This window comes from Carassius carassius, chromosome 13 (genome assembly GCF_963082965.1).
Source record: "Carassius carassius chromosome 13, fCarCar2.1, whole genome shotgun sequence".
NCBI lineage: Eukaryota > Metazoa > Chordata > Actinopteri > Cypriniformes > Cyprinidae > Carassius > Carassius carassius.
Genome location: NC_081767.1, coordinates 22,518,756 through 22,746,711, shown reverse-complemented (window position 1 = coordinate 22,746,711; position 227,956 = coordinate 22,518,756). Strand labels below are relative to the sequence as shown.

Here is a 227,956-nt window from a genome sequence, read left to right as displayed (position 1 = left end):
AACAATATTCCACTAGAGGGAGATGCTGAGATGCCACCAACATTATGGCGGCGCAGACAGTGGTCCCATTTTGTCTCAAAGGTATGATGCTTATACAATACTTTAGGAACATGCTACTAAAATATGATAAAATTATTACTTGTAGGCTTGTTTATTCTGTGAGATAAGTGCCTGTAGCTCTTTATACATCCCCTATTCTGTCAGTACAGTGCTTAGATTATTTTTTTTTAAAGTAATGTGATGTGCAGTTCTGCAAAAATGTTTGTGCTTGATTTCTAGAATGCATAACTCAGTATCTGAAGCCACAGAGGGTTCAGTTCATGAGCTTGGTGCATCTCAGCCAGTGGTTTTGGTACAGAGTTTTGGTATGTCAGCCTCTTATATTTATTTCCAAATAAATAATAAATATTTTATATTTATTTCAGCATCATATACAGTGGGTACGGAAAGTATTCAGACCCAAATTTTTCACTCTGTTATATTGCAGCCATTTGCTAAAATCATTTAAGTTCTTTTTTCCCCCTCAATGTACACACAGCACCCCATATTGACAGAAAAACACAGAATTGTTGACATTTTTGCAGATTTATTAAAAAATAAACTGAAACTGAAATATCACATGGTCCCAGGTATTCAGACCCTTTGCTGTGACACACAAATATTTAACTCCGGTGCTGTCCATTTCTTCTGATCATCCTTGAGATGGTTCTACACCTTCATTTGAGTCCAGCTGTGTTTGATTATACTGATTGGACTTGATTAGGAAAGCCACACACCTGTCTATATAAGACCTTACAGCTCACAGTGTATGTCAGAGCAGTATCATGAGGTCAAAGGAACTGCCTGAAGAGTTCAGAGACAGAATTGTGGCAAGGCACAGGTCTGGCCAAGGTTACAAAAAATGTTCTGCTGCACTTAGGTGCATAATCCTTAAATGGAAGACATTTGGGACAACCAGAACATTTCCTAGAGCTGGCTGTCTGGCCAAAATGAGCTAACACCTGAAGGAATTTCTGATGAGACCAAGATAGAATTAAGGGCAAAAAGTTCTAAGCGGTATGTGTGGAGAAAACCAGGCACTGCTCATCACCTGTCCAATACAGTCCCAACAGTGAAGCATGGTGGTGGCAGCATCATACTGTGGGGTTGTTTTTCAGCTGCAGGGACAGGACGACTGGTTGCAATTGAGGGAAAGCTGAATGCGGCAAAGTACAGGGATATCTTGGACGAAAACCTTCTCCAGAGTGCTCAGGACCTCCAGGCTGGCCCGAAGGTTCACTTTCCAACAAGACAGTGGGTCTCATTCATGAAACATTCATAAATATATGAGTAAATATGTGAGTGATTTGCGCGTAAAGAGACAAAAACTTCTCTTTATTCACAAATACTTCGTAAACGTCAGATTTGAGAGTGAAGTGTGTGTGTGTTAATGAATTGCAATAAGTCGTAAATGGGAAGCGCGTGCACGTTCATTCTCAATTACCATAAATCCAGCCCATTAAGTCTGACTGACAACTATATATGGACATCATATTATGACACCAAACGAAGGATACATACAGTCGGCATCTATTCATAGTTGGGGGCATGGTGAGGGCGCAGTAGGCGTGGGGGAAAACACAGCAAACATCTTGTATCATCAGCTCCTCGGTTCTCGAATCGGATGCGTCTGACAGAAACGGTTCTTGACTAGTGAACGAGTCAATGTTTTGCTTATTATCTGGCTCGGCTCGGTGTTAATCTTCAGTTCTCTCTTCACAGCAGTTCAGTCAGTGTACTGTTTGAGTACATTAATTACTCCGGGATATTGGTTTGTTTGAACCCCGAGGGAGTGTCAGCCACATTAAAAAAGTTAACAGTTTAAGTCATTTGTGGATTAATGCGTATTAGAGATGCGAACCGTTTAAAACTATTCAGTTCGATTTGGTGAACTGGTTCAAGAAGATCCGGTTACATCGAATGATTCGTTCGCGAACTGGAAATGACAAACTGCTTTGTTTTGAACTCTCACACAACAGACACGGAAGAGAAGACAATAATGAATAAAGTCATAGTTTTTTCTATTTTTGGACCAAAATGTATTTTCGATGCTTCAAAAAATTCTAACTGACCCTCTGATGTCACATGGACTACTTTGATGATGTTTTTCTTACCTTTCTGGACATGGACAGTAGACCGTTCACACAGCTTCAATGGAGGGACTGAGAGCTCTCGGACTAAATCTAAAATATCTTAAACTGTGTTCCGAAGATAAACGGAGGTCTCACTGGTTTGGAACGACAAGAGGATGAGTTAATTACATAATTTTGATTATTGGGTGAACAAACCCTTTAAACCCAATTGAGCATCTCTGGAGAGACCTGAAAATTGCTGTCCACCAATGTTTACCATCCAACCTGACAGAACTGGAGAGGATCTGCAAGGAGAAATGGCAGAGGATCCCCAAATCCAGGTGTGAAAAACTTGTTGCATCTTTCCCAAAAAGACTCGTGGCTGTATTCGATCAAAAGGGTACTTCTACTACTGAGCAAAGGGTCTGAATACTTGGGACCATGTGATATTTCAGTTTTTCTTTTTTAATAAATGTGCGAAAATGTCAACAATTCTGTGTTTTTCTGTCAATACGGGGTGCTGTGTGTACATTGAGGAAAAAAAATAACTTAAATGATTTTAGCATATGGCTGCAATATAACAAAGAGTGAAAATTTTAAGGGGGTCTGAATACTCCCTGTACCCACTGTATGTGTGTGTGTATATATAATCTTATTTGTGTTAATACATTTCTTTATATATTATTTAATAACACAAAGATGGCAAACCAAACACTAATACATTCTGAAATTCATGTCCATGTTGTTTTTGTTATTTGAGTTAATACTATATATATATATATATATATATACATTTAAATGTATTCAATTTAATTATATTGAACGCATATAGGCTATAATAAATCTCTATATATATATATATATATATATATATATATATATACAATTTTACAATCCATCTTTACCATAAGTCCGTAATTCTAGTGTGTGTGTACATATATGTTAGAAGTACGGATGTTTAATAAAATAAAACATTCAATACAATTGTACTGTGACACAAACATGAGAATTTCATGAATTTCCAAATGTTGTCGTATTCGATTGGTCACCCTTTTGCTTTGAACACAGCAGCACTCAAGCAGCGCGAGCTCCACAGGTTTATGCAAGACCTGCATGATTTCTCCAGCATGATTTGAGATGATCCAAAGAGCATCATTTGTCTGTACAAAGAGTTCACATGATCGATGTCATAAATTCATTTGATCAGTGCCCTAGAGAACTCTTCTTCTGCTGTCATTCATAATGCTGTATTATTTGGTGCTTATCTTTCTCCACACAGTGTGCAGAGATGTGCTGATGATATGTGCATGTCTCATGCTCAGCAGAGCATCAGAGCAAGGTTCTGCTTGCACAGTCAGCATTTGTATTGTTTGATTTTGAAACGTTATTTATCATTGAAAGGCTGCATGCTTTCCCTGTGTAATGTGGAAGAGAAAACACTGAAAAGGCCAAAATATTGTTGTTTGTAGTTTTGCCAAAAATAGTTTTATAAAATTCAGACCAATAATAATATTTTAAACAGGTTGCTGAGCCATAAAACTGAAAGCCTTGCAAAACAGACATGCGAGTACAACTGAAATGAAGTTGCTAGCCTGTTGTTACGAGCTGTCGTTGTTGAACAGCAGATGGCACTATACTGATTTACTCTGTTCTGTGCACTTTTTTTCTTCTTTGACAGGTGATGTCTCAATGGAGAGCTCATGTGTTCCTCAGCAAGCAGCCAGTGAAGGTGTGAAACGCTATAAAATTCAGTCCTGCATCAGAGCACATAGATCTCACATCAGGGCCAGAGCAATCTTTTTAAATGGGGTGATATACTTTTAGAAATGTTTATGTTTATTGGCCCACCATGTGAGAGGAAAACAGGTGGTTATCAAAGACCAGTGCTTTAATATGGCACACATACACAAACATACACACACTTATCAAATGGTTCCTACATTGATCTTATACTTTGTAATATATATATATATTAGTGGTGGGCATAGATACATTTTTTTATCTAGATTAATCTCACTGTGATCTTGAAATGAATCTAGATTAAAATGGCTCATTCGAATTCTGCCGAAGGCATTCAGAATATGTGTGTTACCCAAATAAAATTGACAAACAGTAAGTCTTTGAGAAGGGGTTTGCACAAAGTGCTTGAAAAAGCTGTAAACTAATTCCACATTGCACAGGGTGCAAACAACCTTACGTCTGTTTCACACATAATCCGTCTGCAGTGCGTATGCATTGAATAATTTTTTACGCACCCATGTTAACAGATTCCAGTTGCATTCCAGGAGCATTGCGTCTGCACCAGTGCAGCGATCGTTTACGTACCGAGTAGCGAACTGCAAACGCGTTAAGGTTGTACCAGTGGGCCCTGTTTGAAATTGTTTAATTTGTATGTTCGTTTATTTTTATTTATTTGTGCTATTTACACAGTTTTTTTCAAGTTTGTATGTGTCAAGGTACAGAAACCAAATAATTATATGTAAAATAGCACTGGATAGTCTTCAATGTAAAAATGAAATATACAATCAAACCTACATTTATTAAGTCACCTTCAACATTTCTCACATTATTACAGTTTTGCTATATATATCAAAAATTATATCTGGTGTCTGAATAATTTTTGGTTTGACTGTTAAAACTACAAAGTAATTCAGTCAAGAGCAGTGAGTGATTTTCATTTTCATTTTCTTGGATTAACATTACAGCAGCCAGTAGCTAAATTAGGCGCGGTCACTTTAAGAGACGATGAACGCATCCCATTTTTTTCCTCAACTGTTTACTTTCATATAAGAAATAACTGACAGTTTTTTCGAGCATAGTTTCCAAGGAGGATATTTTGACATATTTTGTATGTTTTTGTCGGCACGAGCAAAAATAAGCAAATTCGATGTTCAAGTGTTTTGGGACACCTTTCTCTGCGTGAGCCCTAAACAGTGCCGGTGTGGTGAGAAATCCAGTCCCCCCGCGAAATCGAGTCCGCTTAGGACCAAGGCGGTAGCTGTTTTAAATGCCTGATCAAAAGTTGTTATCGCAATAACTTGTTGTATGGCTAATCTAAGCTGCGGTAGCTTGTTGTTTCAAGCTAAAATAATTTAGTAAAAGCAACATACAGAATGTAATCGATCAAAATGTTTTTTAAATGTCATAAAACTAGCAACATCTCATAAATAATGCATTGTAATTAGTTTTAATATTCGGTTACTAGAACGCCTCAGCACAGCTTTTGAATATATTTTCCAGTTCTAAAATAATAATAATAATAATTCAGTTGTGATGACTAAAACACGTTTAGCCCACAAATTCAAAAGATTGTGGGATAGTAGAAAGATAATTATTAATAAAACGAACCTACGTACAATATATATATATATATATATATATATATATATATATATATATATACACACACACACACACACACTTTGATTTTTATTTATTTTGACTTACTACCTAATTCATGTAATTTTTTTTACATTATTTTCAATATTGTAATAAGTACTTATGTTGTTATATATGGTTTTGCTTACAAGCAGTTCATGTATTGCAATTGCTGATTGTATATTATTTAAGAAACTATTGTTTTCAAAGAAAATCATACAGCAATTATCACACTACATAAAATCATTATGATGACAGAAATTACAATTGTAATTGACTTTAACTCATATAATACAGTACATAAAATAGTACAACAGTTACTTGTACTATTACAAATCAATAATAGTAAGTGAATAATGGCTGTTTGTGCACTGAAAGTAACTAAAAATACAGCTAGTTTATAATTGTTAATTATGACTTGCAATTATAATATAATTCTACACATTTTTTTTTTACATATAAATGTTCAAGCAATATGCACACTATCAATGTAAGACATTTATACATTTTTCAAAATGCATAACATTTTCAAAGAATCTTTACAGAAAGACATACTGTTGTGTCTATATGGTCAAAAACACCCTCACTGTTTTAATAGTTGGTGCTAAATGCATTAGTCGCCATACAGACTGCAAGCAAGCCAAAGGCAACGGTGGTTAATAAAGAAAAATCTGTAAGATGTCGATACTGGAGTAAAAAAACCTTTGGAGAAACCAGACTAACCAAAAACACTGGGGACCAGTTCTCCTCTGTATATTCAGTCTGAACATTTGGTACAATATCATTGGTAGTTAACAGTGTTACTGCATTGATTCAGCTGTAAGGTTAGAGGTTAATTGTGCCATGTACAGGCAGCAACATTGTTTTTTCTCTGTGGCCCAGGTGAGGCATGCAGTGGCAGTGAAGAGTGCTAAGGTGCAGTCATCCATTCATAAATTCTTGCTTTTTTGCTGAAACTGGAAACAGTTCATCCTATGTGAAGTCCATTGTGGAAGATTGGGGAATCATCAGTCTCAACGTAACTCGAGAGCGTCTCGGGACAGAGCTTCTGTGGTAAAGAAAAATATAAAAATGTTTAGAAACTGTAATATAATAACATTTTTTTCCTCTCTGCCTTTGTAATATACAGTATGCTGGAAGACTTTCTTGACATCATACAGAACGGAATACAACAGAAGCAGGAAACATCAAAAATCACTGTTAACCGTAGAGCATCGGTTTACAATTCTTGCAAAAATCAAGTTATGATTTATGTGTATGTTGTTATAAAAACAATCAAACAGACGTAAATTTAATCTGTTAAACTATATATATATATATATATATATATATAATCTATCCTATTTTCTATTAAACAAAAAACTGCTGCAATGAAAATCTCCTTTGATTCATTGTGCCTTAATTTACTATTAATTTCATTCATAATTATTCACTTACTGAACGCTATTATAAAAGTATATGTTTTTGTTTATGTTAAATAAAAGATAAACATGAGAAAAGAGTCGTCTCTTCACTTAAAAAAATGTATAAATGTCTTACATTGATAGTGTGCATATTGCTTGAACATTTATATGTAAAAAAAAAAACAACAACAGTAATTCATTATATTATAATTGCAAGTTATAATTATATAGCAATTATTGCTATCTATATAAACTATCTAGTTGTATTTTTAGTTACTTTCAGTGCACAAACAACCATTATTCACTTACTATACTTAATTGTATAAATATAATAGGCATACTGACATACTTCATGTAAAATTAATATAACATTCGTTTTACATAAAATAATAATATATCTGTATATAATACAACAATAACACGGTTCTGCACAAGCAATTGCGATATTATATCATTTAGATTAACAATATAAATTTACACACACACACACACACACACACACACACACACACACACACACATCGAGTAGCTGTATGCTATGCTGATACACGAGTAACAAAAAAAAAAACGAGAAATGTTTGATTTCACAACCTATAGCGCGTCGGCTATATACTAGCCTATGAAACATGTAATTTAAAGTACATAAATTGTCATTATAGCAAAGTTCAAACGACTTCAATAAAAACGCGATTTGGCAGGAATTGTAATCAGGCGCTAAAAAATAATACCCAATACATGTTCGTTGAGCCAATGAGATCACTCGGGGTCCTAAGCGGACTCGATTTCTCGGGCGGACCAGAGAATGTTTCTCATGACAACGGCCCGTCCAACCATATACATGTCTTTGTGTCCAACAGGCAATACAGGCGGTTGCCTGGGCCTCTATCTGACTTGAGGGCTCCGTGAATGGAGTCACAAATTTTAAATTGTTTTAATTTTACAACTGTCCACGAATAGTTTGATTGGACATTTGTCAATTAAAGCGCTTTAGTAATGCACAGACCCCATTAAACACGATACAATTCACAATGACGGTGAGCAAAATACAAAACATATTTTATTAAAAGAATATTTCTGAATAATTCATACATGACAAATAGCTGAAAACGACAATAATAATAATAATAAACTGTCTAAATAAAAGCGGAAAAAAGATTAGAAACATTCACAGCAGCACCACACTCTATTTAGCATAACACCTCCCACAATAGGCTATTGGGTGAACTAGAATGTCATAACGTATTCCTAGTACAGATTCCACATATTCCACTTAGCCACATATCTCTGTAAATTCCTTTCGATATATACTCGAGAAAGTGTCTTAAATAAGTCTAAAGTTATACAACGTCATAAGTCTGGTTGCTATTTTTGATCGACGTAGGCCTATTTCTAATTTATGCAATGCACATTGATGCTATTTTAATTTGAAATTAAATGGCATCCAAACGATATCTTTCCGGAGCCAAAAAAAGAAAGAAGAGAAAAGCAGATGGAGGAAAGCAGGCTCAAAGTAAACGTATGTTTCGCTAAACATAATGCATTATTTATTAGTGTAGTATTAATACTTGATTTAATAAGTGTGATGATGCCCATGATCACAGACATACTTGTGTGATATGTGAGAGAAAATTAGGCCACATTCAGCATGTTTCATTAAATAATCAATTAATTATCCATCCCACTAATTCATGCTAAAAAAAGGCCTCCTCCTCTTTCCAAATTTAAATCTGACTAAATATTTTTACACATGTATTACATGTTGAGTTTGTTACAGGTAATAAAAATGTATACATTTAAATATTGAAATTTTATTTTATGTGATCTCTTCTCACTGTTTTTACGCAGTGGGTTCAATTTTTTTTTTATCTCGCCTAGGGCCCCACAACCCTTCGGGCCGGCACTGGCCCTAAACACCAGAACACCTCGAGTACTGAATTGGGATCTTTCATATCTTTTTATTTGTTCAAACTGTGATTTGTTTTTGTTCGTTCAGGTGCAGGAGGGACTTCGAGGAGAACTTCACAGAAGTTTACAGATTACAGTGATCCGAAAAAGCATTTGGGCAGTCAAGTCACACTTAATGTCTAGATGTCATTGCATTTGATACAAAATAGTTAAGGATGGCATCAATATTGCCATTTAATTTGAGCCGGATTCAGACCCTGAGAATATTGAACAAGAACCTTTGCATGCATTGATATTGCAAGACCTATTTTTTTGTGGCTAAATCACGTTTTAGATACTATGTCAACAACCGCTTAAAAATAACTGCATTTACTATGTACAGATAAGTAAATATGTATTATGTTTATTGTTCTTTAATTCTAACATTCTAACATGAATTGCAGTGAAACTGTTATACAGTTGAATTTATTTATACCATAGTCCAGTGTTTCCCACGGACTTGCACTCTTATTTGTGGAGGCATATATATGAAAAGTCATTCTCTGCCAGCAGGAGGCGCTCTTGGAGTGGTAGAGATCGAGGTTTCCCCTGTAACAGCTGTACACAAAGCAGTGCTTTATCAGACATTACATGCAAGTTGAAATGAAAATGACATTCAATTTTCTGAAGACAGTCAGTTTCCTTCAGAAATACAGTGTTATAAAAACAGCCGCACTCAATGTATGGTTGATTCGATAATTGGAGATACATTTGGCATTTCATAAAGTTAAGAGAAAAAAATTGTTCAGTAACAGAAAATCTTTCCAGTATTTTACTGAAAACACATTCAATTTGAATAATCCAGTGCTTACCAAACACAAGTTACTTCTTTTTTTTTTTTTACTCTTAATGAAAAAAAAGATGTCTTTATGGTATCGTGGTAATGTTTGTCAACTCTGTTACGGACAAATTAGGCAATGTGTAGAAATAACAATAAATCATAAAAGGAAAGATCCTTCTTGTATCACAGTCCATACATTCCAACATTTGGAACTGAGATAATATTTCTACCTATGTCTACCTATGCCTATGTAAATTAGTAAATTGACAGTAAATTCTGTTACCCTATTGTCAGCATTGTTATTCTACCTTGGTAACAGAGTTTGATGGTAACAGAATTGACAATTTTATTTTATTTTTGCCAAAAACTCCACTTGCTAGCGTAAACGCTAAGAGCACGTGGCAAAAATGAAATCATGATTAAAATACCTATAAATAACCCAGTTTGTGATCAGTAATATATTTATGGACACACATTTTTATAAGACAAAAGTTATTTTTAAACAATTTAGTGTTGTAGAATTAAGTAAATGAGTATTTAGGGCTTATACAAATAAAATGAATGATGTATTAAAAAAAGAAAAATACAATAAAATATTTTGATTACACAATGATACTGTTACGGAATACCACAGGAGGCTGAGGATAACAGAAAGATAGTTTATTCAGGCACAAGCAGAGGAGCGGGTAGTGCTGGGTAAAGTGATGTGGAGACTGGCTGTGATGAATGGATCCGTAGTAGAGGGGTAGAGACGTCAAAGGAGGGAAGTGTACCACACACACACACGCACGGAGATGGCTGGGAACTTCTGGAGATCGCTGGAGAGAGGTAAATAGAGATAGAGTTAGTGCTTAGAGTTAGCATAAAGGTAAGACCTTGTGAACGAGACCGGACGCTGATTGAGTGTGTGTGTGTGGTATTTGTAGTGCAGAGGTGATTGGATGATGATGAGGGTCAGGTGGAAGTGCTCAGTACTCAGGTGAGGGCGTGCGTCGTGATTGAATGGAGGTGGAACCTGGCATGTCTGTAACAGTACCCCCCTCCCCACAGCCTGCTCCTGAGGGCCGAGGACCCAGACGATGTGGTGGACGTCCTCTTCCTCTGGGAGCTGGCCTGTTAGGATGACTGGAGTGGAAGGTGTTTAGTAAGTTCGGATCCAGGATGTCGTTGCGTGGGACCCATGAACATTCCTCTGGACCATATCCTTCCCAGTCCACTAGGTATTTAAGTTGTACACCACGCCGCCGGGAGTCCAGGATGTCTCTTACTTCATAGGCAGCACCGTCTTCAAGGAGGAGTGGAGGGGGGGCTTCGGCTTCGCCAGGTGGAGGGAGAAACAGAGGGATGGTGAGGCTTAAGGAGAGACACAAGGAAAGTGGGGTGAATCCGGTACTCAGGTGGTAATTGGAGTTTGTAAGTGACCGGATTGATCTGCTCAAGGATGGTGAATGGGCCAATGAATCTGGGACTTAGCTTAGGGTGGACAGCCAGACCTTCTGACCAGGTTGGTATGCCGGGGCCTCGGATCGACGAAGGTCGGCTGTCATCCTGCGCCTGCATAGGGCCTGCTGGAGTTGGTGGTGGGCCGCATCCCATACCCTCTCGCTCTCCCGGAACCAGTAGTCGATGGCGGGTACATCCGAGGGTTCTCCTGACCAGGGGAAGAGTGGAGGTTGGTAGCCAAGCACGCACTGGAATGGAGTGAGTCTGGTGGTAGGTTGTTGCAGGGAGTTCTGTGCGTACTCGGCCCACCCTAGGAACTGGTTCCAGGAGTTCTGGTGGCCGTGACAGAAAGTACGGAGGAATCGTCCAATCTCCTGAACCTTCCTATCCGTCTGCCCGTTAGATTGTGGATGGTATCTGGAGGACAGATTGATGGCCACACCTAGGAGCAAATGGAATGCTTTCCATACCCGGGAGATGAACTGAGGACCTCTGTCTAAGACGATGTCTTCTGGGATGCCGAAGTACCTGAAGACATGGTTAAATAGTATCTCGGCCGTTTCCATGGACGTGGGCAGACCTTTCAGGGGGAGAAGACCACAAGACTTAGAAAATCTGTCCACTATGACAAGAATGCAGGTATTATTATCAGAAGGAGGAAGATCAGTAATAAAATCCACCCCTAGGTGTGACCACGGGCGATTAGGGACGGGCAGAGGATGGAGCTTGCCTGATGGTAGATGGCGAGGGCTTTTAGAGATGGCGCAGTCTGTACATCAGTTCACGTACCTTCTGACGTCAGAGGCCATGTTGGGCCACCAGAAGCATTCCCTTAGCAACGAGAGGGTTTCATTGACCCCCGGGTGACCAGTGCCGAGAGATGTGTGAGCGGAGTGGATGAGTGGAGTGCGCCGTGTCCTGGGGATGTACTGGTGTCCAGGTGGGCAACCCAGCAGGGTGTTGGTAGCAGGATCAGATGGAGGAAGGGTTTCGGCAGACCAGGTAATGGGGCTGATGATGACTTTTTCTGGGAGTATGGTTTCTGGTTCCTCTAGGTTTTCTTTGGGGGCGTGACACCGGGACAGGGCGTCAGTCTTCACGTTCTTAGCCCCTGGGCAATACGAGATGGTAAAGTGGAAACGGGTGAAGAATAGCGCCCAGCGGGCCTGTCTAGGATTAAACCTCTTGGCGACCCGAAAATACTCAAGGTTCTTGTGGTCAGTGAGAACCAGAAAGGGGTGTTTGGCTCCCTCCAGCCAATGTCTCCATTCTTCCAGGGCCAACTTGATGGCCAACAGCTCACGGTTGCCGATGTCATAATTTACCTCCGCCGGGTTGAGCTTCCGGGAGAAGAAGGCACATAGGTGGAGGCGACTGGGATTACCCTGCTGCTGAGTTAAGACCCCTCCCACTCCGATAGTAGAGGCGTCGACTTCAACGACGAAGGGTCGGTTGGGGTCAGGATGGACCAGGAGTGGAGCGGTCGTAAATGCCTTCTTGAGGGAGTTGAAGGCCTCCGTGGCGGCTGGAGTCCAAGAGAGTGATTTTGGTTTATTTCGGAGGAGACTAGTGAGAGGGCTGGTGATGGTACTGTAGTTTTGGATCAAACGTCTGTAGAAATTGGCAAAGCCAAAGAATCGTTGGAGTTCTTTGATGGTGGTAGGAATGGGCCAATTCCTTACAGCATTTACCTTCCCCTCGTCCATCCGGATGCCACTGCTGTTGATGTTGTAACCAAGGAACTGCACTGAGGGCTGATGGAAGGAGCATTTCTCGGCCTTGAGGTAGAGCTGAAAGGCCCTCAGGCATTGCAGGACCTCCGCAACGTGGCGACGATGTTCCGCTGGGCTCTGGGAGTAAATGAGGATATCATCAATGTAGACGAGGACAAACTTATGGGGGAACTCCCGGAGCACCTCATGGATAAAGTCCTGGAAGACGGAGGGGATGTTAACAAGTCCATTCGCCATCACACAGTACTCATAGTGGCCAGTAGGGGTGATGAAGGCAGTTTTCCACTCGTCCCCCTCTTGTATCCGGATGAGGTTGTAGGCGCTGTGGAGGTCCAACTTTGTGAAGACAATGGCACCACGGAGATGTTCCATGGCAGCTGGGATGAGGGGAAGTGGATATCGGAACTTGACAGTAATGTTGTTAAGAGCCCGATAATCGATACAGGGTCGTAAGCCTCTATCCTTCTTTTTGACGAAGAAGAAACTCGAAGCAGCAGGGGAGGTAGATGGACGAATGTAACCCTGGGCCAGTGCCTCCTTGATGTACTCCTCCATGGCCTTCTCCAGCGGAATGGAAAGGGGGTAGATCCTTCCTTTAGGCACTGGTTCACCCGGAAGCAGATCGATGGCACAGTCCCACGGCCGGTGTGGAGGCAGCTTGGAAGCCCGTTTGGGGCAGAATACGTCACTGAAGGATGCGTAGCATGTCGGGATGGAGATGGATTGGTTTTCCACCGGGCTCTCAATTGAGGTAGTACAAACTGCAAGAGGTGCAGGGGTAGGTTTGGCTGGAACAGGACAACCAGTGATACAGCCCTGGAAACAGGAGTTGCCCCACTTCAGGACTTCGCCTGTCTTCCACGAGATGACAGGGCTATGCTGCTCCAACCATGGGCGCCCTAGAATGAAGTCAGCGGTGGATTCCTCATGTTATATGCTATCTCCCAGTCCAGCAGCACGAGACTGAGTCCAGCTGCTCTGCTCGTGCACATCCCATCATCGTTTCTCTTTTAGCAGTTCAGTCAGTGTACTGTTAGGACTAACTGAATAACTCAGGATATTGGTTTATTTCACGTCACAGGGAATGTAAGGCACGTTTATGAACCAAATAAATAAATTAATTTGTGGATTAGTGCATACTTTAGACGCGAACCGTTTCAAACTATTCAGTTTGATTTGGTGAACTGGTTTGACCGGTTCACTAAGAAGATCCGGTTAAATAGAAAGATTTGTTCGAGATCCGGACTTCGCTTGACAAGACAAAACCAATAAAACCCATTACAAACGAGGCATTTGTTGCATCCACTGGGGACATAATTACTGGTTATAGTGACTTATACTGTCTTTTTAGGCGTTGCGTTGCGAAACACGCAGCGACTCCATGACATGGCAGCGATGGCAACAGTAAGAAGAAAAGTTACACCTTCTTTCTTTGCATGAACATTTGGGCAGCATTATGCAAATCTTCCTACATAGTGACGTAGATGTGTTGGGGCATGTTAGAACGAGCCATTTTGGGGGTGTGGGGTGTGGTTGACTCTTAACTTTGATAAAGAATATCTCTTTGGGTTTGAGACTTTAGTCTTTGCAACTTTACAGATCTTCTTTATGCACCAACAGCTTGTAACACTCAAAACAGAAATAAATAATCGAAATTGCATCATATGACCCTTTTAACATACTATAATTTGGGACACTAATTCTATTTTCGAATACTATTTAAGATGTATAGTATGCGAATTGATTAATAATAAAATCCAATGTACATTAGAACACGCTGAGATTATGGAGTATTTAAAAATGTAATCAAGGCTGTCAGATCGATTAATCGCATCCAAAATAAAAGTTTGTGTTTACATAATATATGTGTGTGTACTATATATATATATATATATATATATACACACACACACACACACACACACACACACACACACACACACACACACACATATATTTAAAAAATATATACCCTAAATTAAATACTTAACAATATAGCCCTAAATGAAATACTTGAAAGTCAAAGAAATGTTGCATGATCATATAACACTTGTTTTTATACTAACAATATTCCGAAATCATAATGTTAAACTTGACATTCAGAATAACAGGTATATGTTAAATGCTTCTATCATTCCTTTAAAATAAGAAAATTGCCATTGAACCAAAAAACAAAACAAGTAACCTTGAACAGTGAAACGACTGTATGTTACGAAAATATGCAGCTGATAAATCAAGCAGTAGTTTAGAAGCAGGAGGGTCAATAGGTCACGTCAACTATTAACTCAAAGTACTGTGGGGGGAATATTTCTTAGCAGAGCTCCGTTAAAAATTTATATGTGCTCTGAGTGATGTTTGTATCATGTTTCAGCTCCAAAAACATGCCCATGACTACTGCTAGGTGTGATTTCATGACTGAGGGTTAAAAAAAAAAGTTGAAAATGACATGTACTCCCTTTAAAGTTGATTGTCTTTCTTGATTAGTGAAAGAAGGGCTATTAACTCTTAACGGAATGTATTTCTGTGTCATGATATGCAGTTAGATATTGAAAGTGTATGACTCAATGCTAGTTCCTGTGAAAAAAAAATCACTTGTTCCTAACTCAACTTCCGTGTTTGAGTTTCAGTGAATGACCCAGCCTCCCAGCCCCCCACCTTCCCTTCTGTGTTAACCTCTGAGTCACTATATTTCCAGTGTTATTTGTTACATTTGCATGTCAGAGTATGTGTGCTGTCCAGAGCTGTCCTGTCTCTCACTGCAGGTGGAGAGCTCCTTCAGTTATCTAGAGTCATCTTGAGATCTATGCCATCACTATCGACAGTATTGAGCAAGTAAGAGATCTACTACTACAACATGCCATACTGATGAAAGATTGTAATGCACATTTAAAGTTGCTTGTTAATATACACTGTAACATTCTGTTTTGTTTTATAAGTTGCTGTTGATAAAAACATCTCTTGAATGAATACATTTAAATGTGACTATAATAAAAATGGGGAGCAGCTGTGATAGAAATATACCAGTATACTTTAAGTAAGTCTCTTATGCTCACCATGGCTGTATTAAGTTGATTAAAAATACAGTAAAAACAATAATATTGTGAAATAGTGTTGCAATTTAAAACAACTGTATTCTATTTTAATAATATTTTATATTAAATATATAATTGTGCTGCTTAAATTTTAATTATTCTTTGATTAATATAAATTTAAAGACAGTATTTATTTGAAGGTTAATCTTTTGCAACAGTGTAAAAGTCTTTTACGCTCACTTTTTGCTGAATAAAAATCTTACTGACCCCAAACCTTTTCAACAGTAGGGTAATACTGTTAAATATAGAGTTTCTCTGTAATTTATGAGATAATAGTTTTTACCTATATTTGTAAAAGTATAATACATTTACATGTTACATGCAAATACTGTAATATATAGATCTCTACATTTAACCTATTGACATTTTAGGTATTATTTTTAGTTTCCTTTTCTGTTTTAAAATATTTATAGTGTAAAATGACCACATAGTTAGAATGCAGGGAAGTTGAGGTCATTTTTCAACCCTATTTTTTTTTTTAGATGTTTAAAGCATGTGATGTTTTATCTGCTTTAAATGTCAAACTGTCTCAGAAGAACCAGCCAGTTAGTTAGTTAGCTAGTCTTTTATGGACAATTACAATCACTCATCATCCATGGCTCTTTGTTTATGTCTGTGCGTGAGGTGGTTATTGAGACAGACAGGCAGATCTACTCTCTTAGCCTGATGTCAGTGCGAGATCTGGAAGCTGTAGTCACCCATGTCACCGCCTCTCTCAAGAAGATCTTCCCTGATTCATCACCAGGGTGAGTGATCTGTTAATCATCACATCTAACCTCATGCATTACTTCAAATGCTATTCGTTCATCTGTTTATTCATTAGATTTCCATTTCAGTGCTAGAGTGCTTTTAAGTAAAAACTATTGTCGTATCCAGTTGCACACTGTGGTTTAAAATGCAGTGACCAAATAATTAGGTATAGTTAGGATAGCAAAACAAATAGGTTTATAAAAAAATTGTTATTGACATCAAAGCCAGTGTGTCTATTCCAACTCTACGGTACTTTGACATGAATGGAAACATGGGCAGGTGTAATGACCTTATCCAAAGGGTTAGTTCACACAGAAATGAAAAAAGCATCCTAGGTGTATGTAACTTTCTTCTTTCAGACGAATCCAATTGGAGTTATATTAAAACTTTTTCCTTTCAATGGTGTAAGCAGGTGTTGGTTGCCAGAAGTCCAAAAGACATGAAATAAATGCGTGCATCCATAATAAAAAAAAGTCCCTCAGATGGCTCTGGGGTGAATAAAGGCCGCCTGTAGTATTGTTAAAGGTTATCTATATTTCTAAAAAATACAAAATATGTATTCTGTATGTGTGTGTGTGTGTTTATATATACAGGTGCTTCTCAATAAATAAGTCATGGAAATGTTAATTTATTTCATTAATTCAACCCAAATTGTGAAACTCGTGTATCGAATAATTTCAATGCACACAGACTGAAGTAGTTGGACTCTTTTGTTCTTGTGATGATTTTTACTCACATTTAACAAAAATTCACTATCTCAACAAATAAGAATACTTCATAAGACCAATAAAATATTTGTGAATTGTTGGCTTTCTGGAAAGCATGTTCATTTACTGTACATGTACTCAATACTTGGTAGGGGCTCCTTTCTGTTTTAATTACTGCCTCAATTCAGCGTGGCATGGATGTGATCAGTTTGTGGCACTGCTGAGGTGGTATGGAAGCCCAGGTTTCTTTTACAGTGGCCTTCAGCTCATCTGCATTTTTTGGTCTCTTGTTTCTCATTTTCCTCTTGACAATAGCCCATAGATTCTTTATGGGGTTCAGGTCTGGTGAGTTTGCTGGCCAGTCAAGCACACCAACACCATGGTCATTTAACTAACTTTTGGTGCTTTTGTAAGTGTGGGCAGGTGCCAAATCCTGTTGGAAAATGAAATCAGCATCTTCAAAAAGCTGGTCAGCAGAAGGAAGCATGAAGTGCTTCAAAATGTCTTGGTAAACGGGTGCAGTGTCTTTGGTTTTCAAAAAACACAATGGAGCTTGCATCCCAGATCATCACACACTGTGGAAACTTAACACTGTACTTCAAGCAACTTGAGCTATGAGCTTCTCCACCCTTCCTCCAGACTCTAGGACCTTGGTTTCCAAATGAAATACAAAACTTGCTCTCATCTGAAAAGAGGACATTGGACCACTGGGCAACAGTCCAGTTCTTCTTCTCCTTAGCCCAGGTAAAACTCCTCTGACACTGTTTGTGGTTCAACAAATTCCTTGACACGTCTGTGTGTGGTGGCTCTTGATGCCTTGACCCCAGCCTCAGTCCATTCCTTGTGAAGTTCACTCAAATTCCTGAATCGATTTTGCTTAACAATCCTCATAAGGCTGTGGTTCTCTCGGTTGGTTGTGCATCTTTTTCTTCCACACTTTTTCCTTCCACTCAACTTTCTGTTAACATGCTTGGATACAGCACTCTGTGAACAGCCAGCTTCATTGGCAATGAATGTTAGTGGCTCCTTGTGAAGGGTGTCAATGATTGTCTTCTGGACAACTGTCAGATCAGCAGTCTTCCCCATGATTGTGTAGTCTAGTGAACCAAACTGAGAGACCATTTTGAAGGCTCAGGAAACCTTTGCAGGTGTTTTGAGTTGATTAGCCGATTGGCATGTCACCATCTTCTAATTTGTTGTGATAGTGAATTGGTGGATTATTGTTAAATGTGAGCCAAAATCATCACAATTAAAAGAACCAAAGACTTAAACTACTTCAGTCTGTGTGAAATTAATTAATTTAATACAATTTTTGAGTCGAATTACTGAAATAAATGAACTTTTCCACGACATTATAATTTATTGAGATACACCTGTGTAACATAATTCACTCTGTTGATCCAACCAGTGATGTTGCTGTTCAGAAAGTGTTTAATGTTAGTTTAGTTTTGAGTTTTTTTTGTTGTTACCATTGTGGTAAATGGGGGAGCATTTGGGTTGTAAGTAGCTGTCATACAAACATAAAAATGTTCCAAGATCATTTGATTGTGAAACGTAGAAATGGTGACCATATAGTCAATAGAAATCATGTGCTTGTCCTCAAGCTTATTCATTTTATTTATTCTCATAAGAACTAATAGCCAACATAACACTTGCTTACATGCAAAGAAAATTATGTAACACTTTAAATTAAGTAAAAGTGTTCTCTTAACTGGCATCAGCACATATACAGCTTATCAAGAACAACATCACTTTAGTGAAATGTAACCATAGCCTCACCACAAGGTCTACACTTCAGCATAATGTTAACCTCAAAAATCAACATAACATAAACTCTTTCAAATGTCAAATATAACTGAACAGCAAACTTTAATAGATATTTTCCTTTACTAAAAAACACATTATACAGCACTTTATTTCAACATTTACTCTCCTGATCTATCCCTATGCAAAGCATGCTGGGAACTAGAAATCCCCTGCCCAGTTTCAGTCATTGTAACATCATTGGTTTAAGTTAACTTAACAGTTTACAAATGTAATTTCATTTAACGTAATAAAATTGAGTGCAAATTACAACTGGGTAAAAACTAAATGTAATGATATAAACCTTCATATTCATCCGGAAGAAGGAGGCGGGAACCGGCGGACAATCAACAACATTTTAATAAAACAAAATAAACACAAAACCGCGCACCAGCCCCTCACGGACGACTGGTGCGCTCAAATAAAAACCAAAACACAACTAAAATCCCAGGCCTGGTCCTCTCTCGTCCTTCACTGTCGTCGCTCCAGTTTTATATCCTTCCATCTCCTCCATGGGCCTCGAGACCGGTGGGTCGAACAGGTGTAGTTCATCTCCAATCACTCCACCGGCCTCGCTCCCATGTCCCTCGGCCCCGCCCCACTCGTCACACTAAAGATTTGTGTTGTGTTAGCTTCTTTTGTTCAAGTAAACTGGGCAAACTACTAAAATAATGTTTTTGAGTGAAGCTAGAAATAATTTTTGTTTTATTCAGCTGTATTTACTCAGTGCAACTTATAACATCCATGAAAGATATAACACCTATTTTTATTTTTAGATTCTGTATTTCTATTTAAATTTCGGACATATTTCTAATAAAGGTATGGTAACGTTTGGCGGGCAAAAAAAATAAAAATTTTCCGTAGTGTAGAGATGTATGATAGCTTTCTGATGGTCAGCACGGTAAATTTGCATAGCCAACATAAATATGAGTAAAATCAGTGTGGGTACTTCTTTGGCCTTACACAAAACTCCCAATTGCATGGATTTCTATTGAAAGGACTGGATTTGCCCCCAAAATTTCATAGAGCAATAATAAATGTGATGACACCTAAATGTAAACATATACATATAAACAAAGTGCATCTGAGTTAATTTTTTCAACTCATTCTAACAATAAATTAAATATGACCCATTCTACATTAAATATGGATTCATATACACATTGTGCTGACCATAATGTTGGCCCATTTTATGTACTTAGTGTCTTGTGTAAAATCTGGTTCCTGAAGCAATACCACGTAAAAACCACTGCTTTCATAAATCATTAGAAAAGTGAATGATCTTAGTTTCACTTTTCCTTATTTTTCCTTCCTCATGAATTAAACCTAAATAAGGCCTTGACTGATTTGACTCACTTCTTCTCGAAAACCTTAACAGATTTATCTGCCCACAAATGGAACAAACATGACCTTTAGTACACATTATCTAATGCCATCAAGTAACATGATCATTGCGTATATAGCAAGTTTTTTACCACTGACTGGAAAACTAAAGAAATAATTTGTGTTGGCTGGTGTGTTTTCTCTGATCCTACACTTCCTTTATCCCCCTCCATCTCTTTTTTCCTTTCAGGAAGTTGCTGAAGAAAGTTCCCCCTGACCTCCAAGAGCGGCTTTTCAGTCTTGCCTCCAGAGTTGAAGAACATGTGAATGGAGCAGTTGGACCATGTGGTCAGATGATATTCACCATCAGTCTGTGTGATCAGCTGTATAGAACAGTCACATCTACATGTTTATTTAGATATCTAAATACTTTCATTTGATTTCTGCATTCTCTTTTGTCCTCTACAGGAGGCTTTTCGGACACTTATGGAGCTTTATGTGACTTCAATGAGTTCCCGTGCTGTATGGAAGTTCAGTGGGTGTGTGGCAATCAATACGAATAAGAATCAAATTTTCAAAGGTTATGCAATGATGCTTTTAAGAACTGTTGCCCCTGTGGTTTCTAGGACGTCGATAATATTTACCATGCTCAGAACTGTCGGGTTTTCAACCTCGTTGACTTCAGTCATTTAGACAGCAGGTAGATACAATAACTTATACTTTATATTCTTACTCTAAATAAGAAATGTATTTATAATATATTTTTACAATATATACCATATACAAATGCATTTAATTTTAATATATATAAAACTTTAATAAACTGCCATTCAAAAGTGTGGGGTCTGTAAGATTTTTGAAAAAAAAAGCCTTTATTCTCATCAAAGCTGCATTTTAAATTAAAAATACAATAAAAACAAGAAATTTTAGTTTTAATAAACTGTTTTATAATTGAATACATAATAAATAAATAAATAAATATATATATATATATATATATATATATATATATATACTGTATATATATATATATAAATAAATATATATATATATACATATATTATTATTATTATTATTTTTTTTTCTTCTTTTGAACATTTCTTATTATCAATGTTGGAAACAGCTGTGCTGTTTGTGGAAACCGTGATATTTAATTGTTTGAATAGAAATCAATTTGAATAGAAAGTTATTTTTGTAACGATGTAAAAGCCTTTACTGTCACTTTTAATCAATTTAATGCATCCTTGCTGAATAAAAGTAATAATTTATTTAAAAAATCTTACTGACCTCAAATTTTTTATATATAAATCAATGTCATTGTTAATATATATTTTTGATGTTGTGATATTTCTTAATAATCTGTTGAAAATGTTAACAGAGACTTGGCTTTAGCAGTGGGTGCTCTGTCCTTTAACCAATGGTTCACCAAGATATGCAGCAAGGACTTCAAACTGGTATGAATGGATACTTCTGGGCCAAATAATCATGAATACTGATAAAGAAAGCTAGAAACTTTCATGTTTGGTCATGTTTAGACTTGACTTATCCACTCATGTCAGACCCCCGTTTCCTCTCGCTCCTGGTTGTGGAAAGGTCAGATATAGGCCACTTGCCAAATAAAAAAAATTGTTGTTCTGACTGAGAGGCATCACAACACCATGACGAGACATGCTCAAGGGCAAATTTGATCTCAGTGTGATACAGAATACTAATTTAAAATGGAGAGAAATAGAAGATTGAAGGATGAAGAGAAAAAAGATTTGTAGCTGAAGCTGCTCTCTTGAAGCAACCAAACAAGTCTCTTTTTATTTAAATTTCAGTACTTTGTGGCTGCGTAGCACATAACATTTTTTATCATAGTGCATCATACTCAATTCATGTCAATCTTAGTGTGTTGTCCATCTGCTCTCTGTTCTCAGACCCCTGATGTTCAGGAGCAGGTCCTCTATATGATCGCCCGGTCCTGTGCTCTGGAGGAGGTCAGTCTGGAGGCCAGTGGACTCAAAATGTGAGTTTCATCAAGCTTGTTAAAGCACATTTACCCAGTGTCTTTGAAGCCAGTAAATGATTGTTGAATCCACGATGCAGGGATTTTGCTGTCAAGATGGCCAGTACTTTTCGGGACAGTTCTGCTTCTGCTGTCCATATCATCAACCTGTCTGTCAATGCCATTGAAGATAAAGGTACTGATGCAGATATTCTCTCTGATCTGAGATCAGGTCTCTGTCTGTTCAGATTTCTCCTGAGTATACGTGCTGATGTTATGTCATCTCTGTTCCCTTGCACTTAGGTGTGATTGCTCTTAGTCAGAGTTTAGGCAAATTGGCACGTGGTCTCAGTCAGCTGTATCTCTCCAAGGTCTCCATGTCCCCTAAAGGTGCTGCGTTGATCTCTTACTTGCTTTTATACATTTCAAGATGCTATTTCCTGCCTACAAAAGTAATTTGATACACTTTCTCAAGACAGTAGCTTTGTTTGCCATGCTGTTGCCTTCTTCAACCTCGTTTTCTCTCTTCCTTTTGCACTAGGCCTGGGCTGTCTGGTTAAAGCTCTTCATCAAAGTACATCTCTCTGCAACACTCTTACCCACCTAGACCTGAGCGGAAACATCAACTGCCTCGCGACAGAAGAGGCTCTGGTGAGTTTGACAGAGCTGGGGGGATGGAAGGCCCTTAGTTCAGATTTGTACTTGTATTTTTACACAATAATAACTATTTATATTATACATTTTTAATATTATAGATTCACTACCATTCAAAATGTTCTACATTTTTGTAAATAAGTCTTTTAATGCTCACCAAGGCTGCGTTTATATGATTAAAAAAATACTATTGTGACCGTTTACAGCTGTTTTAATATATTTCATATTACTGGTAATAAGCTGAATTTTCAGCAGCTATTACTTTAGAAATCATTCTAATATGCTGATTTGATGCATTTCTGAAAACAGTTGTGCTGCTTGATATTTTTGTGGATACTGTGCTACATTTCCGTTTCAGGGTTTTTTAATAAATAGAAATACAAAAAGAACAGCATTTACCTGAAATAGATTTGTTTTACTGTCACTTTTGATCAATTGAATACATGATTATTAAATAAAATTATTAAATGTAAATATATATATATGTTTGCTGGAAAACTGAAAAACAATAATGGTTTCAGCTGAATCCTGTCGATCTTGTCAATTGGCACAAAACTTCCTTGACACTTGCTCACAGACTTATTGTTGATCATTGTATGGGTGTGTTTTATATTGCTATGGCTTTGAAATACCATGCTTGTCTGTCTCTTTTTAGAGTCTCTTTAAGTTCCTATCTGCTCCAAATGCAGTATCACACCTGGACCTCAGTTACACAGACTGCCCTCTAGACACTGTGAGTCACATCAGTTATATATATCTTCTTTGATTCTTATTTTGTAATGTAAAAGGGATTAGGGAGTCAAATGGAAGTTAAATGCTGACATATAATATTCATCCAATATCAAATCTGGTTGAGTAGTTTACAACTCAACCAGATTAGTGCTAGATTTTTTTCTTCTTCAGTAATTCCTCTAAAATAATCTTGAGTTTTTTCTTTTTCTGTTTCTCTCTAGCTGTTTGTGTCTCTGTCGGTGGGCTGCTGCACTACTCTGATGTACCTCAACCTCTCCAGGAACACTTTTTCTCATAGGTGAGCCATCAAAAATGACATTATGATTTATATGCGTCTCTACACAGGCAGCATGTACATACTGATCAGTGTGGCTGTACTAGGAAAGTACGAGAGGTCACGCGCAGTGTGAGGGATTTCTTCAGCAAGAGCACTGTGTTAAAATACGTGGGATTGTCTGGAACTAAACTACCTCCAGAAGCTCTCAGGTATGGGGTTTGTGCCAATATTAAAGGAAATGTATGTGTAACAAGCTTCAGTACATCTCCTGTTATAGGCAATTTGCATCTGTTTGATTATGGCCTATATATTTGTGACGAGTTTTGTATATCGTTCCAAAATCTGGGCTCAGTAAGATTTTTTTTTTTTACATGTTGAAAACAATATTGTAAAATAGTATATTTTAAGCAGTCTTCAGTGTCACATGATCAGAAATCATGCTCAAAAAAACCTTTATTATTATTATCAATGTTGAAATCAGTTGTGCTGCTTAATATTTTTGAGGAAAAAAATCATTATTTATTTGCTTTTTTAAATAGAAAGTTCAAAATAACAGCATCTTTTGATGGTATATGTTTTTCTTTTATCATTATTAATGTCCAGTATGAATGTTGTTTAGATTGTTACTACAGGGCTTGGCCACCAACACTCATCTATCTGAGCTAGAGCTTGACATCAGCTGCTGTGAGGTACAGAAACACACACATATACACATCAAAGTATTATACAGATCTCTTCTTAAAACTGTGTGTGTGATTTTGTGGTATGTGTAGCTGAGGTCGACTGGAGCTCAGGTGATTCAGGAACACATTTTTGAGGCCAAGGCCATCTGCAGTCTGGACCTGTCTGACAACGGTGCAGTCTCTTATTTATTTTCTCATTCATGCAGTTGGCACTTTATTAACCTCCCTTTATACCTCCCTCTTTTTTATGCCAGATTTATTATATTGCTCTCACTGGCATTAGTCAGGTTATAAATCATATCTGACTGATACGTGGAGAGATGGAGGCATAAATTAATCTAACCCGCTGTCTGTGTGCAAGTTTTCTTGTTGCTTAGAAAACCTCTTTTCATAAAATAAGTAAGAGGCCAAAAGGGTTGTTGTTTACATCTGTAGAAATGACCTGATGATATTTACCACATTTTTAGCATAGACTGTGGATTTAAAAAGTGGTAGAGCATAGCCTTAGCAGCGCAAGATTGTGGGTTTGATTCCCAGGGAACACATGTTAGGTTAAAAAATGTTAGCCTGAGTGCACTGTATGATGCTTCGGATAAAAGCATCTGCTAAATGCATACATTTAATTAAATTAAATTTAAAACCTGGTAAACTGTTTTAATAACATATTCTAGTAACATGGCATTATGTGATTAAGTGATAAACAATAAAAGCATAAAATCAGAATAAAAGCAGACAATTGAATCAGAGTTTTGTCCACAGACAGTTATCATTTGGTTTCTATTTTTGTGTTGCTGGGTAGCCCCGCCCACTGTGAAATCTCATTGGTCCAAAATCCCACTCTTCCTACCAGTGCATTAAATATCGGATACTTACTATTGAATATGTTTTTCTTTTCCCCCTGACAATTTTTAACTGTTCAAATATAACGTTTTTTTAATGATGAATTCATGTAAATATGTTTAACAAATCTCTGCTTTTTTTCAAACTGGGACACAAGTGAAATTCGTTCTCTGTGGCTATCAACAGCATGCCACAGATGCTGATGGCAAAGTTTATCTTGTGTTTAACTTGGAATCTTACTTAGTTGTTAAACTAGATATCTGATTAATAAAACATTAAATCATTTAAGTTTTCAAGTTAGAAGCAGTGTTTGTGAAAATGTTGAACCCTGGGAGAAAATGGAATCAGGCCATGCTATTTTTATAACCCAGGAGGAGACAAAGCAAATATAGGCATTGTTGTAGCTACTACATGACGAGGAAAGGCTCAACACATCAGTCAGAATAGCACATGACCCACTGAACTCAAACTCATACCGCTGCAGGGCGATCACACCTGTCTGAACACATATACAAACATTGAGTCAGAGTGAAATAAAGAAGAGAAATATCTGAATTATAGAAGGTGAAAACATACATGATTGGACAGGTTCAATATCCCCAAACTCATCTGGCACCTGATTTATGGATCATTCAACTGATTTATGGATCTTTTTATGGAGCAGTATGAATGAAACGATTGTAATTCCTGCAAGATATCACTGAAATAACTGTGAATTAAGTGGCACGTTTTTCAAAATGCCATGTTAAAAGAAGTAAAACTATTGAAAGCATGTCTTGGTACCATTCTGCTGCGCTGTCTCTACGGCAAGCCGTTTTTAATACTTCATCCTTAAAACTTACAAGTATCTATTTTCATGCTACACGTTTTTACTTTTTAGCTACTATTCCATTAGATACTAGTTCTTATTCTTTAGGTACTAGCACATTTTTAAAAGTTCTAGTACTTATTCATTAGATACTAGTAAGTATTTAATAGACACTAGTACTTATTTATTAGTATTAACTTATTTATTAGATACTAGTATTTATTTATTTATTAGATGCATATACTTATTTATTCTATACTAGTACTGTGTAAACACTTTGCATGTTTAAGTTTTCTTAACAATTATCACTAAGGTCTGAGTTTGGCTTACTCAGATGTCCTAAAAGGAATAAATAAAGACACAAGAAGTGATAGGGCCAAAATGAGCTTGCTTTGTCTCTCTTGACATGTAAAAACACCATGTTTAATATGGCATGTAGAAAGAGGATGTGTGTTTTATTTGGTGGCTATGTGTGATGGAAGTTGTACGGCACGCTTCCTGTGAAATTAAAATATTACAATTAGTCATTTGTGTTTCCTTTCTGACAGGTTTTGAAAGCAATATGGTTACTTTAATTCTCTCCATTGGTCGGAGTCACTCTATTCGGCACCTTTCAATTGGACGCAATTTTGCCATGAAGTCTAAGTAAGTGCCATGAAGTATTTTAACGATCTAAACGCAAAGTGTAAAGCGCATGGCGCAGGTGCACTCAGGGCGTGTCCAAATCCACTTTTGCTATTTTAACGACGGAAAACCAGTTGGCACGCCCGGGTGCATGGTCTAAACGGCTTGTCCCTATTCTCTTAATGAGTAATGTGTGTTTTTTGGGCGTAATGTGCAATAAACCAATCAGAGTCTCATCTTTCATTCCCTTTAAGAGCCAGTTGCACACGTGCCATGACAGATTTGCTATTTACACGGCGGAATTTGGCATATTTCTGATACATGCGATAACTATCCATTATGACATGTAGGCATTTATATATTTAATTAGCCTACAAAAAAATTATTATGCATTGCAATCCTTTAATTTTTATTATTTGAAAATGTGAACGGCGCCGGACTGAAACTAGCAAACACACTTGCGCTGCGCCTTGAGTCGCATTGCGCCGGGTGTATGATAGGGCCCTAGGTGTGAATTACTCATATTTTTTAAAATGATATGCATGCTTTTTTGTGATGTACTGTAGATGTTTGAGTGTTCAGGAAACCTGTATTTTGAGGCAATGAAATTACACATTTCCTTTTAAACGTTTTTGATGCATCTTTCAGTCTATCCAGTCTGTCATCTCTCTCCATAGCATAGCTACCGTTTTCCCCCATTTCCTTTCATGCATATGATGCATATTTTAAATGCCGCCTTTTTCTCTCAGAGCACTTACAGATGTGTTACACCGCCTTGTACAGCTAATTCAAGAGGAGGAGTGTGTAAGTACATCATTTTTAATAATCAGAAAAAACTACACACATACACACACACTTCTCATTATTCTATTAGAATGATATGAGAAATGATGTGAATTAGGATCACTTCCCCTATCCACCATGAATACAAAAACACCAGAACATCCACCTACGGACCACAGCTCTCATATAACATTGAGAGTGGGAAGAGCTGCTGTCTTTGGCTCAGTTAACAGTGAAGATTTGTATTTATGCTTCTGTGTCTGTTTGTGTCTGTAATACTAGAACCAATAAAGAGAGAAGGTCCACAGAGACACCCCCCTCTCCAATTCCTCCAGCATGCCTTGAGTTTTAATTACCCAGAATCCCTCTCTATCAAGGCCTACCCGGGCTCAGTAATTACACAAGCAGCTCTAACTCAAATATAGGACTCATTAAAACAGACTCTCAACTTTATGTAACTTTATCCACATTAATATGAGCATTCATGATCTCTGAAGGATCAGAGCTGGCCTTTCACGATCCAACCTGCTCAGTAGATACTGCTTCTAAAGTTAATGAGACTCAAACCTTAATAGAAATCTTAATGAAACTTGTAGCCAAAGGTTAATGTCTCCATGAAAATGACTCTAAATCTAAGATCAATTTAATTTGTTGAAACAAATGTCTCATATGTGCATTTGGCATGGAAAGTGACCTCCTTGACATCTGTACTCTTTTTTTTTTTTTTACACTTTTTAGCCCCTGGAGTCTCTTTCTGTATGTGACTCAAAGTTGAAAACTGGTACCACCATACTTATCAACAGCCTGGGCAGCAATGCCAGCCTGTCCAAGATTGATATCAGTGGAAACTCTATAGGTGACACAGGAGCAAAGATGCTAGCAAAGGCCCTCGTGATCAACACCAAGCTAAAGTAATTTTCCTCACGTGGTGAATCATAGCATTTTTGTCAAGTTAAACATGTTCCTTGATCATTGTTCACGTAAATCAGTCAGAATGTATAGATAGGTTAAGGTTAATGATGGGGTTAAAATTATGTTTTACGGGAATCTTTTTCCAGGATCAACAAAACACGTCCTATTTTTGGCAAAAATTGCAGTCGTCATCCTTACTTAAGAAGGTTGTGCTTTGTTTCCTGACAGAACACTAGTTTGGGACAGAAACAATGTGACTGCTGGAGGATTTATGGATGTGGCCAATGCCATGGAGAAGTGAGAGTACCCACAGACAAACAGACATTTTTCAATGACTTATATTTGTTAAAACATTATGTATTTTCTGTATGTGTGCTTTAATACAGAAACTTGACACTACAGAACATGTCCATTCCAATGAGTGATGTTCTTCAAGCCTACCGAAACACCCCAGAGAAGATGGAGGAGGCTTTACAGAAAGTTAGTTCTTATTTCCAGAACTGTAGAAAGCCATGAGAACAGACGATGATATATATATATATATATATATATATATATATATATATATATATATATTGATATTTAACTGATTATTTTTATGTGTGTATATGCAGATCCAAATTTTTTTACACAGGAACAATCAGAGACATTGTGAAACAGGTGAGAATGTGTGTCATCTGCAGCATGGACTGAAGACCACTCGCTTTGAACAGGTTTGTGTGGATGTATATATATATATATATATATATATATAGAATTATTACTGTCTAGTGCCTATGATATAGTAGAATGTTATACTATATACTAAGGGTTCAGATCATTATAAGAAAGTGTTTCTATCTTTTTTTTCTCAGTTAGTTCAGGATCTCTGTAAGAAACTACAGGAAAGTGTGCATCCTTTAACCTGCTACAATATACAAGAGGTGCAGTCGGACATCTTGCTTGCAGAGGAAGCACTTCAACATGCAAAGACGGCCACAAGTGTATGAGATTACACATCTACATGGTTTGCAGTATTACAGATTTAAAACTAGATTTTTTTCACACTAAGATTTTCGCATGTTTTTGAAAGTCTCTTATGCTCACCAAAGCTGCATTTATTTGATCAGAAAAATAAAATAGCTATATTAGTGAATATTAGTTACATTTAAAATAATAGTTTCAATTTTAATATATTTTAAAGTGTGCTTTATTCCTCAGATTGCAAAGCTGAATTTTCAGCAGCCATTACTCCAGTCTTAAGTGTCACACGTTCCTTCAGAAATAATTTTAATAGGCTGATTTTGCCCCCTCCTTGAACTGCCACCTTAACGTGGTGGAGGGGTTTGAGTACCCGAATGACCCTAGGAGCTATGTTGTCCGGGGCTATATGCCCCTGGTAGGGTCTCCCAAGGCAAACAGGTCCTAGGCGACGGGTCAGACTAAGAGCGGTTCAAAACCCCTTATGAGAAGGAACAATCAAAGAACCGTGACGTCGCCCGGTATGGCGCAGCCGGGGCCCCACCCTGGAGCCAGGCCCGGGGTTGGGGCTCGTATGCGAGCGCCTGGTGGCCGGGCCTCCCCCCACGGGGTCCGGCCGGGCTCAGCCCGAAGGAGCGACGTGGGGCCGCCTTCCCGTGGGCTCACCACCTACAGGAGGGACCGTAAGGGGCCGGTGCTTAGACAATCGGGTGGCAGTCGAAGGCGGGGGCCTCGACAGCCCGATCCCTGGACACGGAAACTAGCTCTAGGGACGTGGAACGTCACCTCACTGGCGGGGAAGGAGCCCGAGATTGTGCGTGAGGTAGAGAGGTTCCGACTAGCGATAGTCGGACTCACCTCTACGCACAGCTTGGGCTCTGGTACCACACTCCTCGAGAGAGGATGGACTCTTCACCACTCTGGAGTTGCCCAAGGTGAGAGGCGGCGGGCTGGTGTGGGTTTGCTTATAGCCCCCCAGCTCAGCTGCCATGTGTTGGAGTTTACCCCGGTGAACGAGAGGGTCGCTTCCCTGCGCCTTCGGGTCGGGGATAGGTCTCTCACTGTCGTTTGTGCCTACGGGCCGAACGGCAATGCAGAGTACCCAGCCTTCTTGGAGTCTCTGGGAGGGGTGCTGGAAAGTGCTTCGACTGGGGACTCCGTCGTTTTACTGGGGGACTTCAACGCCCACGTGGGCAACGACAGTGACACCTGGAGGGGCGTGATTGGGAGGAACGGCCCCCCTGATCTGAACCCGAGCGGTGTTCAGTTATTGGACTTCTGTGCTAGATACAGCTTGTCCATAACGAACACCATGTTCAAGCATAAGGGTGTCCATCAGTACACGTGGCACCAGGACACCCTAGGCCGTAGGTCGATGATTGACTTTGTGGTCGTTTCATCCGACCTCCGGCCGTATGTCTTGGACACTCGGGTGAAGAGAGGGGCGGAGCTGTCAACCGATCACCACCTGGTGGTGAGTTGGATCCGATGGCGAGGGAGGAAGCTGGACAGACTCGGCAGACCCAAACGTACTGTGAGGGTCTGCTGGGAACGTTTGGCCGAGTCTCCTGTCAGAGAGATCTTCAACTCCCACCTCCGGCAGAGCTTCGACCGGATCCCGAGGGAGGCTGGAGATATTGAGTCCGAGTGGACCATGTTCTCCACCTCCATTGTCGAAGCGGCCGCTCGGAGCTGTGGCCGTAAGGTTTCCGGTGCCTGTCGAGGCGGCAATCCCCGAACCCGGTGGTGGACACCGGAAGTAAGGGATGCCGTCAAGCTGAAGAAGGAGTCCTATCGGGCCTGGTTGGCTTGTGGGACTCCTGAGGCAGCTGACAGGTACCGGCAGGCCAAGCGGACTACAGCCCGGGTGGTTGTGGAGGCAAAAACTCGGGCCTGGGAGGAGTTCGGTGAGGCCATGGAGAAGGACTATCGGTCAGCCTCGAAGAGATTCTGGCAAACCGTCCGGCGCCTCAGGAGAGGGAAGCAGTGCCCTACCAACGCTGTTTACAGTAGAGGTGGGGAGCTGTTGACCTCAACTGGGGATGTCGTTGGACGGTGGAAGGAATACTTCGAGGATCTCCTCAATCCCGCTGTCACGTCTTCCATTGAGGAAGCAGAGGCTGAGGGCTCAGATGTGGACTCGTCCATAACCCAAGCTGAAGTCACCGAGGTAGTCAAGAAACTCCTCGGTGGCAAGGCACCGGGGGTGGATGAGATCCGCCCTGAGTACCTCAAGTCTCTGGATGTTGTGGGGCTGTCTTGGCTGACACGCCTCTGCAGCATCGCGTGGCAGTCGGGGACGGTGCCTCTGGGATGGCAGACCGGGGTGGTGGTCCCTCTTTTTAAGAAGGGGGACCGGAGGGTGTGTTCCAACTACAGGGGGATCACACTTCTCAGCCTCCCTGGGAAAGTCTATGCCAGGGTACTGGAGAGGAGAATCCGGCCGATAGTAGAACCTCGGATTCAGGAGGAACAGTGTGGTTTTCGTCCAGGCCGTGGAACACTGGACCAGCTCTATACCCTCTACAGGGTGCTGGAGGGTTCATGGGAGTATGCCCAACCAGTCCACATGTGCTTTGTGGATTTGGAGAAGGCATTCGACTGTGTCCCTCGCGGCGGCCTGTGGAGGGTTCTCCGGGAGTATGGGGTCCGGGGCCCTTTGATAAGGGCTATCCGGTCCCTGTACGAACGGAGCAGGAGCTTGGTTCGTATTGCCAGCTGTAAGTCAGACTTGTTCCCGGTGCGTGTTGGACTCCGGCAGGGCTGCCCTTTGTCGCCGGTTCTGTTCATGATTTTTATGGACAGAATTTCTAGGCGCAGCCAGGGGCCGGAGGGGGTCAGGTTTGGTGACAACACGATTTCGTCTCTGCTCTTTGCGGATGATGTTGTCGTGTTGGCCTCATCAGGCCAGGACCTTCAGCATGCACTGGGACGGTTTGCAGCCGAGTGTGAAGCGGCTGGGATGAGAATCAGCACCTCCAAATCCGAGGCCATGGTCCTCAGTCGGAAAAGGGTGGCTTGCCCACTTCAGGTTGGTGGAGAGTTCCTGCCTCAAGTGGAGGAGTTTAAGTATCTTGGGGTCTTGTTCACGAGTGAGGGAAGGATGGAACGGGAGATTGACAGACGGATCGGTGCAGCTTCTGCAGTAATGCGGTCGATGTACCGGTCTGTCGTGGTGAAGAAAGAGCTGAGCCGCAAGGCGAAGCTCTCGATTTACCGGTCAATCTACGTTCCTACTCTCACCTATGGTCATGAGCTTTGGGTCATGACCGAAAGGACAAGATCCCGGATACAGGCGGCCGAAATGTGCTTTCTCCGCAGGGTGGCTGGGCGATCCCTTAGAGATAGGGTGAGAAGCTCAGTCACCCGGGAGGAGCTCAGAGTAGAGCCGCTGCTCCTCCACATCGAGAGGGGTCAGCTGAGGTGGCTCGGGCATCTGTTCCGGATGCCTCCTGGACGCCTTCCCGGGAAGGTGTTCCGGGCACATCCCACTGGGAGGAGACCCCGGGGGAGACCTAGGACACGCTGGAGAGACTATGTCTCCCGGCTGGCCTGGGAACGCCTCGGTGTCCCCCCAGAAGAGCTGGAGGAAGTGTCTAGGGAGAGGGAAGTCTGGGGTTCTCTGCTTAGACTGCTGCCCCCGCGACCCGGCCCCGGATAAGCGGTAGAAGATGGATGGATGGATGGATGATTTGGTGCTCAAGAAACATTTCTTATCACCAATGATGAAAACATTAAAAAAAATTTTGATGAACAAACAGTTAAAAAGACTTTCAAAATATTTTCAGTTTTTATTAATTTAATTTGTTCTCAGTAAACAAATGTATTAACCTTTATAAATGAATGTTTTGATACTTGACATTTGGCCTTTCCCCACAGTCTTTTGCAGGTCTTTATGAATTGGGCAGAGCGCCCTCTAGTGGTCACTTGCTGAAATGCATTCTCAATGACTCTGCTACAGCCCTGAGTAGTGAGATTACTGAGGAAATCCAGGTACACTTTAGTCATGTTTTTTGTGTGTTTCTGTAGTGTCTGTTATGTAGTATGTAGTATCGAGAGTTGAGTATGTTTTTTTGCTTTAGTGGAGGTTTCTGTAACTCGATGGCAATACAAATCAGATTGTTTCTTGTGTTGTGCAGGAGCTGGCAATGGCAATGCTGCAGTCTGCCCTGCTGACCTGCCCCAGAGTCGCCCAGAGGTCCAGTGTCAGCGAGCGTCTGGCAGATTGTGTGGCCAAGAAAACACGTCAGGCTGCGCACTTCATTCAAAACACAATACAAGAGACAGAAATCAGCATCATAAACAAGCTCAAGTTGGGCTCACATGCAAATCACTATAAACAATATTAAACTCTTGAAACCTCAAAAGATTATTATTAATTTTTTTTGACTTTGTGCTCCCCTCTCTCACTTTTTCTCAGTGAACTCAAACTGTCCGTCAGTGTCTCTCTGGTGGGAACTATAGTTGAAGAAGTTCTTCAGGATTTGTCAGTGGCTCAGGAAAAGCTGGTAAGTGTTTGCATTTATGAATCTGTATATTGAGCATGTGAGAATTGTGTATGCGTGTGTATGACATGCAGGATATCCCTCTCTTGCTTTCAGGACAAGCACATGAGGGAGTTTTCCCAGTCCACCAATATCAAGGCCAATGTTCCTCAGCTCAGAGTGATGGAGCATGAATTCCCTACAGATGATGTGAGGACAGGGCATGTCTGCTCGATTTTAGCATTCCGATCCACAACTTACTCAGGACTTTTGCTTTGTTTTTATTTTGCAAGGGGTCTCATTTAGACCCCTCTATTACATATGTGCATTCAGAAAATATCAATTATGGCTTCAACACAGCTTGTTAATTTTTTTACAGAATGTGTTGTTTTATAATCAAATTTTGATTATAAATTGAAATTATTTCAGTAACCCAAAGGGTGAGTTTGATTGCAGTGATTTGTATGCATTTAAGTTTGATTTTCTCTCTGCATGTCCACAGTATGTCCCTGTCATCTGGAGGAACAGCTTCCACTCCCGTAGCATCCGTCCCGCCCCTTCCATCAAAAGTAAGCCGGCAAATGCTTCTTGCTCAAGACTCACCCTTTGCCATTTGTCTTTTGCACTCCTAAATCACGTGATTTGGTTGTTAAGTGATGACGTAAGAAGCGCTGTTTACGGGTCCAAGCCTCAACTCGCTTCACTTGAGAATACGACCTCAGCAGCCGTTTATGAGCACTGTTTATTCATACTAATAATTTAAGCTAAACGCTTTCAAACTTACAATATACACTACAGTCTCTGTGCTCACAGCGTCCCAAACACAAATAATGTTTATATAATTTTTTTATATTTATATTTTCATTGTCTGGCTATCTGGGACTTCGGTATGGAGTTAAATGTTACGATTATAACTTTTTCGCTAGTATTCTATCACATTGTGAGTTTATATTAGCACCTTTTGTTGTTTTCTCGTGGTAACTGATAGAGCGTTTGGACACGGAAGCGTGTTGGATATAGCCTATACTGGTGACATCATAGCTGTGCATTACTTGACAGATGATTGTAGCAAACCCTAGCACTCACAGCACAGCTGTTGAGGTCAAAGGTCATGTTCAGGTCTGCTAAATTATACAGTCATCAAATATATCTGAACAGGACTTGTCATTGCGCTTATCTAAAAAAAACTCTATATAGTTAAACAGACCTCATTCAACCACATCCTTTACAATAAATAGCATGTGCAAACTCTATTTAATGGCAGCCCATTGTGTATTTAACTTGTGCAAATTTGTGCATGTGATGCACTATGTACTGTAGTAGTACTATAGTGCAGGTGACATCAAAAGCGTGCTTTGTTGTTTGAAGTTCTGTCTGTGAGAGCGGGATGCCCCTCTCATGGGATTTCCCCTCCCTGTCTTCTATCTGTGAGTCTGAGACAGTGGGGGGTTTGATTTTGGAAGGTCCCACCCTGACTCTACTAATATAATCAGCTGTGTAACACTGCTGGCAGCCGCTAACTGGAGCATAGCCCTGTTATTCTCACACCACTGAGCCCCTCAGACAAGGGAGGGGGCCACCTGCTTACAACCATGACAAAACCCCTCCCCTGGTTCGCCACCCTCCTCTTCCTCTGCTCTTTTGTGTATACCTGTCCTGTTATCTCTGCTGTCATCTTTTCTTTCTTATTGTTTCAGTCATATTTCACCCCAAAATAAATCGGATGAAGAAATTTGAAATAATTTGCTTAAAGAAAATGAAGCCTGTTATGCAGACTAATTTTGTATTGTGAGATAACTATAATGCAAAACAAGGATGCAATTAAAAATAAAAAGGTTCTGATCAGCCCAAACTATTTTCAATATCAATATATATATACATATATATATATATATATATATATATATACATACATATATATATATATATATAGTAATAATAGTAATAAGTAATTAGTAATAATTTAAATGTATTGGAAAATGTATATATATATATAAATGTTTAACAAAATGTTGTTGTAATACAGTGAAAATATTAGAGTAATGATAATAACCACTGAGAACTAATTAATGTGATGTGATGGAGGGATGTGCTTCACTGTCATTAAAATAATGTCACTGTACAAAAATCGTAACTTTTTTCAATTAGTCTTGATTTCCCATATCTAAAATATAATTATAAAGAAATAATACTTTATTTTAATTGATTTTGGGGTAAAACATGACATGATATTCTGGACGTGTTTTTGTGAGAATCCCTGGCAGCCTACATCAATCATGTGGACATCCCAAACCTTCCGTGATGTACAGCTTTATCTTCCTCTTTCCCTTTTCCTGCCTTTCATCCCCCCTCTTGTATCCTCTGCTGCATATGTGCAAATTCGTCACTCCCTCCTTCTTTCTCTCGATCTATCTCGATCTATTTCCTCCTCTCTATGTAGACACACACATCATACAGGCCTCAGTATCTCCCCTCCCTCACTATCTCCCTCTGTTGTCCCTGATTTCCTTCCTCCCTCTCTCTCTCTGCAGGCTTGTTAGATGTGGAAGGGGAACAACAGGCGCGTGCGGCCACACATCCCCAGCAGGAGGTAGAGGAGAGAGGAGGGGGAGGGCCTCAGGTCTCCAGGGTAGGAACGGAGGAGAGGAGGCGGGCCCTGCCGTTGTCATTGGCGACTGGGCTGTCATTCAGCCAGCTGAAGCCAGGAAGCCCCTCCTACTCGGGGAGAGAGGCGGATGCTGCTGCCGCTCCCGCTGCTGCTGCTGCTGCCGCTCTTAGAAACAGAGAGCCCCGGCACTCGGAGCCTGCACCTCCTCAGCCCCCTATGGACCTGCCCATCGAAGGCCACACACTGAGGCACTACACCCGCTCCAGGCCCAGACCCAACCGCCGGAACAGGCAGCCTCCCAGCAAGCCGCAGGTAAGACAGCAGCACTGCCGCCCAGAAGGTCGGGAACTGAGAAGAAAGGAGCAGGGCAAGGGTTTCGAGAGGCTGAGATGGGGACACTGGTGGTGGAGAGAGAGGGGGAGGGATGCTGCTTTCTGACGGCACTGCTCAGGTTGGTTCATCTGCAGCAACCCAGGCTCCTCCAGGCTCTCTCTCCCACATCTCCTCCTCACCATCTTCTCCTTTTTTCCTTTCTTTCTCTTGTAATATGTGGCGAGAGAGACTCTCAGAGAGAGGGTGCCACTGTGGTGGGTTGAGATTTTTTTGGGTGTGTATCCTCCACTGCCATTTTCAGGCACCTTGTGTGTTTGCTCGTCGTGTTTGTGAGGCTCAGCTGGGTGCTGTGTGTATGCCGTCAGAAAGGGACACTTATGGATGGTTGTGCTTGGTGTGACTGCTGTAGCATCTCAATTATTAATGTTCCCAGATCAAGGAGGGTCTCTTTTCGTCCCCTCTCTTCTGTCACCAGGAATGGAGGATTCCTCTATTCGTGGCATTCCCAGGGTGTCTGATCGAAATCTGTTTATTCGCCCCTCCGTGTGGTTGCACAGATTGCTTGGGCGAAACTGATTGTGTGTGTAAATGAGATGTAATCTTTATGGTTGGCGCGTGACAGTCGTATTTCTCCTGCCGATGCTGCGACGACCGTGTGTGGTTGCACTGGCACACTGCGATTCTGTGTAGTCGAGTCTAATGTGAGATATTATATCCTCACTGCAGTGTGTCTTCATTACGTGAGTGTGAGATGGAGTGAAAAGAATGGCAGAGGATGTGTTTTTTCTCTTATTGGTGTGTATCTGTAACACTTGTGCATCCTGTGAATGGTCATTTGGTAAATTGTTGCCATAGTGATGGGCTTTATTGTGTTCTCAATTGTAGCTGCTCGCACACACATGCCTTTACACTACTGTGTGTCTAATGTGCTCTGATGGCATGTTTATTGATGCTTCCATTGGGAGCTGTGATGTCTGTCTTTGATGCTCTGTGTGATAAGGGTGCTGTTGTGCCCTCACATTGAGATTGTGGCAATTCTGTATGGTTGTCAAGTATTATATAATCACAGGTGTGTTGAAAACTACCGTCAAGTCATTCAAACATTAAAAATGTTTTTGTTGGCCACAGAACTTTGGGCATTTAATCTCTATTTGCCATTTACTGAATTTTTATTATTATTTTTTGTTAAACGGTACTGTGATGGTACCATGTTACAATGATGGTATCAGATTGTTTACCACAGAATACCATGTTGCTGTTATTGTTTTTGGGTATGTATCATGATATATACACCACCAAAAGTGTGGGGTGTGTATACGCTTTTTGGTAACACATTAGATTGGGGAACACGTATTCACTATTAGTTAGTTGCTTGTTAGAATTCTTATTACTAGCAAGTTGGCTGTTTATTAGTACTTATAAAGAACATATTAAGGTGTTGCGAACACACTCACAACAGACCCGGAAGAGAAGACAATGATGAATAAAGTCATAATTTTTGTTATTTTTGGACCAAAATGTATTTTCGATGCTTCAAAAAATTCTAACTGACCCTCTGATGTCACATGGACTACATTGAAGATGTTTTTCTTACCTTCTGGACATGGACAGTATACTGTACACACATTTTCAAGGGAGGGACAGAAAGCTCTCGGACTAAATCTAAAATATCTTAAACTGTGTTCTGAAGATAAACAGAGGTCTCACTGGTTTGGAACGACATGAGGGTGAGTCATTAATGACATAATTTTAATATTTGGGTGAAATAACCCTTTAACTCTACCCTATACCTAAACATAACTACTACAACAACTACCTTACTTACTTGCAATGTGCAGTAATTAGGAGTTTATTGAGGGAACATTCTTAGTTAATAATGAATATGTGTTCCCTGACCTAAAGTGTTACTGATTATGTTTTTTGTTTTTTTGTTTAAAAAGATAAGCATTTATTTGATCAAAAATACAGCAAAAATTGCAATATTATGAAATATCATTTCAATTCTAAATAAATGTTTTCTATTTTCATATGTTTTAAGATGTAATTTATTCCTGTTATGGCAAAGCAAAATTTTGTGCAGCCATTACTCCAGTCTTCAGTGCCAACATGATCCTTCCGAAATAATATGCTGATTTGGTGCTCAAAATAAAAATGCTCTATTATAAGCAATGTTGATAACAGTAGTGCAACTAAATGTTTTTTTTTTTTGTGGAAACCGTGGTACATTTCTTTCAGGATTCTGTGATGAAAAGAAAAGCATTTATTTAAAATATAAGTCTTTTAAAACATTATAAATGTCTTCACTGTCAGTTTTGATCAATTTAAAGCATCTTTGCTAAATAAAATATTAATAATAAATGGACTGACTGCAAACTTAGTTTAGTAGTGTGTTAGTGTCATGGTATTTCCACAGTACTTTTTTTGTAAGGAGTAATACCATGTGTGATACCATATTCTTTTAGCATGTTACTCATCAGTATGCCAAAAATACCATCATAGTGGTGTATTATGATATCATGTATGATTACTATATTAATTTACCATGGTACTTTGAAGCATGCCAGATAATACATAGTAATGCTTTCACAGAGGGGCCACAAAAACCATGACAATGCCATAGTATTGTGAAACTGTGTACTTATGGTTACCACTTTTATCACTCCTACTAGTGCCCCATGTCAAAAAATACCTTAGTAATGTCCGCATAAATAATGGGAATACCATGGTACTGTACTGTGATATGATGTATGATCACTATATTTATAATGGTACTTCAAACTCAAAGTCTGTCTAACAATACCATAATATAGTTGTGTTCACAAATAACATGATAAAACTATAGTACTATGATGCCATGTACATATGATTACAGCCTGTATTTACCATAGTATCCCAAAGCATGTCAAAACATACCATGGTATTACTGTTACAGTACTGTCCACAAAATGCATGTTAATACCTTGGTTCTTTGATACCATGTGCATATGATATGATTATCACCCTTATTTATCATACAGTATCATAGTATACGGTAGTGTCCACAAAAACCATGGTGATACCATATTACTTTGATACCATGTGCATATGATTGCCATCTTTATTTACTATAGTATCCCAAGTTATGTCAAAACAAAGATGTCATTACCATCATAACGGTGTCCATATACTGTAAGTAATGTTCATGTGCAGTGAAATGAGGCCAAAGTGTGTCAAGGAATACATTACATTACATTGAGTCATTTAGCAGACGCTTTTATCCAAAGCGACTTACAAATGAGGACAATGGAAGCAGTAATAATACCATAGTAATCATGTTGTACTAACCATGGTAGTTTCCGCAAAAATCATGGTTTTATCATAGAACTTGCTGTGTAAAAATGTTGTGTCTGCTTGCATTGGCTTTTAGGGTTGTTATTATGTGTGGTGGGTAAATTACAGGATGATCTATATTGTGTAGCATTCACACTATACTGTTTTATGATGTTATCGTCCATGTATGAGACCTGTAGCTGTTTCTGTGTTGTCATGGCGACTGGTGTGCGTGAGTGTAATGCTGGATGTTGTCATTTCTGCCTGTTGGTGAGTACCAGTCAATATGGACAGTTACACACAGTCACCCTCACACACAGATACAATCTAATGTGTAACCATTGTTTCCAGTGTATATGTGTGTGATAGACTGTATGATTGTGAGCGGACTTTTGTGATTATACCTATGTTAATGTTTAGTTGTGTACTGGTGTTATCCTCGTTAACAGTGTATAAAGTATTTGTGTGTGTGAAGTCATTGTGCAGGCAGCTTTTTTCAGAACAGACACTCTCTGGAGAGTTTGGCGCCAGTGTTATCGCAGACATGAGCACGGAGAGATGAAAACACCCCTGTCATTTCCTCTGATCACCTGAATGAATATTTGTGTTATATGCTTATTTTAGTCAGTGTGATCTGTTGGCAAGGGTGTGTGTCCATATTGTGGGACGGTCATACTCCTTGGCTAATGAAAATCCAATGACAGGTGGTGCCTCAGGAAGAAGCTCGGGTGACTGGAGAAGAGATGAGCCTCTGATGGTCCAGTATGTGTGTGTGTGTGTGCTTTTTTCCTGTATGTCCACACAGAGCTGTCAGCAATGTTGGACAGCCAGGTCCTGATGAAGGGTGCCTATATGGTGAAGCCTACTCATTGGTCTCAAAGAAAGATGGCCCATCCATAAAAATTGTGTTTGGGGCTCTGTGATGTCCCTGTATCCCTGTTAAAATTCTCTCTGCTGCTACATTTTATTAATTGCTGCATAAGCATTTCTTTTATTACCTTTCCTCTACACAATATCACACACACATACTCACACAGAGCTTTATTACAGAAGGATGCTCCCCACATCCAGTCTAGAATGACCAGTGAATGCCACAATTTGACGTCCTGAATAGCTCTGTAATTAATCAAGCTACACTAGAATTTTATGCAGGTGTTTGAAGGAAACTCCATGACATTTTACACAAATGCAGTACACCTTTTAGTGTCCTTTTGTTTTGTGATAAATTATCTTAAAAAAAGTAATCTACAATGAAAAGTAGCTTGTTTAAAAAACATCATCAAATGTCTGTATCATTCTATTATGTATATATATAAAATTTTATTTATATATAATTTTTTGTTTCAACCTGTCTTTACCCCATCTGCATGGTAATACTGTCATGGAGGGAACACAAACTATTAAATTAACGATTTAATTTACAACCATAATAATTTTGTGATAATTTCATAATGTCTGTCACCATCATGGACTTTTAGTTTGTTTTCTTCCCTCATGTTCCCCTGACCTAGGCCCCGTCCACACGGAGAAGTGTTTAGCTGTATATGCATAAAATTTGTATCATTCAGGCATTTGCGTCCACACGGATCGCTACGTCACGTAACAGCAACAAAAACATGAACAAACACTGAACGATTGTCTTTTTATTAACTAACATTAACACAGATTAATAAATGTATTGTTCCATGTTCATTTGTATACCATGCGCATGGTTTATGCGCATAGTCCAAGTTTTCTTCTCTGTTTTAAGTGTATCTCTGAGGCAGAATTACAGCACCACATACTGGTCTGGCATGTATACTACATTGTTTTGTGTCAGTTTTGTGGTTTTGTGTGGACGAAGCCCTAGTTTTCCCTCATGTGTTGATTAGTTCATTCTGTTCACCTGTGTTCTGTTAATCTAGTCATTAGTCCCTTATTTGAGTTAGTTCAGTGCTTGAAGTGGACAGGTACGCAGTCTTCAATATTTTAGTCTTTAGCATACCAGCACTTTTTCATGCATACCAGCACTTCTGACATGTTGCCAGTGTTCTGTCGATTTGTCCTACCCTGTTAGATTTTCCTACCTCACTCTAAAACAGTGGGTAGTACAATTCCACAACAAATGTGCTACTGTATAGTTATGGTTTATTAACGTCTACACCTACCACAACCCTAAAGCTACCCTTACAGTTATGAAAATACAGTAATTATGTTTTATATTCGTGGTTGTAGCTAGAAGAGATAGCAGTGTTGGGCAATCTACTTGGAAAACATAGTGAGCTAAGCTAACAGTTACTCTTCATTAAATGAATCTTTACTATTACAGCCCTAGGAAATGTAGCACGCTAAGCTACAGCAACATGGCAAAAGTAGTTTACTACATCTAAGCTATTTTTATTTATTTCATTTTTATATTGAACCAACATCATTCCAAGTCAATCCTCTCTCAGTGATGAATAATACTGTCAGTCGAGCAGACAGACAGGCGTAATAGTTCAGTTTAGAAGTTTATTCAACAACTGTTCCAAACCAGTTTGGCAACAATATCAGTATCATGTACAGGGCCGGATTTACCTCATATTGTAACATAGGCAAAATAATTTTTTGCTGTCAGTCAGAAACCTCCTATTGGTTGTTGGTATTGTGGCTTTATTGTATACATATACATTTATGTAAATGTATGTTTTATGTGCCTCTAGAAGCTTGTGTTCTGCAAGTGAACAATGCTTTATTGTTCATGCCAAAGAGGCACAAAATCTTATATATAAATGAGCTCCAGGGGTGAATAAAGGCCCTGGAGCAAATCGTGTGTTTTTTAAAGATAAATATCCAGATTTCAAATGTAATAAAAACATTTTTGCTCACTTCTGCTGACTGTGGGGAACCGGAAGAAGTGCAGGCGGATGTCGAGTTTGTCAGCGCTGCGTGGTTAGTGATGAGCCCGGAAAGAGAACAAAACAAAACGCTGGTCACAAATTATAAGCACAAACCGAGGATTGGTAAAGAAAAACGTTGGAGGATTTCGAAATAAGCCAAGAGGAGACTGGTTTTCCTTTGCTAAAGTAAGGAAACTTTGTTTCCTTTGCTCCTACATTTGCCAGAGGCATGCGAGTGATGCTGTAACAATAAAAACTTAATAATCATCGGTAAGAAGGAGGCGGGAACCGACGGACAATCAAATAAGACTTTAATCAAAATAAACACAAAACAGCGCAGCAGCCCCTCACGGATGACTGCCGCGCACAAACAAAATCAAAACACAAAATAAATCCCAGGCCTGGTCCTCTCTTGTCCTTCACTGTCGTCGCTCCTATTTTATATCCTTCCAATCTTCTCCGTGGGACTCGAGACCGGTGAGTGTCGCAGGTGTCGCTGATTTCCAATCACTCCACCGGCCTCGCTCCGTTCCCACGGCTCTCGGCCCCGCCCTACTCATCACAGACGCATACATTTTCATCTTCTGCCTGCACATCTTCCGCATCCCACAGTCAACAGATGTTGGAAAAAAGTGTTCATTACATTTTAAATCTGGATATTTATCTTACAAAAACGCATGGATTCACTACAGGGGGACTTTATTCACCACCCAGAGCCGTGTGAGGGATGTTTTATTACAGATGCACACACTTTATTTCACATCTTCTGTACAGTTGACAACAAACACTCGCTTACCCCATTGAAAGGCTTGGAAGAGCAAGGACAATATTTAATATAACTCAGATTAGATTATTCTGAAAGAAGAAAGTCACATAAACCTAGGATGCTTCGAGGGTGGGTAGAAAATGGACGAATTTTCAATCTCAGGTGAACTAACCCTTTAAACTTGTATAATTTTCAAAATTTATACAAATATTTCTTTTGACTGCATTCATCACACTTGACCATTCAGCCCTGTTATATAATGTAAAATAGAGGAAAACAGCCTTTAATTAATTAAAACAGAGTTTATCAGTAACTAAAAACCAATATTTGGTCACAAACTAATTAGACTCTTATAAGTAACAGCTTCATTGAGTCTGAATTTGCAACCCTATTTCTCATTTTGTGTCCTTGTGTAATGTATTCATTTTATTTTCATGTTTATTTTAATGTTCAAAATTACAAAACCGCATAGTTCAACCTGACACCTTTAGACAGGCCTGCTCCAGCTCACATAATAATGCTATTCTCAGTTCCCAGAGCTTATTAGAGAGGTTAAGATCACTGCATTCATTCCCTCTCTCTGTATCTATCATTCTTCCCACTGAAAAAATCTGATACTGTGTACACAAAGTAATGAATGTGAGTCGGACTGATCTTTGATCCGTGTGTCAGTTTCCTACTGATACACTAATCCTGGAACCACTTCTTTATACCCAAACTTTTCATTTTTACAAGAGCAGACCAGCTTAACCTGTCAGGTATTAACATTATCTGGTTTCATGTAGGAATCAGTTTTTTATTTTCAAATGATGGTTAGTGGAATAAATTACATACTGATTTATATGTAGCCAAACTGCATATTTATGGAATAAATTGATGAAATAATTAATTCTTGGCTTTATGTGGAAAAATATGAACCCTAGGCATCTTATTTTGGTATTAACAAACCCAGCAGGCCATGTGAACCACACAAAAGCATTGTTTTCTTTTATTGATATATAATTAAACATGAGCTGTACAGTTGCACTGTTCATGCAGTGAGTTTTGTTGGAGAATATGATTGTGTTATTAAGATGCATGGGAAACACCTCTCCCTGTGCCGCCTCACACAACGTGGCGCCTGCTCTCCTCCTCTTTTTGAAGATGGAGTGATGAGTGCTTTGCCTTCTCATTGGCCGAGAGGTGCTAAATGATTTATAATCCATTTCTCATGTGGTGTGCGGTGCCTCATTTGCATATGGTTGCCATAGCTCTGCAGTGGTCTCTCTCTCTCTCTCCTTCTCGCTCTCTCCATATTTCTTTCTTTCTCATTCTGCAGTAGCCCAAACTGCCCAAAGGCCTCGCAGTCTGTGCAGCAGCAGGAAACAGGCAAAACACACAGACTGGGCACCCTGTGCTTTTGTGTGTGTATAGTGTTTGTAAGCTCCTGATCTGGCACAATTGTCAAGTCAACATAGAATCAACATTGACCCAATCTGCTTTCTTAAAGCACATCGTTGTGTTAATGGTTGGTCATATTTATTTTATTCTATTTATTTATTTTATTTTATTATTACATATTTATTCTATTTATTACTTATTTTTTCACGCTGTTGCGAGTTCATATCTCACAATATGTTTATATCTTGCAAATCTGCAAGAAATATCTGAATTGTAAGATAAAAAGACGTTACAGATTGTTACATTTTTCCCCATAAAATTGCTGCGCCTCTGAAACAACATTACTTTTCAGTTTTGCCCCCGTTTGAGAACCACTGTTCATTGCTTAAGTCCTAAAGTCCTTTCTATGTTTTCTGTCCAACCATTAATTATATTCTTATATATTATATTATAATATTATTATTTATATATATATTATATATTTAATGCTATATATTCCTACATGTGCTATAGGAAATATAATATATAATACATGAATTATACAGCTCACATAAGGACTTTAATAATGACTTTTTTTAACCCCTTTCCCTTTTCACACTTGAAATGAATCCTGCTCCAGACTCTGTTCTGATATTTAGATTAAGATCTATTAATCCTAATACAAATCTGTATTTCTGAAGCCTTTGTGGAAATGATCAGCAGCGTGATTTCAGCGTACAGGTAACATATTGTTAGAGTAAAAGATGAATGATTGCCATCACGAAAATCATTTTGCTCATTTATCACAATCACAGCGTGGTGTAATGTCATTAAAACTCAGAGTTTAAGAACAATCAGGAATGGCGTATACAACCTCCATATCTGTGGCTATTGTGTTATGACTGTGGCTACATGACAGATACACCAGTCACCACTGATGAGCACTCATCCTCTCATTTAAGTGCTCATGCGTGCGTGTGTGTGTGCATGTGTGTGATGAGGCTGTATCTAATTATATTAGGTGGTGGGGGGGAACAGACAGAGAGACTGAGGCAGGGTTTGGCTCTCTCTTGGGACATTTAGGCAGATCTGCTTGAAGACAAATTCATTGCAGACAGAACAACTTACATAGTGCTGTGTTTAATGTGAGAAAATGTAAAACAGCAGACAAAAACACTAGTGCATAAGCTCAGGAATGCCTAGCTTATAAACACAATAGTGTTAACTTTTCTACGCAACATTTCTATCAACCTTAACTCTAAATCAAACCCTAAAATGAAAGGGCACTGATTGGTCGCAGAGCCAGAGTTTTGACTATTGCTATAAAGTCTGGTCCATTCTGCAGTTTATTCAGTCTAAAGAACTTTTCACATCAACACTAATGTTCCGAACAGGGGCTGAATGAAAATACAGATTCACTAGTTTTAAACAACATCAAATGCAACTTTTGATACTTGAATCTTTAAACTTTGATAAATCAAGTATTTCATTTTTCCTCAGAAGTATTCCTAACATTAACACTGTAAAGTGTTGACAGAATTTAGTTTCTCTGCGAACTGACAAGGCACCCTATATTCTGTGTACCCCATACTGCTGGAAATTGGCTAGCTCTCAGACAGTCTGGTTGAAGCTTGTTATTTTCACTAGAACTTACAAGTTTTGTGTGCAATGTGCAGTGCCATCGGAGGTTGAGTTTAAGGTTACTGATCAAGGGACATATGTTGTGTGAATTATGTTAATATTTTCATTCCATTGTGCGATGATACAGTTTCTTCTGTTCAGATGAAACACTTAGTAGATTTTAATTGTGTTACACAATTGTAAACACAATTGTTAATTGTGTTTAATTGTATGTGTGCAGGAGCAGGCAGCTGAGAGCGAGAATGAGGCCAATGAGAACATGGGGAGGGTTGATGAAGGTGTAGAAGAGTTCTTCACCAAAAAAATCATCCCTGATGACCCCCTGTGAGTACACAACATTTACAGACACACTCAAGTATGCAGATCAATGTTAATGAAAAGATATTTAACTGGAATTAATCACAGCATTAGATTAAATCATGATCTCTAACAAAGAAATATCCTTACCGATTGTCAAAAGACATTTCCCATCATACCTCTCCTCTCCTCGTGTTCAGAAAGCACCAGAGGGAGGAGCCCCTCATTAAAGCACAACCTGCAGAGCCCACGTGTGTCACAACTGCCCCCCCTACCACCTCCACTACAACCCCCATCCCCACCACAGCCCCCTCCAAAAACATTAAGAAGAAGTTTGGTGACTTTTTCGCCTTTAAGAAAGTCCGAGCATGTCGAGGGGCTAAGGGCGACGGCGTGCCTGAGGGCAAGGCCAAAAAGACTTCAATAGCAGATCTCATCCGACCACTCCGGGAGGCAGCACGTGCAGAGAAAGAACGAGAAAAGGAAAGGGAAAGAGAAAAGGAGAGGGAACGGGAGAAGGAGAAAGAAAAGGAGAGAGACAAAGAAAAACTGGATGAGGAAAACATAGTAAAGGCAGCCACAACCACGGCCACCACCACTATCCTCACCATCACAGATTCAACAACAGCTGCACCAGTTATTGAGGACAAAATGTCACCAAGAGCTCCTTCACCTGCCCCCACACCTGTACTGACCCCACCTGCATCCACTCCCACTCCTCCTGCCTCCTCCCCAAACAAAACCGAAGAGGTCCCAGTACTGTCCCCTGCTGCACCTCCCATTCCAACTAAAACCCCCAGCCCAGTCCCAGTTGTGTCACCCTCAGAGCGGGAGAAGAACCGTACCCTGGAGAAGAGCCGCACACCAGATGGAGAGCGGAGGCCCAAACCCATCCGTCGCTCTCTCAGAGATGGCAAATCGCAGTCACTCATCCTGCTCTCAGACGTCTTGCCAGAGCAGGATGGCACAGCCACGCAAGCTAATGTAAGTGAACAGTAATTTAGATTGGGTTAAACTATATGTTGAATGAAGATTATATTTAGTGATAGACTGATATATATTGGTTAGCCCAGTTAATCTGACAATATTTGGTTATTTATAGATTATATGGTTGGTTGATTGGCTGATTAACAGAAATCCAAAATCTGTCAACAGTATTGTCAGTGCATAATGCAAATTTTCTGTTTTCTGATATTTTTTAAGTGCATTTTGAGTAAATTTTTAAAAAAGGCTTCATTTAAGCCCTTCCAAGTACCACACTATCAGTGGTGCCCGCCCCTTCAATTGCAAACAGTAAAGTGCCCATTCAGTCATATTGAGGTGCCCCTCTGATCCGAATGCGATTTAAACCTAGTAAAATGGATATAAATGATAAAAAAACTAAAACCCAATCTTTAAAACAAAATTAATATACTTTTATAGATAGTAGATCTGGTATATCTGAAGTATTATATCTATATCAAGAGTATTTTCCTTACCCCATTCATTTTTTTTTCAGTTTTAAATCTCATTAAATAAATCTCATTCACTTTTGTTAAATTTATGCTTAAAAAACTATTTGCCAATGAGGTAAGATGGTATAATGATACTGTATCATGGTAGTGATTGTTTACCATGTTCATGTACGCACAAAGAAAACCATCGTCGGACAGTGTTGCATGTACAAAACTACATGGTACTTTTTTGTTGCTGTGACAGCATGTGTTGAGTCACTTTATGTGAAATCTGCATTTCCTTTGTCACATTTTCTTGTTTTCAGAGCAGTTTGTGACATAATTGACCAACAGTGTTGTTACACTATATATGAACATGAATCAGTATCAGCACATCTAAAAGATCATATAAACATGATGCTGAAATTTTACCTTTTGCAGCATCTGTTATTGCATAATATGATTTCTGTCAGCTAATGCTGAAAACAGTGAGTCAGTATTAAATAGTTTGGTCGCTGTTGATCGCTGATCCAAAATCCCTCTAGATGAGAGGGTGCCATCAGTTTTAGAGGTTCCTATTGACTATTTAATGTACGGCTGAATTCACTTCCTAAAAAATGCTCTGAAAGCTCCAAGAATAAATATTGATAGAAATGTTGTTTGTGCTGTTTGTACAAAACTATTCTAAGAGGTAATTTTTCGGGTCATTGTCTAGAAACATGCCTCGGAGAGCTCGTCCAGCTTTGAACAGCGTCTCCATGTCATGCTTCACCGCATGGGAGTTACCAAAACATCTCCTACTGACACCAAACAGAGCCAGGTAAGTGTGAGTATTTCATGCTTCCAGTTTTCTTTCTGGGATGTTCGATATTTGTGTTTGACATGTTTTTTAGAAGTGTGAAAAACATGCACCCTTTTGAACCAAATTAATTGAACAACTCTGCTTTCTGAAGACATAATAATTTGCTGTTATCAGAAATACCTCATATCTGGCAAAAATACCTTTCCCCAGTAATATTCGCTTATTCTGCTAATATCACAGTATCAAAATCAATGCTTATTCTTTACATGAAATTAAGAGTTTGGGTCAGTTAGAGATTAGTTCACTAGGCATCTTATTTAAACCAGTGTTATCATCTTACAGAGCAAGGATGAGGAGCTGAGGAAAGCCAACTCTGAGGGTAAGATGAATTTATCAGCTACAGTATGTAGAGCTCCATGCTGGTATGTGAGAATCTGCGGCATTGTTAGTGCTGTGTTAGCACAGCTCAGCATGTATTTTGTGTGTAGCCTTTTTTGCCACTGTCTCTATTATTTAGTACACTTTGCTTGCTTTTTAGGGGCAATACTTGACAAACCTGAGCCACCACCCACATTTATGAAACCCCGCACAATGTCCACCTCATCAGGTAAGAGAGGAATCACCCAGTTTCAGTCATTTTCATCATAGCAAGGCTAAGTTGTGCAAAGTTGTGATGAAATGAATGTAGTAACAGATCTTTTCTTCTGTGATGTACTTTGAAAAATAAAAATGCAGGGTGTGGTTCTATCCATCAGTTGTCAGTTGTAACAAAAGAAATCTAGCATACATCACCAGAGAGAAGATCTCAAAGATTGACTTGTGACATTTTGATTAAGAATTATAAGGTCAAATACGGAAACATATCAATGGATGAATTGTTAACAATAAGACAACATGCATTTAGAAAATACTTTAAACCTTTTGTTTTTCTCCAGACAACAGGCGACCAACTCGAGTGACCCAGAGTGTTATGGACTTCCACCGTACAGAAAGGCCATTAATTCCAGAGCGTCCTATAGGCCCATTGCCCCCTAAGCCGGCCATGAAGCCCATTCTACTTCCCGGTAGTGAGGCAGCACAGACGGCCAAACCCAGTCCCAAGCTCCCCAGCCCATCTCAGGATGGTCAGGCAGAGGTATCCGAGACCATCTCTCTCTCACAGCCTCAGGAGAAAGAGCTTCCAACCCCATCTCCCCGCAAAGAGACGCCCCCAGCCCCCTCACCACGGAGGAATCTCAGAACGGATATCAAAGAGCGTTCGGAGAGAGCACAATCCGTCACTGAAGGTTTGCCTCCCTGTCAGTCTAGTGGGGATGGTGGGGCATTTGCAACAGTGATAGACTACAACAGTGTAGTCTTTTTTTCAAAATGAATGACTCCTATGAGCCGGTTGTTTTAAAGACAAATCTAAGAAGATTAGTTACCGTTCTGATTTTTTGAACATCCCTTTAACTGATTGACAGCCTATCTATTTTCTCTTCTCTTTCTTATGTTGCACTTTGTTTCATGCATGCACTCACGCCCGGCTTCTATGATATCCATCACTGTCTAAACAAATTTCTAATACGAAAGTAGGGCCACATAATGACTCAACTAGTGTCTGTTTACATTTAACACCTCCCTCGATGGCTGATCTCGAAGCTCTCAGAGTCTTGGCCGAGCACAATTCAGTTAGCCCTGTCTCATTAGTCATGTAATTCAATGCTTGTGAGGCCGATGCAGCAAATGGGCCCTGATGAAAATGCATTCATTCTTTGAGTGTTGGTCCAAAATACTCTTTGTAGCTCCAAATGTTATCTTAGCGCAATAACCACATAACTGAGAATATGAATATTGTGATAATGCGATAAGCTGAACATCCCCTGGTGGTATCAAGTGTTGTGAATGTGTCAGCATTTTCTGTGAGCAGTCTGTCATTTTAATTCAAGTTCCACCCTACATCCATACATCCCGATACAGATCTTTTTCTCATTTGTGAATCTGTTATGAACAACCTTGCGATGTTCATAGCTGTGGTTCAGCAGTTGCACACACACACATAAAGGGTCACAGGTTTGAATCCTGACTGTAATGATTCCTGATTTTCCCCATTCCTACTGTCTGGTCTCCCTGTCCTATATAATAAAAGGCATAAAACAGCCTCAAAGACCTTGTGCTGAATTGTGTTCATGTCTTTTATAAGAATGGACACAGTCTGACCATATTTCCTCTCATAGAGACCCTCCCTATCCCACGACCCCGCATGAAGCCCTCTCCCCAGCGGCGTGCTGTGTCTGTCCACGAGGACTCTCTCCTCCAACACGCTGCCATGCTTGACCCTGAGGGTGAGCCTCTGATGTCTCATACCTGTCACTCACAATATGTCAGTTGCATTCACAATCACGTGTTTCTAAACAGCGCTCTGAATAATCCTATTCATGTTAAATGAGAGCGATGTTTTGAAGAACAACTGCTGTTGTTATTGCTGGTCAGGTATTAATAGGAGGCTGGACATTCTCATACTAGTGAGAATTTTACTGGACAGAATGTGTCATACAACTTTTTGAAGTCAACTAGCACACAGTCATGGCCAAAGGTTTTGGCAGTGACATAAATTTTGTTTTGCGAAGTTTGCTGCTTCAGTATTTGTAGATTATTTTTCCATGTTTCTATGGTATACTGAAAAACATTAAGCATATTATAAGTTTTAAAGGCTTTTATTGGCAAAAATATATAATGAGTCAATGTTTACAGTGTTGACCCTTGTTCTTCATAACCTCTGCAGTTCACTCTGGCCTGCTGTATATTAGCTTATGGGCCAAATCCTGACTGATGGCCATCCATTCTTGCATTATTTGTTCTCAGAGTTGATTATTATTAGTGGGCTTCTGCTTGTCCTCTCACCTTTTGAGGACTGACCACAGGTTCTCTATGGGATTGAGATCTGGGTAGTTGCCTGGCCACGGTCTTCGAGCCACTTCTTTATCACTCTTTGTGACATGGTGGTCCATCATGCTGGAAAATTGCCGGATCATCACCTAATTGCTCATGGATGGTTGGAAGAAGTCACCCTTTCGGGACGTCTCGATACCATTCTTTATTCATTGCAGTGTTTTTGGGCAGAATTATGAGAGAGCCCACTCTCTTGGTTGAAAAGCAACCCCACACATGGATGCTCTCAGGATGCTTCACTGTTGGCACGTCAAAGGACTCATGGTAGCGTTCACCTTTTCTTCTCCGAACAATCGTTTTTACCAGATGTCCAAAACAGAGAAAATAACTTTGCACCAGTCTTCTGCTGTCCAATCCTTGTACTTCCTGCAGAATTTCAGTCTGTCCTTGATGATTTTCTTAGAGAGAAGTGGCTTATTTGCTGCATTTTTTGACACCAGGCTGTTGTCCAAAAGTCTTGGCCTCACTGTGTGTGCAGATGTGCTCACATCAACGTGCTGCCATTCCTGAGCAAGCTCTGCACAGCTGGAAACATGATTCTGTAGCTGACCCCTCAGGAGGAGACGGTCCTGGCGCTTGCAGGACTGAAGACTTCTTCACTGCAGTCGAACCTCTCTTCTTGAAGTTCTTGATGACCTGGTAAATGGTTCTTTCAGGTGCAATATTCTTTGTAGGAATTTCCTTGCTTGTGAGGCTGTGTTTTATCAGTCTGCTCTTACAATCTAATTAGTAAGAGAGTGATTTTCCCTGACTAGTACTTATTCACACTTTCATATGTGCTGCTGATATGATTAGTCAATGTTAGCTGGTCATTTTGTGTCAGGATCAAAAAACTGTAAAAATTGTTTATTGTTAAAAGTTATTTTATTGGCCAATTAAGCTTTTAGCAGTTATTTAAAATGCATCTGATAACGCTACACAAAAATCTAGAAAACAATGTGAATGAACACCACAACAGCCTAAGAAGCAAACTTTGCAAAAAAAACAAAATGTATGTCACTGCCAAAACTTTTGGCCATGAATGTACTATACACAGTCAAAAAGTTTCAAAAAGTCATCAAGGCTGCCTTTATTTGATAAAAAAAAATACAGTAAAATTGTGACATATTATTACAATTTAATAATGTTTTGTAATTTAACATGGTTTTAAAATGTAATTTATTCCTGTGATGGCAAAGCTGAATTTTCAACAGTCATTACTCCAGTCTTCAATGTCACATGATCTTTCAGAAATCATTTTGATATGCTGATTTGGCACTCAAGAAATATTTATTATTATTATCAATGTTTAAACAGCTTATTTTTTTGTGTGTGTGCACACTGTGATCAGTGTTGGGTTACTCTCAGAAAGTAAATGATTACAAGCTACTAATTACATCTACAACAGTGTAATTAGATTACTGTCCTAATTACTTGCATTACTTAAAAAAATCTCTCTGACTCCAGACTTTTGAACGGAAGTGTAAATGAATTCAAGGCTAAAAGACAGACTAAAAGACTCAAATGATGATTTCATAGGGTGTTTAAAAAACCAAATGTAACATAAAACATACAAATCTACTGTATGTCACTTTTCAATGATGGCAGTTGTTATTATGTCCCTCTTAGAGCTAAAGGCTGCGCTGCCAAGACGGCAGAGGTCACCGGGGCAGAAGAGAGTGAACCTGGGGGAACTGACGCCCTGCTCAGAGGATTTACCAGAGGGTGAGGAAGGTGAGTGGAGGAAGAGATCAACTCTACTCCATCACCACCAGAAGAAACCTAAGATGTATATAGATGCATTTAAAGGGATAGTTCATTTTCAAATTAAATTTTGGTATGTTTTAGCTTACCTCAAGGACATCCAAGATGTAGGTTTCTCTGTTTCCTCAGTATTTCCCATTTTGATATTTTTAGGTCCAACCGTTCTTGTCAGTGACTCACATAATGGAGGTCTATGGTCACCACCTCAAAGAGCATGCAAAGAGGAGTCCAAATTAAACAATTCCCCATCGTAAGTACACATTGATGACCTAAGACACGAAACGAGCGGATTGTGTAAGAAAACGAACAGTATTTATATCGGTTTTACCTCTTGTACACAACCACGTCCAACTGATCTGAGTTCGCGAGTGCTTCCCGATGTGACGTGCGCGCGCGCTCTGGCTTTAGTCTGCGCAAGCGCGGAAAGCGCCGGAAGCGATCTCTCGCGCGTGTACATCACTCATTGTTTACACTTACTGCCTATGATTTACACAGATTTCGGAAGTATTACCTTTCACTGTGAAGATCTAAACATATTTAGACGTACAGGAAATTGCAATGGAAGACGAAAGAGATTTTAATATATCCATAGACAACGTTGAATTCTTTTCACAACCATATTTATTTGAAACAGAATACACAGACCAAGTACTCAGGAGCGATCCGCTGCAGCAGCACGTCTTCAAGCCTCAGAGACAGAGATCTCTTCAAAATTGGTGGTGTTTTAGTAGCAAGTGTTGTGAGATGCCAACAGAAGTAGAGAGCATATGTTGTCACGAATGGAACAACTACAAGATGACGAGAGGACATTGACAGTATCACATCACACGCCTGCCTGACTGAAGATCCTGATTTTTCTCCGCTGTTGAGACGCAGCGTTTTGCACGTTGTGTTTAGTTTGCCACGTATAAACTGGAGGCGACGTCCAATGCCAGAGGGACCCAATGGCACGCTGTCAATAGAGTGAGTAATGTGTTGTATTTTTATTATAAACGCAACGATTATAGGGTGCATTATAAACATTAATCTATTACAATTACTGCTTTATATTTCAGACAGTGCAGATTGAAAGCGTAGCGTGTGGTAAACAATGAGTGATGTGCATGCGCGAGACATCACATCCGGGGCTTTCCGCGCTTGCGCAGACTAAGCCAGAGCGCGCACGCGCGTCACATCGGGAAGCACTCGCGAACTCAGATCAGTTGGATGTGGTTGTGTACAAAAGGAAAAATAATATATAAATATTGTTAGTTTTCTTACACAAACCGCTCGTTTCTTGTATTAGGTCATCAATGTGTACTTATGATGGGGAATTGTTTAATTTTGACTCCTCTTTGCATGCTCTTTGAGGTGGTGACCATAGACATCCATTATGTGAGTCACAGACAAGAACGGTTGGACCTAAAAATATCAAAATGGGAAATACTGAGGAAACAAAGAAACCTACATCTTGGATGTCCTTGAGGTAAGCTAAAACATATCAAAATTTAATTTGAAAGTGAACTATCCCTTTAAACATATACCTAAATAGTAACTTTCTATACAATTTTAATATGATTATATAGTGTGCATGAGATATTTGTGTACTAAACTCATTTTTGCAGTAGTTCAATTAGATATCATGCTTACGTGTCCATCATGTGCATTCACAGGGAAAGCTGGGGAGAAGGAGAACGGCACTGGACAGGTCGATGAGACGGACAGCACAACAGTCACAGTCAGCCAATCAGAGCAGAGCCCACCCGGGCTCGGCGAGCAAGTGACCAACCAGGAGAGGGGGGAGACAGTTTCAGAGGAGCACACAACGCAGGGAGAAACATCAGACCAAAGAACTGAATCCCCCTCATCTGAGGCACACATGGACTGACCTTGCACAAATCTATTTTCTATCATGTGTACCTTTGCCTTGCACGCCGGATTATGTACAAAAGAATGAATTATGAACAAATGCGTTTAAAAAAAAAAAAAGAAGAAGAGTAAATGAATACCTATAATTGTTAACAATGATTAAAAAGTGAATTCTGTTGTGTCATTATGAGTCCTTGCTTTTTTATGGATGTGAACATGCTTGTCTCTTTCCTTTCTCAAAAACATGGTTTCCTCCTGGCTCAATTTAGAAGAAGTTTGGTAATAAAATGCTTAGTAGTGATTTGGTTAAACTTAAATGGATAGTTCACCCAAATGTTGCGTGCTACACTTGTGTGTTTCTCTCTTCTGTTGAACGGAACATATTTTTAAAAGTGTTGGTAAAACAAAACGACAGCTGACGGTAACCGCTGACTTTGATAGTATTTCTTTTTCCATACTTTGAATGGCAATGGTTACCGTCAACTGTTTGAAGACCAACAATATTAAAAAGAAGAAGAAGAGATTCATACAGGTTTGAAACAACCTGAGGGTCAGTAAATAAAGACAGAATTTTCTTTTTTTCCCCATGTTTGTGAACTATCCATTTAAAGCTACTGTATGTAGTTTTGTGAATTTTGGGACTTTGAAACTCCGTATAACCTTATTATTGACTTGAAGTGCTTTAATTACATACTCATGGAACAGACGTTTGGGGGGACCTTAAGAAAGAAACAGAAGCCTTTCACCTTATTAGAAGTCCGCGAACCATCAGTATGATTTTGACAATGATATTTCAAGGTTAAAAGCTTACATATAGTTTCTATAAATACAAAAATGTAAAAAAAAAAAAAAGTTAATCTTTCTGCAGTCACTCAGAAGCACCTCTGTCTATATGAACTGTTATGTTTGGCTCCCTGCATATGTTTGTGGTGCACTTTTCTTATTTAAAACCTGTATTACATAATATACTACAAGTATATTTAAGATTTAGTTTTATGAAAGAGCTTTAAGCCTGATGTTGCAAAGTGGCTAAAACTTTGAAAGGGACTTAAGAGTTATGAAGTCATTTTTGAGATTACAAATGACACTCACATTTTGGTTGTCCTTTCGGTTCATACATGACATACACCAGCCAAATGCTTCCCCCCGCTCCCTTATATTTACGGTAATTATGCAAACTAATAACACTAAAATCAGTGTATTCAAACCTGTTATGGTAATGAACAGTTCTCCTATATTCAAAAATACTGTTCTACACTTCTTATAATCTTGTTTTATTCCAGTTTAACCAGGCCACTGATAGCAGAAAAGTTTACATGATTTGAGTCATCATTCCACGTGTTTCTACAGCTTGTTACTCCCTCCAGTGCAAAGCAAGTGGCTGTTGTGTAGATCTGGCTGGTCAATGTTAATGGAACACAGGAGAGCCATCTGTGACCATGGAAGTGCTGGAGAACACAGGAGCTGCCCTAAACCACAGATGAGAGTGGGTTGAGCAAACCACCCTCCATTTGGAATACAACCAAATTGTTTTTACTACTCTTTAAGCGGTTATTTTCATATCTGAGGCACACATTTATCTTCCTGGGCAACACATTACACCCCAAACCACAGGACAGCAAATCACAATAGCAAAACAAGGTAGTGTTATTATAATCTAAACCATTTTATTTCATTAAACTACTAGCAATTGGCACTTATTTTACGATAAGAAAATTAAACTTTCCCAGAAAAAAACAACAACAACAACAACTGAAAATAACACATTCTAAAGAGTAAATCCATTTCTCGAAAAGACCATACAATCAAAGACAAAAAAACAAACAAAGAGCAGTCACTCCACAATGAATGGTTGGACTTTAGAAAAATAAATCCATTTGTGCAATTGAGAGACCATAGGCTCAGAGGAATAAAGCATAGCTTTCAGTGTGTCCCATTAATATTAGCGCTCCAGTCGGAAATAATGAGTCTGATTTACATTAACTCACACCACAAGAGATTTGAATTAAACTTCCTGAGGGCTTGCAATATGGGAGAACACAAGTCTGCAAATGCTTATACTGAAGAAATGTGAAACTAATATTTGAGAAATAAGTTTGGTTTAGATAATTCCTCAGATAAATCTAAAAACTCTGCTACTGTGTGTTACGATCATATTCATATCGGTTTCAGAATTACACCTCTTGCTTATAATGTAGTTGCTGTAGAAGATAAGGAGAACATCTACATGTGTGAGTACACACGTTTTATAGCATCTTATTTTATATACTTCTGTACATAAACTTGGGTTTCAGATTATAATTTTGTACATTCTATAGTAACTGTTTTATCTTTCCACTAAAAATAACAGTGTCTGCGACGTATAACGAATGAAGAATAGTGTTATAATTTCTTTGGTGAAGGTTTAAACGATGGATTCAGCTGAAATCTGTTTTACATTCACATGTTAGGCATAAGAGGTGAGGCTGCCACATACAGAATATTATGGGCAAATAAGTCTCAAAGCTCACTGTATCACTCTAATATATACAGAAATAACAATGTGAAGGCCAAATCCAGGAGCCCACTTGAAAAACTAACTCTTAATGACTTTAAATGTAAAAACGGGTCACAAATATGTAATTTAACCAACCAAAGCCACTTAACTCCAGCAGGAAATCTTATGCTGTGAAACGATTACAATGTCAAAGTCCACACACAAGCGTATTTAACTCTAATCTCATCAAATATGCCCACAATCAGAGGCAAAATACACATAAAACATTGTGAAGCAGAGAAACAAATTTAGATTTCTAGCCTTTGGCCTAATGGATTCATATAATCAGTGCAAAGTGAATGCAAATTGTTCCTCTGAAGCATAAATGGGCTTTTGTATGTACATCAAATGAGTCTTTGCCTCATCCAAAAACTTTATAAAAAGACAGAATTAGTGTTAAGAAAGGAAAATGAAAAGAAACTAACAACAAAATATCAATTATAATGATTAATTAAAAAAATACATATGTGCAAGATGACTCCACCTGTAATACAAGGCTAGTTCTGCTTTAAAGGTAGCTTGTAATTTTCATTTCCACATGAAAAGTCCCATGTTACTCGAAGAACTAATCAGAAACCCGTGTGGGAAAAATACCAATGTTCTGTATCAAAGGAAACAAGTTGTTGGGACTGCTTGGGAAGTAAGGCCTCTATGTTTTGCATATGACGCCCAGATGACTCAACTGCTTCCTCTCCTTGTGTTGGCAGCCTGGTGTGCTAATGTCTCAGTGCTACAGGGTAGCCAGCACTCTGAAGAAGGAAATGATAAAAACACACAAAGACTGTCCCACTCCAAACACCAAGGCCTCCAAGGAGTACATGCTCTTCCCAGCCGCCTTATAAACTCCTGCTATGGCTGCACCTGTAATACATTTGTATAAGAAGTATAATATTTAGTGAATATTTAATCATTATATGTCCCAATAAAAGATTAAATACATTTAGTATGTCTAGATCATGGGTGTCCAATCCTGGTCCTGGAGGGCAAACCTCAACATATCTACGTGGAAGATTGTAGTAATCTGAATACCTTGAGAATGGGGAAGTCGTGGCCTAGTGGTTAGAGAGTTTGACACCTAACCCTAGGGTTGTGTGTTCGAGTCTCAGGCCAGCAATACCACGACTTAGGTGCCCTTGAACAAGGCACCGAAACCCCAACTGCTCCCTGGGTGCTGCAGCATAAATGGCTGCCCACTGTTCTGTGTGTGTGTTCAAGGTTTGTGCGTGTTCACTGCTGTGTGTGTGTGCACTTTGGACGGGTTAAATGCAGAGCATGAATTCTGAGTATGGGTCACCATACTTGGCTGTATGTAACGTCACTTATAACTTTGGTTCAGGTGGGTTTAATTGGGCTCGGAGCTAAACTCTGCCGGACAGTGGCCCTTCAAGAGCTGGACTGGACACCCCTGGTCTAGAAGCGTATCTTATTCATTATAACTAGATCTAGAAACTAGAACCAGAAAAAAAAGAAAAGCTACATACTAGTGAGAACCCCTCCAAACAGCGGGCCGATGATGCCCATGAGCAGGATGCCGACTGGGAAAAATCGTGCCATCTTATGTCTGCGGAGGGTTGCCAGAGCCAAGAGGGCAGCAGGCAGGTGGAACACCAACGAGGAGACAACGGCCCACAGAAACACCCCATACCACATCTCTGCCAAAGCAAGACATCACATTTAAAGCCTGAAGATCAGCCAACAGTCTTATCAACCCTTCCCATGATGTCAACATCTCCCACGTAACCTTATGACTGGCACTGTGGAAATTAAAGACTGTTTGTTAGTGGTGAAGCATCATCAGTTATTGTACAAGCCTGTAATATTAAATTAACTACTTAACTTCATATTTCCATCACACAACTTGAAGAAGACAGATTGACAGACAGGTAGAGAGATGGATGAAGTAATGGGTAGACAGGTAGACTCAGGTGGTTAAACAGACAATACATAGAAGGATTGATTTATAAATAGAGGGAGAGAGACAAGACAGATGGATGGAGAAGACAGAACGACAGGCCAATAGATAGACAATATCTGTCGCTCTGTCTGTCTTAGAACAACGGACAGATACATAGATATCCACCTGTAGTAATATCTGTCATTCTGTCTGTCTGTTTATCTATCTGTAGAAATACCTGTCTTCTGTCTTACTTACGGTCTGTCTGTCTATTCTTACAGACAGATAGAACTACTGGTATGAAGATAAAAACAGACAGACATTTATAACTGTGATCGCCTTCTCTGAGTTAACTTACACCATAAATTTAGCAAACACATTAGCCGGTCAAGCTAACACATTAGCATTAGTTGCTAACCCATTATCAGTCTGAAAACTTGACACCTTTTTCATTGCAATGCAAACCATAAAACACAATAATAATGTCTGATAGTAGTAGAAACATAATCCGATCGGAATGATGTGTGATGTCTGCTACAGTTAAACACTCACCGGAGAAATCGCACAGAGACGTGTCGTTCCTCCCGCAGTTGGTGACATTTTTCCTCGGCACCAAATTCAAACTTAGGATCTGTTTCACGAATCCTACTTTATATTCCTCCTGCATTTCTCTTAAGATCAACGCTGCGATCATGCGTGAGGAAAGTGTCAAATCTGAATAACAGCATTAGAAAAGGGATGTGGGGTTGAGCTGAGCGTTTGTTTTTAGCACAGATGCTAATCCATCTGCATGAACGTCTATTTGAACTGCGGAAACGCGATGAGTTCTCGGATTTACTTTCATTACACTGAAAGCACGGTCAACCTAAGAGTGTTCTACAATACCGTTCAAAACAGAGAAAAATATAGTTTTAACGACCACAACTTTGTCGGGTTTGAGATAATCTTGCTGTCACCTGCGATTTGCTTCAGGCTTATGGGCGGGGCCTGTACGGTTTGTAGAGTCTGGCCCTTCTTGGTATCCGTAAAAACAGATTCGCATGTCATATGGATAGAATGTGAAAGTTTAAACTGAAATGAATAAATTGAAAATAAGTTGTTGTTTTAATGATTTTATTTGATTTTATTTACATCTTATTTTGTGGTCTGTCCATAATCTATATAATTATCCCGTCCATTATAGTTTTTTTTTTGCATAAGGTTGGTACGTGAAAAAGATAATTGAATTAGCTTTAATAATAACCAGGTTTATATATATATATATATATGTATATGTATATATATATGTATATATACAGTACAGGCCAAAAGTTTGGACACACCTTCTCATTTAAAGAGTTTTCTTTATTTTCATGACTATGAAAATTGTAGATTCACACTGAAGGCATCAAGGGCTATTTGACCAAGAAGGAGAGTGATGGGGTGCTGCGCCAGATGACCTGGCTTCCACAGTCACCGGACCTGAACCCAATTGAGATGGTTTAGGGGTGAGCTGGACCGCAGACAGAAGGCAAACGGGCCAACAAGTGCTAAGCATCTCTCTGGGAACTCCTTCAAGACTGTTGGAAGACCATTTCAGGTGACTACCTCTTGAAGCTCATCAAGAGAATGCCAAGAGTGTGCAAAGCAGTAATCAAAGCAAAAGGTGGCTACTTTGAAGAACCCAGAATATGACATATTTTTTTGACACAGTTTTTTCACACTTTTTTGTTATGTATATAATTCCATATATAATTACAAATGTGTTAATTCATAGTTTTGATGCCTTCAGTGTGAATCTACAATTTTCATAGTTATGAAAATAAAAAAAACCTCTTTGAATGAGAAGGTGTGTCCAAACTTTTGGTCTGTACCGTGTATATATATATTGCTGATATTGTTTTTAATAAATATTTAAGAATTATTTTCTATCATTGTATTTAGCACAAATTTGGTAAGTTAAAATTTAAATATTATACAAACAAATAAAATAGTAGAGCCAGGAAGGCAGAATATAATCCATTCTTGACCGTATTTCAGTGGTCGAATTGTAAAAATATTTCAGGGGGGATGGTCAGTTTTTTCTTCATTTTTATTTTGGGGTCCTATATCTAATTTTACATAATGATTTCAATATTTGTTCCAAAAAGGTTTTTATTTAATGAAAAACTAGCCTTATTAAATGAACTGCTATTTATAAGATTTTTTTCCTCCTGGTGCCTGAAATTGAAAAAATGTTGGGCTTGTAGTGCTGGCACCTTGTCTGGTTTAGGAATGTCATGGATAAATAATGATTACAATAAATCTTCCAGGAGGTGGCAGCAAGTCCATGTTTTAATAAATGATTTGTTGAATCATTCAAACCAAACGATTGGTTCAAAACGGCTAATTTAATTAGCAACGAACCATCTGAATGGACTGTTGAATCCCTTGCTCACTCGATTCGTTTAAAATCTGATTCATTTAAAGGGTACATAACATGCACAGTTTTACCTAATCTCATGTTAATCTTGAGTACCTATAGAGTAGTACTGCATCCTTCATATACCCAAAAAGTCTTTAGTTTTATCATATTTATAAAATAAAAATACACCTCTCCGATTCTTTCCAGAAAAAGCCGAGCTGGAGGCGTGCCGTGAGCGGAGCTATAATACTGATGTTTTGTGTTGTTTCCATTAACATATATACACTTATGTGCTGATTTCCAACAAAATACAGAAATCTGATGCAATTGTACTACATAAATGGGGTCTTTTATCACAGGGACGGCTCCATGTTTTAATAGCAACGATGTGCAAATCCAGCTTCGACTTGGGCCTTGTTTATAAAACATTCGTCACTCAAATGACCAGAACACACAAAGGCACTTGATACACTCCGTTGCTGCCCCGGAAAAACTGCATCACTGTTCATGTAACGAATGGTTCTTGGGGAAGCTGAATACGGTAAACTTTCCCTCACATCCAAAAACGCACTTATTTGGAGGCATTCTCAAACAAATCCTATGCAGCGCTGCCGACGATTTTAAAACGTGTTGATGTGCGCGGTCTCGCTCCCCTTTGGTCAATGTGTGTGCGCGGGCTTGCTTTTCCGGGAGAAATGCTCATATAAGGACTTTCGTTCTCGTCTATGTCATTAGATCCACGATCAAAAAACCCAGCCGAAACTTGTACCGACCCAGTAGTAAGATTTTCGGCACAGAAATTCTCAGTCATTCTTTTAAATTATTTTTTTTAAACTTTAGCCATTTTTAGCTAAAGTTACACGAAACACCATTGTACCCCCCCTTTAAATAAACGTATATGTATAATAGAACATTTGAGCTCGCGCATAAATATTAGAAGATATTTAGAAAAGTAAATTGCTTGTGCAAGGAATATAAAAACGTAAAAACTCATACATGGGTATTTCTTTCTTTCATTGCTTGAATTACTTGAACTACCACTGGCTCTGCACCCATTTACCTAAATTTGTTACTTCAGACTTATGTGTCCTCTTTATTTGACCCTCTAACTTTAACACTCACTATTCTAATTCTATTCTTTAAAAAAAATCTTTTTGTATTCTATTTTCTTTTCATTTGCATTATGCAATTGTGTGTGTGTGTGTGTGTGTGTGTGTGTGTATATATATATATATATATATGTGTGTGTGTGTGTAAAGACCTCAAACACTAGCTCTATTCTTTTTTTATTCTATCTGTTTTCTTTTTATTTATTCTATTATTTAAAAGCCCATGCTATGTACTGTATTTTGTATTTTATTGCTGTAATTAATTTATAGCATTAAGAAAACCCGTTGAATTCAGAATTTTTGTTATTATAACCTAAAGATGCTATTTGAAAGTTTGAAACAGAAAATAGTGGTTTTCACCTTGCCACATTTTTACTCAAATGAATCAAAATGGAGATATGGCGTTTTGGAACCAAACTATTCTGTAATTTTTTATTATTATTATTATTATTATTTTTTAGCTCAAAGTTGGTACACTCTTGCTGAAAAGAAACGACAGTTCTGAATGGATGTATTTAGATGAAGCTTTTATAGATCAGATGTTGCTAGCAAGCTAACATGCTTGGAAGTGCTTCTAGCTAGCTGGTTAGCTGCATCTTTTCATCCTTTGGGTTCATGTAGTTGTTATCGGAGTCCTTTTCTGATTAAGCAGCTAATACAGCGCATCACACGGAGAAATAAAGATGAATTATTCGGATTACGATTCGGATGGTTATTCTTCAAATGAAGATGAAGACTACGTCCCTTCTGGTAAGAGATTTTAGCACGAAGTTTAGCATGATTGTGTATGAGCAACAGCCGTTGTAGCTACTGTAAGCGAAATCGTACGTTAAGTTACTTGTGCTCTGTATATGCCCAGTTTTGGCATTATATATATATATATATATATATATATATATATATATATATATATATATATATATATATATATATATATATGATATTCGAATACAAAAAGTATCATAGCTATATTATCCCAGTATTTTCGACAATGAATATATGGTATTTACTATTTGAATATAAAAGGTGTTTTATACGATCAGATCCAAGCAATAATTAATATGTTAACTTCTGTGAAATAGGTTTATTTGGCTCTGAGAGTGATGGCGATTATTTAATCAATTACTGATATAATTCACCAAGAGCCCTGCTGGTCTTTTTTGGTCCTGTATGTCTTGCACATGAACACCATATCTTTCATGGTCTTTAACTTAGACAATAAATTGATTTACATCATGAACTATATTAGGGCTCTTTAGTGGGTGGAACTGGTACAGAGAGGAAGAATTGTAGGACTAGAAGAGAGGACATTCAGCCATTAACCAATCACTTTTCATAACTAAAATATGAGATTCTCATTAGTAGAGGACTTAAGGTCAAAGAATTAGAAAACCTGCCACTACACATTTTACCGCTTCTAAGAATTTTAAAATGTATAGTTTACTTTTAAGTTATTGGAAGTATCAACAGGCAAGTTTAGTAGTATTTAGAGTTTCTTCTCTTCAGCCAACAGTGATTCAGCGACTCGTAGAGAACATTAGGCACAAATGCATCATAATTTGGTTTGTCCATTGCGGTGTTCATTTTGACTTAATGTCATATATTTCATCCATTCACATTAGTTTCATTTTTTCTTGAATTTATCAGATGATAACCTGAGCGAGGACGACATGAATGAATGTGTAAAGGAGGATGCACTGGAAGGGGAGGATCACAACGCACAGCAGTCCGAGCAAGTAAAGAAGATGAAGAAATCTAAAGCAAACATCCCCATGAGGTATCATACTACATTTGAAACCAATGTAAAATTGATTGTAAGGGGAAATGTTTCTCACTTTCTCCATATTTAAAAAGGAAAAGGAAAAAAGGAGGACTCAAACTAGAAGAAAATGATCAAGGTGGTTTAGCAGACCAACAGAAAGGTGAAGATAAGCCAGAAGAGGATAATTTCAGTCACATGCAGTCACAAGAGGACATTGAAGAGAAACATAAGAAGAAAGCAGATGATCTTTGGGCTAGTTTTTTGAGTGATGTTGGCCCTCAACCAAAAGCAGCACCTCCAAGTGTGGACTCCCAGCAGGTAACCATCAACTCAAGAAAATGAAGTAAGAAAATTTATGGTTTTCAATTTTCATGTACTCCCATTCATTTTCTGTGTTGGCTCCATTTGGGCTGATGTGAAACATTTTGGGGTGGCTTTGTGTTTTTGGTTCAGTGTCTTGGTAGTCATGATACTACAGTCAGAAGGGCAAGGCATTACATAATTTAAATTCATAAAATGAAATGTCATTTCAATTTTATGTGTTCTGTGCTTGTGTTTTATTTAAATCTCTTAGACTAATGTTTATGTTTTTGTTTGTATCTCTTATAGTTCACATCTACGACTGGTACAGATAAGACCAGTAAACCCTCGACAGCATCTCCGCAGCAGGAGGACAAACCAAAAGAATCCTCCAAAATCACAATTACCAAGGTGTTTGATTTTGCAGGAGAAGAGGTTCGGTAAGTGGAACGGTCTTGTGAAACTGTATTACTTTCATATGGCCACCAGATGGCAGCACGTGTTCATTAGAGTGAGAGCTGAACATCTAAACAATGCATCAGAAAAACGGTAGTTTGTTCAAATAGGAAGTTTATTAAATAAGTACATGTTATTAATGAAGTAAAAAAAACATTAAGAAATATTTGGGCCATTTCAGTGAAGGCTGTCATTTTAATAATTTAATTATGACGCTGTATTCCCATCTTAGATTGTATAGCGTATTATTGCTGCTTTTCAATAATTCATTCCAATTCATACTCCAAACATATTTGGAGACTTTTGATTCTTACAATTTAACTGCATAAATGACAAAAAAAATGTATCTAGTGCCATCTGCAAATAAATGAAGCCAGTTGTAGGTTCACTAATATTGTATTGTATTGTATATGAAAATCTGGAATACTGAGAAAATCTGGAAAAAAATCTAAATACTGAGAAAATCACCTTTGAAGTTGTCCATATGAATTCTTAGCAATGTATATTACTAATCAAATATTAAGTCTTGATATAGTTACGGTAGGAAATTTACAAAATATCTTCATGGAACATGATCTTTACTTAATATCCTAATGATTTTTGGAATTAAAGAAAAATCTATAATTCTGACCCATACAAAGTTTTTTTTTTGGCTATTGCTAAAAATATACTCCAGCAACTTAAGACTGATTTTGTGTTCCAGGGTCACATATATACTCTCTCTCTCTCTTTTTCTATATTTTTCTCTCTCTCTCTTTATATATATACCAGTTTTGTTTTTGAAGAATTTAAAATGCATAGTGAGTATTTTGAGCATTATATCTTATGCTGTGGTCCGCAGGGTCACCAAAGAGGTGGACGCAGACTCACGAGAGGCCAAGAGTTTTCTGAAGAAGGAGGATAAAGTCCTAAAGGAGAAAGAAGAGTCCTCTGTGCCACAGCCATCCGTATCGCTCTCCTCTGGTTTCAGGTACCACCCCGGTGCATCCCTTTAGTCCTGCGTTTGTTGTTCTGATCCTTCTCAGTATATGCAAAATTACAGTTTACAACCATTGTGTCAGTTAATTAATGAAACAAAGTGGTTTTTAATGGTTGTGTTTTGTGTTTCACTGACGCAGAAGTGAATAACTCATTAGCGCCTAGACCATAATTAATTCTTTGTTATTGATGTTGTTATATTACAGTAATTAGATGTGATCTCCTTCAGTGTGGTTGGAGCTGGTAAATGGATGGAGACGTCTGTGTGTGTTTGCCGTGCATGGCTAGAGGGAATGTCAGACGTGTCATTGATCTCTGACAGCTATGATTGCGAGTCTTTGATCCTCTGTAATTCCATATCTGCCTGTAGGGGAAAGCAGCGATGAAACACAAATATGTTTGAGCCGCAGTGTGCACAGATGTGTGCATACAGGTTGCATTTCCTCTAAAGTTCTACTAAACCAGTCAGAAATGGCCACTGTAGTCCAGACCACTTCACCACTCCTCACATAGGGTTATTTTGGACAGACACTCTCGTCTGTCCTCTGAGACTGTGAATGTTTGCTGAACAGGAAGTCATATTTTTCCTTGCACAGGATATAGAGTATGGGGCGTTGGCTTGCGGAGCAGGAAAGCAGCTTGAACCCCACCTCTCTCATCCCTTTATCATCCGAATAACTATCACTTAATGTCCACGCTAAAAATACTCAATATTCACTCGGCCTCTGCTAAACTGTCCGTGTCTGTTTTTGATTCTATGGCTTATAAGTGCTTGCATATCATTGATCAGTCAGTGTGACTTTAAATCAGGCCTCTTCAAATTCCAATGGCTGTTTAGCTCCAACACAGCAGGGTTTCCGCTTAAACTAGGCACTGCAGGAGCCTAAACACAAAGGGTACCTTTCTCCAGTATTCACTCGCTTCTCCTTCTCTTCCTTTAAGCCTGTTTTGTGTGATTTGAGGTTAGAGGGCTTGAGTCAGCACTGTGGTGCTCTTTCTCACATACAGGCACAGTGGCTCTCTGTTTCTTTACTTAACAGTGTCATACTACGCCTCAATGCAGAACTGTTGATGATGGTAATACATACGCTTCTTCCTTCTTCTGCATTTAGTTTCCTGCCCTTTCCTTACGCACAGATCTTACTTTTTTAGCTTTGGTTGGCATAATTAAAAATGAAAGAAAGTGACATTGACGTGACGTGCAGCCAAGTATGATGTACCAAACTTGGAATTTGTGCTCTGCATTTAACCCATCCAAGAGCACACACACAGCAGTGAGTAGTGAACAAACACACACCCGGAGCAGTGGAAAAAAGGGTTACCTTCATTATGTAAAATGGTAACCCTTTACAGTAAAGATTAACATTTAAAGTATTAGTTATCACAAAGCACAAAGCATTTATTATTCTAGGTTAAAATTACTTGAAAGAAAATTTTATTTTGGAAAAATAACATTCTATTTCAATAATTGCTGACATCAAGTCATTTACGCACGATGTTGGTTTGGACAATCAAGACTTGCACACAAATTTTGACTATCAGTAGAAAATTCCCCAAAGTGTAATACTTCTACTCCTGTGAGAAACTGTTTTATTCTGTTAAATACTTTTGAAAAGTTAAACATCTTATTTGGTTTTAATTTTGAATAACTAAACCTGGATCTCGCCATGAACATAGCCATAGAAGCTGACATGGCATTCAAAAATGAAAGAAAAAAATATTCTAGGTTACCTTTAATTTCTATGCTTTGTTTATAAACATGATAAATATTATACATTTTACATATTGTTAAGAGATAAAAATATATTATTATACACCACCATTCTAAATCCAAAACAAAAACGATCAAATGTGAAAGGAGAGACTTTTACATTTAGTGTTACAACTTCCTGAAAAAATCCTGAAAAAAAATATGTCACATTAAAACAAAAATATTAGGCAGCACATCTGTGTTCAACATTGATAATAATAAGAAATGTTTCTTGAGCATAGAATAATTTGTAAAACACCATGTGACACTGAAGACTGGAGTAATGGGTGCTGAAAATTCAGCTTTGCATTCACAGGAATAAATTACATTTAGATGTAGTAGAATAGAAAACAGTTATTTAACATTGTAACAGTATTTTATTCTTTTGATCAAATAAATGCAGCCTTGGTGAGACTTCTTTAAAAAACATTTAAAAAATCGTAACCAGCTTCAAACGTTTGAACAATAGCATGTGTAGATCTAATATCTAGATATATCTAATATCTACGGTAGTGTGTATAGTTAATGTGCTAATTACTGTCGATTAATTGATTACTATTGTAAAGTGTTTCCAAAAAAAAAACTAGAACTAACTGAAACTGACAACTATTTTGATTATCAGTTAATGTTGATTAACCGATTAGATTGATTCTTGTTTGATCAATCGGATAAAAATGCCAAATTTAACGCTCAGTATTTTATTAAAAACTTTTTTATATACGATGGGCTTCATTGATAAAACATTAAAGAACAAATTTTAGTGTGAATCGTTTGTAGAGCCATTCTTGCGTAAATTGAAATTTGATGGAATTAGAACAAATCGTTCTGTTTTTTTTTCGTGAATAAACCCAGTGGTTGCCAAAAAAATATGAAAATGTTATAAGAACGCAGAGCCAGTGATTTTGTCAGCAATTCACATTATTGAAATGATGCTAAACAGATCTTCAGTCTTTTTCTCCCTCCACACACACTGACTCACCTCATCCCTCCATCTGTTGATTCTTCCCAGCAGCCCACTGGTGTGTGAACAGGGATCAAAATGAACTCTCACCAAGTGCCAAAATGCAAGTAAAAATTGGATTTGGCTAGTAAATGGAATGCATTTCATTACCAGTTGGCTAGTAACTTTATTAGGAACTGCAACATTGCTAGGTTTAATTGAACTGTAAAATGTTAGTCTAACCTGTTTTGCTTAGTGAAATATGTACTGTTATAGTTTATTTAGGAGACCTAGACTTTTTTGTTTTATTGTAATGACAGTAAATGGCAAAAAATATTGAGTAGATTTTCATGGTTGGTAAGAAATATTCAAGACCACCTGTGCATTTTCTTTGGCAGGTGAAGTGGCAAAAGTGGGCAGTGTGTAAGTTTGGATGAACGTGTGAATATTAACCTTTAGGGCATGCCAGATATGGACACCACAAACTGATTTAACCTCACTGCTAGTGGTCCAAGTGTGGAGTAGCGTTGTGTAATTCTGTGTTGTCTAAGTGCTATCGATCACAGAACCAGCCTGATTTACTGATGCTTGTTCTGAGCTCCAGTGATTGCTTGATTGATTGTCTAGTGTCTCTGTGGTCTTATCACAGAACTTGACTGATGCTCCATGTGAGCGTCCAAAAGCACACAAACAAATCTGTACTTTAAGGACAATGGATGCTTCATCAAAGCTTACGTATTCACTAGGGCTGCTCTCGACTAAAGATTTTTATGGTTGACTAGTAGTTGTTCATTTTAAGCATTAGTCGACTAATCACACGTTTATTTTTTATATTTATGTATTTATTTTTTATTTTTGCTAATGAGCCTTTAATTGCCTACATTGCCGAATAAACGCTCAAAAGCACACATGAAGCTTGCCACAGCACACTGGCAGTAGTAGTGATGATGTATGTGTCAGGAAAAAACAGTAAGATTAAGATGCATTAAGTGTTTTCGGCTTAAGAGATGAATTCAGAGACACTGACTCATCATCTCCACATTGGATGCATCTGAATGCTAATTTCGTATGGATTAGATTCCTGTTTTTTTTCTTTATTTTACAAAAGTGCAATGTTTTGTTGTTATAGTGAGTGCACATAAATAAATGTAGAGGGTTTACAGATTCGAAAAATGTATTACTCTTATCTGTATGACAAAAATTACGGAGTATTTTAAGAGCAAGTGACAGATACTTGAACAGCGCACATTTTCTAGGTTGACATTAGATTGAGCGGCCATGTAAAGTTGCTACTACTTATATATTTCAGATGATAAGCAATATTTGAGGTAGATAAATTATAGGCGAGTGTTTGGATGTAATGTTACAGTATTACCACAAAATCCAGCCATAAACGATTTGTCTTGTCAAGGAATGCATAACCTCACCACTTCCTGTAGAATCTTTTTTTTTTTTTTTGTAACTAACAAAATTTGGGTCGACCAAGCCTCTTCTCGTTGACTAAAGGTTAATCGACTATTTGGGGTCAGCCCTAGTATTTACATACCTTTATAAGTCTGGAATTAAACAACGCCATGCTAGTTTCTTCTGGCCAGAGGAGAACTGGCCCCCAAACTGAGCTTGGTTTCTCCCAAGGTTTTTTCTCCATTTCTGTCACTGATGGAGTTTTGGTTCTTTGCCACTGTCACCTTTGGCTTGCTTAGTTTGGGACGGTTGACTTTTTGCACAGACACCATTGAAAGAGAACTGAACTGGATGATGACATCACTGACACATCTTCTTGCATCACTGACAAACTATGTCCCTGTTTGACTCTGTAAAACTGCTTTGACACAAGCAGTATTGTATAAAGCACTACACAAATAAAGGTGATAAGTGCACGCACTCACAGGAAGTTCTCAAAGAGTTGCAGAGAACTCTGCCCTCTGTCTTCCTGTTTCTGTTCCACTTGGCTTCCCGTCAGCTTGCTGTATGTGAATGAGTAACACAACATAAAGAGGTTCTGGGAAACCTTTGTGTACGTCCACTTAAACTAATGATTTCCACATGCGCCAGTCACAGCTCTGGTTTTCTAATTATAGAGCCTCATCTCTAGGACCCTAAAAACGGTCTTGCTCTCCATTTATTACAGGACAGTCACAAACCTTGTACTTCGTCGGGACAAGCCATGTGTAGTTCAACAGTTTTGGTCATATGTATGTGTATATAGATATATATATATATATATATTTAAGGTTGACACAAACAAAGAAAGAAACATTGTTGTTTAAGAAGTAATATTAGTAGTTGTGTGTTGTGGTTTGGTTAGTCCTTTCTAGTTCTCAATTTTCTCACGCTCAGGGCAATATTCTAAGTATTAGTGAATAATTTCTTCCATGCTGATGAGTAAAACTAAGCTGTTCTGCAGTAGTCCATACAGCAGGGACTTTAAGCAATGTTATCCCTGCCATCATAAAGTCAATACGTCATGTGTTCTTGGGCTGTGTTTAGAAACAGCCTTTCTCAAAGGCACAATAGTCATGACTGATGCTGTCTTTATGGGGCTTGAATCAAGAACCAGTTCCATTTTAGAACTGGTTCCAAGTTTTCATGAATCGTAAATTCAATAAGACATGCATTTCAATTTCACATATCGATTCATGTGTGTGCATTTTAATGCGATTTTTATACCATTCAAGTACTAGAAGATGCTAAAGACAAATATATATTTTCTGCCTTTTTATTTTCGAAAGAATCATATTTGGGGGTCCTATGCATCAAATAGTTTGAAAACCCTGCTTTAACCAACTGAGCTAATGATTCTCTCAGTGTGGAGTTCAAACTAACAATCTTTCTGTTACCAGCTCAGATTATTAACCACTTTAACAAACCATTTATAATGAGGTAAAAGTGAGCAGAGGGAAGCTTGTTCTGGGTCTAAATGGGGAAGGCTTCAGGATTTCATTAGCAGACCTGAAATGACCTGTTACCTGTCTCCTCACAGCTGGATGCCTTGTCCTCACACTTTAATGAATGCATGTTAACTGAAGTGAAGGTTCGATATCACGCCCCCTAACCACTGGACACATCAGAGTGCCGCTGCTTTGTGTTCCGTCTCCCAGCTAATGCTTCTGGCAAAACCAGGCCACTCTTCACTCCCCTGGCATCTAAAAATGTGCCGTGGCCCAAAAGAGATCAGGCCACACAGTTTCTTGTATGTCAGTGTGTGTGCTCCTGCCAAAACAGATACAGATCCCCCAAGTGGCTCCCTGTTCAACAACAGATCACAGAAAGGCATCGTCTCAGGAGGTGGTAAATATGTGGCAACAAACTGCGGTTGCATCTGACAGTACTGTATCGACACAGAGATTCAGGTGATGTATATTTAATATATCTTTTTAATATTTGCTGCAACACTCCTAAAAATTGTTCTTTATTGGCATCTATGCTTACACGAAGAACCTTTAAAATGGTTCTTCTGTGAAACTGCTGTGAAAACCCCCTTGTGGAAACTTTTTTATTAGTGAAGGGTTTCAACGGTTGTGATGACCTACAATCAAGCTTCAGCTCTGAATGTAGAATCGCACATGAAATATTAAGTGTGCTTACTTCAATATCCAAAGTAGCGCTTAATATTTCTTGGAGGAATTCACCACAGACACTTTGAAAATATCAAATCAGCTCTTGCCGTTTAGACACTTTGCCACCTTCCAGTTTCTCTGCGGTTCCTGACAGCTCCATCAGCCTCTATTCAGCCTGTCAATGAGACACAACTAGACTACTTCAGTCCTCGTCAGGCCTCATCTTCAAACACCAGGGTTTGAGACGGCTCCTGCTTGTGCCAGGAAGTGTATTTCCATACTCACTGAAGTGCAGCTGTGGAACTTCAATAGTCTAAACGTTGAGGGGGAAAGTTGGTTGATGCTTTCCACTGCAAAATTGTGGGAACAGATGGGGAGCGTCAGTTTGGGGTCCACTCAAGACCCCTTCCACATTTTACTGCCCCTGCCGGTTTCCCTTGAAGCACAAAACCCTTTCAGGAAGGAAATTAGCTTTGTTTGACACAAAATGGCTGGAAGTGATTATAGTAACTCGCTCTTATCAGTTCTGCAGATATAATGAGACCGTAATTAGCTAAGGAAAGCTTTATGGATTTGTGCAACTACCAATCTGGACTTTTCATAAAAGTATGGTAATATGTGAGTGGAATGAGGATCGAAGCAGTACAGTACGTGAGTGAGAAAAGAAATGCAGAGCAAGGAGCAGGCATTGGCTCTGAAGATGGGAAATGTACTGACACCTTGGAACTGGGACACTTGTAATGTGAACAAAGTGTGACAGCCTTGTGTTCACGGGGCAGAAACAGACAAATGACAGCTACACGCACATACAGCACTCTCAATGCTGATTTAATAAGAAATTATTGGTGTTTTCAGTAGATTTACTGTTGCTCACAGATTGCTCACAGCCTATTAACGGACAAATTATAAGTTATGCAATAGATTTTAAACTTTATTTGTTGATGTGAAAACATACGTGTATTAGAATGATTGGGAAAGATCACGTTACATTTAAACAGCCTTCTGTCTGTACTGCCTTCATTCACATGCTTGTTTTCATCACTTTTGCTTTCATTCTCTGCACTGACTCCTTAGATAAACTGAACATCCAATAGGAGCTCTCATTCTCGCCGACAGCCTCGACGTCACCAATGCCAATTCAACAAGTTGATTCGGGCAAACTGCCAAAGATGTGAGCCCTCCGGGTGGAACACACCAAAAGAACTAGCGCAACCGTCACTCGCGGCCGGCCCAATGATGGCAAATGGCCGATGGTTTTTTTTTGCATTATACACATACTGTTTTTAAACAAATACACACCTCAACTGTAATTGTATTATGTGGATTGTGGGTAATATTGGGACCATTGCTCACAGCAGGAGGATTAAATTCTTGACAGTAATTGTCTTGAAATGTATAGTTAAATGTGGCGAATTTGTTACAACTGGTGCTCTGATGTAGTACCAGCTGTGCTTAATGGAATTAGAGAGACAACTTCTCTGAGACTGTTTTAGCTTTCTGTTAGCAGTTCTGGCAACCCTGACCCTGTAACCCTGTCTCAAAATTCAACATTGATGTACTGCCACTGGGAATATTAAAGCTAAAATGATTATGAAACAAATCGTGATAACATTACTAGTCAGCCTCACTAACTGGCTTGGTACACCAGACAATTGGTCGGCTTGGTCTTAATGATTAGCATGTTCCATGACAGCACCATCTGGCTGCAAAAGCGATTAAAAATGAAAGTGTATTGTTACAGAATAATGCTATAAAAATAATGCAAATACACTGATGTTCTAATGTCCGGGGTCAGTAAGACTTTTTTATACTTTAATTCAGCAAGGACATAATAATTGAATCAAAAGTAACAGTGAAGACATTTATAATTTTACAAAAGATTTATTATTTTTAAAATAATCAGGAAAAAAATTTACACAAAAATGTTAAGCAGCACAACCATTTTAAAAATTCTTCAGCACCAAATCAGCATTTTTGATTGTTTTCTAAAGGATCATGTGATACTGAAGACAGGAATACATTTTTTAAAAATATGTAAAAATAGAAAAAAATATATTTTAATTTGTAGTGATCCTTCTCATTTTTTTTTTACTGTATTTTGATCAAATAAATGTAGCTTGGTTAACTAAGGGACTTAAAAAAAAACTGTCACTCATGAGCAAAGATGGCTGATTTCAGATCATGTAATTCTGGGAATCCTTGCACCAGTTATCACTGATGAATGGGAATTTTAACACATCTCCAGGTATTTTAGACATTTTTGTTCCTTGTGGAAGTTTTTGTCAGTAACTGTCAGTTTTTGTCTGTAATCTAACTATACATATTATACTATAAATAGTTGACTATACATATGTATAACCTAAGACAGACTATACAAGTACTTATAATAACTGTACATGATATTGGGCAAAAGAGGTATTTAAGGTTAAGAAGCAAGTAGTGCAATATGATTTGGAGTAAACGTTATATCTTATTAAGTCCTTGTAACATGGAGTGTTTATAAGAAAGTGTCTGGTGCATATAGAGAGAAAGGAGTGTGTTTCTACAGGTGGTTTGTCCAGCCCACTCACCTGTGCCTTCTTGGAGAGTGATGTAGTGTTGGTGGTCCAGGTGAGGTCTTCTGTTACGTGCACCTCCAGGAATTTAATGTTGCTGACTCTCTCCACAGTCGAGCTGTCGATGGTCAGTGAGGGGTGGTTAGCAGAGTTTCTCCTGAAGTGCATCACAACCTCCTTTGCCTTACTCACATTGAGGGACAGGTTGTTTTTGCACCACACCATTCAACCAGTTGTGCCACTTCCTTTCTGTAGGGTGTTTCATCATTGTTGCTGATGAGACCTACCACAGTTGTGTCATCAGCAAATTTGATGATGTGGTTGGAGCTAAACTTGGCAGTGCAGTCGTGGGTCAGCAACGTGAAGAGCAGCGGGCTGAGCACACAGCCCTGTGGGGCACCTGTGCTCAGTCTGGTAGTGGTGGAGGTGCTGTGGCCTGCACAGACTGACAGGTCTTCTGGTTAGAATGTCCAGGATCCAATTACAGAGGGAGGTATTTATTAACTTCTTTAATCTGTTGAAATATGCACACATCGTATTGCGTGTGAATGCTGTGTGATTTGATGTGTATTGTGTAACCCAGCTGTCTCTCTTTCTGGCTGTTCTTCCAGCTTCTGTCTGTCAGACAGAATGTGGCTCAATTATGCTGCGATGGGGTCCTATGGAGAATGTGTGAGCTGGGTTTATAGCTGTGGTTCCCAGGCCCACGCCTGTACATTCTCGTGCTAGTCTGCAACTAGGCCAGTGTCAGCGCTTCAGGTGGCAAAAGATTTATTAGATCAATCCGAGCAAGCTACTGAGATAATGGAGTGAAGCATTCTGGATTAGTTGGCGTCCGTCTCCCATGATGCCTTGTTGTGCCTTCTCTTATGATGTCACAAAGGCTGTAATTACTCAGAGAGGAGATGGAAAGACTTGTCAACCAACTGCGGGTCGATGCAGAGTTTATGAGCCGCTCTGTGAACTTGCGATGACATAAACCGATATAATGAGGTGGGGAAATCTACTTCCTGTCTTGAAAGGAGTCAGAATAGGATGTTCCAGGCTTTTCCTCCCCCTACACAGAGTCCTGGGACACGTTGACTCTGTTTGTGCTTTTAAACAAGACTTCAGTCATGGGAGAATTCTGACTGCAAATAAACAACTGAATTCACAGACTGCACTATGGGTGATGAGGCAGGATACAGTCACCTTGGCTATGCCTTTAGCATTCTGCTCCAGACTTGTGTACTGTGGTCTGGCTCCCAGCCCAATGTTCCCTGCTCACATCGACACTGCCGCATAGCACACAGGATTAACTATCAGTTGAGCCCTGATTGTATATTGATTCCCTGTCAGGATGGGTTTAAGCAGTGTTCCTTTTAGGGGTGGGTGATATGACCAAAATCTTATATCACGATATTAATAATTTTATTTCACGATAAAGATATATATCACACTATACTTGTTTTTTGCTTTAAATAAGGTTTTTATGATGTCAGCATTTTTAATACCATAGAATTTCATAATTCTAGTCACCAGTGTCAATATCACAAAAAACAAATACTAGCCTAAATTAAAAAAAAAAAAAATCTCAAGTTCACTGCAGACAAGTAAACAGTCAGTGATTAAATAAGAATAAGAAACTAAATACAAGCAATAGGACATAAAAACAACAGTAGACCAAGTATATGCTACATACATTGTATAAAGTTATCATATGTATAAAACCCCTGCATATTCTTCACTGTGAAAATTATATATATATTTCCTATTGATTAAAGTTACAAAAGTGATTTAGTCAAGAGTAGTGCGAGATTTTCTCTCTTTTGTTGTTTGATTAACATGAATGACAGAGAGCAGGAATATTAGAATGCTATCACTTTAAGAGCTACCCAGATCCAGTATACTGTTGCACGTGTTCTCTTTCGCTGCTAATTGCGTTTCAACGGCTTAAAATCACTTGTTTTTAAACCGCAATGCTTAAAAACGCATGCAAACAATACTTTTTCATGACTGCGTAGCACAGCAACGTCATGTGAATGTGTAACCATGATAGATATGATATGCTGCATTCACACCATGTCGTAATTACTGTAATTTTGAAATGACAACACGTGACATTCTACTTGGAGCTGTTCACACCCTTGGACTCAAAACTATTGCACTATCAATTCCTAAACATAGTGTCTGATAAATATGAGGTGGCCAAGTGGTAACTAATATTAACTAGTAGGACTTATTTTAAAGTGTCACCATGATTTTCAGGTTTTTGACCCAATTGTCTCTTCACACTTGAAGTAGAAATATTAGCTAATCAGAAGAAACAGAACATTTGATCTATAATATTTAGATACATGTAACATAATTTTTTACCAATGAGATTCCATTGTGCACAGGGCTGCTGCTTTGAGACAGTTTTGAAAGAGTTATTCTTCATATGAAAATCTTTGTGGTCGTTTTCCATGTGACTTTAATAAGGTTTCAGTCGTGCAGCAGTCAGGTGAGCTTTCCTCATATGAAATGTGTTTGTGGATGCAGCTGTAATGGAGGGAATATAATTATAGTATTGATTAGACCATTATTGATTTTTACTTTTTGCTGCCTTTTTTGCATATCAACAATATTTTTGTCTGTGTTGTTTGGCCAGACTGTTACTATCAAGGGAACAGCACTGCAATAAAACAGCTGGCACAAAGATGTATGTAATCATGGGCTTCATTATTTGACGTTTCGGTTTGCTGGAGTGCATGAATATATATGTGCAGTTCTAAGTCGTCCATATAACAATCCAATATTAAATATATATATATATATATATATATATATTCACACACATACACACACACACACATATATATATATATATATATTATTTATATATATATATATATATATATATATATATATATATATATATATATATATATTTATATATATATATATTTATATATATATATATATATATATATATATATATATATATATAAAATTGGAAAAATAGAACAGAATATAATAAACAAGTACAGAGCCAATGAAGTGCAGTTAGCATCTAACGAAGTGCAAATAGCTATAGTGTATAGTAAGTGTAACTAAATATATATGTGTGTATATACATTTATAGTATATTACAATTTTTACTTACTTATGGATGAATATGACCAGATATTTTAAGGCAATAGTCAAAGAATGTGGAAAATATTATTAATAAACAGAGTAGTTTACCTTCAGTGTCTTCTCTTACCTTCAGTAGTGTACCTTCAGATGTTAAAACATTCTTCGTTTCCATTTTGCATTTTTCACCATCCTGCTTTCTTCCTTGAATAATGTTGACAGTTCTTGCACAGATGGCAGATGCATTTTGTCAGACCTTTAGACATTAGTCATGTTTGACTGTTTGTGGGTCGCCTCATTCCTCTGTGCACGTGCACACTGTGTGTTGAACACACAAGTCCTGCTAAATCGATTCGATTACAGTGAGGAAACTGTGACTTGCAGTTCATTAAGAAACTAATGAAATCTTTTTACCCTGCAGTGAAGTAATACAAGTTCATAGCATTCATTTTAATTGAGCTAGAAGCAAGACTGAGACAGAGCGTTAACAGATTTATATAAAAAAGATTAAATGATGTGATGCAGTTTTGTTCTCTTTGTTCTCTCTTAAACCGATATCGCAATACCTTCCTACCCAAATCGTTTTGTTTATTTAGATTTTATATTCATTTCATATTCTGAAATCAATTGTACCATCTTCCACGTACACACAATTTTCCTTCTCGTTCCTCATGGCAGACTTTGTCCTATGACTCGCCTGAGCGTGAAACCATGTGTCCTTGGACACCCCAGCACCTCCTAATGCACCCCAAGGTCCTATTGCCTCCCCCCATTCCCCCTGCAGACCCCCAGCCCACTCACTCCCCCTGGCACTCACATGCAAGAGGGAGGGCCGCTGGTCTGGACTCTTCAGCTCTTTCATTCCACAGATCGTTTAACATTTCATTACTGCAGCCAAGCGCAACCTGTCAAGATGACTTTAGTAATGTTCAAAACACATCTTTGTTTCTGGCTACATGTTGCGAGAAACATGTTATCGTCAGCATCGGATTGCCTCTCCTTCCACTTTGGATCATCATTTAATTTTTTTATAAATAATTCAAATCATAATACTTTTGTAATAAGAAATAAGAAATATAGTTTGAATGACAGAAATGATGTGAGAAGTGAAAAAAAAAATAATAGTAATGGTAATTATAGTAATCATATTTATACTGTAGGTGGTGTAATGATTTTTATACTGTACAAACTGTATTTTCTGTCGCCTAAACCTACCACTCAGAGAAAATTTTCTGCATTTTTACAATCTCAAAAAAATAATTCTGTATGATTTATAAGCTTCTGAACCCAGTTTAGGTCCTCATGGTGACACAAGTCCCCATGAGTTGGTGTGTATTCAGGTTTAAGTCCCACCAGGGTAGAAAAACATGTATATCTACACACACACACTTGCATTTGTGGTTTACGGCAAATCCTCATAGGCGTAATGGTTTTTATACTGTACAAACTGTATTTTCTATCCTCATAAACCATGTTTATGTTGTAGTACCCATGTCATTATACACACTGGTGTCCTCATAAACCATTTATACCAGCACACACACACACACACACACACACACACACACACACACACACACACACACACACACACACACACACACACACACACACACACACACACACTTATTTTATGTGCATGTTTTTAGCCCCTCTCAGTTTAGAACAGCATTCGAAATTCCTGATCCAAAATATGTTTTATGATCTTCTTTCCTCTAGTGTGAAGAGGCCAGCAGGCATGGGGAGCATCCTGAATCGCATTGGAGCCAAAAAGCAGAAGATGAGCACTTTGGAGAAGTCCAAGATGGACTGGAATGCCTTTAAAACAGAAGAGGGCATTACAGATGAGCTGGCAATCCATAATCGAGGCAAAGAAGGGTATGTTTAAGCATTATTAATGACCCAGACAAACACATCACACTCGCTTCTGAGATTTTCATCATAGCTGAATAAATATCATTACGTGTCGTAAGTGCTTAAAGTCACAGTGTGCTGGTGTACTGTATTTCAGTGCAATTTTTATAATACATTACAATTCATTAATTATGCACTGAAGTTAACTGGACAGTAAAATGAATGTATTTGGGTTAAAAACCATATGCCGCGCATGCATTTGAATAACATTCTGACCTTCGCAGTTGCTCTTAGCACTAGGGATGAGCATTTCTAGATATTTTGTAGTGCGTACAAAAAGTTAGTTGATTCTGTTCTGGCTAAATTATGAGTCATTCCTTACTGTTTCTCTGTCGAAAGATCTGTGCTGTTTTTTGTTGGATTTTCTGCATAAGTACATGTGTAGGAGAGATGTGGGTGTTAAATATGTGGCCTCACAATGCAGGTGACTGCTCGCCTCACTTCTGATTGGTTGATTGGGGATGAACTACATGAAAAAATATACAATAGAATTTAAATGAGTCCACTTGTGAAAGTTTTTAATTCACTTTTTTAATGTAAAACTTTTTTATTATGTCATAGCAATAGGTGAAAAGTTGAATAGAAAAGAATAGAATAGACAAAAACTTTTTTTATTGACTCAGTATTTTGTCACATCATATTAATTCATTTTAGTCAGTTCATATTAAATTTGTATCTTTTTTATTATAATTTTTTTTTTAGTTGATTCATTTGGGTGAGCTAATAAACCCACCAGTAAAGTGTTTCCGGTTTACTGGTGTACATTTAGTGTTCATTCACCGACATTATTGATTCTGATTAAGTTATTGAAACAGCTTTGTTTTAATTTTTTTATATTTTAGATTTTTCTTGAATTATTGTAAGTGCACTGCTAACTTCTTGCTGTATATTTCTTTTTGTATGTTTGTTTTAATTAAAATGATTTAATTTTCGTCATGATGCACACTCTCTGTGTCATCTTCACAATTGTTAATGAAATAAAAAATTTTTTAGATTAACTTTGCCCTTAAGATCGTTTTCAGTAAATCAGCAGAATGAATGGAGTGGGAGCTAAGCCAATAGCACTTCATTTAAACCTGCTTATCTTGGCCTTGATGGCTACCTTGAGGAGAAAGAGGTGAAGAATAAGACTCAAAAGCTGATGATGTAAAGCTGTACCAAAAAAGCTTATGTTAACCAGGGTCACAAGGTTAACGTAATGTTTGCAGGAAGTGAATGAAATATTGCAGTATTGACTTCTCGCTTTTATTAGAGAAGTTTCATCAAGGTTCTCCTTTGAGCTGGAATTGAAACAGGGTGTAGCTTAGTGGGATTTAAAACCGGAGAAATATTATGAAGTAAACTGTTTAATAGGTATTTTATGATTCTGCACTATTTCCTGGTCACTAATCAAATAGATACATTTGTGACAATCATATGACACTTTGTATAGAAAGTCAGAAGTTTACTCTTTGAATCATCTCAACATCATGTTTTACACAAATCTGTGGAGTTCATGCAGCTCAAGATCTGCTGCCATTAATGCAAAAGGATGACGAGCCACACACTACCACATTTTGAAATTCATGTAAACTTTTCAGTTCAACATTTGCAATGGATAAAGCTATCTTTTAAATGAGAAAAATACAAATTAGAAGCTTTGTCACAAGTGGACTCTTTTGAACGCCTTTTAGTATATTTTTGGCTGATTCCTAATTGACCAATCAGAAGTGTGCAGGACATTCCTGCTCACATCTCTTCTATACGAGAAAATATGCAACACATGAACGGGCCTCCATTTCATTCCATCAAAGTAATAAATAAAAGATGCAAGAGTAAAGTCATATTATAAATGCAGGATTAGAAATGCTGTTCTTTCCCTCCTTTCCCTAATAAATGGGGATGGGGATTCTGAAAGAGGTTTTCATTTGAGTAATATCTGATCCAAGAGATATACCCCTTTATCGATTCCATCATCATACCTCATTCATCTCAAATGTATAATTAATACCTAAAAGTCAACAGTGAAAAGGTTTATGCCTGCTGTAATGGAGACTAAGTACATATAGAGATGCTAGAGAGTGAACCATACACTGTACAGATGGTTTCTTTACATAGCAAGCTAGTTTTTGCTTGTCCCCATCGTTTCTACCACAAACCTAAATTCATGGTCTTTTCTGGCAAATTACAACATTAAGATACAAATGATTATGTTTAAGGGATTCAGAACCGACTGTAGTTTCTAGTAATCTACAGATCAGTTTAAAGACTTCAAAAGGCTCTGAAATTAAACAAGGCCATAATTGAGATCAACACACACAATGTCTGTCTTTCCACTCCATGATCATGATTAGATTTCATTCATGGTGAGTATAGGAGGAAGTGAAATCTTTAGGCGGAACATTTGTTGGGTTTGTTTTGGGAGCTGAGTAATTGTGAGGTCTCTTGGGTTTCGTGCCACAGCAATATATATTTAGCAATATATTATATAATATATGTATAATCAATATATTATTCAATGTATTCAAATATATAATATATTAGAAAATAAAAAGGGAAAATAATATATTACAATATATTACAATATATTTTAAGAAATATATTGGTAAATATATTTTCCTTTCATAACGGTCATGTTGTTCAAACCTTATTGATAGACTTCTTATTTATTATTTTATTTTATTATTATTATTAGTATTATTTTTTTTTTTAATATCTTTTAGTTTTTTTCTCCATTTATACAATGATAGTCACCTGATGGGACCCTACTGACTTTTATTATATGGACAAAAACAGAAAACTAAAAAAACGAAGAATGCCAGACAGGTTTGCAATAAGTGATTAAATGATGACAGAATTGACATTTTTGGGTAAGCTTTCCATTTAAATCTCACTGCACCCTAAGCACTGATGCTGTGGCTTTCCTAAAAGGGCCTGATGCTCCTCATTTTTAATATATGGATGAAAAGAACTGTGTTGGTTCTCTATCAGACAGTTGTAGGGAGTGGAACTGTTACTAAATTAAAAACCTGGCCTGGGGGTTTAAAAAAAAACAGCAAAAATGATGGTCTGCCACTGATTCCATATTTCTGTTCCTCTGAGAGGGATGTGGTTTAAGAGGAGGATCGCTGAAGGGTGTGGAGGACGCACAGACCAGAGAAAAGCATAGTGCACAGGCCACTAGGCAAAACTGTATGCCCACAGGACTGTAAAGGCTGTTTTCAGTGTGAGACTGATGGTTGAAGGTCTTATAATATTTTAGGAAAATGTAGGATGACAAATACACCCAGATCTGTCAGAGCTAACGCAGCTGGTAAACCCTGGGCCTCAAATCTCTGGAGGCAAAGGGTTGGTTGGGAATCAGAGCTTCCAGAGAATCAAGGGATTGAGACACAGGTTAGAGTGACCCTTTGATGGGATGTAGGGGGAACAGAGCAGACCTCTGACAGATTGTGCTCTTCAAACACTGCAGGCAGGAAGCACAATGTTTGATTCAACATTACTCAAAAGTATCTAGTTAAATTGGTAAACAAAACATTTAAATAGCTTTTAAATGGTTCATATCATGAAAAATAAGCTGTTCCTTAATTTAAAAGTAATTTAGTGCAGTATTGAATTATTAAAACATTTCATTAAAAATGGGGCAGCACCCAACAGCAAACCTTTAGCCCATGTGTAAGTGCAGCAAATTGTAGTGCAATTGTAATGGTCAGATATGAGGGGAAAATGGTCACAAACTAATTTATGACTGTTATGATGCAAAAAATAGGGGATATCGAAAAAGAAAATATGTAGAGAGGGGTCTTTAATCCATCGGTTGTTTTTCTCTGCTTTAAGATTTCAGCATTGCACTCATTATGTTCTTTCACAACTTGATGAAGAAGCATCACCTTCAACTCAACCTTGCCAAGACAGTACTGCTTGGGGTTCCAGCAAACCCTTCGTTTCATCACAATTTCACTATCCAGTTAGGCACATCAACCATAACTCCTTCAAAAATAGCCAGAAACCTTGGAGTTATGGTTGATGATCAGCTGACTTTCTCAGACCACACTGCTAAAACTGTCCGATCCTGCAGATTTACTTTATTCAACATCAATAAGATCAGACCCTTTCTTTTGGAAAATGCTGCACAACTCCTTGTTCAAGCTCTTGTTCTGTCCAGGCTGGACTATTGCAATGCTTTCTTGGCAGGTCTTCCAGCCAGTTCTATCAAACCTTTACAATTAATTCAGAACGCGGCAGCCAGATTAATTTTTAATGAGCCAAAAAGAATACACGTCACACCTCTGTTTATCCATTTGCACTGGCTACCAATAGCTGCTCGTATAAAATTCAAGGCATTGATGTTTGCCTACAAAACCACCACTGGCTCTAGCCTGGTAATACCAAACTCTGCTGCTTCGCTTTGCTACGTAGACAGAATCTGGAAGGGAATAATTGACAAGCATTTACTTTCTTGTGGGAGGGGGGGTGCTTGTCTGAAATTTAAAATCATTGGTTACCCGTAAGCCAATTAGATAACATTTGGTTATGATGTGTGTTATGTGCCAGCTCAGCTGCCTCGAACTTCCGAAAACAAAACCATCGAGCGAGTTTCGCTGCCTCTTTAACCTGATCCTCCGTGAGAGCAACCAAGGGGGACAATTATTTCCTTGCTGGACTTTTCCCTTGCCAGTTTCTTCTCTGACGATCGGTAACAGTTGATAAATTAAACTTTTCCCAAAACCGGTCGGGAGTAGGGCCACAACTTCACCTCCATTCAAAATGTGAAACAAACACTCTTCTTGTTCGGACTTCAGTTGGCAAATGCCAGGAATATTCTTCACAACAGAGCGAATAGCATCCCGTGTCTGCATGTCCGCTGTCGTTTTCGATTTCCCTAACCTAAACTACAATCTTAAATTCGGTGCTTAGCACGGCTCTCAGCCCACCCTCTGTTCGTTGATTGGCCGGCTGTTTTGGAGTCGGTGGGAAACTGGGAGATGGTTTGCTATCTCAGACTGAGTACAGAAGCATGAAGTCTGATATAGGCAGGCTACACTGGCTCTGCACTCCTTTACCTAAAATAATTACTTCAGACTTATGTGCCCGCTAGAAGCTTGCGTTCTGCAAGTGAACGTTGCTTGATGGTGCCATCCCAAAGAAGCACAGTTACTTTTACGGACTTTTAAATACAATAAAAATTGATAAAAGCGTCTGCTAAATCACTAAATGACAATATGTGGTGGCAGATGAATGAACTGTAAAGCTACAGTGTTTGGATTTATTCAAACTTTACTAAAAGCGAAATAAAAATAAATTACAGCTGAATAGAAATATCTAAATAAAACTAATAAGTGACAAAGGGTAAAAATTTAATAAAAAAAAATAAATAATAAAACATGCATGGAATCATCCACAACAAGAGCAATTAAAATTCTATAATTTCATGCCAACTGTAAAATAAAACCATGATATGACCCATTTAAACTTAGATTGTTGCTTAAGCCAGATTGTGTTTGTGAGTATGTGGGTATTTGTGTGATTTTTCACAGAGATCCCATTAGGACTTCAAACAAGACACAGGCAGTCAGTTTTTGCTCTCTGTTTTCTTTTCATCATTGGCAGGGGCGTGATGTGACATCTAATAAAATGTTCGGTCTCTGCTTTGTAGCCTCACATGACTGCGTAGCAGCTGCTTCCAGGGTTTTCCTAGTGTGCACAGTACTCTTCATTTAGACCACACATAAAGCTTTGTGAAGGAGATGCCCTACACATTGCATTTTATGCAATATAAATATTTAACCTGTGTGAGTTTCTTTCCTCTGTGAAACTCAAGAGAATAGTGACTTTCAATAGGTTTGGAGCGACATGAGGGCGAGTAAATGTTTCAAAACCTGAACTGAGCATGTCAAAATGTGGAATTCTGTGGTCCTTCACAAATATGAACCACTTGTGACCGGTAATAGCATTGGGAAACCAGCATGCCTAAAAAAAGAAACAAATGTGTGTTTGAAATCACTTTACCACCTAAGTGCTGACATTTACCAACACCCCACTGTCCCAACCCCACTTCATTCCAGGACACAATGGGAAACAGCAACAAAAGCACTGAAAGAATGCTTTAGAAAAGCATCACTGGAGATGCAGTGTATAACGGTTGCAAAAAGATGAATTTCAGTGTATGTAGTCATTGAACTCACACAGACACAAGGAACAGAGAAAGACCCAGACCCAGTTTTTTGTGTCACTATCATTCTTGCCAAGGGCTTGTTTACAAGTGCTTTATTTCATCCACCATTATCTCAGTGTCCTCTCTTGTCTCTGCTCTCTGTGTCTGTAGGTACGTGGAGCGAACGAACTTCCTAGAGCGGGTGGACCAGCGGCAGTTTGAGTTGGAGAAGAGTGTGCGTCTGAGCAACATGAAACGGTGACAAGAGGAGAGAGCAGACATATTCACTGATCAAAACACAGACTGTCCCATATTCACACACACCCTGCATACACTCTCTGTTTTCCTTGTCACATAGATCCCTGACCTGTAGCTCCCCAAAACAAAAACTGGACTGCCTTCACAATCTAATGTACAGCTGCCATATTGTCTTTTCCTTCCTCCGCTCTTACTTTGTCCAATATTGCATGTCCACTTTTATCAGGGCTTTTTTAACATGAAAGAGGAACAGCTCAAGATGTTTTTCTTCTCTAGGATTTCTTCTTGCACAGGCTTGAATCCTTCCCCTTTTCAAAACTATAATAATCTGTGAGATTGTTTTCGGACAATGAAAGTTATGTAGTTGCAGACTTTATCATCTTGAAAAAATGTGAGTGCTGCTTGACTGTATAAAAGGTGTTTTGAATGGTTTTTTTAGTGCATTGCTAAGCTGTTGAGGGGGCGTTATGTGTGATCGCTCAACCCCAAAAGTGCATGCCATAATCTTTATGATATTTTCATCTCTGTGTTATTATTATTTTTTTTTTCATTCGTTGTCTATTAGATTTTTCACTCATTTCAGCATCCTCTAGCTAAAATGGTAAGCCATATAGCATAGAAAAGTAATAGCACACTTCTCTTGCACGATTTGAGGCTATACCACAAATGGGACAAGTTAAATTGATGCATCACTCTTTTTTGTTTGAAAGAAATTAATACTTTTATTCAGCAAGGATGCATTAAATTAATCAAAAGCTGCATTAAAAACATATATAATCTGACAAAAGATTTTTTTTTGTATCTCTTTATTCATCAATGTATGGAAAAAATTCAGCTTTACCATCACAGGAATAAATTACATTAGAATAGAAAATGGTTATTTCAAATAATTTTGTGTGCATTTTTTAATCAAATATATGCAACCTTGGTAAGCATAAAAGACTTCTTTGACAACAAATAACACAAAATTGAATCGACAACAAACTTCTGAAAGATAGTGTAAATTATGAGCAATATCAGTAGTGCCATTAATGATGTCAAGCGTTATTATAATGGCTGTGTAAATCTATAATGTATATTTCAGACTAAATTGCAGTACTGTTTGTTTCTGATGTGTCAATTCTTAATTTGTTATTTTTCCTGATAAACCATGCTGGGGCTTTTGATAGCATGGGCGGTAACTTGTTCATCCTTTTACTTGAAGATAATGGTCTTGTTTACATAATTCAATCTTCCCTCTCCCTGTGCGTAGGCCTGTGTGGGCACAACATTTGTTTACTGCCATTTCCTGCTGCTTGACTTCCATTTAGAAGGATGTTCGGCATGCTCCACGCATCTCTCCAGATTTCTGTAATGGCTGACCCTCACAGCAGTCCACTGCCTCACTGCTGCATTGCTTATTTCCCAAATGGAGATGAGTAGCTGTTCTCTGCTCTGATTTTGTCCTGTGCAAACATCAGACTCTGCAGGTGGGAATTTGAATGATGCTGGCATAATTCCCTCACTTAATCAATGTTCTCGAAGCTAAGCACTGTGGGCTTTTTGTGTTTCACACCAATAAACTGGTACATTCTAAGCCGAAATAAATAAATGTGCCTGCATGAGCATACAGAAACAATCATATCACAGAGTGCGTCATTTGCAGATACTCCATGCATAGCTGTACTCTTAAAGAAACAGTTCACCCCAAATGAAAATTGTCATTATTAACTCCTGTCTTTACAAACTTGTTTAACTTTGTCTTCTTTGAAACCAAAAGGGTACATTTTTAAGTACATTGTTGCCACTCTTTTCAGTATAATGAATGAAGATGTGAGCTGCAGAATTTCCAAAATGACAAAACGGCAACATAAGTTTAGTATAAAAAATACTTCATGAGAGTATTCAGATTCATGAGTGAGCTCTTTTCAGTCAGATCTATTCAATTTATATTTTGACTGTTAAACATTTACATTTATAATGCTATACTTTGCTTTCTTACATTGGCATTAAATTCCATAAAACTATTTGTTGCTATATATATATATTATATGTTTTGTAATATAATGGAAAATTGACTTCATTCTCTATTTTAACCAATGTAATAAATGCCACCAACATTTTTGAGTGAAGTGATCCTTTAAACATGCACGTAATGCATTTCACCCTTTCCATGTGAAGGTATAGTGGGAGGATAGTGAGGTAGCCACATTTTTATTCATGTCCTCCCCCGTCCACTCAAAGTCGATGGTAAGTGTGGGGTATTCAGGAGTGGAGAGGAGCCTGTCGCCCTCATCTTTATTCAAATGCACCTGTCCTCTCCTGATTTTACTTTCTCTCTTGGGTTTGAACACTGCTGTTAGCTCCTAAATAATGCCTTCATCCCTTTCCTTCTGTCACTTTTTCAATTTTTTTAGCGCTTTCATCTTGCATTACACTTAGATGTGTTGATGACGCGAGTCTGATTTTCCCTTTGCAATTGTCTCTGCCATTATCATTAACTTTGACTTCCACTTCACAAGACTTTTTTTTCCTTTCCTGCCATTCTATACTTGCATTTCCTCTCTCTATTTCCTTCTTACTTCATAAGATATCTTACTTCACATCTTGGGTACATTTCTTGAGTGATTCCACAGTAGTAACAAACTGTTGGTTATTAATATTAATTAGAATGCGTTATGTACAGTATAGAGTCAGATAAGCAGGCCAAAATGGATCTGATCCAGTGCATCCACAGATCCAACACTGTGATGTAGACCCTTAGCAGTTTCCTATATTAAAAGACCTCTATGGGGCAACAGGGTCTTAGGCGTCTACTCGGAATCCCTGTAGCGTATATATATATATATATATAACGCAAACTTCACCTCCAGGCATGTGTATCTGTCTGTCACCAAGTGCATGACTTCAAACAGGGGCAGAAACCTTAAAAATAGACGGCGCTGTTGAGAGCACAATTATAAACAATCACTGTGATGAGAACCTAAAATAACAGCTGACTAAAATGTTCCAAATGCCTCTTACCTCCAGGTCGTCAGAGTTAAGAGGAGCTTTAAAGGACTCCTGGCTATTTACTACTCCCTATGTGTGAGCTACAATAAAATGATTTACTTCTACATTTTCAGTGCATTGCCTTTTGAACTTTATGGTATGCTTTTAAGGTTAGTATGTGCTGCACTTTTTATGGTACACTTGCTGGAGTGATTTTGCTGAAAAATTAGTCAACTCTTGCTGAATGGAATTAGAAATGGGTAAAATGTGTAAAAAAAGAGCTGAGACTACTACTGTATTTGAAAACAAGATTAAATTACCTAAAATATTTAATTGACAAACAAGAGGTGTCAGATGTACAGTAACTTGATGAATGAGGGGTGTTCCAAATCTGTTTTGCCCACACAGATTCCATACGGGCCGGCTCAGTGGCTAATATCCAATTGCAGACCACAAGAGAGAGGTTTATTTTCCCCATCTTTGCAGTAAATTCAACATGGACTTCTTTGGCTGCCCACCAAAAAGATTTCCTTCTGAAGGTCTTCTTTCCTGTATCTAAGCCCTTTCAACATTAGCCAATGTTGGCAGATGAAGGGAGGGAGTGCCAAGACACCAATTTAACAGACATTTGAAGATAAGAAGAGGACCTTTGACTTCTTTCACGCAGCTGCCCTGTGTAATTAAAAGCCATTGACAGTGCTCATGGCATAGCTGTCAGTGAGAGCATTGGGAATGATACTGCTTGTAAACTAATTGTCCTCCACAACACATATTTCTATCTGCTGTCTGACAAATAACACACAGTTTTTTCCTTAAAGTGAAAATTAAATTGAAACCTTTTTTAAAGACGTGCTTAATCTTTGTTAGTAACCCCCAGCCCCAGAATATCGTTCAGGATCAGCTAATTTAAAGGGCCAAACATTTTGTTGGTATCATCATCTTTTGGCAAATCTGTGTTATTAATGTTTTTTTCTTTCAGAGTCAAATGCTAGAATGTTTGCAGCCAGTTTCATCATGTTAATGGGTAACTGCTACATTTAATGCTAAATATATACTATATATTTTTGTTGTCAAGGAGATTGTGTTCCTGCAGATATGGTAGTTTCTAAACTATGCCTCAGGATGCCATAAATCGGTAATAAAGTTTAAAAGAGGATTACACATAATTAGTTATTTTTAAACCAAACAGGGGTGTCAAACTCAATTTATGGAGGGCCGGAGCCCTGCAGAGTTTAGATTCAAATTAAACACACCTTATCCAACTAATCAAGTCCTTCAGGCTTATTTGAAAACTACATGGTATGTGTGTTGGAACTAAAGGGCTTGGGCCCTCCAGGAATTGAGTTTGGCACCCCTTGTCTATATCATCCATTGTTATGTACAATGAAATTATAGTTTGGTATAGTTCCTTTTTGTGTTAAAGTTTTACTCATTGAATTGAGATCCATCAAGATGTTATTTGATTGGTCTCAAAGGAGCATCTTAAGCAGTTTGTTAAATGTGTCTTTTACTTTTAACATAATTGAAAACTGGATATGCAGCCACAACACCTTTTTGGGTGAAAAAGTGTTCGGTGAATGTAATAGCCTAGTGTATTTTAAAGCAATGAATAATAGTGTAAAGCTTCATTCACACAGTCAGTGACTTGACAATGTGGCCTTAACTTATTTATTTTCATTAAGAGCTGGTGACTTCCACAACATGAATGACTGTTGTTGACTATATGTGGGCATGTCCAGTGAACTCGAAAAAGCTGAGAAAAACTTTATGCAAATATGGAGCGACTTAGAGACAGTACAGCCCATGTAAACCTGTCAGCTACTGTGTTGAAGAAGGATGACATGTTGTGTTAAGATGTAATGACATATCAACAAATCACAGGTTTTATTGTTGCTGACGTTGTGAATGGGGCTTTCAGAACCTTTCTGACATTTTCCATTTGATACAAAGTTACCACATTTTTTATTATAGCAACAATAAAGGTCTCTTCACAGTGACAATAGTTTGAGTGACAAAAACATCATTCAGTATAGACAAATTTCAATCCACACAAGTTTGCATCTAAATTCTACAACATTTCTAAATTCAGAACATAATTGGTCATAAGTGTGGGTGTCTATTATTGTTGCACCTACAGTGGTTTATCCTTACTGTTCCTCTCCTACATCTAGCCTATTTTAAACTTTAAAACAAGGACACAGGACTGTGTTGGCGCTTTGTACAAACTCTTTAGTGCAAAATAAATAAAAAATTCAAGGCACATACTGAATATGAAATTTACATCATGCGCACTGTAGCCTACTAGTTTGGGTTTGAGCGTGAACAGATTTTTGTCTAACTGGACGTATGCTCACAGATATTATTTTCCCAGTGAGAGGGGAAAATAAAACAGTATAAAGAACATTTAACAGCACAGTAGCTCGAGACTAGCATCAACGCATCGAATGTAAACACCGTTAACAGCGTATAATATAAACCATGCCGTGTTTATCCACACCGAGGTAACAGGAGAGTATCCCTTTAAACAGGACTTGACGATTCCATCAGAGAGAGAGAGAGAGAGAGAGAGAGAGAGACCAGCGTTCTGGTTCGCTGTGCTGTGAAGTGTCAGTGTACGCCACCGCAGTACAGACATACAGAAGCCAGGTCATTCCTTACTTTATACGGCGGAATAAGAGAAGCGTTTTAATTCAAACATAGCCATATTAATAGTAGCCCAACAGCAGCTCTCTGCCTCTGGAGAGAGAGGAGAAGTGAAACTGCGCAGCGCTGCCCGTGCGAGGTGGAGCGAGACACATCTAAAACATTCACATCAAACTTATCACCCCATCGAGACCCGGATTGCACCCTTACTACATACAACATGGAATAGAAGGTCTCTGAGAGAAGCCTAACAACACAAATTGATGTTTTCTGCTGAAAACCCGTTGGAGGGGAAGAAACTGGTCCATTAAAATCAGCATCAGTTTTGTAGTGGATTGAAAGAAGGCGCTCAAGATGTCTGTACCGGTAGGTTCTTCAATTTAACCTTTGAAATGATTCATCGCGACGTGGAAAAGTTACGGAACGGCTTGATAGTAACCTGCATGCTTTGTGCCGGACGCCCAGATGTTGGTTTGAAAGAATAGGCTGTTTGCTATCGCTGTGGTGATGCACACTGTGGTCATTTAGTATAAAGCGGCTGTTCAGGACTGTAGTGGAACTGTTATTTTTGTAGTTCCCTCAAGTCAATGCATTTTTTCTACCGATACAGCGTTTTTGGGCATCTTGGCGTGTTCCAAGGATGCCCGAAATGGTGCGCGTGCCAAAAATGCCCAAAAATGCGTTTTCTCTATATGCAGCTCATGAGGTTTTGACACACAACCTCGGAATCCATGAGCTGAAATATAGAAAATAGGCGCACAAATAGGATGGAGAATTTCTTCAAGAAATATTTCACGTTTCTGTTGGCTTCAGGTATTTTGATTTGTTGGAGGAAAACAACAACAAGATTTATTACATTGTCAATACTAATAATAATAGAAAATAAAAATAAAAATGTTTTTTTTTATTATTAGTTTTTTTTTATTTATTGGGTGTTACATTGCATTATGATTAACCCTTTTATGAAGAACCTTATGACCTTATAGAGCAGAAGGCCCTTGAAAGTAATTTCCGTTTGCAGCATTTCAAAACTATCAATACCAATGGATTTTTTTCATTGGATGGTCAAACCGGGACAGTTTCTGTCACAAATTCAGAATTATTTGTTACTTGTGTTAACATGATACTGTAATCAAGACTTGATAAATATTACTAATACTGTGCATTTTCACAAGTAAACATGGTTGACCCTGAGGCAAAATCTGTTCTTGTACCATGGACCTGGTTCCAAAAAAGTCCCAGCTCAAGAGCTCTCCATCGAGTCCCAACCTGTAAGACCTGTGTTCTGCCTCCCTACTGCTTTTGGCATCTCATTTCATCATACTGCAACACGATTTAATGTTTGCACTCGCTGACTGAAGTTAAGTAGAAGTCAGTGGATTGCTAATACAGGGCTGTGGAGGATGCGCAGTTCTGCAAAACGTCATTGTGGATCCCTGTGGGAGGAATGGAGTTAATTTGCATGTCTTGGGAGCTTGGCACCTATATATTTTCCCACTGCTGATTTTAGGAGAACTGGCATCTTGATGATGTTACGAATAAATAATAAAATCACTTCTGCTCTTTGCATTCAAGTAAGAAAATGGCCTCGGAAGGCCACCAGTGGTCTGTGCATTGTTCAGTTTAACTCTATAAGAAAATGCTCAGTGCCAGTGACAAAGAATGGTGTATGTTTTGAGTACCGATGTCCCATGCCAGAAGCCAGATTGCTGTTTTTGCCCGGTGTGAACGAGCATGATCGCAGCAGCTGTTCTACCACAATGACGAGAGTATGGTTTGCTTGTCTTGTGCCTCGTTTTCCACACAACCAGTGAGATTCATTTACCTTAGACCAACAGATGTCACCAAAAAGTGAAAAATCAACAAGTGTAATGGCTAATGCATTTTAATGTAGTGTTTGCATCAGTAGGAAAGCTGCAGGAGTGTAAGGATTGCAACCCACATTGGTTTATTCATTGGTTTTAATCCAAACTTCCTCATTTGTTTTTAATTCGATTCTTCTTTTGATTCAGATCAGTTTGGGCATATTTCAGTTAACAGGATGCATTTTGCTTGCACAGAAAATTAATTTCATATAGGAATCTCCTAACTTGGTATATTACGAAAATCTTAACATTTGCTCCAACTATGCAGTTCATTTGATATTTAACAAATATAATAATCTCAAAAAAACAATATGTGGATAGTTTGAGTATTTGTTGTATAAAACATTTATTATAACATTATGCAAAATTAATAAAAATAATACATTTTGGCTCAAACCTCAGTTATAAAAAAAAATTGATTGTTTGCTTGCTATATTCTTATCACAGAAATTTGGACTTTAAACACAGGTAAAATATTACTTGATTTTTTTTCTACCCATATTGTTTATGCTATCATATTTTCAGTCAGAAAGTGAAATTAACCCAATCAGTGTAGAAACAATGCCATTTTAGTATTATTTATATACAAGTACTACTGTAATTTTTATTAATATTTTGAATTAACTTTTACTTTTTTTTATTTTTTAAGTTTTAGTCATTTTGTATGTCATTGCATATTTGTTTTATATTTCTATATAGCTTTATTTTTATTCGAGTGTAAGGTTTAGTAATGTTAGTATTGAATTATAATATATTTTGTTAAATGTAAAAGTTTGAGTTCAGTTTTGTTTTCTAATATTTAGATTTTATTTTACTTTATTTCAGCTTTATTTCATAGATTCAGTTTTAGATTTGGTTAACAATATGAAGACACTACCCCACTGACGCTTTACCAACATGTGTCCAGACTTGCATATCTCCATTCACTTTCATTTGAATTCTGCAAGCATGTATGAATGCATACATACTTCCTGTAATACATAAATACATAAATTCATAAGTTTGAGTTCTACACATGCTCTCCTTCATACATATTGACTTATTCCCCCCCACCGTCCCTCTGAGTTTTACCACGAGAGGTTAAATGCGATGCCAACAGGGAACGAGCTTGCTAGATCACTGTCACATGCCTGGCATTTGGTGCTTGTCATAGATGATACTCCACATACATATTAATAATGTTGGCTTAGGTGAGCTGTCCCATTTCAATCACCCAATAAAGACCTTTTGCTATTTGTATGCGTTGCCCTGGCAACTACAGGCCACCAGCCTTCCACATAGGAGTTTCGTTGGCAGCGTAACTCTTAGTAAACAGTGTATAATGCTAAACATAACATGTATGAACAAGCACAACTCCAAAGACGAATTGTGACATGGATTTGAAAATACTTCTATGATTTCCTCTCTGAAATCATACTATTCAGTGTCTCATCCCATAGACATTCTTTCCTTTATGCAGTCACACATCAGTGGTCCCTGCTTTGCCACTCCCGGCAGGCATCTTTATCCATTTTTAGTGATTAAGGATGGCCATTTTTTGCTCAAATACATACACTATTACACTGGATGCATCTTAATCCAGAGAACAGCTGGCACACTCATTAGTTTATTTCTTGTCAGCTCAAAAGAAAAATAGGAATGCTAGAAGCAGCTGCAGGTGAACATATGATGAATATGAATGTAAATATTAAAGTTTATGTCACCTCAGGAGTCTTTTGACAAACAGCTATTCATATTCATCTGATTTTAATATCATTCACATTAGTATGCAGTGTTGTGTTATCTTATAGGCTGCGTGTGTGTTTAGCAGGATGTTTTCTGTAGTTGTATGTAAAGCATGAAAATTGAATTACCTTGGACTGCGCTCACATTCTTCATCTATCTATCTATCTATCTATCTGTCTGTCTGTCTGTCTGTCTGTCTGTCTGTCTGTCTGTCTGTCTGTGTCTGTCTGTCTGTCTGTCTGTCTGTGTCTGTCTGTCTTTCTATAATTTTGTTCTATTGTTTGTTCTATCATTCTGTCTTTCTATCATCCTGTTGTTTTGTCATACTATTATTCTTTGTTGTTCTCTTTCTGTTCTAGCTACTGTATCTATCATTCTGTAGTTTTTTTTCTGTTTTTTTCATGCAAGCATGTGCCTCTTTTTCTGCTTTTCTGTCATTCTTGCTTATTGTATCATTCATTTGTTGTTTGTTCTATTTATCTGACATTGTTGTATCATTCTATCTATTAATCTGTAATTTTCTCTCCTTCAAGGCTATAGACCTTCAAACTTCAATACTTTGTCAAGCCAGTATTGGTTTACATTTACTTTGCTAATTAAAAATTACAGTGATATGAATTTCTTAGATTTTTGTAGAACTCATTTTATTTCTACTTCATAGCATATACGTAGATCTGAATTACATTTTTTTCATCACATTTGCTACCTCAGTTCAGTTTCATTTATGATTCAGGAATATCATTTCTTTGAATATCATCAAAAGTCGTTCTATATTAATGTCTGATCATTCTCTATTCAGTTATGTTTATGAGCACAAAAACTGTATATTCACACGATGGAGTAAAGCATGTGTCTGTCTGATATAGTGTAGGAATGCAGTGTATAGAATTTGTGTGCAGCGATAGTCTGCAGACTGGCAAACAAACAGATCACTCCAAAAAGATACTCTCTGACTGGTTTTCTTTGTCTGAATATAGCCTCACATACTTCCACATTGCTTTTCATCCTTTTTCTTATTCATCGGTTTTTCTATGTCCTTCATCTTTTGTCACTCTGAAGGTTCACATGTTTTTTTTTTGTTTTAATTTTAGTTTCCTTGCTTTTAACAGTGTGTGTGTGTGTGTGCGCACATGCTTGCTTTTGTTTTGCAGAGCTCTTTTGCTTTTATATTTGTAGCAGTGGGGGACATACTCAGTGTGAAATCCAAGTAGGCCCCTTATGATTTCAAAAGCTGGTGTCGTTTTACTCACCCTGGCATTGACTGTCGTGCAGACGACTGCTCTCAGCTGGTTGGGATGACACATGCCAGTCCTCACGGGACCTAAAAGAGTCACGTAAACACGTCTCCTCTAAACAAGTCACAATACTTGACTTCTTGACCTCTTGAACCCAGGGTGTTTAAAGAAGCATGTTGTTTTCTGTGTGTCAGACTGGCAGGACTGACTTATGAATGTGTGGCCCTCTCTAGAGTTGTGTTTATGCTGCTGTTTAACTCATATGTGTTTATCAACGTGGCTTGGTTGTGCTGAGTTGCTAATGAAATGCAGGACTTTTTCACCATGTGATGATTTGTCTCAGTGTAACCCGCTCTTTTGTTCTACTGCCCTGTACATCTCCTTCGTCAGTATTAGAAAGGGGGAGAGGTGTGTGTGTGTGCACATCTTTGGATGGAGATTATGTTGAGTATGTATGTGTAAAATTTGCATGCCTCATGTTCATGTTTTGTGTTCAGTGATTGTGTTGGTAGACAAAGAGAGAGAGAAACTGTTGCACATATTTGTTTTGCATCCACATCCACATCAGCATCCACATCCTCATTATAGTGCAGCAAAGGGAGATAGAAAAGTGAGTGAGTGTAGTTGTGTGCATGTGTCTGTTTTTGCCACTGCCTGTGCCAAATCGTCCCGTCGCCAGCGTCGTAAATCTGCTAGCTGATGTGCGTCGTGGTCATATTAATGGAGCGCCACCGATTACACCGGGCTGTCTGAGATTACACTGTATGTGCAGGATAAGATGTGGGAGGGAACTGTACATACAAGTGAACCTGACAGAGACATCTGTTTAGACAATACAAATTCAGCTAAGACCAGTCCACATGAACTCAGCATATAGCCCAATACTGTCTTCTCCAATTTAGCATGCCCATTCCAGTTTATCTGTTTAGTCCAGCTCAATCCAGTTCAGTTTAGCTAAACCCAGTCAATAAAACTTGGATAAGCCCAGACCAGATTAGCTAAAGCCAATCCAGTTGTACTCAGCTAAACTCAGCCTAGTCCAATCGGATTTAGCATGCCCAGTTCAGTACAGGTTAGCTAAGACCATTACAGTTGTACTTTGCTAAATGGAGCCTAGATCAGTCCAGTTTAGCTAAATTCATTCATGTCAAGTTTATCATGCCAGGTTCAGTGCAGAGTAGATAAGGCCAGCCGTGTTGATGAACTAAAACCAACCCAGTCAGGTCCAGTTTAGCATGTTCAGTTCAGTCCAGATTAGCTAAGGCAAATCCAGTTTATCTCAACTAAAGCTGACCCAGTAAACTCTAGTTTTTTTTAAACTCAGTCAGGTCCAGTATAGTGTGCCCAGTTTTTAGTTCAGATAATCTGAGACAAATCCAGTTTATTTAGCTAATCCCAACCCAGTTCAGTGCATTTTTAGCTAAACAGGTCCAGTTTATTTCAGCTGAGGACAGCCCAGGAAAGTCCAGTTTAAACTAAGGCCAATCCAGTTCAACTCAGATGAGCCCAAATGAGACTAGAACTAGAAGAGTCCAGTGTAATGGCCTATAGAGACCAGAAAATCCTGTGAAAGTTGAAAAGTAAAAGACATAATGGCAACACAAGAGCAGGGTTGCAGTGAAAGACATAGTGAGAAGAAGAGGAAAGACACCACAAGAGGCTTGGGAAAAGATAATAGTAAGCACAGAGAGTGAACAATAGAAATTTTGAGGTAGAGCATGGAGATAAAGAAGAGGAGAAGATTACAGAAGATGCTGTATGTGGACAACAGGCAGAAGACCATCAGTTTGTATATTCCGAGCCCACCATCCTTTTCAATATGTTTGATACGCTTGAATAACCCTCATCCTAACTTGAGATAAATTAGTGAGTTGCTATTTGTCCTGTCCAGTGTTATTTTTAGTACTATTCATGTACTGTAATAGTATTTATTAATATTTTGAATTAAATTTTATTTTAGATTTTTTTAGAAGTTTTAGTAATTCTGTTATGCTGTTTTGTACCCCTTATTTTAACTTATAACTTATTTTAATTTCAGTTTCCGTAATTTTTATTTTAACAACTCTAACTTATTTCAATTGGTTGCCAAAGCACCATTTAAAAAAAATAAAAAAAAATAAAACTAAAGCTATTAAAATTCGCTAATTGAAATAGTTAATAATAACAACACTGCTTCTGTCCTTATCAACCTCTCCACAGGGCTTGAGCATGACATCATCAGCATCCGCCTGTGTTTTAATGAACCTCTCTGTCTGGATGCTCATTAAGGATGTGTGAGTGTAGAGCACCTCAATCACATCTTCTCAGCAGTGTGTCCGTATGAGTGTGTACATGAAATATCATATTTAATATGCACATAGGAACTCTTAATGCTATTGAGCATGCTTGAGTGAGTGTGTGGCACTGACATGCAAGCATGTGCCTCTTATTTGATGTGCCTAAGCCACACTGCAGCAGAATAAAGAGGCTGTAATCTTTAGTGTGTAATGTGAAGTTTAAAACTGCAATGCATGTTGCATTCCTTAAATTAAAGCAACAGTTATTGGGATGTATGCTTTGGAATGCCAGAATTCAGTTTCATAATTGATGGATTAGGTAAATTAATCAACTTCTCAATGTATTAAATACATTCCAGGTTTCTATATCCGACCTCTGGGACAATCCGGAGTCTTTTAGTGGCATGCACATAAATGTACAGTCAATGTTAACACTCTTGAAGCTATAATGATCAGTCCCATGGATAAACAGCAAGCATAATGCATAATTAATGTAATTTATTTCACTCTGGTGATGGTGCTGGAATAGATTAGGTGCCCTTTCTGATTTGGCTTGACCACCACCATCACCTTTCCATGGCCCTCCTTGAGGAAATGTCTCATTGGAAGTCATTGTGGATGCGTTCTTGCTCCTGTTGACCTTTTCAATGATGGGAACTTGTGAGCCGTGATTGGGGATTTAGGGAGAGAGAGCACAAGACTGATAGGAGAGGGAGGAGGTGATGGGGAGAGTGAGACAAAATAAGAGACGGTTTTGAAGTGGACGACTCCATTTCACACAGCTGCTATAATGTGACCTTTCTGGAGACCGTTGTCCCACTTCCTCATCAATGTAGTGCAGCGGATTAAAGTTGCATCAACTGCAGCATGGCGCTAACCCAATGTTGCATCTCTCATTTTTCCGCTAGAGAGGTGACCTTTAAGCAGCTTGTTGCTTTTTTAATGCTGACGCCAGTGAGCCATGCTTGCATGAGGACAATAAAGGGATGTTGCACGTTATTACTGCAGTTTTACGGTAAAAGAAAAAGTCATTTGTAGGCATCAAAGAAGCTTGATGTGAAAGAAATTTTATTTTGAAGATTGGTTTTTGATCTTTTCGTAGGACTTTGCTGCTCTTGGTTTCGTAGTGGCCAGCGAAAGCTGGGATTTAGCTTTTGTACCACTGTTTGGAGATTAGCATTGGTTCATTAATTATAGTCCCATTACAACTTGCGTACACTGTCAAACACACGTACAGCATACTTAGAATATTCACTCTCTGACTTGAAAGATGTGGTCAAAAATCTGGCATCTGGAAACCTGTTTCTGTCTCAGAGTTAAAAAAGTTATTTGTGACTGTATTGCAGTTTCAACTTTTTAAAATCTTTCTGTCATCATTGTCAGATTATATCTCTCAATGTTTTGTTTCTCCTTAATGTGACTATCAAAATGTGACTTTATTTTGAATGGTGAATTCATATCTCACAGTTGCAATTTATTTCTTTTGTTTCTTTCAAATTGACTGTTTATCATAGTTTAAGCTGTTGTTTTTCAATGTGACTTGTCAGTTGCTATTTGTCTCATAATTGCCACTTAATTGTCATAATGTTGTGGCTTGTAAAATTGTGACTATCGTTGTTGCAAGGCATCTATTTTTTACTTTTCAGTTTATCTCGCAATGTTTTTTGTTTCTCGTAATTGTGACTTTTAATCTAAAAATGAGACTATTTTGCATTGTGACTTAATATCTTAACTCTTGTAATTGTGGCTTTGTAGTTGTAAAATGTTCAATGTGACCTTTTTATTTCTAAAAATGACTCTATTTCCTTTTTTTAATTTTAATCTGTCAGTTATCAGTGGTATTTTTTGCTCTGAAATGGAAACTTCTGTTGGTATCAATTTCATGATTTACGAGCTGATGTTTTTGCTGTTGTTTTTCTTTTTTTTATAGGGTCCTTGTGTGTGTGTTAGTGTGTTGGTCTCAAGAGGGTGTAGCTATTACAAAGTTTATGTGTTATAGGAATGCTGTACTTCCTGTAGCACACTCAGAGTGCTGTATAAGAATCCCAGCACGACCTCCGGAACGCTTCAAGCCAACTACTGCAAACTCATCAGTTAACATTAATGAACCACAGCTGGCTTTTATAGATATACCTGCTGGACATTCATATTCTCACAGCCTAGTTCTTCTCTCACAGATTCTTACAAACTTTTATACTTAAACTAATGCATCTTTATTAGAGTTGCTCATGTGTGCTGATGTTAAACTAGTTTGGGTCTAAAAGGAAGACTTTAGTTCCACAGTAAGGGACAGTAGTCATTTTTCAAATTACAGTATATTCTTTTAGATATGCGAATGTATTGACTGAGTCCACTGAATTGGTCTCTTGGGTGATAAGTAGGATGTTCATGCTTTGTTGAATGCATAGACGTTCGTCACTACAGGTGGCTAGTAGATCTAGCTATCTAGTGAAGCAGGTAAATTATGGGTTTCAGGCAGAGGCAGCGTTTATCAAGGTCTTTAATTTGCATAGCGGGTGGAGATCCCGTGATCATCCCCATGGCTCATGGATCATTGCTAGACTTGGCAACAAATGGTAACCAATGTGGCTAAATCCAGACTGGTTAAACAAGACCTTGTTCTTCATGACATGAAAGGTTTGCCATCTGGACCCCCTACCTGGATTTTTCCTGGTTTCTGAATTTAGCTACATGGCTGAGGGACTCCTAGTGTTCCTGGAGGTCTGCTCTGGATTGGACCAGAAAGTCTGGAAAGCTTATTGTGTGTTTGGTCCCATTTAAAACAAAATTTATGCACAAGAACCTTTTGAACTTGGGTTGGTCTGACTGATATGCATTAAGGAGATGAATGTTAATGGACAGATGAACCAATCTACATTGTTCAAAGCTTTTGTTCTTGTCCTGTTCCCCTTTGCCCTGTTGGCTGGGCAAGTAATCTGCTCAACTGCCATGTGAATTGGGTTTGAACTGGGAGGGCAGGCAATTTACTACTCATTTACAGACCGTTCCCCAGCTTATGAGAAAAAAAGAGGGGGATGGGGTTGAGGAAGATGAAGAGGAAAAACATTGATTGGATAGAAGTGGAGAGTAAAAGAGGATGAGATGAGAAACACAGAAAGACATCAGGAGAAAGAATGAGTAGGTGAAATACGAAGCGATAAGAAGGGATTGTGAAGAAGAAATATATGGAATTAGGAGAAGTCAAGCAACATGTGAAACAGAAGGCTGTATGATCTGGTTGTATGAGAGAGAAAGAGGCTCAAAGCTTAGTTGATATGATGGTTGTACCACCTGTAATGGTTCCAAGATTCCAAATGTTTTTCCAGTATTACATTACATACACTTTTCGGTGCATAAACAACCTTTGAGTCATCAGTAGTTTTTTTATTATGCATAATTCCTTTGACATTTCTACTGCAAAACAGTATCCATTAAATGTTTTTGCAATGTTAATAAAATGTTGTGTATAGGTACTGTGACTGATTTTTTTTTGGAAAGCTATTTTGCAGACTTTTGGACCGCCACACTGGAATGCAGTCTTCCGTTCCTTTCTTTCTCACTTTTTCTCTCTCTGCCAATTCCTTTCTTTTCTTTTCCAGACTGTGTTCAGGAGTTCTGGGCCTGGAAACTCCCAGAAGCCAAAGTGAGTCTGGGCTAGACTGCTGTCTTGTCAACAGCCACTGTGCTACTAATATACACAGGCACATCGGCACTTGATCATTTGCTCATCCAGGAGAGCCCCTAATGCCACAAGCTTCACCCCAGCACTCAGGATAGCTGTTGTGTCATGGAACAGTTTCCTGTGTCACATATCAGCTTCCCAAGGCACAATCCCAGTTTTTTTTTATTTCTTTTTATAATTTGTAGCATTTTAGTAGTGCAGAGAATCTTCTTACTTTATATGATAATATCTTTCCAGAGATGAATTGCAAAGCTGTCATAGTCGGAAAGGATAATATGATAAAACTGCAGCATTAGTACTAGCAGGCAACACGTTAAAAGAGAATAATCTGGAAAATATTTACTTAGAGAAAGATGTTTACAGTAATGGGGCTGTGGGCACTTTTTGTCAGAGCGTAGACAAAAACAGGCTTGCCTTGACAAAGTCCTTGGTAGATGTCCAGAGATAGAGCAAACAGCAGAATTACACACAGTTTGCATTCTTGCATTTAAAAACAGCTAGCGAAGTGTGTGCAGGGATCTTAACATTTTTGAACTGTTTTAACTAGACAGCCTCATGCTAAGAAAACATTTAGAAAGGAAGAGTTACTGTTTTCCTGTTTTCATAACTACAGTATACTTGTCATATGCCAGCTTGTTTTTGGTTATTGTTTACTTTTGATGGCCATGTGTCTGTAGCACCTAGCTTATTCTCCTATACTTCCATAAAGCTTCATAACGCAGGATCATACCTCTTCAGCATTTGGTTTCAGTGCTGCTGGATAAGGACACATGCTATTCTGATATTATTTGTACCTATACGATCACACTACAGAAGATATTACTCTGGAATTGATAGATACAGCAGCCAGTACACATTGTTTCCATATTGTGGGATGTCTTAAAGGATTGTCCTGAGAGAGGAAAGGCATTGAGTGAAAATTAAATTAACTTTCCTCACACTTTCACACCATATATACCTCCCTCTGCCTCTTTTTATGATGGATTTAACTTGTGGCTTCAAACCAAGTATAATTAACCAATGAATTAACCATGAATAACCATCACCATGAATCACTATTGAGTTAAATTTAACAAAATACAGAACTTTGGTTTTCTACCACAGGGTCCATTATTTTATATTTTATTTAAAAAAATTCTCTGTGAACAGGTTTTGTACAGTCCCTTTCTCTTCAGTTTAGCAAGCGGTCACTCTCACCAGATGAATACGGCCTTCGAACTGTCTATTTGATGGCAGACTGATGCCGTGTGTTAGGATGTGCTTTACATCTGACTGATGTGCTTGTCAGTGAAGGTGCTAAAGCTCTCACACTCACACACACACACACACACACACACACACACACACACACACACACACACACACACACACACAGCTGGGAAGAGGTATTGTTCTGTCTCCTGCATGTTTCCTCTTCCAGCTCGCTGAGCTGGCCATTTTACCCTCTGTCATGTGTGTGTATGTGTTGAAATAAATGGATTGTAAATATTTATTGGCGATGAATGCAGCGAGAGTCTCTGAATCGCTGTCTGTGTGCTGCAGACCTGTCATCGCTCTTAATAGTCTCTCAATGGTACCGAGAGCCTCAGAGGAACTTTTAAAAACCACTATGTGATTCGGCTGTCTTTTGCAGAGTATCACTAGACTATATGATTTTGATGAAACTGCACATAATGTATGAGATACAGGAGTAGAGGAAGAAAAGTAATTGAATTCTCAATTCAAGTACTTCTGTTCTCCAAAAAATATATATAAAATAAATATATATATATATATATATATATATATATATATATATATATATGTATACAATTTTTGTTCACTTTCAAGCACAAATAGCTATATTGTGATACAGCATATACAATTACCATGATATAAAATTACTCTGATGTATGTGATATGATTTTGTGATTTTGATCATACCGCCCACCCTTGTGTGCTTGTGTGTCTTGCTCAGATCATACAGTCTTTGCATGATATTATATCATATTCATTACGTTTTCTCATTTATCCACGTCAATCATGAACTGAGCTTTGGATCTGAGTGTTGTGGTTGGCTTGCAGAACTTCCTCCAATCATTTGGCTCCTTATCAGGATTTTATCTCCTGTTCTCAAGGAGGGAATCAGACAGACCTTAGACAGTCTTGCAACTTCGATTATCTAGGACAGGGACCACAGGGAAATGTTCCTCCACTGGATTACTGCACAGAGGTCGTTCATTGCTCATCTGTGGACAAAGCAGGAAACAGCAGTGCAGAACAAACACTAAGATGGCCTTACCTTCATATCACTTGAATGTTGAGGTTGATAAGCTAACAACATCCATCCATCCATCCACTACTGTTCAGAAGTTTGGGATTGGTGAAACATATTCTGGTGAGAATATGGTGAGAGCTTTTGCAGCTTTGCAAATGGAATGTTTATAAATCTTGATATACCATGCAGGGACGCTAAAACAATATATATAAAACTGTCTTCAAACAAATGTTGTTGTGAAGCATCTAATATACTTAAGACTTTTGCATAGTACTGTATATACAGAATAATATAGTAAAATATATAACATCGTAAGTTTAGCACCCTCAAATATAATCATAGTTGTAGAAATAAGACATTTTTTTTATGTGGAGGCTGACAACCTCTGTGTCTTTGTCATTTTAAGAGTTTAATGAAAGTCAGTTACCACTCTGTTACAAAATCAACTGAGCATTAGCAGAATTTCATGTGCACTTTGAAAAGCACTATTTGTGTGATGCACATCCTTCTACCATTAAGAGAGTTGCCTATGCAGAGTCATTTATTAGGCTTCTGTGATGGTTAGGCTGCTGCCTAGCCTACAGTATGTAGGAAGAGGCAACGCAATTGTTGTTTCAAGGTTTGAGTGTATATGCAGGCGCGTGTATGTGTGCGTACGTGGTGTTTTGTTATGCGTGTGTTTGTGTGTTGAGACGAGGGCTAGTTAAGGGAATTTTGCTGGAATGCTAATCACATGCTCACTAATGGACAGGGAGAAGAGTAGGCAATGCCCCGTTGACTACAGAATAGCTAGATAAACAAATGCAGAGAGAGATTAAGAGGCCAGCTAATGTGCAATGCTTAATTCAAAGTCTGAAAATACTTTTTAAAAATACAACCATAATGTTATTAAAGGAATTGCAAGTGTACTGTAAATACAAGTGTTTTTGAAGCATCTGTGATCATTTACTTTGTCTGTAATATTAAAACTTATGTCATGGTAAACCAGGTTACTTCTGCATATTAGATGTACCACAACTATCTGCAGTACTGTTTACAAAAACTCCATTCTCAGGAATGATCTGTACTCTGTAATTAGTGATAATTTTCCTGGGTAAATACAAACATTACAAATGTTGTCGACGAGATCTGTGGCAAGCTGTTGATTAAAACAGGAAACAATTTCAATTTGTCTCTAAGTTTGTAAAAACAACCAATAATCATATTTTTAGTAACACATGGAAAATCTGTGGGACAATGAGCACTTGAATAAACATTATTGTGCTGTTTTAAGAGAATAGCCATAAAATAATCACTTATAAATAATTCACATCATTTATTAACCTTGTCTTGTCAAACTTATGTCATAGCTGTGCAAACTTGATTACTTTTCAATATTAGATGTGCTATAACTATCTGCAAATACTTTTTACAGAAACTACTTTCACAGCAAACAATGTAAGTTAATAATCGCAATTACAATTTCAAGGGAATAATCCACAATTATGATTTTTATCACTATTACAGCCAAAACAATTTTTTTGGTCGGCTGACCATTTTCAGTTGACAAAATTTTGGCACATGAACTTTTGAAAGCAGAACCAGAAGTTTATGAGGCTAGGAAAGTTGTTCCACCTTTTAAATATAACAGTTTAGACAGCTTTACATAGAAATTCAATTATTTTACATTTATGTAACAACAACAACAACAACAACAAAAACATAGTTTAAAATTTATTTTTTAATAATTATTGAAAAATTGCCCCATAAATTTGGTTGTTTTAGTAATCAGACTTGCCTTGTCAATTATTTGGTTTGCCAGTATGCATGTTCACTTAGCATGAAATGCTTCAGTGGTTTGCAATCATAAATTAGAGCAGTTTTTGTTTTCAAAGTTATGATGAACAGTTGTTTCTGAGTTTTGGCTCGAGCCATTCTTAAGTTCCTTGAGTCTTGAATAGCCATAATTCTCAGACCGAAGAGCTATTGTTCAGTAGCAATCCAGTAGCGCGGACGTATGCCTCTCTAATGGAGAAACTTCAGGAGGCAGAGATTCCTAAAGATGGGGAAGTTGCTTGTGTTTGTGCATTCACATTTCACAATACTCTCACTCAACTCTCTAAATACATTATCCAAATGTAGGTCATTTTATTGAGAAGTTGTCTCATGTGCCATGACATGTTTTCCACGCTCCGCCCACTCTCAAGCCTCTAAGCTAAATGAAAAAAAAAAAATAGTCCACATACGGACACATCAAGTGGAAGGACCGGGATTGATGGTGACATTTCCATGTGGCCAGATAGTTTGAACAGTTCTTTCTTCCATCCCATCCTGACAGCAATGAGACTGAGATAGCTGCATGTGTGAAAGAGCTTTGTTTGCGTTTCATCTGATGGTGGTCACATTTCTCCTTGAGTGGACTTGGGAAAAAGACGGGGCTTATGGATCTCTCCTGGCATTTTGCTGTCAGTGGAGCATGTCTGCATATAGATTTGCGATTAAATGGTGCAGTATACTTGGATCTCTATGTGCGTGCTCATTTTGTACACACATTGGCCTCAAAAAGTATTTTTTGACACTTACGCCCCACTTTAAATGTAAGAATGTTTTTGCATTAGGCTGTATAATAAATATGAAATCAAGTAGCATTTATTTTAAAGATCATTTAGCATCATTTGTTTGCACATGCTACATGATTTGATGTTTTGTTATCTAACAGTATTATTCATATATTTCATATGTCCAAATGCATTTTGGGGCATATAACGTATCAGTATTTATTAGTATTTTAAATCAGCTTTTTATATTTTCAGTTTTCATTTTAATTTTAGTAGTTTGTATAATTTTTATATTATTAGCTTAAACTTTTTTCAGTTTTAGTAAATTTAGCTGCATGTGATGTAACTGTGATGTCCACTCCAAACTGGTCTATAGGTTTACATATTTAACCGATTTGTTTATTTGTTAATGATGACGGCAAAGGTAATCAGAATGGTTTGCACACACACACATACACACACACACACACACACACACTAAAAAGCAGTATTGGTCAATATCGATAACCAATATGGAACCAATATTGTGCATCCCTAATATTTTATTACTGTTACATTTAAAGAAGGCTGTTTATGTTCCGCGTGAAACCAAGTTTGCATAGCTACAGTAGAAGCATTTGCATTTATGTATCTGAGCATGTTTTGGGCCTTAAGGACTTTAAAAAGAGAACAGACCTGACTACAAATGTGCTACAGAATGATACACAGTGAGCGTGTGCTGAGCAATGACGACTGACACTCAATGCTAGCCAACAGGTCGGGACAAGCAGACTATCAAATAAAACATTGCCATAGGCAGTGCATTCCTGAGGTTATGCTTTCTTCTTGTGTTTTAAATCCTTCTGTCTGTTGTCTAGGCTCTAGTTTGTGTTCTTCTGTAGTTTGTGTCAGTAGGGTTGGTGGTCAGACAGTATGAATGGGAGCGTGATTATGTGCAGTATGTGTGAGATTGGCAGGAACATGAAGCCTGTCAAGGGAGCACAGTCCAGGAAATCCTGCCATGGAGACATACAGTATTCACATGCATCTCTCATTGGCAAAAACACATATCAAAGTATTGTTTATGTCCGTCTGCTGCAGGTATGCTTTTATAAATAGGTTTGTACATATTTTAGGAAGGTGCAAAACTACATATTCTAGTATTTGTGTTTCCTGGACAACTAATCGACTAATCCGTTCTAAAGAATTCATCCAAAAAATGTTTTTTACTAACTTGTAAGATATTTTGAAGATTGTTTTGGTGACCTTTGACTTCCATTGCATGGACGAAAACAAACAAACAGATAAAAAGTAGATTTGAGCTTGACCTCACTCAGATAACAAATTTTTTGTATTTGCTAGAAATTATATTCCTATTGCTCAAAAAAGTAGAGCATTGTTCTAACAACTTTGAATGCAATGTAAGTTACTTTAGACAAAAGTATTTGCCAAATATTTACATGTAATATATCAATATTATATGTAATTCAGTAGGTTCATAAACACACTTTTGCTGGAAAACGATGGACATAGATTCAAAATCATTACCGTTTGCTTTTCAGTGCATTCTTGCCGATACTTTAAAGATAATCAAAGTCATTTTTGCAAATTCAACAAAACTTAGCTACTGGATCAGTGGTTCTCAACCTTTTTGACTCCAAGGTCCCCCTTGTCCAGGACAATTTTCAAACGCTAATATATACCTCTGGTACTTTTGTAATAAAAATAAATAAATGAAAAATATAATGGCCGTTTATTTGATGCTATACTAGTTTTTTTAGTGTGTTTTTTTTTTTTACAGCATTTTAATTAAGATTATGTTAATATAACCGATTTAAATAAATTGAGGCCCCTGGAAGCTTGCTGAGGCCCCCTAGTGGGCCCCTGCCACCTGGTTGAGCTCCACTGAACTAGATGCCATTATCTTGGTGACAATTCAGATTTTGACAGATCAGAATCATTACAGAAAACAAAAATAGATGAAAAAGATCAATGAATGTAAGAATTTAAATGGCAACCACCTACAAAAATATTGCTCCAACGGACATTTGACAGTAGTAGGTGTTTGTGTATGTTGTGTGTCCTTGTGTGTTTGCTTCCATCTGCAAGTCTAATTATGTCAGAATAAAATAGAGAAGTGTGGATAAATGAATCACACATTCTGTCCTACAGTGTCAAGATTAGGCGATATGTTGTTGTGTGTAAATTATGCTTGTAATAGCTCACAGGAGTGTGGTGTTGAGCCTTGCAGCTTGACGTGATTGGCCGATAGGAGTCTGGATGGGGTACTTTCATAGGTAAGTCGAATTCTAATGAAATTGTGTCCCTTGAGTCTAAGTTTGTATCGCTGACTCGGAAGTTGTGCAACCACGGATTTGTCATGTTACAGGTATTACATCTGGAAAGTGTTTGGCGTGTTGAGGAAAGGATTTGCACACAATAAGCTGCTGCTAGCATGCGATGTCCAACCATTTGCTTTACATCCAAGAGCTGACAGAAACAAGGATACAAGCAGTTGGCTGCATAATACCAGGCACAAAGAAAATTAACTGCTTGTCTAGGTTTGTGTTTGGGGATCATGGGAAATAGTTTCATCTGTCTGTTTGAGTACATCACTCTTTCTCTCTCTTGTCCATCAGTGAAGTGTCCATAGCCATTTAAAGTGATGGATGGAGGGTTGGTCTCTCTTTAAGCTGACTGGAGGTGACCTTCAAATTGTCGATCTTCACACACTCTCAGGAATAACCCACCCCCTTCCCTCGCTCTCACTCACTCTCAAACACACACTGCTCTCCATCAGCTGAATGAGAGATGATTGGCACTCGTTTTAGCAGTCTAAATCAGTCTTACCACAATTTCATAAGTAATGTCATAATTCCAAAAATACACACACTGCTGCATTTAGTTAAAAGGGATGATTCACCCCCCAAAAATTCTGTCATCATTCCCCCATGTTCATGCTGTTCCAAACCTACTATTTCTACTATTGCTTTACTTGCACTTAACAGGTTTTCAGAACAAAACTACAGCAAATATGCAGTGCCCAGTCACCACATTCAGACCAGAGTAAGCTGGTGATAATGTTACCAGAGCTACTGTGAATATAATTCTGTCAAGACCATTTTCGTCTAATAGTAATGGTGTGATAGGCGTTGTATTCCTATAGTTAGACATGGATTATCCATAAATAAACACGTTCATATAGCATAAAATATATGTAAATGACACTGCACATGTGCAAGGTATTTTTGAATCTGAGATAATAGTTAGATTTAAGCTTTTACATGGTAATTTTTTCCCCTGTTAATTGGATTTAATGTCTAGACTACCCCTTTCAACCTAAATGAAATTTAATTCAGATAAGCACTGTCGGATCTATTGAGGTGTTTTCATGAAGGATTTCAGTCCAGTCTGATTATAAAAACTTTAATTTGGATGCATATAAATGTAGCTAATGAGTCAGATTGAAACAACATTGGACCCAGTTGACTTTAATTTTATAGACATTCTTCATTCTTCAATCCTCTTTTGCGTTTCACAGAAAAAAAAGTCTTACAGGTTTGGAATGATGATGGCAATATTTAAATTTTTGAGTGAACTGTCCCTTTAAGAAAAGCTAGTTTGGTTTAAAACAGGAAGTGTTTTTGACCCCGCTGTATCCATGCAGGCAACATGATAAAATAGTTGTAGTAATGATGAATATGTCTGAACACTGAACTGGCCATCTGGCGTCTGACTAAGAAAGTATTTTGTGGCCCTTGAATGATTTTTCAGTTGGATTTAAAACTAGGTTTTTACAGTTTCCAGTATTGTTGGTGTTATTTAGGTTGCAAAGGTATTATGAATTGTTTCTAGTGAGTTTATAAGTATTCTGAATGGTTCATATGATATTACTCAGTGGTTGCTTACAGGTCCAAATCAAAATGTGTTGTTCTTTGTTTCATTGTAAGTCCAAGTTGCATTTTTTTATTGTGTGCTAGATGAACACTGTAAGTCTGATCACTTGAAAAAATAATTGCATTTCTTCTCTGCAATATGTCGTGCAATTGAATATATAATTAATATCTGTAGCACAAACTGTGTGGGATGAGCTGTGCCCTGAAGTTTAATTCTGAGGGTTAGTATAAGCATGAATAATGGTAATGCTTGTCTTAGCAAACACTGTTAATCTCCTGTATATCTCCTGATCATTCTTGATTAAAGTATTATTTGGAGACTGTATATTATTCTGAGCTGGGGTATCTGAAGGTTTAAGATGTGGATCTCACACATTCTCGCTTGTTCTCTGAGTGAGGTAGCATGGCTGTTATTAATATGATTTAAGTAGGCCTGCTTTTCTAATTAGCCTACTCCACTTCCGAGAGGATATAAAAAGCTTGTCTTTTCTCAGAGGAAACACTGTTCCTTCTCTTCTCATTTTTTATTTATTTATTTATTTTTTTTGGAATGATGCTCATTCCAACTGATGTGTGTGTGTGTGTGTGTGTGTGTGCCACAGACAAATGTGTGGATGTCTGTTTGTGTCTTGGTGAACTGTGCTTGAAATTAGAGTAAAACAAAACAGATTGTCTTGCTAAGGCTTATTTCATCACCAGTGCTTTATGTATCCTAATTACAATTGAATAATGTTTTCAGTAATTTCATTTTTTTTGTTACACATTACAATACAAATCTTTTTTTCATTTGAAAAGTATCAAAAACAAATGAAGGCATTACCGCTCAAAAGCTTGGAGTTTGAAAGATTTTTTATGTTTTTGATTTTTTTTAAATTAGTGATCAACCCATGAGTGTACCCATAAATGAATATATTTGTCTACATGTATGTCTTTGTATTTTTATATTTGTCATTTCCTCTGTCTACGTGTGTTTTTGTGAGTTTTTGTGGCTCTTTATAGTCAAATGTGTTGTTATTCGAGCTGCTTTTGCCCACTGGGAGAGCTTGTCTGCGAGGTAGTGGAACAAATAGCCGGAGGGTGTCTGAGATGTCAGTCTCCATGTCCTGGAGAGGAGACTCTCTATCTATCTCTCTCTCAATCTCTGTGTGTGCTTGTGTATAGGCAGAACATCTGACAGCAAACAGACAGACTGGCTCATGGTGCTATTCTCAATTCCCCAGATCCACTCAGAGGAACTCACTGTCCCCACAGCCACAGGCTCACAGGAAGTGCCACAATCAGACAAGAGCAGACAGATTTATGACCTCTGTGTTATTGATAAGACCTCAGAATTTCATAATCCAGCAGTAATCCCATCAGATGTATTGAAACCACTGCATAATGTTTTTTGGGAGGGCTGGGGTAAAATATCATATTGATATTTTCAAACTCTTTTGACTATATAGTATTTATCCTTTTTTTTTTTTGCCCTGAAAAGGCATTAATACTTTTTTAATCAGCCTTTTGGACCGAACAGAGATTGTTGTCAGTTAAGCATAAAATAATAGATAGATCTTGTTTAATCAATATAGTTTTTCAACATAAATGCTAGGTTTTCTGTGAACATTTTTACATTTAATATAATATTTTTTAAATGTAAACAAATCATTGACCTGATGAGATTTTGACAATATTGTTTACTTTTACATCAAAAATAATGTTGAATAAATCATATATTGTTTGTTTTTTCTATGCTATGCTATTGTTCAAAAGTTTGGGGTCAGTAAGATTTTCAGGAAGGCTGAAAAATTACAGATTCATCAAAGTTTACAAATTCATCTAAGAATCCTAACAAAAATATATACAGCAGTTGTTTAAGGAAATGTTTCTTGAGCAACAGATTAGCATATGATTTTGAATGATCATGTGACACTAAAGACTGCAGGAATGACTAAATAAATAAATTACATTTTAAAATATATAGTTCCCTGTCAAGGGAACTTCGAACTGCGTCCTCTTAGGGGACACTATGGGGAACACCTCGTCGTTACCCGTGTCTGAAGCATACTTTGAAAAACGCCAACGTGTTGGCCGGTGACAGCCTCTGACATCACTACCGGCGCGACTATAAATACGCGCCCGTAGGACCCATCACTTATCTTCTTCGTCTTCATTGACTGTTTTGTTTGAAGCGTGCATCTGAGAAACTACCAAAACGGTAAGAGCGATCTATCATTGTTATCATGGAATCCACTAGCAAGGCGTTTAAACAGTGTGTGCACCCATGTCAGCGTTATTTGACACCTGATGACACACACAGTCTTTGCGTCTCTTGTTTGGGCGAAGAGCACGCGTGCGATGTCCTTGAGGGGGCAATCTGCGTGCACTGCGAGCGTTTTTCTGTGAAAAAGCTCCGCTCTCGTTTGTCTCTCTTTTCGAGGAAAGAGGGACAGCCATTTGGTCCCCGTGGCTCAGGTCCCACCGTTGCCGAGGCACGGAGGAGAATGAGTTTGTGGGGATCACAGGTGGATCTCGCTGAGGAGTGTAGAGAGGGATTTTTCCTTTCACACTCTCCGGCGGCAAACGAGAGTGAACTTCAGGAGGAAGATGCATTGTCATTAACCCTTTCTGATACTGAAGTTAGTGCTCTGCTGGGTTCTACCCAGAAAGAGCAGGCGATGTCTGAGAGTGGCGAAGAAGCTGAGGCTGAGCCTTCTCAATCCTCCTGCCCTGCGTATGGGGAGCTGTTAGAGGTTATGGATCGCGCCACGGCAAAATTAGACTTGTCATGGAAGCGTGCCAGAAAGGTAACGTCGCGAGGTCGCCTCGATGAGCGTTATTTGTCTGACCATAGCCCTCCAGCCCAGGTGAGCCTTCCATTCTTGCCTGACTTACATGCGGAAGTCAAAAAGGAATGGAAGAGGCCGTTTTCCTCTCGCATCCATCGGTTTCAGCATACGAGTTATGCTAATATCGAGGGCATGCACGAAAACGGCTATGAGAGGATGCCCTCTCTAGAAGAGACGCTGGCTAGCTATCTCTCTGTGGGGGAAACATCCTCTCTTAAATCTCCCTCTTTGCCATCTAATCCCCTCCAGGATACATCCCGCTTAAATGGTAAATCATACGCAGCAGCAGGTCAGGCTGTGGCTTCGTTGCATACAATGGCAGTGCTTCAGGCTTACCAGGCTGACCTGCTGAAGGACCTGGATACAGGCGAGGGCCTTTCAGCTGACCAGGTATCCGAGCTGCGCCGCACCACAGACCTCTCTTTCCGGGCTACCAAGCAGGCTGCCTCCACCATGGGTAGGTCTATGGCGGCCATGGTGGTAACAGAGAGACATCTGTGGGTGAACCTGGCAGTCATCGGGAGGGAACAAAGGGGGTTTCTTCTCGATGCTCCGGTCTCGCCTTCTGAGCTTTTTGGTACCTCCGTCGAGATGGTGGTCGAAAAGTTCAGGGAGGCAAGGGCGCACTCAGCTGCCTTTAAATCCTTCATTCCACAAAGGTCCAGGTCCGAGCCCGAACAACAAAGGGGTCCTGGCCCATCACGATCTGAGGATCGAAGACGGGCGCAGAAGGCTAGTGTCGCGGCTCGCGCTCCTCCCCCGCCTAAGGGCAGGGGCAAGAGCAATCGCGGGTCATGAAGAGGTAAGCAGGGTCTGAGGGATGTGATTCAGACAAGGCAGCGTCCTCGTCCGGATCGGAGCGATACCTAGCAGTTACTCACTTCCTTTGGATGTTTTTAACTTCTGTTTTTATTCTGCCCTGCCCAATTCCCCCTGTAGCCACCAGGGGCACGACACCCAGCACGGAGTGAGACTCACGTGTGGGAGTCAAATGCTCTGCGGTTGTCCATCCCACACTCCCTCCCGATGAGCCTGGCTGATCGTCAGAACTGGCACAGCACTGCAGGGAATTTAATGGATGACCGGCCAGGTCACCCTGAGGGGCCGCCTGGCCGCTTGGCGCATCCGGCAGGATGTCCGCCCTGGTCACCCTGAGGGGTCTCCTGGCCGCTTAGAGATGTCCAATGGGAAGGTGGAGGTGGTAGTTACAGAAGTCTTTCTGTATGTACTGCCTCAGGTGATGCCCCCCTCACTTGAGGTTTGGAAAATTGGAGCTGGCCTCTCCCGTGCGATCCAGCGCAAGTGGTAAGTGTGCACGCAAGATTCTGTGCACTTTCTGAAATCCTGTACGGTAGGGGTTACGTGCTCCGCTTTGTTCCCTTTCTTAAGATGATTAGCCCTGGGTTCCTTGGGCTTCATTCAACCAGTGTGTATTTGTTATACACCTCAAGCATCGCTTCCCTCAACCTGAGGGGCTGTTTGGTCCATGCACTGTGTTTATCAGGTAGTAGGCCTGACTAGGCCTCCCTGAAGCTGAGCTCCCACATATTGTGGTTATCAGGTAGTAGGCTTCACCAGGCCTCCCTGGAGTTGAGGTCCAAATTACTTTCAGTTTCCACTTAAGGTGGTTATCTGGTAACAGGTAGTAGGCCTCTCTAGGCCTCTCTGTAGATGAACTCCCACATATTGTGGTTATCAGGTAGTAGGCTTCACCAGGCCTCTCTGAAGGTGAGCTCCCACATACTGTGGTTGTCAGGTAGTAGGCCTCTCCAGGTCTCCCTGAGAGTAGTTTCACAGTGGTGCTGGGTTTCGTAAGCTAGTGGCGCTTACTTTCAGTTTAGCAGTCCTTATCAGGCAGCTACCGAAGGTGAGCCTGCGCCCTGGCTCGGCTCAATTCTCGTGTTAATTTAGCAGCGCTCCCCTTTTCCAAAAAAAAGGGTCGCCTATGAGCATGCTACTCTGAGCTCGGAGTCCTCCTCTCATAGGAGACTGAATTCTCGGTTTTTTCAACAGAGCGCTCCAGTACTACATACTGTTTTTGAGACGCACTGTGAGAGCAGACATCCTGCTGAGGCAGGGGCTGAGGCTCGGGGAATGGCGCCTTAGCACCAAGGTGATGAAGTAGAGTTGGAGAGGTTGGCCAGACTTGGGTGGATTGGTTTTTGCGGCTCGAGAGAGCATCGCACTTTCCCCTCTGGCTCCACTGGGGCTGGACGCTATGGTACAGGCGTGGCCGAGGCTTCATCTGTACATTCCTTCCTCCATTTGCTCTGCTCACGAGCCATTCCATCTACGAGCTGCGATGAGAGCCCCTCCTTAGAACAGTATTTGTAAATCCATGCTATGGTAAGTGTGCACGTGAAGTCTTTGCACACTTTCTGAAATCCACACTGTGGTAAGTTCGCACGCTAGTATTCTGCATTCTTTCTAAAATCCTATATGGTGAGGGCTTCGCGCGGCTGCTTCGTGCCCTTTCTTGAGTCGGTTAAAGCCCCGTTCATCTTGGGCGCCACTCCACCCAGGTATCCTCTGAAACCTATCTAGAACAGGGCGTTGCTACTAGAGAACTGTTGGGACAGCTCTTTCGGCAAGTTTTTGCGAAAGCTAGCGGTAGCCCCTGTGTGACAGGCAAGACTTGGTAGAAGACATGCTAGGTTCTTAGCCGTATACCTTTAAAGGAATCTTTCGTGATTCCAAGCCTTCAGCTCTACCCCGGGCCGAGGCCCTACAGGTAAGTTGGGTATGTAGCTTAGGCCTTTGGCCATAAGAGATAATGTCATGGACAGCCATCGAACCGTCCCAGGGGTGACTCCCAGTGAAATGGTAGAGTTGGTACTTAGTGTTTGCCATGATTCTGGCCTGCACTCCCCTCAGCATGGCCGCGCGGGTATACTGTTCCCCATAGTGTCCCCTAAGAGGACGCAGTTCGAAGTTCCCTTGACAGTGAACGTCTCAGGTTACGAATGTAACCATGGTTCCCTGAGAGGGAACAAGACACTGCGTCCTCTAGCTCCCTGCCATGCTTCAGGACGCAAGCTTCATGAAGAAGATAAGTGAGGGGTCCTACGGGCGCGTATTTATAGTCGCGCCGGTAGTGACGTCAGAGGCTGTCGCCGGCCAACACGTTGGCGTTTTTCAAAGTATGCTTCAGACACGGGTCACGACGAGGTGTTCCCCATAGTGTCCCCTAAGAGGACGCAGTGTCTCGTTTCCTCTCAGGGAACCATGGTTACATTCGTAACCTGAGACATTATTTGTAATTGTATGGTTATTTTAAATTGTAATTATATTTATAATATATCATCTATGCCTTTCTTTCAGTTTGCCCTCTAATGAATCATCAGTAGTCATCTATGTCTGCCATCCCTCATCCTCTTCCTCCAATTTCTCAATCCTTTTTTCCCCCTTTCTTCCTGTGGATTTTAATTGCAGTGGGCTGAAATGTATAGCGTGCGGAAGGGCAGCATGTGTGGCAGCATTTTTGGCAGTGATATCAGACATTTATTCTTCCACAAAGAACTGCATTCCTCTCTGGGGCCCCTTCCATCAGCTCTGCAGCCTGATAAAGTACTTTAAAGCATTATCATCTGAAAATGAAAAGCTTTGGTTAGAGGCATCCGGGTGAATGTGTTTCAGGAGAGCAGTGTTTCAGATCTGCGTGTGTATGAGGCACAGATAAAAACTGTGTTAGCATGAGTGATGAGCAGGGTCAGAGGTGAGGATGCATGCAGGATCAGCGTTGTGTGACCCGAGCTGATGAATGGTAGCAGGAGAATGTGGAACGAGTTGTTCCGAGTCTCTTATCAGAAGAACTGGACAAGTCTGATCGGTCTCCACGCCCTTTACTGCTATTTTCCTCTCCTCCTGCACTGTCCTCTGGGACTCGCAACCATAGAAACATGGTCTGAACCTTAGGCCAGTGTCAATGTGGGGTGTATGTGCAGGAATTTTGCAGAATATAGCTTTTATAGTTATGCTGCATTCCAGTCAAATTTGGATATTGGATATTTGAATATTGACGTAAAATTTCCAACTTCCAAAGTTTAAACATTTCATAGTTAAAGGTACAGGTTGTAGGACCTGCCACTAGAGGGCGCCCTACCAAAACAATAACAATCGGGTGGTTTGATGACGCTAAAAAGGAGCGTGGAATGATGGGATTTGTTTTCTTCTACCCAACCACTGATGGCCATCAATCAGACGATACTTGTTCAACAAATATATACACTCGTGTACATTCAAACAAAATAATTGGGCATACATATCAAATGCGAGTTCAACGATTTGCGCGAGTAGATTACATACAAAGTCAATGCAAAGACGCGATCAGATTATGGATCAGACACGTCCTAGCGCGGGTCTAGAGACGCAATGCCCCGCATTTGCCGTGTATGCCCCATAATACCAATCTTGTTGATTGTTATAATAGCATACGTTTTCTGTAAAGATACGAAACAAAACAACTCACCGGTCGAGTAAAACACGAGCGAGATCGGCATCTCTTTCTAGTTGAAGTTTGTCGCGAAGCTCTCTCCATCTAGAAAATGCAACACCAATATTGATCCTCACTCTTTCTCTCCTCTTGTCCCAAACTCTTCTTGGGTCGTTTGGTTGGCCAGTACGCTTACGTTTACAGGGAGCTGTCCTTGTCGACATAACCAACGGCAGACGGTAAACGGTAATTATGTTCCATAAATAAGTAACACAATCCACCATAAAATGTGCAAGAAGAAGTAAATAAGGGACAGCTTGAATCAAGCTAGTGGTTTGCTGGACGCTAGACACTACTTCCGCATTTGTCCACGACACTGTTGTCATGTGGTTTCTACGTCAGTAAAGGCGGTAACAAAGGGTAACTAACGTCATTGACAGGCGACTGCACTGCCCCGTGTCATTGTTTAGAATGGGAATTTTCTCATGATTTACAAGTAGTTGAAAACATTAGAGATATTGTTAGTAATCAGCTGGACAAAATATATAACACTAGCCTAGTGGTTTTTGGATATTTTACTGCAAATATCTTACAAATCGTACCTTTAAAGACTCTACAGATGATGCTTAAAGAAACTAAATGGCAATGCTAGTACATTTTTGTGTAAAAAATATGGATGAAAATGTTACATATTTTTAGAATCATCTAATCATTGAATTATCTAAACAACTAGTCGTTTTTCTGTATATGCACAACTGTACTTTTACAGTACAAGTATTCATTACAACAGAATGTCAAAATATAGATAAAATATAGACAATTTTAAAACCAAGGATGCTTTTATTTGATTAAAATACACTAAAACAGTAATATTATTCAGAGATCATTTGAATATTTAAAAAAATATATTATTATAAATGTTGAAACCATTTTGCTTACTATTTGTGGAAGTGCTGCACTACCAAGGATTGCAATACTCAAGCTCGTTTAATGCTGAGCTAATTAAAATGACCACAGCTTATCACAGTTGAAGGGCTTTGTGTGTCACTGAGAAGGTGATTAACTACATCTGATTAAGTAATTTTTTTTTTACGAGGGGAGGTTATCCTTTTTCCACCTCAGTGTTTCTGTTTTTTTTTTTTTTGGTGACATGTTGGTGTTATATCTTTCACTTGGATGTTATAAGTTGCACTGAGTACATACAGCTGAATAATAAAAAAACTGTGTCCCTCTTCAATTCAAACTGTAAAGCAACAAAATGTGATTCATAGGCCCCTGACAGTGTAGGGGATGGAGATGTAAATAGTTGTGGATGCAGTTAGTGAATAGTAAATAGTTGTGGATGCAGTCCTTTTTTACATGGCAATCATCATCTGGGCTTTTATGATCATACAGTATGCCTCAGGATAAAGCTCAAAATTGCATCTATTTATCGTTGGCTTTCTTAACCACAAAAACTACATATATATATTTAACCAAACCAAAACGTTTACAACATATCCGGATGAAAGTTTTGGCAGTGTATCTAGATTAATATAATTTGGCAAACTTTTAAAATGAACTTGATCCCTGTCATGTGGGATTACTCTGTTTCGAGTATTCAAGGATAACAAGAGAGCAAGAGAAAGAATGTGCAGCTGTGTCAACATCAGGTTGATTTGTCAAAGCCGCATCGCGTGTTTTACCTGTGCAGGCAAGAGCTGCATTGGACTGTCGCCTTGTTTCCACGGTGACCCCAATCAGAGACGCGCATTTGGTGCAGGCATGAAAACATGGAAAGCACTGGAAACACCCTGATCAGTATACTTACATCTATAACAACATATCTCTATAGGGTGAATGTATCAAGCAGACCTGTATTTTCCAAGTATGAAAACACCAGAGCCGAGAGAAAAAGTGTGGAAGGTGGAGTGTTTAGTTGTAGGAACACATAGTAATTGTTACATTGAACGAAGCGTGTCTCCAGTGAGACAGAACAGGATCCAACAGGTCAGGAATGAGCCACGGCAGAAGGGAAGCCTCAGAGGGCACACTTGCACGCGTATGTGGACACATGCCGAATATATTTGCATATGAATGCAGTTTTACAAGAGCATTCTCATTATTACTCCACAACAGATGATTTGATTTAAAATGCCTTCTAAGATTTACAGCGTCACATGAAACATGCATTCATTTAGTAGAATTAGCACCATGCATAAGGTTTAGTATAACTAACCTTGTATAACCGTAATTCCATAAATCTGTGCTTCATTATGCATTTTAAAATGGATAGTTTCAATCCTAGATGCAACATTTAATTTGTGCTAAAATATAGTAATAGCTGGCACATCTAAATCCAATGTTTGTTACTGAATAAGAATTTTAATGGACAAAAATCTGTGTGCTGTTCTTTCCACAAAACATTTGATATTTACTCCATAAAAGAATACAATTTCAGGCGCTTATATGCATAACAATGAAAATGTATGTAATTTGTGCATGTATGCATGCATGAATAGGGGTGAATTTTTTATTTCATGCCGACTTTAAACAATACAGTCAAATATCATAGTCAAATATAGTTTTGTATTTGCTTGATTAGGTCTAAACCATTGGATTTGTTCTAGATCATAAGATGTGATCTTACGGTGTTTTGAAAGTCTGTCTGAAACCACTTTTCTTAAGAGCAAACTTAATTCAAGAACTATGCCTGTAAAGTCATTCAGTGTTTAAATGCTCAACAATATGCTGATAACATTTGCATATTCTAAATGCTTATATACCATTACATTGCTCTACAATTAATGATTTAATTAATATTTCTAATATCTAATAACTATATAAAAGTAAAATTGCGACTTGAGGCAATATTGCAAATAAAATGTGAGCATGTTATAGCATTGCCCCCCATACCTTAATATTGTGTATGAGTGAGATACACCCCCAAACTGCATGGTTATCTTGAGCCTGTGTTGAAGTCTGTTGTTCTGTGTTGCGCTGTCATATTAAGGCTGATGTGATGTTTGTCAAAGCAGATGTCTCATCTCCTCCCCTCCCCTTCCAGGTGTTCTGTAAAATGTTTGACTGTCTGCAGGGGGCTTCAGCTGAGGTAGGTGCAGCATGGAGAGCAGGATATTCAGAGATGGAGAGAGGGCTGATAACTGATTGCACGACTGATCGTAAGATGGATCTAACAGCTGCTGGCTGCACGTGTTTAGCTTTTGTTTGCAGTGAGGTCTCTTGGTGTGTGGAGCATGACGGTTCTGTTTTTATATTGATGTATGTAGATTCTTGACAATTAACCACCAGTGACATCTTCTGATTCTTCTTTCCTTTCCGAACTCCTTTCCAAACACTCTTCTTTCCAGCTGATTTCTCTTAATTTCCCATCCCTTTATCTCTCTGGTTTTCATTCTCTCTCTGTTTATGGCCCGTTACCCCTCTAATCGAGGCCCTGACTGTGAGGAAACTCCCTCTTTAAATGAAACTGGAATTAGAAGCCCATCAGCAGGGCATTCTTCACTGTTTAAACAGATCTTCATTCTCCATAAAGCTTTAATGTGCTCTTGCACTGTCTGCAGCTGGTACCATATATACACTCACCTAAAGGATTATTAGGACACCATACTAATACTGTGTTTGACCCCCTTTCGCCTTCAGAATTGCCTTAATTCTAGGTGGCATTTATTCAACAAGGTGCTGAAAGCATTCTTTAGAAATGTTGGCCCATATTGATAGGATAGCATCTTGCAGTTGATGGAGATTTGTGGGATGCACATCCAGGGCACAAAGCTCCCGTTCCACCACATCCCAAAGATGCTCTATTGGGTTGAGATCTGGTCACTGTGGGGGCCATTTTAGTTCAGTGAACTCATTGTCATGTTCAAGAAACCAATTTGAAATGATTCGAGCTTTGTGACATGGTGCATTATCCTGCTGGACGTAGCCATCAGAGGATGGGTACATGGTGGTCATAAAGGGATGGACATGGTCAGAAACAATGCTCAGGTAGGCCGTGGCATTTAAACGATGCCCAATTGGCACTAAGGGGCCTAAAGTGTGCGAAGAAAACATCCCCCACACCATTACACCACCACCACCAGCCTGCACAGTGGTAACAAGGCATGATGGATCCATGTTCTCATTCTGTTTACGCCAAATTCTGACTCTACCATCTGAATGTCTCAACAGAAATCCAGACTCATCAGACCAGGCAACATTTTTCCAGTCTTCAACTGTCCAATTTTGGTGAGCTCGTGCAAATTGTTGCCTCTTTTTCCTATTTGTAGTGGAGATGTGTGGTACCTGGTGGGGTCTTCTGCTGTTGTAGCCCATCCGCCTCAAGGTTGTGCGTGTTGTGGCTTCACAAATGCTTTGCTGCATAGGTCAGTTGTCACGAGTGGTTATTTCAGTCAAAGTTGATCTTCTATCAGCTTGAATCAGTCGGCCCATTCTCCTCTGACCTCTAGCATCAACAAGGCATTTTCGCCCACAGGACTGCCACATACGGGATGTTTTTCCTTTTTCACACCATTCTTTGTAAACCCTAGAAATGGTTGTGCGTGAAAATCCCAGTAACTGAGCAGATTGTGAAATACTCAGACTGGCCCGTCTGGCACCAACAACAATGCCACACTAAAATTTACTTAAATCACCTTCCTTTCCCATTCTGACATTCAGTTTAGAGTTCAGGAGATTGTCTTGACCAGGACCACACCCCTAAATGCATTGAAGCAACTGCCATGTGATTGGTTGATTAGATAATTGCATTAATGAGAAAATGAACAGGTGTTCCTAATAATCCTTTAGGTGAGTGTATTGCTGAGTCCCAATTCGCATACTATCCGTCCTAAATAGTATGCGAAACTAGAATTAGTACGTCCCAAATCGTAGTATGTTGAAAAGAGTATTCCAAAGATACCCGGATGGTCTACTATTTCCGGTTAGAATTCGAAGTGCAGATCAATGCACACTCTAAGTGCTAATATTGCCCACAACCCATTGCGTGCAGGAGGGAGGAGCTTTGTGATGGCTTTGCGGTGATGTAAACATGGCAGCCGGATGCAGCAGCGTTTTATACTATAAACTTTAAATATTTGAACTTTAAAATAAGTAGCTTTCGTTACACACATTGCACATGAACGTTAGAACCAGCCGCCTCACAAACGACCTGCGTTTGGTTCTACGACGACGCCGCCCTGCTTCTTCACTCCTCAACTTGGTAGAAGAACACACTGTAAAATGTATTGTGAAAAAAAACGATGAGAAAAAAAGATGGGAATAAATAAAATAAATAAAATTTTACTGGACATACAAGAATGAATGAAACGTTAACAGTTGTGGTGTGCGTAACTAGGCAACCACGTTGTCGTTCACGTTGCATGACGTCATCGAAGTATGTCCCAGAAAGTGCATACTCTTTTGCTACACACTCAAAAGTATGTACTTTTTCCTCACAAAAAAAGTACATACTTTTAGGTCGTAGTATAAGTAGGCGAATTGGGACTCAGTCTATGTGTGTGCATTTGTGTATGTATTAGGGACGGGCATGAGTACCCAGAAGTGACAGCAATGATCAATAATGAAAACACAATAATTACGTGACTTGACTATACTATGTATATATGAATCTTAGGTCAGAAATTTTTTGCACCAGCAGAAAACAGTAACAGTTATACACACACCTCTTTTATAAAACTGTAGTTAATTCCGTCATAAGACATAAAGTAGTAAAGATTTTCTTATCCTTTTTTTTTTGTTGCTTTAAACAAGGTTTGGAATGAGATGCATGAATATGAAGAATTATTAGTTTGTGTGTGTCTGTGCGTTCTAAAAGTCTAGTTCATCAGCCTATTATAATGCCCTTGTTCTCCAGATCCGTGCAGTCATTTATCTCTGTCTCGCTGCTCTTTTGATAGATAGCATCTAGAAATTTAAACCCCTTATCTGCGGGATCTGGAAATCTTCTGGAGCATCACCTACTTCCTACAGAGACGCAGGTGAGGAGTGACCATCAAGGCAGAAGTGGCACCTCCTGCTGGACGTTGAAAGCACATTATTGGCATGTCGTGCATAACTCTCATTAACAACACTCCCAGCAATCAAGTCTGCCTGATCACTGCTCATCACAGCCTGATCTCATGTCTAAACAAGGTGTGAAAATAATATGAAATATGTTTTATTTGGCCTCTTGTGTTTTTAGACTGAAGCACTGGTGCCTCTCAAGGTCAAAAGGAGGCATAACTGTACTAAATTGGAGCGCAGAGTGTGAGTTTGTGCGTATGCATGCTTTGGCACCAAGCTAAATGACATGTTTGTTTTCCGCTCTCTGTTTATCTAACCACCAGCTCAGTGGGTCTGTAATGAGTTATTAGCTGCTGGTCAGGCCTTTTATTTCCAGCAATCCGGGCAGCATTAGAGTAGGAGCCTATCAGGAATTGATGGGTCTCCGAGATGATCTCTGAGAAGCGTTAAAGGCACACAGAGCATCGCAGAGCAGCACAGATACTGATCTGCTCATTAAAGGCCATTATATCTACACACCGATATACCCACACTCATTTTGGAGTGATCTACAACAATAGGTACATGTACCTTGGCGGTACTTGGGTACAAATTAATACATTTGTATTATTTATTTTCAATTTGTATTATTATTTCAATTTGATATGCATATATATATATATATATATATATAGATAGATAGATAGATAGATAGATAGATAGATAGATAGAGAGAGAGAGAGAGAGAGAGAGAGAGATAAGATTTTATCTAATTTTATTATATTTTTATTATTCAATTAAATGTTTTATTTAATTTAATAAATATGAATAAAATCTGTTAAATATATTGTATATGTAAATTGTATAGTAGAATAGTGTTGTCGAAATATACTTACAAAAATACAACTATGTTCTGGATTTTGTTTAGTTCCTTTTTTAGACAAATAAGATATGTGCAATTAATGCAAGGTTTGTACATTTGTGTGCATGACTGTAATTTTTAGTCAAAAAATAAGTGACGATAAAGGGGTACTTGAGCTTAATGATGGGGCTATTGGGATACATAAGACAGAAATGGTTTTGAAAATGTTTTGTTTAGTTATTGAATTTCAAATTTATTGAAATTTTTATTAAGTCTCTTTCCGGTTCAGACTGCATAGGGAAAAGCTCATGGGTCTGTCACGTGATGAATGAATGACTTGAAAAACCCGAAGACTCGAAATAGGTAAACTAATCTCAGTACAGAACCCAAGGAATTTGCGCATGCATGACTGAACAAATCACTCCCCGAGACGACTCGTTCGTCCCGAGTCACATTAAAGATTTGTTCAAAATGAACGAATCGTTCAAGAATAACCCATCACTACTCAACGATGTCATCATCAGAGAACCAGAAAGAACTCTGTCATTTAACCGTTTTCATTTTCTCGTGCAAAATTGCTTGCCAGGCTTCTTAAATGCCTGGTATTTGGGGGATATTTGGCTTTGCTCCATCACCCATTGAACCCCCCCCTCCAATTTCTCAGCTGCATTCCAGAGCCCCCTGATAAATGGGTGTTGTATTTCACCGGCGTTCAGAGGGGTCAGCGACCTCACGTTGCACTGTACTTCAGCCGGGGTAAAGGATGTGCCCCCAGTGGCTGGCTGGGAGGAGAGGTCAGAACCGCTGACCCTAGCACTGCCCTAACCCACAGACAATACCACAACCTTTGAGAATCAGACATCACTGTATCTCAGAAAATCTGTCCGTCTCGATGAGCGTTTGCCTTCTCCTCCAGTGGGCTAAATAAGGTGTGTCAGATATATGCTGTGGTGGATTGACACCCACATGAGCAATCCCTGCTCTCCGGTCTCACACACAGATCAATGTGATGTTTATCTGTAGGTCAGTGGAGTTAATAGTTTCATCTGACCCGCCTGAACTCTATAAGCACCACTGCACTGCAGCGAGACTGACATAACTGTCCATGTATTACATGTTGCTGCTGTCTGATGATGTTTGAAGCATGGAATTCTTTTTAAAGACTCTCAGACACTGATTCATGTTCTGAGAATTGAGATCCAGGTGTGATCTTAAAGTGCTCTCATGCATAGCTCTCTGTTCTCGCAGGAGCCTCATCAGTGTCTACTTACTGTAAGTTATGGTGTGGTGTGGTATAACAGTTGATAACAAAAAGGTTGGAGGTCCAAACTCTTCAATATGGGAGATCAATGAGCTACCATTGTTCCCTTGAAGTTCAGAACACTTAAACACAGGTTTTTCTAGGGGAACTGCTCATTGCTGAAAGTGGCTTTGGATAATGCAGTCAGATAAATTACCAGATTAAGTTTTTCAATGGATCTCATGGTTAAACCAATAACTAGAGATCTGAGGGGCTAATGACTGATATTATGGCAATATTTTATAGGCTCAGCTTAATTTTATCAAAATGAGATGCACACAAATCTTCTGAAATTAAAAATAGTATTGAGTTAATTATTTGGTGATATCTGATAATAATTACTTGATAGTAAAGTAGCTTTTCTCAGATTGCCACTCAAAAGCTATAATGTAGATTGTAAAAAGGCTGTGGATCTGAAAGTTGAGAAAATGTAGCAGTGTACTCAATGGACTGCAGAACTTGGGAGTTGAAAAAAACAGAGAATGCATTTCAGACCTCATAAGTGGACTCTGACCTCTTCCCCTTCATCTTAAGATATTTTCATTATTAGTTATTTGCTGCTATGGTTTCGCCCAGCCATAAGTTGTTTCAGCGTAAGAAGACATTTAAACAAGAGAAACACGTTTTTGTCTAAAATATTTTTTCGGGTGATGTTATACATTTATCATTTTAAAAAAATATATCTTTTTATTTCAAATAAAAGCTGTTTATTTTGTTCATGAAAGAATCCTTAAAAAGATCAAAGAAATCATATTAGAATGATCTTTGAAGGATCATGTGACACTGGAGACTGGTTGCTGAGAATTTAGCTTTCACGTAAAAATTAAATTTTTTAAAAATGGTATAATGTGTGTGTATATATATATATATATATATACAGTACACACACACACACACACACACACTTTTCTGATGTTTTCAAAATAAATGTGAACTGTTTTTTATAAATGAAGCAACATTATTTATGTTTTCAGAGAAGACATAGTTTTATGCTTTTTAAAATTAGTCAAGCATAATAACATATTCACTCAAACACATTAAATAGAAATAACATCATTTTACAGCAAAACATTTGTTCTGCTACAGTACATATAGAAATATTATATTTTTAAATGCTGATGACTGGAGCCCAAAAGCCAACAGCTTGATTGATTAAAACTTAGGAACATTCTATGTGTGATAGACTTTTTACAATTTTACATAAATGTACTATAAAAAAATTATTTAATGACTTTTTTGGGAAGCATTATATCACCCTAGTACACCTCAGTGTATCACTGAAAATCTATATTTGACAGTAAAGAGTGGCATTAAGACTAATCAGATAAAATTAGACAGGAGTCGGACGGCGGAGAGACTGATAATGAGCTAACATTAGATGGTCTGTCAGCTCTGGCTGTGGTGGTCTTATCTCAACATTTCCCCAAGACCTCTGCTTATTGCCTTATCCAGACACCTGGGACCCAGAGACTCTGTTTCTCACACTGACTCATTCATTTTCAAGGGCAGAGAGTGAAATCTTGGATGCGCGGGGCCATACACACACACATACAGTGAAACGCAGTAGACTAGAAGTAAACGAATGAAGCAGTGTATCAGGCAATTGAGTTTATATCAAACGTTTCTCATTCCCCACAGATAGCATCAAACAGCTGCCGCTTTCTGATTACAACTGTGCTTTATTGTTGGAAGCACATTTCTGAAAGTGGAAAATTGCAGCGATTTGTAAATAACCTTTCAGATAGTCAAGCTATTTGTAAGAGAGCGTACGTAGTAACACCGTTGATGTCTGGAAAGAGTATTACCTCACAATTGTCCAGACAGATTGTTTGGCGGGAGGAGCATAATTAAAGCTGTTGTTGTGGAGACCCTTGATTACTTGGGTTATAAGGATGAGGTGGGGTTCAAACAGAATGGGTTACTTGGACAACTTGGACCAAGCCCATAGGAAAACGTTCTCCTTCCTGGAAGTGATGGTCGGAGAGAGTTGCGTTCTGCTAGGTTTAGCACCACATTCCTGCATTCCACTGAGAGGGGGAGGCCGCCTAAGGCTACGTCTGTGACCGTCTGAAGGAGATTTGTAGGATTGTTGGAAGTTCTTTGGTGTCTTATAGTGTGTGTCTGAGTATCTGTGTTCATGCATATCTGCTGGGTCTCGCTCTTTAATAGTTGTTTAAGAGGTTAGTCACTCTCTAGGTGCAGTTCTCACTAGATTCATGGATTAGTGAGTGTGTGTGTGTGTGTGTGTGTGTGTGTGTGTGTGAGTGTGAGTAGACTAAGTACACAAGTTAGCTAAAGGAAACAATATTCTTAAAATTAGTATTGGTAGGCTTTGGATTAGGGTTAGCTTTATATAAAAATAAAAACAGTAATATACTCATAGAAAGCCATAAATATGAGCTCAGATGTACCCAAGTCAATCTAGCTAGTTCAAATGGCACTGCGATATTGTGGTCATATCATGATATTGGTAAGTTCAAAATATTGGATAAGGGGAGTAACACTTTCCAGTGGGATCCAGAAACCAGAGAGCATCAGAAAAACAGATTGATTAATTAATCTAATTAACCAGCAGGATGCCCAGGTTCGATTTATTGCTCTCCTTTCCTCTCGTTTTATGTGTGTGTGTATTGGGAGAGTAAAGAAGGAAGTGCTGATTGGAAGGCTTTCTGCATTATTGAGACTGTCTGAAGCAAACACACACACACACACAGATTGTGAGGAATAGTAATTTCACCAGCGCACCCTGATTATGCTCAACTCTACATAATGCCATTTACTTCCTGTCACATTAATGCTAATCTTTTTATTGCAGTGAGGATGAGAAAAGTGAGCTAGTCGTCTAGTGCTGATGTTGTTCTCTGTGTGTGTGCTTGTTTTGCTTGCTTTGCACACGCCATAAGTCTCATCCTTGCAACTTTAGATTAAAAAAGAGGAAGACTGATTCACTTTGTGGTTTTTAATCATCTTAAATTATTACCATGACTGATAAGAGGATGAATAATAATGGGGAACCCAAATCTGAAAGTAAACAAATATAATTATCTATGGAAATTAAATTTCGGTTTGCTGTGATCAACCCTGTTCCTACTGTTGTGTGTTAAGTGTGTAAAATAGGGCTGTGATTTAGATTGGGGTTGATTTTCATAGGGGCTAGGTGTTGTTTTTTCCTGTTCTGTACAGATACAGACGCTTATCCTCTGTTTGTGGATAAGGGAAGACCAAAAACACTCCAGAGGGAGTTTTGGAAAGCTGCCTGTCCACCGGTCACTGCATCTGCTGCAGTGTCCTGTAGGACGAATGATCGTCCTGTTTTGTGTAGTACATGTTTGTGTGTTTATGCATACCTGTACTTTTAAGCAAGTATGTGTGCGAGCTCTTTCAGGTGAGTGTGTGGCTGAGGATTTTCTCTCTTTTTCATCATACAGTAAGTAGTTGAAAGGCCTCGGTGGCAGACTGCGCAGCGGGCCTAACAGTCCCAACAAAGAAAGGAACTCTTTATTCCTTTGTCCTTCAAAGCTGCTTGAATATTGCTGTTGGCTGGGGGACCGGATGTCTCAATACAAGGATGTGCATTGTTTTTTCTCGGAGCAGAGTGTGGAGCAGTGCATCATGAGCAGAATGCTGCTGCCGCTGCTGTTGTTTTCAGGAGTTGCATTCGTAATTCTTGATGATGTGGCACCAAAGAATTAAGCTCCCAATACAGTCCTCATTCAGACACAGGAAATGCTTTGAGTGTTTCGTTTGACTTTGACTGGGATCTTGGCTCTAATTTTAGCCAGATTTGTCAAAGTATTCATCATAACAAGCCAGATGTAGAACTGAGATGTACTCAAGTCAATCTAGCAAGTTCAAATGGCGCTGCGATATTGTGGTCATATCATGACGTTGGTAAGTTCAAAATATTGGAGAAGGGAAGTAACACTTGTTGATTGGAGAACCTAAATTTTCAGAGCTTTTGGAGAACCTAAAAAAGTCCTATTTTTAATTTCCCACATTTTCAAACTGTTTTAAACGGATGCTTTTAGCACACAGATGCTTTTAGGTTTTCATAGGTGTTAAAGGAAAATAACTGAAAATAAATCTATTATATTTGAGGTTGCACAATATATCAGTAGCATTCTAATTATTGGACAATATTGGATTTTTTCTCAGTATTTACATACTTAATTAATTTTAGTTTTTAGTGTTATTTCTGGTGTAATATTTCAATGGTATACAATTTATCAGCCATTTATCAATATTGTAATATAACTTATTAAAGGCTTATTATTGGACATGATTTTACTTTAACATTTTAGAAAGTTAATACTTAAAATGTGTAAAACAATGTTGATTTAAAATAAATTATAATAATATAATATAAAATATACATTTTTGTTAGTTAAAATAAACATGAATTAGTATCATCTACCAGTTAAAATAGTGAAAGGAAAGGAAATAACACAGGTTTGTGTCAGATCCAACAAGGTACATTTGATATAGAAAATTAAATGTATACTTTTATGTTATATAATTTTTATTTATAAATAATAAAATAAAATAAATAATAATACAAAAATAAAAGAAATAAAATTTACTGTAATAAAGTGTGCCATTTTTACAAACCCAGTGTTTTAGATTCTGCTCATTCTTGAAGCTTGGCTGTATTTAATAAATCATCCAGTTGTTCCGAGATATATCCTAGTTCACCTTCCTACCAGAATTTTCCAGTAGATTCTTCTGGAATTTAGAGGACTGATGTAGAGAGATCCTAACGGAGATGTTTTACTTCTTGGAATGGTTCAGAAAGTTAGAGAAAAAAAATGAAACATTACCTTGATTCAGAGGAAAATGGGATTTCCATATTCACATTATCTGACTCACATCTTTAGCCCTAAATGCTTGGTCTGTTCTGGTTGCCCTGAATGTCATGACACGTGCGGCATGTGGGGGGTTACAGAGGCCACTGGGCAGCGGTCACAACTCCACGGCTGATATGCTGCCAGCTGAACAACATTGTGCGTAGGTGTGACAGCCTGACCAAACCAAGACTGGGCCGCTCAGGCACAATCAAACTACTGTTCCACACTCACTGAGCCATGAATACTCTCCAACAGAGGCTAAGGTACTGCAGACGTCACACATTTTCTAGTCAATGAATATTTAATACAGAACGAATCCATCTTTTCACAAGAGGGTGCAGTGGTCTGTTAAACTGCAAAGATTCTCATTTTCACATCTCTAGTGCTTTGTGACATGTAGTTAGACCACTCACCTCCAACATCCCCTCTTTCCAATATATAACAGGATTGTGATTAGCGGGCGCTGATGGAAGTGGGCTTATTAACTGAAGAGCAAGAGGGGGTGGGGCTCTAATTGAAATGTGATAGCCTAATCTCTACGGTGACAAAATCCACGCACACTTGCTAATTTCAATGACAGCTCTGATGTCACTCAGGCTTAGCTGATGGAAATAAATAACAAACGTCCCAGAGTCATCTCAACCATCGAAATCCATCTTGCATAGCAGCCACCCCATAGTGCAAGATGAAGTGCCACTCAATTGTCATGGAGACCAGACATGGCAACTTGTGGCCTGAGAAGACAGCCGCTGCGTGAAGATAAGGGCTTTAAATTCCTAGCCTACTTTCAATTAGGGAGAATCATGCTGATTTGACACCAATTGTGCTGTGTAATTCATGGCCCCACATTCACGGACTTCAGGGGATTGTAGTCGCTCGGGTATCAAGGGCTGTGTCTCAATTCCCGCTCTGCTGAGAAGCGTGAATCAGTATATGTGAGCATGAATGTGAGTGCTGGAAAAAGCTTGAACCACTTAACATTGGGAAATTGACAACGAATTACCTGTGACATGATTACAATTCAGGTATTAAAAGTCACTGATATTTATTTACATCATGGCTGCAATTATTTTTTTACATCATGCATCTTTTTTTCTTTACTAAGCAAGACTGACCTGTCTCCTGATCTCATCATCGGCCCATACAACAATGTCATGGCAGTTTGAGAACAGTGTTCCTCTCTTCAGTAACATCTCTTACATTTCAGCAAAAAAAAGAGAATTACTTTATGTCTCACATTTATCTGAGGTCTGGATATTCTATATCTGTTAATTACAGGAGACCGTTTATTAGGACCTACAGCTTTTGCCTATTTACCTTATTGATTTAAATGTGGATCCCAATTTGACCCCCTGACCTGGTCACTTCCTCACGGGAGAATTGGAGAAGGATGTCATGCTTTGAAATTCATTTTCCTGGAGATTTGTAAATAGAAAAAAAGCAAACCGGAACGGATTAGCTTAGTTTATTTAACAGTCATTATTTAAATGTCTTTCATTAAAAAAAAAAAAAAAAAAAAAATATATATATATATATATATATATATATATATATATATATATATATATATATAATTTTTATCATATTTTGTTTTGTTTTATTGCATTTTATTTTATTGCGTTTTATTTTATTGTGTTTTATGTCTACTGATTATCTTTAAGCTTCATGTCTGAGTTAGAAAGCAAGCTTTGTTTTTGTTTATTATGTGAAACATAGTGCAGTTTATTTGCTTCAGTGTCTTTCCATGAGTTTTTACTGCAAAAATGACTAAATTAATTTAATTTAAAATGGAGACAGAAAATAAGAGAGAACTGAGTTTTGCTTCAGTGATACGTTAAGTAAATAACAATTATTCCTCTCAGGATCCATCTCTGTCTTCCCCGTTCTTCCTTTTCTCAGTGGTACTTTAATAATTCCGGTCAGATATATACAAAAAAAAAAAGGTTTAACGTTTCAAAACACTGCAAAAGTCACTGGGATTTAGCTTTTTGTCTCCTGTCGAAGAAAAAAGGGTTGTGTGAGGGGATTTTTACTTTTAGCACAAAAGCACAAACAAAATCAGCAGAAGAGAGAAGACAGAAGGTCTGAGACTTAAGGAAAGAGTCTAGACAAAGCTGTGTGTTTGTGTGTGAGGGGTACAGCGGATGGCCAAAAAACCAATGTCTATGTCTTTCTCAGGTCTACAGAGGTTCACTAAATATTCCTCACAGGCAGGGGGAGGAAGAGGGTAAGCTTATTAACATAAGAACAGAGTCCTCAGCCAATCGGAAGCAGGGAGAGGGAATGTCAGGATTGAGAAGAAACTGGGAGGGTGTCAGGTTACCCTATGCATTCTTCCCTCCTCCTTTTGCCGGAGAGGGAGGGAGAAAAAGAGCACAGGACAGACACAGAGAGAGTGAGTGCGTTAAAGATAGAGAAGTATATTGGACAATCTCATTCTTGCCTTCTGACATCACGGAATTGGAGAATGTGTTAGGAGCTGCCCGGACTTTCTGCCCGACGGAAACGCAGAGAGATTTGACAAAGACCTGGACGGTCTGAGGGAGTTTTCATCGGGGGTCAGATATCAGGCAGTTAAGTGCTGTCTGGAGTCCCAGAGACTCACACAGCAGGGCTGAAAATGAATTATCTGGTGAGTGTGTTTGCTGTTCTCATTGTTGTGTGAACGCTTTAAGTTGGTTATGCTAAATGCCCTCGGGGAATGGATGGTGAAGTTGGGTCTAAGTTGACAGAAGAAAAAAAAAGTGACACATTTAACATATCTTTTTTTTCTTAGCTTTTCTACTTATGACTTTTTAAACATTTTAACAGTTATCATTTTTAAGGTGTTTATGACAGCAACAAATCAGAACAAGTAGACTAGAAGCTTAAAAATCTCTAAAAAGCAATAATATTTGTTGTCACACTTCACACAAAGTCCAGCATAATATATATGTGCGTAGTCTAGGGTTTTTAAAAATGTCCTTTTCTTGAGGAGCAGTGTGTTTTGAAAGCTTAGTAGAGAGTGTGAGAAAGCAGGCATAACGGGGGGAAGAGTGAAAGGAAAAGGAGCCCAGCCACTGTGAGCTTCTCTGCTGACTCAGGAAAAAGCTGAAAGATTAAGGTTTTATGGAAAGGAGCAGGGGAAAAAAGGAGGGAGAAAGAAAAATGAGAAGGAGAGAAGAACAGCATGAAGTGACGGGCCGAAGCATTCGTTCCTTGCCATTGTTTGAAAGTATTGGCGCTCATTCAGCTTGTAAGAGTTTAGGAATGACACAGTGCTTTGGTATTTAGACGTGAGAGTTGGGCTGTTCTGTACTTCCGTATGAGGAATCTGGACACTGAGATTCACCCCCTGCAGAGGCTGGGATATCCCCTGGCCATAGAAATGGACAATGAAATGGTTATGGTCAATTTTTAGTGCACTGAGCACTGTGCATCGAAAACAGATAATGACTGGGTGGTTGGAGTATGAAGAGTATGAATTTTATTTTATTGGATTTAAGTTATTTTATTTCTTTATTTTATGTTTAAATTCCAAGGCATCTCCTTTTCTTTTCTTCTTTTGTGTTGGAAATTTGTCAGTTTTATAGTCTGTTGATAACCAGATTCCGTTTCTAAAGTTTATATTGATTCCTCCTGTGGTGGTCTGTGCTGAAGGAAGGGAGTTAAATACACTTGTGAATGGGCTGTTGACTTATGGAGATCACTCTCGATTTCAGATAACCAGGCTGAATCAGTTGCTAAGTTAAGAATGTTGAGTCATGTTGTGTTAGGGATCTTTAAATAAGAGAAAGACCCCTTTTTTTAAGAGACAGCTGAGTAACCTGAGTCCATCTCCCCCCCCTCATCGCCTCTCTGACTAAATCCTGACTCACCCTCCTGCTCTTGCGTTTAGGAGGGAGGAATTCCCCATCACTGACCTGAACCTCCCACCCTCTCCTGGGGGGTCTGTCAGACATGACCTGCTCCTCATCCTCATTATTCTCATAATCATGCATACATGGATGTCAGCATCAAGCTGTGTCAAAGTTCTGCTGATCTGAGACCAAATTCAATCTTTATGGTAACATCACGCATGAGATGCCTACATATTGTGGTCCAATGGTAATCAATACCAGAATGTTTAAGATTATTATAAAAAGAAGTGCACTGATTCCCAAATAATTTGAGGCTTGATGTTTGGTTGTGTGTATATATATATATGTATATATATGTATATATATATATATATATATATATATATATATATATAATGTTATATAATGTGTTGCCAACAAAATATTTACATTAAATTAGTTAATCCAGCTGCACTGTTTAACTCTCTAAGAGCCAGTTTGTTAGACACAGATTAAATAAATTTAAAAGAGAAGATCAAATATATAGATCAAATATCTTACATTATTACATTATTATATATGATTCCTTCCAATCTAACATTTCTTTTTCATAGCTCTGTAAACTATTTATTTTGAAATAACTAAGACAACTTCTAACACATAGTATAGCCTACAGCTAAAAAATAAAATAAAAAAATAATCTGGATAAAAAAGCCTAATAATTCGTCAAGGAAGAATTTGGTGTGAATATTTCATTCCAGTTTCCAAATCTGAGAAATTTTGATGATTTCTGGGGTCTTTTTCTTCGGGAGAAATGTTTTAGAACTTATAAAATGATTTGCTCTCCCTTTTGATAAAAGATTCAATTAAACCATCCTAAGACTGTTTGCTTGTCCTACCTGGTTTAGGCTGGTATTATCTGGTTTGAGTTGGTGTTTAGCTAGAAAAGTGCCCAAAACCAACCTAAAGCCTCCTAATAGGGATCAACAAAGACAAGAAAATCAGTTCACGTTGGTTTAAGTTTTTATTTTCCCCTAACAGGCGTTAACCTTATATCTGTCTAAGAGATACAATTGAGAAATTTAAGAGAACTCATTTGTGATCTTTCTTTCCTATCGGTCTTTTTACTCCCCGTCCTTCATCTCATTTAACATGGGAGGCAGGTATTGTTTAGCTGCCAGAGTTTAAAGTGAATATGATTCTATGTCTCTCCTCTAAGCTTTGTAACAAAGCATGAGAAATAACCTATAGTAGCATATTTCAAAGACTTGGAACTCTTCAAAGAGACAACATCAAGGGTTTCCAATACAATTGTGATTGCAGATAATTAAATGATCGTCATTTTTTCAATAGCTATGTCTTACCCTATGTAGTCGTGCACATTCCACGTGAGAGCTTCTCTTCCTGTCTTTGTATCTCAGGCCTCCTTGAGTTTATGGCCTCGTCACTGTTATTGAACTTGTGGAATGACTGTTTGAGGTCACAGTGACGCTCAGCATTGGAAAGGAGTCCTCGTGTTCCATTGTAGCCTATCATTTTTGGATTTATTGTTTGGGATAGGCAGGATTCTGGACATGTTTGTGCAGTGATGAAGGATCTTCGCTCAGGGTGAAGAGGAAAGAGTGTTTATAGCACACGCTGCAGTCTTAACGAAAATTCACTGTGTCCTTGACACATCTCTTTTTGACCACCAAGCACTGTAAATAATGCCGTAAAGATCACACTTCAGCATTGTGTTGCCGTGGAAAAACATTGGCAGTAAAACAACACTTGGTCTTAGCCTGTAGCTACAAGAATCAGAGATGTTTTTTCGAAGAGGGTGTTGCAACCTCACCCTGCCAGGAAAGGAGGGTCATAGGAGGTGTCGTTGTGTGTTTTCCAGTGAACACGAGGGATGGTGAATGAGTGATGTTATGTGCACATATGCATGCATTTTGTGGGATGAGCTTTGTTTGTAGGATTTGTATGTGATTGTGTGATTTTTGTCTGGTTGTGATTCACAGAGTGTGTATGCAGTAGACGTAGAGGATGCACCAATCAACAGTGGTGTCAGCATGTGTGCATTAGTGTTGACGTACAGAATGGAATAGAAAAGACGTACAGAATGGAAGTGTGACTGTGTGTCTGGAGGGGTGTGAGGTTATCTGAAGGCATGGAATGTGGGCTAATATCTTTGTGAAGTTGTAGCTGTGGAATGTGTTAGGAATGAAAGGATGAGCCTAAACTTGCACTGAGAATGCTACAAAAACACACTGACATTTCTCAATATGACATGCCATATATTTCTACTAAAGAAAATGGAGTATATATACTAAGATTTAGTTTTTAAAGAGCTTATAACTTCTATTCAGCAATAATTTGTAAAATTGCAATCACAGATTATGGTAAAGACAAAAAATATCTTTACAAATCAAAATATTACATTAGAAAAGATTGAGCACTACATCAGCGTATTAGAATGATTTCTGAGGTATCATCTGGAGACTAATGGCTGCTGAAAATATAGCACATACAGAATGAATAAAAATATATTACAAAACAAAACTGTTATTTTAGATAATAATAATAATTGTTCTTAATAGTTTTTATTGTAATTTTGATCAAATAAATGCAACCTTGGTGAACATAAGAGATTCATAAAAAATATAAAATAATAATAATTGAATGGTAGTTTGTGTGTATTTTCATCTAACTTAATAAAAAATAACTTTCATAAGTATTATTATTGTTTTTTATGACCAACTTCACAAATAAGGCATAAGAACCAGTACAAAAATAAAATAAACATATTATAACAGTGTTCCAAAAATGCTACACTATTAATTATATTACGTTTGAGAATATATATAAATCATATTTCTTCATATTTATGCCATACTCTATGACTGTACCATCTGTTATTGTCAATTTTTTTGCTTAGGTTTGTACTCAACCTAATGATGAATTATGTGCCTCCCAGCCTTTGCTCTTTTCCTCCGCAGGCCTGTTGTAGGTGTTCAAGTCTGGTCTTGTCTGTTGTAAACTCACCTATATAGTGAAAATAGAGCAGGCCACCGGCCCACTGTTTGTCTCTGCCATCAACCTTCTACTATTGTCTTCCTTTCTGGCAAGATTTTCAGGTCCTTTCATGTAAATAGAGCAGGTTTGTGCCCTACTTACATGGTATATTTCTAGTCGAGGTATTCATCCAGTTCATATACAGTCAAACCTTAATCTATTCAGACACCTTCAACATTATACACATTATCCCAGATTATTCACTACAGTTCAGAAAATGATAATAAAATATGACAAGAACTCAGAGTTAAACTGCATGTGTTAGAACAAATTCATCTTGATAATGTCTGATAACACTTAAGCAAAACATGGTCTGGTCAAAGTGTCTGATTTTCTTTTATCAATTTTACTATATATATATATTATTAACAAAAAATATATCTGGTGTCTGAATAATTTTAGGTTTTACTGTACATGGAAGTTCTCTCAGGAGAAAAAGACATGTTTAATATAGTCTTAAAGGGATAGTTCTGTTATTGTTTACTAACCTTGATGCTGTTTCTGTGGACAGAAATGGAGATGGTTGTAATAAAATCATACTTTTTTTTTAAACAGCATGAAGGTTAATAAAGGATGACTAAATCATTATTAGGTGGTCTATTTCTTTGTAACCCTCTTTCCATGTGTGTGTGTGTGTGTGTCATACATGACTGACAAACGTCCAAACACACGTCTGGCTGTCTGAGTCACATCTCTGATGACTGTCGCTGCTGTCTGATAAAGCGTCTCTTTCTTGTGTATATGTCTGAAGATGTCTACAACAGCTTAACATCCCAAACTCCACCTGCCTTATAATTACTCCAGCCAACCTGCTACTTTTGCAACCAGTAAGCCCCGCAGAATAAGAACCTGACCGCAGAATAACACCCAAGCCTCATATATAGATGAGAGAAACCACATTAGGAACCACTTCTATGTTCCGCAGATAAAAGCTCAGGTGTCTTTTGTGAGCGACAAAACCGAGATGGCTTTGTTTTGTCTGCAGCGCCCATCTGTTTTTAAACCAATAAAACTTTTGATGAGTTAGGGAATGTTTTCTCCCAGAGCTCAGGAGGTGGATGTGTGATGAGAATAGACCTGAAACAGATGAGACTCTATCTTTAATTTGGTGTGAACGAGAACCAGGCCATAAGGGACAGAAGCACGGCTGGTTTGAACTGTACCTGGATGACGATCTTTCACTCAAGTGAAATGTGGGAAGATTTTCAGAGTTTCAGTTAAAGGGTTAGTTCGCCCAATTTGCAAAATTATGTCATTAATAACTTACCCTCATGTTGTTCCAAACCCGTAAGACCTCCGTTTATTTTTGGAACACAGTTTAAGATATTTTAGATTTAGTCCGAGAGCTCTTAGTCCATCCATTGAAGCTGTGTGTACGGTCTACTGTCCATGTCCAGAAAGGTAAGAAAAACATCATCAAAGTAGTCCATGTGACATCAGAGGGTCAGTTAGAATTTTTTGAAGCATCGAAAATACATTTTGGTCCAAAAATAGCAAAAACTACGACTTTATTCAGCATTGTCTTCTCTTCCGTGTCTGTTGTGTGGGAGTTCAAAACAAAGCAGTTTGTCATTTCCGGTTCGCGAACTAATCATTTCTTTTTGAACCAGTTCATCAAATCGAACTGAATAGTTTTAAACGGTTCGCATCTCTAATACGCATTAATCCACAAATGACTTAAGCTGTTAACTTTTTTAATGTGGCTGACACTCCCTCGGTGTTCAAACAAACCAATATCCCGGAGTAATTCATGTACTCAAACAGTACACTGACTGAACTGCTGTGAAGAGAGAACTGAAGATGAACACCGAGCCGAGCTAGATAATGACTCGTTCACGAGTCAAGAACCGTTTCTGTCAGACGTGTCCGATTCGAAAACCGAGGAGCTGATGATACTGCGCATGTGTGATTCAGCGTTAAGCAAACCGAGGCTGCGTCTGAAATCGCATACTGCGTACTACATTTGAATTTGAACATACTACTCGACCGTTAGAAAAGTACGTTCTATATAGTATGAATGTGGGTAGTATGAATGGAATTCGGACGTACTACATCCGCCATGTTGACATTGTCACGTGACATACGTCGTCACAACAGCGCGTAAATTTAAAGAGCCCAATCTACTGAGCGTTATTCTTACCGCTTTCATCTGCGTTTTTACGTCGTTTGAATTAACAATTCAAAGCAGGCGTCGGTCAGCTGTTCGCAGATCACGCCTTCGTTGACAGCTTGTAAATCCTTTACTAAATATAAATTTAGCTTTTTATGTTCTACCTTAGAATAACAGCAGCTACATCTGTGAACAGAATGACAGCCTGATTTTATGTATGGATATAAAGTAATTTATTGTAATAAATGAATACAAATAAAATTACACAGAAGAAACAAAAGGAACATAAATCAATTAATAAATTTGAATGCTTAGACAAATACACACACATATACACATAAATACACACAAATAAATTATATAAATATACACAGAAACACACACACATATACACACATCCCAATATATACATAAATACATACATAATATATACATTATAGACAATACACACACACACACACACACACACACACACACACATATATATATATATATATATATATATATATATAGATAGATAGATAGATAGATAGATAAAGATAGATAGATAGATAGATAGATAGATAGATAGATAGATAGATAGATAGATAGATAGATAGATAGATAGATAGATAGATAGATAAAGATAGATATAGATATATCAGCAAAAAATGTGTAACCTATTGAAATTTTATTCTAAAAAACAAAAAAACTACATATTTACAGACTGTGAACAGCATCATACAGGCTGCTGTCACTGGCCTTTGACATCCAAGAGCTGCATAACATAGTGTACAGAATGAGCAGGTCTGTCATGGGGATTTTGAGGAGGCTGATTGCCTTCTCCACCACGGATGACAGGCAGTGGAAACAGCTTTTCTTCTGGTAGCTGGAACAACAGATGGCTGTCACATACAAACTGCACCAGCAAGTGAAGCCCAATGTTATTTCAACAGGAAGAAGTTTCATTCTGTTCAGCTGCAGGTCACCATCAGGAGAAGTACCTTGATATCTTTGTTGAGTATCCCGGGTCTGTGTATGATGCCAGGGTGCTGAAGAACAGCTCTATTCACACTGAAGGCCTGTATCCACCTGCAGGAAAACACATCCTGGGAGATGGTGTGTGTCCTTGTTTGAGTGCAAACATCTGCCTCATCACTCCATACAGAGAGCCTGAACAGAATCCTGCACAGGTTTGATTCAACACCAGTGATGCTCGTGCACATAACATTGTTGAGAGAGCCATCAGGATGATGAAGACAAGCTGTGCTCCATCTTCTTCTTCAAGGCCCTGGAAGTGAGTCCTGCCCAGAGGTGGAAAGAGTACAAAAATATTCTACTCAAGTAAAAGTACCATTACATTAATGAAATTTTACTTAAGTACAAGTAAAAATTCCAGTCTAAAAATCAACTCAAGTAAAAGTAAAAAGTAGCTCATTTAAAATTTACTCAGAGTAAAAATTGCTCAGTTACATATTAACAGTGGGAGGGAGTCAAAAATGGGACAGACCAAGGGTGTCAAACTCAGTTCCTGGAGGGCCACAGTCCTGCACAGTTTAGATTTAACCCTAATTAAACACACCTGATCCAGCTAATCTAATCATTTAGGTTTATTTGAAAACTACATGATATGTGTGCTGGAGCAGGGTTAGAACTAAACTATGGCTATGGCCCTCCAGGAACTGAGTTTGACACCCCTGGGATAGGTCTATTAATCTCAAACTAGTTGTTTTTAATTAAAGGAATCAGTTATTTAGAATAATAAAACATTTGGGCTGTTACCAGGCAAATCATTATCAACAAACTCATCTTTTAATGCAGAGGAAATGCAGAAGATTCATTGGAAGTGGCATTTAGATGTATTACACTGTTTAGTGCAGGACAAGAATGCATTTAACCTGCAGTTACAAATGCATGAATAATGTTTTGATATACAAGACATAAAATGTTGAATACTCATTTGAAATGATAAGAAATTAATTATTTAAAAAAAATCAAAAGATACTTTAAATGTGAAATTAAAATGGCCAGTATGTGTCAGCAAGTCACTGTTAATAAGTGAGTCATTGCGATTGAACCGAATCATTTAAACGGTTGATTCATTCAGGAATGAAACACTGTCACGTTGCTCAGAGACGCAAAACTGTGCTTTGGTGGCTGTGTTTGGAATTATTTTCTGTTGTAGAAATAGAGCTAAAAAAGGCAATATGGTGTCTGAACGCAAGTCTCTTAATTAACTTGTTTACTGAACTGTTATATATATGTATGTATATATATGATGATTTTTTGAGGAAAAGACGGCATTCTTTGTGTGATTTTGATTTAATATATGAAATTATATAAATATGTGAATTTTCTGCCCCTATATCTTCAATTTTGTGATCATGCTAAATGCATTTTAGGTGACTGAATCACACAGTGAAAGAACGCACTATAAATGCGCGCGCACATCATTAAAACAAAAAATATGATATTATCGCAGACGATATATATAGCACACTCCTCGCCACTGTCTTTTTGGCTAATTTGTGCAAAACCTCTTGCTAAAATGTCAAAGCTTCATTTTAACCACCAATGCAACGATGCAATTATTTAGCTTACCTCTACATTCTTGCGAAGGGTTGATGTCTTGTCGAGATTTTATAAGCTGCTAGTTTGGTCTTTCTAGGCAAGTACAGCTTACACTGCATAATAGAGCATACACATGGCCAGGGGTTCACTTCATTCCCTTCGAGTTCAACTTCAGAATATGACGGGGTTTCGTTTTCAGCGGTGTCTGCACCACTAATGCCTGTTTTGACCGTCTGTATCTTTCTTGGGATTTTAGCGCCAGTTTGCCCTCCTGCCCATTATTTACTGACGTAGTTTCCAGGGAGCGAATTTTTTTTATTTATTTTATTTTTTTTACTCCGTAATTAATGTGTTTTAAAATGTAGCGAAGTACAATACTTTAAACAAAATATACTTAATTAAAAGTAAAATTACAGATTTAAAAAATTACTTTAAAAAGTATTAGTACACAAAAAAGCTACTCAATTACAGTAACGCGAGTAAATGTAATTCGTTACTTTCCACCTCTGGTCCTGCCTCTGTGCAGATGTTGTTGCATGCTGTGCAGTGCTCCACAACCTCGGTCTTCTGAAAGAGGACATTGTTGATCCAGAAGTTGTGGAAGATCATGACGATGATACACTGGAACCCCAAAACACAGAAGTCAGCACAGGAGAGCATGTGCGGGACAATCTGACCACAGCTGTGTCACACCAGACGATCGTGTGCAGCTCTTCAAGAGCATAATTACCTGTAGGACAGTTGAACAGGTTAAGACTCTGCACATCACTTCATGTTCTCATATTGCTATTGTTTAAGCTTCTGTAAGTTATGAAGGTAATTTTAAGACTGTCAAATCAAGATATACATATATTAGTTATTTAAGAAATATACATATAAATATATATACTATAAATCACATAAATATGTATAAATACAGATGTAAATATTTAAATTTAAACATGTGTGTATTTATATGTACACATAAATATATTACACTCATAACCGGGAATTCATATTACAGTTATTTGAAAATCTAGCAACATATCACATAACATATCATACCAACATATTTACAACAAGTTAAATTTTACAATATGTATTACTTTATCCCTGGGGTAAATTTTAGATTTTCACTGTTTTTCACTCATTTTTGATACCCAAATTTAAAGTTTACACATACAGTTACTGAACTGAAGCTGCTGAAGTTTATTTTCCTGACATTATTATAAAAACGTCTTAAGAAATTCCCTTTTGCTGTTGCTTTAAGCTCTATTATACTACTTTATGAAAATGTTAATGTGGTTTTGTCTGAAGCTTTGTGCTCTTATCCATGTAGAAATGAAAAATAAATAAATAAATAGAGATAATAATTTTAAATGTGACCTGGTGTATTGGTATTTCTCTAAAGTGTGGCACCCATTCTCAAGACAACATTTTTCAGATGTTAAGATGTTGCTTGTTTAAAAACAACTGGAAACTGCTACAAAATCAGTGTGCATGCACACAAGTGCTTCAAAAGTTATTTGCTATTAAGCACTTTGCAACTGACAAAATAGCAACTGGAAATACCTGAAACTAATATTATAATAAAAAAATCAGCATAAATCAGTGATGATCCTAACATAAATACATGTAAAGAGTGTGTGTAGTTAAGATTAATTTAAATTTATATACTTACTGAATTATGCTTTACAGTGAATAGGGTTCCATCAGTGGATGAGAACAAATGTGTGTTCATCATTCCCTGTAACATCAGAACAGGATTTACACATTACTGATGATTTATGATCAAACTGAGTCACTTATTAACAATAGTTTGCCATGTAAGTTATCCAACAATTTTTTATCAAAATATTAACACTAGTAAAATGTAAATTAATTCGTTTCAATTACTTAAATTTTGTAACTTTATATCATTAAATTACTTAACAAGCCGTCTGTAGAAAGCAGCCTTAACAAGCTGAGGCACAGCCTCTGATCGATAATAATTATTAAACATATTTTTAAACTCAATTTACAAAATAGTCTCATCAGTTTACAATGTGTAAAACTTTAACAAGTCTGTTGTTTACTTGGATTATGTTAAACAAGTACATTTTAACCACAATGAACAGCGTTTATCCATAAGGTACTTACACTTCAAAACAGCGGCATCACGATTTTCCGTTATTTTCGAATATGAGTATGACGAGTCCTCTCCCGTGGCATCATGGGATAGAGTAGTGTCCATCCTATGCATGCTACGGAATTCGGGCGGAAGTAGTAGACCATCCAGGTATTTCTCGCCTACTGTTTTTCGAATACTAAGAATTCGGACATACTACTTGCTTCGCATACTGTTTTTCGCCTACTATATAGTATGGAAGTATGCGATTTCGGACGCAGCCAGACACACAGAGCGTCTGAACCGAACTGATTCTTTTGGTGATTGATTCTGAACTGATTCTGTGCTAATGTTATGAGCCCAGGTAAACCGAAGACTTGCAATCATCGCCAATGACGCCATTACGTGAACCGTTTTCTTCAACCGGTTTATTGAATCGAACCGTCAAAAAGAACTACTGGTGATCCGAAAACCGATGCAACCGGTTCTTGACTCGTGAACGAGTCATTATCTGGCTCGGCTCGGTGTTCATCAGTTCTCTCTTCACAGCAGTTCAGTCAGTGTACTGTTTGAGTACATGAATTACTCCGGGATATTGGTTTGTTTTAACTCAGAGGGAGTGCTAGCCACATTAAACAAGTTAACAGCTTAAGTCATTTGTGGATTAATGCATATTGGAGACGCGAACCGTTTAAAACGATTCAGTTCGATTTGGTGAACTGGTTCAAAAAGATCCGGTTACATCGAATGATTCGTTCGCGAACCGGATATCACAAACTGCTTTGTTTTGAACTGTCTTACAACAGACAAGGAAGAGAAGACAATGCTGAATAAAGTCATAGTTTTTGCTATTTTTGGACCAAAAAGTATTTTCGATGCTTCAAAAAATTCTCTTCATCACCCTCTGATGTCACATGGACTACTTTGATGATGTTTTTCTTACCTTTCTGGACATGGACAGTAGACCGTACACACAGCTTCAATGGAGGGACTGAGAGCTCTCGGACTAAATCTAAAATATCTTAAACTGTGTTCCAAAGATAAACAGGTCTTACGGGTTTGGAACAACATGAGGGTAAGTTATTAATGACATCATTTTAATTTTTGGGTGAACTAACCCTTTAAACAATCAATTCTCAGGTGTGTAACTTCCCTCTAGTTTGTGTTCATGCTGCACTATAATTATGGACGCTATTTTAAAGTATAGATTATATGATATTTTTTGTCCTATTGTCTTATTATAACCTATAATGTCTGATATAAAAATTCTAAATTGTTTTGTATATTAAAAAATTTACATCGTTCATTTTAAATTTTACAAGTAAAATTAGACATAACCTTATGATGTACAGTATGAAAAATTTATATTCATTTTACATTAAAGATTGTTACGTGAATGTTAGATGACAAAAATAATCTAAATGTAACAGTAGCTAAACTCAGCATGCAAAATAAATTATACAATATCATCTGATACAGTAATTAAAAAAAACTCTAATGTCAGCTGACATTTATTGTTATTTGAATATTATTAAATACTATTATAATAAATTTTGAATGAGCTTTTATTGTTATATCTTCAGTTTTGTGATTAGTGATTTGCTATTTTTTAAATAGTTTTCTTCAATAGTTTTTTTTTAAATTAAATATCAGTTTAATTGATTTTTTATTTATTTCAGTTTTAGTAATTTTAGTACCTTGACATTTATTATAGTTGGGTGACATTTCAATTTAACATTTTTTTGGGGGGTTTTTTAATTTTAAATTTTTATCTAATATTTATGTCAGCTTTATTTTAACCACCAAAAATGATTTTTAATAGTTTTAGTGACCAAAACCAACACTGCGACAATGAATGTTATGGCTATATTATGCATTTCCTAGTTATCAGTGACTTTGTTCATGAGATTGTTTGTAGCTGTGGTGTGTTTTCACATTTGGTTCAGAGGTGTTCGTATACTGTCTCCGTGCCCTTGAAGCTAATGAGCTCACACACACTCACAATAACACACAAAAACACAACCTGCCCCCACCTTGCTAACTTTACTAGTGTTTGTCCCACGGGGTCATGTAGAGGCAGCAGACAAAAGCTGTTCAGCCCAACCCCTCCACAACAATACGAACACACACTCATTGACCTGTCTGTACAGAACGCACTCCAGCAGCTGCCACATTACCTCCTGTTCAGTGGCTCTTTCTGTCCCCTTCCTTCCTTACCTCTCTCACAGGTCCACATCCCTGTTTTCTCTTACCTCCATCCTGTGGAATTCTCTTTCATTCTCAACATTTCTTCCTCTTTCCATTTCTGCCACTTTTATCCCAATTATTAAGTAGATTCTAATTCGAAAATTAGAGTTGTGTTATCATTTAAGGCCCATTAACACCAAGGACAATAACTATAATGATAACTATAACTATAAAGTTTTAATAATTGTTCTAATTCTCTAAGAGTAGGTAATTACACATGATAACTGTAATGATAACAACAGAGGTATGTTTTTTTCCAGCTGAGGAATGATAAAAACATTGACAGCCAGCCAGAATCCACCTGACTTTAAAGAGCTTGACAGAATGCTAATATATAAGTATCATTATAGTTGTCTTTATAGTTTTCTTTCTTGGTGTGAACAGGCCTTTACTCACCCTCAAGTTATTCTAAGTGCCATTGTTTCAAAAGGTATGCAGAAACTATAATAAAACTGTGTAAAAATTTGACAGTCCCAGTCCTCATTCGCTTTCATTATTTGAAACGGGTGATCAGTATATACAAAAAACAAAAACAAAAAAAAAACACATGTAAATGATGACAGATTTTTACATTTTTAAGGAACTATTTTAAGCCTTTAACATGTTCTAAATGCTCCCACGCTCATGACCCTTTTAAATGCAAATGGATAATCAGTTTCCCTTTCTTCTCTTCTCCATTCTCCTCCTTCATCTCTTTTATCCGTTCTCTGTTTTTCTCTAGAGATAATAATGTTAAGCATCAGTCTCTGTCTGCTGTAGCCACAGGGAAGGTGTTTGACCTGGACATTGCCATGGTGATGAACTTATACGAGCCTCTTTACTATTTCTTAAACAATGCTTTGATAACAGTGTTGGCCAGTAACAAACTTACAGTAGCCTGACAGTAACTCAGCCACTGTCAAAACGATGAAGCTTTTCTAGTAACAAGATACTTTTTTTTAAAAAGTAGCATTGTAGTGTGTTAAAATGTTATACTGTCTTTAATGCTGTACTGTCTGTCCTAAAATATCTCTCTCTTTTTCAAATTGCACTGGGAAGCCTAATAATAATCATTTTAGTGAACTGCTTTGTTCATAAATTATTTGATGATTTATTTGAATATTCAGTGATATTCATTCTATGCAATATTTTATATGGCAAAATTGCTAAATTCTATTGTTTGTCACTATTTTTTTTTCTACCTTTTTTTGTGGTTATATAAATTAAAGTTTTTGTAGTTTTATATGTAGTATTTCATGATGGCAGATAATTACAAATCTGATTAAAATTTGATTAAATTAAAAATGAATACAAAGACAATAAATAGGCAAATAATTAACATGAACAGCATCACATGTGCTTAGTTCTTCGTATGAATCAGTCAGAAAGACTCATGAAGTCTGGGCTCTTTTGTTACAAAAACAGGATTCAGTATGAAATATTGCTTTGGCTAATTCTTTTTTCAAAAGTTTAGCTTAACTGCTTTTAGTGATGAATGTCTCGAACTACTTTCAAAACAGCTTTACATTACTGCTTAATAAATGCAGATGCACACCAGAAAACACCCTTGTGGAACAAACTCATTTTCTGTTGTTGTTTAATGTACAGTACAGTGCTTTACAGTTGCACTTTATAATTGTCACAAATGAAGGGTGTGATTTATCCTGGGCTGATCCATTGATCAATAGTCAAATATTCCAATCTCTGTTATTTTCCTTCATTTATCCTACAGCTGTTGTCTTAATGCTGATGTGCTTGTGTTCTCCAGTGTACATACATTCCCAAGAAATGAGAAAACGTTCACTGTCACTGAATCATCGACTCGCCCTTACATATAAACCCTTGTGAATCACTCCCTAAACGTCCCGTGTCTTGATTGATCAACAGAGAAAGAGAGACTGAATTGTGGAGAAGTGGGAGAGAGACAGAAAGAGACAGCCAGAGAGGTTTGGCATACTTTCTTTAATGGAGGCAGAGTTCAACAGCTTGTGATGTCATCAGTCCTCCAGAGCCTTTCTGCTTGGCAGGAAAATATTCTCATGGAAAAAAGAGTGTAAAATAGCCCAGAAAGCACACAGCACTTCTTTTCTACTGCAATTTGCTTCCGCTTTTCAAAGGCAGAGAAAGCAAGTGAGATAAGACGGCAGAAGCAAGACAAAGACATCAAGTCACAGGAAATTCTTTTCTTTCTATCCAAATGCTCCAACAACAATGTCAATCACCTAATTAATGTATTCATTAGTGTCAGCCTCATCAGCAAGGATGTAAATCTACTCCATCTATGAAGGAAGAACTGAATCAGACCTCAGCATGTTTGTCAGTACATATTCATAGAGTCAGAACTAGGAGTGGGCTGTTTGACCAAAATTTTAAGATATATTCATTTTTTATTATTAATTGTATTTAGTAATTAAAATTTTTAGACCAATTCAATAAAATTGCATAACTGAATGATTTATTTATTTTGGACTTTGGTCGTAATCCAAAAGACAAAGATTTTGTATTATAATTTTTTTGTAATTACCAGTTTTAATTTTAATGTGGCAAATTGTGACATTTCTTGTCATACTGTAAATAGGCAATAGGCTTTAGTTAGATTCCAGCTAGTATTATGAGGATTGTCCTACTTGTTTTAGAGTGCATTTACAGTAATTGGTGGAAAGTCTGCACAAAGTCTGCAACATCATTCATTCATATTTCATACTATATTATATTACTATACTGTTTTATTAGGAGACATTTTAAATGCATCTAAAAGTCTGAGTAAAAGTGCATATATATATATATATATATATGTATGTGTGTGTGTGTGTGTGTGTATGTAATAATTTTTAATACTAATAATAGTGGTAGTATTATAATTAATAATAATAATATAGATATGATTAATAATAGTACAAATAATAGTCCTGCGTATGTCTATATACGCTATAGCAAAATCTAATCTGTTTCTGTTGCTTATAGTGCTCAGCCCTAGTCAGAATGTCCCATTCCTTTACAAAGACTCCCAAAGAATGGCTTAAACTGCCTCTATGGAAAAGCCCATGGAGTTAATGAGCTCTCTCAGCTGGTCTGAGTGCTTCTCATTATTTTGGCATTGTGTGTGTGAGTTTGAATGGATAGAGGGGGCTGTGGAGGTATGCTTGCATTTGTGCGTCTACATTCATGCATTCCTCCGTCTATACGTGCATCAGTGCCCTGTGTGTGCATGCGTGTGCCAGCACTACATGGTGACATCTCAACCAGCTGCTCACAGGCAGTAAAACCTCTCGGACGCTATTGTGTCCAGCCTCGGTCTCCTCCGGCTTTAAGGGATACACTACAGGGACTGTCCCTCACCCTGGCAGCACAGGCAGGCCATTCATCTGTCAGATATGCCCTCTGTGAGCCTCTCCTCTCTCTCCTCCAGCTCCGAGCACAGAGACACCATTCATTAGAGCACTGCTGCTCTCAACACAGACCTTTAAAAGACACAGGGAGGGATTCACACAGAATGAATTGTGCCCGCTGATAGTGTTGGTTCTTTGCTGTCTGCATTGTTTCAGCACTGAACGATGCAAACAAGGCCAAAAATGTTTGCACTGAGCGCAGTTTGTATGGCACAATTCCAGATATTGTGGGCATTGAGGAGTTTCTGTGTACAGAGGTGCATAATTAGCATTATACCACAGGGATCCTGAAGAAAGATGTAGCTGCAGGCTGTGGCTGCATCTCTATTCAAATTACCTACTATCCTAGATATTATAATAAAAAACAGAAAGACAAAGGTGCTGTGATAATGTACAGTTTTGACTGAATATGTCATATACAATTTTCTCATGTTCCAGTGGCAAAATGTGAGAATAGAATTCTCAAAAATACACTTTAACATCATCAGTGAAGTACAGCAACAAACAAAACTTTAGGTTTATGAGGGTTTAACAAGAAGTCTCACCAAGGTTGCATTTTTTTAAATAAAAAATATAGTAAAAATTGTAATTTTGTGAAATATGATTACTCTGTGATGCCAATCTGAATTTTCAGCAGCTGTTACTCCAGTCTTCAGTGTTACATGATCCTTCAGAAATCATTTTAATATGGTGATTTGATGCACAAGAAACATTTCTTATTGTTAATAGTGTTGAAAACAGTCTTGCTGCTTAATTTGTCTGTGGAGACTGTGATGTGTGTTTTTTTTTTCTTGGATTCTAGCATGAAATATAAATCTTCTGTAACATGTCTCTAATGCTACTTTTAAACAATTTAATACTTGCTGAGAAAATTTATTACTTTCTTCCAAAAAATAATAATAATTAAAAGTCAATTATTATGTGAAGAGATTTTTGTCCAAAAAACAAGTATTCAGCAATTTCTTATTTCTTACTTTAACACAAAAAGACCAAAAATGTTGTACCTGAAAAATGTATCTGTGTATTTTATCATTCTCCTGCCACCATAGAGAGTTATGGAAAACATTTTTATCACAAAAGACTGATGTCTCCTAAACTATCTAATTGAGTCGATTTTTTTTCTATAGCAAACTTTATTGCTACTGTATCAGTAACAGCAATGAATACAAACTAAAATGTATGGTCAACATTCAAATTGCAAACTATGTAATAAATATCAATTTGCTTCTGCCATGATACATGAATTGATGCCTCCAGTCCAAAAAGAGTTTCCCACTGGTAATCACAACTTTGTGATTGCGTTCATGTGGTGCTCATCCCGTAAATACGATCATTCCTACATGACCCGAAGGCAGCGTGTGTCCTGACTCCTGACAGGGGAGGTCTGTTAGTAATCAAACACCTGCTGGCTATCTGCTGCGCTGCATCAATCACCTGTTAGCTTGAGCTCAAAACTCTCGCAAACCACATTGAACTCACGGTAGGAGAGCTGTAGATGGGGGTGCAAAGGGTACATAGAGCTCTTAGTGTTGGAAATGAGCTGTTCTCTACTGTTCTCCTGCACAAAGACCCTCCACTGAATCACTCAATAGCAGAGATGTTTTGTCTTGATTGAAGCTAAACTACTCTATTCCTCTCTTTCTTTTTTTCCCTTTAACAGTTTTAGCCTGGTACACAATGAACGATCACAATGAGCCAAACAAACGCTGTGATTTTTTTGAGAATACAGTGATTGAGTGCTTTTGGTTGACTGTGGCTTTATTAAAGTGGCACGTAGAGCACGTGTATATTGGCACTGTGCCAGGCTCTAGCGCTCTTGTGCTAGTCCAGGGGGCCGAATTGCAAATATTTGTTTAAGTGTCAAAGACGAGCTGCACTTGTGGGTGGCATTGTAAACGAGAGGACAGATGGAGTCTGTGGTGTGTAAATGTGTCGGGAAGGGGATTGGAGCTAATAGAAAAAATGTAAAAATCAATGAAGCATTGCATTACAGTCATAGACCCTGTTTATGCCTGCTATTAAGATCTTGGGTGATCTGATCACAAGTGATCTTGGATTTTGTAACTATAAAAATCTATTATTATCTTGGTGTTTTACTGCATGTTGAAGTTCAAAAAGGTAAAATATTTGAAAGGAGGTTTCTCGTAAATATATATTGTATTATATAAATATTTATGATTGTCATATACAGTACCATTATAAGAAATATTTCTTGATCACCAAATCAGCATATTAGAATAATTTCTGAAGGATCATGTGACACTGAAGACTGGAATAATGCCTGCTGAAAATTCAGATTTGCATCACAGAAATAAATAGCATTAACATAAATAAATAAATAAATAAATAGAAATTGTTATTTTAAATTGTAATGAAATTTCACAATATTAATGTAATAAGTTTACTTTTTTAATCAAATAAATGCATCCTGATGATCCTGGTGTAATATGAGATCATTTGTGAACCAAACTTAATCTCTTTCTCTCTTTTTTTCTCTTGTAGAATGTGTCGGCAAAGGCCCTGTACGATAATCTGGCGGAGTCTCCAGATGAGTTGTCCTTTCGCAAGGGCGACATTATGACAGTCCTGGAGCGGGACACGCAGGGGCTGGAAGGCTGGTGGCTCTGTTCATTACACGGCCGTCAAGGCATTGTTCCTGGCAACCGGCTGAAGATCCTTGTGGGCATGTACGATAAACAGCATCAGCAGCAGCTACAACAGTCAGTGAGCCAACCAAGCCCAACCCAGAGCCATCTCAACCTGCCTCAGAGTGCCTACAATCTTTCCCCTGCGTCCCAGTACACGGCCATGCACCCTGCCTTCTCCTCCAGCCCTGCCAACTCAACCAACCCAGACGGCGTCTACATGCTCCCCCCCAGCCATGGTCTGCCCACCCCCTCCAGTATCTACCAGGTGCCCACTGGCCCCCAACCTCCACAGCCCCAACCCAAAGCTCCTGCTGTGGCACAAAAGCAAAGCCAGGCACAGTACCCTCCCACCCCAAATGATGTCTACCAGGTGCCCCCCTCCATGAATGTTCCAGGCCAGGACATCTACCAGGTGCCACCCACTGCAGGAAAGCCGTGTCCAGGGCAGGATGTGTACCAGGTGCCACCCTCTGTGAACCAAACACAAGACATTTACCAGATTCCCCCATCAATAGAGAGGAGCTGGGACTCTTCCAAACCCATCGGGAAGGTAGGAAAATACTTTTAGTATGCACAATAAAAGTATTTATTGTGGGGGCATTTATTTATTTATTATTTATTAGGGGACAATAAAGAAAAAAATTCTCATGAGCAATTTTTGAAAGTGACAGATAATACAGTTAAAATTGTACTTGTAAGGATACGTATACACAGAGGAAAAACCTTACTACTGTTAGTGAAACAGGGAGACCGTGTCAAATTAGACAACATCTATCTATCTATCTATCTATCTATCTATCTATCTATCTATCTATCTATCTATCTATCTATCTATCTATCTATCTATCTATCTATCTATCTATCTATCTATCTATCTATCTATCAAAAGATTGGTTTTCTGGATGAAGGGTTCAGTTGCAAAAGCCTCTAAGTGTCGTCTGAAATTTTCATCTAAAATGAGCATTTTCTTCTGCCATATTTATCACTATTTTTAAGTGGTTATATTAAAACACCCACATATTTACTTTATTCACTGCTATTTCAAAATATGTCATATTTGGGAAGTAAAACAGAAACAGCATTTAAAGTTGGACATGGTCATATCCAAGGATGTGTGATTTGGGAAAACATACAGGAAGACGAGAAATATAGGCAGAGGAGAGGAGAGTGTGAAAGTCATAAATAATGCAGAATTTGATATTGCCGGTGACCATGGGGAGCACAGAGTGAGCAAGCAGTTTTTTTTTCAAGTGGTAACTACAGGTGGACGCTGTGGGCAGTGATGGCCCCCTTGAGAGAGTGCTGCAGGCCACTGAGCCATATGCCCTGACTGCCGCAGAGCCGGGCGAAATGAAGTGTAAAGATGGAAGGATGAAGTGAGGAGAGGTTAAGCTGCAGGCCTGCTCACTGTTAGCCACCTGTCAACTCTGCTCTACCTACAAGCCATAAAGATGAGACATGACTCAGTGTCACTGGTTCTGGTCATTGTGACATGGTTACATAGATATTTAAAACTATAGCATGCTAATGAGACGCTATGGTGTTAGTGTGACCTCATCATTACTAACTTGATGATTATAAAACAGCTGTGGTCAGGCAGATTCAACCTCTGACATTTTCATAGTGTGAAAAGTTCAGTAAAAGTACTGTGGCAGAACCTTGGTACAGTAAAGGCATTGTGTTATACAGGGTTCCCACGGTTCTGAGAAATCATCGAAATTTAAAATTGTAATTTCCAGGCCTGGAAAAATCTTGGAAATGCATATCATATATTTTATATTTATTTTAAGAATCCTTATCTAGTCATCATAAATGACTGGAACAGTCCTGGGAAAATCATGGGGTAATGTACCATGGTGTTTACATGGTTTTCAAGGTATCGCAAAGAATACTGGAGGATTACTATGGTTTGTCCAAAAACCTACATTCATTTTTATCATTGTGAAATGGTTGGCATTAGTTCTACTTGTCTATTTGCAATTCTTGACTTGAGGTTTTCCTTTCATGTGGTTTATTAGGGGAGATTTTGATGTGTTTTCTCCTAATGTCCTCTATTATGATCACTGGTCCTTGTGCCCACAGTCCCTCCACCACTGACAGTTTTTCATTATGTGATAAGAGTTCCTGCTGAGAGAGGAAAGAATGGATACACACATACACACACACACACACACACACACACACACACACACACACACACACACACACACACACACACACACACACACGTATAGCAGAGGGCTGAAAACACCTTTACTGTAAACTCTTGCTCTGCTTAATAAAGGAAGGTATTCCAGAGTAGAATTACTCCAGTCAGTTAATTTTTTCAAGGCTCACATGAAATGAGAGGCAGAAAGCAGTGTACGAGTTATGCGGGGTAAAGTAGAGTGCAACAGAGGCTGTTTATTTTAGGTTTTTGTTATTTATTAGTTATTTAATAGTTATTTGTGCTTAAGAGTTAAACCAAATCAGCTAGATCTGTTATGTATTACAATTATAACAACATCTGAGTCAGAGCGAAGATAAAAATAAAAACTATGAAAAAAAAGATGGTCAAGGATAAACGGTAAAATATTTAAGTTGTTTGAAAGAAATAGTCTCAATAACATCATTAACAATGCTTTATGGCAGTGCCTGGTCACTGTTGAACACTTTTGCAGTGATTCCTAAATTGAGTGACCATATGAAGAGTTGCAAAACCTCTAAGTGCCAACTGAATTTGTTCTCTAAAATTAGCATTTTTATCATAGAAAAGACATAGAAAAGGACCTATACATTGCCATTACTGAACATAAACATAGGAGCCTGATAAAATTTTTAAATGGCACTTAGAGGCTTTTGCATCTGAACACTTCATATCACTTTTTGGGATCATGGGTAGTGTAGTTCTTTGGTGGGAATTTGGCTATTAATCCTTATTTAAATAAGATCTTGTAAGTTGTTGTGGCTAACTGTGGACAGATTCACCCAGGCGATACTCTGGCAGCAGTTAGAGGAGTTATATGATCAGGGTTAGGACTGAGGGATTCTGATAAAGCGGCTGAAACAATTGAGCGGTGTGTCACATCACAGACATGCACAGGCAGGGTGTGTTAGCACATGACCAACAAAGGCCCAGCACGCTCCTCCAACGGCCAGGACATTAATTCTCCCTTATTTTGCCCTGTCTTAATGAATCATAATGATATCTTATGGAAGTAATTTCTGCTTCAGAAAAGTAAAGAAATAAAACAAATATTATTGTGAGATTAAAGATTAAAATAAGAAATAAAACCACATTGTGATTGATTATAATAAATTGCTGGAATTCAGATAAATTAAGTTTTAAATGTGAGGAAAATGCAGTCCTAGTTATCATATTGGAATCGTGCTTCCATAAGTAACCATTTGCTCTGTTCGTTTAGTTTCTTCCTAAACTTCATTTGCTAAGAAGCTGAACTCAGTGACTCACATCAAGAAAAATTTGATAAGAATGAACACTAAACATTATGACATGCTTCGATCAAAGATGTTTCTTACGAAATGAAACTGTAATACCGGATGTGGCCTTCAGTTACAAGAATAAGATTTGTACATGTTTGTGACTCACCACCGCTAAGACTCGCCTGCTGTCCTGCTTACACATTAACCAAATTGAGCTTACACTATCAACTCAAGTTGCACATTGACCATTAGAGTAAACAAAACTGACGGATGAAGAGGATTTGAGCATAAGCTTGTTCATCCGGTTTTGGACTACGTGAGCGTGTCACAGAGAGGGTGGGGTTTTTAGTTCTATTAAGGATACAGTCAAATGGACAGTGAAAAGGGGCAGCAGAGATGGAGAAATAGTCTTGGTTTATCTCTTTAATGGCACCTGCTATAGCCGTTCAGGATGCTGGACAGATAGCCGGTTTATTAAGAAAAGGTGCGCTGGGAAACAGGAATGGGGAGATGGCAAAGGCTAGATTGAGATTCTGTGGTTGGTTTGCCGCACTGCCTGTTCTGATTGTAAATGTGTAATCTTTGGAGACTTAGTTGAGTCTGATCACCTGATCAGGCGAGGAAGAGGAGGTTGATGGCTTGGCTTATCTACAGGACCAGGCAGGCAGCGTTTAAAGGAGAGAGGGAGGGGAGAACATTGTGAGAATAAAAGAAGACTAGAGGGATCGTAGATCCATCCTCCACCTACACATCAACAACAGTGTGGAGAAACACACCAGTTTAACATCTGCTATTATAATGTTATCAGTGTGTTAAGCAATGCTATCAGTGAATTCCAAGCATCATTTTTGCAGCATTGAAGGTCACTGCTGAGAAGGAATGTTATTCCCAGTCAGTCATTCCAGAAAAAGTTAACCATGGAATTCTGTCACGTAGACACATTAACAAAGAGTATGACTAGGGCAATTCCACACTAAGCTTAATATTTACTTCAGATCAAAATCAGCTCTTGCTCTTCTGCACCCAATAATTATCTACAAGAAATATTCTTATATATTCTCATGTCTTGTCTCTGGCATCAAACTGAAAAATATTGAAATAATGATTAAAAATACTATTTTACACAGGTTTCTTGAATACCTGTTTGCAAAAGTTTTCATCTTGTGTTATTACTATCAGTTTCAGTAGTGTTTCAGTGCAGAGGGAATGGGAATGGCGCTGAGTGCTTGTGTGCCTCTTGTGGGAATTCCGCTCACTAGCTGGCAAGTCTGTAATCTACAGCAAACCTCTCCCACCTCACATTCCTAAAGAGCAGAGCTACTCCTCCCTGCCTTTAGACGGCCTTCAAGGCATCATTCTTTCTGGTTCATTTTAGTGAATCAGTTCATGATCTGGTTTAAAAGCATTGCATTTTAAATTGTGATTTTATGAGGCTTGTTCAAAGCCAGATAATGAAAAAAATCCATATACATCCATGCAAGACAGCACATTCTGTATTAAGGTACCATAAACCTCTTACTGATAAATGAAATGCACTACTTTACTTGGCTGAGTAATTTTTTTCTCCATTATTATAATCAATAAATGTAATTATTTTTGAATATCAGTATCTTTTTATCATATGAATGTTGCTACATTTTATAAGAAAATAAGTCAAGACCAATGTGTTACAGAACTTTTACCCCTGCAAAGATGGTTTTAGGCTCTCCATTTCACATTGTGCTTAAGGGATTTATTTTTGCATTCCATTGCGCAACTTTTCCATTGTTTTTCTGTTTAAACATGTTAGCTGGACATCTACTGTTGTTTATCTTGAGACCATGCTTTTATCCCATTATACTGCCCACGTTTTGTGTTTTTCAATGCAAGAACACATTCTGTGTGAATGGCCCTTAAGAAGACCTCGCACTGTTTTTCATTAAAGGGATAGTTCACCCAAAATGAAAATTCTGTCATCATTTACTCACCTTTATGTCATTCCAAACCTGTATGAGTTGCTTTTTTATGTTGACCATAAAAGAAGATTGCTGGTAATCAAACAGTTTGTGGTTCCCCCTTGACTTCCATAGTATTTATTTCCCTACTATGAAAGTCAATGGGGACCACCAACTGTTTGATTACCAGCAATCTTCAAAATATCTTCTTTTATGTTCAGCATAAGAAAGCAACTCATATAGGTTTGGAATGACATAGGGGTGAGTAAATGATGACAGAATTTTCATTTTTTGGTTAACTATCCCTTTAAGTTACATAGATTGTGTCAAATGTTTAGTTGTTTATGATTCTTAAATTCAACTGAATGCTTCAAATGAATTGATATAGAGTTGGATGATTCATTTGTAAACTGGACATCTCTGCCAGAGGCACACTCTCTTTTGATTATTTTCATCTCAGTGAGTACTTCAGAATACTGAATAGAAAGTTATTAATGGTTGTTTAAATAGTTTCAGTTCCCCTAAGGGGCCTGTGTGATTTTAGGTTTCTATCTCTGGGCCTCACTGCAGTGGATTGTGGGCTTTTAAAGAGGGACTTTGATATTGGCCTCACATCACAGCGCATGAGTAAAGCATTGGCTGCTCCAGGGCACTGCGCCTCAACGTAGCCTCATTACTCTGTCCTCAGACTGCACACACTGACTCTGAATCAGCACATATCTACCAGCAGTCCCCTGTACATAGTAATATGATGCAGCAAGTGTGTCTGAAGACAACACGGCATCCATTACAAGCAGTGTAGCGAAAGAGAGGGACTAAAGGAGAAAACAAGAGCTGATGCCATGTTCCCTTACAGCTGGAAGAGAGGCAGGAAGTAGTGTGATGACTGGGCAGCTTTGAACACGCTGTGCATCTGGTCCACCGATGTGCTTTATTTATAATTCCCTGAGCTTCGGAGCTCAGTTGAAATCTCATTGTATCCTCATGACAAATGTTGTGGAGTAACAAACTAAAAACAGAGTCTAATTTAACTACATTTTTCAGTAGCCCGACAGAAGCCCCTCTTCTTCTAGCCTAAGCTGGTTTGCTGGTCTTCCAGTCTGGACAGTCTTTGGGCAGTTTTTACTTTCACTTTTTAAAACCAGCTTAAGCTTAAGTTTTCAAATCTATTGTTTTACAAAAAAAAAAAAAAGCTGTTTTATGTCACATTGTGTTGCATATGCAGCTTCACAGCCAAGCAAACTGAGACAATAATCAAATACGATCTCTAAAGTTTGATTTATTTTAGTGGATTGGTTCATTTGTTTTTGTTACAGGTCTGATTCAAAATGATTTACTGACTAATTTTAGAACCAGTGTTTGTCCTCTCGTTTTAGTGAGTTGTTAGTTTTTATTAATTAAATCCTAATGAATTAAAACAAAGAATATTAGTTGATTTGTTGCCTCTCTTTAGCTAAACCATGACCACTATTTAACTAAATTAAAACGAGGGAAAATTTAGTAGAACATTACCATGATTGTACTTAAATAAGTGAAATTTACATTATTCATTTAGCTGACGCTTTTATCCAAAGCGACTTACAATTGCTATATATATATACAGCATTGTATTGTTTTTCTATTTATATGCACTTCATTTTATGTATGTAATGAAATATTTAGTTAAATGCTGCTAGAAGTTTTATTAGTTGTATTTAATGTTTAAGTATATCTGTTCAAGTTTAATGGAATAATTCTAATTGAGATGAACTACATTTAACTACTTTTTGTCAGTTTGTAGTTTATTAGCTTTTTAGCTTGTAGTTAGGTAGCTACTTTTTCAAAAGGGTAACTAAACTGTAAATGAACTACTTTTTGAGTAAGCTTTAAGCTTGAGAAGCTACAGCTTTTTAAAGTGACTGTCTTCGAGGACACATCACTGTTAGACACATTATGCGTCCATTTGGTGTCCACCTTTAGGACTCGGGAGATCATAGCTAGGTCAGTGAAGACAAATTAAGGGGTTTCTGTGCCCTGTAACCTTGAGCACACCACTTTGTCAGATAACACAGCCACAGGTAGTGTCTGATAAAGAGTGAAAAAGACAGCGTGTGTCTGTCTAAAGAAAGACAAAACACGATTCTTCCTAGCAGGATCTCCTCCATTACCTGCTGTGTTCTCATTTTCTGCTCTGACAGCGTGTGCCGAGCGAGGGGACGGGAGATTGACAGCTGAAGGGAGCAGTGGAAAACGGCAAGATCAGTGGGACAGAATTAGCAGCCTGAGCGGCGATGGTGGGTGGAGTCGCGGGAGGAGGTTTTCGCTTCTCATGCGCTGTGTCCTGTCATTAACGTCCCCACATATAGCCAGCAGCAGATCGAGGGAGAGGAGGGGAGACGTGGCCCGATGCGGGCCCCTCAGCATAAACAGCAGACCACTGCGAGCCTTTATTTGTGCTCCAGTGGCCTTCATCAAAGGGCTGGAATATCACAGGAGGCCACAGGGTTCACTTTGTACTACAGGGAGTTGAAAGGACTGAAAAAACACAGATCAGAGAGAAGAACAGGGGGCCTAATGGAGCTGCAAACTCATTTACTGTGTCTTCATACACGCCGTATGTCTTCCGCTGAAGAGTACACAGAACCTTTGCTCTCTATGTGTTGTTCATCATTCCCTTCATGTTCATATATGTATGTAAGAGTAGGTTTAAAGGAGATTTTAATTGACTTGTGAAAAGCTAACTCCAGCACCACGGGCTAAACTCAGTGGTCACCACTTAAACCATCTCTGTGATGTTTTACATCTTTCCCTGAAGGTCAGAGGATACAGGAAATTTCAGCTAGTTGTAGTTGTAATGAAGACCAAATGCTGCCAAATGTATTTACAGTCACTTTTTTCCTTTATTCAAAGCTGGAGTTAAAAGGAAATTTGAATGAAAATTGTCATCATTTACTCACTCTCATGTTGAACACAAAGGATGTTTAAAAAAAAAAAAAAAGTCTCTACAGCAAGTCAATGGGGTCAAACAGTGTCAGTTTATATTTATTACTACATATATACTATTATGGTATTTATAAATATTTTTAATTAGCTTTTATTTTTAATTTTTCAGTGATTTTGGTTTATGCTTTTGCCAGTTTAATTTGTAAAAATATTCATATAGTTAAATATACAGTAAAATATTCATATTTATATTTAGCTTTAGTTCAGATTTGGTCATTTTAGTATTTTCTCTTGTTTGATTGCAGCAACATTTCTGTTTCTCCTCTGGTATTTATATTTGTTTGATTTCAGCTTTATTTCAATTAATATATATTATTTAAATGTTTATTTCATTGAATAGAATTTATTTCATTGAATAGATGCAGTGTTATTTAATAACCACAACATCGGGTTCAAAGCAACATATTTTATGTTCCACAGAAGAAATAAAGTCATACAGGTTTAAAATGACATGAGAGTGCTTAAATTAGTTTTAGACATTTTCTTGGCTAAATATCCTGATTGATATTTCGTTTCGTTTCGTTTCCTCAAGCATGCACAATGGTCTCTGGCAGGGACTAACCTTTGATCACTGGCCACAGGGACGGTGTGGTGGTCTCCAAGGAGACAGACTCATCTCGGTCTTATTAATAGGTGCTTCGGACAGGCCTGAGTGTTGTGTTGCCAGCAGAGCAGGAGGAGAGGAAGTGTGTGTGTGTGTGTGTGTGTTTATATGTGTGTGTACAGAGGTCTGCACATATGCTGTCTCAGTTATATGCGCTCTTGCAACCAACATCGGAAAGAAACAAGATAAAAAGAGAGGAAGAGCAGCGTAATGAAACCGAGAAAGGAAATGCAAAAACAGAAAGACAGCATGCTGAGCTGGATTGAATAAATGCCACTCATGCGTACCACAGGTAAATTGTTTGTGAAAAATAAAGGGAAAAAGAGAAAGAATGACCAAAGGCAAGAATATTCTCACAAAAACATAAAAACAAACATTGGAGACCGAATGATGTGTTTTCATAGTTTGCTTAATGGTTCTCAGAGAAATCTTAACAATAAATATATCAATCAGTTTATTCTGTCTACAGAATAATGGTTCACATCAGCATAATAAGATGTAGCTTAGCGGTTAGAGCATGTTGACATGATTTGAATCTGGCTTTTATTTCTGATCCAATTCCTGTTCAACATAATTTCCTGTCTTCTCTCTACTGTTCTAATAATAAAATGTACAGTAACATGACAGTTCTTAGTGATTTTTACATGTTGCTTTGTGGTTACTAAAGTGTTCTGGGTGGTTATCAGGGTGTGACTATATGTTTCAGTAATGTAGGGCATGTGTGAGAGGGCGTTGGGGGGCTGTTACTGGAGATCTGTGTGGATTAGTACCCAGAGGCGCTCTGTCTCCAGGAGCCCCTTCGGCCTCCCGTTCCACCAGCCGTCTCATCTCACACCCTCACATGTGGCACATGCCACATGGCACTAGCCCCAAGCAAAGCTCAGATTCACAAGTGTGAGCTAATTATCCACTGATTAATTCCACACCAGAGTATGACCATGGGTATATGGGCTAAATTCTCACCACTACCACCCTTTCTGTTTAATTCTGGTTTTTGGCTCTTTGCTTCCATGATTGTTAATGTTTCGGGGGTGATGCTTCTGATCTGGGTCACCCAATTTTTATTTAAACCCTTTAAGTTTTGAGTTTTAACTGGCCCAATTTGAAGGATTAGCTGTGCAAATGTTTCCTACTGAATTATATTTTTGCAGAAATGGAACCCTTTCCTCATTATTGATTCAAACATAATAAACTAAACAATATCATTTTGACACAGCTCTGTGTCTTTTTTCCTATTTAACTCAGAATGCATTTTTGTTTTGCCAAGGAACTTCAGTGTTGCCACTGAATATCACTGTAGTAAACACTGCATTTAAATGATATTAACTATTTTGAGAGATTCCCTACATTAAACTGTCCACTGAAAAAACTTAAAAGCAACCAAAGTCATGCTTTGACTCACTCAGTTTACATAACACTCTAAAGTGGACTTCCAAACCCAACTCAAAGGAATTCAAGCGAAAGTGTGTGCAGTACATTAGCAGATGTGCCCAAGGGAGTCAGTTCTCTGTGGGATAGCATGTACGTGTGTGTCCGTGGTCCAGATGAGGACTGGCACCCCCATCCCACCAAGTCACTGAGCCCAGCTGAGCTTTCAACAGCCCGTGCTCACATACCCACATCTGTAGCCTAGAGATGCCTCATCGCTGTGATGGACATGTTTCACTAGGGCATGTGTGGACCACTGTCAACCATGACAACACCTCCGCTAAAGGCGTTATTGCAAATGTCCTTCAAAAAATTGCTCTTGTCCCTTCTTTTCTTTAAAAACAGCAAAAATCTGGTCCACACTGAGACACTAACAATGGAAGTGAATGGGGCTAATCCTTAAATGTTAAAACACTCAATGTCTGTATTTTCAATCGGTTTCAAATAGCATAGCCACAATATGCAAACAATATTATGTGTGGTATTTTAGTATGGTAAAAAACTGTTTAAAATACTCCTGTAGTTATATTCTCATAAACCCTAAACCAAGTGGTTCTCTGTAACCTTCTTTTTTTTTTTTTCAATTAAGGAACAAGTCAAAAACAAATGTGGTGTTGTTGTAATCACCCCAAATGCTGTTGAACTTGTACTGAACCTGGAATATTCCATTCATATATATTAAAAATCCCATTCGTGAAAAGACAGAATTCTCACCAAATGTTTGTTACTTAAACAGACCTACATCCAAAATAAGCTCAGGTAAGTAAAAACCAAGACTAAAAAGTGAAAATAAGTGAAAGTGTACATCATGCCAACACACAAAACCCTGATCTGCATCCCCCGCTTCACACATAGTGAAGAGGACAGCTTGCTTCACAGATGGCCAAGGCGAGAGCGGTGGTTGTGGGGTACAGGGGAAATTCTTATGCACGGCCACTTATATAGAGAAAGAGTGTATGTGAAGGTATGTGGAAGCCCTTTAGGGATTGGGATTTGACCCTTCATCATATTCCAGGCCTCTGGATGCAGTTATTCATTGCACTGTGTTGAATCAACACCAAGCTTAGGCTATACTTTGCTAAATCGAATTTTACTAAACTATTGCAACCTTGAATCTGTGATTGCGATGGGAAACTCTTTTGAAGAGTGGAAACTGAAATGAATGGCTTGCGTGGAATGTGAGATCGGCTGAAATTGCATTTGTCAGATTACTCCATTCACAGCATTTTACATTTTCTGTTTGGCCTCATTAAATTAAAATAATTATTCTTTGTGCCCTGAGTTGAGAAAATGCGCTGTGTCTTCTGACCTCCAACATCTGAAAGCCTGAATGAAAAAGAAGTGTCTGACGAAAGTGAGTAAATGAAAAATTACATTTTATTTCAAAAGCTTTGAAAGAAAATGTCAGCATGATGTTTATAAGGAAAAGAAAACATAAATGTAAAGATGAGCAAAACAGAGCTTTGAGAAAGTTACAAAATAAACATTAGGATATCTATTTTTGTCACAGTTAAAAGTTAGTGTTTTTTTTAAGCATGCATTCATAATGCAAATAATACCATCATAGCCTTCTTGAAATCTCCCAGAATCCTCAGCATCAGGTATTCAATTTGCACGTAAAATTAGCGACATCCATGATCTAAGGTGCCAGGTTTGGCTAGAATGTCTTCAGCAGACCTTGGCTGCGCTCTTTAGAGTGGTGGCATGTGTCATTGTGTCAGCTGGGGTAAGGAGGTCACAGCTCGTTGATGCAGCAGGGGGTACGGGGGCTTTTGTAAAGCAGCCTTTGCAGTCTGTCCCTCTCTTCAGGGCTGAACCTAATGGCCGTGTAGCTGCTGTGATTGGCCAGCTGTCATGGTGCGGGGCAATGCAGTTAGACAGTCACTGCTCTCCAATTGTTTCCTTCCACACCAGGGAGGGTTTGTCTTTTTGTAACATCATCACTACAGGTACTTCACCCCGCACCCCCAGAGATTGTTGTGACAGCTGGAGGCCTGGACCCACCCACTCTCTATGACCAGATCCTTTTTAGCTCTATTGATAAGGGCAGTCAGCCACATGTCATCTCTACTCCCCAGAGCAACGCTCATTGCAAATTCACATTATTGATCGATGTTCATTACGGCCGGCCCTTCAGAGGCTCTCAGTGGGATGGAGTGACTATTACTTAAGGCTAAGCACAGGTCTGAGAGAGCATGCAGTACTAAAGAACCACAGTGTAGACAATGTTGATGTATATATAGTCTCTGACCTGTAAGCAATAACAGAATAGTATTCTATGGATGCTCCACAGTGATATACAAGGTCTGTAAACATATGTTTCACATTATAACTGTTAGTGCTTGGTACATTCTTGGATGGTTACAATTTAAATGGTTACAATGTATTGACCAATCAATATCCAGGACTGTGACCATTTTATAAATATACAACAGCTTACACTTCATTCATAGTGTAGTATTTTGATTACTTCTTCAGTTTTTGCAGTAAACACTCCTAGATGGATGTATGGTTAGACAAATACTGGCTTAACTAGATAGATAAATGTCTAGATAGATACACACATACATACGGAAATAGATTCACTTTTGTTTGTGTCAGTTAGGCTAAGTGAAAATGAAAAAAGAGTGGGACGGCACCGGAGGTTGTGTACGTGTGGATGTGTCAGATGAAACACTTGCAGATCAGTCTTAATGTGTGTGTAAGTGTGTAGAGCACCATGGAGAATGCATTTGAGTGTGTGGATGGTCTGGAGGATGGGACGAGGTGGTCGACGGTCACAGGGTATCTCTAATAAATCACACCAATAGCATGCTTTTAACTCACCGACAAAACATCTGAAGAAATTAATCATCGATTTTGCACTGCCATTTAGTAAAAAAAGGGGCAAGAATCGGGCAGAGGGGTGAGACAGGTGAAGAGCGAGAGAAAGAGAGTGAGAGAGAGAAAGAAAGATGAGAATTAACAGTTACAGACTGCCAGCGTTCTTTAATGAGAACGGCTTAATTGTATGGTTAGCAGGGATGTCACATCTAAAGTGACAGGTTGTGTGAGTGGCAGAGTAAATATTAATACAAGATCTCTGGGATTTTCATTAGCCTTTCTTTCTTTATTTATGTTGCACTTTCCATACATGACAAGCAACACTGCTGTGTCGGGCAGACAGTATAGTTTTTTTAAATGCATTTTACATGTGTGCACTTGTGCTTTCCATTGTGCTCGTCTTGTCGTCGCTCGTGCCTGGTTACCATAGTCACTAGATTTAATCTAACAAAGCATGAACGCCTCACAAAGAAAAGCTTCATTGAGTCTGTGTGGTTAATCAGCAGTACTTTGCCCTCCCTGACAATAAGTGAGGACTCTTGCAGATCTAGAAATTATATTTTGCACAAAAACTAACCATATTTTTAAGACCATTCATTTTTTTTCCATTCTCATGTAAATTAAGTACATTTCTTCTTTGAATTTCAAACATTTGATTCTCATTTTTAAGACCGTAAAAAAACTGCAATAACATATTTATTTTTAATAATTTTTTTAACTTACATTTTACTTAATGCTCCTATTTGCTTTATTTTCTTCAAGCAAAAAATATTTTCTTATTTCTTTATTTTGATTTGTGGGTGTAGTATGACTTGGTCATATGAGATTCACCAGTACTGGGATTATTGAGTGACTTCTACAGATCTGTGTCTGCATCCATGATGAGCATCCGTGTCAGTATCTGTTGTTTAGTATGTGAGAAGTGATGCCCGTACGCAAGGCTGGCACAATGCGTTCCTATAGACTGGCTGGTGTGAACTGATAAAGGGAGAAAAAGAGTGAGAATGAAAGCTCGCATAATCTCATTAACTCATTGTTATGAGTAAAGGCCAGCAATCATGTTTAACTGGCCTGCAGGGAATCATGAAAACTACATAAAGCTCACTCCACCTTGATCATTACAGTACACACCTCACCAGTGCACACAAACCAGTGCTGCCTGTCCATACATGTTTTAAATTCAGGATCAAATACTTGTTTTCCAGAGGGCAGAGTGCATTACTAACATACTAAAGCACTAAACCTCTTGAGGCAATGTGTTACGGTGATTTTGCTCTGCTTCATGCTGAACAAAACTCCTTGACTGTGGTAAATTCACTTAGAGCCAGAACTATCCATTTTATAAAAAATTGAAAGGCACCATATTAGAATTCTTCACTATTTTGTAAATAGATAAATAAATAAAAATAATAAAACACACTAAATTAGACTGCTAATTAAATTAAATGTACTTACTATGAGGCCATCCAAGATTAGTTTTCTTCATTGGAACATAGCATTACTTGCTCACCAATGGATCATCTATAGTGAATATGTACCGTCAGAATGAAAGTCCAAACAGCTGATAAAAACATTACAATAATCCACAAGTAATCTACATGACTTGTAGTGAATTAATCTTAGTCTTGTGAAGTGAAAAACTGCATGTTTGTATTAAAAGAAATCCACCGACATATTTGTTTAGAACTGTTTTGGACTGTTTTCGCTTGTAAATGATCTCCAGATTCAGAAGAGACAACTTTTTCCACTGGAGAAGCAATATTATAGATGGAGGTGTGATGTTTTTATCAGCTGCTTGGACTCTCATTCTGACGGCACCCATTCATTGCAGAGGATCCATTGGCGAGCAAGTAATGCAATGCTAAATTTCTCTTAATATGTTCCAATGAAGAAACTAATTTTAGTGAGTGAGCTTCGACAGCAAAGGTAATCTAAATGTAAAAATGCAAGAAATTAGCATGTACAGTTAAATAAACAGAATCAGCTAATAATAATAATAATAATAATAATATAAAAAAAAAAAATATATATATATATATATATATATATATATATATATATATATATATATATATATATATATATATAAATAATAATTTTTAATAAGCCTCTAATAACAATGATTAAGGTTAAGTTGGTCATGCGAAATCAAGTTGACCAACAGAGAGCTGCTTAGTTTGACAATATACTTTTTTCATGACATTTTGGAGAAATTTCACTAATGTGACCATATATTTATTGTATTGATTGAAATATATAAATAAAGGAAATGACAATTAAATATCTAATATTGACAGATAACAAAATAATAATAATAATAATATTGGCTAATAAATAATATGCTACCGATATGTCTTGCATTCCAAATATCACAGTATTCTATAAGTGTGCATTAGCTGCAAATGTTGTGAACAGCTCATCTGAGTGTGTGTTGTGATTGGTATTTTGTCTCAGGCGTTGTACAAATATGGGGTCGTAGCTTGTTTTCATTTCCCAGTCTCACACGGTCAACACAGTTCTCAAACCCTAAGACAGAAGGTAAACAGGCGGACAAAAGGACGGCTCCTGTTCCCACGGTGACCTTTGAGACCCCAGATTTGTTGTAGTAGTGTCTGTGTTAACCTGGTATGAATGGCGCCATCAGAGCAGCATCTTTATCCTCCTTTATATGCCTAGCCATTCTCATGCAGTTGTTTTCCTCTTTTTCTCTCTTAGGTGGTTGTTCCCACACGGGTTGGTCAAATGTATGTGTATGACACGGGGAAAAATGAACAGGATGAGTATGACATCCCCAGACACCTCCCACCCTCCCAGGATATCTATGACGTGCCGCCCACCCGCTCCCAGTACAGTCAACAGGTAAAGATTTCATCTGAACAGAAGCATCACATGGCCCTGTGTGCACTGATTATGTTATTGTGTTGAGTTTCATATGCACTTTAATGTCCATGTGAAGGTCATTACACTGACCTAAAGGTCATTTGATATCTAGTAATTTGTGGATGAGCCAGTAATTGATGATAATATTCTTTAAGTGTATCTCAGATATCTGCAGTGTGTGTGAGATAGACGATCATCACATACACAGTGAAGAACCTCCACTCTTATTAATACAAGCAGTGAGAATATAAAATCTTTTTCTTTCTTTCTTTCTTTCTTTCTTTCTTTCTTTCTTTCTTTCTTTCTCACTCTTACCTTTTAATTTTTTTCATTCTTTCACTCTTCCTTTATCTTCCTTAATGTTTTCCCTTTCCTCTTGTTTTTTCACTGACCTTTGCTTTCTTTTGCTGACTCTTTTGATTTACTGTATTCACTTTTTTGTTCTTTTATGTTCACTGTTTTGTTTTTTTTGTTCTTTTTTTGTTCTTTCCATTCACTTTTCAATGATTTTTTTTCACATTGTTTTTCACATTCTTTCACACTTCCTTTTGCTTAAATTTTTATTTCATTTTCTTGTCTTTTGTTTTTCATTTTTGTGCTATTTTTTCTGTTTCTTTCACACTCTTTCACTTTCATTTGTTCTTGCTTTCATCCTGTTTTTCCATCTTTCATTCATTTTCACTCTTTTGCTAGCTCTTTCATTGCCTCTCTTTATTCCTTTATTCCTTATATTCCTGTTGGCTCAATGATTGAATGCTTATTTTTAGATGAGGTCATGCATTACTTGCAGTAAAAGTAGATATTTCAGTGTCTGGAGGCATTCCAAAAAGAAGGTCAGCACTGTATGTGTGAGTGAAGCATCCCTGTATGTGCACGTGTGTGTGCATTGTGTGTGTAGGGAATGTGCTGTCAGTGAGATCAGTCCTTGAGTGCAGCACACTGCAACACACACACACACACACACACAAACACACTAGAGCAGAGAGAGACAGACAAAGCCTGGCTCACGGCAAAGGCCACAAAATTCCAACACATACGGAGCCTGCAGCACAGCCATACAGAAAGAATAAGAGAAACATGGATGATGGGAAAGACCTGAGCATATTCTGTAAATGACAGAGGAGTGGACTAAACAAGGCAGATGAGACGAGGCACATCACTCATCATTTTGTGTGCCAGAACACAACAGTATTACCAGTAGAAATGTACAAACACAAATGTGTTAAACTACCATAAAAAAGACACTGGATGGAATTCAAAAAGAATGAATGTGGCAGCTGATAGCATTGTTTATTTACACATGCTGTTTGCATTATTTTAGCCCTTGTTTACTCAATCATAGAATCATCTAATTCATTAGTCTCATTTATTGAATCAAGCAAATTACTGTAAGAAATGATAGCCCAAACACAAAAAATTTTATACAATGAATACAGTTTTTTGTTGACAGATTTTGGAATGCTAAGTTATGGAGGATGTTACCATATATTAAAGCTTAGGGAAAAGAATCAGGTATTTAAGTTATGCATGATTAAATGACGCAGTGGTGTACCAGCATAGTTAGCATCTCCTTAATCCGGTTCATCAGAGGAATAGAATTCAGGTTTTTACACCAAAAGACCGTGCACAAACTGTTAAAAAAATTCTACATTTTTCATACTGACCAAAAATGCTGCAAGCCAAACCACTTCATTGTAACATTGTAGACGCTGATTTGTTACAATGTTCATTGTAACAAATCAGCGTCTCTCAGATTACAGCGATACAGAGGAAAAAGGCACGGTTGTTTAATCAAATGGAGCTGGCACAGCGGCTGCTGGATGTTCAGTGAGAGGTTTTGGTATTCATGGGTTCTTCTGCCTTCGTCTCTGACTGCAGGCTCTCCTGGGGGCGCACAGCAGATTGAGAGCCATTGTTTGGCCAGCATTAGAAATGCTAATGGTGTTTATGTAAGGATGTGTGGGATTGGTGCAGTACTTCAGAAGTCCCTAATACACATTAAAGGCATACAGTATATAAGGATTCTTCTGTGGGAAATTATTGTTGTTACTAAAGGTACAGATTGTTTAAATGGATGTTTGACAGCTGCATAGCATCCTTATCTTAGAGAAGTAATACGTGGTGATGTGTTTCTGTTATAAACAATGATTACTGCTACAAGCAGGCGTTTGCTGTAGAATCATCTGAAGTCTGTGTCTAAGATGCTTTTGTAATATACATTTTCTGTCATTACAATCCTTAGATTTCCCAGTCACTAAGTGTGTGTGACACTTACTCTATCTCAGACAAGATTAAACTTCATCTTAATCCAAATCCCATTGACCTCATTTCACCCATATCAGATGCAGTAGTGGAAAAATCACACTTTTACTGCTAGCACTATCAAACGTTCATTGGGTTTTAATCCTTTACTAACATTCAAGCACTGTGAGTCTGTGCGTGTGTGTGGTTATTTGTTCATGTTGTCATATTTATATCAGTTGTCACAGGTTTGACAGAGCATTGGGACAGGAAGTAACACTTCATTTATAGCAATTTCTGAAACTCGAGAGCAGTGTTGTGCCAGTTCATACTTAAAAAGAACTAGCTCAAAGTTCAGTTCACACAGATGATAATGAACTAGTTCATGTTCATAGTTCATTTAAAAAAAAAAATGAACTAAGTTCACATATCTAAAAACGAACTAGTTCACGTTCATTTGTTAAATGTATACAAAACGAAATTCACTTTAAAGAAAGGCTTTCTATAACAACTTCAACTTCAACGGTCAAAATCATGTCGGACCCGCTCCATGTCTCATATTGCGCATCCTATCTTACTCGGTCGTGCTGTTCGCTTTTCATAAATCAACATAAATGGAAAAAAAAAAAATATAATATTTTAACAAATATGAAACACGCTTTTTTTAATGGCTACAACAGTATAGTATCCTACATAGCCTACTCTATATTTGTACAAATTTCTGCACATTAATTTAATTCTGAATTTTGCACACACAAGTTGAAAGGCATTTGTTCAAATCAAGTTCACGGATAATTGTGCGTGCATTTATTAGCCTAATCATTATGATACTAAAATCCTAACAAATAGGCTATGCTATGTACAAAAAATCAAATGAGCCCATAAAATGAACGGTTAAGCATTTTCCTCCCATAGAAAACCATTATAAGAACGCTTAATGTGGCTTAATGCAGATTAGAATGTCCCCTTATTATGTCGAAATAACGAGATATCGATAGCCTACTAGGCTACTGTGTCCACCGTGGTCTCCTTTTTGATCAGCGGAAACGATTTTTGCTTGTTTGGGATCTGACTGTCCAGCGTATTTGAAAAAGTTAAGCAAACTTTCCTGTCTTTTTGACATTTGCCAGAGTGAGCGCCGCTCTCGTTCACATTCATTGTATGAAAAGTGATTCGTTCAGTTCAGCGTTCGGCGAAAATATGAACGTGTTCAGTGAGCGTCGTTCATTGAACGTGTTCATGCACAACACTGCTTGGTGGGTAGGGTTAGTCTCTAATTGAATTTTTATATATATATATATATATATATATATATATATATATATATATAAGACTACAGGAGTACAGTACATGATATTTCAATGCTGGGAGGTTTATTTTTACTATACCTTTGGGTCAAATTTGTCATACATTAACATAAATGGATATATGTCTTTATAAAATATCTGAATTCTGCTAACATTGAAATGTTTGGGGTGATTAAGATTTTTTTTACAACTATTTATTCAACATGGACAAATTAAATTGATCAAAAGTGAGATTAAAAGCATTTATAACGTTACAAAAGATTTATATAAAAAAGTGCTGTTGTTTTGGACTTTCTATTCATCAAAAATATGGAAATAATGTATCACAGTTTCCACAAAAATATTCATCAGTTCAGCTGAAGGATCATGCGACAGTAAAGACTACAGTGCTGAAAACTCAGATTTGCCAGAACAGGAATAAATTGCATTTTAAAATATATTAAAATAGAAAACAGTTATTTTTAAATTGCAACAATATTTCAAAATATTATTGTTTTTACTATTTCTTTTTTAATTAAATTTTTATTTTTTCAAATAAATGCAGCCTTGGTGTACATAAAAGACAGTATGTAGTATATGTTACAGTGACATTAATAAATAAAACTATGACAGTACGGAGTAGTTTGCCACGGGACAACATAGCTGGTAATATTTCACAAAATGTGATCTTTGTCCTTGTTGTTAAAATGGTCATGAAGGCATGGAGGTTTTTTTTTTTAGTTCTGCATACCTCTGCTAAAGGCTCTCCACAAAAAACTCCTTTACTATCGCGCATGTTCAAAGTCTTAACCTGACCACAGAGCCACTGGACAGGTAGCAAAGAAAAAGAGAGGTTGTGGGTGAAGGTGGAGGTCAGCATCTCTGCAGCACTGCTGATTTCCTTCAGCTGTCCCGTCTGAGGTCGTGCTCCTGTAATCTTTCCCCATCAGTTGGAGTGTTCCCTCCGACCCCCATTCATCCGGTTCCCTCAATCCCAATTCTTCTCCAACATGCAAGAAAAAACAAGGGATAGATTATTTTCAACTAACACAAATTTCGATTTATTTTGTATCCCTAACCGTATTTTTATTAAATAGCTATTTCCTTTACAGGTCAGATCTACTTATAGCCACAGATCTTTGTTTTGAATGTGTATTTAATTCAATTTTGTACCGTACCTTATTAAAACTAGCAAATGAGTTTGATGTCTTTCTGACCCTGTTTCTCTCTGGGTCACAGGTTTATGACACTCCTCCCATGGCTATGAAAGGCCCACCCAGTAGAGATGGTCAGGAGATCTATGACACTCCACCTAGTGTGGACATGAGCCAGCGACACTACCAACAAACGGTAACACTCCATTCTTGTCTCCGTACAGGACTGACACAAATCAATTACACTCTGGTTTTATTTACACCTTTGATCGGCACATTAATGGGGGTTAAAGAGATCTGTATTTCCTGAAACAAAACAACACTGATGGTCTTACAATGATGAAATACAATAGAATAGGATCTGTAAGTGATTTCCGTTATTTTGCTACCTTTAGCCAGACTTGGAAATTGAATTAGGCCATCTGCTACAAACACCTTCCTCCAAAACTCTTCCCACTAATGACATCTCAACCAACCCAATGACAGCAAACCCTACAATGTAAAATGATTCACTTGGCTCATCAGTCACACAGGACACCTTTTTCAGTGACATCTGTTAGGGAGTAGAGATGTTTAATGTTACTTGGAACACCTTCAAACTGTGATCAAAAATCCTAAGCAAATACTAAGTGTGTATAACTTTAAACTGATTCTAGAAGTGCACTATATTTGGGTTCCATATAGACCCTTTTCACATTTAAGGGGTTCTCAGAAGCAGAAGTCATTAGTTTGGTAAACTCCTTTATTAGTGAAGGGAAGCTCCAACAAATATATATATATATATTTTCCCATCGGCTCTAATAGCAAAGAAGAAGTCCACAATAGTGTTTATATGACTTTCCTAGAGAGGAAAAACGTATTGAGGGATTGATTATGCAGATTAGAAGTGACAAAGATGTCAAATCTGCCATTAGCATTATCTGGTTTCCTGTGTTTTGATATCAAGGTAATAAAACATAAAGTACAGTTTAGTGTTATAAATGTGTATAGATAAAAAAAAGCGTCTATTGGTTATCATCCAACTTTAGACATGTTCATTTCCTCTATTTTGTACAAAGCATTCAAAAGCATTCAAAATGATTATATCTAAGGGATGAAGTAGTGAATATCAGAAGATAAGCCCAAAAGAAGTAAGATATAAGTAGAATGCAAGGAGAGGGGGGAAAGCAAAAGAAACTTAGTATTATATATATATATATATATATATATATATATATATATATATATATATATATATATATATATATATATATATATATATGCAGGAAACCTACATCCTCCCAAACTGGTGTTTATGTCAGAAATGTCATAAGTTGTTGTTTCGACTGGGTCAAGTTAGACTAGGTCACCGTGAGCAGTCAAACGATGCGGTTAAAAATAAATGTTAGGTTAGATATAGTTACCACACATTTAGAACAAATATAGCAAAAAACTGTTCCTAGAAAAGAACATCTAGTACCGTTAATGACTAATTCTGAAGAAAAAAAAAAAAAAACATTATTACTCGGGCAGTGAATATACATTAAAAAAAGAGTAACAGTATTTGAATATGAATATATGATGAGGATTAATATAAGCATTAACACACAAAATATAAATAAATAATTCATAAATGAATTAATGGATATGAAAATCAAGGAAAATAGAACAACATTGATTGTTTGGATAAAAGCTTACTTTAAGTTGATCTATAAAACACTAATAATTTAAAATCACTGTTATTTAATGTCTTAAGCAAATTTCAAAATGCATATCCATTTTTAACATTTTACTATTTATTAAACATAATATTATAATGTTGTGATGATTAAATTCATTTTATCATTTAAAATGATTGTATTGGTATTATAGTATTGGCCAGAATTTTAATATATGTACATCCCTAATGAGTTCAGTTATGATAATACAAGGCTAGTTTTGGTAAACACATTATTTCTCTTTACAGGTATATGACATTCCTCCATCTGTCAGCAAAGATGTTCCAGATGGTCCAATCAGGGAGGAAACATACGATGTTCCTCCTCACTTTGCCAAGATGACGAGTCTGGAGAATCACAACCAGGCCTATCTATCTCAGATCCCAGGAGGTCCCGAGCCTCCCATACCAGAGGATGTCTATGATGTTCCTCCTCCTCAGCTAATAGGAAAACGACAGCCTGAGGGCCAGGAGATCTACGACATCCCTGCCAGCCTGCGAAAGGGCAGCCCACAGGACCACCATCCTGCAGATGTGTATGACTTCCCCCGCGAGCGACCAGCGGGCGAAGAATCGGGCGACTATGTGTACGATGTGCCTCCGCAGGTGGTGCGTGACGCAGCAGCCACCGAGGAGCTCACTGTGAGCTTCAAACGCCTGTCAGCTTCCAGCACGGGAAGCACCCGCAGCAACCTCTCAACGTCCTCTTTAGACATGGTGCCAGTACGGGATTCTTCCGGCCCCGGCCGCCTGCTGCTCCTTGATCTAGACCAGGCCATGGAGCGACTGTCCCGTCAACAACAGGCCGTGGAGAGCTCAGTGTCCCTCCTCATGTCATTCATCAGTGGGAACTGGCGCAGCCCCACTCAGATGGAGTCCAACCTCCCTGCCATCCGGCAGGCTGTGGACCGCATACGTGTGGCTGTCAGGGACCTGCTGGAGTTCGCCAGAGGGGCCGTAGCCAACGCCACCCAGGCCACCGACCGTACACTGCAGACCAAGCTCAGCAAGCAGGTGCAGAAGATGGAGGAGGCCTTCCAAGGTCTGGTGAGGTACAGTCAGGCGCTGGACTCCTTGGGCTGGTCCCCAGCGGCTCTGATGGCACCTTCTACAGGCACCGGTGGGGACGACCTAGACCGGCTGGTCATGTGTGCTCGTGGCGTGCCCGATGACACCAAGCAGTTAGCATCGTTTCTCCATGGCAATGCCTCTTTGCTCTTCAAACGGACAAACAAACAGCAGCAACCACCATTGCCGCCTGTCCCTCATACTGGTGACATGCTGGGTCAGCTGACGAACAACAACAACATCTCAAACTATCAGTCAGGCACACCTGAACGGCCTAACATCCAGTCCCGCCCATTACCCTCCCCTCCCAAGTTCTCAGCTGAGGAAGAGACTCCAGACAGGCCGTACGAGACGACAGAGGAGGGTTGGATGGAGGATTACGACTATGTCCATTTACAGGTACACTAAATATAAAGTCATTATCTTTTGAGAACAGTATCCAGGTGTATGTTCTCTGTCACTGATATAATCAGTGGACTACATGCATCCCATGCAATCCCTAATGTGTCAAGCCTCAGGCCTTTTCATCAATCACTATGATTGCATGTGCAGACCTGATGTTTCCTAAAGCCCACATACATCTTCCTTTAGCACAAGCTGTTGCACATCTGCTGTGTGGTTCTGTCAAAACTTCCAGTGAAACTGAGCAGATAAGATGAATTCTGTTCAGTCACACAGATATTCCTTCATCTTTCAGTCAGGTCATGCATATGTTTTTTTTCCAGTTGCAGTCCTGGCTTCTTTGGGGCCCTAGGCGAAATAGGAAAATATGAAGAAAAAACCTGCTTAGTTTATACAATATCGCAATGCAAACAGACCTTAGTGTGTATAGTTTATTTTTTATATATTTTATTTATTATATATAATTTTTGTATATATCATTGTATGATTTATTGTTAATTTTATAATTTTCATTATAAAAGCATGCTATATAATATATTATATAATATTTATATTATTTTTAATAGTTTTGTGAAAGCTATGACCATATTTGGTCTTTTCAACCACAGTGTTTTAGACAAACACTTTTTTTACCTACAATAATTGTGCAATTTAATTATCAGATAGATATATTTAAGTTGCTTTAAAAATCATTTTAGCTGATAAATCAGAAAGGGCATGTTTAAATTGGCATAGGATTTCTGTAATATTTTCCACAGCTGAAAATGTGTTGAGTTTCACAGTGATATTACACTGCCCCCTGGTGGACTAAATTGGCATTTTTCAGTGCACATTAATTTAATTGAAAGAACTCGATGGATGGGGATACAATTTTGTTTATTTTAAAACAGTGGGAACAGTTGTATGTTGGTTGTGGCTTCATCAAAATTATTTGCTTATGCACAAGTAATTTAACCTGATCTTGTACTTTTTTGCTTTAAAGTTGTGACTTACATTTTTAACCTACATTACAATTGTCTACCCACCTATCCATAGACAGTAAACTATTTATTCATTACAAAACTTATTTTCATTTTCTATTTTAGGGTAAAGAAGAGTTTGAAAAGAACCAAAGACAGCTGTTAGAGAAAGGGAGCATCAAACACAATAAGACTGTGCTGGAACAACAACAGGTATATGAGAATATAACATCTTATTCACAACACTCTCTACAAAGTGACGAAATATCATTTTTTGAGGGAGTTTAACAATTTAGAAATTCACCTAATAAAATAGCACAAATAAATGTATTTATCACAGAACACAAAAAATTTAAGCCTTCAAATATGACCAGCATCATGGTATTTATACAAAATAATTTACATTTATCATAAATTTGTAAATCATGAATCATAAATTTAAATATAAATTATTATTTATTTATATACTTCATGATGCCTTTCAAAGTCACATGTAGTTGTGCATTATCCAAAAAATAATTGAGTCTTATATAAATACATATGTTAACAAACATGTAATACTTTTTACAACAGTATTTTTTGTTCATCTTTTAAATACAGTATTACTCACTCATGTCCCCCAACAGCTGAAGCAGTTTGAGCGACTGGAGCAGGAGGTCTCCCGACCAATCAACAATGACATCTCGGCCTGGACTCCGCCCTCTCACTACCCTCAGACTCCACGCAGTAAGCTGTGCACGGGCGACCGGCAGCTGCTACTCTTTTACATGGAGCAGTGCGAGGCCAACATCACCACGCTCACCAATGCCATCGACGCGTTCTACTCCTCCATCAACAACAACCAGCCGCCCAAAATCTTCGTCGCCCACAGCAAATTCGTCATCCTCAGCGCTCACAAGCTCGTCTTCATTGGAGACACGCTCTCCAGGCAAGCCAAGTCTCCCGAGGTTCGCACCAGAGTAGCTCAGCACAGCAACACACTATGCGAAAAGCTCAAAGACATTGTGGTCAGCACCAAGACAGCAGCCCTGCAGTACCCCTCACCAGGGGCTGCGAGAGACATGACAGAGAGGGTGCGGGAGCTCGCTGGCTGCACCCAGCAGTTCCGCATGGCGCTCAGTCAGCTACTGGCCATATGAGTGCAGGGGTGAATGTGCCCCGGGACAGTCCAGGCACAGAGCCTGTTTTAAACTCACTGGACAAATGTACCCTGTGCCACAAGCTTTTTATCTCCACAAAGGACAAACTGATGAATGGGCAGAGCCATTGGTTGTAAATGAATCATTGTAAATATTTAAGATGCTGTATGCTGGGGACAGTGTAATGGGGCAAATGCAGACGGTTGAGGAACTCAAGAAGGACAGTATCTAAAGAGTAGATTTAACACATTATGCATAGCTAAACTGTAATTACTGCTCTGATTATTATAACTGTCATCATTATGAGATACTGACTAAAGGTGTTTAAGGTTTTAAATGTGTATGTACAGTAGAAGTGCAACCATTTCCACAGAAGATCTACAATGGAGGCTTTTTTTATGAACTGTGCCTGTTGGAAGCAATTTACTTACATTTATCCTTTTGCTGTTGCTGTTATTCAAAGAGGCTAATTACAAAGCATTCTGGGAGTGAGCCTATTGGCAGACACGAGACATTCTTATTTACAGTGAAAGTCTTATTTACACATATTAACAATGCAAAGCAACAAAAAGCGGTGAAGAACACATCATCCAACTTGGACTACTTTTGACATTTTTGCAAAATGAAATATTTCCTACCTGTAAGCTCTCAAATGCCTGCTCATGGCTGCGCCTCTCTGGCATGTTTTAGGCTAGTTTGACAACACATCATGTCATTATTTGAGATCTGATTATGCTCATTAGAAGATATTTAGTCCTTCAGCGTCATTTGAACTACACTGTTGTGCCAATTCCTGCTGGACGGGTGCATTGTGGCAACAACATCCCGAGAGCCTCTGATTATATTTATGTCCTTTGTCTCAGATATCACACCTCATCCAACACAGACTGAGACGGTTAGTGCACAAATATACTATATCCAAAACCAGCTTCTGTAAAACTTCCTCTTCTTCCATTGCATCCGTTTCTGAATGGAGACCTGAACCACATGCCTCAACTTCCCACGCCTTGTCTGCTTGGTTGTATTCTCAATTTAAGAATATGTCAGAAAAGTTGTTTAATGAAATTTATTAAACTTTTTAAGTACTGCAACATGTTGTTGTGCATATAGTCAAAGTCCTTATCCAGTTGAAAAAAAAAGAAAGGAAAAAAGAAGCATTTAAGCCAAACAGTGACCTGATATATGTTGTACTGTTATTCTGTTCTCAAATCTGTGTTCAAGGTTTTGAATGATATTGACATATGTTACTGTAAATTGCATAACTGGAAATGTATGTTTAATATATTTTCATTAAAAAAAATCCATCTTGCTATTAATCATGTTTTTTTTTGATGCAAGTTAATTTAAAACATATGCATTTAATACGTTTTCATAAACTGTTCAAATAGTTCTCAATGTAATATAGATGTGAATTGACATAGAAAACTGATCATCATGCCAATCACATGTCTGGTTCTCATCTGAAACTAAACAAAGTGGTCAACAACCAAACAACCATGCACAGTGTTTCCATTCCTGTTTCTGTTTTAGAACCCAATCAATGAAGCAAGAGTGTGCAGTGTCCCATTGTGCTTATGGTTCCATTATGAAGACATAAGAACTATAATAAGTGGGACAGCATTTATAAAACACTATAGCTGCAAATAAAGTATACTATTATTATTACTGTAGAACAAGAGGAAGGAAACAGGCTGGAACACAACTGTATACTGTAGCTAAATGTGCAACCTCTATACTGCGTAGACATTCAAATAATATTGTTTCCTTACTGTATACTGCTGTCACAAGCTACCAAATTCATTACAGGGTTGTTAAATGATTTGAAATGTTTTTCATTTTTCTAAAGATTGAAATGGCAATTCCTTTCATACCAGAAATTAAAGAAATTAAAAATAATTTAAAGAATTGTAAATAAGACATTTTATCCAGTGCGTTTATGATTATGGTGAGCATTTATTCACTCACAGATGATCCTTTGGCAGATCACAGATTTCAGAATTGCGTTAATGCAGCTTTTAACAACAAAGACATTTTTTTTAAACAAACTGATCCCAGATTAGCAGACAAGGTTTACAACTTATAAATAATTATTTGAATATGGGTGGGGTCTACTTAGTACACTTTATGACATTTCTTGAAAAGAAAACATAAAGAAAAGGATTCAGACAGCAGTTTAATAAAGCCAGAGTCTTGATTAGATCACCATATACTTCGCGGAAGGACTTCAGTTGGGAATGAACATCTGGATGAGATGTTTTAGTCAGAGTTTTGACTATATCAATCACATTGATAATGTACACAGGAGTCCAAAACAGAAAGAAAGCCACAACGATGCTGATCACAAGTCTCTTCTTGTAAGTCCTAAAGTTTGTACCCTGGTTTCTGGGTTCCTGGTCCTGTGGAGCTCTAGTTAGACTGGAGCTCTTGGCTTTTTGTCTCAACCCTTTGTCCAACCATAGATAACATGTCAACATTGTCACAAATGGAATGATAAACCCAACCAGGATCTCAAAAAGCAAAAGAGTCACTTCTACAGACTGCGACTCCATTTCCCTCTGACATCTTTTAAGTCCATCCTTGTCTATGAGCCTATGAGTAAAAAATACTGGTAGGGAAAAAGCAAAAGCTAGAAACCAGATGCCAATCAGCTGAAGGCGCCTGTGCCGTCTTTCAAGTCTTTGCAGTATCATTCTGTTAGTGACTCTTGACTTGATGACATTGTGATAGCGGTGGATGCTCATGGAGGTGACCGTCAGGACACCAACATAGAGACTACAGTGACCCAAAAAAAACAGGAACTTACAAAACCAAACGCCGAATTTCCATCCAAACAGTATTCCATACAGCACAAAAGGAACCAAGCAAAGGGTCAAAGCATCAGAGACTGCAAGGTTTAGCACTAGTTTTAAAGTGAAGCTTGGATTTCTGTTCCACTCACGAGCAATGCTGATGATTATCACAATGTTGCTTGGCAAACCAACCAAACACCACAGACCCAGAACTACAGCAGGAGCGATCTTCTCTGAACCCACGGAAGTGCTGTTAGATGTGGAATTTAAGCCTAATCCTAGCTCCATCATCAATTTTTTTTGTTGTCTGGAAAATGCTGAACCTTCTGTCATTAGAAACGAAATAAAGGTGCTATGACTGTTTGAAGAACAGAGGCTATGTTGACTCCTCCCACATCTACAACTAAAGTCACAGCTTTGCTTTCACTTCCCAAGAACAAGGTTACATTTTACGCAAAGGTAAAAAAATTTAAATAATTAAAGCTCCCATCTAACTAGCTATATATAATGTATTTACACCTAAACCTTTACACCGAGTCCTAACAAGATGTGATGATGAGGTTCTACTGACAAGCAATTTATCCACACCAGACTCAGCACAGAAGTGTAAAGGAGAGGAGAGATCAGGAAAGTAAATGTTGAAATAAAGTGCTGTTTGATGTGTTTTTAGTAAACCTTTTAAAGTTTGTTGATTAGTTATATTTGACATTTAAAAGAGTTTATGTTATGTTGATTTTTGAGGTTACCGTTAGGCTGAAGTGTAGACCTTGTGGTTTGGCTGTGGTTACATTTCACTAAAACGATCTTGTTCTAGATAAGTTGTAACTGTGTTGATGTCAGCAATGATAACTTTTTTAATTGCATGCAGAGGTTAGTTAATTTGAGCAAGTGTTATGTTGTCTATTGATTTTTATATAAATCAATAAAATGAATCAGCTTGAGAGCAAGCACATTATTTATATGGTCATCATTTCTAACTTAAACAATCAAATGATCATGGAACAGTCATGTGTGTTTATGACAGCTACTGACAACCTAAAAACAAGCCAGCTCTTTCACCACAAAGGTAACCAAAAAAAGTTTTATATTCTATAAACTCTTTTAAATATTCAAAATACCGAAACATTAAACACTTAAACTCTAATAAGTCTTTACATTCTTGTGAAAATGCAGAAAACTCACACATTTCTGTAGTTTGTTCAATTTACTTAGCTAACAACACTAATCTTAAGTTTTTTACTCGGTTGTCATTTGAACTCAATTTTATTACGTTAAATGAAATTACATTTGTTAAATGTTAAGTTAACTTAAACCATTTGTGTTGGGGATACATGAATCATTTACGACTGAAACTGGGCAGTGGATTTCTAGTTCCCAGCATGCTTTGCATAGGGATAGATCAGGAGAGTAAATGTTGAAATTAAGAGCTGTTCAACGTATTTCTTAGTAAAGGGAAAGACTGTTTCATTAATGCTTTGTTGTTCAGTTACATTTAACATTTAAAAGAGATTGTTATGTAGATTTTTGAGGTTAGCATTATGCTGATGCATAGACCTTGTGGTTAGGCTTAGGTTGCAAGGAATAAAACGTTGCTGCACTAGATGAGCTGCAACTTTTCTAATATTAGTGAAGACAACAGTTCTATTTGCATACTTTCTCAGACAGGATAAATAGATAGCTTTGATGGAGCGGAGAAGACATCGACAATGAATACAGAATACAGCAGGTAACCTTTAAAACAAAACAAAGTCTTAACTTAGATTCTGTTGATTTAATGATGAAATTAAAACAATACATGCGGTTTTGTCGTATTTTAATGTGGTGTGATCTCGAATAACACAAAATCCACATGTCATGTATCATGTGATCGTTCATTAAGGTTTTCAACCACGCAAAGATTTCAATAAAACAGCTAATAATATGTCATGAAACTTCAGGAGAGCTACTCAATGTCCACACAGGATTTAGTTATCTGGAAAAAGAATAAAGGAGCATTTAGAAAAAAAAATTATAATAAAGAAAATAAATAAAATAAAGTATTATATTTTTTTTACATTTATCATTAAAATTATGTTATTAGAACATTATTGTATATATATATATATATATATATATATATATATTCCTTGAGAAACATTGCATGTACTGTTAAATAGTGTTAGTCCATGAAAACATGTGCTCAGTGTCTACTGTAAACCATGTTAGAACAATGTGAAAATGTGAAAACAGTCTAAAATAGCTGGTTGTTCAGAAGTTATTTACACATCGCCTACTAACATTTATATTTAGAAGCATCACCTGATATATAGGCTATCCAGATGAGTCAATATTGAATCGAGATTGGAATCAAATCGCAAGCTTATGAATCAAAATTGTATAAAGTTGTGAAATTATGTCTCAGGCCTAATCAAAAGTAGCAGTCTCAGGGTTGGTATATGCTGTCGTAAAAGCCATCTGCTCCAAAAATTTCACGTTATTTTTTAAGTAAATCTTTTTAACTAAGAAATGTTTATATAGAAAAATGTAATTACCCATGATGCTGTAGAGAACATTCCACCATCAGTCTCGACAAGCAAATTAAGCCACAAGAACTTTGCTGGGCATGCCCAACTCCCGTGAAGTATTGCAAAGTACATAATCAAGTTAGTCTCGCTATGCTGTCAAAATACACTATATACAGCATCGCAGTGTACTACGGCAAAAGCAACTGACCAGTCAGAATCAAGTGTTCCTGCAAGCCATGCAATACACCTTTTTTAGGAGCAAGTTTTAATTTGAATGTGAAAGGCAATGTCAAAAAACAAAGTTAATGCCAGTGTTGGGGGTAATGCATTACAAGTAACGCGAGTTACGTAATCAGATTACTTTTTTCAAGTAACTAGTAAGGTAACGCATTACTTTTTAATTTACAAGAAAATATCTGAGTTACTTTTTCAAAAAAGTAACGCCAGTTACTTTGTATTCCCATTTTTTGACTGACAAGCCTCCTGTTCCCATATTGGGAGAAATCGGAAGTATGGAGGCGTTGTGTGCGCTGTGTGAACATGATGTTACTGTAGTTCTAGACTAAATGTGAATGTGCATTAATTCATCCCACTCACAAAAAAAACAAAAAACAAAACAGATTTAGTATTCATCAAAATTAATCAAAACAGTGAAATGCAAACTCAGAATATGACGCAAACCTGCAATAACTAAATATATTAAATAAATGTATCTATTCCCATTTTATAAACAGTGTCTTTGCTGCTGACCTTTAATGATCCAGTTCAACCATACTAATAATTAAAAAATGACTTTAGATAAACTAACAATTGTGCTTCATTGTTTTTTTTTATTGCTGAAGAGTGTTGAACCTTCTTCTCCTGTGTTCTACTGTACAGACGGGAATTTACTTTTCCTTCAGCCTGAGGTTTATTTATTACACTTTTTGGTGTAAAAGGGCTTTTACATTTGCTATAAATAGAACTTCTTATATTAAAAACAATCAAGCCCTGCTCATATTAAAAAATGTAACACATTACTTTCCATAAAAAGTAAGTTAGTAACGTATTTAGTTACTTTTTTAGGGAGTAACGCAATATTGTAAGGCATTACTTTTAAAAGTAACTTTCCCCAACACTGGTTAATGCTGCTTGATGTCACATAATAGTATTTGTTATATTATTTTAATGTACTGTCATAACCACTGGTTTCTAGGACAGTAGTTTTAGGGTTTACCTGCACTTTTTTAATCTTACTTATTTAACCATAGCAGCTAATGAATTTGAAGTCTGGCACTTATGCAGAAGAGGGTTTGCTGACATATTGAAAAATAAGGTGAATAATAAAATATTAAATATCAAAATCACTTAAGTTATAATCTAAATATATAAACTGAAACCATTTGCATTGTTCAGTCCTCCTTTTGCAGTAAGTCTCTTGAGCTTGCTCCTATAGCATCAGTTGTGTTCATGCGGCCTTTTTGCAATTTTCTTCTTTTGTGGTTTTAACACATATTTCTCTTCCGTTCTTTTGCTGACTAATATAGCACCTCGTGCTAACTGAAGACATTTACTTCGTGCTTTTTTTATTTTTATTTTTATCTACAGGCATCTAATAACCACACTTGCAGATGTTCTTAGATTTAATATAACTTTTCTGGTAAGCATTACTTGCAACATATCCAGTTTAAACCAGATGACCAACCCTAAACCCCTTTGACCATACTTACTTTGTTGATTGGTCACATGACATGTAAACAAATTATAGATATACGTATAAGAATACAAATCAGGGTTTGGGGAACCCCTGGCTTAAATTATCAGTTGAAACAGTTCTGACTGTTACCAAAGACCAAGAAAAAAAAACTGCAACCATATGAACATTTCCATCTGTTTAAAAACACTTACAGCAACCAAATAAAATGCAATTATGTATAAAACTGATATTTACAACACTCCATTCATGTTAATAAATATGATCATGTTTCTGTATAAAATGCATGACACAGACAGCTGTTAGATAGTGTGAGTCCACCAAAAGCATGTGCTCATCCACTGTAAACCACGTAAGAACATTTTAAATCCACAGTCTAAAAAAAGATGGTTCTTCAAAAGTTTTTTTTTTTTTTTTTTTACATTGCGAAGCTTTGTTGCTTTTGTTTTTCTACTTTTGGCCTTCATACACATAAATGCTTTATATAAATGGAAGAGACACACTGTAATTCTAAACTCACCTGTGTATTTCACATGCCACTAACTTCATCATGCAGTGAGAAACTGCCACTCAGAATCTATACATAATAATGGAAATATATTTTACTGGAATTTGGTCTTCATTACTATATCCTCTTTCTATTTTGCGTTTTACCACAGGCTACAAGATATTATAAGACAAGGCAGATAGAGAAGTAAAAACAATATTAATAAATTCATTAAAACACTATGAAGGTCCTAAAGTACGTAACACTTTCAAAGCATGGTTCTTTATAGAATTTTATAAAAAAGGTTCTGCTACTATTATAAGCCAAAAAAGAAATGGTAGTTTAGAACCATTTTTTTTTATAATAGTGCTTGTTGTATTTAAGTGTATATTTGACTGAAAATAAATTATTGAATCATAAATTTTGAATTATCTCTTACTGAAATATTTCATAAGATTCGCTGAAGAGATGGCATAGAGAAAAGGATTCAGACAGCAGTTTAGCAAAGCCAGAGTCTTGCTTGTATCACCATATACTTGGCGGAAAGACTTCAGTTGAGAAAAAACATCTGGATGAGATGTTTTAGTCAGAGTTTTGACTATATCAATCACATTGATAATGTGCACAGGAGTCCAAAACAGAAAGAAAGCCACAACAATGCTGATCACAAGTCTCTTCTTGTAAGTCCTAACGTTTGTCCCCTGGTTTCTGGGTTCCTGGTCCTGTGGAGCTCTAGTTAGACTGGAGCTCTTGGCTTTTTGTCTCAACCCTTTGTCCAACCATAGATAACATGTCAACATTGTCACAAATGGAATGACAAATCCCAACAGGATCTCAAAAAGCAAAACAGTCACTTCTACAGACTGTGACTTAATTTCCCTCTGACATCTTTGCAGTCCATTCTTGTCTTCTAGTCCTTGGGTAAAAAATACTGGTAGGGAAAAAGCAAAAGCTAGAAACCAGATGCCAATCAGCTGAAGGCGCCTGTGCCGTCTTTCAAGTCTTTGCAGTATCATTCTGTTAGTGACTCTTGACTTGATGACATTGTGATAGCGGTGGATGCTCATGGAGGTGACCGTCAGGACACCAACATACAGACTCCAGTGACCCAAAAAAAACAGGAACTTACAAAACCAAAGACCGAGTTTCCATCCAAACAGTATTCCATACAGCACAAAAGGAGCCAAGCAAAGGGTCAAAGCATCAGAGACCGCAAGGTTTAGCATTAGTTTTAAGATAAAGCTCAGGTTTCTGTTCCACTCACGAGCAATGATGAGTATTACCGCAATGTTGCTTGGCAAACCAACCAAACAGCACAAACCCAGAACTACAGCAGGAGCGATCTTCTCTGAACCCACGGAAGTGCTGTTAGATGTGGAATTGAAGCCTATGTTGAGCTCCATCATGATAAAAAATATTTTTGAATCTCTAATTTTAGAAACAAAATATATGAGTTACTGAGACTACCCCTCCCACAAAACGACATATGTGAAATGGCATGCTTACCTATAGCTGAAAACAAAAAACAAAGACCACATATCATTGTCACAAGAACAGGTTTTAGCAGCACTTGCATTAATAAATAATTAGCAATATGACAACAGTAAATCATATGATAAAAGATCAGTAACTAGTGTACAAACAAATATGAAAATTTTATGGAAACATTTTAAATTTACATTCAGTAATGATCTGTTCAGGATTATAATGTACAATTATGTATTAAGTTATATTCAAGCATGACCAGTGTTTTATAACATACACAGGCTTCTCAGTAAATTAGAATGTATTGGAAAGGTTAATTTATTTCAGTATTTCAACTCAAATTCTGAAACTCATGTATTACATAAATTCAATGCACACAGACTGAAGTAGTTTAAGTCTTTGGTTCTTTTAATTGTGATGATTTTGGCTCACATTTAACAAAAACCCACCAATTCACGATCTCAACAAATTAGAACAAGGTGACATGCCAATCAGCTAATCAACTCAAAACACCTGCAAAGGTTTCCGGAGCCTTCAAAATGGTCTCTGACAATCATTGACACCCTTGACAAGGAGTGTAAGTCACAAAAATGAATTGCCAATAAGCTGGCTGTTCACAGAGTGCTGTATCCAAGCATGTTAACAGAAAGTTGAATGGGACAAAGAAGTGTGGAAGATAAAGAACCAACCAAGAGAACCGCAGCCTTACGATGATTGTCAAGCAAACTGGATTCAAGAATTTTAGAGAACTTCACAAGGAATGGACTGAGGCTGGGGTCAAGGCATCAAGAGCCACCACACACAGAAGTGTCAAGGAATTTGGCTACAGTTGTCGTATTCCTCTTGTTAAGCCACTCCTAAACCACAGACAATGTCAGAGGAATCTTACCCGGGCTAAGGAGAAAAAGAAACGGACTGTTGCCATTGGTCCAAAGTTTTGTATTTCATTTGGAAACCAAGGTCCTAGAGTCTGGAGGAAGGGTGGAGAAGCTCATAGCCCAAGTTGCTTTAAGTTCAGTGTTAAATTTCCACAGTCTGTGATGATTTGGGATGCAATGTCATCTGCCGGTGTTGGTCCATTGTGTTTTTTGAAAACCAAAGCCACTGCACCTGTTTACCAAGAAACCTGGAGCACTTCATGCTTCCTTATGCCGACCAGTTTTTTGAAGAGGCTGATTTCATTTTCCAGAAGGATTTGGCACCTGCCCACACTTACAAAAGCACCAAAAGTTGGTTAAATGACCATGGTGTTGGTGTGCTTGACAGGCCAGCAAACTCACCAGACCTGAGTACTGTCAAGAAGAAGATAAGAGACAAGAGACCAAACAATGCAGATGAGCTGGGGCCACTGTCAAAGAAAACTGGGCTTCCATAACACCTCAGCAGTGCCACAAACTGATCATCTCCATGCAACGCCAAATTAAGGCAGTATTTAAAGCAAAAGGAGCCCCTACCAAGTATTGAGTACATGTTCAGTAAATTTACATACTTTCCAGAAGGCCAACAATTCGCTAAATGTTTTTATTGGTTTTATGAAGTATTTTAATTTGTTGATAGTGAATTGGTGGGTTTTTGTTAAATGTGAGCCAAAATCATCACAATAAAAGAACCAAAGACTTAAAATACTTCAGTCTGTGTGCATTGAATTTATGTAATGCATGAGTTTCAGATTTTGAGTTGAATTACTGAAATAAATTAACTTTTCCAATACATTCTAATTTATTGAGAAGCACCCGTAGATAAAGACATATACAAATGACAGCAAATAATGACATGATTACTTTTGATTTATTGTGATGTTTTTATCAGCTGTTTAAACTGTCACCATGATGGCATTCATTGACAGCAAAGGATTCATTGGTGAGCAATTTTGAGTCGCCAAATTTGTTCCAATTAAAGAAACTTAACTCGTCTATACACTGAATGACCTGAGAGGGAGTAAATTTTATATTTTTGGTTGACAATTTTCCATTCACATTGTGCTTTATCTTGGCTGTGTAGCAAACGTGGCTCTGATAAACTTCAGGAAAGAGTGGGTTAAATTTATTTACAAGTTATGATTCATATCAGTCCATCCATATACACAGATTTTAGAGCAAAACAGTCTTAGTTCCTAAGATCAGAATAAGTGTGGAAAATGGTCTATAAAACTAAATTAAGACAGTTTTTGGATAAAGAAACCATGACTAATATTAACATATATAGTACCATAATTAGCCATATTAGAATATAAATGACAAAAATGCTAATTCTTCTTTCATACACAGCAACAATAAATTATACAAAATGAAACCTGCAAAATATCCATGAGAACAATTTATTATAAAAAACACTGACTAATATACAAGTTTTTTTTTTTTTTTTAAGTCACTAAAACATTTTTTTTTTTTCAAAAGACACTGGGTTCCGCATAGTCAAACATAAAAATGTAGTTACTTGATGACAAAGTTCAAAAACAAAGATTTGCAATGTATCTATAAATGAGAAAAAAATTCACAAATTCCTATGCAATCTAAATCAACGTAATGCAGACAGGCCAGAAAATGCAATATTTCATAAACCTCAATGGACCTTGCCAACACCTTAACACAAATCTTCATCTGATACCCCATCAGACTGCGCTCACAGAGACAGTCCACGGTCATGACAAAACCTCACGTCTCTCAATTGTAGATAAAGTTAAACCTGTGCAGGTGAATGAACAGATTGAACAAATTAACAACAATAGAAATAAGGATTTGCAATTATTAAATGTAATTAGACAGCATTTGCCAATATTATATTATATTGAGCCCATGAACTACATGCTACAGCAGAGGTGGGCAAACTACGGCCCAGCGGGCACTTTCATCTGGCCCATGAGGCATCTAGTCCAAAATGACTTCTGATGCAGTATCAGATAACATACAGTATTCAGCATATTCAGTCATAATTAAAACGCACTTAAATATCAGGGCCGGACATAAGCAAAATAAATATTTAAGTCCCCCTTGCCTATTAATATATAATGTTAAAACCCCAAAACAGCAAAAGAAAATACATCATGAAGCTTGTTACAGCGTTTTCTATCGCAGAATCCCGATGCTCATTACAAAACGCAATTTATTGTAATGCTAGTATGCAGACTAATGCAGTTATGAAAGAGAGCGAGATTAAGCATGTGTGAATTACCAGAGCACTGCATGTTCGTCTGTGTTTGTGTGTTTGTAGGAGACAAAGGGAAATACTTTTCATACGTAATAAAAAGTAATTTTGTGGGGAAATAGTTTGTCCTATTTATGTTATAATTTATCAGCTAGATTTATTTGCTTAGTCAATGTGTATTTGGGTTTTGATTCTTCTGCTGTTTTCAGGTTTTCAAGTGCAATGCGCACATTTGGATTATTGCATTTGCCACACTGCACTAGTTTCATTTTCACTTTAAATAAATTTGTTTAGGCTTGGCATTTATAATAAATATTGTTTAAAGTGAATCATTTCTATAATTACTTTTTTTTTTGGTTGTTTTATACTTATATTTTTCCTTTTTCTGTTTTGAATGATACTTAATATAAAGAATTTGTTGTGGAAAGAGGGGAACAAAAATACATGTTAAAAATGTTTGTTTTGTTTACATTATTTCTCAATACAATGATAACAATATTTAAATTGACTTATATATGGTCATAAAAACATACAGTACAGTAGTGTATATATATATATATATATATATATATATATCTCTCTCAAAGCTTCATTTCTCATGCATATACTATGCGGCCCTCACATACATACTGAAACTTGATGTAGCCCTCATGACAAAAAGTTTGTCATTGTTACAAAAGTAATATCTCACCTGCTCAGTAGCTGTGGGAGACTGGAAATAATTGGGCCATATCCAGGAGCATTATCATAAAGCTCAAACAAGGGGGCGGCCACTAGCTTGTAGTTTTTTGGCACAGCAAACAACGCTAAAAACACACAACACACAAGTAAAGCTGTAAATCACTTTTTACTCAGGGTACATGGAGTAAACAGAATGTATTTCATCCTACCTTTCTCTTGCAGCTGTACTAGAAAAAGCTTCTTATGTTCTTTAGGCTTAGTGATGTGTGCTGGAATATAAGGGTACTATGGAAGGAAATGAGACATGTTAAATGTGATTTATCATTGATTTAAACTATAATAATTAGAAATTAAATTTGGTTTAGTTAATGTGCTTGAAAGTGAACAAAACAATACTGTTAGTGATCCAGTGCATGTTTGTCTGAGGGAAATGAAACAGAGTAACTACCTGTGGTGGTTCAAAGTTTGGTCTCCACCAGTTCCCAATACAGTCATCAATGACCCAGTCCTGTTTCACTCCATCCTGACGCCCCAAAATCTTGACAACAAATAAAAAAATTCTTCTTCAGGTCATTTTAAATCTTTGCTAGTCTTTTTACATAATATGGCATATGACTTTAAATACAGTCAGAAGCAATAATACCTCAGTCATCAGTCGTTTCAACCCCTCCACCTCATCCTCTCCAGGGTTCAACTCACCCCCGGGACTGTAAAATAAAACAATATATAAACTGTCAGCCACTGACAAACATATTAGTAAACACTTTATAAACAGATGCATTATGAACAAACAAAACGATGCAAAGAAAAGCGAACAAGTCATAGCAAAATAAGGAACAAAATTTTTTTTAAAATCATATCTACGTAAGGATTGGTTACTTTCAACAATAGAGTACAGATATCCACTGAAAAGCACCCATCTGAATTAATCACATCCATAAGACACAAACTCCAGTGAAGCACTGGCTGCTTACAGTTTGAAGAAGGTGGTTCCCAGCTGCAGCAGCAGCACGTGAGGAAGTCTGTGCTCATGAACGATCAGAACCCCTTCCACCGTCCGCCGCATCCCGATTTTCTCAAATTCTTCCCGCATCCGCTGAAAGCGTGCGGCTACTGAGCTGTCCTTCTCATAGAGCGGCTCCTTGGTGCCGAATGTGTAATTTGTTAGTGGGTATCTGCAAAAAACAAACATCATGATGTTCAGGAGTCATTTAAATGAGGATATGATAGACCTTTACTGATCCACTGGGTGATCAGCACACAGGACAAAATCAGCCAGAACTGTTAGTAAGTTGACTATTGCCATTTTGACATTGAGGGGGGTTAAGAGATACCCACAAAACAGTTTAAATGAGTACTAAGACATTTTCTTTAAATCACTCGCAACTTTTGGAGAGAAATAAAAAATGCACAAATACCTGGATGAAGCACTTAATTTACTGGAAAAACAAAGTGCTATTGCTAGACTATTGCTGCTTAAAATAATGTAAAAGGCACACACTAGTGGATAGAGTGTATAGTGCAAGTGTATAGTGTGTAATTTGGGAAATAACTCATGTATCTGGTTGTGTGCATATGCATAAAAATGTAAACCTTGTAAACGGGTCTGCACAAATAATCGAATTTCTAATCGCGATTACAATTTCATAAGTCACAATTGCGTAATTGTTCAAAGAGACAAGTAATTGTCCAAGTCCACTTATGTTCTTTATCTTGTCTGTCATATAAAAATAAGGCATGCAGTTGTTTCAAACAATAGTATAAACATCATTCAGTGTAAATTGTTATAATCGTACTTAATAATCGACAATTATGATCATAATCGTGCACCCCTAACGTTACTTGTAAAATAAAACCCGAGCTTAACTATGTTTGATTGAAAAATGTGTATGTTTTTAAAAAACAATGTAACGTTACGTGTTCATTTAAACGTGCACACGCAAACAAATAGCAGTGACCAGGAAGGACGTAACGTTACGATTGTTTGGCAGGTTTAAAGGGTGATGCTGCTTCAGCAGAGGCCATCGTACATCTCTGGGATTGGTTATGAAATCAACTGGGATTGGTTATGAAATTAATGTAATAGTCCACGCAGTGTGCAGCGGTGAATGTTACTCACAGGTTGATTGTTCTCTCCAGGGTGAGCGGTTTAGCCGGCTGGCTAATGTATTTATTGCCGAACTGATTTACTCCACGAGGCCAACCGGTAGATGATCGATTTGGAGGTACAACTGACATCGTATGACAGATAATATAGTGGCGTCTTAATCTTTGCACTAATCACTTTTGTTTTTACAGTTGATTACGATATTCGAGGGATTGAATCGCCCAGCCTTGGCGCTCGATGAAAATTGGAATACGGCACTCTGCTGTGAAAGCACATCCGGGACATCCGGCTACGTTCTGTGTTACGACAGTGCGTTTCGTTTTACGGCTCGTATGCTTCTTGTCATCAGAGATGGGCACAAATACATCGAAATGTATTTAAAATAAAACTACAAAATACTGTGGGAAAATTTATTTAAATACAAATACAGTATTTTGTATTTTCAAAATACACAAAATAGATGTAAAATTGGCCATCCAGTGAAGTAACTTTATTAAGGCATGTTTACACCAAGAATGATAATTATAAAGATAACTAAATTAGTGTTTTCTAAATATACAATGCAGTTGTGTCATCTGTCACTTTAAATGCTCAAAAGCAGCAATGATTCCAAATAGCTGTCAGTGTTTTTATTATTAATCATTTTTGCTATCTGCTATTTATTTACAGTCATGTCCAAAAATAAGGGCACCCTTGGTAAATGATCAAAGAAGGCTGTGGAAATTAATCAGCATTGTTAATCCTTTTGATCCTTTATTTAAAAAATTCACAAAAATCTAAAATCGCATTGGATAATAAGATTTTAAAATGGGAGGAAATATCATTATGAAGTAAATGTTTTTCCTCTAATAAACATTGGCCACAATTAAGGACACCCTTTTATTGAATTCTTTTTTAAACCTCCATTTGCCAGTTTAACAGCTCTAAATTTTCTCTTATAATGCCTGATGAGGTTAGAGAACACCTGTCAAGGAATCAGAGACCATTCCTTCATCTATAATCACTTCAGACCCTTTAGATTCCCAGCTCCATGTTGGTGGTGCTGCTCTTCAGTCCACGACACACATTTTCTATAGGGTGCATGTCAGGGAACTGTAATGGCTATAGCAGAAGCTCGGTTTTGTGCCCAGTGACCCATTTTTGTGTTGTTTTTGAGGTTTGTGTTTGGATTATTGTACAGTTGGATGATCCAAACATGGCATTACTGATTTTTTTATGCCATGTATCTAAACAAGATGTCCCGGACCTCCAGCAGAAATATAGGCCCACAACATCAAAAATACAGCAGTATATTTCATTGTAAACATGGGGTACTTTTTATCCCTGTTTTCACCAAACCCATCTTGAGTGTTTGCTGCTAAAAAGCTATTTTTTTAGTTTCAACTGACCATAGAAGCCAGTCCCATTTGAAGTTCCAGTCGTGTCTGATAAAATGAATATGCTGGAGTTTTGTTTTTGGATGAGCTAGGAGAATTTTTCTTGAAACCCTCCAGCTGTGGTCCTTGGAGAGTCTTTAGTTACTCAGACCCTCCTTCTCTCTGCACATTAGGACGATAGACACACATCCTCTTCCAGGCAGTTTCGTAACCTTTTCTGGTTGATTGGAAATTCTTAATTATTGCCCTGATGGCGGAAATGGGAATTTTCACTGCTCTAGCTCTTTTCTTATAGCCACTTCACTAATTTGTGAAGCTCAGTTATCTTTTGCTGCACATCAGAAATATATTATTTGGTTTTTCTCATTGTGATGGATGATTAAGGGCATTTGAGCTTTGTTTCTCCCCCCTATTTATGTTTCTGTGAAACAGGAAGCAATGGCTGGATAATTTCATGTTCACAATCACCCTGGAGTACTCAAAATTGTGAATATGAATGGGAATATACTTCAGAGTTATTTTACTCATAAGAATTTCTAGGGGTGTCTTTAATTGTGGCCAATGTGTATTAGAGAAAAACATTTATTTCATAATGCTATTTCCCCCCATTTTAAATTTGTATTATCCAATGAAAGTTTAGATTTTTGTGAATTTTTAAAATAAAAGATTAACAATGCAGATTAATGTTCACAGCCTTCTTTGATCATATGTACCAAGGGTGCCCTTATTTTTGGGCATACACTAGGGCCTCTAATCCATGTTAGAGTGCGATTGACCCTTAAAGTCCAGTTTATTTCACATTTTTGTTCATTTTCACCTTCATGCAACTGCTAACAAATGCAAATCTGAATGGTGTTCCATTTTAACCTTAATCAACAAGAACAACCGACCATGACATCCTCACCTTATCTCATGCTTCCTTCACACAGACTATCCCAATTATTTATTTTTATTTATTTATTTAAAATTATTGTAAATATGACATTTCTAGTTGGAAATTGGACATGAATACTTTTGTCATGTTTTCTACTTTCTACTATAATTTTTATACCAAAGTTTCAAAGTTTTGCAGGCCATAAACTTTAAATATGGAAGGGTATGCTACGTATTTTAAATGTTTGAAATACTGCCCATCCCTGCCTGTAATACATCATCTTTGAGGCTATTTGAACATTTAATATTATATATTAGTAAAAAAAAAAAATACATATATATATATATATATATATACGTATATATGTACGTAATTTGATTCACTACATCTACTTTGTTTCTTATTTCATTGTATTTTCATTTTTATTTATTTTATTGTTTTTATTTCAAATTTCGCTGGCATCCATTGCTATAATTAATGTTCAAGTCTTGTTTGTATTACCTGGTTGGTTTAACAGCTAATTTATTTTTAATTATACTCATATATATGTTATTATTTTATTAAGCCCTATTTCTTTCTTTCTTATTACTTTAATTGATTTATTACCATTGCAAGTAATCACAACGGAACAAAAATAATTATATAAACATTTTAATTAAACCATTAACAGTGTTAGGGAATAAAACCAAAATAATAAAACCTGTTTCTAATACCTTTATCACTCTTTTAAAATGCAACTCCACAATATGACAATACAACAACAGACAGACAAATATTTCAGTACGTATGGAACTGTTTGATGTAATCTCCTCAGTCAGTGACTATAAGAAGTAAAATGAGATTTGCTGCATGCTTTTAAAATAAGTTTATTGTTTTACAATTTGTGTGTATGTGTCATTACACATTTGAACATTATATGCTGGCGGGAATCAGGAACAAACTACATCCAGAAGTAATATGAAACACTGGTTTCCTTTCTTGCTTGCTTTTTGTGTCTTGCTTTGTTGATCTACATTCATTTATTAGCAGTGCAATTAATTACATTATGAAATGGTAATAAGTATACAATGAAAGACTTGCAACCTATGTGAAAAAGCACCCTTCTCAATATAAACCATTTAGTTATTGCTCTTTAGGGAATAGTGGAAAAAATAAGTGTATAAACGAACACTGAATAAACACTATTTCTAATACAGTTATCACCCTTAGTGCAATTTATTTTATTCCATCATAGTTCCCATCTAAATCACCATTAGATGTTTGATCCTTGAGAAATCATACAAATCAATGCAGCAAAATTCCTTTTTAGGAAAATCACATAAATAAATGCAGCAGTATTGTGCTTAAATTTCAACACATTTGTTAAGAGATCTGGGGTGTTCTGCATTGCTACGGCTGCCCTGTAATAACAAAGTGCATTATGGCCTCTGAAATGTTATTGTATGCTGTGGTTTTTGTTGTGATTTACCTTCATTATATGAGTTTTGACAGGAAAAATAAAAACATTCTTACCTAAAGCCTAAGGCACTATCATTCTTAGATCTAATTTGGTTGATGGGCATTAAAACAGTCAACTGAAAATGTCAATTTAGAACGTAAAGGCATTAAGAATGGCTCTGTCTTTCTGTGTGGTCAATACATTTGTATCAAATGAGGGCAAATCTCTCACAATGTATCATAAGTGTATCAAAGACAGCTGTAAATTCTGAAAGGCTAGTTGATCAACTAAAGGATAAATTTAAACAAAGATACTTGATGTCTTAATAATATATCAGATACTAGAATATTATTGCAAAAAAGACACTAAATTGTGCAAAAAGCAGTGCATCGTTTCAGATTTCTTTCTGCAAGGTTTCATTTGAACCCCTAGACCTCTCGCATGAAAACATACATAATATGATTAAACCAGCACTTTTTATATGTCTTCAAATACACTCTTAAAAATAAAGGTGCTTCAAAAGGTTGCCATAGTTGGTTGCCATTCAAGCAATGCCATAGAAGAACCATTTTGGTTCCACAAAGAACCATTCAGTCAAAGGTTCTTTAAAGAATTATTTTTGTAATCTGAAGAACCTTCCTTTGCCACAAAGAACCATTTGTGAAAAAGAAAGGTTCTTCAGATGTTAAAGGTTCTTTATGGAACCATTTTTACAGTTACATTTTGGAGAAAATGAAATCAAAACTCCACAAAGCAGAAACTCCAACACACAGACTAAAGTGCATTCAAACTGTAATTTATGTCATATTGCATACTGTTTACCTGCATTGTAGTTGTTGGGGAGGGAAATGCTTAATATTGCCTTTTCCTTGGCAATAGAAGTTTCCTTAGGATGTGTTATATCATAAGAAAAATATCTTCAAAATGATCTTGATGTAGAATGAACTCCTTATATAGTTTTTGAAGAAAGGGTTTTTGTAAATATTTCATCCCCAAAGAGTTGAATTGCTTGAATTGCTTCAAATGTTTGTGTAAATATGCACCTTCCACCAATGGCCAACTGAGCGAATCTTCACAAGGGTTGGCCAGCATGTTGACTTTATACTGTATATAACCTCCACATAGTCAGATAAATTCCGATGTTGAGACAATTTACATTCCAAGTGGCATGCTTTCAAATGGATCACTCTGAGAGAAACAATAAAGCAAGACAACTGTAAGTGTGAGGTAGATTTTAATAGTATACAAATATTTAGACAAGATTTGGACATCATGTTAATGATTTGATCAATACCTGCTCACTCTCAGGAGGGATCTGTACTGGCTGTCATATCAGAGCTTCACTGCTCCTCATAACCAGCGGTGGGGTACGTCTCCCCGTCCTGACCCTGAAACATGTACTGGGACACAGCAGCAGGGATGAGGGCATTAGCCAGCTCCTGCACAATGCACATAGAAATAGTTTACAAAACAGTTTATATAATCATGCAAGCATTCATTTGAAAAATGTTCTAGTCAGTTTTTGAGCAATCATTCATTTTTGCAAACACATAACTTTATGGCCTTCTAGCAGTTGAAGCATTAAAATACAAGCTACTTATGGAGGGACAATATTATGGTAATTAAGTGATTAAAAGGATTCTTTTAGATTCTAAGAAAATTAGTATTTTGTTATTAATCACTTACCCCCATGTCGTTCCAAACCCGTAAAAGCTTTGTTCATCTTCGTAACACAATTTAAGATATTTTGGATGAAAACCGGGAGGCTTGTGACTGTCCCACTGACTGCCAAGTTAATTATACTGTCAAGGTCCAGAAAAGTATGCAAAGCTTCGTCGGAATAGTCAATCTGCCATCAGTGGTTCAACTGTAATGTTATGAAGCGATGACAATACTTTTTTGTACATGAATAAAACAAAAATAATGACTTTATAACAGCCAGGTTGCACTGATGCGCTGTTTTCTGTTTTCATTCAAATCAAAGTGTCAAAACAAAGCGTAAATAATAATAATAATAATAATAATAATAATGCATTTTATTTCATGGCGCCTTTCAGAACACCCAAGGTCACCTTACAAGCACCTTACAAGCAAATACACATAGAAAACATATCCTTGTGGCACGGCTGACTCAGAAGAGTATAAGCTGCGTGCGTTCAAATCATATTCCCCAAAACGGCGCTACGGTGATGTGGAGAGAAACAGAGGAGACAACTTGTTGAAAAAAGTCATTATTTTTGTTTTATTTGCATACAAAAAGTATTCTCGTTGCTTCAAAACATTACGACTGATGGCAGATGGACTATTCTGACGATGCTTTGCATACTTTTCTGGACCTTGACAGAGTAATTTACTTGGCAGTCAGCGGGACAGTCACAAGCCTCCCGGTTTTCATCCAAAATATCTTAAAGTGTGTTTCAAAGATGAACAAAGCTTTTTTCGGGTTTGGAATGACATGAGACTAAGTGATTAATAACAAAATGTTAATTTTGTGGTGGAGTATCCATTTAAGTTAAGTGCGCTACCCTGAATCATACACACACACACACACACACACACACACAACAAAGCTTTAACTGTCACAGCTGATTATTTACAAATTAGAGTAAACTCACTGATTTCAGGTTTGGGTCCATTTCTGAAAAGTTCCATTCGTTCAAAGACAGACTAAATGTGAAGGGCTGTAGGAAAGTGTGGAGTATTTTAAGGTCATTAAGATGGTAAGGCTATCTTTTTTATATTCACTCTCTCCCTGTATTGATTCAGACTTACATCTGCAGCACTGGTTTCCATGCTCTGCAGGTGACTCCTCAGAAGCAGCTGTAAATCCTCCAGGCTCATGTCAACATTCTCCACACCATCAGGAATCTCTGGTCTTGAACATATTCAATACAAATTAAAACAGATTTTTACATTTATTAAGTGCTGCTATCTGTGAAAAACAATAGTCTTAACCTAAGTTGTAGATTTTTGTTACTTTGATACAGATGATATATTATACCTCTCCAGCATTGGTCTTTTGGCCCTTCTCTCTCCCAAATTAGATCCTTTGCCCTCTAGGATGGACTGTACCATGGCAACAGGGAGGACGGGGGGTTCAGCACACACCTCACAGGAGCCAAGTGGTACACTCTCTCCTCGTCCCTGCACCCCAGGACTCACCGGCTCTTCCTTAATCAGCATCAGACACTTTTCTCTAAACAAATAGATCATGCCTTACAGTTTTTCTCAATCGCTTTGATGCATTTCCTGAAACATCCTTAATATTTGCAAAGAAGTATGTGCATTTCTCAAAACAATTCTTACAAATAGCACCACGCAATGGATTACCTGCAAAAGCCTGTAACTTACTCAGAATCTTTATTTTATCTCTTTAAAAGTAAGTATCTATGTCAATGAACATATCAGTGCCATCAGAATGAAAAGCCCTTGTGTCATTGATCACAAACAAGATGTAAACTAAGGGAACGTTTACTAATAAACTCTTTTGAGTCAAGCAAAATGTCACTGGGACCACTCATCGTTTTAATCATACACTAGATTTAATTATATCGCATGGAATCGATCTTACTGATATAGATCGATATGCAGGCGGTTTTTAAATAATATTTTTATGTCTATATAAAGTTGTTGCATATTGTTAAAACTAATCGTGGTAGTGGTATCTTTGTAGGACTTTCAACTCTATAGAGTAGTGGCACACGAAAATGGATGTCTGACTAATATAGTACCTAAAACTAACTCTACCACGCTTATAAAAAGCATATGGCTCAGCATTACCGTCCAGGGAGAACTACTGTTCCAGCCACCAAAGACAAATTCGAAAATAACCTGTCTGATTTATCTCAACTGCTATGTTTACTCATAAATACACATGACATAGACGAAATGACAGGCAACATGGGCACTATTTTCTCTAATACATTAGAAGCTGTTGCCCCCATCAAATTGAAATAGGTTAGAGAAAAACGTACTGTGCCATGGTATAACAGTAATCCTCACTCTCTCAAGAAAGAAACTCGTAGTCTTGAGTGCAAATGGAGAAAAACTAACTTGGAAGTTTTTAGAATTGCGTGAAAAACAGTATGTCCAGCTATAGACAGGCTCTAAAAACTGCGAGGGCCGAGCATATCCACAAACTCATAGAAAATAACCAAAACAATGCTTATATTCTATCCATGTTTAATAGTAATGACTTTATGAATTTCTTCACTGATAAAATAGATCACATCAGAAATAGAATAACAAATGTAGATTCTTCAGCGTCTAATACTGCATTGCTTTACAACTATAGGACAGGAAGAGCTAAATAAACTTATAACTGATAATGTTTGGGGTTCAGACACACGCTCTCTGTTTAAATCTAGATTAAAAACACATCTCTTTTGCCAAGCATTTGAATAATGCATCTCATAATTTGTGACTGCAGTTGTGTCTGATCAAATGCACATTCTTATTTTTTAGCTTGGGTTAAACTAATAAATTTTATGCTAATGATGTCTCTATTTGTTTCTCTGTTTTTCCACGGGATTTACATCTCATGGTAACTAGGGTTTACACAAGCTCCAGTCTGGACCCAGAACACCTGAGAAGAGATGATGCCAACCCCTCAGAGGACCCCAGATGATGCTAACCCTGAATCAATAACAGAACTAACAAATATAGCTTCTAACTATGCAATACTATGCTACTTACTATGCAATCACATTATAATAGCTGTTAATAGTGTTGATCATCTGGTTGACTATGTCTTGTATTAATTTGCACATACTGTAAACTGATCACCACTTATAAGCTACTACTAAATATTGTAGAAATTAAATTTTCTGTAAAGTTGCTTTGCAATGATTTGTATCGTAAAAAGCGCTATACAAATAAACTTGAATTGAATTGTATTGTTTGGATGGAAGTTATTGTATTGAAATGCAGAAGGATGCACTTCTTATGTATGCCATATAACCATTTCATAAGTTCAAATTTACATATTACTGTATGTGGGATATTGATTGAAAAGGACAGGATAGGATTCACAGTTACACTTTACTAGTGGTCTGACTCAAAAACAAAAAAACTTTACAACAGCATCATTGTGATATAAAAAAGAAATATGGGCACAAAGGCGAAAATACACAATTAGAAAGGCAAACACAGGAAACATCCCTCAGGCAGAATTTTGCTTTTGCATGCAGCACTGTATGAGGAATTGCAGTGTAGTCTGTCTTCACCTCCCGATGTGCCATTTTGCCAACCAACAGATTCTCCTATACATCACAATGAATAACTTCCCTTAAAATGCAATCTGGAATTGGAGTCAAGTGAACCATCTGACAGCTTCATATATGTGGATGAGGCTGGGTTCAACATGACCAAAAGCAGAAGGCTTTGTTGAAATGTCATCGGCCACAGAGCTACTGTTGATTTGCCAGGCCAATGGGGAGGAAATATCCATTGTAATTTTTTACAGTTTTTCTCAGTTATTTTTTTATACACATCAGAAAACCAGTTTCTCATTCTTTTGAACAAGTTGCTATTGCTTTTGTACATTCATGCAATTGATTATGCACATTTATCTGTGGTATCATTTGCTAATGTCATGTTACTCAAAATGTATTATATATATATGTATATATATAGTATATACTGTATATAGTTTTCTGTGCAATAGTCTTACCCCTCAAAACATCTAGTCTTCAGTTCATCGTATAAGTCATTAAATGCAAAATGGTTAATCTAGTTGTCATAAATTGCCAAGCACATTTTTTTTTGAAAACTTTATTATTAGACTTTTTGTAAATTTGGCATGAATTGTCCAAGTGAATCTTGACTAATGAAGAGAATGTACTGTAGATAAACCACTGATAAACAATTTCTCTGAAATAGCTCAAAGTTTCATCACATGAATCTTCAGTTAGAAAGCGTATAATGTATAGACAGAGGACAACACAACACAAAGTCTCTTTCAATCAATATCCCACATACAGTAATGTGTAAATGTGTACTTTTGAAATGGATATATGGCCTACATAAGCATATGGGATACTGTTCAATACAGTAACTTGTCATCCAAAATGTTGCCATAGTTTTCAGAACATCCCTCCAGAGAACACTGTTATATAGACAACATGACTAAGCAATTTATCTGTCTTATCTGTAAACTATGACACAAGGACTTGTCATTCTGATGGCACTGACATGTTCATTGACACAGATATTTATTTTTGAGAGACGAACTAAGGATTTTGAGCAAGAGATTGGCTTTTGCAGGTAATCCATTGTGTGTTGCTATTTGTACGAGTTGTTTTGAGAAATGCACTTACTGTTTTGCAAATGTCAAGGATGATTCGTGAAATGTACCAAAGTGACTCTCTTTTTATCCTCTGTCTATATATGCTTTCCAATTATAGAATTGTGAGATGCACTTTTGAGCTATTTCAGAGAACTGATTTATCAAAAATGTACAAAAAGTCTAATAGAAATTTGTAGAAAGCATGCTTGACAGTTTTTGACAACTAGATCAACCTAGTATTAGATGAACTAATGCCTAGATGTTTTGGTGGGTAATTAAGTATTTTGCACAGAGAGCTAAATAATAAATTTTGAGCAACATGACATTAGCAAATGATAATGTAGGAAACTGCAGACAAATGTACATAAACAATTGCATGAATGTACCAAAGCAATTGCAACTTGTTAAAAAGAATGAGAAACTGCTTTTATAATGTGCACAATTGACTATGATGAGGTGGTTGAACAAGTAGTTTTGAGAATTTCATTTCTGCTCTGAGAAATGCACCAAAGCGACTGAGAAAAACTTTAACAAAGAAAAACATAGCTAAACTAGAGCTCTGTGACATACTCTTTATTACTTTTTTCTCAAATTCTGTTTGAATTTTTCTCAAATTTCCTGTTTTGTGACCACATTTCCCATATGATGGAAATTATAGGGCCCTACTAGGCATAGTGGCTAATAAGGGATAGTTCACCATGAACTGAAAATTCTTCTCACCCTCTTTAGAAGAACACTTGTGTCCAAACATTGAAAATCCAAAACAACATGAACATAATAATGTATGGACAGCAACAGTTAAGTGTTTTGGGCTGAACTATCCCTTTAACTCTGAAGGTCGGTCCACTCACCTAGATTCCTCTGCCTGCATTTGTAAAGCCATGGTGCTGGACTGTGAGATTTCAGTGACATCAGAGATTATTGGCCCTCTTGTCATCACATTGCTAATGGAGCAGGATGCACTTTCTGTGGATGGCTGGGTTTAACACGAAAGAGAGTCTGCGTTTGTCATATTTTATTGATTGAGAAAACCATCAAAACACCAGTTGTAAGAGGCATGATACAGTGAGTAACATCTTCTGTGTCAGATCTTCAATCTTTAATATGAAAGCTTTCTCACCGTCTGGATATAGAAAGATTCTTGCAAGGACTCAGTGGAGTGGCTATGGCTGAATTTTGAGGCAGGAGGGGTGGAGCAGCCGTCATTCAGCATGAGAGGACTGGGGAGAAGGAAAAATGCAGAATATAATTGATAGTGATCAAGTCTCAAATACAAAGAAGCTAAAACTGTTGTTGTGAATGACAATCCTATTGCCCTCTAGTGGTAGGAATGTGAAAGAATGTTAGAGCAGTGTTGTTATTACTACAGTAAGTCAGGTAAAAGTTGCAGTGGAATACCAAGCACTGGCTCTTGTGGTCCCTCTTAGCCAGTTTGTTCTCATGCGTCACACTAGCTGACGGTGCACCTTTTTTAACAGAGGGTAGAGCATTTGTGGGTGCATGTGAGAGGGCAAGAGCTCAGGAGGTCTGACTCAGCATTCAGGTCCATTCATCCCACTAATAGCAGTGAATTGTATCAGCTGACTGTTTCCAGCTGAGTTGGCCATTCCCTCTACTGTGTTTGTGTTGAAGCATCAGGCTGTTGATTGCTATTTTCTCTTTGTGCTTTTTTTTGTTTGTGTTTGTGATCAATACCTAATCAAGTGCTTCAGATTAGTGCGTATGTGCTACAGATGAATGGGCACACTCACAGCTTTCTCTTCATTCCCACAGTGCTGGGAGTGTTGGACTGCATCTGGCTAAACAGGAATTGAATCAGCTGTGAATAGAACAGATAAACACAAAGTGAGTCAGCGTTACTCAGACACAAAATCTGCACGACAACATCTTCCCCAATAAGGGCCAGCTCAACCCACTGTCTCTCATTGTGGTCATGAGCTGTATTTCTTACCTTATTCGTGACTTTCTGCTGCTGTGTGTGATTCTGCCTCAATGACACCACCTCTCTCCAGAGAACGTCATTCTGCCTAGATAGATAGATAGATAGATAGACAGATAGATGGATGATTGGATAGACTGATGATGGCTGGATGAATAGATAGATAGAATAGTAGACTCATATAGAATAGAATAAATTACAGACTACAGAACATATACTGTAGGCAATAAACTAAGGATAATTTGTAAGTAATTTGAGGTAGCTGTTGATTTCACACACATTTTTCTTTTGATGTTGTCTACCTCCTGGAAATATTTGAGAACTACTTATTTAGATTATTTTTTTAGTCCCTAGAAATGAATATCTACCTTTGGGAATGTGATTGCTGGCCCCTCTCTGTCAAGGGAACTACTGAATGTGCTATTGAGGCAGCTTAAACAAAACACCAAACCACTGAGATTCACAATGCAGAGGAGCCAATGAATGAGAAGTAGGTGAAAAGTTAGAGGGATAATAGAGGTGAAAGGGCAAGTTGTTGTTTGGGCTTCAGTTTTTTTTGGCAAGGATAGGCAGTAAATGATGTCATTAATTGTGTATGTATGCATGGATATATAGATGTGTGATAAACTTCTTACTGTTTCATATCCTGCATCTGCATCTCCATGTTCTCTTGCTGGCTGCGAAGCACCTGCACCTCATACAACAGCTTACTCAAGTCCTCCTGCCGAACTTTGGTCTCTTCGCTCTTCACTATTGACACCTGCGAACACACAAACAGATAAACAGTCGTCAGTAATGTGAGATCATAACCCTCCAGCCTGTGTGTGTGTTATGGCCTCTGACTGAGAGAGAATAAAGCAAAAGTGAGAATCACTTAAAGATGAGTCGTCTCACCTTGCGCTTAATGTGCTCGAGCAGATGCTCGTGGCCCTGGAGGAAATAGAGGTGCTGGAATTCGGTGTCATCTCGCTCGGGCTTCACCAGCCCACTCTGCTCAATATTCACCACCTTCCTGAAGCCGTCTGAGAGAGAAGTGAGAGGTTAACGCAAACACTATTTCAATCGGAAGTGCCTGTGATAGCTTTGGGATGTTTGTCAGCACAGAATGATACTTACACATGTTGAGCTGGCGTACAAAGCTTGCCATGTTATTGTGTTTGAAGTATTTGGGCAGAACCTCTTTGGCAAATCTACCTTGGTCAAAAACATGGAAGCTGGTGCTCGTCTAGAACAAGAGAAAACAAGCCAAAAAAGGAAAACATGTTTCTGCTTTGAAAGCACAAATGTGACTGAATGTTTCTGGGAAAGAGAAGCTTTTAATGTTCTTCCCCGAGCTATTCCTGAAAGACATTGTTAAATGCAATACTAAGACACATGATTGCAGTGAATCAGAGAGAATTATCTGCTAAGAGCGGCCTGCTTGCTTTTCACCCCCACTGAGTTTTCAGTATCTTCCTGCTGTTACTTATTTTATTGCTTTTTGTTTTGCACACACAACCAGAATGTTAAATGAAAAACTGTAGTGTAAATGACTTTTGATACACAGGATCTTTAGCAAATGAATTCATGTGATCAAATTCTCTTGATTCATTGCCAAATTTATATTAAATAGAATGGTGGAGATGAAAACATAAACATGATGCAAATAATTTATTTTAAATGGTTTGTCTTTTTTTTTCAATTTCAGTCAATACATCTTTGTTCATTGGCCTTTGATTGCACATTTCATTGATGTTCATTTCTAATTAATTTTAAATTGTGATATTTTCATACGGATGCATTTTAATTAGCCTGTGTAAACAGATAAATACAGAGGATATGATGTGCCCCTTATTAATCATTTTCAGATGACATAAGCAAGATCATCAGTAATAATAATAATAATCAATGTAGAGCCATAGAGACCAAACCAAACAGTTCCAGTGCCACTTTAGAGTCCATCTTCAGATTAAAAACACTTTTAAATCTGCATATTTCCATTATTCACAAAGAATAGTAATGATTAGGTAAAAATGTGCAAAATGTTTCCCTTTGATAATATTAACTGCATTTGCTGACATGAACTGACGATGAAAAATACCTCTAAAGCACTTATTAATCTTAGTTAATTTCAACATTTATTAATACATTATTACAATCTAAAGTTGTGTATATTACTATTATTTAATGGATTTGAGCTAACATGAAATAACAATGTATAGTTAACAATGAAAACTTTTATTAAGTAACAATATTATATTGTAACAAATTTATTGTTGCTAATGGTACCTTGTTATAATTTTTACCATGATTAAACATTGTAAAATATTAGCTTGGTTAACACTATATCAGTTTTATTAGAAATATTTTTCTATCCCACATTACAATATCAAAGAAACCCAGCGCTCTCATAGAGCTTCATTAGGGTTTCCAGAAAATTTTTGGGAAAATCTGATAGTAAAAATTATATATGCAACATTCACATTTCTGAAAATGTTTCTCTGATGTTTAGGAAATAGAAAAAATATTTATTATAAAACATATATACTCTCAACAAAGTCAATATTTTTTAAGCATTTTAGAATATTGTTTTAGCTGTATAAATGTTTAAATAATATCCAGTCATTTAATTTAGTAAGCAACATGTTTATGCTTATGTTTTTCCTACACACACAGTATAAAAGGGTCTTTATATATGCAAATACATAGCTACCATTTCATTGCAATGGGATTATCATATTTGGATGTTTTTGCCAAAATGTATGAACATCTCTGATTTACATAACTTTTGTTGTTGCTCTGCCTAATAAAAGTCTTATATCTCTAAACAGAGGTCCACAACAGTTAGACTCTTTCTTTATAAAATCTACACAATTTGTCACATCATTTATCATCATTTATAAACCAACCAAAGGATGCCATCAGGGTGAACTCACAGCACTCCAGCAAATCAGATGATTGGTCTCTGGGTCCTCAACAAGAGTCCAGAGTTTAGTAAGGAAAGCAGGTACATTGCTGGCATATCCCCCATCCACACCTATAGAGCCTGGGTTCTCCTGCATGACTACACGTGGACTTGAACAGATGAGTCTTTAATCCAGTTGTATTTTAGTCCATTTCCAAATCGATGGTCTCTTGGGATGCACGTTGTTGATGCTTGTTCCTCTCTCCTTCTCCTTCCTTCTCTTTGTGGCCTAGTCATAGGGCCATATCACTCCCTGCCATTCTCACAGGTCAGAGTCAGCATAAAGCACTGCCCTGCAGCATCACCACTATACCCCCTCATTCAAAAAGCAGCCCACAGGAGAACAATACAGACCCACACAAAACCTAGAATAATGCCACACTGTCACGCCAAACAGCACAATGGCCAAACATAACCTGCACAGGAGAGTATGCTTGGCAGATGTGCAGGGTTTTGTGTGGATTTTGAATTGTCATTCATAATAAGGTTGTTGTTTAGAGAGAGAGAGAGAGAGAGAGAGAGAGAGAGAGGGAGCGAGAGCATCTATCTATGCTGCTTAATATTTCTGTGTAAACCATGATACATTTTCCCCCAGGCTTTTTTGAATGATATATCATGGAATAGCATTTATTTGAATTTTATTTTTGCATTTTATTTGATTTATTCATTCACTTTTGATCAATTTAATATGTTCTTCTGTCTGATTCATGTAACTTTATTGTCAGGGTAAAATAGAAGCCTACATTGTAAAAGTATTAGAAACATTATAAACATGCATACCCTTTTACACACATAAAAAAATATCTATATTTAATAAAAAAATAAAAAATAAAAAAAAGCTCTACCCCTATGTAACCAGCAGGGGGACCCACAATTCTGATCTGAAGTTTTTTTTCACTCTACCTCTCGTTACTCGTGTGACAGCAATCACTTGAACAGATAGCAATTTCTTTATTTCTTTCTTTATTTAAATGGTTTATTAAAACATAGACATTAAAAATGCTTCTGTAGGCATCCAGGTAAACGCATGATTGAATTAAACGTGATTAGTAGCTGACAGATGCAAACTTAAAATCACTGGTCAGCATCTGTATATGCTAAAGAGGTCATAGTCCCTCATGACAACTGACTTTCAACATTTTCAAAATGTAGCCTTACGTCACTGCAAGTCATTTAAATAGGATAGTTTTGAGAAATCCCCTGTACATCCTAGTTAATGAATAAAGACATTAACTTCAGGAGTCGAAATCAGCTGCAGTAAGTAAATTGTTCCTATGCATCACACTCCAGCAGGCACATTTTGATTATTGCTGCAGGAAGAAGGAAGTGCTTGATTTGCATGAGGATGAACAGATCTATCAGGTTTGTTGTCATGTGGGAGGTTTGTCTGTATTTATGTGTGTACCCACGAGTGGGTAGTAACTATGTAAGAGACCGTTTGCTAGCTGTTGAAGATGAATAAGAAATCTCTGTTACCAGGCATTTATAAATTTATATTTTCAGAGTAGATTAATTAGACTCAATTATGTTGTTTTTCAGCAATTTACTTCTTAGTATAAATTGTTTCAATCTCCAAAAGTAATCCTGCAGTTTCGCAAAAGCATTTAGTGTACTCTCATTTTCTACTGAGATAAATCACAGTCAAGATATTGATGAGCTGCACTCCTCGCTGTAAAAGCAATGTTGGCAGTATAATATTAGAACTGTTCTAATTGCTAGCAAGACCAGTCATAATTTACAATTCACATAATGAAATGTTGACAAATATTTTCAGCCCGGACTCAAATCCATAATCTGCCACAGTGTGTCATATAAGCATCACAGCAACAAAAAATAACTGGCCTGAGGGTCAAAGAGCACATGATGCAAGATTGAAAACAGTCATCAGTGCCTGCAGCTGCAAGGGAAAGATCTTGTTATAAATAAAATTGAGAGCCAGGATTAAGCTAATGAACAACTACGTTTATGCAGCATTATGCTAATGCTAATCTGACCAAACACATAATCCATTACACACTTTGAGGAATTTGTACCATGGTCACATGTCCATCCATCCTTTCAGAATCTACGTGGACACAGAAATCAGAGAAAAAAAATGAATGGTTAATGATCAAACATAAATAATTAATTAAATACATGTGAGATGCAGTGGTGACCCCGAGGGTTTGTCAAAACAGATTATAGAAGACAGAGATAAGATTTATGAGGGTGGTGTGTGTGTGTGTGTGTGTGTGCGCGTGTGGTGTGGTGTGTGTGTGTGTGTGTGTGTGTGTGAGAGACAGAGAGAGAGGAAGTAACTAATCACACACATGTCCACTTGACTGGTGCTTTAGGGCTGTGACGTTTAACTTCAGGAGGAACTAAGGCCATAAGTGAGATCAAAACCACGCACTCTGAAAAAGAGAAACCAGTTATTCATATCCTAGTCTAAAACTAGTCTGCAATTCAGTTTGTGAGGGATGAAAGGAGAAATATATATAAAAGAATTACATTTTCACAGAATATACAATCACTACAGTTTGTTGCACTGTTCTCTTGTCAGACTTGACATGATGTGAAAACATTCAAAACAGCATTGGAGTGCATTAAGAAAAGGCCAATATCAGCCAGTTGGCAAGCACATAACAACCAATATGAACCCCGTAGCAACCACTAGGAAATTCCTTAGCAACCACCCAGAAAACCCTATCTTCCTAAAATGCTAAAAATCACTTGTTTTCAAATGCTTAGTAGCATCGACTTTTGCAGTCAAGCACCACTCACATTTTCCTCATTCTTTTTTTTCATTGGTTTATATTAGAAAATATTTAACAACAAATCTATACGATCTAAAAAAAGAAAACAACATCTAAAAACCAAACCAACACCAACAATTTAATCTATATATATATATAAGGCTCAGAGTGCATGCGGCCAGCTGTCACCTGATACAACCATGTGTGTTCAAAGCAGAAGTGTGCAGAAACATCTACATGGTTGTTGGTTTGCCTTGCCACGTGATTTCAGACACTTCCCTTGCCCTCACTTGGCCTGTTACAAACACAAACAATGAAGCCACTTAAGGTCAAAAGGACACATGTTTAAAAGGTTAAAAGCTCTTCAGCAACTGAATGAGTGAAATTCAAATAGTTGACCACAGTAGGTGAAATCATAAAATCATCAATTTGTGAACATATAACTAAGGCTGGCCCTTGATTCTACTTAGTTTATGATGTACAGTACAATAGAACAATTAAAATCTCAACTTTTTTTAATGACCCTCATGGAGTGCCATGCAACAGTGTCAATATAATTCTGTCTGAAAAAGTCATTGCATGAAATTTGATCCATTGTAATAGGCATCTATAATGTGCCTTTTTCAAGTCTGCTCTGTTTAATTAACCAGGGTAGTGCCAGTTCCCTATCTGTCAATAGTTATGTCAAACGACATATAGGGTCTTACTTGGGAGGCCAATCATCTCTGAGTTTAAGAGAAAACGCCAATGAAAATTGGCTAGTGGATTTAACATACCTGAGCCACTCCCAGTGCCAGCGGGTATAAATAGGGCGACAGGCGCATCCACTAGATTTTTGCTTCGGAGCTGAGTGGTTGTATTAAAGCTGTTATACTCTGCTGTGTGTTGGGAAGCTGTTCTGGTTGGTGGTACGGCACAAACAGCGGTGTCCCTTTCAGCGATTGCCCTGGGCGCTTCAACTAAAGCAGATTTCCTAAAAGAGCAAATCATGGACGATTCTCGTCTTTTTAAAGACGCGGTTTCGTCCGTGTCCTTCTGGATGTGGTCGTTTCCTGTTTTACAGCTCTTACTTCATTGTACCCAAGAAAAGTGGTGGCCATCGACCTATCCTGGATCTGCGAGTCTTGAATCGGGCCTTGCACTAGCTCCCGTTCAAGATGTTGACGCAGAAACGCATTATCAATTGCATTCAGCCCCAGGACTGGTTTGCAGCGATCGACCTGAAAGACGCGTACTTTCATGTCTCGTTTCTCCCTCTCCACAGACCGTTTTTGCAGTTTGCATTCGAGGGTCAGGCATGGCAGTACAAGGTCCTCCCCTTTGGGCTCTCTCTGGAGTCAGTCGGGCTCAAGTCGCTGTGCGCTATCACGACAGCTCACCTTTCACGGTGAATGGGGACTCCATCCCCAGACGGAGGAACAGGTCCTGTTGGTTGCGCATTACTGGCCCACCTGGACCTGGTTTTCGGAGCTAATGCTCAGATCTTTGGAACCTCCACATGTGGCTTCTGGATGGGACGCGGCAGACCTAAGTGATCTGCCACCGGCGGTGGTAGACACTATCACTCAGGCTAGAGCCCCCTCTATGAGGCAGGCCTATGCTCTGAAGTGGAGTCTGTTCATGAATTGGTGTTCTTCTCACCAGGAAGACCCCCGGAGATGTTCGGTCAGAGTCATGCTTTCTTTCCTGCAAGAAGGTTGGAGCGTAGGCTGTCACCCTCCACCTTGAAAGTGTATGTGGTTACCATTGCAGCCCATCATGATGCAGTGGACGGCTGGTCCCTGGGGAGGCATGACCTGATCGTTAGGTTCCTGAGGGGTGCCAGAAGGTTAAAATCCTCCTAGGACACCCCTGATTCCCTCCTGGGACCTCTCTATTGTTCTGGCTGGACTTCAGAGGGGTCCCTTTGAGCTGCTGGATTCAGTCAAGCTTAAGTTCCTGTCTCGCAAGAAAGCACTCCTGGTCGCGCTCACTTCCATCAAGAGGGTCGGGGACCTCCAAGCATTTTCGGTAAGTGAAGAGTGCCTTGTGTTCGGGCCGGCCTACTCTTATGTTGTCCTGAGACCCCGGCCTGGATACGTGCCCAAGGTTCCCACCACTGCCTTCCAAGACCAGGTGGTGAACCTGCAAGTGCTGCCCCTGGAGGAGGCAGATCCAGCCTTGGCATTGCTGTGTCCTGTAAGAACGCTTTGCATTTACGTGGACCGCACCCAGAGCTTCAGAAGCTCTGAGCAGCTACCCTGGTCGAGCATCCTCCAGCACCCTTGGCGGTCAGACTTGGCGGAGCAGTTTGCCACCAGGCCCAGCACTGGTGTTAGCATACCCGGAGTTCCGGTCAATCCCTGTAATGGGCTGTCCATATGGCTTGATTCCCTATGGGTAGTCCCATATGTGTATTCTTCCATGGTAAGGTTTCCCTCTTGGCAAACCTGTGTCTTCCCTTGACAGACCCGCTCTGTCAGTCTCTTCTGGCAGCTGTTCCATCCCTACCCTAAGGTAGGACCTGCCTCAGAGACCCATTCCATATGTAGTACTGCCCCCCGGGCCAGTCCATATCAGTATCTCCACATGTCACCTCCCAATGGGTAGGATGTGGTCTCCGTAGTGACCTTTTCCTAAGGCTCGCTTCCCCATCGTCTTGCCAAGCTGTAAGAACAAATAGAGAAGATTTGAAGCAATCTTTCTCCGAAGGTTGAAATCCCGTCCACTAACTTTTTTGTGGGCGGAACAGCAGTGTGGCCTTCTCCAGCAGCGATGTACTCACCCTTTGGCCCCTTCAGTACCAAGGTCAGTGAATCTGCGCTGGGGCTTTGGGAAGGTTACGACCTTAAGCGTAGCTTTTGTGGCACGCCACGGCTTGCCGACAATTGCAGCGCCACAGGGTTGTGACAGTGTTCAGGTTGTGGCGTTTTTCCATTGGACCCCATATGTCGTTCGACATAACTCGTAGTGACCGACAGATAGGGAACGTCTAGGTAACGTATGTAACCCTCGTTCCCTGAAGGAGGCTATGGAGACGTTATTTCCCCATGCCACAACCTTGAACCATTCGCTGTTGCTGGGACACATTCTCGGCCCATCAGCGTAAAACCTAGTGAGTGGATGCACTTGTCACCCTATTTATACCCGTTGGCACGGGGAGTGGCTCAGGTATGTTAAATCCACTAGCCAGTTTTCATTGGCGTTTTCTCTTAAACTCAGAGATGATTGGCCTCCCAAGTGAGACCCCATATGTCATTCGACATAACATCTCCGTTCCCTCCATCAGGGAACGAGGGTTACGTACGTAACCAAGACGTTATTGTGCGTTGTGATTATTGATTTATCTGGATGATGCTAAGGCTGAACTGTGTCATTTCAAGTGTGCACCACTGGCTTCAAAAAATTTTTTATTTACAAAAATAATTATGTTTTTCAAACAGGTTACCCAAACAATTACAGTAATGTCTTAGTAATGCAACACAGATAGATAGATAGATAGATAGATAGATAGATAGATAGATAGAAATTTAGACATGCAAAATAAATTTTAACTAAAAGTCAGACAATTTTGGACCCCCACTATGTCTTGTTGATGTCTGTGTGTGCTTTTCTTTTCTGTTAGCTTTGTCCACTTTCTCATTCTCCCTTTTGTATTTCCCTGTTAGGTGTTTCTCGCTGAAGTGGTTCTGGCTGTGTTTTATTCAGGAGGTAGCTGAATGACAGAGGCACTTTTCTGGCCTAAGCCTCCCGTCTGCTCTGTCTCCCCTCCTCTCTGGGCCTGTGCATTATTCAGAGACAGTGCTGTTAAGAGCCATGTCCCCAAAGTAACATTCCTTCTGCTCCACAGAGCTGCTTCTGAACCTCAGCTGCCTCTCAGACACCCGAATGCATAGCGGCTGAAACAGCTAATCTGTTTTTTATTCATGGCGATGTAAAAGTTGGAGCAACACATAACATCAGCGCCGGACTGCTGAACACAAGGGTTCTGGACATGTTTTGAATGTGATGTCACTGGGGATTTTAACTTGCACATTTTCCTTCTCTGCTTTAAAAAAAAAAAAAAAAAAAAAACAATAAAACAATACCGTAACACTATTTTTAAATTTAAATTTGTCTCAAACATCTTGACTTGTCACTAGCATTTACCAGTCAGTTGTATTTTTAACTGAATCACAATAAATACAATGAATTTAAAAGAATAGTTCAGCAAAAATGAAAATTAGCTTAAAACTTATAAACAGGCCATCCAAGATGTAGATATGTTTGTTTCTTCATCATACATGATTTAGAGAAATTTAGCATTACATCACTTGCTTACCTTTGCAGTGAATGGGTGACCAAACAGCTGATAAAAACATCACAGTAATCCACAAGAAATCCACATGATTCCAGTCTATCAGTTAATTTTTGTGAAGTAAAAAGGTGTGTGTTTGTATGAAACAAACCCATCATTAAGGCCACCATTTAAACCATCGTTTCTGACCGAAATTCAAGTCCATACTCCATAATAAATCCATCCCCTGTTGTCCTTTCACACCAAAATCCACTGACATATTTGTTCAAAACTGAATATTTCTTTTATACTTTTGTAAACAATGCTTGATTTCGTAAATGTCTCCCCTGATTCAAACCAGTTTGGAGTCATCTAGATTACTTGTGGTTTATTGTTATGTTTTTGTCAGCTTTTTGGACTGTCATTCTGATGGCACCCATTCACTGCAGAGGATCCATTGGTGAGCAAATGATGTAAAGCTACATTTCTCCAAATCTGTTTTGATGAAGAAACAAACTTATATTGGATTGCCCGAGGGAGAGTAAATAACTACTCTTTCAATATATAAAGTAATTGATGGATAATACAAAACACTAACCTCAAACACTAGATACATACTCAGATTATGAAGGATGGACAAGTAATGAGAAAGGAAAAAGAAAGGAAAAAGCATATTTTAACAACCACCAAAATGCACATTTAAAAAAAAAATATGAATATCAACATTAGGGAAATATAAGTGTTAATTTAAATCTACCCCATAATCCACACTTCAAAATTAAACGCATGCTGGATCATCCTGATTTTTCTTGTGCCAATCTAGGCAAAACAACGATTTTTCTGTTGGCCTAGAGGAAGTGGTAACATTTATAACGTACATTTAAATAGTTACAAATTGCATTATGCAACTTTTGAGGCAATATCTAACTTTTAAAAAATATCTCTGACAATCGTTGACATAATTCATCATTCTCCAAAAAAGTAGACCTGAAGTAGCTACAGTTTTTCAGCAACCAGTTTAAAGGAACATTCTTAATTCAGTACAAGTTGACCGGGTTGGTGGCACAATGCTGATTACCATAATACATCTCCAATTATCCCTACTTTTCTTTAACACTATACATTCAAGATTTCTTTCTGCACTCTCAGAAAAGAAGGTACAAAGCAGTCATTGGGGCAGTACCATAAGGTAAAACTGAAATATACATCTTTGTACCTTATTTGCACATATTAGTACTTTAAAAGTAGTACTTTAAAACTATGTATTAGTACCTAAAATGTACATTTTAATAGGACTACCTTTTGAAAACAGCAAATAATTTTAATTTCGCTAAAAAAAGTGTATAAACTGCCATGACATTTATGTATCTAAATTAATCTGTGATCTTGTTGTTCCTCTCTTTATGTGGAGTAGTTTCTCCAGCAAGGACTAAATGGTGACAGCATGTTCCTGGAAGCACAGAGGATTGAGATAAGATATTCCATGAAAGCCAGATCACTAAAGTAACCAGAGCCCATGACAACACTTGTTTCAACACCTTGTCTCCTGACCTGCCTAGATCAAAGCTCTGCTCTTTGGTGGGCCTTCTCTAAAGAGAATGCAGTTCACTGTCAGTTTTTATCCATAAAGCTATCTCGAATTTTAAAAACCCTGGAGACCACATTACCTTCATTCTGAAAACAAGTTCCCTGAATACTCTCCTATTCATTTAAGGTTTTTGGGAGCTTTTTAGCAGATACTAGCTATTCCTGTGGCATCTTCATGTGGGTGGTTTTGAAGATGTAGAATCAGCTCAATTAAAAAAAAGTGTGTTTTTGATCAAAATAAATGAATGGGTTTAAGGGAACTGCAGCACTTTGTATAGAACCATGTCTTTGTGTGTAAACAGCAGTTAACATCATGTGTTAAAGGGGTCATTTTACATTGCTAAAAAGAACGTTATTTTGTGTATTTGGTGTAATGCAATGTGTTTATGTGGTTTAAGGATAAAAAAACACATTGCTTTCCACATACTCTACATTATTGCTTCTCCTCTATGCCCCGTCTTTCTGAAAGGCGTCGATTTTTACAAAGCTCAATGTTCTGAAAAAAGAGGCGTACACTGATTGGCCAGCTATCGAGTGTTTTGTGATTGGCTGAATACCTCAAGTGTGTGTTGCGCCCCTTACCATATTGTGATGCCGTCTCCCGGCATGAGAAGACAAAACCAATAAAACCCATTACAAACAAGGCATTTGTTGCATCCAGTGGGGACATAATTACTGATTCTAATGACTTATACTAATGTCTAATGTCTTTTTACATGTTGCATATCACACTGTGTAAACATAAAACCATGTCTGCATTTGTGATAGGAGAAACGACAAACAACAAGCATTACTCTACACTGTTCAAAACTCTCATTTGAATCATCAGTGACAAATCCTTTACATATGAAAACGTACTTACAGACTGTGAGTCAGAAGCACAAGACTGTCCTTGCAAAGTTGGAATTATCCCACTTTATAGAAACACACACCTTGTAGGTTACTCTCACAGGAAACAGTCCTTGTCCTCCATAAAATGCGCAGCACACATCTGAATATTTGTGTTGAACTGTTCTGGAGCAGTGTTGTAAATACAACTTAACTACTGATTTTTCTAGTCATTTTCTCTTTTGGAAGGCCAAACTGTCACGGTTGGTAAACCGTGATCTCTGGGTTTTGCACTTTGTGGTGAAGTCTGTGTGTTTCGCGTCTGCACTGATTAGTTTGTGGGCGTCTCCGTTAATTGTCATCAGCAGCAGCTGTTACTCATTACACACTCCCTATATATTGGCTTGTCTCACATCTTATGTTTGTGAGAACGTTGTTCTCTTACGAGAGCTCTCTCGTACTGCGTCTTAGCTAAGACGCTACGGGAAAAGTCTCTTTTCACGAAATACTGAAGCAAAAAATTATCCTTAATTTTGTATTTTTGTAAAGCGCATTTGCAGCAGTACACAGCCATAGGCGAGACGGCTCGCTCGCTCATTGGCTTGTTCTGCGGCAACTGCACAGCCTATCGAGCGCAGGCTGATGCAACATCAGACCAACATCAGTGGCTTCGCGCCCTTCTTGCCACTTCCCGCCGAAACGGGTGTGGCCCAACCTATAAAAGGAGCTCGAAAAGGCTGACTCACCTGATTTTTCATCTCTTCAGCGAAGCTCACGCATCGCTGGATCACGAGGAAGCAAGCGCCGTCTGGAAGAGCATATCAGCAGGACGAGCCATCCTGAAGCCGCTGGCACCGCCGCCTTCCACTGCCGTTCCTGCTGCGCTATCCGGCGCCCATATCCTTTATAATCCTTGTTCTGTGATATTCTGTGTGTGTGTTCGCCCTGCGACGCACATTCACAAAAGAGCTGCGTCTTTTTAAAGATGCCTTCGTGCGGCTCGTGCAGAACCCCGCTCAGCGAAGGAGATCGTCATGTCATCTGCGTCTCCTGTCTGGGTGAAGACCATGCAGCGCTCGCGCTCGCTGATGGCCGATGTCCTCATTGCGAGTTGATGCCTATGGTGACTCTGAGGACTCGCCTGGCATCCTTCTCGAAGCCTGCATCATCCGCTGCGCCGCAGCGCCGTAAGAAGCGCAGCTCGCAGCGCCTACCAGAACCGCCTCCAGCTCGGCCGAGCTCGCCGGTTCCCTCCGCTTCGCCGGTCTCTCCTGCATCGCTTCCCGATGCTCAGCGTCCGCTGCTTGCCGACGCGTCATCGGAGGAAGTGGATCTCAGGCCCGCGTCGGAGGAAGAAGACACGTGCTCTCTGCTTGCTTCGGGCAGTGAGGGTTGGGCGAGCACCGTGGATCTTGCGCCCGCTGCTCAGAGGCCCAGCAGACAGGGGGATATCGATAAGGAGCTGATGCGTGTACTCTCGTTGGCCGCGGCGAGCCTCGGCCTCGAGTGGTCTGCACCAGCGCCCCCTTCACGTTCCCGGCTGGATGGTAGCTATCTTCCGGATGAGCGCTCTTCCTCAAGCTCAAAACACGCCCCTTTTCTTCCTGAGCTTCACGAAGAAGTGGCGAAGGCTTGGGACGCTCCATTCTCGGCGAGAATCCGCTCATCTGTTTCGTCAGCATTCTCCACACTGGACGGTGCTAAGAACAGAGGCTACCTGTCACTTCCGCCGGTGGAACAGGCTATAGCAGCGCACCTTTGCCCGCCCTCTGCTGGACGGCGGACTAAGGCGGCGTTGCCATCCAAAGCCTGCCGCATGACGTCATCGCTGCTCGCACGGATATTCTCTGCTGCTGGGCAGGCTGCGTCTGCGTTACACACCATGGCGACGCTACAGATTTTCCAGGGCGATCTTCTCCGCAAGCTGGATGAGATGGGACCTGAAGCGATCTGTCTCGCGGATCTGAGGAGTGCTTCGGATCTCTCCCTCCGCGCTACTAAGTCCGCTGCACAGGCCATGGGACGGGTTATGGCTTCCGCTACGGTGGCTGAGAGGCATTTGTGGCTGACGCTTTCTGACATCAAGGAGTCTGAGCGCGCTGCGTTTCTTGACGCTCCGCTAACTCCTGCCGGCCTCTTTGGATCTTCCGTCAACGAGTTTGTGGAGAGATTCGCCGAGGACCAGAAAGCTTCGCAGGCGTTCAAGCACTTCTTGCCGAAGCGTTCCAGTTCTGCAGCTAGCCGCTCTAGACCGGCCCCACAGAGCTCTCAGTCACGCCCACCGCCTCCTGCTGCGCCATCACGACAGCGTCAGCAACGCAGCTCGGGACCCCGTTCTCGCTCTTCGAGCCGTCGCCGCGGGAGCCGCGGCAGAGGATTGCGGTGAAGCCAGAAGCCCCGAAAGCATCCTAGCACTGCTGGGAAAGCGCCGGTGTTCGAGTTCCGCTGCGGCCGAGCTCTCACCCAAGCGCGCCGCTGTTGCAGTTCCAAGAGTTGCGACTGCCTCAGTGTCTTCTGCAATGCGCAAGCCTGCACGAGTGCACGCTTGCCTGCACACAAAAGCCGTTATCACGGCTACCCAGATGTTTCACAAAAACAGTGTTTTTTCTGGTGTTCCGGGCCACGGCCGATGGTGCTATAAATGTTGTGACGATGCCCACTCCTCAGTGCCCATCTCCACATGTAAGCACAGCCCTACACACAGGGCCTGCGCTCATAATGTCGACTCAAGTCGGTCGCGCACACTACATAGTAAACGTGCCCACCCCTCAGTGCCCACAATTACTATGTCACACTCGTCACGTGGTTTCTGTAAAAACGAAACCCGTGCACGCTCGTCCGGCCACGGCCGATGGTGCTTTAAATGCAGTGACGATGCCCGCTACCCAGTGCCCATCCCCGCATGTAAGCACAGCCCTACACACAGGGCTAGCGCACATAAGATCGACACAGATCGGTCGAGCGCGCCGCATAGTAAACGTGCCCACTTCCCAGTGCCCACATACACTATGTCACTTACGGCGCGGGGCTTCTGTAAAAACGAGGCCCGTGCACGTACATTCTGCACAGGCAGACGGCGAGTTGGAAGTGGTAAAAGTGCACACATGCAGCCCACGGTTACTCGCAGATATATTGAGTCCCACGGGACCCGCTCAGCCTCCCTCCAGTCGGTTAAGCGCCGGAACGGGGTCGAGGATGAGCGATCTGCCCGCTGTGATCAGCGCGCTCCCCGCCTCAGATGCGCAGCACACTCGAGCGCCGCCGTTGCCCAGTCAACAGAGCGCGTGTCACATCCAGCCCTTAGCCATTCATGCAGATGCATGGTCAGCGCTTCCAGGGGTTTCGGATTGGGTGCTAGGCATTATAAAGAGAGGCTACTCGCTACAGTTTTCTCGTCGCCCACCGCGCTTCTCAGCGCGCGTCGAAACTACGGTCAAAACAGAAGTAGCACACATACTTCGGGCCGAAATATCAAAACTGTTGAGCAAAGGGGCTGTAGAGCCTGTGTCTCAAGCTCAAAGCGAGGGGGGGCTGTACAGCAGATACTTTCTGGTGCCCAAGAGAGACGGGGGTCTCAGGCCCATACTGGATCTAAGACAGCTGAACAAGGCATTGATGAAACACAGTTTCAAAATGCTCACGACCAGGAAGCTCCTCGCGCAGATTCGCGGAGGGGACTGGTTCATGTCAATAGATCTGAAGGACGCGTATTTTCAAATACAGATAGCGTCAAACCACAGGCGGTTTTTGAGATTCGCCTTCGAGGGCCAGGCATACCAGTTTGCAGTCCTGCCATTCGGCTTGTCCGTAGCTCCTCGTACGTTTACGAGGTGCATGGATGCAGCGCTCGCTCCTCTCAGACTCAGAGGCATACGAGTGCTGAATTATTTGGACGACTGGCTGGTTCTGGCACAATCACGAGCGGAGCTCGTGGACCACAGGGCCGTTTTACTCGATCACCTCGAGAAGCTCGGCCTCAGTGTCAATTGGGCGAAGAGTTCGCTGAACCCCAGTCAGACGATCCCGTTTCTGGGTATAGTTCTGAACTCGTGTTCCATGACGGCGCGACTGTCTCCAACGGCGCACGATGGGCATTCAGCGCGCAGCGAGTTCTTTCCGCTGCGGCGCGACTGTGTCGCTCAAACACTGTCAAAAGATGCTGGGTCTCATGGCCTCAGCATCTCCGGTTCTGCGGCTGGGCCTGCTCCGCATGCGCCCCCTGCAGTTCTGGCTGAAGGCTCGGGTGCCGCGCAGAGCGTGGGCGTCTGGCCGGCTGCATTTCAAGGTCGATCAGAGCTGTGTTGTGGCTCTAGCACCTTGGACAGCGAACGGCTGGTACCGATCAGGTGTAAGCCTGGGGACTTCCCCGAGTGTGAAAATGGTGTCGACAGACGCCTCCACTTCGGGATGGGGAGCGCTGCTCGAAGGCAGACCGTCCTTTGGCCTATGGTCAGAACGGGAAAAGCTCCATCATATCAACTGCCTGGAAATGCTGGCAGTGGAGAACGCGCTGACGCGCTTTTGTCCCCATATCAAGGATCACCACGTCATAGTCCGTTCGGACAACATGTCCGTGGTGTCCTACATAAATCGCCAGGGCGGTCTCGGGTCCCGAAACCTGTACAGGCTGACGGAACGCCTCCTGATTTGGGCCCATGCAACGTGCGCTCGCTAAGAGCAGTGCATGTGCCTGGACTGCAGAATCTGGGTCCAGACAGGCTGTCCAGAGGCAATGTCCCTACGGGCGAATGGTCTCTACACCCGCAAACAGTTCGGCTGTTGTGGGAGAGATTTGGCATGGCGGAGGTGGACCTCTTTGCGTCCCACGAAAACGCTCACTGCCCCGCATTCTTTTCCAAGAACGAAAGCGCGCTGTCACGGAAATGGCCGTGCTGCCCGCTTTATGCGTTCCCTCCCGTCTCCCTCCTTCCGCAGGTGATAGAACGGGTGAGAGAAACGAGATGTTCAATACTGCTTGTGGCACCTCTTTGGAAGAACCAACCATGGTTCCCAGATTTGATGCAATTAGCAGATGTCGCCCCATGGCCGGTACCGTTGAGGAGAGATCTCCTCTCGCAGGCCAGGGGCTCGATTTGGCACCCTCAACCGGAGTTGTGGTCCCTCCATGTATGGGCACTCAACGGTTACCCGCTGATCTCGCAGTGGGAGTGCTAAATACCATCACTCAGGCTAGAGCTCCGTCGACACGACGTCTGTATGCCTCGAAGTGGTCGGTGTTCTCCAGCTGGTGCACAGCTCGAGGTTATTCACCCCTTAGTTGTGAGGTGACGGAGGTCCTCTCCTTCCTACAGGAGCTGTTGGATAAGGGCAGAGCCCCATCCACGCTCAAAGTTTATGTGGCGGCCATCGCGGCGTTTTCTGAAACGGCGTCCGGTCAATGAATAGGAAGGAATGATTTAGTCATCCGGTTCCTCAGAGGAGCTAGGAGGCTGAATCCTCCCAGACCTCCGTCAGTCCCTATGTGGGACCTCGCGGCGGTTTTGGAGGCCTTGAAGGGTCCCCCTTTTGAGCCTATCCAATCGGTTAGCCTTCAGCATCTGTCGTTCAAGACAGTATTCTTGTTGGCTCTCGCTTCTGTGAAGCGTGTGGGTGATTTGCACGCGCTCTCGGTGAGCCAGTCGTGCTTGGAGTTTGGGCCCAATGACTCAAGGGTCTTACTCAAACCTAGGCACGGTTATGTGCCGAAATCCCTCAACACACCGTTTCGGGCTCAGGTTATTGCCCTGTCCGCCCTGCCGGTGTCAGGGGAGGATGGAGACTCGAGTCTTCTTTGCCCTGTCAGGGTTTTAAGAGCTTATGTGTCTCGCTCTGCTGCCTTTCGGCAGACGGAGCAGCTATTTGTCTCGTTCGGTGGACGTTCCAAAGGAATGGCTGTTTCGAGACAGACTCTATCCAGATGGATAGTTGACGCCATAGCGTTAGCTTACGCTTCCAGGGGCCTTCAGTGCCCGTTGGGCGTCAGAGCACACTCCACAAGAGGCGTCGCCTCGTCGTGGGCGTGGTCTACTGGGATCTCCTTGCAGGATATATGTATGGCGGCGGGTTGGGCCTCGCCGTCTACATTTATCAGGTTCTATAACCTGGAGGTTCCCGCCTTGCAAGCAAGGCTGCTGTCGGTATAGAAGAATCAGGGCCCTGAGGGGAATTCTGAATTCATGAGCGCTATGCGCTGCCGACTGTTATATGGGCAGTATTGCGTAAGACCCGCATTGCCACATTGGTCAGGCCTTGCCTCGGCTGTGTGATGTCATATTGCCGCATCTACGGATGCTGCTAGATATGGGACGGAGGGCTTTCCCCCTTTTCTGTCCCGGACTCTCTGTGAGTCCCTCAGGTGACTGTGCACTGTAAATCCTGGGCGTTGCTTCAGGTTTATCGGTGTGTGATCCCTGCGCGCACGGCGTTTTACATCGGGTTCCCGTAGCGTCTTTAAGACGCAGTACGAGAGAGCTCTCGTAAGAGAACGTACTCGGTTACTAAACGTAACCTCGGTTCTCTCTAGAAGAGCGAACGAGTACTGCGTTCTCTGCCGTGCGTACGATTCACTCTGGTTCGCTTCGGCGATGAAATAAATCAGGTGAGTCAGCCTTTTCGAGCTCCTTTTATAGGTTGGGCCACACCTGTTTCGGCGGGAAGTGGCAAGAAGGGCGCGAAGCGCCCTTATTGGTCTGATGTTGCATCAGCCTGCGCTCGATAGGCTGTGCAGTTGCCGCAGAACAAGCCAATGAGCGAGCGAGCCGTCTCGCCTATGGCTGTGTACTGCTGCAAATGCGCTTTACAAAAATACAAAATTAAGGATAATTTTTTGCTTCAGTATTTCGTGAAAAGAGACTTTTCCCGTAGCGTCTTAGCTAAGACGCAGTACTCGTTCGCTCTTCTAGAGAGAACCGAGGTTACGTTTAGTAACCGAGTACGTTTCATGTCTGATCTCTGTCTCTTGCTTCTGTGTTCACAACTTACCTTCGGCTCGATTCCCCGCAGTTCCTGTACCATCCTCTCCTGCTGCCTTCTCACCGTCACCATCCGGATTCCTCACCGCCTCACCGCCGTCTTGGATTGTCGTCTTCCCAGCATCGTGTTGTACCCTTGTTTTTCTATTTCATATTCATTAAACTGTTTAACTCACACTTGTTTCCAGCTCCTCCTTCACCCGGTCATCACAGAACGTTCTCACCATCATGGAAGCAGCGAGTACCAACACTCTAACAGACTTTATGCACCACAGTGTCAAACGCATGGATCAGCAGAAGGAGAGTATCTCTAACACCGGCTGCGCTATCCAAGCGCTGGTGGCACAGGTGTCCGAGCTCACCCAGCAGATCCATCAGCTCACTTCTCCCACTGCGCCCATCGCACCGCCTGCGCCGCCCGTCCCCCGGGAGACCCCCCAGGACCACTTCCGGCCAGAGCCGCGACTTCCGGCGCCAGAAAACTACTCCGGTGAGCCAGCCTTCTGCAGAACTTTTCTAAATAAATGTTCCATGCACTTTGCCTTGCAGCCCTGCACCTTCGCCACCGAGGAATCTAAAGTGGCGTTCACGCTCACGCTACTGTCGGGCAAGGTCGCCCTATGGGGGACGGCGGTGTGGGAAAATCAACATCCGTGTTGCGCCTCGTTCCACTCCCTCTCGGAGGAAATGAGGAGGGTATTCGATCGAGCCGCGGCTGGAAGGGAAGCCGCTCACCAGCTCTCAGACTTACATCAGGGAACCTCTTTGGTCACGGATTACTCCATTCAGTTCCGCACCCTGGCAGCCATGTACCAGTGGAACGAGGTGGCGCAGTGGGATCGATTCCTGCATG

General features: G+C 38.6%; 7 protein-coding genes across 13 annotated transcripts; 3 read left to right on the top strand and 4 right to left on the bottom strand.

Annotated features, from left to right (window-relative positions):
* Positions 1–15,203: 15,203 nt before the first annotated feature.
* LOC132156109 (capping protein, Arp2/3 and myosin-I linker protein 2-like) lies at positions 15,204–56,324 on the top strand. 5 transcript variants are annotated; one of them, XM_059564970.1, is made up of 37 exons: positions 15,205–15,625; positions 16,510–16,631; positions 20,719–20,816; positions 20,937–21,007; positions 21,095–21,168; positions 21,847–21,922; positions 22,388–22,476; positions 22,557–22,651; positions 22,759–22,845; positions 22,997–23,106; positions 23,765–23,842; positions 24,063–24,139; positions 24,223–24,327; positions 24,738–24,807; positions 24,892–24,973; positions 26,998–27,094; positions 27,823–27,877; positions 28,595–28,767; positions 28,997–29,065; positions 29,155–29,248; positions 29,383–29,481; positions 29,623–29,751; positions 33,608–33,721; positions 33,868–34,040; positions 34,149–34,236; positions 34,330–34,422; positions 34,715–34,781; positions 36,744–37,132; positions 47,307–47,410; positions 47,584–48,367; positions 49,532–49,636; positions 49,961–49,997; positions 50,157–50,225; positions 50,554–50,904; positions 51,835–51,942; positions 54,158–54,253; positions 55,945–56,324. In XM_059564970.1, exons 2-37 carry the CDS (start codon positions 16,552–16,554, stop codon positions 56,157–56,159), a joined length of 4,701 nt encoding a protein of 1,566 aa, XP_059420953.1. In that variant the 5' UTR covers positions 15,205–15,625; positions 16,510–16,551; the 3' UTR covers positions 56,160–56,324. The 5 variants fall into 5 exon arrangements, with proteins under 5 accessions (XP_059420955.1, XP_059420953.1, XP_059420954.1 ...); XM_059564969.1 differs by having other exon boundaries at positions 15,208–15,625; positions 54,158–54,262; XM_059564972.1 differs by lacking the exon at positions 51,835–51,942 and having other exon boundaries at positions 15,204–15,625.
* Positions 56,325–59,183: 2,859 nt separating this feature from the next.
* Positions 59,184–61,579, bottom strand: LOC132156107 (transmembrane protein 170A). Its single transcript, XM_059564967.1, has 3 exons — positions 61,123–61,579; positions 60,158–60,328; positions 59,184–59,537 (listed from the first exon to the last, which is right to left on the bottom strand). Exons 1-3 carry the CDS (start codon positions 61,262–61,264, stop codon positions 59,407–59,409), a joined length of 444 nt encoding a protein of 147 aa, XP_059420950.1. The 5' UTR covers positions 61,265–61,579; the 3' UTR covers positions 59,184–59,406.
* A 3,151-nt stretch (positions 61,580–64,730) lies between these two features.
* On the top strand, positions 64,731–88,026 carry LOC132156106 (craniofacial development protein 1-like). The gene is made up of 7 exons (XM_059564966.1): positions 64,731–64,812; positions 65,710–65,839; positions 65,917–66,142; positions 66,434–66,564; positions 67,422–67,550; positions 81,176–81,334; positions 87,675–88,026. The coding sequence occupies exons 1-7, from the start codon at positions 64,746–64,748 to the stop codon at positions 87,763–87,765; spliced, it is 933 nt and encodes a 310-aa protein (XP_059420949.1). The 5' UTR covers positions 64,731–64,745; the 3' UTR covers positions 87,766–88,026.
* A 5,297-nt stretch (positions 88,027–93,323) lies between these two features.
* On the top strand, positions 93,324–182,122 carry LOC132156105 (breast cancer anti-estrogen resistance protein 1-like). 3 transcript variants are annotated; one of them, XM_059564964.1, is made up of 7 exons: positions 93,324–93,740; positions 154,816–155,511; positions 170,871–171,014; positions 175,802–175,912; positions 177,662–178,879; positions 179,968–180,054; positions 180,468–182,122. In XM_059564964.1, the coding sequence occupies exons 1-7, from the start codon at positions 93,729–93,731 to the stop codon at positions 180,978–180,980; spliced, it is 2,781 nt and encodes a 926-aa protein (XP_059420947.1). In that variant the 5' UTR covers positions 93,324–93,728; the 3' UTR covers positions 180,981–182,122. The 3 variants fall into 3 exon arrangements, with proteins under 3 accessions (XP_059420947.1, XP_059420948.1, XP_059420946.1); XM_059564963.1 differs by lacking the exon at positions 93,324–93,740 and adding an exon at positions 135,446–135,709; XM_059564965.1 differs by lacking the exons at positions 93,324–93,740; positions 179,968–180,054 and adding an exon at positions 135,445–135,709.
* A 6,715-nt stretch (positions 182,123–188,837) lies between these two features.
* Positions 188,838–190,124, bottom strand: LOC132155671 (leukotriene B4 receptor 1-like). Its single transcript, XM_059564393.1, has one exon. It carries the CDS (start codon positions 189,857–189,859, stop codon positions 188,882–188,884), a length of 978 nt encoding a protein of 325 aa, XP_059420376.1. The 5' UTR covers positions 189,860–190,124; the 3' UTR covers positions 188,838–188,881.
* Positions 190,125–191,828: 1,704 nt separating this feature from the next.
* On the bottom strand, positions 191,829–196,161 carry LOC132156104 (cleavage and polyadenylation specificity factor subunit 5). Its single transcript, XM_059564962.1, has 7 exons — positions 195,883–196,161; positions 194,738–194,938; positions 194,407–194,470; positions 194,212–194,301; positions 193,973–194,048; positions 193,774–193,888; positions 191,829–192,623 (listed from the first exon to the last, which is right to left on the bottom strand). Exons 1-7 carry the CDS (start codon positions 195,999–196,001, stop codon positions 192,602–192,604), a joined length of 687 nt encoding a protein of 228 aa, XP_059420945.1. The 5' UTR covers positions 196,002–196,161; the 3' UTR covers positions 191,829–192,601.
* A 4,042-nt stretch (positions 196,162–200,203) lies between these two features.
* Positions 200,204–210,987, bottom strand: LOC132155670 (heat shock factor protein 4-like). The gene is made up of 13 exons (XM_059564392.1): positions 210,699–210,987; positions 208,900–209,008; positions 208,678–208,805; positions 208,419–208,543; positions 207,796–207,871; positions 207,596–207,663; positions 206,965–207,064; positions 206,696–206,820; positions 202,560–202,754; positions 202,331–202,433; positions 202,174–202,239; positions 200,853–200,997; positions 200,204–200,746 (listed from the first exon to the last, which is right to left on the bottom strand). The coding sequence occupies exons 1-12, from the start codon at positions 210,822–210,824 to the stop codon at positions 200,899–200,901; spliced, it is 1,320 nt and encodes a 439-aa protein (XP_059420375.1). The 5' UTR covers positions 210,825–210,987; the 3' UTR covers positions 200,204–200,746; positions 200,853–200,898.
* Between the last annotated feature and the right edge of the window lie 16,969 nt (positions 210,988–227,956).

Excerpts from the sequence above, each read along its gene's own strand:
- LOC132156109 (XM_059564969.1), top strand. The coding sequence starts at position 16,552 with ATGTCAGTGCGAGATCTGGAAGCTGTAGTCACCCATGTCACCGCCTCT. Across the intron at positions 24,974-26,997 it reads TCTGGACCTGTCTGACAACG|GTTTTGAAAGCAATATGGTT; the intron begins GTGCAGTCTCTT and ends CCTTTCTGACAG. Across the intron at positions 37,133-47,306 it reads AGCCTCCCAGCAAGCCGCAG|GAGCAGGCAGCTGAGAGCGA; the intron begins GTAAGACAGCAG and ends GTATGTGTGCAG.
- LOC132156107 (XM_059564967.1), bottom strand. The coding sequence starts at position 61,264 with ATGATCGCAGCGTTGATCTTAAGAGAAATGCAGGAGGAATATAAAGTA. Across the intron at positions 60,329-61,122 it reads GTCTCTGTGCGATTTCTCCG|AGATGTGGTATGGGGTGTTT; the intron begins GTGAGTGTTTAA and ends TTGCTTTGGCAG. Across the intron at positions 59,538-60,157 it reads GTTTGGAGGGGTTCTCACTA|GTGCAGCCATAGCAGGAGTT; the intron begins GTATGTAGCTTT and ends AATGTATTACAG.
- LOC132156106 (XM_059564966.1), top strand. The coding sequence starts at position 64,746 with ATGAATTATTCGGATTACGATTCGGATGGTTATTCTTCAAATGAAGAT. Across the intron at positions 66,565-67,421 it reads TTTGCAGGAGAAGAGGTTCG|GGTCACCAAAGAGGTGGACG; the intron begins GTAAGTGGAACG and ends TGTGGTCCGCAG. Across the intron at positions 81,335-87,674 it reads CATAATCGAGGCAAAGAAGG|GTACGTGGAGCGAACGAACT; the intron begins GTATGTTTAAGC and ends CTGTGTCTGTAG.
- LOC132156105 (XM_059564964.1), top strand. Across the intron at positions 171,015-175,801 it reads GCTCCCAGTACAGTCAACAG|GTTTATGACACTCCTCCCAT; the intron begins GTAAAGATTTCA and ends TCTGGGTCACAG. Across the intron at positions 175,913-177,661 it reads AGCGACACTACCAACAAACG|GTATATGACATTCCTCCATC; the intron begins GTAACACTCCAT and ends TTCTCTTTACAG.
- LOC132155671 (XM_059564393.1), bottom strand. The coding sequence starts at position 189,859 with ATGATGGAGCTCAACATAGGCTTCAATTCCACATCTAACAGCACTTCC.
- LOC132156104 (XM_059564962.1), bottom strand. The coding sequence starts at position 196,001 with ATGTCAGTTGTACCTCCAAATCGATCATCTACCGGTTGGCCTCGTGGA. Across the intron at positions 194,471-194,737 it reads GGAACCACCTTCTTCAAACT|TCCCGGGGGTGAGTTGAACC; the intron begins GTAAGCAGCCAG and ends TTTATTTTACAG. Across the intron at positions 194,302-194,406 it reads TGAAACGACTGATGACTGAG|ATTTTGGGGCGTCAGGATGG; the intron begins GTATTATTGCTT and ends TTTGTTGTCAAG.
- LOC132155670 (XM_059564392.1), bottom strand. The coding sequence starts at position 210,824 with ATGCAGGAGAACCCAGGCTCTATAGGTGTGGATGGGGGATATGCCAGC. Across the intron at positions 202,434-202,559 it reads AAAAGACCAATGCTGGAGAG|ACCAGAGATTCCTGATGGTG; the intron begins GTATAATATATC and ends AATATGTTCAAG. Across the intron at positions 200,998-202,173 it reads TGGACCCAAACCTGAAATCA|GAGCTGGCTAATGCCCTCAT; the intron begins GTGAGTTTACTC and ends TGCATTGTGCAG.